Source organism: Carcharodon carcharias, chromosome 10 (assembly GCF_017639515.1).
Source record: "Carcharodon carcharias isolate sCarCar2 chromosome 10, sCarCar2.pri, whole genome shotgun sequence".
In the NCBI taxonomy this organism is placed as follows: Eukaryota; Metazoa; Chordata; class Chondrichthyes; order Lamniformes; family Lamnidae; genus Carcharodon; species Carcharodon carcharias.
The window spans coordinates 93,798,270-94,086,627 of NC_054476.1; the positions used below are offsets into that span (position 1 = coordinate 93,798,270).

Genomic DNA, 288,358 nt, shown 5'->3' on the forward strand with positions numbered 1-288,358 from the left:
GCACAAATTGTCCAGTTGGACTGTGTTCCTGTTTCCTACAGCAACGAAAACCAACCCCAAAGCTCTGATTTCAATTCATTTTCCTGCCTCCTCCTCTGCTTCAAATGATTATTCAGATTGCTTCTTAAAGGCATGAAGGTCTTTGTCTCAACCATTCCCTGTGATGGGCTATGGCATGTTCTGCTCATGCACCGTAAATTATCATTTTGCAAATCTAGTTGGCACTTTCTCATTACCTCAATGTTCCCTTTAATTGTAGGGTTTCCCTTTTCAACATGTTATCTGGAACCCTGACTTCTTCCAACTGTTTCTCAGGCCCAGCAGATTTCAGCGGGAATAGCTCCCCATCGAAATACTTAAACATGTGTTTGTCCAGGGTACTCAATTTCCAATAAGTGTTCTGTCATTCTACTGGAAAACAAACAGGTTTGTTTCCTCTACTTCAAGGCGGACTGAAATATATCAGGAAAAGTAGTTGGTATTTTAAAAGGCCCCCAAGTTAAGGAATGCTCAATTGATTTACCTAATTTTCACCACAGAATAACATTGTAAGTCTAAGTAAGCCAATCAAATTCTTCAAACAACATTTTTGAGCAGAAATTTCCAAACTGCTCAAGTGATAGAGAAAGGTAAAAGAAACAGATTTTTATAAGACACCGTATGACATTTCTATGCATTATCACAAAGCACTTCCCCAGTTTTGGAGCGCAGTCAGTGTCCTGAATCTGGTCCACTGCTTTTAAAAATGATGGAATAATTTTGTACACCCCATGATCATACTTTCTGTGTCTTTTCCAGCATCGACAATGACTACAACTTCAACAACAGGTATGAAATTAGCTGTGCAGTTGTGACAGAGTTTCAGTAAGAACTTGGACAGTGAATGAGACATGCGTGTTTGATGGATTGACAACTGGGATTCTGCATTCTGTCTATTCACACACCATTAACTATGTTCTTTACAGCACCAACATCAACTTCAAAACAGATATGTAATAGACTCCATACTGTCAGCAAATGTTTCCCATAACTTCGGAACCAAAATAAGGAATTTTACCCATTGAGATAGAGGTCAGCATTTTCACTGTTGACATTGTGCAGTGAAGGGGTGGGTTAAAATGTCAGCAGGATGGATTCAAACATAACCCTGTTCACTTCCAGGTTTGAGAGGGCACTTTGAATGGAGTGGGAAATCCCCGTGCAGCTGTCGGTGTAATAATTGAATTATTTAAATTGTCGATTAATTGTGAATTTATCTCAAAACACAGGCAGGGGATGAAGTCAGTCTCCCTGTGGCAGCCTGAGGGGAGGAAGCCAATGCCATCAGACTAGAGTAGGAATCGCCAGCCAATCCAGTGGAGGAGTTGCCCCTCCCCGATGACAGGAAGGCAGCTGTGGTCTTTTTAAAACTAAATCACAACAAACTGGAATCATTGGGCTGGATTTAACACACAGACAGTGGCCTCGCCAATCGGCTGTAAAGTCTGGAATGACCCCCGCCTTGACCTGCCTTCGAAACCACAGCTGAATTTAACATGGCTCAGGAAGCTAGTTACTTGATTTCGTGGCTTCCACTCCCAAGTTTGAGGATGCTCCACCTCCAGAAGCTGCTGGCCAACCAGAGGTTCGGCAACTCTTCAGTGCCAAGCTTGCTTCTGCGAGCAGTGGGCACTGCTGGCACTGCACCCAGATCCTGGCAAGAAGCAGTGATGGAGGCTGAAGAACCAGATACATCAGGTGGGGCCAGTCAGACAAACCCAGTGAGGGGTTTGATAGGGTTTCTTGGGATAGGGTGACGAAGCGGAGTTGGTCCTTTCTGCTTGTGTAGCCTCTGTGGGGCACAGGGTGTCCGAAAAGGAGGGACCAGAACCCGAACCTTCAGTTAGGCCATGAGAGTATAAATTGTGGCCTTGGCATGTGGCATGGGCATCACTGCCACTGGTAAAATCCCAGAGGGTTCAAGAAGAGGCCCTTATGTGGCCATTACTTGGGCCCTTGACTGCCCAAGACATACCTTCCCGCTGGCCAAATTCCAGTGGAGACAGATAGGTAATGGGCAAGATGTACTCTACCATTCTACATGATTTTTGATGACTCCCTAGCCAGTCAGCCCATGTGGGTGGGGAGGTGTGTACAATTAAAGTCTAAGAATTATAGCATGCTGGAAGTGTCTGGTTCTTGATCCATCCTCCAATGGGAACAGTTTTTCCCTATTTACACTGTCCAGACCCCCTTATGATTTTGAATAACTCATCAAATCTCTTCATCTTCCCTTCTCCAAAGAGAACAGCCCCAGCTTCTCCAACCTATCCACATAACTGAACTTGTTCATCCCTGAACCATGCTCGTGAATCTTTCCTTTCTTATGCCCTCACATCCTTCCTAAAGTTTGGTGTCCAGTACAGGACACAGTGTTCCAGTTGAGACCAAATCAAATATTCATACAGATTCGGTAACTTACTTGCTTTTGATCCCTATGCCCCTAATTATAAAGCCCAGAATTCCATAGGCTTGATTAACAGTTTCTCAACCCACCCTGCTATCTTCAATGATTTGTGCACATACACCCAGGTCCCTCAGCTCCTGCACTTCCTTTAGAATTGAACTCTTTATTTTACATGGACCTCTCCTCATTCTTCCGACCAAAATTAATCATTTCACGTTCTCTGCGTTAATTTGCATCCGCCAATTGTTCACCCATTCCACCAACTTGTGCAGCCCTCTTCACTCCACAATTCTTCCAAGTTTTGTGACATCAGCAATTTTGAAAATGTAGCTATTGGTAAATAAGTATGAACAGAGAGTCTAGTTCATCAATTTGAGATGACTGGTGTAGTAACTAAAGGTATAGTCTCTGTCTATCAGGGTCCCGTGATGTTCTGGGAGGCTCCGACCGATGATGCCTAAGCGTGGGCAATCTGTGGTGTGGGGGGAGCTGGTGTTGGGCTTCTTGATGAGAATCCTGATTGAGCATGTAGCACCTGAAAAGCTCTCTGTAATAAAGTTTATCTGTTTCTTGTTGAAACCTGTCCGCTCCATCAATTTGGTGATGGGGATGGTATAGCTCCTACGCTGCACCTCACCTTGTTACCGTGAGTGCATCAAATCTTAAGAAAAAAAAAAAGACTACTCACTGGTCATGCTAATCTTCGGCAGAATCGATCCTTATGATAAAACTATGGAAGGCTGGATCCAGTATGTAGATCACTTCAGATTTTATTTTGTACCGGACGAGATTACTGCGGGGGAAAAGCAGAAAGCCATCCTTTTGGGCGTATATGACAGTGAGACAGCCCCCAACGCACCCAATTCGAAGTCCCATAAAGAATTAGTGGAGCTCGTGAAAACGCACTTCCAGCTGATGCCATGTGTAATAATGCAGCGTTTTAAATTTAATTCCAGAGTTAGAGCCCTGGGAGAGTCCATCACAACCTACGTAGTGAACCTTAAGCAGTTGACAGAACACTGACTTCGGGGACACATTAAATGATATGCTGTGGGACCGATTAGTTTGTGAAGTTCAGGAGGCCGCATTCAGCGCTGTTTACTCGACGAGGTCGACATCGACTTTAAGCGCGCCCCAGAAATCTCCCTCACCATGGAAAGTGCTGCGAGAGACTCGCAGGCTTTGCATCAGATACAACCTGGTGGGCAGGAATCTACCATCGAGTGTGGCGTGAAAACCAGACCCACAGCATTGAAGTGAGATGCAATGTCCACTGTGCGAAACATGAAAAGGCCAAGTAGAAACACTTCAGCAGTGACTCCGAGATGAAGTTGTTATAGATATGGAGGTGACCGTGGACCGAACACCTGTAAATTTAAGAAGGCAGAATGCAGCCACTGCCATAAGAAAGGTCATGTAGTTAGGCCTTGCAGGGCAAAGTCGAAACAGGCCATAAAGCAGTAAATCAACATGATTGAATTAAAAATGCAGCAGAACCTGAAGCTGCCAACACTGACATTTATTCCCCTGTATAACGTAACCGCTGTAAAAACTGAACCTATCGTTTTCACAATCGAGGTTGAGAAGCCACAAATAACAGAGGTGGATACAGAGCCTCAACTACAGTGGTGGGAGAGGGCATTTTCAAATACTTTCATGAAGGTAAACTGTCAATAAACATGGAGCGGACAACCAGCAAATTAAAGACATACACTGGAGAATCTATTCAGGTAAAGGCCATTACCAGTGTCTTATAGGCAACAGACTGCCCAGCTGCCTGTGGTAAAAGTGAAAGGAGGATCCAGTCTTTTAGATTAAGACTGGTTACAGAAGATCAAGCTTGACTGGTTTGAGATATTTTACTTGAAAACAGGAGGAGTTCCTGAACTGCTTAGGAATACGTCATGGTATTTCGGAATGAATTAGGGAAGTTAAGAGGCGCATAGGCCAAGATATATGTGTATCCTAAGGCCAGGCCTGGGCCTAATACATTGAAGGAGAAGGTGGATGCAGAACTGTGCTGGTTAGAAAAGCTGGGCATCATTCAACCTGTCCAGTTCTGAGAATGGGCAGCACCCATAGTTCCAGTGGTCAGGCCTGACCAAACCATGCGCATTTGTGGGGACTATAAATTGACTGTAAATAAGGCAGTAAAACTTGACAAGGACTCCAATTTCAAAGACAAATGACTTATATGCAAAGCTGGCTGGAGGCTGGATATGAGCCATGCCTACCAACAATTAGAATTGGATAGCATGTGGAGAGAATACATCACTATTAACACACACAGGGGTCTTTATCAGTACACTTACCTACTCTTTGGAGCATCATCTGCATGTGCTCTCTTCCAGAGAACAAAGAAGAGCCTTTTGCAAGGACTTCCCCGAGTCGTAGTATACCTAGACGATGTTCTGATCACAGGGTCAACCGAGTCCAAACATTTCGCTAGCCTGGAGGAGGTGCTAAGAGGGTCCATGGAAGCCAGTATATGGTTAAAGAAGGAAAAGGGCACATTTCAATTGTTACTTTCATTTCAGAAGTTACTTACCTGAGCCACAGGGTGGACGCGATGGGTTTGCACTTGGTAGAAGAGAACATTCGGGCAACGAAAGCTGCACCCTCACCATCCAATGTAAACGAACTCAAGTCCTTCCTGGGTATGATCAACTACCATAGCTGCTTCTTATCTAAATTATCAACTGTGTTGACAACATTACACTTGTTAAAAAAGAATCACCGTTGGCTGTGGACTTCACAAAAGGAAGAAGCTTCTGTGAAAGTAAAGAAACTGTTGCATTCATCATGTTTATTTGTACACTATGGCCCATAGAAACAGTTGGTGTTAACATGTGATGCCTCTCCTTATGGTGTAGGAACTGTGTTACCATATAGAATGGAATATGGATCAGAAAGGCCCATTGGCTGTGTCTGGGGAACTTTCTCCACAGCTGAGAAGGGTTATTTCCAGCTAGAAAAGGAAGATTTATCGATGGTATTCGGAATGAAGAAATTCCACCAGTATCTGCATGGACTACATTTTACCATTGTGTCGAACCATAAACCATTAATGGGTGTATTCAGTGAGGATAAGGCTATTCTGCCAATAGCATCAGCAAGAATACAGTGTTGGGCTCTGATATTACCTGCATATGAACATGCTTTTATGTACTGTCCTGTCTTACACATTTTAAATATGGACACACACAGTCATCTCCCGTTACCAGATAGCATTGTACATGCTTCTGTTCCACAAGAGGTTATGCTATTACTGAATTTCTTGGATTCCTCACCTGTATGTTGAAGCAAATTACAAATTGAATGAACAGAGGTCCAATATTGCTGAAAGTCAGAGGGTGGAATCGTCCCAGATTTGCATTAAGAGTGGTAGCGGGCGGGGAAACAGCAGCCGTGATGACAGGTTTTCACGCTGCATCGTCCCAAACCCTCCACATTACTTATGCATTCATGGGAAACATGCCGTTTCCACGTCACCCGCCACACCACCATGTTGCCACTTCATCACGCTGGGCGCCACATTAAAAGTGCAGCCGCGTGCACACATCTCAGTGCTTCCAGCCCATGACTGCTGCAGGGAAGATGTCCACAAAAGGCAAAAAGACTGCAGCCCCCAGATTTAATGACATGTCACTGAGACGCCTTTTGGATGGTGTGGAGGCCTGCTGCGATGTTCTCCCAGGCTGCAAGATGGGCCGCAGTGTGACCAGGCTTGGGAGGCAGTGGCAGCTGTGCTCAGCCCCAACACCCTTCAAAAGAGGACAGCCACCCAGTGCCGCAAGAGGATGAATGGTCTTATCTGTTCCGCCATGGTAAATCACTCTTCTCATCACTCTCAACTCTCACACTCACAAACCCATCACATATACACAGGGATCTCACTCACTGCCAGTTTAAGGGACATTATCATTCACTCTCTCACACACACCGTCATTGTCTGCATCTTGTCCATGGGACCACTCACCACCCACATGCCAGGCATGCATATCATCTGGCCAGGCTGGCGTCCTGCTTACACGCTCTCCATCTCTGTTCATGCAGGACAAGCTGGCACACAACAACAGGGAGAATGCCTGAAATCAAGGTCCTCACCAGCTTTGCAAACAGAGCCATCCAGCTGGCCGGTGGCTATCTGGACCAGTCCTGTGCTAACGGTGAGGTTAGTGGTGCTTTACCAAGTGAGCGTCCAGCAGTGCAACACCCATCAGACTGTCATGCTGCGAGTGATATGTCCTGTTTCACAGGCCACCGTCATGCACTAATTATCTCCCCTTGCTTCTGCAAGCACATCTGGGAAATAGCCGATGGAGTCCATGACCCAGGGCCACCAATGAAGCCCCGAAGAAACCTCTAAAGAGAAATCTGAAGGCACCCTCCTTGAAGTCCTGCCACAGCACTCACCCACACCCTCACCCAGGGCAGAGACATAGCTCGGTGGGACCTAGCTTTAGAATAGCCTCAGGATCACAATCCCGTCAGCACATAGCACTGTCTGATCCACAGCAGGCAGTGGCAGGGACTTCCCAGGTTTCCGGCACAGAGGACTGCTGGAGGCCAGAGATTTGCTGAGTCCGAGTCAGATGACGAGTCTCTGGACTCTGTCATGTCACAGTTGCTGGAGCTTCAAAGGCAAGCTCAGGAACATCAGGAAAGGGTGTCCTCTGCACTGCTCAGATTGCAAGTCATGTTGGAGGAGTCCATCCGGCTTCAGGATGAATTGATAGCATCTGCATGCGAACGCACTGAGGTCAACATTGGTAGGAAGGCGGCTGCCATGGAGACCTTGGTCCAGGACATCGCTCCTGTACTGCTGCCTGGGCTCAACTCCATTGCTGATGCCATACTTGTCCTCCAACAGTGTGTACATGAGCGGGCTGCAGGGCAGCTTGATCTCACTCCAGCTACCCACTTCTCCTCAAGGAGTCAGCCAGGGGCCCCCGGGTACCCATAGGGAGGAGAATCAACAGATCACTCGGGAAGTGTCGGCCCATCCGTATCCCCTCTTCCTGTGCCCTCAGCAGTTCCAGTTACACAGGCCCAGGAGGGTGCCACTGCCACACAGCAGGACTCCGAAAGCAGGCCAGGGCCCTCCCGGTCTCAGCCCTCCAGGTGACGCCCACCAAGGTCATCACAGACAGGGTATAGCAGTCAACAGGCTGCCTCCACCTCTGCTGTGGATATCCAAGGAGCACCAAGGCGTAGCAGCAGGTTAAGGAAGTGTAGTTGCACAGCTTGTGCATGGATGTTAATCACTTATACACACTGTTCACTCTTGTCAATAAACTCCCAAGAATGTCTCAGGCCCATGGCTCCTTGTCCTGATGAGCAGTGTTTGTGTCACTCAGATGTGAAACCTTTCTGCACAAGATAAAGGCAGGTGTCTCAGTCCAGGGCTTCTTCCCTGTGCTTTGTGCAGCCTTCAGACCAAAGTGATGGTCCAGCCTCACACTCCCTGGACACATTACTGATCCTGTACCTCAATGGTGCTCAGCATTGATGCCAGAATGTCGTAGGCAGGTGCCACAGAGTACCGTCATTCTCTTTGTGTGCTCTCAGCATCTTTGAAGGAGGACTGGTCCCCATCTTTCCAGCATCTGTGACCAGTGACGCTGTGCTCCTGAAGGGCTCAGATGCTGAAGACAGACAAAGGGTCAGATGCTTCCAAAGTTTCATTGCTGTGGCTCTATGATATGACCCTGAATACAGAGCACAAGCGATCTGCCCTCAGCCAGGCAGGAGTCAGACGTTCTCAGAGGCTATGTGAAGACCTATGGAGTGTCTTCATTGCATGCTGTCATCATCCTCCGGCAGTCAAGGAACTACTAGGTTTTAAAGGCTGTAGCAAGCGATGAAGATGCATGACACCCTCTGTGCACTATATAATTGACTCCACCAAACCGGTCCAGGCACCAGAACCTCATCTTCAGCATTCTGATGGTCTGCTCCACCAAGTTGCGAGCTGCAGCATGATCCTCATTATACCATTGCTCTGCTGCAGTCTGAGGCCGCCGCATGGGTGTCATCAGCCAAGGTTTCTGCAGGTATCCCTTGTCCCCGAGGAGCCAACCCTGCAGTTTCTGGGGACCTGGAAATACGTGAGGGATCTGTGACCGACTGAGAATGTAGGGATGATGTACACTCCCTGGAAACCGTGCTCAGACCTGCAGGATGCATTTCTGGTGGTCGCATACCAACTCCACAGTCAGCAAATGGGATCCTGCGGTTGCTGTAGTTAACCACATTTTTTGAGGGAGACCTGGGCACCACCTGAGTGTAGCCGATGGCACCCTGTACCTGTGGGAAACCCGAGATCTGGGCAAATCCAATCACTCTTGCATCCTAGCTGTCCAGGTCCCAGGTGAAATACACAAAGTTGTGTGTCCTCGCAAGGATAGCATACATGACCTCACGGATTCATTTGTGGCTGGAGGCCAGTGATGTCCCACAGAAGTCACCTGTGGAGTCCTGAAAGGAGCCACTGGCAGTGGATGTCCTCCATGTCCCAGTGGCGCCAAATCCTGCAGCAGGCGGCAGATGTGACCGACAGCTCCCTGGACATATGCGGTCTTCAGCGACACTGGTTCTCTGCAGGAATGAGTGTGTGGGAGCCCCAGCTGTACTTCTTCCTGAGGATTCTGCTCCCCCCTCTGGACAGCCAGGCTCCTCAGTTGCGCTCTCCTAACTCACCTTCGCTTTCTGTATGTCACGAGGCATACAGCTAATTCACCAGGCTCCATGATCCTGATATATTCCTCCTGCAGGATATAAGAGAGAGACAAATGGGTTAGCATGGGTGTACCAGGAACCTGTCCTGTTTAAGTGTGAAGGCTCCTTAATGCATCGTGGAAAGTGCTGGCCACCACTTGGATGGTCAGAGATTAGAGCACCACATGGCTGCCCGAAACCCCACCCACATCCACCCCACTCCACCGAACCGAATGGTGGCAGCTTTTCCCCTTGGACTGCATGCTGTGCTCTCAGCTCAGGCACAGGCATTCTCCTACCCTACCAAGGCTGCACTGTTAGCTTGAACCATGAGGAAGAATGGTCCAAACCAGGATACTGACATTGCAAGGGGCTGTGAGTGTCTCCAGCAGTGACTGCTCCACGGCCAGCTTTAGCAAGAAGATTGTACAACGTGCGCAGTCATCCAACTGTTCTGCCATCCATTAAAACGCTCATTACTTTGCAGTCTGCATTCGAGGAATGAAAATCTCTGGAGCACTGGGTGGCATTTTGATGCCTCTGCATTGCTTGAGTGGGCAGCTAAGCTCGAAGCCCGACTCAAATCATTTCAATATGGCTGCACCTGAACTGTCTCAGTTGCTGTGAAGTCATTTTATATGAGATGTCCCTAATGCGTGGCCGCCTCCCTTGCCCACCTTAGCCCCCACCCCGAATGCTTGTGCACTACATTCAACTGCAGGGCAACCCTAGTGCATCTTGCCCCCACCAAGTCACCTCAACTGCAGGGCTGCACTTGCCCCCCCACCACCCTCACCCCCACCCGACCAACAGGCGACTGCGGTGAGCACTGTGCAATTTTACTGTGTACTCACCTCCGATTTCCCCTCAAAGTGCAGCCTGCCAAGTGCATGACTATTCTATGCTGTTGTGAAACACGTCATCGTGGTTTCCAGCCAATGTGGACAGACGATCCAGAGGTCGGGGGAAGATTCCGGAGGGCAGACCTAATAGTGAAATGCAGATGAATTACTATGAGGTTCCCAACGTTGGATTGCAGAAAAGCAGCCGCCATTGGCGGGCTGAGCAGATGATCACAAACTGGTTTCACACCATCGTGAAACCCATCGCACCATATTGTCCACTCACACCACAAAACATGCCCGATGCTGGCAGGCATGGAAAATCCTGGTCAGAGATTTTGTTTTGCAAGGCTGGTCATATTCAAAAGGATCTGAAGATTTGAGACCATTCCATGCTCATCGTCTGCTGCCAGAGCAGTTGCGTCAACATCTTCTTCCTCCACTGCATACCCCCTTTCCAATGCCAGATTGTTGAGACCGCAGCATGCAACCACTATCAGTGACACACGGCCTGCAGGGTATTGCAGTGCATCCCCTGAGCAGTCCAGGCATCAGAAGCGCATCTTCAGAAGACTGTTGGTTCTCTCTACACCCTTGTGGAGCTGTGGCTCCTATTGTACCATTGCTCGGCCTCAATTCTTGGATGGCGGAGAGGCGTCATGAGCCACCTTTTGAGGGGATAACCCTTGTCACCCAGCAGCCAACCATCCAGCCCGCCTGGAGCACTGAAGAGCCCTGGCACCTGGGAGCATCTGAGGATGTAGGCGTCGTAGGAGCTGCCTGGGTACCTTGCACAGACTTGTAGAATCAGCATCCTGTGGTCATACACTATTTGCACGTTCATGGAGTAGAAGCCCTTCCTGTTGACGAAGGCACCGGGCTCACCTGCTGGTGCCTTGATGGCCACATGTGTGCAGTCTATTGCACCCTGGACATGGGGGAAGCCAGCAATGGCTGCGAAGGCTCTGGCTCGCTGTGTCTGGCTAGCCTGGTCCCAATGGTAGTGGATGAAAGTCAATGAATGTCTGAACAGAGCGTCAGTCACCAACTTGACACAACTGTGGATGGCTGATTGGGATACACCGCAGAGATCACCCACCGAGCCCTGGAAAGAGCCGGAGGCATAGAAGTTGAGGGCTGCTGTGACCTTGAGTGCCACTGGCATAGGGTGTCCATCCAGACAGTTGGACCTGATCTCAGGGCCAATCATCTAACAGATGGAGGTCACTGTTTCCCTTAAGAGATGGAGCCTCCTTCGGCATTGCACCTCAGTCATATTGAGGTAGCTGTATAGCCATCTGTAAACTCTGGCAGCAAGATAGTGGTGTCTTCTGTGGCATTCTGCCCCTTCCTGTTGGTCCTACACACCTTGTGCCTGCACCTGTCCTTTCACAGGTGGCTCCCCTGGAGACTGAATAGGGACACCTGGCCTGGCCCCCCTTCACGCCCTCTCTTCCTCCTCAGAAGAGGTGCCTCCAGCGGAGACCACAATCTCCATTCCCAGGGTAAGGAAAGACTGTCTAATAGCTGGAAGGCCCAAGTGTTATGACTCCTCCGGAGTCCTGAACTGAAGCCTGTTATCTCTGTAAAAGCAGCTCTGAAGCAAAATGAAGTTGTCCTGTTCACATAAGCAAGTAGCAGTAATCTAAAGTTCTAACAACTTGTATTAGCAAGCCCACTCACCCTTCTTATCCCACCCATGGATGAGGTTTTTGAAAATGTGGCCTACCTGCCTGCCCGTTGTGCCCATGCTACGCCCTGAAAATTGCACGAGCTGCGCAAAATGGAAATCAATTGCTGCCTCAAGGGCCTTAACTGACCCATTAATTAATGGCGGGAGCACCTACACACTCATAGCACACCTGCCTTCTGAAATATCGCGATGGCGCGCGGTGACGTCCGGACACACGCCTGATATCATTGTGTGTCACTTTACACGCCGACGTGTTGGGCCCGCCCCCCCCCCCCATGCCAACTGTAAAATCCTGGCCATAGAGTGCATTCGGGACAGTTTCTTAAAACAATATGTCGTGAATCCAACCAGGGATCAAACTATTCTGGACCTGGTAATGTGTAATGATGCAGGTCTAATAAATGATGCCAGGGTAAACAATCCCCTAGGAAACAGTGTCCTAACATGGTAGAATTTAGCATTTAGTTTGAGAAGGAGAAACTCGAAAACAACTGTGTTAAACTTAAATAAATATAATTACAATGCAATGAGGGCAGAGTTGGCTGGAGTGGACTGGGAAAGAAGTTTAGCAGAAAGTAAGTTTGATGAACAATGGCAGATATTTAAGAAAATAGTTCATGACTCTCAACAAAGATATAACTCAGTGAGGAAGAAGGATCTAAGGAAGGGGATAAACCAACCATGGTTAACCAAGGAAGTTAAGGATAGTATCAGATTGAAAGAAAAACCATACAATGTGGCAAAGATTAGTGGTAAACCACAGGATTGGGAAAGTTTTAAAAACCAACAAAAGATGACCAAAAATATAAAGAGAGAGAAAATAAACTTTGAAGGTAAACTAGCAAGTAACATAAAATGGACAATAAAATCTTCTTTAAATATATAAAAAGGAAGAGAGAGGCTAAAGTGAACATAGGCCCCTTAGAGAACGAGGCTGGGGAACCAGGAAATGACAGAGGAGTTGAATAAATACTTTGCATCAGTCTTCACGGTAGCAGATACTAATAGCACTCCAAAAATACTAAATAATTGTGGGGCAAAAGCCAGGGAGGAAATCAAAACAATAACTATCACTAGAGAAAAGGTACTCGGGAAACTAATGGGGCTAAAGGCCGATAAGTCCCCTGGATCTGATAGGTTGCATCCTAGGATATTAAAGGAAGTAGCTGCAGAGATTGTGGATACACTGGTAATAATCTTCCAAGAATCCTTAGATCCTGGAAAAGTCCCAGAGAATTGGAGATCAACCAATGTAACATCCTTATTGAAAAAGGGAGACAAAAAACAGGTAACTATAGGCCAGTTAGCTTAACATCTCTCAATGGGAAAATGTTGGAGTCTATTATAAAGGATGTAGTAGCAGAACATTTAGAAATGCATAATCTAATCAAGCAGAATCAGCATGGCTTCAATGAAGGGGAAATCATGCCTAATAAATTGATTAGAATTATTCGAGGAGGTAATAAACAGGATAGATAATGGGGAACCAATAGATGTAATATATTTGGGTTTCCAAAAGGCATTGGATAAGGTACCGCACATAAGGCTACTTAATAAGGTAAGAGCCCATGGTGTTGGGGGGTAATATATTAGCATGGATAGATTGGCTAAATAATAGATAGTTGGGATAAGGGGGGCATTTTCAGGATGGCGACCTGAAACTAGTGGAGTGCCACAGGGATCAGTGCTGGGGCCTCAGTTATTTACAATATAAATTAATGACTTAGATGAGGGAAGTGAATGTACTATCGACAAGTTTGCGGATGACACAAAAATAGATGGGAAGGCAAGTGGTGAGGATGACACAAGGAGTCTACAGAGGGATATAGACAGGTTACGTAAGTGGGCAAAAACTTGGCAGATGGAATATAATGTGGGAAAATGTGAGATTATACATTTTGGCAGGCAGAATAGAGGGGTTGAATATTATTTAAATAGAAAAAGACTGCAAAAGGCTGCAGCACAGAAGGATTTGGGTGTCCTTGTGCATGATTCCCAAAAAGCTAACATACAAATTCAACAGGTAATAGGGAAGGCAAATGGAATGTTGACCTTTATTTCAAACGGAATGGAGTATGAAAATAGGGAAGTCTTACTAAAACTATACAAGGCACTAGTTAGACAACACCTAGAATACTGTGAACAATTTTGGTCCTGTTATCTGAGGAAAGATACACTGGCATTGGAGGCAGTCCAGAGAAGGTTCACTAGGTTGATCCCGGGTATGGAGGGAATTTCTTATGGGGAGAGGTTGAGTAGATTGGGCCTGTACTCATTGGAGTTTAGAAGAATGAGAGGTGACCTTATTGAAACATATACGATTCTTAGGGGGCTTGACAGGGTAGATGCTGAGAGGTTGTTTCCCCTTGTGGAAAAGTCGAGGACCAGAGGGCATAATCTCAGAGTTAAGGGGGTGCCCACTTAAAACAGAGATGAGGAGGAATTTCTTCTCTCAGAGAGTAGTCATACTGCAGAATTCTTTACTGCAAAGGGCTGTAGAGACTGGGTCATTAAATATATTCAAGGCTGAGATAGACAGATTTTTAATCAGTATGAAAATCAAGGATTATGGGGAAAAGGCAGGAAATTGGACTTGAGGATTATCAAATCAGCCATGACCTCATTGAATGGCAGAGCAGACTCGATGGGCCAAATGGCCTACTTCTGCTCCTACATCTTATGGTCTTCAACACCTCTACCAGTTCCTTGTTTTCCATTATCAATTCCCAAATTCATTCTCTAGAGACCAACATAAGCTTTAGTTACTCTTTGCCTATTTAAATACCTGTGGAAACTCTTACTATCTGTTTTCAAATTACTAGCCAGGTTTCGCTCATACCTTTGTCTCCTTCATTATTTTTTTTTGTCATTCTTTGTTGATTCTGAAAATCTGACAATCTTTTGAGCTGCCACTAACCGCTGCAGAATTGAACTGTGTTTCTTTCAATTTGACACTATCCCTTACTTCGTTATTTAGCCATGGATGATGCAACCTGCTCAAAGTGTTTTCCTTTTACACTGAGATAAATCTTTGCTGAGAATTATTAAACATCTCCTTAAAAGTCTACCACTGCACCTCTTCTGTCCTACCCTCGAACCTGGTTCCACAGTTCACTTTAGTTAGCACTGCCTCCATACCCTTATGAATGCCTTTTTCAGGTTTAAAGCACTAGTCTTGAACCCATACTTGTTACCTTTAAAATGAAGGTGAAGCTCTATCATGTTCTATTATCTGTAACTTGGAAGCTCCTTTGCCATGAGGTTATTAATTAGTTGCACATTCCCAGGTCTGGAAAAGCCTGTTCCCTGGTTAGCTCTAGAACATACTCCTCAAAGAAACTGTCCCAAATGAATTGTATGAACTAGTTTTCCAGGCTACCTTTGCCAATCTGATTCACCCAATCCACATGTAGATTAAAGTCACCCATGAACATTGTGGTTCCTTTCTTACACTCCCCATTTATTTCTTCCTGTATACTCTCAATCAGGTTCAATTAAAATGTTGAAAAGGCAGCTTAAGGTGTCTTTTCAAAGTGTGAAATGTGGATTTTTCATGACATGTTAACTTCTATTCTGCATTCCATGATGATGGGATAATTTTCTCCACATTTACATCATCAATTGCATCCATTCCAGAGCTGCCAACAACTTCAGCAACTTCAACAACAGGTAGGAACTTATTCACATCTCATCAACAACTGTTCCAACTTATCTGGCAACAATTTTCAACAAGGAATTCATAAAGTGTTCTCTCTGATGTCACGGCATCTGAATTTTTTCCCTTGAAACTAATGATAATTTGTATTCTCCACAACTACGCTAAATGTAACCTCAACATCAATGACTGTAGCAACATTGGAGATAAAAGTAATTCCATAATTGTAACATTGGCTTCTCATTTAAAATGGAGGAGAAAAGTGATGCCCCAATAAATAAGTCCACATCACCATAAGTGAGATTGATTGAAGTGGAAAATGTTACCAGTTGTGTCTTGAAATCATCAAGTTATTTAAAAGTCTAATGTAGTGAAAATATCAAGTGTAATAGGCAAGAATGTCACCATGTTGCAATGTGAAGAAGAACAAAGTGATCTGGGAACAGAGAGCTCCATGAAAGCAGGGCTAAGTGAAGGGTTTGATTCAAGTGGGAATTTGGTGAAGGGACGAAAGGACGAAAGGAGGTGCTGCTTTTTATTCTTTTGTTTTATCTCTAGTAGCTGGTCAATGTTGCTCGTTTGGCTCCAAGACAGGAGACTGTAACTCACTGTTATACTTTAGCTGAATAATTACCAATTTAGTTATCAAATAAATCAATAAGGTTAGACAGACATGACAGGATAGGTGGTGTGCCACGGCTGCAACTTGTGGAAGTTTATGGAGAGCATTGCAATCCCGGACAACACTCTCTGTGGTCAGTGTCTGCTATTTCATACCTTTAGCACAGGGTTGCTGAGCCACAGTCTGAGTTCCAAACATTGTCATTGTGTGGGATTAGGGTGGACGAGAATTACTTGGACAATTGTTCCAGGAGGCAGTCATCTCTTAGGTTAAGTAGAAGTTTAGAGCTGATCAATGATCAGGTACAGGAGGGCGTGACTGCGAATTAAGCAAGTATGGGAGCCAGCATGAAGTGCTGGAGAAGCCTCAACCCTTGCCTTTGACCAATTAGGGAATCCCCGCTTCCTGGCGGACATCACGCTGGGTGAGCCTTAATTGGCCCGCCCATGTAAAATGACAGCGCGCCCTTGATCGGGATGCCAATTGGAGGTGTGCCACCACATGCCTACGCCTTGCCTTTGACCAATGGGTATGATGTAGTTTCTATCTGTGTGGAGAATAAGGACTGCAAGGTGGATGAGCAAACGATCATGGCACCAAGACAGAGGATGTCATTCAAGTAGGGGGAATGAATAGAAATGTGATAGTGATAGGACATAGTATAATCAGGGGGATACACACCATTCCCTGCAGCTGTGACTGGGAGTGTGTGAAAAGGGGTTTTGATTTATGAGGCACGACACCAATGCTGGGAAAAGAGGGAGCTGTTCCGTTGGGATGGGCTCGACTTCAACTGGTTTGGGATCCGAATCTACCTTGTGTTTCGGAATTCAACTTTTGGCTTTGGAAATTGAAATTTTAATCTTGGAAAAATGGGGGCTTCTGAATGAGGAACTGATAAGCAACTCTGAAGTAAATGCAGTTCAAACAAGCTTGCAATTAATTACAGTTTAAAGCAAACCTATGTTTTTCTTCAAGGCCAGAGTTAGAAATGTAACACTGAACAATAGATGATCCATTTCTGGACTGTTGGGTCGAGACATGGGCCAGAATTTCCCAGGCGGGGCCGCTCGCTGATGCGTAAAATGACGGGGGATGACATCAGGCGGAACTCCCAACATCACCCTGCGCCATTTCAATTTTCATGTAGGCGGGGGCTCAGCAGAATCAGCTGTGCGCCCGCCGACCTGTCAACGGCCAATTGAGGCCATTGACAAACTCATTAAAGTAATTAGTGGACCTGCCCATCCAACCTTAAGGTTAACAGGCAGGCCGGGAGCCCTGGCGGGCATTAGAAAAAGCATGAAACGTCATCCATGGGCGGGAATGAGGTTTCACGTAGGTTTTAAAAAATGTAATAAAAGTGTCTTTAAAAGTGATGGGCATGTCCCAACTCATGTGACAGTGTCACGTCACATGAGGGGACACGTCAGGGAAAATTGTTTTTTCTATTTTTCAGATTTTTTAGCATGGAGTTGATCTCCCTGAGGCAGCACCTAATCTCAGGGAGATGAATAAGCTCTTTTGTGCGCATGTGCGAAAGAACGCACTCTTGGTTTAGGGAATCCCCGCTTCCTGGCGGACATGACGCTGGGTGAGCCTTAATTGGCCCGCCCATGTAAAATGACAGCGCGCCCTTGATCGGGACGCCAATTGGAGGTGTGCCACCACATGCCTACTCCTAAGCTTCCTTCCCCCCACCACCCCCCCCACCCCCCACCCCACCCCAAACGGGGGAAATTTCTGCCCATATTGTCTATCATTATTGCCATAAAAGCTAGAAGCTAGCAATCCTGGGAAAGCGGGTTGTAAAACCTCATTAGAGATAGAAATTATTGATATGATTTCCCACAATCAAGGAAAACTAGTGAATTAAAAGATATTTAATTTCCATTTTTACCTGGTAACAGGTCGTGTGTGTCACGTTGCCATAGGGATAGTGATTTAGGGTGGAGCTTTGGTTAGAAGGTTCTTTTGTTCAATTTATCAGTGTGTTTTTGCTGACAGAAGACAACAGTTCAGTTTGGGGGCAGACAGAGGCTGTTATAGCTTTGCTTGGTGATGACTGCATCTTAACTGACTGAGAGAACCAACAGATGTGATTGTCAGTTAAGACTGTATTTCAAGTAGAGAAAATATGAACTTCATCGTTCACCATGTGGAATGGGGGGTGGGGCTCTATCTCGGTTTGGATTTTGTGAGGGTCACATAGCCAAAAGTTAATGGACGAACCCCATAGAATTTTACCTTGAGGAATAGCTGTAATATTTAGGAGGATGAAAGTAAATTCCAAGGTGTTTCTTTTGGGTTGGTCCAGGAAATGTGCATGGCCCTGCAAGAATTCGTAAGATAAGGGGAACTCTTGTGTTGTCAAGGGGAGTGAATGGTAGAACTGAGTTTATACCATTTGTCTTTCTTTCTGATATACAATAGCATTTTGTGGGTGAGGAAGTGGATTTGCAGCCAAAGATCAGCCATGAGCATATTGAATGCTGGAGCAGATGATACAGGCCAAATCCTCCTATCCCTTGTGTCCTTGTGCGCTCCATTTCATCCCAATGTTTCTCAAACACAGCAGCTTTCAGTGAGAATGGGTCTCCCTTGAGCTACTTAAACATGCGCTTGTTCAGGGTATTCAGTTTCAGGAAAGTTCTCTGTCATGTTGATCGGAAAGCAAACAAATTCGCTCCCTATAGTTCAGTTGGGACAGAAATATATCAGGAAGAGTTCAAAGAAAAGTATCCAGTATTTTAGCAGACCCTCAGCAGACTACATGAAAGTTCAATTGATTAAACTAATTTTCACCACATAATAACATAATGGAAAACTGAGGTAAACAAATCAAATGTCTCAGACATCATTTCGGAGAAAATATTTCAAACTGTTCCTAAGATACAGTTAGAGTGAAAGAAGAAGATATATTTTTTATAGAACACCATATGACATTTCTATACATTATTACGAAGCCCTTCTTTAGTTTGGAAGCTCAGTCAGTGTGGTTGTGAATCTAGTACTCTGCTTTTAAAAATGATGGGATGATTTTACACAGCGTGATCACACCTTCTGTATCCTTTCCAGCATCAACAATGGCTACAACTTCAACAACAGGTATGAAATTAGCTCTGCAGTCGCAACAAAACTTTCAGTAAAAACTAGGACAATAAGTGAAACATGCATGTTGATGACTGGACAACTGCTATTCTGAATTGAGAGATGATGGATTGTTTTTCCATTCTGCATATTCACACCATTAATTGTTTTCTTTCCAGCACGCTCATCAATTTCAGGAACAGGTATATAATAAACCACATACTGTCAGCAAAGACCTCCGATAAGCTAGGAACCAAATTTCTTAATATGTACAAGGTGCTTAATCTACCAAGATAGGGATCAGACTTTTGATTGGCGTGGGTGGGTATTTGAGGGTTCAGTGTTTGGATGTGGGGTTTAATGCCCCAGTGAGTTGGGAACCTGACATGGTCCCATCCGGTTCCTGTTTAAACAGGATCACATTTGGAGACGAGTGGAAAACCCCTGTGGGACTCTCCGTTATGTAATTTAAATATTCAAATACTCAATTAATTGTGGATTTAAAAACAGATTCAGGCTTTAACAGCCAGTGCACCTGTTTCCTGTGCCGTGTGGACCTCACCAGATACAACAAGGCTAGAACACATCAGGAGCCATTCACCAATGAAAATGACAGGCTTGAGAACATTTAGAGAGTAAACTTGCATAGCAGCTGGCCAGACAATGTGAAATTTTTTTCTCACAACACTTGTACTAACGTACTGATGACACTACCTCAAAGATGATTTCCAACTTTTTGGAACTCCTTTCATCCACCTTGGACTTCATTCACCTTGATCTATATAATGTGTATAAAGGCCCAGAACATCCATTCTCCAGGGCAGTCGTACCTGGAGGTAACCCAGAAGATGCACTGGGGGAGCCCCTGGAAGACCACATGCGAGGGCTGCACAGCAATTATCCAGGACGTTCAAATATCCAGTCGGCAATCAGCCCGCACTGTGAACCATCTGATACTCTGATTTAAATTGGAGACTTTGAATGGTTCCGACTCTCTTAGCAGAACATCTGGGCCAGGATTTTACAGCCCTTCCCACCCGGTGGGATTTTACTGACCAGCCGAACTGAATGAAGATTTAAATGGCACACCGCAACTGCTGGGGGAGACACACTGCGGCGGGGCTGTAATATCCTGGCCCCTCTCCTTAGCAGGGAAAGTTAGAAGCAATAAAACCACTTCTAACCCCTCAGTAACTATAGTACTTGATCGATATAATATATTAAATATATAATATATATCTTGAAATACATTAATGACTTAAACTGGGCACAATTTGAAAGCTTGCAGATTACTCAAAAACTTGGAATTATAATGACCTGGGAGGAGGAGAGTGTTAGACTTCAAGAGGCCAATGACAGACAGAATGGGCAGATCTCAACCCTATTTCAGTTTTCAGCTCTGGCAAATGGCCATGCATCAACAGCACTGATTTATCTTGCTGTGTATTTTCATTCTTTTCAGCTCTTATTCCAGATAGTCTGAAACAGACTGTTAGTCATGGTGCAAAAGGACATGCACTGTCCTCATTGCTGTTCCTCAGTTCCTGTGTGGTATTTGCATTATCATTTGCTTTATAATAGCTCTTTACAAACATTCTGTTCCCCATCCCACTGTATGATTTCCAGCAACATGATGAAACATTAGGTAATTTGGTGCTTATCTTGCCCTTTTCCATCTGTTTGTTCACTTCACATTTAATATTTTCTGCTGTAAGATGAAGTAATTGCTCTATATCCACCTCACTTAACCCATTAAATCTTTCCTTTGCAGCATCATCAATAAGGGCACTGACTACAACTTTGACTTCAACAACAGATATAAAATTACCAACAGAAAGTGAATAATTTTCCATTCACCTCACAACAAAGTCATTCTATGGAGATTGTGAGCAGGTTTCAGTGTTTGATAACTGGCATTCTGCATGAAAGGTCATAGTATCATTTAGTATTTCTAACAGTTCCCCCTTCACTAGGAATGAAATTAATAATCTAATTAAACACAAATGTGTGCATGAATCATTGGGCGGAATTTAATGTAGGTGATGGGGACTTCTCCTACCAGCTTGAGAGCAGGCGAGAGCTGTGTCACCTCTTTTCAGGAAGACCTGACACATTAAGTTCCAGTCTGGACAGAGGTTGGCCATGCCCGAGGTCAAGGACCCTGTGGGTTGAAGTGCCGCCTGGTGGGAGCTGCCAGCCAGTCAGAGACCAACAGCTCTTCATTGTTCAGCAGCGCCAGTGGGCAGGTGGTGGCTGCTGCCAGTACTACACACACCTAAGGACCAGGATCACTGAGGGACTCAGGCCACAACTGAGTGATGCTGGAAGGTGGCAAATCAGGGGCTGGCGGTTGCTGGGAGAGTGGGTGGAAAGGGGTTCAGCAGCAAGGGCAAGGGTTATGTTCTGAATGGGTTCCCCCACAACACCTCCTGCTCGGTTTCCTAAGGCCGGGTCCCTAAATTAGCCACCGACAGGGTTTGGTTTTTGGACTTCCTGCATGATGATTCCCCTGCCTGCCAAAAGGTGAATACCAGTGGCAGTGGGATATGGCCCTTAAGTGGGCATTAATTGTGCACTTAGGGCTTTAAAGGCAGAAGGTGGGAAGGTCGTCCAGGAGACCTCCCACCATGGACTTAATCAGGACAGAGGCGGGGAGGAAGCAGAGACCCCAGCTGCCATCTTACTGCCTGATGAAATGGTCTCCCACCAACACACACTCGCTATGGGCGACAGCATTAAATTCCAGCCATTGTCTTCACAGTTGTAAGTTTCAAATGAAAAGTGGCATTCTTCCATCCATCAGTTTAATAGTTTGTTTTTAAGTAACAGAGCATGGAAAAAACAGCACGTTTTAATCATTCATCCATTAATATCGACACCAGTAATTCATGAACATGAAATGTTTCATCCTATATCATGAACTCTCTTTTTTCCAGAATCAACAACCATTCCTCCTTCAACAACAGGTAGAAAATCCATTATCAATTTCCAATAATTTGTACTTGTTTAATAATGAGCAATGTTAGTGTGTCAATGCATCAAATTCCCTTCTGTCTGCATTATCCACAGAAATGGACCTCATTCTTAAACCTTTCAATTATCAAATCAAAAGGAGTTCTGAATAAACCGTTGATTTTGTGCAGGAAATATCCATTGAGTAATTACAGAAATTAAAATAGTTATAAAGTAACAGCACAGTTAGGCTGATTGATTCTGTATTCCTGTTCCTACAGCAGAATAAAAACACCCCATTGCTCTGATATCGACTCATATTCCTGCATTTTCCTCTGCTTCAAATGTTTAGTCACATTGCTGCTTAAAGATACAATGGTTTCTGCCTCAACCATTCCCTGTGATCAGCTATCACCTGTTCAGCTCATAGATTGTAAATCATTTTTGTACAAATCTATTCAGCACCCTCTCATACCTCAAACTTCCCCTCTGGATGTGGGCCATCTCCCTTTACTTTCTCTTTTCCTTTTTAAATGCCTGTAGAAACTCTTACTACCTGTTTTTATATTTCTAGCAAATTTTCTCTCATGCACCAATTTCTCTCTCATTGTTTTTTAGCCATTCTTTGCTGTTTTTTAGATTCTGTCCAATCTTCTAACCTGCCATTAATCTTTGTGAAATGTTACGGATGGTATGTCCTTCCACTGGATGTCTTTCTCATCTTTGTTCAGAGAAAAGTAACTAATATTTTCAAATGTCCTCAAGGAACTTTAGGAAAACTCAATTGATTTTTAATTAATTTTCACCATCGAATAAGAATGTGAAATTGAGAAATTCTTCACAAAAGTTTGGAAGCATATATTTCTGAACTGTTGTAAAGAAATAGCTCCGGCGAAAGAAAGGGAGAGAAAAATGAAACAGATTTTTATAAGACAACACGTGACATTTCCCAAAGCTCTTATCTAGTTTGGAAGCACATTCCTAACAGATTCATAACTGTTGTTATGAATCTGCTAAACTGTTGTTAAAAATAATGGAATGATTTTGTACACTCGACAATCTCACAATCTTTATCCTTTCCAGAATCAAAAATGACTACAACGTCAACAACAGGTTCAAAATTAACTGTACAGCTGTAATAAAATTTTCTGTAAAAACTTGAACAATGAATGAAAATTCATGCTTAATATCTTGGCAACTGATATTCTGCATTGATAAATGAAGGGATGATTTTTCTATTCTACATAATCACACCATTAACTGTCTTCCTTTCTGCGCCAATATCAACTTCAACAGCAGGTATGTAAGAGATACCGTACTGACAGTACGATAGCCCTGGAATCAAAATTCTAATATGAATAGGAAGCTTTACCTATTGAGATAAAGGATAGGATTTTAAATGCCAAGTTTGTGGAGTGCACAGAGCAGGGGTGCGTGGGTGGGGGCGGTTTCAGTGCCAGCAGGGGTTTAGAGGCCCAACAAATGCCAGCGGGGTGGGGATACAACATGAAACTGGGAGTGTGGGATTATTTGCATCAATTTTTTGCAGGAACTGGCAGAGGTTCAAGAGTCCCGTTTGCCACTTTCTGTGCAGAAACCTTTCTGTGTTTCACATTGTCAATGTTCATTTCAAATAATGTAAGAAGACAGGATTCATTAAAGACCTCACAGTAAGAGTGATCGTGACATGATAGAATGTCTCATTCAGTTTGACAGTGAGAAATGCGGATCTAACACGAGTGCCTTAAATGAAATTAAAAGGCAATTACAAAGGCATGAAGACAGAGTTGGCTGAAGTGGTCTCAGAAAATATGTTAAAAATTACGATGGTAGAGAAACAGTGGTGGACATTTAAGGAGAGATTTCATTGCCTCAACAAAGATATATTTGATTGAGAAAGAAAGACTCTGAGAAGGATGTAATATCTTTGTCTCACTAAGGAAGTTAAGGATGGTTTAGAATTGAAAGAAAAGATATATGCTGCTGTGAAGATCAGTGGTAGGCCAGAAGATTGGAAAATTTTCAAAAACCGGCAAAGGATAGCTAAAATAAATAGAGGAAGTCATTAGAGTATGAGAGAAAATTAGCATAAATATAAAAACAGTAAAAAGCTCTACAAGTATATGGAAAGGAAAGAATTGCTAAAGTCAGTGTTGATGTATTCAAGGATAAAACTGGCAAATTAATGAAAGGAAACAAGGAAATGGCAGAGACTTTGAACAAATATTTTGTCTCTGTCTTCACAATAGAAGACATCAAAATCATCCTAATAACAGTGGAAAATCAAGATGCAAAAGGGAGGGAGAATCTTAGAATGATCACTGTCTCCAGAGAAAAAGTGCTTGGAAAACTAATGAGACTAAAGGCTGACAAGTCCCCTGGATCAGATGACCAGCATCCTAGGGTATTAAAAGAAGTGTTCTGCAGAGATAGCGGATGCATTGTTTGCAATCTTCCAAACCTTCCTAGACTCTGCAAAGGTCCCTATGGATTGAGAAACCACAAATGTAACAAGTGTATTCAAGAAAGGAGGGAGACCAAAAGCAGGAACCTATAGGCCAGTTAACCGAACACATGTAACTGAGAAATGCTAGCATCTGTTATTTATGAAGTAGTCGCAGGACATTTTGAAAATGAAAATAAAATGAGGCAGTGCAAACACGGTTTTGTGAAAGTGAAATGATGCTTGACCAATTTATTCGAGTTCTTTGAGGATGTAAGAAGCAGGCTGCATAAAGGAGAACCTGTGGATGTAATATATTTGGATTTCCAAAAGGCATTCAATAAAATTAATTAATTAATAACCTCGTGGTAAAGGAGCCACTAGGTGCCAGTGATCATAACATGATAGAATTTCACATTCATTTTGAAGGTGAGAAGTGTGGGTCTAATACTAGAGTTGTAAACCCAAATAAAGGGAATAATAAGATTATGAAGGCAAAGCTTGCTAAAGTGAACTGCGAAACTAGGTTAAAAGGTAGGACAGGAGAGATGCATGACAGACTTTTAAAGAAACACTTAATAACTCTCAGTATCTAAATGGGAAAGTCTTAAAATGGAGGCTTTTCATTCTTAAGCTATGTCCCCTCGTTCAATTCTCCCTGACAAGAGGAAACATCCCCCCAGTGTCCACTTTTTCAAGTCCACTCAGGATCTTATATGTTTCAAAAGATCACCTTTCATTGTTCGAAACTCCAATGGCTATAAGTCCAACCTGTTCCACCTTTCTTCTTACGTTATGTGCTTCATCCCTGAAATAAGTCGTGTGAACCTTCTCTGAACTGCTTCCAATACAAATATATCTTATTTTCAAATAAGGAGACCAATATTGTACACAATACTCCAGATGTGGTCTCACCGTGGCCCAGTACAGCTGACATAAATCTTCCCTACTTTAATACTCACCTTGCAATAAATGCCAATATTCCATTTGCCTTTCTAATCACTTGCTGTACCTGCTTGGAAACTTCTGGACAACCAGATCCCTCTGCACTACCGAGTTCTGCAATCTCTCCCCATTCAAATAGTTATGACTTCTCTATTCTTCCTGTCAAAGTGGACATGTTCACATTTTCCCACATTATAGTCCATCTGCCAAACTATTGCCCACACACTTAACCCAGCTGTATCCCTTTGCAGATTCCTTATGTCATTCTCACAACTTACTCCTTCCTATCATGGTGTCAGTGGCAAATTTAGCTCCCAAACATTCAGTCCCTTCATCCAAGTCATTGATATAGATTGTGAATGGTTGGCTCCCAGCACTGATCCCTGTGGCACTCCACCAGTTACAGTTTACCAAACCAAGAAAGACTCACAATCCATCCTCTCTGCTTCCTGTGAGCCAACCAATCCATTATCCATGTTAATATGTTAATGTCACAGTACGTGCTCATATCTTGTACAGTAACCTTTGATATGCCTTTTTATCAAATTCCTTTTGGAAATCCAATTACACCATATTTACAGGTCCCCCATTGCTTGCCACTTCCTCAAACAACTCAAATAAATTAGCTAAGCATTATTTTCCTTTCACAAAACCATGTTCACTCTGTCCGGTGCTATTATGATTTTCTAGTTATCCTGCTATAGCCTCCAACCTTATTTTTCATTAATCTTTTTTCTATTTCATTGTCAAAACTCTTACCATCTGTTCTTATATTACTAGCTAGCATTGTCCCAGACTCCACTTTCTCCCTCTGCATTAATTTTTAGTAATTTTTTCTTGGATCTTAAAATCTGTCCAATCTTCTGGCCTGCCTCTAGACTTTGCAGCTTTGACACTATCCTTAACTTTCTTATTTAGCCACAGATGTTGCATTTTTTTCAAAGAGTCTTTCTTTCCCACTTAGATGCTGAGAGTTATTAAGTGTCTCCTTAAAAGTCTGTCATGCATCTCTACTGTCCTACCTTCTATCCTAGTTTCACAGTTCACTTTAGCAAGCTCTGCCTTCATACTCTTATAATTCCCTTTATTTGGGTTTACAACTCTAGCATTAGACACACACTTCTCACCTTCAAAAGAATGTGAAATTCTATCATGTTATGATCACTGGCACCTAGTGGCTCCTTTACCACGAGGTTATTAATTAATGCTGTCTCACTGAACATTGCCATGTCTAGAATAGCTTGCTCCATGATTGGCTCTAGAATTGGCTGCTCTAAGAAATTATGCAAAAATACTTGATGAACTCAGTTTCCTGGCTACCTTTGCCAATCTGATTCAGCTGATTTACATGTCAATTAAAGTCACCCATGATTAATGCCTTTGTTAAATGCCCCATTTATTGCTTCCTGTGTACTGTGTCCCACCATGTAACAACTATTAAGGTGTATATAAACCACTCCCAAAAGTGGATATTTCTATCCAAACAGATTTTACATTTTGCTCCTTCCCACTGTCATCTCTCACTACTGTTCAAATGACATCCTTAGTTAGTACTGCTACCCAACCACATTTTCCTAGCTTTCTGTCTTTTTGAAATGTCAGATACATTGCAATATTCAGGTCCTAGCCTTGGTCACCTTGCAACCATATCTCTGTAATGACTACAGGTCATAACTATTTATCTCTAACAATTCATCCATTTTGTTTGAAATGCTGCCTGCATTTAGATGTAGAACTTTTCACTCTGTCTTTTTACCATTTTGGAATCCCCAGCTTTATCTGCTGGTGCACCATAAGTTTCTACATTGTATCCCTTCCTGCCACAGTCTGGTTGTCATTACCCAAATTGCTACTCTGCTCTATTACATCATTGTGTCCCTTAGATTAACCACATCCCCTCTCACATGACCCTTAACCCCGCCATTTAGTTTAAAGCCCCCTGTACTGCCCTATTTATACGACTTGCCAGCACATTGGTCCCAGCAGGATTCAGGTGCAGACTGTCACAATGGTACAGTTCCTCATGAATCAAAATCCATTTCTCCCATATCAGTCTTTGAGACATGCATTCATCTGTCTAATCTTATTGACCCCACACCAATTGGTTTACAGCTCAGGTAATAATCCAACAATGATTACATTTGAGGTTCTGATCTACAATTTAGACTCTTAACTGTTCATGCTGCCTATGCAGAACCTTTTTCCTATTCCTTTCTATGTTGTTGTTCCCCATATGGATCACGACAGCTGGATCCACTCCTCCCACTGCAAGTTCCTCTCCAACCCCGAGCAGATGTCCAGAAACCTGGCACTGGGCAGGCAACACAGCCTTCTGGACGCTCACTCTCAGCTGAGGAGAACTGTATATGTCCCTCTGACTATACTGTTCTCTACTACGATTACATTCCTCTTTACTTCTCCAACTAGAATGGCTTCCTTTACCATCTCGGTGGCAAGGCCAGTTCACTCATTCACCTTGCAGCCCTGTTCTTATCCATATAAGCTGTCAGAACCTCAAACCTGTTGGACAATTGCAGGGTCTGAGGCTCCTCCGCTTCTACCGTCTGGGTCCCCATACCTGTCCCACTTACAGCAACACCCTCCTGTCACTGGCCATGGACCAAATCGGAAAACCCTAATCTAAGGGATGTGACTGCCTTCTGGAACAATGTGACCTGGTAACTTTCTCCCTCCATGGTGGATCGCAGTGCCTGTAGCTCAGTCTCCAGCTCATTAAATCTGAGCTGAAGCTCCTCGAGCCACAGACACTTACTGCAGAGGTGGTTACCTTGGATCACACTGATGTGTTGCCACTGCAGTATGTGGTAGCTGATGGACATCACCTGCCTGCCATCTTATTGTGTGTTAATTAATTTATTTGTCTGATTTAAAAGGTTATTAATAATCGTTAACACTATCACTAAGCCATTCTGCTGCTAATAAAATCTTACAATCATTAAATCACAAATAAATTACCCAGGTTTCAGTAGATAGACAGGAGAAATACTCACCAATTACTGTGTCCCTGTGATGTCACACTTTCCTATTGCTCAGAACAAGATGGGTCCATTCTGGAGCCGCAGGCCGTCCTAGCAGTTTGATTCTGGGTGCATCGCTCTCCTCTCTTGCTATTTTATTCTCCCTCCGCTGTCTCCTCTCTCGCTGTTTAATGCTGGGTCCACCACGCTCCTCTCCTACTGTCTTATTCTGGGTGTACTGCTCTCCTCTCATGCTTTTTTATGCTGGCCCATTGCTCTCCTCTGGCGCTATATCATTTTGGGGCCGCAGCTATTTACGATCTATATTCATTAGATGAAGGTTCCAACTATGTTACAACAAAATTTGCTGATGCAAAGCTTTGTTGAACTGTTATTTTGTTTTGGGGCGTCAGCTGTTTACAATCTATATTAATGGCTGAGACAAGAGGCCCAGAGAATTGTGTCTAAATTTGTTGTCAATGCAAAGCTAGGTGGGAATGCAACCTGTGAGGAGAACAGAACGAGGGCTGTACAGAGATATAGACACTTTCAATGAGTGGGAAACAAGGTGGCAGCTGGAGTATAATGTGGGGAAGTGTGAGGCTATTCACTTTTGGTCATAAGACAAGAAAACAACACTATTTAAACAGAACAAGACTTCTAAATGTTGATGTTCAGAGGGACTTGGAAGTACTCATATAAGGAACACAAAGTTAGGCTGCGGGTGAAACAACAATTGGGAAGCCAAAGGCATTTTGGCCTTTCTTGCAAGGGAATTTGAATACAAGAATGATAAAGTCCTGCTACAATTGCATAGCGCTTTGAGACCAGACTTAGATTACTGTGCATGGTATTAGTCTCCATCTAGGAAGGATATACTTGTATTGTAGGCGGTACAGCATTGGTTCATAGATTGCTCCCTGGGATGAGAGGGCTGCTCTATTATGAGAAGCTGTGTAAATTGAGCTGATACTCTCTGCAGTTTACATGAATCAGAGCTCATCATATTGAAATATTCAGGATTCTGAATGGGCTTGATGGGGTAGACATTGGGAGGTTGTTTCCACTGGCTGAAGAATCTACAACATGGATGCACATTCTCAAGGTGAGGAGCTAATCATTTAGGACAAAAATACATTGAAATTTCTTCACTCAAAATGTTGTGAATCTTTGGAATTGTCTTCCAAGATAATTTTGGATATTCCATTGCTGAATATATTTAAGGCTCTTCCAGGCAGATTTTTGGTTTCTCAGGGAATCAAAGGACATGGGGAATGGGTGAGAAAATTAATTTGCACTGAATGATCAGCCATGATTGTTTTGAATGGGGAGGAGGCTTGAGTGGCCTTGTGGTCTACTGCAGCTTCAATTTGTTGTGTTCTAATGTGGCACTGGTAAAGAGCATAACTCAGTGAATGTCTCCATTGATAGTCAATGCCAATTTGTTCTGAAGTGATTAATTGTCTTGCCAAGTAGGTGAGTCCAGAACTGCTGTGCCAATGTTCCTGCCATTCTCCTACTCACAGAAATTCACCTTCCTTCTCCATAACCAATATTCCAATGGAATGCCTGTGATCAACAATGGGTGATCAAATGGGAAATGAATGGTTTGAGTAAATGTGAAAGTAAATAGGTGTGAACGTTTCATAGAGAACAACATATGCTGATGAAGGAACAAGGTATATTAACACATGGAGTGACTAGATGCGTTCATCGGCATTTTGTTACTGATAAAATCTTATGACTTGTTAACTAATATTTGCCACTGACAGATCGGAGGGTATATTACTATTGATCACACATATACATTTGAAAGTTGACTTCCAGCATCAGTGACCCCAACTACAACAACAGTATCACTTTAACAAAAATTCAGCAGTATATTTGGATAATGTATTGAACAAGCAATACAATAGCCTGGATTTTGCAGTGGGAATCACAGCATTGCAGACAGTGATTGTTGTCATTCCTGCTCTACAACTGATCGTCTGGGGACTGCACATGTGCAGACTCATTTTCAACCATAATTTGCTGCCAAGGGATCAATGCTTCACAATGTTGAAAAGCTTGAGACTGCAATCAAGTGGAAATTATTGAAGTGACAAAACCAGCCTGTTATATTATTCTCACTGTGAAAATGTTTGAAAAGGTCACAGTTCGTTGAATGAGGTGTAACCGGACTTCTAACACCGCACTAAGTTCAGAATTAGTGCTGAAAAGCATCTCCAGCTCTGAAAATCTATTTTTATGTTTGTGCAATCCAAAAAGTATGCCATTATTATATAAGCTATCATATTTTTCAATTTTTAAAGTTTATGATATTCCAGCTTTTATCCAAATCCCATGTGCACATCCTGATGATTGAGTTTGCTCTGTCACATTAAATTAACAGTTAAACAATATCAGAAGAATTTTGCTTCCTGGTCTGATGTCTGTAAGAATACTTCAATGTGATTGGCTGCTTGTCCTATTTGATGACATCACTGTTTCTGGATGGATTGGCACCAAGTCTAGGCATCTCCAGCCTGATTAAAACTGATGTCACGGATTGGCGAAACCTACAAAACAGACGTCATTAAATGTTAGTCAGCAGCTTTCTTCTATGTCAGCAATGAGGGCTGTCGCTTTGGTGCTGACCTCAAAATCTGAGCCATTAAATATTTGCCAACATTGTCTTAACAATCCATGAGGTTTCCTCCATGATACAAGTATTGATATGAGCACGTGATCCTTCCTCTCTAGGATCCCTGCCACTGCCCAAACAAAGTCTGTGGTGTCACGATAACCATTAAATAACATCCTGCAAGATTAGGATGCCTGGAAGGTCCCAATACCCAAAGAGGTTGGAAAGCCTTGTCAGCTCATGAACAAGTGGAAATGGAGCGACAATTTCCCCAGGATGCGCCTTAGATCTTCCTCTAACTATTCAATATGCAAATTTGAGTTTTTCATTTGAAATGAAAGTTGTCCTTTTGGGATCTGAGCAATAATTCAGGCCTGAACCCTAAAGTACTCGACTTCCATTGTTGATTGGCCAGCACACCAGACCTCCAGAGGCAAAACTGCAAACACTGGCCTCTTTGAGCCAATGAAATTGGCACCTCCCAAAGTAGGCTCCTTCTCTTACACTGATGGTCTTGCTAATGACCAGGTGGATGTTCTATCCACATAAGGGTGATCAGAAACTATCAGCGCCTGGAATAAATTATGCAATTCCAGCCACCACCCAAGGAGATTCGAGGAGAACGCTGCATAGTCTGAAATTTTTGTTTCTAAAATAACTTTCAGTTGACTTAACAGCTTAGATTTTCTACTGAAAAGTGTTTACTTTCTCCACTTATACCTTGAAATCCTTGCCTTCCAGCAACAATAACCCCATCATCTTCAACAACAGGTATGAAATGAATAATATACATTCATCAATATCTTCAGAGTTAAAATAATTTAAAAAGACATATATACAGGCCCAGATTTTCACATTGGGACACCAATAGGATGCATTCATTTTAAAGTGTTACTATCACCATTAGCAGCTGACACAGGGCTTAGTGTCTTCATGTTCACTTGGCTATGAGCTCATTTTACTGAAAGTTGATGGAAGCATCATTTAACATTCCCCATCCTTAACCTTTCATCTCTAGTGATAGTAGGGATATGAATTTATCTTGGTAATGTCTAATATTTAGCGTTCACTTCATGATTTCATTTCAAATTATGATCTGTCTTTCAGAAGAACCTATGATTGCAGCCACCCTCGGAAGTAAGTAATATTTTTATTTTATTTTATTCAAGTAAGGCAAAAGAGGAAAATCTTATTTAGATTATGTTGCTCAATCATGGACTTTTTTCCCAGCTCAATTCTTAATGGTGTAACAAGAGAAGACTGTAGACAGATCAATATTGCCAGGCTCAGGATTCAGTATTCCCAGGATAAAGAAAATATTTTTATGTGCTTTGCAAATCCAGGGGGCACCTTCCCTGGTTTTAGTGCATGAATTGTCTCAGAAAAATTGGTAGAATCAACAGACTAAACAGGCTGCAATTCGTCAACATCATTCTTTACCTGAATAACACTGCACGCTAGTCCTTCCACTTTTCTGGTAGCAGCAACTGACTGTCCCTGAGGAGGGGGCAGCAATGTACACTATACACAAATGGGTGTCAGCTGGCTCTGCATACAGATTTCCTATCATAAAATGCAATTCAGTTCAGAGGCAGACTCTTTCCATAAACATCCAGCGTTGCTGATTCCAGACCTGCCATTTAGGTTCTCTCTTCCTGGAAAGAGAAAACTAGTATTGTCAAGAAATACCTTCATTTTAAAACATATGAGAATAGGAACAGGTATGGGTTTTCATCCCATCCAGCTTTCTCTGCTATTCAATGAGATCATTGTTGATCTTCTACTTAAACTCTACCTTCTCCAAAATATCCCCATCCCCATTAATTGCTTTGGTACTCCAAAATCCATCAATCTCTACCTACTCAAGAAACTCAACAACTGAATAGCCACAACTCTCTGAGGGAGAGAATTCCAAAGATTCACACCCTTTGAATTAAGAAACATCTCATCATCTCAGAGCCAAACAGCTGACCCCTCCACTCTGAGACTGTGACACATTGTTCAACACTCCCCAGTCAGGAGAAATATCCTCCCAGCACCTACCTTTTCAAGCAGTTTAGAATGTTATATGTTTCAAAGAAATCACTTTTGGTCAGTCGGTCAGAAATTGGTTCTTCTGCCTCAGTTTTATACCTCTTTCAGAATATTATTGCTCTTTTAAATTTGGTGATAGAAGCAGTATGTAGTCATGTGACATACCACCATCTTTTATTGTATCTCTTTTCTGGAGCCGGCAAGTGCAGGCAACCAAAAGAGTGAATGAACTAATTCTGCACTCTGCTCAGCTACTAACAACTGCTTTCCTATTCACAGAAAATAAATCCCATTTCCTTGTTCATATAAATACTCTAACTGGAATAAAGAGAGAGCCCGAAGTGTAAATCCAGCATCCTATTCCCACAGCATCATTCTTCACTTCAACTCTTGTTTACTTGATCACTGAAAGCATCAGAATGTGAGTTACAACTCTGGTGAGGAGAAACAAATCAAAAAACTAACCTCTTTCCATCAGAAGCTGCCAGATAACAACCCTGCTCCCATCACCTGTAAAATTAGCTCAGAAGCTGCTATTTTTCACTGCATTGCATACTGTTAATATTCTCCAGCCTCAATATCTTTATACATGTTTAGATTCTTCCTTGGTAAAATAAACTACAAATTCAATAACTTGTGAAATGAATGTGAATTGAGGTATAATTTGATATTCATCAGGAACAAAATTAATTAAATTGAAAAGAAAAGGTTGATTTTCCATGAAGCTGTTAATTGATATTTTCCTCTGATAAAAATGGATCTTTTTGATGCTTTCCACACTGACATCTTGAACTGTTTCCCTTTCAGCTTTGGGAACAACTGCAGCTTCAGCAACAGGTATGCAATTTTAAAAAACATGTCACAATAGTTTTTATCAGTATAGAAATTAGGGTTCATCACCATCATTAAAATATTGCTTTTCAGCTTCCTACCAGGGAGAAGTGAGACAGCAGCAGGTGGCAAGAATGAAGACCAATGTTCACTCTATGTTTTGTGGAGTGTGCATGTAATTTATTTCAGTGCACAAGATTGCAAATATTGGTTTGTGATTCATATGTTTTGGATTATAACTTTTGGTTTTGGGAATTGAAGTGCTGAATTTTCCATTCCGAGACTAAGTCCCGTGGCAGGAGTGGGAACAGGGGATCTTTCCCGTCACAGAGCCAGTGGAAACTCATGTCCAATCATGTGACTCTGGCCTCATTAATTATGTAGTCAGGGTTTCTTGATGTTTGCACGGCGGGCGGCCTGGATGGCGCGCGCCCTGCCATCATTTCCATACAGCATATTTACAAGGCGCCCGGCCAATAACCTACCCACCGTGCAAGGAGGAGATGAACCATAGATCACAGGGAGCCCCAGCCCTCAGATTCACTGTCATCTCCCTGGAAGTCCTGTTCAATGAAGTGGAAGCCAGTAGGGGTGCCCTCTACCCAGAGGATGGGAGGACGAGCCGAGCTGACAGACCAATCCAGCATGGAAGGATGTCTTTATGGTGTACAGTGCACAGGCGCACGCCCTGCCATCATTTCCAGACACCATATTTACAAGACCGTGCTGCATCACTGCTCAAAGTAGTGTGGAGATGCCAGTCAGTATGATGGACAGTTCAGTTCACAGTGCCATTCTTTCTCCCATTTGGTTGAATGCAAGCGACCTTAAGTTATGCAACTTTGATCGATATCTCCCTGATAATTAAACTACCCACTGTTCAAGGTGGAGATGACCCACAGATCACAGGGAGCTCCGGCCCCCCAGATTCAGTGGTGCCTCCCTGGAAGTGCTGCTGAATGAAGTGGAAGCCAGTGGGATGGGAGGAGGAGCTGAGCTGACAGAACAACCAAACATGGAAGGACATCTTTAGGGTGTACAGTGCGCAGGAGCTCCACCGGAGGACTGCCGTGCAGTGCAGGAAATGCATGAATGACCTCATCTGCTCATCCAGAGTGAGTGAATCCTCAGCTGCTCACACTCATCTCACTGAATGGTGGAGACTGGACATGGGCCTCAGTGGAACATTACACACCCACTGTTGTTCATCTAGTCTGCAGGTGGAGGGGCCACTGTGGGACCCTGGCCCTTCCACACAGAGAGCTCACATGCTGTCTGGGAGGCAGGCGTTCAGGGTACCAGTAAGCACCACAAATTCACATGGTTCTGTGAGACTTTCCTTATATATGCATGATTTCACCGCTCTGGAGGGTGCTGCCCCAAAACCCTTGTGGACAATCTGCAGTGCAACAATCGCATTGCACACAATCCAGTGGCTTATTTGTGAGACTGGCAGCATGAGAAAGATACATGAAACCCAATAGCTCCCAACTCCTTCTTTTCTCTTGAGAAGAAAGGCCAAGGCAGAATAGGAGAGAGAGGTAGAAGACAGGAGGGAGACAGCCTGACTTCCAGAACCTGGTGGAGTGTGAGGAATGGGTAGCCCCAGCGGGCAGAGAGGAAACGTGCAGTCACTCGCTCTCTGCTCCCTCACTTAAGATGCCATCAGGAAGAAGATTAGGCAAGAGGATGAAGCTCTGTCCAGCAGTCACAGCAGCCCACAGAGGACCCAGGACATTGCAGAAGAGGAAGAAAATGCCCCTGTCGAGCCATCACAGCAGTCACCTGCACCCACCACCAGTGATGAGATACACACCTCCATGGGTGCTTGATGTACTTGAGTAAGGGTCTCACCGTCTGGTGGGTCACTGCACGGACATTTGTCCACAGCAGCAGGAGCCAGGGTCAGCCAAGATCACCAGCACTCAGCGGACTGCCGGGGAAGAGGCATCTGTAAAGTTTGAGCCCGATGACAAGCCTCTGGAATCAGCCATCGATGAGATACTGGAGAGGCAGCAAAAGGCGGGGGAACATGAGGCAGAGGTGGCAGAGGCCTTTAACAGATTGGTACGTGGGGAGGACGAGCCTGATCACCTGCTCTCTGATGAAGTGGTTCTGACCTGTGCATGTATCAAGCTCCCCATTGGGAGGGTGGCGGACGCCATGGAGAACCTGGTCCAGCGGATTCTGCTAGAGATGGTGCAGAGCTGCACTCCATTACTGTAGCCATGGGAGAGATTTCATAGTGGCTACGGGAAAGGGGAACAAATCTCCCTCCATGTGCCCCCTCCCCTCCAGGAGGGAGGCAGGGGCCCTTAGGCACCCAAATGGAGGAGGAGCTGCTGAGGGATTCCCCTAGGAACTCCCCTCAGGACTGTCTGAGGGTGTCCGGCCCTTCTGAATCCCCCTTGCCTTGCCTGTGACCTCTTCAGCCTCATCCTCTGACCACAGAGGAAGCAGCTGCCCCAAAGCAGGACAGCTAAAGTAAGCCTGGGTCCTCCAGGCCTTGGGTCTCCAGAGGATGGCTGCAAAGGTCATACAAGACAACAGGGCAACCTGGTTAGCAGGCTGCCTCCACCCCTGCTGTGGAGGTCAGGAAGTCCCTAGAAGAAGTGTTAGGGATGGACAGATTAAGAAATTTTGATCTCACGTGGTTGTAAGGGTGCATTGTTAATGTTATGACACTTTTGTAAATACAGTCCACTTGCACTGTAATGAGGTCCGATGTGATTTATTTGCTATGTCGTCCTTAAGCTTGTGCGCTCTTCCTGCCACTCCCCAGCATCTTCCAAGGGACCTCCTGCATGGGTAAATGTCCCTGAAATCATGCATGTGCAGAGAGGCAAAGCTATTTGAAGGGCCCTTGCGAGCCATGTACAAGATGTCTCCCACGCACTCTGAGCTGTTGCCTTATACTCACTCGTGTCCCAATGCCCTGGCATTGTTAGTACCACATGCTGGGGTTCCCTTCATTTTCCAGTTGAGCTGACATGCACCCTCACCCACCCACGATGACCCAACTCCCATGCAGCATCTCAAGATGTCCACTGAGACTCTGCATAGTTTCGAGCAGCCATGGCTATCATGACCTTCAACATCGATTTGAATATCTGTACTGCTCCTCCGTTGCTCACACTCTGTCACATGCAGTTAAATGTTGAAGTCCCCTACCTTCCCCAGGAGCCCACACCCATGACATTAGACATGCCACCCCTCAACCTGTCGATCCCCAGAATCTGCCTCTCCATCCAACAACCTTCAGCGCCCCTACACCTGCCATCACGGAACCCTCACCCTCCCACCCTACCAGCTCCCACTGGTCCCCTTAACTTTCACCAAATCAGAAAATGCTGGAAAAACTCAGCAGGTCTGACAGCATCTGTGAAGAGAGAAACAGAGTTAATGTTTCAAGTCCGTATGACTCTTCTTCAGAGCCTTGAAGAGGCGTGTGGGCTCAAAACATTCTTTTCAGCATCGTCTCATTACCTCAATGTTCTGCTCTAGCTGTGGTCGATCTCCTTCCTCAACATGTTGTCCACGATTAATATTTCTTCCAACTGTTTCTCAAGCTCAGCAACTTTTAGCGGGATTAACTCTCCCTCAAGGCACTTAAACATGCTTATCCAGGGTATTCTCAGATTCAATGAAACCCTTTGTCATGGTGAGAGCAAAGCAAACAATATCGGTCCCTCAATTTCAGATTGGACAGAAATATTTTAGGAAGGGTTCAGAGAAAAGTAACCAGTATTTTAAAAGGCCTGCAAGCAACTGAAGAAAAGCTCAACTGATTTAACTAATTTTCATCACAGAATAACAATGGCCTGAATTTTGCCTTTGGGGTGCACCCAATGTCTGCATGTCCAGAAGCAGATGTAAAACCTACTCCCAGCTGAGATTGCGTTGTAAACCTGATCTTACACTGGGTGGCCAATTAAGGCCCACCCTGCGTGAAATGCGACCGCCGGATGCATTTTCTGTGAGCAGGCATCAGGTGCCATGCCCAATGGAGACCCAGCAGGGTGTTCAAAAACAAAAGAGGCAGATCCCTGAAGGCTGCCAGGAGTTAGGGGGAGGCTGGGAGAGCAGTTTGGAAGCTGTTCAAGAAGTACCTGGTGTGCAGCCATGGCATCAGCACTGGTGGTCATGGAAGGCAGGAAGGCAAACCAGGTGGGCACTCTGCCCTCCATCTCTCAGATGAGTGCCTGAGAGTGCTGGTGAAGGAGGTCAGTGCTAAGCGACATATCCTAATGCCCAGGGATGGCAAGAGAAGGCCGTCCCACCTGACCAAGGTGGCCTGGTTAGAGTTTGCCACCCAGGTCAGTGGTCGTGACGTGATGCACCGCACATGGATGCACCGCAAAAGGTTCAATAGTCTGCTGCAGTCAACAAGATAAGTGCAGAAATGGCATGGACCTGCGCAGAGAATTTTAGTCAGGTACCCGTTTGTCGGAACGTTCAGGGGTCTAAGAGTGCGCATGCCAATTGACACTGAAGCCTGCCCTACCAAGGCTGGGATGTCAGCATGACTCGCCTCAATGCATTGCGGGGTGAGATATGCCACAGTGACACGACTCACCTAATGCACGTGTGGGTGGGCGGGTGGGAACCAGGAAAGGACCTTCAGAGAGACAGAGCAATAATGAGGCTATTTTCCCTATCAGGAGGAGTCATAATGCCCCAGAGCATCGCAGAATGGGTGGAATGCCAAATCTGTGCATCCTCACGAAGCACGAAAGCAACGCACTGGAGCTGGAATGCCTCTGGCCAGATCACTCCTCATCACAGTGAGCAGGGGTCTCGGATGAAGGTAAGATTGCAGGTGACAGATGCGTGTGTGTTGGGTACTGGAAACATAATGGGGTCCTCTCATCAGAAACCTGAACTGTCATAGCCAGAGAGCCCACTGAAGCTCCAATGCAGATGGCACCATGCAGCAGGTCTTCATTGCCTCCTTAGCCCACCTAGCATGCATACTGACTATGATGATTGAATGTACTGACCTTTTGCCTTCCTCCCACAGATGCACCATCCACAGGAGCCACCGACGACCTTGAGGAGCCCCAACGGAGCTCTGAGGAAAACAGCAGACCTGCACCAGCATCACACTGTCTCTCTGAATCAGGCATTAGGTATTCAGCTCCATGGGTAACGTACAGCAATGAGGGCATATCACACTCGCATGAGGAGCTGGCAGAGGCAGAGAGGCCCCAGGGATCCAACAGTGGGAGCACAGTGGAGACCAGGACCATGCTACGTCTGAGGCAGAAGATGTGCCTCTGGAGTCGTCCATCAGGTGGCAGATGCTGAATGTCCAGCGGGATGCATGGGGAGATCTGGCGGAGATCCATGAGGGTGTGCGTGCCATGGTCTCTGTCATGGAGTAGTCCATGCAGAGCATAATCTCTGCATTGACACTTAACACCGAGCGCACAGCCTCCTCCATTGAGAGAGTAGCGGCTTTCATGGAGAGGCAGCTTCAGGAGCAGACTCAGGAGTTCCTGGGGTTGCACTCAGACCTGCCTCAGGAGGCCACTGCCAGTATGAGGGATGGATGAGGCACCAAGTCTCTCTGCTAGGTCTCCGTCCATCAACGGTGAGCAGGGAGGTGCAAACGCATCTTACTCTGGCGGAGGAGCTGCCTTTTGTCTGCATGGGCTTCCCTCAGGGCGCTCTGGCCCAGGGCACCAGCTCCTCTGCCCCTCTGCCTATGGCTGCTGCATCTGATGACTGAGGAGTGCCCAGCTATGGGGCTGGACGCACCCTCCCAGGTGGAGCCAGGTGGCCTCCTGAGGCAGGTCTGAGTGCAACCCCAGGAACTCCTGAGGTGGCCAGAGGACAACCGCCAAGGTTATCAGGGCCACCAAGACAGCAGAGCCAGCAGACTGCCTTCAACACCACTGTCATCGAGGGGGGTGGGGGCATCAAGGTGCAGCACCAGCAGACAAACAATCTTGGCACCTGTGAGTGCTGCAAGATGTAAGGATCATGTGAGCTGTCAGGGTAACGGGCACAAACTTGGAGAATCTGTCCGCTGTGGTCATAGACAATCTGAACATTCATGGAATCCCGTTCGGTTGACAAAAGCTCCAGGCTCACCTGCTGGCACCTTGATGACCACGTGAGTGTGAGGGAACCCAACCACTGCAGCGCATGCAGCTGCATTATTTTGCTTTTATCTTGTGCTCCCTCCACAACAAAAACAGAAAATGCTGGAAAAGCTCAGCAGGTTTAACAGCATCTGTGGAGAGCATTGAAGAAGAGTCATACGGACTCGAAACGTTAACTCTGTTTTTCTATCCACAAATGCTGTTAGACCTGCTGAGTTCTTCCAGCTTTTCTGTTTTTGTTTCAGATTTCCAGCATCCGCATTCTTTAGCTTTTATCTTGTGCTCCCTCCGCCTAGCTCACCTCATCTGTCCGGAAGTGGATGAAAGTGTGGATGTGTCTAAAGATAGCATCAGTCATGAGCTTGACATAGCTGTGTGCAGCTGATTGAGAAACTCCACACAGATCCCCCATTGAGCCCTGAAAAGAACTGGAGACACAGAAGTTGAGGCACAGTGACCTTCAAAGCCATTGGCACAGGGTGTCTGCCCATGCAGTTGGAGATGATTTCCGGACCTATCGTTGCTTTCATAATGCAGAGCCTCCTGAAGCACTGGACTTCGGACATTTGGAGCTAGTTGGATCACTGCCTGAACACTCTAGACGCTGGGTAATGGCTTCTTCGGCATGCCCTCCTGCCTTGGCCTCCTGCTGGCCCTGTACCAACTGAACCAGTGCCTCTCCTCTTAAAGGTCTGTCCCTTGGACATTGCCCACGCCCACCTGGCCTTCTCTCCCTCCTGCCCCTCTCTTCCTCTTCAGAGAAGGTTCCACTGGTGGAATACACTAGCCCCATTAGATGGGATGCAGAGAAGCAGTGCCATGAAAATGAAGGAACACTGTGTTGCAATACTCAGGGGAACCTTCCAGGGAAGATGAGGACCTGAGATGCTAAAAGGCAAGCTTGACAATCAAACGAGATGCCAAGAAACTCTAGGACAACTCTATACTCACACAGCAAAGGATTGGCAATGACAGAGAAAGTGCTGCTACTGCGGGGGCATTTTATCCCACCCGTGGATGAGGAAATTATAAAAACGTGAATTCCGACCACCCGTTTTGCCTGTGCGACGAGCTAAAAATCACACAGGCAACGTAAAATCGCAGTCAGTTGGCTTTTTAATTGTTTTTAATTGTTCCTTTAATTGTCAGCAGGCACTGCTCCGACTCCTGTGCACACACCCGGCATCTTTTTGCGCAATTTTATGCGCGTTCAGGTCGGGTGCATGCCCGACCTTGGAATGCAAAATTTTGGCCAATGTAACACTGAGGTAAATAAATCAAATGCTTCATGCAACACTGTGGGGCATATATTTCTGAACTGTTGCAAAGAGGCAGCTAGGGTGAGCAAAAGAGAGAGGAAAAAGAAACATATTTTATAAGACACCTTATTACATTTCTGTACATTATCACAAAGCTCTTCCCTGGTTTGGAAGTGCAGTCATTGTTATGAATCTGCTACACTGCTTTTAAAAATTATGGGTTGATTTTGTACACTCCATAATCACATCTTCTGTATCCTTTCCAGAATCAACAGTGACTACAACTTCAACAACAGGTATGAAATTAGTTGTACAGCTGTGAGAAAACTTTCAGTACAAATATGAACAACGAATGAAACATCCATGTTTGATGACTTGACAACAAGCATTCTGCATTGAAAGATGATGGGATGATCTTCAATTCTGTCTATTCACACCATTCATTGTGTTCTTTACAGCACCAACATCAATGTCAACTTCAACAATAGGTACGTAATAGACACCATCTTGCCAACAATGATTTCCCATAACCCTGGAATCAAAATTCTAAATTAGAATAAGGGGCTTTACCTGTTGAGATTTTTGACAGGATTTTAACTGCCAAAGTTGTGGGGTGGATGGGGGTGGGTTGGTTTTCAATGCCAGCAGGTAGTTACAGATCAAAAAAATGCCAGCAGGGTGGAAATCCAATATGAACCTATTTGAGAGAAAAACAGAGTTAACATTTTGAGTCTGGATGACTCTTCTTCAGAGCTAAAGAACAGTCATACAGACTTGAAACATTAATCCCGTTTTTCTCTCCACAGATGCTGTTAGACCTGCTGAGTTTTTCCAGCGTTTTCTGTTTCAGATTTCCAGCATCTGCAGTGTTTTTGCTTTTATCTGCCTGAATCCATTTATTTCCTGGTTTAATAGGAGCACTTTTGGATCAGAGTGGGAATCCCAAGTGAAGCTGTCAGTGGAGTAATTTAAATAGTCCAATGGGGATGTCCTTGGCACAGTGGTTCACGTCCTGGCCTCTTGGTCAGAAGCTCTGTGTTCAAATCCCACTCCAAGAAAAGTACATTCATAACAGGCCAAAGAGGTATCTTGTAAATCTGTCCAATGTAATCCAATGGCAGCTGGTAAGATTAGGAGAGATTCCTGGTCAGCCATTTTGGGTGGGAATTAAGACCTCAAAATGTATATTTTTATAAAATGTATATAGACATCTTCATGGCTATTTCTAAAATTTTAAAAGTGAGCAAAGACCTTTTTAAATGCCTGAAGCTATGTCTGTGACCCTTGAACAAAAGAGCTAACTGGCAGTGTTAGGGAAACTCACACCTCGTTATCTCCAAAGAGTCACGAACAACTCTGTGGGCTGCACAGACCAAATTCAAAAAGAGCTATACAAAGGCGTTTTGCACTTCATAACTCAGGTTGGCCTACTTATCTGCTAGATCAGAGGACCCTGCAACCAATTCTTAATGGTTGGGATATTTAAGTATCTCAGGGATTCAGGTGAGGGATACACATACCCTTTGTCAAAGGTGGTGTAGAGAGATGGGAGTCATGTGACATGGACCTCTTGTTTGTGGGACCTATAATATTGCCTTGTGGAACTGCAAAGTCAGTCTGTCATTTTAAAATCTAACTAGCAGCATCACAGAAAAGGAGGTCTTCCCCAGTTGAATACCTGCCCCATCTGCACTGTTTCTGCTGGAACTTCTGTACCATTTCCTACAAGATTGATTCATCTCTGCATTCCTACCCCATCATGGGGAGTCAACTCCACTCGAAAAGTGAATCATACAGCATGGGTTTTCAAGCCGCTGACCTCCATAGTGCCTCATTGGACTTGGATTCCGGACTCTGGACCCATGTGAAATAATATTGCTTTTTTCTGTGATCTCTACACTGTAAATCTTTCCTTTCTCTATCCCTCTTTTACTGTGTGAATGCAAAGGGAGCAACTTTGTGACCCTTTTCCTATCTTTTGAGTGTGTATAAATAAACTAACCCTTTGAGTTCATCCTATCTCAAGTTTGCTGTGAGGTTATTAATAGAAATTGGGTCATGCCAAAACCAAGGGGCTGGGAACTACACCACCATTTATAAAGGGGGAAGCATATCAAAACACCTTTCTGTTTATGGGTGGGTGGTGAGAGGAGAAATTAGTGCTGTTTAAATTAACCCCCTCCTGTCTGTAACAGAAACTGGGGGGCTCATCCAGGCTTACCCATTTGAATTTGACCACAGTCAAAGTTAACACAAGCTGAATGTGATATAAAAGTACCAATTGGAAACTAGAAGGGGAAAACTTGGTGGTTGGGACAAATTTTAAAACACAGTAACTTACCACAGCAAATTCCTTTCCCCTCGCGCTAAGAAAATGATAACTCTTGGTGTTTAGATGCGGGTCCAGCAAGGAAATTTGATGGTGAAACTTTAGCAGCCCTTAACATAGAGCAACTGAAAGCTGTAGCAAGGGAGGTACAGTTAAAATTGTCCAGTAAAGCACAAAGAAGTGAACTGATCCAATTGTTGATAGAACATTTGGATGACACGTTACTGATAGAACAGTTAGATGTAGAGCTCAACCATTGCTCCAAATCCCCTACCCTAGCCAAAGTCAGGCTGAAAAGCTGAGAATGCAGTTGGAATTTAAGGAGAGGGACAAAGAGAGAGAAAGGGAAGTTCGGGAGAGGGAAAGAGAAAGAAAGAGAAAGTGAAAGGAACAGAGAGAGAGAGCACAAGGAACAGGAAAGGGAAAGAGAATTCTAGCTCTGAAAATTGAAAATAGAGTTAACAGCTCAAAGGAGAGAGTGGCCACACAGCTGGAATCTGTGAGGAAAAATCTCTCTCTACCCAGCAGCACTCCCTATCACCCTACCCCAGAACCACTCTGAGGCTAGATTCATTCCCAAATTTCAAGAGAGTGAAATGGAGTCATTTTTTTGGTCACTTTTGAGAAATTGCAGGACAGCTAAAATGGTCCTCAGATATCTGAATCTTCTTAATTTAAGGGGAGCTGTCAGGAAGAACCCCAGAGGTCTACTCAATGTTGACCCCCGATTATGAGTAGACCAAGGCTAAGTGCCTACAAGTTAGTCCCAGAGGCATATTGTCAGCAATTCTGGAACAATCATAAGAAGCCCACACAGACCTACATCGAGTTTGAATGGCTGAAGCAAATTGCATTCGATCGGTGGGTAATACCCCTAACAATCCCGCGCACCTAGGATGGATGTGTGAGCTAGTACTATTGGAGGAATTCAAAAATTGCTTACCCTCCAACCTACAAATATAACTAGAGGAGCAGAGAATTCTCACATCCAGGGGTTCAGAAATCACAGCAGAAAGCTATGACCTCACCCATGGGCCTCGAAACACAGGCAGACCCTTTCCATTCTCATGAGCATTGAAAAGATAAGCAGGGTGATCTAGATGGGAAAGGTCCTCCCACCAATTAAAGGAAACACAAAAGAGGGCATGAGAATCCCTCCTGCAGCCCAAAATGAGAATCAGTGTGTTTTCATTGTAGTAAAATTGGCCATTTCAGACCTGAATGCTGGAGATTGCGGGGGAAGTCTGTTAGTCAAATAGGGCTCCGTATGAGTAGTCTCCCGAAGGATGCCCCAATAGATAGTGCAGCAGAGCAGCCAGAGACTCTCGCTACAGAAACTTACCCCATGGAGGGCATGGCACAGTGTGTGTCTGAGCTGGACAAACTCCCAGAGGATTTCCAGAGCTTTGTCCTTTCAGAAACAGTGTCCCCTACCTGTCCCAAAATGTGAGCAAGTCCGTGGTACTACTCTGGGGCACAGTGGCCACTCAGTCCTTAATGTTAGAGGGAAACCTAAACCTACTCCCTGAGCCCTCCCTGAAGGCCAAAGCCCTGATCAGTGGAGTAGGAGGAGGATCTGTGTTTGCACCCCTCCATATGGTCCACCTAGAGTGTGATCTTGTTTCAGGCCCTGTTATATTAGGAATTGTCCCTGAACTACCAGTAGCGGGAATCGATTTCCTCCTTGGGGACAATTTGGCCGGCAGCCAGGTGCTAGCCAGCAAAAAAAAAGGTCAAGACCAAGCAACAGAAATCTGCAAGTGCCCAGAAAGATGGAGAAGGTCCAGAGGCCCAAAAAACATAAACATTGAGCGAGGGCTGCTCAAATGTAGCAAGGCCAAAGCCCGGCCAGTAAAGTTAAGAAAGGTCCAGGAATTCCCAATAGAATTTAAAATACACTCACTGCACCTCCATTTTGGGCAATGGTGGAACAAGTTGGGAGAGTGCTCCCTCCCAATCCAAAGGCTCTGGCTGAGAAGCCATTGATTGGTTTGGCCAACAGCTTTATGGCAAACTTAAATAAGGACCAGGAAAGTTCCCAAATTGGTCTAGAAAGAGTAACGGTGATGCCTCGCTTATTTAAAAAGCCATCAGGAGGTACAGTGAGAGATGACCATCCACCAGAGGGCAGTAGTGTTCCAAAAGACATGAAACCTTCAATCTAACTGACCAGCAGAGGGATTCCAACCAATTTGATACCATACCCACCCACCTTAATCCAGAATCGCAGGGCAGCCTGATCCATAACACCACCCCCAGTACTGTTACAGTATTGTAACCCTGTGATGTGGATACAGGAGAGGCCCCTTGCAGAAGGCCATCATCCAGGCCCAGAAAGGCTGGCCCAGGTTCAGGAGCAGATTGCCCGCCTGTTGCTATGCCAACCCATAGCATCTAGCAACAGTAACTGGAACACTCCAGTTGTGCTAGTGCCCGAGCCAGACACTAAACCGGAATCCCAAAAGACACCGAAGCCCCTTTAAAACTCCCAAACCTCCTTGCCCTCAGCCTAACCACAGTCCCTGGGTTTGAACAGCTGCATCCACAGGTTACCAAGGTGGACAGGGAGGAGCTAAGCTGGACCAGAGCCACTCAGTCCTATGATCAAAGGACCTGGCATTCTCAGATACCCAGCATTCCCCTGTGGATAGCTCGGAGCAGCTTAACCATTACTAACCCCCTGAGAGCTCAATACCCTGTAAAACCCCAGACTCTTCATAGGACACTTAATCAGGGTTTACACAGGCAGTGTTTTGAAACCAATTGCTTTGCTTATGCCTGATCCCCAACAGAGCAAATTCAGAACTCTAGTCCGCATGGATTTCCTCATAAAACAGATTTTGAACCTTCCAAAGTCAACCTACCCATTCCACATCCCAGGAAAGGACAATGTCCTTGCTGATGCACTAACCTGGATTTAAAGCTCAGATGCAGCAGGGAACTGCCATTGCTCCCGCTCGCTGTGTGTCTGATGTGCCAGTGTGAATGAGAGGATGAATGCATGCTTCTTTGCTTCCTATTCTTCCTTCATCAGACCAAGTATAAATAAAACTGAAATAGAATTCTATCTTTGCCTCTGATGCCGCAAGGACTGTGAAGGGTCTAAGACCTCACACAATATATTTTTATAAAATATATATAGGCATCTTCATGGCTATTTCTAAAAGTTTAAAACTGGACAAAGGCCTTTTTAAATGCTTGAAGCTATGTCTGTCTGTGACCCTCAAAGAAAAGGAACTACCTGGCAGTATCAGGCAAATGCTCACCTCGTTATCTCTGAAAAGATCCTAACTTTGGTCTGTGGTCTGCCCAGACCAAAGTCAAAGAGAAAAAAGCCTATCTGCAATTCATAACCCAGGCTGGCCTACTCATCTGCTAGGACAAAGCGCCCTGTAACCTTCCTTTCCATTCTTAATGGTTGGGATATTTAACCATCTCGGGGATCCAGATGGGAGATACATGTCTTTTGTCAAAGGTGATGATTCACGTGACACGGGCCTCTAGTTTGTTGAACCAGTAATATTGCCTTGGAACTACAAGTCAGTCTGTCATTTTACAATCTAACTAGAAGCATCACAAAAAAAAGGAGCTCTGCCCCGGTTGAATATCTGGCCCCATCTACATTGTTTCTGCTGAAACTTCTGTATCATCGCCTACAAGACTGCTCCATCTCTGTGTGCCTATCTCATTATGTGAAGTCAACTCCTATGGAAAAGTGAATTATACAGCATCAGTTTTCAGCCTGACAAGTTCCATGAAGGAAATCCTCATTGGAATTTGATTCTGGACTCTGAAACAATATTGCTTTTCTCTTTGGTCTCGGCACTGTAAATCTTTCTTTTCTCTATCTCTCTTTTACTATGTGAATGCAAAGGGGGCAATGTCATGACCCTCTCTCCTGTGATTTGAGTGTGTGCAAATAAACTAACCTTCTGAGTTCATCCTATCTCAAGTTTGCTGTGAAGGTTTGGGAAATATACCACTGCTTATAAAGGGGGAAGAAAATCATGAACAGCTTCCTGTTTATGGATAGGTGGTGAGAGGAAAAATGAGTGCTGTTTAAATTAACCCTGCCCCTGTCCGTAACATATCTACAGTTAAGGATACAGGCTCCAAGCTACAACAGGCATGTAAAAGTGTATTTTACCACAGCAACCTAGGCACCTTAGGTGGGGCGGGTTGGCCTAGTTGGCTGGATGGCTGGTGTGGATCAAGTTGATGCCAACGGTGTAGTATAAAGGGTTAACAGTTATGGTAATGAGCTAGTGATGTGTATCAAGATGTAACAGTGGCATCAGTAGTCATAAGTAAGATACTTGGTGGAGCAGAGGGAACAGTCTGTATTCAAGAGAGATGTACCTACCTTGTTGCCTTTCTTGTATAACGTGTTAATAAAGTAGTTTTGAAGTAACCTACCTCAGTCAGACCAGAATTACTCATGGTAAACGTGAAACCTTCACAGTATAGATTAGGCCATGAAACAACCCACAAAACATGGTGGCACTAGCGTTACTTTAGCCTTATAAATCACCCTGAGTATCCACTCTGGATAATTGGCCATTGAATACAATAGCTCTGTCATATAGGTCATGATCACTCACATTACTACAATCCAGAACTTCATCACAAAATGTATAAACAAGAGAGGTAAAAGGCACCACGTTAACTTTTATCAACTGCTCAGATTCCAAAATTTAGTAATTAGCTGCAATTATTCACGAGGAATAATCCTTAACAATTAGATTGCCATGATTTTATAAGTACTGTTTTGCCATCATGACCTATTCCCTCACTAGGGCTTTTCCATTCCCTATGACCCGCTCATAAGACATTCAAATGTGCAGAACTGTGTAGGAGAGAACTATTGCACAGCACAGAAAGCAATTTGGGATTTCACCTATAGACTAATTGGTATTGTATCCTTCAACCATCTTGATTGAACTTTTTGCATGAACCGCCCATGTGAGGGTGGTTGTCAACTTGCAGTCAGATTGATCAATTAAAATTTTATGTAGCATTTTATCAATTACCACATGATCCCTTTCACAGAGTCCATTTCTGAAAGGACATTCAGCTCTGGTATTCTTGACCATAACATTCATGTTTTCATACATGTCTCTGAACTCATCATTGATAACGGAGGTGAATATGGCAGTCAGATATTTCACTGATGCTTCAGGTCTGGTCCCTGTCCATTTTGGTAAGGACATAACGCATGTCCACACATCATTCATTCTTCCACTGGTCATATGGATCAGACTCCAAGAACATTGCAGAGTAATTCCATCCCACAATTTGCACATGCTTTCTTCCATTTTTCACAATGGCCACTCAGATTTTTACTTTCCTGTGTGACCATGTTTTTCTTAGTTTTCAACCTTCACTTTTATGCAACTATCCTCTGCTGCCATGTTATATTTCAGAAAACTATTTGGTGAAGGATACAACTTGAACAGACCTTTATAAGGACTTAGTTACAGAGTTATACATTACAAGCATACACCTCCTAACCCAACAACCCACCTATCCATTTATAGACAAGTAAATCCCCAATTTATGTTCACCATCTTCATTCAATTCAAAACCAGCAGGTCAGAGTGGAAATTCTGAAGCGAGTAATACACCTCCTGACTCCCCAAACCCTGTTCACCATCTACATGGCACAAATTAGGAGTGTGATGCAATACTTCCCACTTGCCTGAATATTGCAGCTCCAACAACATTCGAGCTCGACACCATCCAGGACAAAATAGACCGTTGGATCCAGTGCCCTTGGTTTGCTGGGGCTGCACGCTTTCTTCGGGGTAACTGAGTCAGTACAGAGACAGAGAACATAAGAAGGTTGTTGTTAGAATAAACACATGCTGTTTATTTATAAACTAATTCTACAACTATACTTGTGTGCTCACAACGTAAGACCCTGTCTTCATTCATCAGTGACTAACTCCAGACTCTGTCAAATAGAAGTAGCCCACGCTACTCTGTTATTGGACAATAAGATCATGTGACCTTATATTACAATACTTGTCTTAAAGGTATATTACATTTCAGATTACTACATACCTCCACCTTTACTGAAAAATGCATTTTATAATTTTTTCAATACATCAAGTTATTTATAAAGTTCAATTATTCACAAAATTAGTCTCTCTGGGAGTTTCCTTATGCATATAGAACATCTTAGCTCTACAGCTTCTGAAGTCTGCTTTGGAGTCTCCCTTATTGAAGTCATCCGAGCATCAGGCTCTACAGCAGGTACCTGCTGTTTTTGTTTCTCTGACTCTTTCAGGCTCTTCAAATACATTTGTGCTTGGTTGAGTTATTTCAACAGGAAATGTTGATTCAGTCTTGAGCGCTGGTGGAATCACTTCTGGATATTTGGCTTCTCCACTCTGCATGTGATCCACATGTCTTCTTATTATTTGATCTTTAACTTTCACATGGTAGGAAAGAGGTCCTGTTACAGCACTTATTTCACCAAACAACCATGCTGGTCCTCCTATAAAATTTTTCATAAATACCATCTCTGCTACACTAAACGTTCTGTCCCAACTGTGACAATCATGTCCCATTTTTTTATTTTCTTACCTTCTTTCCACCTTCCCCCCAAACCTCACCCCCCCACCCCCGCCCCCCCACCCCCCACCCCCCCCCCCCCCCCCCCGGCAAAGTTTGGCATAATTAGGCTCAATGTTGACCGGAGATGACACTTCATCAACAGTTCAGCAGGTGTGACACCTGTTGTCGAATGAGGGGTGGTTCAATAGTGGAATAGAAATCGTGCTAATTTAGTCACTATCAAATCTCCAGGCAATTTCTTCATACCAGATTTGAACGTCTGAACCACTCTCTCATCGAGTCCATTTGAAGAAGGATGGTATGGAGATGTTTTTACATGAATAATACCATTGAGGCTTGTAAATTGGTTAAATTTAGCACTTGTGAATACTGCTCCATTATCTGAAACTAGCACTTCAGGTAATCCATTTATAGCGAAGCTTTGTCGTAGCTCGTCTCTTGTCGCCGAAGATGTGGGTGACCTTACTTCGTATACATCCATTCATTTTGAATGCGCGTTTATGATAAGTAGGAACATTGTTCCCATAAAAGGTCCTATATAATCAATGTTTAGTCATATCCATGGCCCCCCTGACCACTCCCAGGTGTGTAATTGGGCTGTTGCAGGTAATTTTTGTACTTGTCAACATTGTATACAGCTTCTCACTAAGTTTTCTATTTCTCCATCCATTCCCAGCCACCATATAGCTACGTGCTATTACCTTCATTTTGGAAATTTCAGGATGTGTGCTGTGAATTTGGGATAACAATGACTTTCGTCCTTTTGGAGGAACAATCACTCGAGCTCTCCACAATAAAATACCTTCTGTCTGGTTATCTCGTATCTTCTCTGGAAATACTGTTTCATTTAATCAGATTTTTATTTTTGTGACCAACCATGAAGAACTTAATTTCTCACTTTCAATGAGACTGGATCTCGGTTTGCCCAACCTTTAATTTGTTTTGCACATGTTGGCGATGAGTTCAGGAAGTTCAATAAAAGAAATTCCTGAGGAATTGGAACATTGTCATCATTTACTTGCAAGACTGAGTGCATCTGCATTTGCAATTTGACCTCCGGGTCTATAAATAAAAGTAGACTCACACACTGCCAAGATCAGTGCCCATCTTTGTAATTTTGCTGATGCTATGGGGAGGGGTTCTTCCCCGAATAGTCCTAATAATGGCTTGAGGTCTGTTATGATAGTAAAGTGATGACCCTGTACACATTGATGAAACTTAACACCAAATATTATTGCCAGGCCTTCTTTTTCAATTTGAGAGCACTTTTTCTCTGTAGTACTGAGTGTTCTCGACACATATGTTATAGGTCGTTCTGATCCAACATCCATTTGATGGGAAAGCACTGCTCCCACTCTATAGGATGTTGCAACACACGTTAATATCAACTCTTTTTTTGGGTCAAAATGTACTAGAAGTGTGGATAATTGTAACAACTGTTTCACTTTTGTGGAAGCTTCTTCTTCTGGTGTTTGCCATGACCATCTCTGGTTTTTCTTGAGCAAGCAGTTCTGTCGACAAATTAGGTAAGAAACGTCCATAGTAATTGATCATTCCCAAGAATGACTTCAGTTCGGATATATTGTTTGGCTCTGGGGCTTCTTTAATGGCTTTCACTTTTTTCTTCATAGCTGCAGTGTGTACCATTTGCAAAGATGCCTGGTAGAAACTTAAGACTCCTTTGGCAACACCTTTGTTATGACTCAACAGTTGATAAAGCTGAGTTATTCAAAAATCCCAGGAGGAAACTTTAAACAACTGTCATAACCTATATTTTTAAAGTGGTATGTTAGAGATGCAACTCTAAATTTAGGAATCAGACCACCAGCTCTCGAGAGGTATTATAATAAACTCAATTAAACATTTTATTAATTTACACAAGTTAAATATGTACATATGGCTATAAATTATCATAACTTTTAACAAATTCCCAAACTAATCTACATTAAGGCCACAGCACCCATAGACTTAACCAGACACCAGGCAAAACATTTTCACCTTACACATTCAAAATGAGGTTCCTCTCACTTGGTTCCCGTGGAGACATTTGTAGGCTTACAGCTACTTTGATCTTACATTGCTTCTGCACTGCACACATGAAAACTGTTATTGGTTATATCCAACACATTTCATTGAATGTAAATTCTCATTGTATCACCAGCCTCTTTGAACTCCACCCCTTCTAAAAACAAAACTCCTTACAAAGTACCAATTTTATTAGTAACATGAATATTGCTTGGTCTCTGCTAGCTAGGTGCCAGAATTCACCACACTTCTTGAATGCTCTATTCAAAAAATGCAAATGCATTCTACCTCTCTGTTTACATCTCAAAACTAGTAGACATCAAAACACCCAGTCTAGCTGACTTTAATCCAATTAAGACACACCCACAGATGAAACCTCTATTTTAAAAGAAAAATATTTTCCAATATTATATACATTAATAGCTTCATGACATCCCACTCCCTTTCAAAAATTGAGCCATCATAATTCTAAAAGAAGGCTTCATTTTAATAACCCATCCCACACTATCTCCTATAATTATTACACTATAACATTACCAGATCCATGCATTAACATAACAATATATTGATATCAGCAGAAATTACTCCAGTTCAGTGTCCAGGGTTTTTTTTAAATGTCCCATTTTCCTTTAAGCTTCAAACTCTTGATAATGCATCTGTGAACAGATTTTCTCTTCCAGCAATATGTATAATACATAGATTAAATGGTTGTAATAATAGACTCCATCTGAAAAGTCTTGCACTTTTGTCATGAAATTTGTCCAAAAATTTCAAAGATTATGGTCTGTATAAACAATTGTTTCTGATTAACTGTTTGCAACATAAATTTCAAAATGTTGCAATGCTAAAAACCAAACTCAAAGTCTTTTTTTCGACTGTTGAATATCTTTTCGGTTGTACTTTCAGCTTCCATGAAAAATACCCTATCAGTTTTTCAATTCCAGTGTCGTCATCTTGTAACAGTACAGCCTCAGTGTCTATATTGCTTGCATCAACGGACAACTTGATTTGCTTGGCATATTTGGGTACTGCCAACACTGATGTTGTAATTAATACAGTTTTAAAACAATCAAATGACTTCTGACACTCCAGTGTCCATTGAAACTTCTTGTTCTTTTTTAATAGTTCAGTCAAGTGGAGCAGCCACATTGCTAAAATTTGGTACCAATTTCCAGTAAAACCCACTCATGCCCAGAAATCTCAAAACTTTTCATTTTGTTGTAGGCACCGGGAAATCCATGGTAGTCTTGACTTTCGCATCTCTAGGAACCACTTTACCATGTCCAATGGTATGTCCTAGACATGTAACCTCCGCTTTTGCAAATTCACTTTTAGCCAAGTTCATCACCAAATTAGCTTCTTCTGATCAAGTAAATAATTCTTCCAGATGCTGCAAATTGTCCTGCCAGATCTGACTGAAAACAATTAAATCATCAGTATAAAGCTCACAATTGCTTAGACTTGCACTTACTTTGTCAGCCTTTGAAATGGCATGATTTTAAACTAATATTGTCCACTTGGCATTATAAAAGCTGATATCTCCTTTGCTCTCTCCGACAATGGTACCTGTCAATATCTTTTTAGCAAGTCAATCTTTGTGATAAATTTCCATTGTCCCACTTTCTCAATGCAATCTTCCAACCATGGTATGGGATATGAATCTGCTTTTGTCACTGTTTGATAGTCCACACACGGTCTTTGTGTTCCATCCAGTTTTGGTACCAGTACAATAGGTGATCTCCAGTTACTGCAACTAGACTCAATGATATCATTTTGAAGCATGAAATCAATTTTATTTTGTACTTGTGATAACTTTGTTGGATTTAACCTATAAAACTGTTGCCTTATTGAAGATGATATTTCTATACATACATCATGTAAAACTAAATTTGTCCTTCCCAGCTTCTTTCCATAAATAGGTTTATGTGACTGCAATAGCTTTTCCAAATCACTTTGACACTTGATTGAAAGGTAACTCAATATTTCACTTAAATTTTCAAGCACCCCCTCATTAGCCAATTTGATTAGAGGAAAATCAATTTCAGAATTCTACCTCTTCCTCATTATCCACCATCACTAATACCTCTTTTTGGTTCCCCTCCCATGTCGAAGTACTTTTAAAGCATATTTATGTGACACACCCTCTGCTTCTTTCTCCGATTTGGAGTATTTATTAAATAATTTACTTCATTCAATTTCTTTTCAATCCTGTAAGGCCCACTAAATCTTGCATTTAATGAATCACCTAGTAGTGGTAAAAAAACTACTTTATCTCCAGAAACAAAACTGAGAGCTTTTTCTTTCTTATCTGCCTTCACTTTCATCACTTGCTGTGATGTCTTTAAATAGTCCCAAGCCAACACACATGCTCTGTTCAATTTTTCCCTGAAAGTTGATAGGTAATCAAGGAGAGTAATTTCTGAATTTTGACTCACCAATTTCTCATGAATCAATTTCAGTGGTCCCCTTACTTTATGACCATAAACTAGTTCAAAAAAGCTAAAACCAGTTGATGCATCAGGAGTGCCTCTTTTAGCAAATAACAAAAATGGAATCCCTGTATCCCAATCCTGTGTATAATCCTGACAGCATGCTCTTATTGTAGTTTTTAAAGTCTGATGCCATCTTTCCAAAGCTCCTGTGTCTCTAATGATAAGCTGTTAACTTATTGTTTTATTCCCAAACTGTTCATTACTTTCTTAAACAGCTGTGACATAAAATTTGACCATTGATCTGATGGTATTTCCTTAGGTAAACCATATCTTCTAAAACATTCAATTAACTCCTCCACAATCATCTTAGTTGTAATATTTCTTTAAAGTATTGCTTCAGGAAACCTGATAGACACATCTATTATTGTCAATAAATATTGATTTCCACTTTTAGGCCTGGGAGGGTGTTATGATGCTATTAATGCATATATTATTGGAAAATGCTTTTCTTTTAAAAAAGAGGTTTAGTCTCTGGGTGAGTCTTAATTGGATTAAAGCCAGCTAGACTGGATGCTTTGATGTGTACTAGTTCTGAGATGTAATCAGAGAGGTAGAGTGCATTTGCATTTTTTGAAAAGAACATCCAAGAAGTGGGGTGAATTATAGCACCTAACGAGCAGAGACCAAGCAATATGTTGACATTGCTAATAAAATTGATACTACAAAAGGGATTTTATTGTTAGAAGAGGCTGATAATACAATGATAAGTTACATTCAATGAACTGTGCTAGGTATAACAAGACAACCGTTTTGTATGTCTAGAGCGGCGGCAATGTAAGATCAAAAGCAGATGTAAGCCTACAACTGTCTCATAAGACCATAAGACATAGGAGCAGAAATTAGGCCATTCGGCCCATCGAGTCGGCTCCACCATTCAATCATGGCTGATATGTTTCTCAACCCAATTCTCCCGCCTTCAGTCAGATCCCCCCTCATCCTTCAAGTATAGACCTGGAGTCCTCAAACATTCCTCATATATCTCCACAGGAACCAAAGTGAAAGAACCTCATTTTGAATTTGTAAGGTGAAAATGCTTTGCCTGGTGTCTGTTTACATCTCTGGGTTGATATAATGGAGATTAGTTTGGGAATTTGTTAAAAGTTATGATCGTAGTAATTTGTAGCCTTGTGCATATATTTAAATTGTGTAAATTAATAAAATGTTTCATTTAGTTTAATATAGAACCCCTTGAGAACTGGTGGTCTGATTCCTGAATTTAGAGTTGCATCTCAAACAAGATGCAACTTAAAATTATAGGTTATAACAGTTGTTTAAAGTTTCCCTCTGGGGTTTTTAAATAACTCAGCTTTACTAACTGCTTGGTCATAACAGACGGGTCCTACACAATCAATCATGACCCTGGCAAAAGGTTCTTCAAATGCTGGTATTGGGATTAAAGGCACTGGCTTAATCGCTGCTTGTGGTCTTACTGTTATTTGACATGTATAACAAGTTCTACAGAATTTGACTATATCGCTATGCAATCCTAGCCAAAAAAAAATACCTCAATACCACTGTATCTTTTCCTGTGTTTTCCTAATTCCTAAATGTCCCCCCATTGGAAATTCATGAGCAATCCTCAGAATCTCATTTCTATACCCTAATGGGATAACAATCTGATATACTTCCCTCCAGCTTTCATTTGCTGAGACATAATCCAACCTGCACTTTCTCATCAAAATACCTTTTTGAAGATAATAACATACTGGAATACATTTTGTTTCTGAATAAGCTTTCTGATCTAACTGTTTTAATTGAAAATCATTTTTCTGTAATTCCACCAACATCTTTGAGTTACAAACTTCAGCTGAACTGTACCGCATTCCTGGAAAAACTCAGCAGGTCTGGCAGAATCGGCGGAGAAGAAAAGAATTGACATTTCGAGTCCTCATGACCCTTCAACAGAACTGAGTGAATATTAGGAGAGGGGTGAAATATAAGCTGGTTTAAGGTGTTTGTGTGTGGGGGGGGGGGGGGGTGGAGAGAAGTGGGGGTGGTGGTGGTGTGGTTGTAGGGACAAGCAAGCAGTGATAAGAGCAGATAATCAAAAGATGTCACAGACAAAAGAACAGAGGTGTTGAAGTTGGTGATATTATCTAAACGAATGTCACTATCACTGTTTGCTTATCCCTACAACCACACCACCCCCCCACCCCCAACTTCTCTACCCCCTCCAACACACCTTAAACCAGCTTATATTTCACCCCTCTCCTAATATTCACTCAGTTCTGTTGAAGGGTCATGAGGACTCGAAATGTCAATTCTTTTCTTCTCCGCCGATGCTGCCAGACCTGCTGAGTTTTACCAGGTAATTCTGTTTTTATTTTGGATTTCCAGCATCCGCAGTTTTTTGTTTTTATGTACTGCATTCCTTCCTCCTGAACAATGTTATCAAACACAATGCCAGCTGATTGGATTTCAACACCGTCCTCTTACCTTTGAACTGCCTGCTTGTCTTTGTTTGTCTTATTTTTCCCTGAGCCTTTGATCCTGTTACAACACAATCAGGAAACAATCCAGGATATTCCTTCTGTAACACCTCTGTTGAAAGCACTTCTACAGGCTGTTCAACTACCATAGGCATCACCCACATTTGTGTTTCAGCTATAACATTACCCTGAATAAATTGAACCCCTGCAATGGGCAATTTTTCCAGCACTCCAACTATAACTTCACTTATTTTCCATTTGCTCTTTAAAGTTATCTTCCACAACAGAATAGATTTAGCATCTCCATGAACCCCACCTTTTCTTGCAATACTCCCTTTGAACAACAAATATCACTATCTCATAACATTAAGGATTGACTGGCCCCTGTGTCTCTTTAAACTTTAACATCTTTACCTACTCCACCCTATACACATGGAAAGACTTTCCCTTCACACACAAAGTCTTTAAATGTTTCTGTAACCTGCTCCTCAAAACTCTCTTGAGTAAACTGTGAACACATTCTCACTTCTTCACTTTTCATCGATTCTCCCTGTTTCCCCTGTACACAAATCACTAGTTTCTCCTGTGCCTGAAACTCAGAACCCACAGTACTTTTATTTCCAGAGCTTTTCTGTACCCCAACAATCCCAACACATTTTCTCTGCAGTCTCCAACACACTGACTTTGTGTGCCCCACTTTATTACAATGAAAACACCTCAATTTTCAAATGTCACTTCTACCTTCAATTTCATTCAGACAAAAAACTTCCTGGAAACTTCCAGCTACTCCTCTTCCCTGATTACCTACCTTCCTTTCACCTTCCCACTTTTTATCCTTTTCCAATTTGAAAGGGTAATAAAAAAAGTTTTAGCTCTATAAACTAACTCATAATCATCAGCTATTTCTGCTGCTTGTCTTACAGAATCAATCCTCTGTTCCTCCATATGACTTCTCACCATTGAATCTTTAAATTCTTCCAAAAGAATTACTTCCCTATGAGCTGCATAGATTGTTTCTATTTTTAACATCCATATCCCCCACTCAAAATTATTTTGTGTTATTCTTTCAAACTCAATATAAGTTTGTCTAGGCTGTTTTCTCATATTCCTAAATTTCTTCCTGTATGCTACAGGAACCAACTCATATGCACATCATAATTCACCGACATTTCTTCTATTAGCAAAGCATATACCTCATGTGCCCTACCTAACAACTTAGACTGTAATAATAACATCCACTTTTCCTGTGGCCATTTCATCTATTTAGCTAGCTTCTCAAATGAAATAAAGAATGCTTCAACATATTTTTCCTAAAACTTTTGAAGACCTTGTACAAATGTAAACATCTCCCCACTGGGTCTACTCTAGAGATAAATCCTTCCTCACCTAATGGCATCTCTTTTTTAACTTGCAACATTTTCAGTTGGAATTTTCTCTCTCTTTTTCTTTATCTTCAAAATTTCTATTTCCCTTTTAAAAGCCATTTCTCTGTCCTTTGCATGTAATTCAAGCTTTTTCATTTGCAACTGAAGTATCACTACCTCCAGCTGTGACTCACTAGTGTCAGGTTTCACTTCCAACTGTAGATGCTGTGCTATACGTTTAATTATATCTGATTTCCTAACACCCTCAGGTAACCCCAATTTCAACTTGTCTGCCAACTCTGTTAACCTACTTTTGGTTATTTTTTCCAACCCAATCAGAGTTACATTTCTTCTACTCCCAGACAAGTCTTAGCAATTGCCAAAGCCATCTCGCAGTCTCGCCACTTCTAAAATACCTCACCAACTCCTGAATTCAAAGTGCTTCTCATATTCATAGCCTTAACATTCACCAATTCCAAACCAATCAAGGAATTAGAAATATTTGTATCCCGCAGGAGCCCCTAATTGTTATGACCCAGAAGTTGGTAAAGCTGAGTTATTTAAAAATCCCAGAGAGAAACTTAAAAAATATAGCTTATAACAGTTGTTTAAAGTGGTATGTTTGAGGTGCAACTCCAAATTTAGGAATCAGACCACCAGTTTTTGATAGGTTTTATATTAAACTAAATGAAAAAATGTATTAATTTACACAAGTTAAATATATACACCTGGCTACAAATTACTACTATCATAACTTTTAACAAATTCCCAAACTAATCTCCACTGAGACAACAGCGCCCATAGTCTTAACCAGACACCAGGCAAAGCATTTTCACCTTACAAATTCAAAATGAGGTTCCTCTGACTTTGGTTTCTGTGGAGATAGTTGTAGGCTTACAGCTACTTTGATCTTACATTGCTTCTGCACTGCACACACAAAAACTGTTATCGGTTATATTCAGCACATCTCATTGATGTAAATTCTCATTGTATCACCAGCCTCTTTGAACTCCACCTCTTCTAACAATAAAACCCCTTCCATAGTACCAATTTGATTATTAATAAAAAACATTGCTCAGTCTCTCCTAGCCAGGTGCCTGATTTCACCCCACTTCTTGAATGCTCTATTCAAAAAATGCAAATGCACTCTACTTCTGTTTACATCTCAAATCTAGTACATACTAAAGCACCCAGTTAAGTATCCAATTAAGACACACCCACAGACTAAACCTCTATTTTAAAAGGAAAATATTCTCCAATAATATTATATACATTAATAGCTTCATGACACCTTCCAAACCTGCAAAGAACCAGGGAAACAGATGTTTGGGAATGCCTCTACCTTCTAGTTCTCCTCCAAGCCACACACCATCCTGACTTGGAACTGCATCATAATTCCTTCAATACCACTGGTCCAAAATTCTAGGACTTCCTCCCTAATAGTATCTACACCAAATGGACTGCAGCAGTTCATGAAGATGGCTTGCCACCACTTTTTTAAGGGCAATTAGGGATGAGCAACAAACACTGGTCTTGCCAGCGGTGCCCATATGACATGAACGAATTTTGAAAAAACCTCTGCTGACCTGACGTTGGTACATTTTATTGCTGGAAAATATAACCAGGTACTATTTGCATTCATATATCTTCATGTGGTTCCTTTTCAGCATCAGCAACAACTTCAGCTTCTGTAATAGAAACAGAAAATGCTGGCAAAACTCAATAGGTGAGACAGTATCTGTGGGAAGAAATAGAGTTAATGTTTCAGGGTGGTGAACTTTCATTAGAACAAACTATCGATCTGAAATATTAACTCTGTTTCTCTCTACAGATACTGCCAAAACTGCTGAGTATTTCTAGAATTTTCTGTTTTTGTTCTAGATTTCCAGCATCTACAGTATTTTGCTTTTGTATTAGATTCCAACTTCTGTAACCTCAATTGCTGTAACAAATCTGCAGATCTAGTTCACTTTGAAGTGCACTGTGCACAGATAGCAATGGTAAGTTACAAAACACAAACACAAACTTTCCAGTTGTTTAATTAAACTATTCCATGCAATGAAGAAATAACTAAACTCTACTTCATCAGCTTCTCTCCCCCATCGTTTGTGCCAATTTCTCAGGATCCTCTGGTCCCTGCAGATTCATCAGTGGTTTTCAGATACAAAATATATTTGGAAAATTCCTAAAGCAAGCAAATATTCCAGGCCCTGCTGAAAATGACTAGAAAATTGGTTACATGGAAGAAATGCTTTTACACCAAGGGATCCATTTGCAGGTTGATTTATACTATGCACATTGGGTGAAATTCTTCCATAGGTAGACTGTGCAAATACAGTAGTTATATTCAACATACCACTTAGAATTAAGTAACAACCAATGTGGACAATGTAGGAGAAGCATTAGAATAAGAACTTAAAAAACATTCCTTGTGATATTTTCAGTGTTTCTGAGCTCTCCCCAGATCTCCAAAAGCTTTGATATCATACCAGCTGATAGTTACAGCAAAATACTTTGTAGAGTAAAATTTCAAACCTTGACATAAGTGTTTGTTGTTACAGGATTGAGTTGTATAATGAATGGAGTTATTATTCAGGTAACTACAATTTATTGTAGATAATATTAACTTATCTGAATATCCTATACAGACTATAAAAGATGTAATCGTTCCCTATTTCTGCAGATTGGAGAAACTCTTGAACTGAAGGAAGGCAACTGTATGAGAGCAATATTAACTTGCCTTTACCAAAATAATGAGTTAATTCTCTCGAATCAAAGTGTTGAATACACATGTCCTGATGAGCCCCCACCAGGGCACAATTGCGTGAGTATTTTATGTAAATATTCTCATCTTAATGGTTCTTATATTTTAAATTTGATAGCACGGTTTTAATTCCCACAAAATCTACCCTCACAATAGCCTATAAAATAATTTCTTCTGGGATTACTGAGTTTCATTTGATACATGGTATTTCGATGTTGTTATGATACTTTAAACATACTACAAAAAAGTAAATAATACTTCTATTGATTGAATTCACACTGATTTGCTAAAATGAAAAGGAAGGTTGCTTTTCTGGCAAAAGTCTTCTTCATAAAGTTTAAAATCTTTGGTTATTTGCCTCTGTATCGTGCAGTCAATTCGTGTTTCTTAAAATGGGCCACGATGTTAAGCCACATTACTTCTGCAGCATTGCAGAAATCATCCTAAGGAACTTTCCAGACAAAAATGGGCTCCAAGCCAAAGGAGAATACATTAGATGGGCCAATTACAGGTTAGCCAAGGAGGTTGGTTTGAAGGAAGGTCTTAACAGAGGAGAGTGGCTGATACAGAGGAAAGGTTAGAGGGGATTCCAGAGTATGAAGCCTAAATAGCTGAAGGTACAACCATCAGTAAAGCAAATGAAGTGGCAGATGCACCAGAGACCAGATCAGAATTAGTTAGTTAGTTAAGTGATCTCAGAAATGGCTTTTTAAAGAATGTCAAAGTCATTTTCATCTAAGAAAGCTGAGATCCATATAATGGTCACGAAATACCAACATATTAAAATTGGCCTTCTCGGATTTACACACACTGCAATTCGAAATAAATGGAATAGGCTATACATCTAGTCTTTCATAATCAGGCAATTAGGTTTGAACTCAAAGTGGGAGTTTTGTTAGTGAAATGAATTAATGGTGTAAAAAGCCATCTTTTGCCCACTGGCCTGCTAAGTCAGCGGAAGTAGAAATATAGTTGTGAAAATCAGTGGGGCTCGCTTTACAGAGGACAGGGCAGTCAGACAAGAGAGCAAGGCCAGAGCTACCTGAAACAGCTCAATTTGAGTTGAAAAGAATAAGTTTGTTTTATTTATTCTCTGGATCTGGGTGGCACTGGGAAGGCTGCATTACTTGCCCATCCCCCGCTGCACTGAGGTACTGAAGGCTTGAAATGTTACAGCTCTTGCAGTGACAAAACTTGCACAATGGGTAATTCCAGAATTTGACCCAGTAACAATGAAGAGACAACAATAAAGGTCAGAATGATGTGTGATTTGGGAGGGAACTCAAAGGCCCAGGGATTATTACTGGAATGTCTCTTATTTAAATTGGTCATTACCTGGAATTTGTCAGTCTAATCCTGGATGTTATCCAGGTCCTGCAGGAGTTGTGAATGGAAGTGAAAACTAGAATCATCAGCAAACAGTTTCAATTCTGACCTGTGGTAAAGGTAACATCATTGCTGAAGAAACTGAAGATAGCTAAGTCAAAGCAACTTTCCTGAGGAACTCCTTCAGTGCTGCATGGGCTGTGATGACTTGCCTTTGACAACCACATTCATCTTTTTTGCATTAGGTCTTATCCAAGCACTTAGAAGCTTTTTCCTTTGACTCACATTGACTTTGGTTTTGCTAGCGTCCTTGGTACCATGGACAGTTGACTACTGTCTTGATGTTGAGTGTAGCTACTTTTGGCCTGTCCTCTGGTATTCAGTTGTTGTATCCTTATCTGATCAAGTTTGTGATGCAGTCCATCATTAAGTAATTCTGCTAGAACACAAACTGAGATTTGATAAGTAGGTTATTGGTTAGTGTGTGTCATTTAATGACATTATCAATCACTTCCTTCATCATTTAACTACCACTATATCAGTCTCACAATCATCAGTAGAGCGGGTTGATTTATCCTGTTCTGTGTGTCTGGCACATCCTTGGGCAATTTGCCACGTGATTAGGTAAATGCCAGTGACAAACCTGTCCTAGAACAGCTTGGCTAGTAGAACTCTAATGTCAGGTCTCCAACACAAAGCCAGGGCCATAGACCTTGTAGTTTCCAGTGCACGTAACTATTTTATTACATTGTGTGGAATGAGCCAAACTGGTTGTACACTGATACCTATGATGGTAGCACCTCAAGAAGAATCTAAATAATGTCACTAATTCACCACTTTTAGCCAAAATAATTTTCAAGGCTTTGAACATTGTATCTTGCATTCATTGTGGAGGATGGGGATAGTCACAGAGCCACCTCCTCCTCCTCCTCTTAGTTGCCTTGTTGTTCACCAATATTGTGAACTGGCCATAGTGGGGCTCCAGAGGCTTGCTCCAGTCCACAGTCATGAAATTACTTAGCTTTGTCTATAGACTTCTTGTTTTGATGTTTAGTGTGCAGAGACACCTGTGGACCTGCAGTGGTTTCACTAAGTTCTTATCTCATTCTATGGTATGCCTGGTATTCCTCGACATGTTCTTCTACACTCTACATTGACCCAGGCTGGGTGATCAAGGTGTGAGAAATGTGCTGAGCCACAGATTGTACTGGCATATAATTCTGCTGCTGTTCATAGCCAGAATTCCTCACAGATGCCTAGTTTAAAAGTAATAGAGCAACATGCCCCACTTGGCATGGTGGGATTGCCACATTAAAACATGGAAAATGTCCTCACTGTGAAAACACAAACCATGACTTTGTCAATTCCATTTTCCTGTGCCAGGCAGGCTGGTGATAATGAGCTCAAATAGGTTACTTCCTTCTATTAGGTCCCTCAATAGCTGACACAGGCCCAGTCAGATAGCTTTAGTAAATGCCAACTTGATCAGTTAAGGTGCTACTGAGTCATTCTTGCTGCTGAAGTTCCACTTTGGATACATTTTGCACCAATATGTCCCTCACAGCATCCTCTAAGTGACATTCAGCAGAAGTTGGAGCTGAGACAACATGAGGTTTCATTCCTTCTACTCCATATAACCCAGGCAGTGAAAAATAGAACTGGAGCCTAATCTTTACATATTTATAAACTTCTATTTATGGAAATACATATTACAAAATATGCATTCCCAGCAATCACAGTTTCAGAAAAGCAGAATACTGCAGAGGCTGAAAATCAGAAATTAAAACAGAAAATACTGGAAATACTCAGCAGGTCAGGCAGCATCTTTGGAGGGGGAAACAGTTAACATTACAGGTCAATGGCCTCTCATCAGAACTGGGAAAGGTCAGAGATGTAATAGGCTTTGAGCAAGGGGTGGATGGGACGAGGACAAAAGTAAGCTTTGTAATAGGGTTAAAGACAGTTAGTCTTCCAGAGCCAAAGGGAATGGTGACAGAACAAGAAACAAAGAAACAAGAGATGTGCCAAGTGTGCTGCTAACTGAAAGCAAAGATTAAGAGAAAAACTGAAACAGGCAAAGAAAAGGAAACAAAACGGTTGCCGGAGGGTGGTGGTGCGGAAAGAGTTTATGCTATGAAATTGCTGAACTCAATTTTGACTCCAGAAGGTTGTAAAATGCCTAATCAAAAGGGAAGGTGCCATTCTTCAAACTTACATTCAGCTTCACCAGAACATTGCTAAAAACAGAAATATCAGCGTAAAGCAAGGTAGAGAGTTAAAATGACAAGCTGCTGGAAGCTTAGGATCATGCTCACAGACGAAACAGAGGTGTTTTGTAAAGCAGTCATCCATTCTGTGTTTGGTCTCCACAATGGTCTACACATTATGTACAGTGACTACAGTAGGCTAAATTGGAAGAAGTACATGTAAACTGTGGCTTCACCTAGAAAGAGTGTTTGGAGCCTTGGGCAGTGAGGAGAGAGGAGGTAAAAGGACAGGTGTTATAGCTCCTGTGTTTGCATGGAAAGTTGCCGTGGGTAGGGGAATGGGGTGTTGGGGGTGATTGAGGAGTGAACCAGGGTGTCATGGAGGGAATGGTTCCTTCAGAATGCTGAAAGTGGAGGGGTGTATCACGCTGGATATGACAGAAATGGTAGTAAATGATCTGTAGAACCCAGATGCTGGTGGGATGAAAGGTGAAAACAAGGGAACACTTGTGATTCTGGAAGGGAGGGGAAGGGATGAGAGCACAAGTGCAGTAAATGTAATGCACACAATCAAGGGCCTTGTCAACCAGAATGGGTGGGAATCTTTGAATGAAGAAAAGAAAGGACATTTCAAAAGCACTGATGTGGAAGGTTGCATCATTGGAATAGTTTCAGTCTGCTCCTACATATAGAAGGAAGCAAATACCCACCACCTGAACACAATTAAACACTCAATAAATGTACAATTAACATTTTTAACCTTGTTTGGTCTAATGTCATGTGACTTTCTGTGGAAGAACTCCAGAGCTTTGATGTGGTGTCTATAGCAGACCTAGGGTTCTGCACCATACAGCAGGGTGGTTAAGTCAATGGCCTAGTAGTTTGATTAGACTCTTCAGCTTAATGCCATGCTGCTTCCAAGTAAGCACTTCTGAAGTGGTCACTATTGTAATGTGGGAAACCCAGCAGTGAATTTGTGCAAAGCAAGCTCCTACAAATAGCAAATTGATAATGGCCTGATAATCTGTTTTTTGTGAAGCTGATTGAGGAATGAATATTAGCCAGGGCATCGAGAATAACTCCCCTGCTCTTTGAAATAGTGCCATGGGATCTTTTACATGCACCTGAGAGGGCAGATAGGGCCTTGGTTTAACATCTCATCCAAAAGACAGCAGCTCTGGCAATGCAGCACTCCCTCAGTATTACACTGGAGCATCAGCCTGGATTTTGGTGCTGAAATCCTAGAACAGGACTTGAACACAGGAATAGTTAAGTCCCTAAATAGTTGAATCCCTAAAGATGCCATTCTCCTGAAGGACAATGTCTCAGCCAGCAAGAAACATTTTCCAAGAGTGCAACAGAAGGCGATGCAATTCATTTATCCTTTAAAGGGTCACCTTTAAAAGAAATAGCTGACAACAAACTCTCCATCTTTGCTGGAGTCAAATATTGAAAATTCCAAATGATGAATATAAAATCAGATGGATTTTCAAAAATTCAGACCTAGTTGGGCATGTGGAAAATTTTCATTAGAGTATTAATGGACTTAAGTTGCCATTGGGAGACTGTTGGGTGTAAAATTGATTGGGCTGGATTTTACATTTACTGGGAAAGTGACAGTTCTTGCTGCTGACATCGAATTAAATACAGAAATGTGTATCGCAATCCCCATGGTGAGAATTACAATTTGAAGAATTTCAGCTTCATTGAAGTCCAGAAGCATTGTGCAGTGTAGGAGAAAACGGCAGACAGCTGTGGGCATGGCTTCCCTCACAGCAACATAGAAACTATATAGACTAGGTAGCTTCAGTGAAAAGACATTGGAGTCAGTTTTAGAAATGAGGTCCTATGGTTACATACTATACAGAAGGCTTTCAATTTTATCAGTTTTGCTTTAGAGTTAACATTTTCAGCAGGATCATCAAGGTGTATACCAATCTATATTTCGCAGCCTGAATTCAAGTTACTTCTTATGCATAACAATCATGTACAGCAGCAAAAAAAACGTTATTAAAGGATAAATTCTCTAATTAGAACAATTCATACCTCAAGGGGAATGGATCTACTTTTACATCATTCCAATGATCAGACCATAAGGGTCTGCTAGTAGTAGTAGCTAAAATTGCTTTGTGCATCCATCTGATGTATCTACTTTGGCAAAGGTATTAACCTATTTAAAATGAATGGGTAATGTCTACTCACAAAAAGGGAGAGAGCTCTGTCATTTTAAACATTTGACCACTGATAGCGCTAACAGTAATTTCTAGGTTTAATGCCCTAATGTCCCTGCCAAATAAGCAATATGTTGGTCGGAAAAGGTTCCTGATTAGGCTTAGAAGGCATAACTTCATCATATATTCAAATAAGACTTATAATCATGGCTATCTGTTACAATGAAAAAGGTAATGAAAAGCCAAGTATTACCCCAGACAATATGTTGATTATATTGGAACTAAAATGTGTTTTTTTTACTTTTTAGAAATTTGTAGGTTTAGATTCGAGCGGTTGCTGCAAGTTGTACTACTGTGAACAAAGAAAATGTAGGTATTCTCGCCATTGCAATCAGAAACTTGTTTCAAAAAAGCTGATTTTGTAAAAATTAAACAATTTTGGTAAGGTTTTTTCACATTATGGGTTACACAAGCAATAATGATTCCATCATGCTAATATTGACCATGCTACAACTAATCACTGTCTGCTTGATGCACTGCTTTATGCAAATCCAAACTCTAACACCAAGGCATAGCAAATCTCAGTCACAATGATGTGAGATGGAGATTATATTGCTCACTAAAGTACTTTTGGGGTTTTATAAATTAAAGATCCTGTACAAATGTAAGTTGTTGTTGAAGGAAGTAGACAGATTGTTGAATAAAATTTCAGGAGAGAATACTGAAAAAATGTTAGTTTGCTCACACATACATAATGGTGGAGGCCTGAAGGTATGTTGTTTGGTGTTCGGAAGGACCTGGGCCTGTACGTAAATGACAGAAACATAACATGCAGATACAGAAAGCAATTAGGAAAGCAAGTGGTATGTTAACCTCTATTACATAAGGATTGTTAAAGAGTAAAGAAGTCTGACTATAATTTATAGTGCCTTGTTGAGATCACACTGGAGTGCTGTGCATAGTTTTGGTCTCTTTTTTTTTATTCCTTCATGGGATGTGGGCTTCGCTGGCTAGGCCAGCATTTATTGCTCATTCTTAATTGCCCTTGAGAAGGTGGTGGTGAGCTGCCTTCTTGAACCGCTGCAGTCCATGTGGTCTGGGAACAGCCACAGTGCTGTTAGGGAGGGAGTTCTAGGATTTTGACCCAGTGACAGTGAAGGAACGGTGATATATTTCCAAGGCAGGACAGTGAGTGACTTGGGGGAGGGAGCTTTTAGGTGGTGGTGTTCCCATGTTTCTGCTGCCCTTGCCCTTTTAGATGGTAGCGGTCGTGGTTTTGTAAAGTGCTGTCTAAGAAGCCTTGGTGAGTTCTTGCAGTGCATCTTGTAGATGGTACACACTTGCGCCAATATGCGTCGGTGGTGGAGAGAGAGAACATTTGTGGAAGAGGTGCCAAACAAGCAGGCTGCTTTGTCTTGGATGGTTTCAAGCTTCTTGAGTGTTGTTGGAGCTGCACTCATCCAGGCAAGGGGAGAGTATTCCATCACAGTCCGAGTCATTAGGGGTCACTAGGGAAATGGTACTGAGCAAATTGATGGAGCTGCAGGCTAGCAAGTCTCCAGGTCCTAATGGACTACAGTCTTAGGGTCTTAAATGAGGTGGCTAATGAGGTAGTCAGTAGCTGGTATTCATTTTCCAAAATTCACTAGATTCTGGAAAGGTTCCATCAGACTGGAAAGTGGCAAATATAACCCCTCTATTCAAGGAGGGAGGGAGGCAGAAAACAGGAAACTATAGGCCAGTTAGATTGACATCTGTTGTGGGGAAGTTGTTAGAATCGCTCATTAAGGAGGTCATAGCTAGGCACTTAGAAGCAGTCAAGGCAATCAGGAAGAGTCAGCATGATTTTGTGAAAGGGAAATCATGTCTAACCAATTTATTGGAGTTTTTTGAAGGAGTAACATGCGTGGTGGATAAAGGGGAGCCTGTAGACATACTGTACTTGGATTTCGTGAGGTCATTTGATAATGTGCCACATCAAAGGATATTATGGAAAATAAAAGCGTAGGTAACATATTAGCATGGATAGAAGATTGGTTGGCTGGCAGAAAGCAGAGAGTGGGCATAAATGGGTCTTTTTCAGATTGTCGGGATGTGACGAGTGGAGTCCCACAGGGATATTTGCTGGCATCTCAACTTTTTACAGTTTACATCAATGGCTTAGATGAAGGGAGCAAAGACATGGTCACTAAATTTGCAGATGACACAAAGATAGGTAGGAAAGTATGTTGTGAAGAGGACATGAGGAGGTTGCAGATCGATATAGATAGGTTGAGTGAGTGGGCAAAGATTTGGCAAATGGAGTTTAATGTGGGAATACGTGAAGTTGTTCAGTTTGGCAGGAAGAACAAAAAAGCAGAGTATTACTTAAATGGAGAACGGTTGCATAATTCTGAGGTGCAGAGGGATCTAGGTGTTCCAGTACAGGAGTCACAAAAAGTTTGTGTGCAGGCACAGCAAGTAATTAAGAAAGCTAATGGAATGCTATCCTTTATTACAAGAGGGATTGAACATAAAAGTAAGGATGTTATGCTTCAGTTGTACAAGGTATTGGTGAGACCACACCTCAAATAGTGTGTGCAGTTTTGGTCTCCTTATTTAAGGATGTAAATGCATTGGAGATGGTTCAGAGGAGGTTTACTAGATTGATACCTGGAATGAGTGGGTTGTCTTATGAGGAAAGCTTGGACAGACTGGGCTTGTTTCCACTGGAGTTTAGAAGAGTGAGGGGTGATTTGATTGAAGTGTACAAGATCCTGAACAGCATTGACAAGGTAGACGTTGAAAGGTTGTTTCCTCTTGTGGGTGAGTCCAGAACTAGGGGACACTGTTTTAAAATTAAGGGTCACCCTTATAGGACAGAGATGAGGAGAATTTTTTTTCTCTCAGAGTTGTGCAACTTTGGAACTCTCTGCCTCAGAAGGTGATGGAGGTGGGGTAATTGAATATTTTAAAGGCAAAGGTGGATAGATTCTTGTTAGACAGGGGAATCAAATGTTATTGGGCTGTAGATGGGAATTGGAAATCGAAACGCAAGATCAGCCATGATCTTATTGAACGGTGGAGGAGGCTCAAGGGGCCGAATGGTCTACTCCTGTTCCTACTTCTTATGTTTTGTGTCTTGTAGATGGTGGACAGGCTTTGGGGACAGGCTTTCCTTACTTAAGGAAGAATATACTAGCTTTGGAGGGAACACAATAAAGGTTCACTAGATTGATACCTGGGATGAGGAAATCATCCTTTGAGGAGTGATTGAGTAGAATGGGCCTATGGTCCCTGGAAATCAGAAGAATGAGAGGTGATGATATTGAAACATATAAAATTCTCACTGTAGATGGGTAGATGGGAGGATGTTTCCCCAGCTGGGAAGTCCAGAACTAGGGATCACAATCTCAGGGGGAAGTGGTGGTTTCACTGGACTAGTACCCTAGATATCCAGGGTAATGCACTGGGGACCCAGGTTCAAATCCCACCCAGCAGAAGGTGGAATTTGAACTCAATAAAAATCTGGAATTAAAAGTCAAAAGGTAACCATGAAACCATTGTTGTAAAAACCCATCTGATTAATGTCCTTACCTGGTCTGACCGACATGTGATTCCAGACCCACAGCAATGTGGTTGACTCTTAAATGCCCTTTGAAATGACATCACAAGCCATTCAGTTCTCAAGAGCAATTAGCGATGGCCCAGCTAGCGATGCCCATACAAATTTTAAAAAATGGAGTCAGCCATTTAGGACTGAGATGAGGAGAAATTTCTTCACTCAGAGTTGTGAATCTATGGAATTCTCTAAGAGAATATTCCAGGCAGAGATTGCTAGATTTTTGGTATTAAGATGATAAGTGGATAGTTCAGGAAGGTGGACTTAAGTTGGAACATCAGCCATGATCATATTAAATGACTTATTCCTACTCCTATTTCTTATGTTCTTATATGGTGAAAAGGAGACCAATAGGAACCAGGGTGAAAAGTAGTTCAATTATCTCGAGATCGGTAAAAAAAAAGTTATAGTTATATTAGCATATTTCAAAACCTCATGTCATCCCAAAGCTACTGGGGAAACACAGCAGCCAATTTTCACACAGCCAGGTCCCAAAAAGAGCAATAAAATAAACAACCAAATAATTTGTTTTAGTGAAGCTCATTGAGCAATAAATGTTGGCCAGGATGCTGGGAACTCAACTGCTCCTCTTCAAATAATGCCACTGGATGTCTGACATCCACTTGAGAGAGCAGACAAGGTCTTAGTTTAATGTTTCATCCAAAGGCACCTCCGACAAGTTACTGGAATGGGCTTTGAAATGCAACTCCTTCTGAATTATAAATGACAGTGCTACACTACTGAGCCAAGTATGATACCTAGTTAAAACAGTTCCTTGCATATATGATGTGCTCCTGCTGTCTCAGTGCTGGTTTCCAATAGGCATAAAAAGCTACAATGGATACTCACCACAGGAAAAGAGAATGACAAGTTTAGGATGGGAAACTGAGGTCATGGCTGGAGGGAAATATTTTGAAAGGAAGGAGCAGGGTGGTAAAATGGAGGAAACTGGGATATGGGGATAGACAAATCCTGAGGAACGACGCAATAACTAAACAAACAGCTAATGATGGTGGAGTACAGTGGAGTAAGGAGAGGTTCACATTTACAGAATATGTGCGTGTGTCTGTCTGTGCAGGACTGAATGATAATGGGGTTACAGGGCAGTTTGGGGTGGTGACCCCTGGAGAGATTTGGACAAGAATTTTGAAATCAACATACTTGGGCACATGGAGTCCTTTGAGAGGATGGAGGTGATCAGAGTATGGCCCTTGGCATGGGTGAAGAACATGGCTGCAATGTTTTAGACAAATTGAAGCTTTTAGAGGGTTGATATGAAGAGGGCATAGTAGAAGCCAAGTCCTAAGGCAACAAAAAGCTCTAAACACAACTTGAACACACCAACCCAATATTGCTGGCACATCTGGAGTTTAGTTTTTACCAAATTTATGACCAGTGTTAGAGAATAACAGGAACATCAACACATTCTGTTTGAGGAGACTTGATTGATTTAGGATTGTGGTAAAAAGTCTTAAGTTTCTGCATGGAAGAAATTAAAGGAGGAAATAAGCCCAGTTTTCTTCGTTCACAAACTTCAATTTTCTCAACTCTATGCTCTGTGAAGCTCATTTAATCTTCTTAGGGAAGGTTATTCCCATCCCCAAACACATAAGGAAATTTCAAAGATTTAAAGCTTAAGTATTTAATCTTCAATCATATGTTAGTCATCCTTTGCTAGTTGCTTTCAATTGCATAACATTTCCATGACAACTTTTGCTGAGATGCAGTATCCTGCACACAGGAAGGTAACTGGTCCCTGGAGAAGCAGGTAGTCTGCTAGTAACTGTTTCCTATCCCAAAAATCCTGCTGCTGGATGTTACCGTGAATAAAGGATGAGTAATCTCTAATGTGTATAGCACCTTCTGTCAAGTTCAAAGCACATGGCTGTGCTGAGGATGCCGATAGGCTGTTTAGCTGCCAAAGCTCATTCCAGGTTTCTTCTATATATCCCTGTGAATTTCTAACTTTACAGCTGAGGGGTTAAGCAGTGTAGAAGAGGAAACATTGACAAGGTTAATCCTTACCATATCTTAATCTCCCAGCAGCCACAATCAGACTGCTCTGCCATTGCCATTATCAAATACCTAAATACCAGAGTTGACCTAGGTATTTTACAGCCGTGTCATAGTCAGAATGTTCTTCTCCTTCCTTGTGATCTGATTTCCAATTGCCAGTATTATCAGAGGAATTTCTGAGTTAGACAGCTCCATCAGGAGATCTTTGAGTGTAGCGTGATGCACAGTGATTTAAAAATCGAGACATTTATAAGCCTCAAAGCTTGAATTCCTGCAATGCAGAAAGGTGCAGTTTTGGCAACATCACCACCACCCTCTGGGTTTGAATAGGATGATCTGTAACCATGTGCCATGGAGGAACATCAGTCACTGCCAGCCCAAATACCTAGCAGCACTGGCAACTTTAATAATTGCCAAGCTGATGAACAAACTGGTCCACATCAACCTACATTAATAAAGCCAGTAGCAATATAAATTTTTGGTTCCAGGTGATACCAAGCAAACATAACAGTCCCAAGAAAAGTGTTGCAGAGGGAGCAGGGGACTAGCAAACAGGCCCAAATAATCTCAGGTCCTGCACTAGTTCAAGAAATTACAGCACAGAAACAGGCCATTCGCCCATCTGCTCCACAAACCTCCTCCCACATTTCTTCATCTAACTCTATCAATGTATCCTTCTATTCCTTCATCGTCCCTCATGCGCTTGTGTACCTTCCCATTGTGCTATTCGCCTCAACCATTCTTCTGGTAGTGAGTTCCACAATCTAGCCAGACTTTACATAACGAAGTTTCTTCTGAATTCCCCATTGGATTTAGTGATGATTCTTAGATTGGTGACCACTAGTTTTGATACAAGCGGAACACCTTCTCCACATCTACCCTATCATAATGGGTCTTAAATAATTGGACTTAATGTGGGAGGCATGACTGGGAAATTGCAGAAGACACAAAAATCAGCCCTGTAGTTGATAGTGGAAAGGATACATCAATGATTTGGTTGAGTGGGCGGAAAAGTAGCAAATGGAATTCAATCCAGAGAAATGTGAGGTAATGCATTTTGGGAGGACAAACAAAGGAACGGAATACTCAATAAACAGGAGGATACTGAGAGGAGTAGAGGAAGTGAGAGACCTTGGAGTTCATGCCAACAGGAGAGGTAGATAAGGTGGTAAAGAAAGCATATGGAATTCTCTCCTTTCTTGGACAAGGTATTGAATACAAAAGCATGGATGTAATGTTGGGACTGTATAAAACACTGGTTAGGCCCCAGCTGGAGTTGTGTGTATATTTCTGGTCACCACATTATAGGAAGGACATAACTACTCTGGAGAGAGTACAGAGGAGATTTACAAGAAAGTTGCCAGGGTTTGAAAATCACAGCCAGGAGGAAAAATTGGATAGGCTGGGGTTGTTTTCCTTTGAACAGAGGAGACTGAGGGGTGGCTTGATTGAGGTGAACAAATTTATGACAAGCCTCGATAGAGTAGACAGGAAAGACCTGCTTCCCATAGCAGCGAGGTCAATTACCAGAGGGTACAAAATTAAAAGATTAGAGGAGACATTAGGAAAAGCTTTTTCACCCTGAAAGGTGGTAGGATCTGGAATTCACTACAAAAACAGAATTACCTGGAAAAACTCAGCAGGTCTGGCAGCATCGGCAGAGAAGAAAAGAGTTGACGTTTCGAGTCCTCATGATCCTTCGACAGAACTAGGCGAATCCCAGGAAGGGGTGAAATATAAAAACAAAAAAACTGCGGATGCTGGAAATCCAAAACAAAAACAGAATTACCTGGAAAAACTCAGCAGGTCTGGCAGCATCGGCGGAGAAGAAAAGAGTTGACGTTTCGAGTCCTCATGACCCTTCGACAGAACTTGCGTTCGAGTCCAAGAAAGAGTTGAAATATAAGCTGGTTTAAGGTGTGTGTGTGGGGGGCGGAGAGATAGAGAGACAAAGAGGTGGAGGGGGGGGGGGTGTGGTTGTAGGGACAAACAAGCAGTGATAGAAGCAGATCATCAAAAGATGTCAACGACAATAGTACAATAGAACACATAGGTGTTAAAATTAAAGTTGGTGATATTATCTAAACGAATGTGCTAATTAAGAATGGATGGTAGGGCACTCAAGGTATAGCTCTAGTGGGGGTTTTTTTTTATATAATGGAAATAGGTGGGAAAAGGAAAATCTTTATAATTTATTGGAAAAAAAAGGGAAGGGGGAAACAGAAAGGGGGTGGGGATGGGGGAGGGAGCTTACGACCTAAAGTTGTTGAATTCAATATTCAGTCCGGAAGGCTGTAAAGTCCCTAGTCGGAAGATGAGGTGTTGTTCCTCCAGTTTGCGTTGGGCTTCACTGGAACAATGCAGCAAGCCAAGGACAGACATGTGGGCAAGAGAGCAGGGTGGAGTGTTGAAATGGCAAGCGACAGGGAGGTTTGGGTCATTCTTGCGGACAGACCGCAGGTGTTCTGCAAAGCGGTCGCCCAGTTTACGTTTGGTCTCTCCAATGTAGAGGAGACCACATTGGGAGCAACGAATGCAGTAGACTAAGTTGGGGGAAATGCAAGTGAAATGCTGCTTCACTTGAAAGGAGTGTTTGGGTCCTTGGACGGTGAGGAGAGAGGAAGTGAAGGGGCAGGTGTTGCATCTTTTGCGTGGGCATGGGGTGGTGCCATAGGAGGGGGTTGAGGAGTAGGGGGTGATGGAGGAGTGGACCAGGGTGTCCCGGAGGGAGCGATCCCTACGGAATGCCGATAAGGGAGGTGAAGGGAAGATGTGTTTGGTGGTGGCATCATGCTGGAGTTGGCGGAAATGGCGGAGGATGATCCTTTGAATGCGGAGGCTGGTGGGGTGATAAGTGAGGACAAGGGGGACCCTATCATGTTTCTGGGAGGGAGGAGAAGGCGTGAGGGCGGATGCGCGGGAGATGGGCCGGACACGGTTGAGGGCCCTGTCAACGACCGTGGGTGGAAAACCTCGGTTAAGGAAGAAGGAGGACATGTCAGAGGAACTGTTTTTGAATGTAGCATCATTGGAACAGATGCGACGTAGGCAAAGGAACTGAGAGAATGGGATGGAGTCCTTACAGGAAGCGGGGTGTGAGGAGCTGTAGTCGAGATAGCTGTGGGAGTCGGTGGGTTTGTAATGGATATTGGTGGACAGTCTATCACCAGAGATTGAGACAGAGATGTCAAGGAAGGGAAGGGAAGTGTCAGAGATGGACCACGTGAAAATGATGGAGGGGTGGAGATTGGAAGCAAAATTAATAAATTTTTCCAAGTCCTGACGAGAGCATGAAGCGGCACCGAAGTAATCATCGATGTACCGGAGAAAGAGTTGTGGAAGGGGGCCGGAGTAGGACTGCAACAAGGAATGTTCCACATACCCCATAAAGAGACAGGCATAGCTGGGGCCCATGCGGGTACCCATAGCCACACCTTTTATTTGGAGGAAGTGAGAGGAGTTGAAGGAGAAATTGTTCAGTGTGAGAACAAGTTCAGCCAGACGGAGGAGAGTAGTGGTGGACGGGGATTGTTCGGGCCTCTGTTCGAGGAAGAAGCTAAGGGCCCTCAGACCATCCTGGTGGGGGATGGAGGTGTAGAGGGATTGGACGTCCATGGTGAAGAGGAAGCGGTTGGGGCCAGGGAACTGGAAATTGTTGATGTGACGTAAGGTGTCAGAGGAATCACGGATGTAGGTGGGAAGTGACTGGACAAGGGGAGAGAGAAGGGAGTCAAGATAACGAGAAATGAGTTCTGTGGGGCAGGAACAAGCTGAGACGATCGGTCTACCGGGGCAGTTCTGTTTGTGGATTTTGGGTAGGAGATAGAAGCGGGCCGTCCGAGGTTGGGAGACTATCAGGTTGGAAGCTGTGGGAGGGAGATCCCCAGAGGAGATGAGGTCAGTGACAGTCCTGGAAACAATGGCTTGATGTTCAGTGGTGGGGTCATGGTCCAGGGAGAGGTAGGAGGAAGTGTCTGCGAGTTGACGCTCAGCCTCCGCGAGGTAGAGGTCAGTGCGCCAGACAACAACAGCACCACCCTTGTCAGCGGGTTTGATGACAATGTCAGGGTTGGACCTGAGAGAATGGAGTGCAGTAAGTTCAGAGAGAGACAGGTTAGAATGGGTGAGAGGAGCAGAGAAATTGAGACGACTAATGTCGCGCCGACAGTTCTCAATGAAAAGATCAAGAGAAGGTAAGAATCCAGAGGGAGGGGTCCAGGTGGAGGGAGAATATTGGAGATGGGTAAATGGATCCGTTGAACTGGGAGAGGACTCCTGCCCAAAGAAGTGAGCCCGGAGATATAAGTTGGTTTAAGGTGGTGGGGGGATGGGGTTGGGTGGGAGGAGAGAAGTGGAGGGGGGTGGTGTGGTTGTAGGCAAAAGCAGTGATAGAAGCAGATCATTAAAAGATGTCACAGACAGCAGAACAAAAGAACACATAGGTGTCGAAGTTGGTGATATTATCTAAACAAATGTGCTAATTAAGAATGAATGGTAGGGCACTCAAGGTATAGCTCTAGTGGGGGTGGGGGGAGCATAAAAGATTTAAAAATATTTTAAAATAATGGAAATAGGTGGGAAAAAGAAAAATCTATATAATTTATTGGAAAAAAACAAAAGGAAGGGGGAAGAAACAGAAAGGCGGTGGGGATGTTTTTTGTTTTTTTTTGTTTTTATCTCTGGAATTCACTGTCTGGCTTGGTGGTTGGGGAAGAAATCCTCAACTCACTTAAAAGGTACCTGGATCTGCACCTGAAGTGCTGTAACCTGCAAAGCTGCGGACCAGATGCCGGAAGACGGAATTAGAATGGGTGGCTAGTTTTTTCAGCAGGCACAGACATGGGCTGAATGGCCTCTTTCTGTGCCTTAACTTTTCTATGGTTCTATAGTCTTCAAGAATTCTATCAGGCCACCCCTTAGCTTTTTTTTTTAAGAGAAAGAAACCCCAACCTGTTCAGACTTTCAGAACTCTACAAGCATTCAATAAGTCATCAACATTTGCTTATTACAATAACTGGGTTAAGTAAACTTTTTTTTATTTCAGGTATATGCAACTTAAAAGCTTATCCTTGTTTATTGGGCACACTAGTATCAAGTGCAAGCAGGAATAACCCAGAAATTACTGCTGGCAATGTGAGCAGAACACATTTGTACAATATATCCACTGGTTTCACACAAATATTCAGCCATTTATTTAAAATGGGTTCACACATCTAATATTATAGAACCACTTATGTACTTAGTCCATAACATCACGGCCACATTCCAGATTTTGACAGACATAGCTATTTTGGTTTAACTTATGCTAGGATGTCGCAATTGGTTAAATTTGGCCATAAGGAGCTTTATTCTAATTATCTAGAGTGTTGATTAGGTCCTATAGTTGGAATGATGGACAAGGTAGTGAACAGAATCATGTACGCTTGCAATACCATATCAGTTTGAGACCATATCGAAGGGGTGGGGGGAGTTAGCATGTTCCTGAGACATTTGCATCTATTATGTTGGAATAAAAAGACATTGTTTACTGATTAACAATTGGCCACATTACACTGGTGTCTATCTTCTGGGAAATGGGAGCTATGTATGTGTGGCCTGTGTAAGATCACAGGAACCATGACAGAGCATGAGCCATTCCCCAGATGATGCTATCACGTAACTAGGTATAGGGCAGTAAATGTAAGGATATGAGGTCCACTTCTAGGAATGATTGTTGATCCTGTACCTGAGAGAACATCAAGTGTGGACCCAAAATTTGTAACAATTACTAGCAGCAATTTCTGTGGTCTGGTTTTAAATTCTCAAATGTTTGATTACTAAAATTATTAAGGAACATTTCACTGTTCTCATCAACTCATCTCAAATGTTGGATATTACTAAAAGGTCCTTTATCATTTCTACTTCTTTCACAGCACAATGTTTACCTGTGAACTACACAGACACACTAAGGCTTGATGGCTGTGAACTGAACGTCACCATGACCCGTTGTGAAGGACATTGTGAATCATCAGCTGAGTAAGAAATCATCAGTGATATTACAAACCCAAAGCTTAAATGTTCAGAAATACAAAAGTATATAGAAAAGAGGTATTCAGCCAAGCTCAGTTCCAAGAAAATCAGCTACAAAATACACATACTGAGGGCCAAAATTCAAAACACAAAGCAACAAATTTGGAGCTAAACATGAAAAGATAATAGTTAATGAAAGACTGCATAAATTTAGCTTTGAATTGAGTTTGAATTCATTGAAGTTGAAACACTCGTTACACTTAAGGAAATAAAATGCAAAACATTTTCAGTGAAGGGTAGAATTACAGACACAAGGGGGAGATCTGTGATGTTGGTGGACAATAAGAGATGTCCCAGTAGATTGGTATCAGATACATGCAGCTGTCATTTTAAAAAATGCAACAGGTCAATAAACATCTGTATTTTCATAAGATTGGGAAAAGAGAAAATGGGGGAGAGGGTGGTCAAAAAATATAAGATAATCCAGCTCCAGAGAGGGAGCTAACAGGTTGAATGATATGGAATATTCTTAATAGAACATTGCATGTTGATGTGAAAGATCATCTCAATAAGATCATAGAATGACATTAAGGAAAGTAATATGTGAAGAACTAAGTAAGGAAAAAGACATCACGGAGGCTCACACAGATAAAAAGTGATAGAAAGAACAGAAACTATGGGCAGAATTTTCTGGCTGAAGTGTGGGTGGCAGAGCCCACAAGTCAGCGCTTAAAATGTCATGCAACGTCGCATCCCGACGTCAGCGTGCAGCATCGCGGTATTTCGGTCGGCGGGCGCGCATAGCAGCAGGACGCTTACCTGCCATTAATTAAAGGCCTCATTAAGGCCCTTAATTTGTCAATTTTCCAGGATTTTGAGGAGCCTGGACAAACTTCGGGTTGGCGCACGGGTCCAACGGGCAGGAGATTTTTTAATAAAAGTCATGCACTGGTGGGATATGTGGACTCAGAGGGGATGTTCATGTTTTCCACAAAGTTCTAACTGCAGAAAGAGTTTTAAAGTTGCGTGTTTGATGGTTAGCAGTTCACATCGATTCCAAGAGCTTTTTGTGTACTTTGAAACCAGTCTGCAGAGTTATCTTTCTTGGGGCCTGCAACTCTCCAGAGGCCTCCATTTAGCCTGGGGGTATGGGTTCTGACATCTCCACTGGAGGCAGCTCCTCTGAGGAGGAAGGGAGGGATAGAATAAGGAGGAGGCCAGGATTGGACAATCAGCCTCCAGGGGAGCCACCTTTGGGAGGCCAGGCGCAGGCACAAGGGGCGCAGGGCCAAGAGGTTGTCCAAGGTGCAAGGGGCTGCAGAAGATGCCATTATCCTGCTGCCAGGGTAAACAGGCGGCGAAGCAGCTACCTCAATATGACTGAGGTACAGTGGCGAAGGAGGCTCCGACTCTCAAGGGAAACAGTCACCTATATCTGTCAGATGATTGGCCCTGAGATATCTCCTAACTGTGTGGGTGGACACCCCACGCCAGCGACTCTGAAGCTCACAGTTGCCCTCCACTTCTATGCCTCTGGCTCCTACCAGGGCTCGGTGGGTGATCTTTGCGATGTCTCCCAATCAGCTGTCCACACTTGTGTCAAGCAGGTTACAAACGCTCTGTTCAGAGGGTTATCCAGCTTTATCCACTTCCACTGCAACCAGGCAAGTCAGACACAGCGAGCCATTGGCTTCGCGGCCATTGCTGGCTTCCCCCGTGTCCAGGGTGCAATAGACTGCACACACATGGCCATCAAGGCGCCTGCAGGTGAGCCCGGTGCCTTCTTCAACAGGAAGGGCTTCCACTCCATGAACGTGCAGATAGTGTGTGATCACAGGATGCTGATTCTACAAGCCTGTGCAAGGAACCCAGGCAGCTCCCATGACGCCTACACCCTCAGACATTCCCAGGTGCCGGTGCTCTTCAGTGTCTCATCCGGCTGGTTGGATGGCTGCTGGGTGACAAGGGTTATCCCCTCAGAAGGTGGCTCATGACACCTCTCCGCCATCCAAGAACAGAAGCCGAGCAGCGGTACAATAGGAGCCACGGCACCACAAGGGCTGTGACGGAGAGAGCCATTGATCTTCTCAAGATGTGCTTCCGTTGCCTGGACCGCTCAGGGGCGCTCTCTAGTAACCCCCCCCCACAGATCAGGTCTCTCTGATAGTGGTAGCATGCTGCGCTCTGCACAATCTTGCGCTGGAAAGGGGAGATGCAGTTGACGATGAAGACCTTGACGCCCTGGATGAAGCTGCACATGATGAATTCAGCAGTGGCTAGAGGATGAGGAAGCACAGGGCAATGATGAGGGGCAGCACGCCGACCCGCTATTACACCAAGGAGGCAGGGACACCCGGGACAATTTAATCCAATGAACCTTCAGCTAGCTCCACACACATGGATCAGCAGGAACAGCATTGCCTGGTGCTTCCACACATGGCACTTAAGCGCTACATCTTCCACCTTATCAGCTACAACTAAGGGCTTAGTGCAGAAACATCAATGTCCATTCTAACACTCATGATATGTCTGTGAAAAAGAAAAATGCAGCACAAAAGAAACACCCTCAGCCACGGTAAGAAAAGTGGACTTTATTATGTCCAAAATATAACAAAGACTCCTCCATTGCAAACATAAGTATTTTGTTCCCCATTCTAAGGCCAACACAAAATCACCAGTGACATACCCGTCGAGTAACTATTGTTCCTTATGTTTATGTTTGCGGGTGCTATGTCTAGGTGCCGCTCCATCGGTCAGAGTGGCTTGTGAGACAGCCTGCTGACTCTGCTGTCCTGTTGACGTCGATGACCTTGGCGGGCGTCCTCTGGCCCATGGAGCCTGTGATGGCCCTGCCTGGGAGTGGCCAGTTCCAGAACTGGCACCTACCCAGTTGTTGCAGCCTCAACGGAAGCAACTTTGACTGGCAGAGGGGTGGAGGAGCTGCTGCCCTCACCCAGAGCGCCCTGAGAGGAGCTTGCAGTGACGACAGGCAGCTGCTGCGCCGACGTGAGGTCACACTGGACCTCCCTGCTCACCGCAGATGCATGGGTGCCGACCGCTGACGCTTGGTGGCCACAACATCTCCCACATTGGGAATGACCACCTGTGGTCAGTACCGCTGTGAGGGCTTGCAGGTCAGAGCATAATCCAATCAGAAGATTTTCCATCCGATCAAACCCCCTCTTCCATGAGAGTTGCCAATCTCTCAGTGGAGGAAGCCTGCAGTTCTGCCCTGAGGTTCATGCCTTCACGTGTACTCTGCCTGGACTCCTCCATTATAGAGACCAACTGAAGCACACCCTCATGCAACCCTGCCAGATGCAAACGCGATTCCTGCTGTTTGTCCTGCAGCTGCTGCATTGGTGACAACTCCAGAGGCACGTCATTAGTGCCGGACTCAGCATGTGCCTCGTCCCCTGCAGCCCTCCGGCTGTTGGCATCATCGGCACTCTCTGTCCCTCCCATCTCCTCCAGCGATTGTGAAGTGCCCTCTCCACTGTGACCTGGAACACTAGCCGATGGTAAATTCCTCACCAAGGTGATGTGCAGCAAGTTGCACGTCTTGGGCCTCAGGTGTGGAGGGGGTGCTGCGGTGTCTATGGGCGCGGCCATGTGGTGGTGATGCTGAAATTAACAGTGCATCAGTTAGTGTACAGTAAGTTAAACCTTTCATCCCTTCCCCACCCCTCCCCTCCCCCAGCCTCATAAGTCGCTCACCCTTCAAGACTCCAAGGAGACGAACATTGGTGGGGTGGAAAAGAGTCAACAGGAGGCCCAAACATTAGACACACAGACAGGCTGGTCAGATGGCCTCAGGAGTGCCATATGGCATGCTATGTACTATTAGAGTGGGGAGATTGCAGAGGTACCTGACCTGCATGCATGCTGGCCTGGATAGTTGCGGTGCTGAGGAAACATCGCAAACACTTGCAACGTTTGCCGTGGATCACAGGAAATTGAGAGGTCACATTATTGATCTTCATACCGTTAGGAGGGGCATAGACTGGATGGGCAGAAGGCAACATTTCCCCTTGGCACAGAGATGAGTAACGTGGTGGCATTTATTTAAGTTGAGTGCCATGAGGTTCACAGCTGAGGTGCTGAGGAGCTTTTGGACAGAGCAATGTGGGGTGCACTGGCTGAAAAGGTGGTGAAGGTCCCAAACCCCTTAAGATGCAATAAGTCTTTGGCTGTGCAGCAGCGATGCCATGGCATGTTAGGCCATGGGGATAGTGGTCACAAATGGGATAAGGTGACTTTGGAAGGTGGTGGAGACGCGAATCCTCGGATGAGGGACATTTGTATATGATCCACATGTCAGAGTGTCTCAGTCTGTGAATGAGAGTGTTGCAGCATTAACGATTGCAGCAGCCATCAGTGGTTTGGATGGTGGGCAGACAGTGAATGGGACTGTGGACCTCAAATACCTGCCCGCTGGATCCCAGCCTCGCTGCCCCCTGCTGCCCTGGCCGCCTGCCTCCTCCCCAGCTCCATGGACTCCTCAAATGTCGTGAGGCACTGGAGCAGGGCATGCCCACCTCCAGTCCTCTGGCACTCCCGCTGATTGAGTTCACATTTTGCTTGCAGAACAGAGAAGAGGATTTATTGGGGCTGACAGCTCATTAACTCTGCACGCGCACACTGCACCCCAACCACAGTGGCCCGTCTGAGGCCTCCAGCAGCTCCTGTCCGCACTACTGTTGATCAGTCCCCAGAAGATGGTATGGCTGGTCCCAACCCCCTCCCAACGGCCACCTTGGACACATTCGGCGTCCATCACTTTGAATAACACATGCGTCTTAGCGTCCATGGCAAGGAGGTGCAACTAGGTGCGGCGCCAATGTCAGCATATGGCACTTGGCCACCACATCTTGAGGCACCCATTACACCATCTCATCACCATCAATATGACATGTGTTGGAGTTCTGAGCATGTGTCCAGCAGCCTCCCCTGCAGGTTGCCCCCAGACTACTCAAATGCGACAAACACCAACGTATGTTGCAGGGAGAACCCATCTTCTCCGCAACCACTAAGGCTGATGTAAGCATGGTCAGTACCTATTTGCCCACCCAGCGTGCGCCAAATGCCCAATGCAGTAACGACAGCAAGACGTGGGGGGCGGGGGGCTAACTTCTGGGTCAAATGGCCAAGGCCGACATGGTACTCACCCTTCCAGAGTGCAGCAAATCATTGAATCTCTTGTGGCACTGGGTGCCTGTGCGCCACACATTGTCATGGATGCTGACAGCATCACCAACCTCCTCCCACGCCTGGCTGGTGACATGGGGGGCTCTCCTCCTCCCATCATCTGGATACAATACATCCCGACGGCTGGAAACCTCTTGGAGGAGGACAGCAAGGCATGCATTGGAGAATCAAAGGGCACAGTGGCCTCTCCTGCAGCTTGCCCCCCTCCTCCTGCTCATGCTCCTGTGGAACCATAGCTGTCTTTCTCCGTCACCGAGTGGCCATGGTGCACTGCCTCAAGCAGGCTGCCTGCCCACTCTTTATACAGGCTGCCGGTTCCCCATTGGAACTGGCAGTCTGAAGCCACCCGGCCCCGCGGCTATTTTCCCATTCTCCATGGGAGTCGCTAACCCACTGGGCGGGACTTAATTGGCTCGCCCGAGAAAAATAGCAGCGCGGCCCGTTTCAGCTGTGGCAATCAGCTGCCCGTCCACCCATCAAAGGCAAATTCTGGCCTATAAATAGGTTATTTAAATAACAACAAAAAAGGCTGGCAAAATAAAATGGGTTTACCAGTTACAGAAGGAGCAAATACAGACAGGTTTCATGGGCACAAATGCACCTCCCTGCCAGAACCTTGGTAAAGTTTACACTGGAAACATGAATTGATCTCTTCCCCTCTGCACTCCCACCCTCAAGCCCCAGCTTCTAGACACACCATAGCCTCAGTACACCCTGCTGTTAAAAAAAATGGAAGACATGGTTATGGTCTGAGGTCAATGTGGTCAGGGAGATTTGTTTCTTTAATCCCTATCAAAAGAAATAGCTTGATAGAAAGTACAGAGCAAAAGTAGACTATATAACCCATCATATCTTTGCTGGCGAGAGATAGGATTTTACATTCTCAAAGAGGAATGTCTCAGATCGAGTAACCCAACCTAAAAGAACCCTTTCAATTTGTGAAAATTCAACAAACTTTTGGCAGATGTGAGGAAACATTTCTTTATGCAGAGGGTAGAATATGTTGCTAGTAAGAATAGTTGATTTCAGGATTGTGACAACAAGATATATTTATAAAGCATTTCTAACACAATAACATTTCCTAAGGTGCTTTATAAACATTATGAAACAAAATCAGTAGATATCAGTCTAGATGACTAACAGCTTGGCCAAAGCGATCAGTTTTGAGGAGTATCTTAAAGGAGGAAAGCGAGGCAGACAGGCAGAGAGAGATTTAGGAAAGAAATTCCAGAGTTATAGGGCCCAGGCACATAAAGGCATGGCTGCCAATGGCGGAGTGCTTAAAATTGGAAAAGATCAAGAGGTCAGAATTGACGAAGAGTAGAAATCTTGGGGTCTTTAAGGCTGGAGGAGATCACAGAGATAGAAAGGGGTGAGGCCATGGGTCTAGAGAGCAAGAAGTGGGTTTTAATGATAAACTGAGCTCAAGGAGGGTATAAGGAGAGATAGGAGAAAAACTTGAGGATGATGAAATTCAGAGTTAGGGGGAACTTCTAGAGGGAGTGATGGGATACGGGAAAGGAGAAAAGGAGCAGTGATGGCTGAACAGATGGCCTCAATCTTTGTAACAAAAAGTCTGTGAGCTCCTTGTGCTTATTGTTGGAGATGAGGTTCGGGGATGCAGGGGAAGCTCTGTGCTGCATCTGTTTCACAGCTACTGAGAAAATTACAATTTAACATGGACTGGCATGTAGAAATCTGTGTGACTACATTACTGTACTTTAACAAACTTAACACTTTTAATAAGTCCTGTGACAGTCACGGCAGAATTCAGAATGACAAGCAAATTAATTTACTGAGATATGGGCTTTCAGTGGAATGCAACAAAGGTGTCAGAGAGTCTCTCCACGTATGGGAGCAGTATGAAAGTCTGGAACAGACTTCAGCAGATTAGGAGGTCAAGAGTTGTGAAGGAAAGCTTTCTAGGAAAGAAGGAACAAAGCTATTTGAAGACAGCTTTAGAATGGAGATATGGGATTTCCACAGTAAATCCAAAAAGATTAATAGATGAAGGAGAACTAAAAGTTGGGTCGTTAAAGGTTACACTTACGAAACATTTAGAGCCTACAATATTGATGTCCCTCAGAGGACAATGAAGGGAATATTTTAAATCTAGTATGTCAATCATTGTATTGGGAATGGACTCGAGGTTGAATGGACCAACAACTCGCAATCTGAAGGCAACTGATGCTTGAGGAGGATTGGTCAGGATTAAGGTAATAAGCGATGTAAATGAGGAAAGGCCCTCAGAAAAGCTTTGACAATGTGACATAATTTAAGAATGCATAACAGGAGTATGAGCCTTGCAGAAAACAATGCTCATTGTTATGGATCGATCCAAAGCTTCCAAGTTAATGATTAATTTCAGTTAACAATAGCAGCCATAACTAAAGGAAGTAGTAAGAGAAGGGCAACAGGACAGAGTTTCAGAGATAAAAGAGATGGCAAAATATAGGGTTGAAAATAATCGGAGGGATACCAGAAAATGCTGTAAGTACTCAGCTAATCAGGCAGCATCTGTGCAGAGAGAGAAATAGGTTATCAACCTGAAATATTAACTCTCATCTGAACCAAGTGTCAGAGATGTATCAGATTTTAAACAAGTACAGAGGGCAAGGAAGTGCGTGGAGGTAGTGGGAAAGATGTAAGGTCTATGATAGGGTGGAAGACAGGAGAGATTAAATGACAAAAGCAATGCTGGTATAAACAAAAGCAGGTGGTAATGGGAAAACAAGGAAGCAAATAGTAGGTTGAAAGGAAGTGTAAATGGTAGCAGTAGGACTATCACCACCACCTGCCTTTTGAAAACATGGGAAGAGTGACTCTAACATGAAATGTGGAGAAAAGGGAGCCAAAATGGTTAGCTTTGCCTTCTGGACAGTTAATAACTGCAACAACTCTTCAGGGAAGTTTTGACAATGCATGAGGGGTGCCTACTGATAAACCTGAAACACATTCAAACACATCACTTCAAATGAAGCTATTTGAAATTTAAAACACACAAGAATCAGCAACACCCATGCACTGGTAGTGACATGGGATCACTTTTCCAAGCAATGTTCTAGGATCTGTCAAATACCAATGAGGTGTCAGATTAACAAAGCTATACTAGCCAATAGAGAGACGTAGCAGGATAAATTGCACTGACTTGTTTGAACACAATCCCAAATTGAGATACGGAATAGCAGACAAATTTAGAATGGAGCACTTGGCTATGAATAAACGCCACAATTTCATCAGTATTATTATACACATTAGAGCAAGAAATTTATTTCTGTGCTGCAAAATGTGAAGTTTGGATTCCAGAAATACTGGGCTGAATTTGCTGGCAGGCGGGGGGGGTAGGGCGGAGCAGGAGTGGTCCGATTGCCACCTGCGATCGGTCCGTGCCACCATTTTATGTGGGCGGGCCAATTAAGGCCAACACAATGTGAATTGCGGCTCCTGAGGACAGCGGGATTGGGTGGGCGGCAGTGGGTCTGCAATGACCGCCGGGTCCAATGGCGACCTGGCAGCCTATTTTAAAAAGTTGCTGCAGCCTTTCCAAGGCTGCGAATCATGGCCAGTGGAAGAGCTTCCCAGAGCTCTGCTGGTGAGCAGGTCAGGCAGGAGGGTAGGGCAAGGGGGACCACTGTGCCCCTTGTTTTTCTGATGATTGCCTTGCTGACCTCCTTGAGGAGGTGGCAGCACGGCTGGAGGTCCTGGTGCCCCAGGACAGGAGGAGGAGGCACCTCCCACATGACCAAATGTGCCAGGAAGGAGGTGGCAGAGGTGGTGAGCCACCGCGATGTGGTGTGGCACACCTAAGTCCAGCGTCACAAGCGCTTCAACGACCTGTTGCGCTCAGAGTGAGTACCATGTTGTCATTGGTCACTTAACCCAGCAGGTAGGCATTTTCACCCGGCTCCCGCACCCCCTCACACCACCCCCCCGCCCCCCATCCCAAGGCAGATATTGCACTTACGTCTTGAATATGGAGCATACAGCCCAGGCTTGTCCTGGAGATCTATCTGTGGTGTGCAAGCTGAAGGTTCATTGGATTAAAGCCTCCCACGTGTCCCTGCCTCCCTGGAGTATGCCCGGGTCAGCATCTACCCACGCAGCATTTCCCTGTGCACGCTCATCCTCGGACTCATCGTGTGCAGCTGCAGCCACTGCGTCTACATCTTCATCGTCATCGTCCACAGCGTTCCCCCCTTTCCAGCGCAAGAAGGTGGAGAGCGCAGCATGCAACCAATATCAACGACACACGATCTGGGAGATACTGGAGTGCACCCTCGAGCGGTCCAGGCATCGGAAGCGCATTTTGAAGACCAATGGCTCTCTCCACCACAGCCCTTGTGGAGGCATGGCTCCTATTGTACCGCTGCTCAGCTTCTGTTCTTGGATGGCGGAAAGGCGTCATGAGCCACCTTCTGAGGGGATAACCCTTGTCACCCAGCAACCATCCAACCAGCCAGATGGGACACTGAAGAGCCCCGGCACCTGGGAGTGTCTGAGGATGTAGGCGTCATGGGAGCTGCCAGGGTTCCTTGCACAGGCTTGTAGAATCAGCATCCTGTGATCACACACTATCTGCACGTTCATGGAGTGGAAGCCCTTCCTGTTGACGAAGGCACTGGGCTCACCTGCTGGCGCCTTGATGGTTATGTGTGTGCAGTCTATTGCATCCTAAACACAGGGGAAGCCAGCAATGGCCGCGAAGCCTCTGGTTCAGTGTGTCTGGCTTGCCTGGTCCCAGCGGAAGTGGATGAAGGTCAATGCATGCCTGAACTGAGCATCTGTAACCTGCTTGACATAAGTGTGGACAGCTGATTAGGAGACGCCGCAAAGATCACCCACCAAGCCCTGGAAGGAGCCAAAGGCATAGAAGTTGACGGCAGCTGTGACCTTTAGAGCCACTGGCATGGGGTGTCCATCTAGACAGTTAGCGGAGATCTCAGACCCAATTATCTGACAGACATAGTTGATTGCCTCCCTTGAGAAATGGAGCCTCCTTCGGCACTGCACCTCAGACATGTTGAGGTAGCTGCTTTGCCACCTGTACACCCTGGCAGCAGAATAGTGGCGTCTTCTGCGGCCCCTTCTGCCTTGGACTACCTCTTGGCCCTGCGCCCCTTGTACATGCACCTATCCTCCCAAAGGTGACTCCACTGGAGGCTGAATGTGCACTCCTGGCCTCCTCCCCCTTCTAGCCCTCCCTTCCTTTTCAGAGGAGGTGCCTCCAGTGGAGAGTTCAACTCCCATTCCCAGGCTAAGGGAAAGCTTCCTGAAACATGCAGGCCCAGAGTGCTGACCTGAAGGTTGAGAGTCCAGACAAAGCAGCTGATATGAATTTTGAAGTACTGCAGATCACACAGGTAAGTATCAGTAACTTTGAAAAATCAATATTTGATAGAGCACACTTGCAAACCCAAAGAGCCCTCTTATCCCACCCGTGGATTAGGTTTATACACATGTGTCCTACCACCTGCCCGTTGCGCCCGTGCGCCAACCCGAGGATTACACAGGTGCCGAAAAGTCGCGGTCGATTGGCACCTCAAGGGCCTTACGTGGCCCGTTAATTAATGGCAAGCACGCATCAGATATCATTGCGCACCTGCCCAACGAAATATCGCGATGGCGCGTGGTGACATTGGGACGCTTGCCCAATGTCACCGCATGTCATTTTACATGCGTGCATGCGGAGCCCGCACCAGCACGCCAATAGGAAAATTCTGCCCACTGTGTAATCAAGCAGCCATGTAAAGAAACTCAAAGGTTCGGGGACTTTCAAGTGCCTGTTGGTAATGGGTTATCCAACTTGAAAGTAAGGAATACAGAAATTCTGCTTATACAATTTTCCACAGCTGCATATATATATTTCTATATAAACAGACCTTGGTCTGCATTACTCAATGGATTTAGCCCATTTCAAGTCCTCACTTTCTAAATTAGATTACACATGGCCAGCCACAACTGTGCACCCAAACAATGTTCCATCATAATCCAAGCATCCATAGTCACTCTATCTTTTACAGTATGAACAAGTCAACGAGAATTCAGAAAGTGGGATGTGCTGGGAATTGATTTCATTCAGATTAATCCACTGGTTCAGTGGGAAAGTCAAACCATTTCAATCCAGATGTGAGTGTGACTGAGCCTCATAGCTACTGGAATGTAAACAAACAGGAGAATCAAAATTAAAAGCTGGAAATGCACAACAGGTGAACCAGAAAGATGGGTGAACATTTACCTCTTTGGAATTCAGATCCCTGCTGTGCACTTCCAAGCATTTTCCCGTTTTCATTTAAACTGAGTTAGCTCAGGCGATAAACTTCTTCCCTACCGTGCATGTGCTTTCTACTGACAACAATGTCAACATTTCACAGGTGATAATAAGGAAAACACAATGTTTGTCCTTCGAGCATGCTTCTAAAATTGAAACGCTTTAGGAAGCAAGGAATTCCTAAATTTTTGCACGACTCCAATGAAGCAATAACATGACAGCAGAAGATATTACCATGTGGCCTGAGATTCCTTCCTATTACAATGACTAATCCAGGTTTTTAATTGACAGATACAACGCAATGACTGATCACACCATGCACAAGTGTGGCTGCTGTGTGCCAAAGACCTATGAGAAAAAGACGGCATTTCTGCAATGTGAAGCAGGGCGCCCAAAATCCAAGGAATACACTGTGTTGAAAAATTGTGAATGTGATTACAAGTTCTGTACGAATAAACCCAAATACACGTCACAAAACTACCTACTTAAATAGAATTATCAAATGCAAATTAAATGTTATAATTCTCAGATTATTTTGGCTCTTTTGATTTAAACTTTGTTCATTTAAATAATCCTTTAATAATCATTTTCTGAAAGACAATCTGAGGAAGTAAGAATGATTAATTCCAATTAAAGATTCAAGGGTTTTCAAGTCTTCATTGTCTATTTTTTGGTGTGCTGTGACATGAAAGTTGATTACTTAATCAAGTGCAAGGATGCCAATGTAGCAGAATAAGACCTAGGCCCAGATTTTATGCCTCTGTCCATGTTGAAGAAAAAAATGGCAGGACTCCCACACCCATTTCCAGCTCCGTGTATTTTCGTTGGCACAGGATAAGTGGGTGGGTAGTGAGCCTGGCCTGCTCCATTGCAGGGATAAGCATCTCATACCCCACCCCTGCAATGTTTGTGGATTTGGGCCAGCTTCTGGACGACTCAAGCTTCATGGCCCCACAGAACCATATTCTGGATTTGGGAAACTTTTCCAAGGTCTTACCAATGCCCCCTCCATAGCACTTCCATGACCCCCATGATCACTCACCCAGTATGCACTATGTACAGAACCAATAAGCCATATAAAAACAATGGCAAGTGCTGAATTGCTGAGGGAAAAAAAACACCCTTTCAGAAATCTGCTTCGAAAAAAATGGCTGTTCTTACAATCCTATGAAAGTGTCAATCAGACAGAGCTATGCATAGTATCAAAATCAGAAGCCTCCCTCACTTCACACCTCACAGAACAACTTATTATAACCTCACTTCACTTCACACCTCACAGAACAACTTATTATAGTTTCAAATATGTCAAACAAAGCAAACACTCCAATTTCACTGTCAAAACAGAACACCTGCTGAGCTAACCAATTGTCTTGGAGTTCAGCCAAACATTCATAACGAGCCCATTTGGAGAAACAGATGTCTGGCCAGCTGTCTCTGTTGATACAGGTCAGAGGCTTGGAACTCATCTTCTGTCTCCCCAAAGCCTGTCTACCATCTACGAAGCACAAGTCAGGAGTGTAATGGAATACTTTGCACTTGCCTGGATGAGTGCAGCTCCAACAACACTCAAGAAGCTCAACACCCATCAAGACAAAACAACTCACTTGATCAAAACCACATCTTCCAACTTAAACATTCACTTTCTCTGCACCAACCACACAGTTTGGCAGCACCGTATAACCTGGATATGCTGCACTGCAGCAACTCATCCTTCTTCGATAGCACCTTCTTTCTCTAATATCCTAATTCCATTATCCCTACTAAGCTAGGTTAAACCCTTCCCAACAGCACCAGCACACTGCCCTACAAGGACACTGGTTATGGCTCTGTCTGGCCTGTATAGGTCCCAATGTCACATACCTCTACAGCCCTACCTTCTGCACCATCAATCCAGGCACACATTCATTTACTTCATCATCCTATTTCCATGCTCAACAACAACTTAAATTTGTACAGCACCATCAACGCAATGAAACATCCCAATGCTTTACAGGAGCATTATAAGATAAAGTGTGATATTGAGCCACACAATGAGATGCTAGGTCAGATGACCAAAAGCTTGATCAAACTTTAAGGAATGTCTTATAGGAGGAAAGAAAGGTGGAATGGCAGGGAGGTGAAGGGAGGGAATTCTGAAGCTTGAGGTCTAGACAACTGAAGGCACAGCCACCAACAGTAGATTAGTTATGAATGGGAATGCACAAGAGGCCATAAGTAGAGGAGTACATGTAACTCATAGGGTTGTGGGGTTGGAGAAGGTTACAGAGATAGGGAAGGATGAGGCAATGGAGGGATTAGAAAACCAGGCAAATTTTAAAATCAAGATGTTGCATGACTGGGATCCAGTGTAGGTCACTGAGCACAGGGTTGATAGGGGAACAGGACATGCTATGATTTAGGACAAGGGCAGCAGGGTTTTAATGATCTCAACTGTAAGGAGGGTAGAATGTGGGAGACCAGCCATGAGCGTGTCGGTGTTATGACTGATGCAGTTGGCAAGGCGGAGTTATTTAAAAATCCCAGAGGGAAACGTTAAACAACTGTCATAATCAATAATTTTAAGCATTATGTTTGAGATGCGACTCTAAACTCAGGAATTAGACCACTAGTTCTCGAGGTTTTACATTAAACTAAATGAAACATTTTATTAATTTACACAGGCTAAAATATATTCACGTGGCTACAAATTACTACTATCATAGCTTTTAACAAATTCCCAAACTAATCTCCATTAAGGCAACAACAATCCATAGACTTAATTAAAACACCAGGCAAAGCATTTTCACCTTACAAATTCAATGAGGTTCTTTCCACTGTGGAGCCAGCTGGAGGCTTGCAGCTGCCTTTTGATCTTACATTGCCTCTGCCTGCATACCCGAAAAATAACTGAAGTCATACCTACCAGCTCCATTGAATGTTAGTTCTCATTGTATCAACAACCTCTTTGAACTTCACCTTTTAACCAATGAAACCCCTTTCATACTACCAATTTTATTAGTAATATAAACATATTGCTTGGTAGCTGTTAGAAAGGCATCAATTTTCACTCCACTTCTTGAATGCTCTATTCAAAAAAAAGCAAATGCACGCCATCTCTCTGTTTATATCTCAAACTAGTACATCAAAGCAACCAGACTAGCTGGCTTAAATCCAATTAAGACACACCCGCAGTCCAAACCTCTGTTTTTAAAAAAAATTTTGCAAAATATATATATTAATAGCTTCATGAAAGTCAGAACAGTCAATCTAGTGAAATCAATGGCCCTTCTCCTGAGGCAGGAAATAGGAAATCTTAGTGATGGTACAAGAATGAAAGTCAGAAGCTTACATCACAATCAGGATGGCACTCCTTAGCGCAATGCACAGGGAGTGGTCTGGAGTTTATTACCTTTGAAGTCCCACTTGCTAGTCCTCTCCCAGTTCCCTCAAATATGCCTCCAGGACTTCATTCCTATTTCTACCTATGTCATTCATAATGATATGGACCATGACTGCTGGCTGTTCACCCTCCCTCCTCAAAGTCTGTAACTGCTCAGTGATATCCTTGACCCTGGCAACCAGGAGGCAACATACTATCCTGGATTCACATCTGCAATAGCAGAAATACTTGTCTGTTCCCTTCAATATAGAATCCTCTGTTCTATTACATACATACAAATTAGAAACCAGGGTAGGCCCTTTGGCCCATCAAGCCTGTTATGCCATTTGATAAGATCATGGCTGATCTGATTGTGGCCTCTACTTTCCAACCTACCCCCTATACCCTTTTAATCCCTTGTCAGTCAAGAAACTATCTAACTCATTCTTAAAAATATTCAATGACCCAGCCTCCACTGCTCTCTGGGGAAGGGAATTCTGTACACCAACAGCCCTCTGAAAGAAAAAAAATTCTCTTCATCTCTGTCTTAAATGGGAGACCCTGTATTTATAAATTGTGCCCCCTAGATATAGTCTCCCCCCCCAAAAGGAAACATTCTTTCAGCATATCCACCCTATCAAGTCTCTTCAGGAGGTTTTGTTTCAATAAGATCACCTCTCATTCTTCTAAACTCCAATGGATAGAGGGCTAACCTTTTTTTCATAAGGCAACCCCTTCATCCCAGAGATCAGTGGTGTGAATCTTCTCTGAACTGCTTCTAATGCAATTATATCCTTTTTTTAAATAAGGAGACCAAAACTGTACACGCAATACTCCAGATGTGGTCTCACCATCGCCCTGTACAACTGTGACAAAACTTCCAAATTTTATATTGCATTCTCCTTGCAATGAATGACAGCCTTCCTAATCACCTGCTGTACATAAATACTAGCTTTTTGTGATTCATTTACCAGGATACCCTCATCCCTCTCTACTTCAGAGTTATGTAATCTCTCTATGTTTAATATGCTGTTTTTCTATTCTTCCTGCCAGTGGATAAGTTCACATTTTCCCCCATTATACTACATCTTCCAAATTATTGCCCACACACTAAGCCTTTCTATACCCCTTTGCATTCTCATCTCTTCACAAATTACTCTCCTACCCAATTTCTTAATATACTTTTGTGCAAGGCTCTCCATGATGCATTAAGTTTGCCCAGTTTAATAATTTATTAAGTGATAAACCAATCTTTCAACCTATGAAAATTGGAAAACTATTCTTGCTCAAATTATTTGGTGCATTTTTTTTAGTTTTATGAACAGCATCATAATAAACTTCAAACCTGACAACCCTTGCAAATCAAACAGAACAACTGAAACAAAAGGTCCAAAAGACTGCAGCTGCCAGAGAGTTAACTTTTGTTAAAGTTAAGTTTATTTAAACCAGAGTATGTAGGACAAGACAAAACGTTCAGATTATAAATTCATTTTACCTTTTGAAGTAAAGGCCACTCAAATTGCAGCTACTCAATGCAAGATTTGGTTTTCCTCCTCACGCACAGGAGTACAGCTACAATGGGAAAGTGCAGAACCATTTGAAATAGCTAACATCAAATACACTGCATTCAAGTACAAAGTGTCATTTCAAAAGCTGTTAGCTCAACATTTTGGTATGGTAGAGTTATTACATAGCTGTAAACATATAGCCTGTCGAAGTTCTGCAAATGTGCTGGATAATATACAGAGCAGAGCAAATGGCACTCCTGGCCACCTGGTGAACAATCTGGAACTTTGAAAAGATCGGCACAACTCCAATATGCTCTTGATCTATTATGTTGGCATTCATCACATTAAATCAACAATCAAATCAATGCAGTTCACAGTAAACAGCTAATCATCCCATTGTTCCAGCTCTTTGTTATAGCAATTTTTTTAGTTCATTGACATTGGGCATTGGTGACAAGGTCAGCATTTATTGCCTACCTATAACACAAAACTAACCCCACCACCACACTTTCCCCATAGCTCTCATCTTCATCTGCTTCAAATAATTATCAATTCTACTCAAAAGACACGATGGTCTCTGCCTTTATCACTCTATGTGGCACTCCATGCTCCAATAACTCATTTCAGGAAGGAATTTCTCCTTACCCCTCCCACTTGTAACATTCTTGTCATCAATTCCTCAATCAGGAGAAACTACCAAAGCCCTTCAGAATTTTACATTGCTCAAATAAATTCTCCTCAGCCTTGTGTTCCAGTATCCAAATTCCCTTCCTAACTATAGCTTCGCAGCCAATTCACTCTTAGTTTTATAACAGGCACTCAAAAGTGCAGAGTGCTCCAACTGTGGACTGACTGATGTTTGGAACAAATTTTCTTTGCTACTCCTATAAACTGCACTATGACGATTCTATATTAATTTAAACATGTGTCATATCATGCTCTTTTCATCGCTGGGCTCAAAATTGATATTAAGTTAACTGAGTGGCTGAGACCAAGTTGATCCAAAATAGAAACAGTATCCACAGTATTTTGCTTTTATTATATAGTTACAGAAACAGGTCTGCAACATTGATCCGCAAAGCACAATTAAATTTGCTGACAGGACCCTGTTGCTGCCCGTTCATGTGTTGCGTGCTTTAAGGTGAATGCAAACATCTCAAAATCTTCTGAAAACTCATGGATTTTTTTTAAAAAATCAATTCATCTTCCTCCTCCACCCACCCTGCCTTCAATCTGGACTGAACTATATTGTAGTGAATAAACAGCAGAGTAGGAATATTTTATTTTACAAGGACTGAAAGTTCAAGTGTATTGTTAAAGATTTGCTTGGCACCAAATAGGACTGCAATGCCAGCCTCTAAAAGAAGGCAGGTTCTGACAACAGCAGAACTGTATCCAGTTAAGTTCCCTTTTTAACCAAAGTGCAACTTCTGTAACAATGCAGCAGAGGGAAGCCGGAAAGGTAAACATTTATTCATTAGCTATGAAAAAAAAGTCTGTTCATCAACTCATGCTGTACACTTCATATTCTCAATTTCTGGAAAAAATAGAACATGGAAGCAAAACATTATCATTAATACTGAAAAGTGAATGAAAATAACTAAGTATTAGACAAACAGTCACAGCTCACAAGTATGCACAATGAGTTTAAGTGACAAGGTAATTAAAACTGTTTTGACAATAGTTCACATAGCCTCTTTGATACAGCTTCTTTGCTAGCTCGGAGTGTCAGACGATACAGCTGAAAAAGAACGTCACATGGTAAGGGCAGAGATACTTCAGCTGCAACACTAACGTGTACGAGTGGGATCAGTGCCTGAGAACTTATGGCCATTAAATGAAGCTGACTGAACAATCATTAAGGTTAGAGCAGTGCTGTGTATAAATACCAAATGTATTATTAAACATGGTAATGCAGTCCCAGAAAACAGCAACCTATCAGCTGCTGTCAGTACTCATCGAATCCAGAGCAATGCTCTCTTGTATTAGTCACTTTGTGACCAAGAGGCCACGTTTAACTGACTATTAGCAACTTGTAAAACATTGAACTAAGTGCTTAACATAAATCAAGTCATGAGCTATGGTGCTCTTTGCCAAATGTCAGAGGCACTAAAGCCACATGGGCTAACATTGAGGAGACTATGGGGACTGGCAGCACAGGATGGACAGTGGGAATTGACTAAGGACCAAACAAGTACTGCAGGTGGAGGTAGTCGATTCAAGTGAATGACTGGCAACCAGCAAATGTCTCCTAATTTTAAAAATTAAAACTTAAAAAGCTATACATTGATTTGAAAATGTTAATGAGAGACCTGTGAGCCAGTAAGTGTTCAAAAAAATATGAAAAAGCACAATGTTACTTGCTTCAATTTTGTTTTCGCCTGCGTTGGTCACAGCTGCAACCTAGAGGTTAGTCTTTAATTCTGGAGACTTCCAGGATAAACATAAGAAATAGAAACTGGAATAGGCCATTCGGCCCTGCAAGCTTGCTTGTCATAGTAGATGATCATGTCTGATCTTCTATCTTAACCCTACCTTCTCCCTTACCATACTATTCCCATATGCCTTAACTCCTTTAGCATCCAAAAATCTATCAATTTCTGTCTTGAATATAGTCAACAACTGAGCATCCATAGCTTTCTGTTGTATAGAATTGAAAAAATCCACAACCCTTTGTGTGAAAAGAATTCTTATCTCAGTCCTGAATGTCCAATCCTTTATTGAGACTATGGCAGCTAGCTGTAGGCTCTCCCGCCATCTCCCAGCATCTACTCTATCAAGCCTCATAGGAACATAGAAAATAGGAGCTGGAGTAAACCATTCAGCCCATCAAGCCTGCTGCACCATTCAAACAGATCATGGCTGATCATCTACCTCTTATGACTTTTTCCACCATATCCCTTGCTGTCGTTAGTATCCAGAAATCTATCAATTACTGTTATGAACATGCTCAATGATTGAGCTTCCACCAACCTCTAGGCTAGACTCACCACTCTCTGAGTGAAGAAAGTCCTCCCCATCCCATTCTTGAATGGCCTTCCTCTTATTCTGAGACTGTGTCCCTGGTTCTAGATTTACCAGCCAGGGGAAACATCCTATCCACACCTACCTTGTTACACTCTATAAGATTTTTGTAAATTTCAATGAAATCACCTCTTTTCTTCTAAACTCCACAGAATACAGGCCCAGTTTCCTCAATCTCTCCTCATAAGACAATCCCATCATCCCAGAGATTAGTCTGGGGCATCTCCGTTGCACTTTCTCTATGGCAAGTGTATCCTTCCTTAGATAAGGAGACCAAAGCTTAGATCACCTCTCCTTCTTCTAACTTTTAGGAAATATGTGTCTAGTCTATTCAATCTCTTCTCATAGGACAATCTCTGGAATCAGTCTAATGAATCTTTGCTGTACTCCTTTCAAGGCAAGTGCATCCTTCCTTAGGCACAGTACTCAAGGTGCAGTCTCACCAAGGTCTCTATATAATTGCAGCAAGACTTCTCCACTTTTACACTCCAATCCCTTTGTGATAAAGGCTAACATGCTATTTGCTTTCACAACACAACTGCTTACTATACTTGCATGTGAACTTTGTGATTGGTGTGCAAAGACACCCAAGTCCCTCTGTACACCAAAATCTCCTGGTCCCTCACCATTTAAAAATACTCTGCTTTTCTGTTTTTCCTTCTAAACATGGATAACTTCACTTTTCCTCACATTATACTCCATCTGTCATGTTCTTGCCCACTCACTTAACTGCTATCTCCCTTTGCATCATCTCTACATCGTCATCACAGTTTTTTGTTCCACCTAACTCTGTATCATCAGCAAATTTGGATGTATTGTATCTGGTCCCCTCATCTAAGTCATTGATACAGGCTGCAGGATTGGCAACCCATGGAGGAGTGGGGGGGGGGGGGGGGGGGGGGGGGGGGGAGTACAGAATTACAGCTACCTAAATATGATCAATCTCCCTCAGTACCAGAAGAAAACATTAATATTTTCAAAATAATTACTTCAAATATGAAAAAGATGGTGACAGAAATCTGTAACATTCATTTACTCGCAGTAGGGGGAGTAAAGCTTGCTTTAGAGGAATACATTTGCTGAGCATGCCACCCAGTGGCTCAGATACTGCCTTACATTGTCAAAAACCTTGATAAATCTAAACTTGGGATATGTAATAAAAAAGATGATGAAAAATTTCAACAAAGACTTGACAAAAAAAATTATGTGACTGGCACTGACAAAGTGCACAGATACACAAGATCATGATAAATCACACAGAAAGATTTAACAAACAGTAACTAGATAATGATCAAAAACTTCAACAACAAAATACTGTGAATGTTGAAAATATTCAGCAGGCCAGACAACATCTGTGGAGAGAAGCAGAGTTAACATTTCAGATTGGTGACCTTTAACAGAATTGAGAGCCCTTGAGATGTAACGGTTTTTAAGCAAGAGAGGAAAAGGGGGGTGAGGAGAAAGAAAAAAGGGAAGATCTACGATGTGATGGAAGAAAGGAGAGGTTCAATGAGAAAGGGGATGATGGGCAAGGCAAATGAAGGTGGTAATGGGATAAGAAGAAAGAAAAGGTGTGTCTAGATGAGGGGAAAGCATCAACAGCTGCTCTCTGAAAATAAAAATCTGGTTTCAAAGTTATGGTCTGAAATTGTTGAGCACGATGTCTTTGGACTTCAGTCAAGCCAGTTCTGATAAAAGGTTAAGCTGAAACACTGGCCTAGATCTTTCAGACAGCAGGTGGAGCTGGAAGGCACAACACTGACGCCATTTCAAACTGCCCTCTTACCTTTTTATGCTGCAGCCTCTAAACTGGTCCTGGCTGAATTCATCGACGAGCAGACAGCACAGGCCAAGCAGTGAAGTGTAACTGCGCCGAAGTTGCACTGCCTTTGTCATCATAAACTGAACACACCCCCCATAAAATCTGCGTCCAGTTCAATGACTTGCACTGTCTTTAAATGTCCAACTTAGTTTGGTATCCCCACACCCCACAAGCCTGCACTTCCAACACCAATCAGCCTCCCCTCCCCCACTGAGGGACAACACTCATCCTCTGCACACCACCCCCACCACCCCACGCTGGCCAATGCTCACGCATCCCACGACAACGCTCACCCTCTCCACTCAAACCGACATCAAGCACCCTCTCCTACCCTGGGACAATGCTCGCCCCCCCCCCCCACCCCCCGACAGCACTCGCCCTCCCACGCCCCCGACAGCGCTCGCCCTCCCACGCCCCCGACAGCGCTCGCCCTCCCACGCCCCCGACAGCGCTCGCCCTCCCACGCCCCCGACAGCGCTCGCCCTCCCACGCCCCCGACAACGCTCGTCCTCCCATGCCCCCGACAACGCTCGCCCTCCCACGCCCCCAACAGCGCTCGCCCTCCCACGTCCCCGACAACGCTCGCCCTCCCACGCCCCCGACAACGCTCACCCACACCTCCGCCAATGTTCACTTACAGCCCCACTGCCCACCAACAACCCCATCGCTGACGCCACTCTCCCACACCGCCACTCACCCTCCTCCCGCCGCTGACGCTGCTCCCCCACACTCCCAACGCTCGCTTATAGCCCCACCACCGAGAACACGCACCCACAGGCCCATTGCCAACAACACTCACCCACAGTCCGACTACCGACACCGCTCATCCACCCCGCCACCGCAGACGCCACGCACCAAGAGCACCACCGCCAACAACGCGCACCCACACCCCCACCATCGACGCCGTTCACCCACACCCTCACCGCCGACAATGCTCATCCGCCCCACCGCTACTCACACATCCACCACCAACACAGCTCGCTCCCCCTTGTCACACAATGATATTCAAAGAATCCTCATTCCGCAACAATGCACATTTCACCTTCACACCCCCTCACTTCCCCACTCCTCCCGACAATGCTCACTCCCCCAGATAATGCTCACACCCCCAAAAATGCTCTCTCCTCACTCCGACAATGCTCACCCTCCTCACTCCCCTGACAATGCTCACCCTCCTCACTCCACCGACAATGTTCACACCCCCTTCACTCCCTCGACAATTTTCACACCCCCTTCACTCCCTCGACAATTTTCACACCCCCTTCACTCCCTCGACAATTTTCACACCCCCTTCACTCCCCCGACAATGCTCCACCCCTCACTCCCCTGACAATGCTCCCCCCCAACTCCCCTGACAATGCTCCCACGCCTGACAATGTTCACCCCGATCCCCTAAGCCCGCCATGGAAAATGCTCATCATGCTGTCTGTTTAAATCTTTGGAGTGAGACTTGAACCCACAACTTTCTGTTTCAGAGCTAGGGTTGCTAACCCTCCAGGATTGGCCTGGAGTCTCCAGGAATTGAAGATCCATCTCCAGGACACAGCTCTGTGCAACCCTTGAGAAAAATCATTAATCAGCACATTCAAAATAGATTGGGTATTTTTGTCATTTTCTTTGAAGGCTTCTCTTTACCAGATGAAAAAATATTGAAAATAGGGGGAAAAAAACTGTTTGGTTGACAGTCAAGTGTCATCCAATTGGGTAATGAGTCTTTTTTGCTTTCCAGTTGGCGTGGGAAGGTAGGACCTCACAAGGATGGTTTTTGTTGACTGACTCATGGCTGGAAGCAATTCATGCGATTAAACCTCCAGGAATAAATTTAATCATAGTTGGCAACCCTACTCAGAGGTGAGAGTGTTCCCACTGAGCCAAGCCTAATGCTGGTTGGCTGGAGTGTGGGAGTTTCTCTGCAGTCCTGGCCGAGGAGCTGGAAAACACAAATAGAAATGCAGTACAGGTGTAACTGCCAGCTCTATGGGCAGTTTCCATTAAAAATATGGACATAGGGATTTATAATAGCAAAAAGCGGACCTAAAAAGTGACAAAAATGTAACAAGAAATAAGATTTTATAAACAGTATATGCAAATAGATCAAAGATTTTTAATATATTACATAAATTGTGACCCATCTGTCTCAGTTTAGCATTTTCCCACTGATGTGAGTGTGTGTGGGATAAAGTAGATTTCTGCAAGTAAGATCATTTCTAAACTTAGGGTCACATAACTAGGTGGAGAAGATAACAGGTAATACAGATAGTTAGGTAAATTTATATTCAGCATCCAAAAAGTGAAGGGTGAGCAAGGGCCAATTTACTGAAACCTACCCCTGTAATACTCTAGTCTCAGAACCACTTATGTTTTGAACACCCCTAGAACCATAGAACCATAGAACACTACAGCACAGAAAACAGGCCATGCGGCTCTTCTAGTCTGTGCCGAAATATTATTCCGCTAGTCCCATTGACCTGTACCTAGTCCATAACCCTCCAGACCTCTCCCATCCATGTATCTATCTAATTTATTCTTAAAACTTAAGAGTGAGCCCGCATTTACCACATCAGATGGTAGTTCATTCCACACTCTCACCACTCTCTGAGTGAAGAAGTTCCCCCTAATGTTCCCCCTAAACCTTTCCCCTTTCACCCTAAAGCTATGTCCCCTCGTGTTTATTTCTCCTAATCTAAGTGGAAAGAGCCTACTCGCATTTACTCTGTCTATACCCCTCATAATTTTGTAAACTTCTATCATATCTCCCCTCATTCTCCTATGCTCCAAGGAATAAAGTCCCAACCTGTCCAATCTCTCCCTGTAACTCAACTCCTTAAGACCCGGCAACATCCTAGTAAATCTTCTCTGCACTCTCTCAATCTTACTGATATCCTTCCTGTAGTTAGGTGACCAGAACTGCACACAATACTCCAAAGTTGGCCTCACCAATGTGTTATACAACCTCACCATAACATCCCAACTCTTATACTCATTGATTTATGAAGGCCAGTATGCCAAAAGCTTCCTTTACAACCTTGTCTATCTGTGACGCCACTTTCAGGGAACTATGTATCTGAGCTCCCAGATCCCCTTGTTCCTCCGCTCTCCTCATGCCCTACCATTTACTGTGTATGTCCTACCTTGGTTTGACCTTCCAAAATGTAACACCTCACACTATTCTGCATTAAATTCCATCTGCCATTTTCTGGTCCATTTTTCCAGTTGGTCCAGATCTCTCTGCAAGCTTTGAAAGCCTTCCTTGCTGTCCACAACGCCTCCAATCTTAGTGTCATCAGCAAACTTGCTAATCCAATTCACCACATTATCATCCAAATCATTGATATAGACAACAAACAACAATGGTCTCAGCACAGATCCCTGAGGCACATCACTAGTCACAGACCTCCAGTCTGAGAAGCAATCATCCACTACCACTCTCTGTCTTCTCCCACACAGCCAATTTTGAATCCAGTTTACAACCTCTCCATGGATACCAAGTGTCTGAACCTTCTGAACTAACCTCCCATGTGGGACCTTGTCAAAGGTCTTACTAAAGTCCATGTAGACAACATCCACAGCCTTTCCTTCATCTACTTTCTTGGTAACCTCCTCAAAAAACTCTACAAGGTTCGTTAAACACGACCTACCACGCACAAAGCCATGCTGACTATCCTTAATCAGCCCTTGGCTGTCCAAATAATTATATATCCAATCTCTCAGAACACCTTCCAATAATTTACCTACTACTGACGTCAGGCTTACTGGCTGTAATTACCTGGTTTACTTTTGGAGCCTTTTTTAAACAACGGAACAACATGAGCTACCCTCCAATCCTCTGGCACCTCACCCGCGGCTAAGGACATTTTAAATATTTCTGCCAAGGCCCCTGCAATTTCTACACTAGTCTCCCTCAAGGTCCGAGGGAATATCATGTCAGGCCCGGGGGTTTATCTACCTTTATTCGCTGTAAGGCAGCAAGCACCTCCTCCTCTTTAATCTCTATATGTTCCATGACACTATTGCTTGTTTCCCTTCCTTCCTTATGCACTATGCCAGTTTCCTGAGTAAATACTGATGCAAAAAACTGTTTAAGATCTCCCCCATCTCCTGAGGCTCCACACATAGATGACAACTCTGATCTTCAAGGGGACCAATTGTGTCCCTTACTATCCTTTTATTCTTAATATACTTGTAGAAACCCTTTGGGTTTACCTTCACATTATCTGCCAAAGCAACCTCATGTCTTCTTTTTGCCTTCCTGATTTCCTTTTTTAGTATTTTCTTACATTTTCTATACTCTACAAGTACCTCATTTGCTTCTTTTTGCCTATACCTGCTATACACCTCTCTTTTCTTCTTAACCAGATCGCCAATATCCCTTGAAAACCAAGGTTCCCTATGCCTGTTAACTTTGCCTTTAATCCTGACAGGAACATGCAAACTCTGCATTCTGAAGACTTCCCCTTTCCTTCCCTTCCTGGAAGAGCACTCTGAACAATTACTCCATGTAGAGCTTTCAACTGTCATCTAATTTAGCTTTCAGTTCCATAATTATATCTTCTTTCATCTGTTAGTGCTATCCTGCCTTAATTTCAGTACAATTTATTTTAATCACGCTGTTTATAATATTTACTTAAACATGATTCTGCATTAACCATCTTCTCTCTGGTCTGCACAGGTTACGTTTTTAAGCTACACTCAGCTTATTCTTGAAATTATCAAATGATTTTTCTTAGTGTCCTTTGCACCCTGTAATGCTTGCCCAGCCTTACTGCATCCTGGTTATCAGGTATTGTAATAGTTCTGAAACTGTAGGGCTCCACTCCCCCGCTACCTCTCCTGCCAAGGATGTGGAGCGGAGAATCAGATAAAGATCGACAGACTTGAAAGGCATCACTCCCAATTTTCCGGTCATTAAGATCTACGGTTGAGAAGGTGGGAGCAACATGATTGTGTACTAAATTCTGTGCAATTGACTATTAAAGTACTGTGGTACAACCAGAGAAAGACAGAAAGAGTGAATCAACATTTTAAAAATTCAAACTGCAATGTTAACATTGTATTGCTCATCATTCCCATTTTGAAGTGAGACCATGAACTGAGATCAGATTACTTGAAGTGAACCTATTGAAAGAGAGATATTTCTTGCAGGGAAAATGACAATTTACACAACTGAAAAGCTTAGAAATTATGTGGAAGTGGAAATTGCGTGACAGGGAGAAAGAGTCTCCATCTGACAGCTTGATTTTCCTTGCAACCTCAAGTTATACAGCCTATTCTGGTACATACCTGAGCTTGAGTGTTTGGTTCTAGGCGAAGCAAACATCCAATATGAACAGTTTTTGTATGAATAATTCCAGTTGCCACAAAATTGGAAATATTGGGATCTACCCCATCCAGAAGTGCTAGACCAAATCCCAAAAGCTGCCGGATGAGAAGTAAAATACATTATCAGTCTAACATGGGCCAAAACTGAAACTATTACAAGCTGATCAAAGTAAACATACGGGCTTATGGGGAGTAGGCCATCCGGCCCCTCGAGCCTGCTTGGCCATTCAATAAGATCGTGGCTGATCTGAACGTAACCTCAACCTCACATTCCCGCCTATCCCCAATATCCTTTCACCCTCTTGTTAATCAAGAATCTAGTTAGCTCTACCTTAAAGGTAATGAAAGGCTTTGCTTCCACCACCTTTTAATGAAGAGAGTTCCAAAGACTCACAACTCAGGAAAAAATTCTCCTCATCTCTGTCTTAAATGAGCGACCCCTTATTTTTAAACAGTGACCCCTAGTTCTAGACTCTCCCACAAGAGAAAACATCCTCTCCACATCCACCTTATCAAAGCTCCTCAGGATCTTATGGTTCAATCATTGCCTCTTACTTTTCTAAACTCCAGAGGAGTCAAGCCTAGTTTGTCCAACTTTTCCTCATAAGACAAAAGGACCATTCCCGGTATTAGTCTAGCAAACCTTCTCTGAACTGCTTCCAACACATTTACATCCATCCTTAAATAAGGAGACCAGTACTGTACACGATATTCCAGATGTGGTCTTGCTAACTGTGTAACTGAAGCATAACCTCCCTAATTTTGTATCCAATTCCCTTCACAATAAATTCTATTAAGTTTTCCTAACTACTTGTTTACCTGCATACAAACCTTTTGCAATTCATGCACTAAGACACCCAGGTCCCTCTGCTTCTCAAAGCTCTGCAATCTTTCAGCGTTTAGATAATAAGTTTCTTTTCCATTCTTCCTGCCACAATGGACAATTTCACATTTGCCCACATTATACTCCATTTGACAGATCTTTGCTCACTCATTTAACCTATCTATGTCCCTTTGCAGCTTCCTTATGCTTTCACCACCACTTACTTTCCTCCCTATTTTTATATCGTCAGTAATTTAGCAACCATACCCGCGGTCCCTTCATCCAAGTAATTTACGCTGTTATGAAATCCATTGATCTGGGTGCTAAATAACATTTAAGGTACAGGATGTTCCAAAGCTTGTTAGATTGGTTCTTGCCTAGTTAAAAGGGTGGGACCCTCTGGGGGTGTTTTGATAGGTCACCACGTAGTAATTTTCAGGAAGTCAGCCTGCAAACGTCAAAGGGGCGAGGGCAGGAAAAAGTCCCAGTTAAGTTTAAAAGTTAGAGAAAGGGCTGAGGGGAAGTCCTGGGAATCATATATAGTTGGATACAGTCAGTAGACAGGAGTTCAGAGAAACTCAGGGGCAGTGCCAGCTCAGTGAAGCTAGCTGTCTAGCAAAGAGCTGAAATTACACCAGTAACTAGAGACTGAGATGCAGACTCAGGAATCTAGGGAGAAGGAATCTTGGCAGGCGAGATTAAAACCCTGTGAGGTGGGCCATTGTTAAAGCCATCCGAGCAGCAGCGACTTTTGGAAAGATCTTTGAAGGCGAAGCTGGGGATCCCTTGAGAGACAGAGTTTCAACGAGACTCTTTGACTTGGCATTTACTGACATCTGGGTGAGTTCCTGAGAATCCATGGATTCTGCTTTGGTTGCATCTCTCATTTATTCTGCAGCATGGGGTGTCTGAGCACAGTTTGTCTGTTAATTCACATGTACTTCATATTTACCCTGAATGTTAGAGTTTAAGATTCATATTGCAAGTTGTTTTAGCTCTCTGAGCTTGTATAGTAAAGTTTCTTTTGTTCACCATGTTGACTGCCTGATTACCTTGAATTTTTCTAAGTGTCTTGCCAAAACATCTTTAATAGTAGCTTCTAACATTTTCTCTATGATAGATGTTAAACTAACCGTCATATTCTTTCTCACTTTTTGTCTCCCTCCTTTTTTGAATAGAGGAGTTACATTCACTATTTTCCAATCTAATAAAACCTTCCCTGAATCCATGGAATTTTGGAAAATTAAAACCAATGCATCAACTGTCTCACTAGGCATTTGTTTAAAGATTCTAGGATAAAGTTCATCAGGACCCAGGGACTTGTCAGCCTGCAGCTCCAACAATTTGCTCAGTACATTTCCCTGGTGATTGGAATTTTCTTGAGTTCCTCTCTCCCTTCCATTTCCTGGTTTACAGCTATTTATGGGATGTTACTTGAAACATCTATAATGAAGAGCGATGCAAAATACCTATTCAATTCACCTGCCATCTCCTTATTTTCCATTATTAATTCCCCAGACTCACTTTCCATTAGACTAACGTTCACTTTGTTAGCTTTTTTAAAAATATCTTGCTGCCTTTATATTTCTAGCTAGCTTTCTCTTAAATTCTAATTTTTCAATTCTTATTAATCTTTTGGTCATTTTTTTGCTATTCTTTAAATTCTGTCCAATCTTCTGACCTGCCACCCATCTTTGTGCAATTTATGCTTTTTCTTTAAGTTTGATACTATCTTTAACTTTTTTTTAAAGTTAACCATGGATGGTGGGTCTTCCCCTTGGAATTTTTCTTTCCTGTTGGAATGTATTTATTCTGTGTATTCTGAAATATCCCTTAAGTACCTGCCACTGCATCTCTATTGACCCATCCCTTAAACTAGCGCTGTTTTCAGGGCCACATACTTGCCATAAGTTTAAAATATAAATCTTAGACTCACTCTTCTCTCCCTCAAACTGAATGTAAAATTCAAAGATATTATGATCGCTGCCCCCTAGGGGCACCTTCACTATGGGGTCATTAATTAATCGTATCTCATTGCAAGATACTGGATTCAGTAAAGCCTGCTATCTGGCTAGTGCCAGAACCTGTTCTAAGAAACTATCCCAAAGAGTTTCTATGAATTCCTCAACCATCTTGCCATCTGATTTTTCCAGCGTATATGTAGATTAAAATCCCCCATGACTATTGCCATACCTTCCTGACAAGCTCCATTATTTCTTCCTTTGTACCCCATCCTACTGCCTGTACACTGCTCCCACAACTGATTCCTTGCCTTAATAAAAACAAAAAAACTGCGGATGCTGGAAATCCAAAACCAAAACAAAAACAGAATTACCTGGAAAAACTCAGCAGGTCTGGCAGCATCGGCGGAGAAGAAAAGCGTTGACGCTTCGAGTCCTCATGACCCTTCGACAGAACTTGAGTTCGAGTCCAAGAAAGAGTTGAAATATAAGCTGGTTTAAGGTGTGTGTGTGGGGGGCGGAGAGAGAGAGAGAGAGAGAGAAGTGGAGTGGGGGTGTGGTTGTAGGGACAAACAAGCAGTGATGGAAGCAGATCATCAAAAGATGTCAACAACAATAGAACAAAAGAACACATAGGTGTTAAAGTTGGTGATATTACCTAAACGAATGTGCTAATTAAGAATGGATGGTAGGGCACTCAAGGTATAGCTCTAGTGGGGGTGGGGAGAGCATAAAAGATTTTTTAAAATTTTTTAAAAAATAATGGAAATAGGTGGGAAAAGGAAAATCTATATAATTTATTGGAAAAAAAAAGGGGGAAACAGAAAGGGGGTGGGGATGGGGGAGGGAGCTCATGACCTAAAGTTTTGAATTCAATATTCAGTCCGGAAGGCTGTAAAATCCCTAGTCGGAAGATGAGGTGTTGTTCCTCCAGTTTGCGTTGGGCTTCACTGGAACAATGCAGCAAGCCAAGGACAGACATGTGGGCAAGAGAGCAGGGTGGAGTGTTAAAATGGCAAGCGACAGGGAGGTTTGGGTCATTCTTGCGGACAGACCGCAGGTGTTCTGCAAAGCGGTCGCCCAGTTTACGTTTGGTCTCTCCAATGTAGAGGAGACCACATTGGGAGCAACGAATGCAGTAGACTAAGTTGGGGGAAATGCAAGTGAAATGCTACTTCACTTGAAAGGAGTGTTTGGGTCCTTGGACGGTGAGGAGAGAGGAAGTGAAGGGGCAGGTGTTGCATCTTTTGCGTGGGCATGGGGTGGTGCCACAGGAGGGGGTTGAGGAGTAGGGGAAGATGGAGGAGTGGACCAGGGTGTCCCGGAGGGAGCGATCCCTACGGAATGCCGATGGGGGGGTGAAGGGAAGATGTGTTTGGTGGTGGCATCATGCTGGAGTTGGCGGAAATGGCGGAGGATGATCCTTTGAATGTGGAGGCTGGTGGGGTGATAAGTGAGGACAAGGGGGACCCTATCATGTTTCTGGGAGGGAGGAGAAGGCGTAAGGGCGGATGCACGGGAGATGGGCTGGACACGGTTGAGGGCCCTGTCAACGACCGTGGGTGGAAAACCTCGGTTAAGGAAGAAGGAGGACATGTCAGAGGAACTGTTTTTGAAGGTAGCATCATCGGAACAGATGCGACGGAGGCGAAGGAATTGAGAGAATGGGATGGAGTCCTTACAGGAAGCGGGGTGTGAGGAGCTGTAGTCGAGATAGCTGTGGGAGTCGGTGGGTTTGTAATGGATATTGGTGGACAGTCTATCACCAGAGATTGAGACAGAGATGTCAAGGAAGGGAAGGGAAGTGTCAGAGATGGACCACGTGAAAATGATGGAGGGGTGGAGATTGGAAGCAAAATTAATAAATTTTTCCAAGTCCCAACGAGAGCATGAAGCGGCACCGAAGTAATCATCGATGTACCGGAGAAAGAGTTGTGGAAGGGGGCCGGTGTAGGACTGGAACAAGGAATGTTCCACATACCCCATAAAGAGACAGGCATAGCTGGGGCCCATGCGGGTACCCATAGCCACACCTTTTATTTGGAGGAAGTGAGAGGAGTTGAAGGAGAAATTATTCAGCGTGAGAACAAGTTCAGCCAGACGGAGGAGAGTAGTGGTGGATGGGGATTGTTCGGGCCTCTGTTCGAGGAAGAAGCTAAGGGCCCTCAGACCATCCTGGTGGGGGATGGAGGTGTAGAGGGATTGGACGTCCATGGTGAAGAGGAAGCGGTTGGGGCCAGGGAAATTGTTGATGTGACGTAAGGTGTCAGAGGAATCACGGATGTAGGTGGGAAGGGACTGGACAAGGGGAGAGAGAAGGGAGTCAAGATAACGAGAAATGAGTTCTGTGGGGCAGGAGCAAGCTGAGACAATCGGTCTACCGGGACAGTTGTGTTTGTGGATTTTGGGTAGGAGATAGAAGCGGGCTGTCCGAGGTTGGGAGACTATCAGGTTGGAAGCTGTGGGAGGGAGATCCCCAGAGGAGATGAGGTCAGTGACAGTCCTGGAAACAATGGCTTGATGTTCAGTGGTGGGGTCATGGTCCAGGGAGAGGTAGGAGGAAGTGTCTGTGAGTTGACGCTCAGCCTCCGCGAGGTAGAGGTCAGTGCGCCAGACAACAGCACAACCCTTGTCAGCGGGTTTGATGACAATGTCAGGGTTGGACCTGAGAGAATGGAGTGCAGTAAGTTCAGAGAGAGACAGGTTAGAATGGGTGAGAGGAGCAGAGAAATTGAGACGACTAATGTCGCGCCGAATGTTCTCAATGAAAAGATCAAGAGAAGGTAAGAATCCAGAGGGAGGGGTCCAGGTGGAGGGAGAATATCGGAGATGGGTAAAAGGATCCGTTGAACTGGGAGAGGACTCCTGCTCAAAGAAGTGAGCCCGGAGACGAAGACGGCGGAAGAAGAGTTCAACATCATACCTCCATCCCCCACCAGGATGGTCTGAGGGCCCTTAGCTTCTTCCTCAAACAGAGGCCCGAACAATCCCCATCCACCACTACTCTCCTCCGTCTGGCTGAACTTGTTCTCATGCTGAACAATTTCTCCTTCAACTCCTCTCACTTCCTCCAAATAAAAGGTGTGGCTATGGGTACCCGCATGGGCCCCAGCTATGCCTGTCTCTTTATGGGGTATGTGGAACATTCCTTGTTCCAGTCCTACTCCGGCCCGCTTCCACAACTCTTTCTCCGGTACATTCATGATTACTTCGGTGCCGCTTCATGCTCTCGTCAGGACTTGGAAAAATTTATTAATTTTGCTTCCAATCTCCACCCCTCCATCATTTTCACGTGGTCCATCTCTGACACTTCCCTTCCCTTCCTTGACATCTCTGTCTCAATCTCTGGTGATAGACTGTCCACCAATATCCATTACAAACCCACCGACTCCCACAGCTATCTCGACTACAGCTCCTCACACCCCGCTTCCTGTAAGGACTCCATCCCATTCTCTCAATTCCTTCGCCTCCGTCGCATCTGTTCCGATGATGCTACCTTCAAAAACAGTTCCTCTGACATGTCCTCCTTCTTCCTTAACCGAGGTTTTCCACCCACGGTCGTTGACAGGGCCCTCAACCGTGTCCGGCCCATCTCCCGCGCATCCGCCCTTACGCCTTCTCCTCCCTCCCAGAAACATGATAGGGTCCCCCTTGTCCTCACTTATCACCCCACCAGCCTCCGCATTCAAAGGATCATCCTCCGCCATTTCCGCCAACTCCAGCATGATGCCACCACCAAACACATCTTCCCTTCACCCCCCCTATCGGCATTCCGTAGGGATCGCTCCCTCCAGGACACCCTGGTCCACTCCTCCATCACCCCCTACTCCTCAACCCCCTCATGCCCACGCAAAAGATGTAACACCTGCCCCTTCACTTCTTCTCTCCTCACCGTCCAAGGACCCAAATACTCCTTTCAAGTGAAGCAGCATTTCACTTGCATTTCCCCCAACTTAGTCTATTGCATGCGTTGCTCCCAATGTGGTCTCCTCTACATTGGAGAGACCAAACGTAAACTGGGCGACCGCTTTGCAGAACACCTGCGGTCTGTCCGCAAGAATGACCCAAACCTCCCTGTTGCTTGCCATTTTAACACTCCACCCTGCTCTCTTGCCCACATGTTTGTCCTTGGCTTGCTGCATTGTTCCAGTGAAGCCCAACGCAAACTGGAGGAACAACACCTCATCTTCCGATTAGGCACTTTACAGCCTTCCGGACTGAATATTGAATTCAACAACTTTAGGTCGTGAGCTCCCTCCCCCATCCCCACCCTCTTTCTGTTTCCCCCTTCTTTTTTTTCCAATAAATTATATAGATTTTCCTTTTCCCACCTATTTCCATTATTTTTAAAAAATTTTTAAAAAATCTTTTATGCTCTCCCCACCCCCACTAGAGCTATACCTTGAGTGCCCTACCATCCATTCTTAATTAGCACATTCGTTTAGATAATATCACCAACTTTAACTTTAACACTTATGTGTTCTTTTGTTCTATTGTTGTTGACATCTTTTGATGATCTGCTTCTATCACTGCTTGTTTACCCTAGAACCACACCCCCACTCCACTTCTCTCTCTCTCTCCGCCCCCACACACACAGCTTATATTTCAACTCTTTCTTGGATTCGAACTCAAGTTCTGTCGAAGGGTCATGAGGACTCGAAACGTCAACTCTTTTCTTCTCCGCCGATGCTGCCAGACCTGATTCCTTGCCTTTATCATTTCTCATCTCTACCCAAACTGTTTCTAAATCTTGGTTTCTTAGACTTAGGTCATCCATCTCTATTGTGCTCATACCATCATTAATTAACAGAACCACCTTTTCCTAGCTTCCTGTCCTTCCTAACTGTCATGTACCTTTCAATAGTCAGGTCCCAATCTATGTCATCCTGCAGCCAAGTCTCAGTAATTGCTATTAGATCTTATTTATTTCTATTTGCACTCTCAGTTCACCTGTTTTGTTTTGAATGCTACGTGCATTCATACAAGGAGCCTTTAGTGTTGTCCTTTTATTAGTTTTGTAACCTCTAGTCTTATTTGCTGATTTACCCTTAGATTTGTACTCTCCCTGTCACGGTCAGTTTACCATTTCCCACATTAATACCTTTCTCTCTTGCCTCACATTTACAACACCTCAAATTCTATTCCTCGCCCCTACTATTTAGTGTAAAACCGTCTCTAATTCCCCAGTTATATGGCTCACTAGAACACTGGCCCCAGCACGGTGCAGGTGTGGACCGTCCAATGGTATAGCCCCCACTTTCTCCAATACTGGTGCCAGTGCCCCACAAACCGGAACCCACTTGCCCCACACTAGTCTTTGAACCACACATTCATCTCTCTAATTTTATTCACCCTAGGCCAATTTTCACATGGCTCAGGTGATAATCCAGAGATTACTGCCTTTGAGGTTCTGCTTTTTAATTTACTGCCTGGCTCCTCATACTCCCTACGCAGAACCTCTTTGCTAATTCGACCTATGTTGTTGGCACCTACATGGATGACTGGATCCTCCCTCTCCCACTGCAAGTTCCTCCCCAGCCCTGAGCAGATATCCCAAACCCTGGCATTGGGCAGACAACACAGCTTTATGGATTCTCAGTCCTGGCTGCAGAGAAGTGTCTGTCCCTGACTATATCGTCCCCTACACCACTACATTCCTTTTAATTCCCCCCATTTGAATGGCTTTCTTATCATGGTGCCATGGCCAGCCTGCAGATCCACACTGTAGCCCTCGTTCTTGTCCATACAAGCTGCAAGGACATAGAACTGGTTAATCATTTCAGTAAAGACTGCTCCTCCACAACACTAGCAGGTTCCAGGATTGTTTCTCAAGTGTGCATTTAGGTGCTTCAAGAAAAAGAAGAATAAATCTCTTGAGGTTCAGATTAACCATACACACAGCAGCCTTTCGAAAGCCTGAACCATGTTCGCCACAACCATGGGAAATCAATGAAGTACCTTCTGAAGTGTTGTCACTATTGTAAAGTAGGAAATACAGCAGCCAATCTGCACACAGCAAGCTCCCATATTCTCAGGTTGACTAAAGGATAAATATTGGTCAGAACGCCAGAGATAACTCTGCTGCGCTTCTTTGAAATACTGTAGGGGATCTATTATGCTCATTTCAGAGGGCTGCCGGGGCCTTGGTTTAATATCTCAATAGGAAGACAGTACCTCTGAAAATGCAGTTCTCGAGTGTCAGCCTCGATATTTGTGCTCAAGTCTCTGGAATGGGACTTGAAACCATAACCTCCTGACTCAGAAGTGAGCATTATCAACTGAGTCACAATTGATAAGCTGTGAAAAGAGATTAAATTGTAGGTAGAGTATTCATTAGTAGAAAGTACAAATGGGCTGTGGAAGGAGATAAAATTGGTGGATACAATCTATGATAGTGGGGTGTGCAAACGGTCTGTGGAAGGTGATTCAATCAGTGGGGACAGACCTACAGTAATATTTAGCGCTATCTTAAACAGGTCCCAAATTTACATGCATTTCCACATTCATTTTCTACTTTAAAATGTCACTAAATTGTGGCTAACGAGATGAATATTAAACTTGTTACTGAGTGGAAGGTTTGTTATTAATAAAGTTCAATGGATCAATAACAATCAGAAATGGTCAGCTAATGCAATTGAACTGCACTAACAGAGAGTTTCGTAGTTTGTTAGGTTTTTAATTCTGTCCAACATGCAAACATATGATGTATAGACAATGTACTATACAGGTATTGTTTTTTAATTGGGATTCCATTACACCACTAACTCCCAAAGTTCCAAGAAGACACTGCATAAATCAGAGCCAAATATTTACTTTAAACCAATGTCCCCACTATTATGTGGGCAAGAGTGGCAATCAATTCCACACAGCAAGATCACACAGAGAATGAAGCTAAAGGTGGTACTGGTTTAGGGCTAAACATTGGGTAGGTGAAAAGTGCCACAGGATCATCCACATCCACATGAAACCGGGTATCAGTTTCATGTCTCATCCATGAGAGGATAGAACCAAAAGTGCAAGCTTCTACAAGTGCAGCACTCCCTCAGTACTGACCCTTCAACAGTGTAGCATTCCCCCAGTACTGACCTTCCGACAGTGCAATACTCCCTCAGTGCCGACCCTCCGACAGTGCAGTGCTGCCTCAGTGCTGACCCTCCAACACTGCAGCGCTGCCTCAGCACTTCCCCCCCAATAGTGCAGTGCTCGCCCAGTACTGATGCGGCAACAGTGCAGCACTCCTTTTGTACTGATGCTGCGACAGTGCTGCGCTGCCTGTGCTGACCCTGACAATGCAGGGCTCCCTCAGTACTGCCCCTCTGACAATGCACCAATACCTCAGCAATGCCCTCCAACAATGCAGTGGCCAGAGTTTTACCAATGCGTTGCGGCTGACACTTATGTTAATGCAGAAGCTAACTTTCAATTATGGGGGCAGGGTTTGGCATCATTCCTCAATACAGGTTCAAGTTTGATTTATACCTTTGCTTTTGTCATCTCTGAATCCATTGGATACTTAGCTTTAAATATCTGCTGCACTTCCTGCTGTGCGCTAAGGGACACAAAAAAAATAACCTTTTGTTACTCAAGCTTGCAGGACCCAATTCTCAACATCTACACAGGCCTCATGCTGCATTTATTCCTTCTTCTTGAAGATTGAAGTAACAGTACTTAACACCTGAAACTTAGACCCAAGACACAATCTGAAGAAGCTTGATGAAAACCTGGAGGACATGGGAAATTATTAGCAATATGAAGAAAACAGCACAGGTTCCCCTAAGCATGGAAACTTTCCCTCAGGAGATGAAATGGTGGTATGGAGTTCATGATAAGGTAGAGTGGACATGAGCAGTCAAAAAACTATTTTTAGTCTGCTTTGATTCTTTGCTGCCCAAGAGCAGTATCAGGAGTGAACCTGCTAAAGCAAAGGTCATGGAACCAGGGTGAAACCAGCAGTTTGAGACCAGACTTACAAACCTGGAAAAGTGAAAAGCTTTCCAGCCATAGCCCTAGAAAGACCTCAGAGAGAGAGGCGGCAGATAGATTATCAGGATGGGATCGAAGTCTATGCAGCTTTCCCACTGCTCTCCACTTAACCTTTGCAGGAGCAGGGTTACGTAGCACTGATCGTCCTATAATTGTGAATCAAGAGAATTATGTATTGTTCATCTGGCCATGGAGTACATCACAACTGAGCAAAAACATGGCACCCAAAGTAAGTTTTACAGCTGGATAGTGAACCATGATTCCTCCTCTCTGTTGCTGAGGGTTCACTGTGACCAACTGCAGGATTCTCATCATTGACTCAGCTGACTGTGAGCTGTGACCAGTGGGTTTGCTACAAAGTACTATGTTAGGCAGTGTGTCCACAAACATGGTGGAGCATGTTTTTTTTCAACAGAGAATGCTCAGATATCTGCTTATCTAAGGCTCATACTGGGCTTAAGTTAGTTACACCATCAGGACTTCATATTTCTGCCCAAATATGCTGCAATATTCAGAGTGAAAGGGCTTTCACCTGTTTAACTGTTTCCATCGCCGAAAGAAATCCTCAGGTGACATATCTGTGGGCTGGAAAAACTTATTTACTGAGATGGGCAGCTTGATAGAGATGTTCTGGAGTGCTCCGTCATATCTGCTTTGAATAAAACCAGAAGAGGAGGATGAAGGGACAATCGCAGCAACCTTTTCCTCAACCCGTTCCCCCACAACCATTCCCAACTCCACGTTTCCTCCGTCTAACCCGTCATCACCATTTCAAATTCAATTTGAGGATTGCATTGCAAAAGATGTGTACCTGAACTGAATGCTGAGGATTGGCACCTCGACAAAGTAAGAGATACACTCGATGTTTAGCACCTGCTGAATTTGGGTACCGCCTTCAACTGTGGGATCGACAGGCTTGGTTTGAACATTCAGTCGTGGAGAAGATAGTTAAACAAAACATATACTGAGTGACTAATATGTAAAATATAGAGAGAGCTTCATTCAGCCAAGGGACTGGTTAAAACTGACAAACTTAATGGATTGATCATCTTATTGGGTGAAAATAAAGTGAAAATGAAGCAACATTTCCCCATGGCTCAGAGAACATTGTGGTTTCTCCTCCTACAGCATAGTGTTGGGTTCCCATGACATAAAAAGAAATCCAACACTCTGTACAAACTTTCTTATTTCTATTTTTCAAAATGGATTTTCTACTGAACCAAAAATGATGGCTGCTGCAAGTCACACGACCACAGGGTTGGCCCTTTGTTCTGAGAGCTACCACCAGGAATTACAAGAACAAAAGAATTCCTCTCTCAGGCTATGGAATCTCACATCTCATTATATAGACCCCTTGTAATCAATGAAAGCAGAAATAGTGCAGGCAAACTGGCTCCCAACCAAAACTAGCACAAAGCGGAGAGATCGAAACATGTTATACTGGAAGAGATGTTAATACCCACCAGTCTCTCTCTCTCTTAAGGTGGAACAATGGAATTCTGACCAGAAATGCAGAAACCAATTGTTAAGCTGCCATTAATGCGATATGTCACATGGCCCAAGCCTCTGGTCTATTTGGACAGCATAACATTGCATCTTCAGCCTCACAAGCAGTCTGCTGTTTTAAATCCAACTGGTGAGCCACCAAGAAGCAGCCTTCCAGGCAGAACATCAGCCTGCTCCTCAAGCCTGTTTCTGCTGGATGATTTCTTACCATCACCTGCACAGCTGACCCAGTCGCTGTGTGCCTACTTCATCTTGAGGTATCAGCACCGACTGTAAAATGTATTCTACAACTCCAGTCTTTGGCTAGCTGAATTTGAACTCCGACATGAAAGAATACTTCATTGGACTCTGACTCTGGAAATGACATGAACTAATGTTAACTTTTGTGGTTCTTGTACTGTTACTATCCATTGTTGTAAAACTCCTTTTTCTAACCCCACCCTTTACGGTGTGCACATGAGTCTACATGTATGTGTGCACGTGCATGCATGGTAGATTGGGAAGTTGTGAACACTCCTCCCTCAGGTTTTGAATATCAAATAAACAAACCTTCTGCATTAATCATAACGTGAATTTGCTGTGGGTTATTAGTAAATTAGGTCACACAAGCCGAGGGTTTGGGAAAACCCGCCACGGAATACTCTGAAATAACTCAAAAGACCTTCTGCTTATGGACAGGTGGGGAGAGGAATTAAGTAGTTTGCCTGTCTCTCTCCTGTCCAGAGCAATAGTCACATTGACCAGCATTACTCATCCCACAGGTCCAAATCCGCTGCTTGGTGGTGCTATCAGAGTTACAGGCCACATACAAAGACTCAGTCTCACAGCTTTCAAGGACATGTACTTGGCTTTGTACTTCAGCACAGCCTGAATATTTGACTTGCCTCCAACTTCAACCTGCCCAACCCATCATTAATCCCACTCTCCTTGAGAAACACAATTCACCCAATTCCTTTGGAGATTTCCCTCCAGTTTCCCACCTCATTTTGCCCAACCCTGAACAGTCCGCTTCTACCTCCTTCCCAAAGTCCACAAACAGGACTATCCTGGTAGACCCATCGTTTCAGCCTGTTCCTGCCCCACTGAACTTATTTCTTCCTATCTTGACTCTATTCTCTCCCCTTGTCCAGTCTCTTTGCACCTATATTTGTGATTCTTCTGACGCCTTATGTCATTTCAACAAATTCCAGTTTCCTGGCCCTAACCCTCCCCTCTTTACCATGGATGTTCAATCCCTCTACACTTCCATCCCAAATCAGGATGGTCTGAGTGTTCTCCACTTATTTCTTGAACAGAGACCCAGCCAGTCCCCATCACCCTCCTCCACCTGGCTGAACTTGTTCTCTCATTGAACAATTTTTCCTTTAACTTGTCTCACTTCCTTCAATTAAACGTTGCGGCTATGGGTACTCACATGGGCTCTAGTTATACTTATCTTTTTGTGGGGTATGTGGTACATTGCTTGTTCCGGAGGTACTCGGGCCCCCGCCCTCAACTTTTTCTCCAATACAGTGATGACTGTATCGGTGTCATTTCCTACTCTCACCCGGAACCGGAAAAATTAATCAACTTTGTTTCCAATTTTCATTTTTCCCTCACTTCAGATGGTCCATCTCCATTTCTGGGGATAGGTTGTCTACTAATATTCATTGTAACCACACCCACTCACACAGCTACCTCAACTATGCCTCCTCACTCCCTGTTTCTTATAAGGACTCCATTCCATTCACCCAGCTTCTCCGTCTCCGTCTCATCTGTTCTGATGATGCTTCCACAACAGCACTTCTGACATGTTCATTATTCCTCAACCGAGAATTCCCCCCCGCCCCCCACCCCCCATTGTGGTTGACAGGACTCTCAACCGTATCTGACCCAGTTCCCACACTCCTGCTCTCAGTCCTTCCACATCCTCCCAGAACCATCATAGGATAGCCCTTGTCCTCACTTTTCACCCCAACAGCCTCAACATTCAAAGGGTCATCCTCCACCATTTCCGTCACCTCCAGCATGTTGCCACTACCAAACACATATTCTTTTCCCTTCCCTTCGCAACACCGTGGTCCTCTCTTCTATCATGCCCAATAGCTCGTACCCAGGGCACTTATGCATGCAATCTCAGGAGGTGCAACTTTTACTTCCTCACTGTTCAAGGCCCCAAACATTCCTTCCAGGTGAAGCAGTGTACATGTACTTCATTCAATTTAGTCTCCAATATTCACTGCTCACAATGCAGTCTCCTCTACATTGGGAGAACGTTACGCAGACTGGGTGATCACTTTATAGAATACCTCTGCTCAGTCCACAAGCATGACCCCGAGCTTCCAGTTGTTTGCCATTTTAATTCACTAACTTACTCTCACATTCACATTTGTCCTTGGCATGCTGCAAAGTTTAAGTGACGCTCAATACAAGCTTGAGAAACAGTGCCTCTTCTTCCGATCAGGCATCTTACACGGCCTTCTGGACTTAACATTGAGTTCAACAACTTCAGACCATGAACTCTGTCCTCCATTTTGATTCTTACTTTTTTACCAAGGGCCTGTTTGTATCTTGTTTTCATATTTTTGCTTTCAGGCAGAACTGTTCAATATTCTGCCATGAACACCTACTCAGGACTTATGCTTTGTTTCTTTGCTACAGCCAATACCACTCCCTTTGCCTTTTGTTCCATGACATTTTTGTTATTTAATTTCTCCCATTCTCTAACTGATCCCTCCTTACCTTTTGTTCCACCTGACCCTCCCCACCCCCGCTTTTCAACAGTACAAAAGCCATCACGTTTCTACCTCCCTTCAGTTCGGTAGAAGTCATATATGACTCAAAATATAGGCTCTGTTTCTCTCTCCACAGATGCTGCCAGACCTGCTGAGTTTTTCCAGCACTTTCTATTCTTATTTCACCCAATTGTTGCATAGATTCACAACATCAGGGAGCATCATGCATGAAGACCTGGACACAGTGAAAAGTCACTGCTATTCAGAATAAGACAAATCAATCCACTTTGAAATAAATCTTGGGAATTGCATAGCAAATCTGACATGATCAACTTGTATAATAAAGCTCTGAAGAAGGGTCATACAGGCTCGAAATGTTAACTCCTTTTCTCTCTCCACAGATGCTGGCAGACCTGCTAGTTCCGCCAGGATTTTCTGTTTTTATTTTATGCTATATAATTTATTATTATTACGATCAACTTATAGATTTTAGGAGTAAAGTTGGGATCCAAATCAAGAGTTAAATTTCTAGATAACAGCACAGATGGGTTCCAGGTTGCTGAACTAGCGATGTGAAGCTCCATTCAGTATCACATCGCTTCTATTAAACTGTGCAACCTGTGAACAACTTTCTTGAGCATGCATATATAAATGATTGATCATTACTACAAACTCTTTTCCTTTTATGAGAATAATAGCATTGATCTGTCCCTCCTCCCAACGGCTTAGGTTGAACAGAGTGGGGTGGGTAATGGAGCTTGGGAAGTGCTGAGTTGACTGCAGTTAACATTAATGGTGTCAGCATCCCTGAACTGGAAGGGGTAAAATCAGGTTTAGCTGTGGTATCCATAGGGGTCACAATAACAACTGAAGTAACTTCTAATCATGTGTCTGACTCAGTTGGTAACGCCCTTGTCACAGAATCACAGAATTGTTACATGTAGCAGGTGGTCATTCAGCCCGTCATGTCTGCATTGGCTCTCTGAGTATTTTTAACTTAGTGCCAATCTCCTGCCTTTTCCCCGTAACCCTGCACATTGTTTCTATTTAGATGATCATCCAATGCCCTCTTGAATGTCTCAATTGAACCTACCTCCACCACACTTCCAGGCACTGCATTCCAAACCCTAACTATTCACCGTATGAAAAAGTTTTTTCTCACCTTGCATTTGCTTCTTTTGCAAAACATTTTAAAACTGTGCCCCCTGGTTTTCGATCCGTTTACAAGCGGGGACAGTTTCTCCTTATCTGCTCTGTCCAGACCCCACATCATTTTGAAAACTTCTATCAAGTCTCCTCTCAGCTTTCTCTTCTCCAAGGAAAACAGTCCCAACTTCTCCAATCTGTCTTCATAACTGAAGTGTCTCATCCCTGGATCCATTCTCATAAACCTCTTCTGCGCCCTCTCCAATGCATTCACATCCTTCCTATAGTGTGGCGCCCAGAACTGTATGCAATGCTCCAGCTGAGGTCTAACTAGTGTCTTATATAAGTTCATCATAACCTCCCTGCTCTTGTACTCTATGCTCCTATTAATGAAGCCTCGAATACTGTATGCTTTAGAAACAGATATCTCTACCTGTCCTGCCACCTTTAATGACTTATGTACAAATACACCCAAGTCTCTCTGTTCCTGCACACCCTTTAGAATAGTAACCTTTATTTTATACTGTCTCTCCATATTCTTTGTACCAAAGTGCATCACCTCACATTTCTCCGCATTGAACTTCATCTGCCACCTATCTGCCTACTCTACCAATGTGTCAATGACCTTCTGAAGTTCTACACTGTCCTAACAGTTTATAATTCTCCCAAGTCATCCGCAAACTTTGAAATTGTCCCCTGCACATCAAGATCTAGGTCCATTTATACATATCAAGAGCAGCAAGAGTGCCAATACCTACTCCTGGGGAACTCCACTACAAACCTTCTTCCAGCCCGAAAAATACCCATTAACCATTACTTCCTGTTTCCTATCCCTCAGCCAATTTTTTATCCACATTGCTACTGCCCCTTTTATTCCATGACCTATAACTTTCCTCAAGTCTGTTGTGTGGCACTGTATCGAACACTTTTTGGAAGTCCATATACACACCAACGGCCTTGCCCTCATTAACCAATCCTGATACCTCTTCAAAAAACTGCAAAAATTAGTTAGATATGATGTTCCTTTAACAAATCTATGCTGACTCTTCCAAATCAATCCAAATTTTTCCATGTGCCTATTAATTCTATCCCGAATAATTGTTTCTAGGAGATTCCTCAACACCAAAGTTAAACTGACTGGTTGTAGTTGCAGGGCAGACCTTTACAATCTTTTTGAACAAGGGCGTAATGTTTGCAATTCCCCATTCCTCTGGCACCTCCCTCGAACCCAGGGAACATTGAAAGATTATTGCTAGTGCCTCTGCAATTTCCACTCTCACTTCCTTCAATATTCTTAGATGCATCTCATGCAGTTCCGGTACCTTATCAACTTTAAGTACCAACAGCTTATCCAATACCTCCTCCACATCAATTTTAAACCCTTCTAGTGACTGAGTTTCCTCCTCTGTCACCATAGCCTGGGCAGTATCTACCTCATAGGTAAAGATCGATGAAAAGTATTCAATTAACACCTCAGCCATGCCTCTTTGTGTAAATCCCCTTTTTGGCCCCTAATCAGCCCAACTCCTCCTTTCACCACTCTTTTACCAATGATGTGCTTATAGAATACTTTAGGATTTCTTCTTATGTTAGCTGCCAGCACTTTTTCATAACACCTCTTTGCTTCTCATATTTGCTTTCTCACATCCCTTCTGAACCTTCTAAATTCAGCCTGGTTCTCAATTGTATTTGTGGCCTGACACCTGTCATAAGCACACATTCTCTTCTTTAACTTAATTTCTATCTCCATTGTCATCCTGGGAGCTCTGGATTTGTTTGCCCTAACCTTCCCTTTTGAGGGGACATACCTTGACTGTGCCCAAGCCATCTCCTCTTTGAAGGTAGCCCTTTGTTCAGCTACTGTTTTTCCCATCAACCTTTGGTTCCAGTCTATGCAGCCCAGCTCCTCTCTTGCCCCATTAAAGTCCGCTCTGTGCCAGTTGATTATTCTCATTCTGGATTGAGCAATATCCTTTTCCACTGTCATCCTAAACCTTATGATACAATGATCACTGTCCCCAAAATATTTCCCTACTGTCACTTGATCTACTTGGCCCACCTCATTCCCAAGAACCAGGTCTAGCAGTACCCCCTTTTTTGTTGGACTGCACACATACTGATGTAGGAAATTCTCCTGAATACAATCTAGGAACACTTGTCCCTCACCGCCCCTTACACTACCACTATCCCAGTCTATATACAGGTAATTAAAGTCCCCCATTATAACTACTTAAAAAATGTTTACACCTCTCTGTAATTTCCTTGCAGATTTGTTCCTCTAAATCCTTCCCACTAGCTTGTGGTCTATACATTACACCGAGCAATGTAATTGCACCCTTCTTATTCCTTAGCCCTAGCCAAATCGATTCTGTCCTTGAATCCTCTGACACATTCCCTTTCTCTAGTACTGCAATGTTCTCCTTAACCAAAGTTACCACCTGCCCTCCTTTTTTCCCTTTCCGACCGTTTCTGAACACTTTGTAACCAGGAATATTTAACACCCAGACCTGCCCTTTCTTAAGCCAGGTTTCCATTATCGCCACAACATCATAATCCCACAAGGTAATCTGTGCCTGTAACTCCCCAATTTTATTAACTATACTCTGTGCATTCTCATACATGCAGTGTAACCCTGAATTAGACGTCATTACTTGCACCCTTACTCTGACTCCATCTATTAACTTACTATTCTCCATTTTAGTGCTAGCTGCCTCTCCCAGTATTCTGTGCGCCCTGGTATTCCTCTCTAATATTCTCTCCTGGTTCCCACACCCCTGCTGAGTTAGTTTAAACCCTCCCCAACAGCACTAGCAAAACGACCCGCAAGGAACTCAGCCCTGGCTCTGTTCAGATGCACCCCATCTGACCTGTCCAGGTGCCATCTCTCCTAGAGCCAGTTCCAGTGTCTCAGGAATCTAATGCCCTCCCTCCTGCGCCATCTTCCCAGCCATGCATTCATCTGTCTTACCTTCCTATTTCTGTACTCACTTGCACGTGGCACTGGGAGTAATCCGGAGATTACTACTTTAGAGGTCCTGCTTGCTAATTTTCTACCTAGCTCCCTAAATTCCGATTGCAGGGCCACATCCCCCTTCCTACCTATGTCGTTAGTACCAATGTGGACCACAACCTCTGGCTGTTCGCTCACCCCAACAAGACATCCTTGATTCTAGCACCAGAGAGGCAACAAACCATTCTGGAGTCACCTTGGCAGCTGCAGAAACACCTGTCTGCTCCACTAAAGAATCCCCGATCAGCACTGCCCTTCCACTCTTTTTCCTCCCCTCCTGTACAGCTGGGCCACCCGTGATGCCAGGGGCTTGGCTCTTGCTGCACTCCAAGGATCCATCGCCCTCAAGGTTAGTAGTCCTGGGGACTCCTGCACTGCCTGCCTGTTTCACTTGGACTGCTTGGCAGTCACCCATTCCCTGTCTGCCTGCTTGCCCTAACTTGCAGTGTAACCACCTCTCTGAACATGCTATCCACATAGCTCTCTGCCTCACGGATGCATCTCAGTGACTCCAGCCACTGCTCAAGCTCTGATACGCAGAGCTCAAGCTTGTGCAGCCGGTGATACTTCCTGCACATGGGTTTGTCTGGGTCACGAGAAGTGTCCATGACTCCCCACATGCCACAGGATGGGCATTCCATTTGGCTGAGCTGCCATGCCTTAACCTTAAACTTTTAAATCCTACATAATAAACCTTACCAAAAAATACAGTTCCTTCTTTATTCTCAACTTTAGGAATAGAATAAACCTTAAACACTTAATAGATGCTTACCAGATACTCATCAAACAGCTAGCTTCTTCTTCAACCAATCAAATTACTTCTTCCCTGTGAAATCAGCGCAAGCCGGTTCTGAGCAGCTGACAGGTCCGCCTCTCCGACCATTCTTCCCAAAGGTGAGTGATGTAGGCCTTGCTCCCCAGGCTGTATTTATTCTCTTCCCGCTCCATGTATCTCCCACAGGTCCACCACTCCGACCGCTCTTCCCCAAGGTGAGTGATGTACGCTGTGCTCCCTGAGCCGTATTTATTCCCTTCCTGCTCCGTGTATCTCCTGCAGGTCCGCCTCTCTGACTGCTCTTCCTGAAAGTGAGTGATGTAGGCTGCGCTCCCTGGGCTGTATTTATTCTTTCCCCGCTCCGTGCATCTCCCACAGGTCTGCCATTCCGACCACTCTGCCCGAAAGTGAGTGATGGACTGTTGGACTGAAGGCCATAAGCTTGAGACTGAGCCCATGACTAGAATCACAGCTGAGTGCAGTACTGAGGGAGGGCTGCTGTATCAGCTATGTCTCTCTATTCATGAGATATTAAGCTGAGTCTGTACGTGCTGACGGCACAACTGAACTACGAAGATACAAGACCATTATTCAAAGAGTGAGGTGTGTGGGGTGTTCGGGGCCAATATTCATCCCACAACCACCACCAGCAAAAGTAAAATTTGCCAGCCAGGCATTTGATTCATCGAGGGTGAAATGTATGAAAATTTCGAAGAAATCTGATATGGTATTTAGATAAATGCAAGCTCTTTCAACTTTTCAAAAAAAAAGGTGCACTTCCTGTAATTAAACAATGAGACATGCACATAATAAATTCCTCTCATTTAATTCAAATGTCCTCATTAGCATCCAGTGATCACTGCTGGAAAGGAGCTGTGTGTCTGTGCGTGTATGTGCTACCCACTCTCCTCTTTGCCTGTGCAGGGCCTCACTGCTGGCACTCACCTCTTCAATACCCATGCTGGTACATACCATCCTCCCCACCCACACCCTCCTCAGCACATACCATCCTCCCCATCCACACCCTCCTCGGCACATACCATCCTCCCCATCCACACCCTCCTCGGCACATACCATCCTCCCCACCCACACCCTCCTCAGCACATACCATCCTCCCCATCCACACCCTCCTCGGCACATACCATCCTCCCCATCCACACCCTCCTCAGCACATACCATTCTCCCTGCGCACACCATCCTCCCCACCCACACCCTCCTCGGCACATACCATTCTCCCTGCGCACACCATCCTCCCCACGCACACCCTCCTCGGCACATACCATCCCCCCGCCTACACCCTCCTTGGCACATACCATCCCCCTGGCCTACACCCTCCTCAGCACATCGCATCCTTCCCGCCCTCCCACACCCTCCTCGACACATCCCATCCTTCCCGCCCGCCCACATCCTCCTCGGCACATACCATCCTTCCCCCTCCTCCCACACCCTCCTCAGCACGTACCATCCTTCCTGCCCACACCCTCCTCGGCACATCCCATCCTTCCCGCCCACACCCTCCTCAGCACATTCCATTCTCCCTGCCCACACCCTCCTCGGCACCTTCCATTCTCCCCGCCCACACCCTCCTCGGCATATATCATTCCCCCTGCTTGCTCACATCAGTAAGCATGTGCTGTCCTCCCTGCAAGCATGCCCTGCCTCTGCATGTGTATCAAGGTCAGAATCAAACTAAGCTGGGATACCTCTTTCCTGAGACTGCTCCATTGACACATGGAGACTGGCCAGTGATGGGCATGTGCAGTGCCACTCCTTTAAACAGGTGATGAGCAGCAGAAACAATTAACTACAAGGAGATACCAAACAGCTATCACAAGTCAAGAAGAAAGAAACACACATAAGACTGCTTGTTTGAATGCTGTGCAAGCCTGGGAAATATAGTTTAGCACATATTTTGGGGAGACGAGGAGGAGAAAAAAAAGACAAGGAAACCCATTGGATCATAACCATCCCCTTTTCCAATTCCAAACACAAGCAGGGTGCTCTTCATTTCAATCTGCATCCATCTGTAAAGAATTTGGGCAAAACCTGCAATTGCTGCAGGTGCAGATAATCTGCAGCTATCAAGTGGAAACGGTGCAGCTCATGTACTGAATAGAAAAGGATCAACAAAAACATTTCATCAGCCAGCTCAAAGGCCCGCCTCTATTTTCAAGAAATTTTTTCATGCAAAGGATATGGACTAGAAGGTTTCCGGGGTAAGTAACCACCGAGGTAAAGCCGATGAACTTGGTAGAAGTCTTGTTACCATAAAAAATGTACATTCGACCTGTAGACAGTAACAAAGGCTGCGTTAGCAGACACAAATCACTCAACGATCCCCATTCATCTATGTACTAGTTAAGAGGGGATTACCATATTTTTCAACTTGTGTTTGTAAGATCAACCTCATTCTCAAAATATACATGTTTCCACAATCCCAGATATTTCCAGGTCATCCCACAATCCATATTGATGGAAAAAAGAGACATGCTCTCAAAGCTTTTCACCTTACACTTATCAGGACAAACGCAAGATTTCAAAGGGAGCGACAATTTAGAATGTAGGATCCTAACTAGTTGGCAAGTCAATTATGATTGGTTGAGAATGCATCAGGGAACTGTTGTGCCCCAGCCTTTTGTTTAATTCAAAAAAGGCCCTGGACATACTCCTTTATATAATATCCTTTATTTTTTCTAACATTAGATATGATCCTGCAATTGGACAGCACTTGCTGAGCAATCCCAATTGTGCTAAGAATCATACTAACAACCAATTTAATAATCACAACTGTTACAGCACAGGAGGCCATTTGGCCCATCGTGTCAGCATCAGTTCTAAATAAAGCATACAGCGTTCTAGGTGTTATTAATAGGGGCATAGAGTACAAGAGCAAGAAGGTTATGTTAAACTTGCAAAGGGCACTAGTTCAGCCTCAGCTGGACAGAATAGGGAGAAACTGTTCCCACCCATGAAAGGATAGAGAATGAGAGGGCACAGATTTGAAGTAATTGGCAGAAGAAGCAAAAGCAACATGAGATTAAATTTTTTCACACAGCGAGTGGTTAATGTCAGGAACGCACTGCCTGAGTGTGTGGTGGTGGCAGGTTAAATAGAGGCACTCAAAAGGGAATTAAACTGTTATCTGAAAAGGAAGAATGTGCAGGGTTACAGGGGGAAGGCAGTAGGTGAATTTCTTTAATATTATCGATCGGGTTCGCAATATGGCTCACTTACCCTTGCTAAAAGTTACATATATTCATATACAGGGGCCTGTTCTCAACAGGCAAAAAGAACATGTCCAGACAATGCGCCATTTTGAATTAAACAAAAGGCTGGGGGAACAACCGATCCCTGGTGCATTTGCCATGGCAACAATCATTGTCAACTTGCCAACCAATAAGGACCCTTTGCCCATTGTTGCTCCCTTTGAAATTTGGCATTCTTGCAGCTGTCCTGATGAGTACAAGACAACAAAGCTTCCTTTTTCAGCAATAACCCAATAAAAGCACTGCAGGAAGTGCATTATTTTCAGCACTGTGCTGAAAATGAACTAGGATTCAACATCAGTTCCTGATCAAGTACAAATCAGGAGAGGCTTCATCTGAAGTAGTCAGCTAATGATAACAGCCAAACTGGAATCAGTGGAGCATTGATACAAGTGTAACAAGTGTTCAACTTGAAGCATCCTGCAATAAACAGAACATTTTCTCCCTTCTCCTTTCTACCATCAACTGAACCCCCTCTAGTCCTAAAGGTGATAGTGATATAGTTCCATGAGCACAAATGTCCATCCTCTACTCATCGAGACAATGACAGCTGGAAAGCTATTGAACTGCTGGAGCAATCATAGCTGGACCTGATCCAGACATGTCCCCATAGCCACACACTGTCTCTTCCAGCAGGGTCGGCAATATCCTATCCGTAAAATCATAAGTCAGGCAGAGAAAGAGAGAGTGAGCACATATCTTAAGTGTCCAAAAGCTAACAGAACAGCCCTAATATCAGGAAAGGGTTCTGAAAGTGTGCACTTAGCATAATGTGTCATTCTATGATATGCTATTAATCTTACATAAGGCACCTACCCTCATTGCATCCACAGACACATCACTGGAGCCTGGTAACAGCAGAAAAACAAGAACGCCACATTCTCAGAGTTAAATATGAGATGAAAAACGTAACAGCTGTGCCTAAAATAATTCCAGGAAATGCTGGTAACAGACAGAAGGCCAGTCAACACCGGACAACCAGCATTTCTAGCAGCTCCCCATCTGTGCGTTATGAGGTACAGTGAACAGCTCACCAGGCCCTTCTCTTCAGATCTTGCTGCATCAGCTCTGTAATTCTATTATTTAATCCATGTTTGCACTTCAGTCAGATTCAAAAAATGCAGGAGGACTGGACAAAGCAAGGAAAATCCATGCACCGTTCTGCAGGCAGCAAATAAGGAGAGAGAGGGAAGGGAAGAAACAAAGAAAACTCACCCAAGTTCTGTCTAAATTCAGATTTCACGCCAATCTGCAAAACTTGGTTCTCAAATAAGATGCCTTTATTTTTACAAACAAACCTGAAAAAGAGAAAAAAAGAGTCAGAAGAAACAGAGAGAGGGAAACCTAAAACATGGATTCCTTCTTTCTCTCTCTCCTTGCTCGACGGCACGAACTCTATCAGAGTACAGCTCCAGCTTCCTTCAGAACCTCATCCAAAGTGTCCATTATTCACATGAGCCTAAACCAGTGATGCGCACTGCGTTTCAGTGAGCAATAAACACTGTTGTTTGGCCTGGAACCTCAAGATACATACGAAATACTAATGTCCATGCATGTGAACTTTAAATGTTCTGTGTATTTATTGGTTAAAAAGATAAAATGAAAATCAGTGCTTTACTTCCTCATTGGCTGCAAGATTTTTTCTCAATAAATATATATGTGAAGTATATTTACCTGGATTGTTGAATGTACATGAGGTGCTTCTGACTAAAATGACTGCAATTAGTTAAAGCAGCATTGCCAAATTGAGATATGCTTGAGAATTTCACTTCACATCTGTCTTCACCCAAGAGAATGAAGATGAAGGCATGGAACTCAGGGAAAGAGACTGTGAGGTTCTTGAGCAAATTGTTATAGGGAGTGACAAAGTATTGGAGGTGCTGGCAGGCTTAAAAGTGGACAAATCTCCAAGTCTGGATGATTTGTATCCCAGACTGCTGAGGGAGCAAGGGAGGAGATCACAGGGGCTCTGACCACGGGGGAGATGCCAGAGGACTGGAGAACAGCTAATGTGGTTAACTTATTTAAGAAGGGTTGTACAGATAAGCAGGGAACTACAGACCAGTGAGTCTCACGTCAGTGGTAGGCAAACTATTGGAGAAAATTCTGAAGGAGAGAATCTATCTCTACTTGGAGAGGCAAGGTTTGATCAGGGATACTCAGCATGGCTTTATCAGAGGGAAATCATGCCAAACAAATTTGATTGAATTTTTTGAGGAGGTGATCAGGTGTGCAAATGTGGGTAGTACAGTTGATGTAGTTTATATGGATTTCAGCAAAGCCTTTGACAAGGTCCCACATGGGAAATTTATAAAGAAGGGTAATTTGATAAAGTGGATTCAATATTGGCTTAGCTGTAGAAGACAGAGGGTGATGACAGAAGGCTGCTTTAGTGACTCGGAGCCAGTGTCCAGTGGCGTGCCACAGGGACCTGTGCTGAGTCCCCTATTATTTGTCATTTATATAAACGACTTGGATGACTATGTTGGGGGTAGGATTAGCAAGTTTGTGGATGACACAAAGATTGGCCGGGTGGTTAACAGTGAGGTTGAGTGACTTGGGCTACAGGAAGGTATAGATGGGATGGTCAAATGGGCAGATAAGTGGCAGATGTAACTTAACCCTGAAAAGTGTGAAGTGATACACTTTGGAAGGAGTAATTTGACAAGGAAGTATTCAATGAATGGCATTACACTAGGAAGTTCTGAGGAACAAAGGAACCTTGGCATGTGTGCCCATAGATCTCTGAAGGTGGAGGGGCATGTTAGTGGGGTGGTGAAAAGGGCATATGGGACACTTGCCTTTATCAATCAAGGCATAGATTACAAAAGTAGGGAGATCATGTTGGAGTTATATAGAGCCTTAGTGGGGCCACAGCTGGAGTACTGTGTGCAGTTCTGGGTGCCACATCATACAAAGGATGTGATTGCACTGGAGGGGTTGATGAGGAGATTCATCTGGATGTTACCTGGGATGAAACATTTAAGTTATGAAGAGAGGTTGCATAGACTTGGGTTCTTTTCGTTGGAGCAGAGAAGACTGAGGGGCGACCTGATCGAGGTGTACAAGATTATGAGCGGCATGGACAGGGTGGATAGGGAGCAGCTGTTCCCCTTAGTTGAAGGGTCAGTCACAAGAGGACACAAGTTCAAGCTGAGGGGTAGAAGGTTTAGGGGGGGATGTGAGGAAAAACTTTTTTACCCTGACGGTCTGGAATGCGCTGCCTGAGAGGGTGGTGCAGGCAGGTTGCCTCACAACCTTTAAAAAGTACCTGGATGAGCATTTGGCACATCATAACATTCAAGGCTATGGGCCAAGTGCTGATAAATGGGATTAGATAGGTAGGTCAAGTGTTCCTCATGTGTCGGTGCAGACTCAATAGGCCGAAGGGCCTCTTCTGCAACGTGTGATTCTGTGAACTTTAACACCTCTAACACAGTGAACAAAAAGACAGTTTCTAATGTACCCAGAGGCCTGTATATATTTCCAACGTGTAATTCCAGGATCGCCCACTCAGAACTAAAAGTGTGTGGTGTGGAGCAAGCAGCTTTCAACCCAGACTCCCAGTAATTCCACACATCCACATGAACAGTTACCTCACAAAACTGTCTTCAGCACTGGTGATCTGCGAGATGACCCCAGGGCTCATGCTCGAGAACACGTCCACCAATAATCCACCTGCAGATGGATACGTGGGGGCTGAATTCACCAAATGGGCTGATCCAGGACTCAGGAGATCAGCAGACAAGGATGGAGAAGCCTGTAAAAGGAACAAGTATTACAACAGTCTTAAAGAAAACTCCCTCTGTTTAAAAAAGAATAAACTGGTGAAGGATTTTTACAATTACAATGCAGAACAATAAAGTGCTCAAATTCACCAGTTTCCAAGGCTTGCATTTATACTTAAGAACATAATAAATAAGAGTAGGATTAAACAATATGGCCAATTGAGCCTACTCTGCCATTCAATGCCATCATATTATGCTCTTCTAAATGCATTGTTAACACTTCCTTAATAACAGATTCCATCCAGCATTTTCCTAACAACTGATGTTAGGCTAACTGGCCTCTAGTTCACTGCTTTCTGTCTCTCTCCTTTATGGAAAACTGGTGTAATATTTGTCAACTTCCAATCTAATGGGGCCATTCCTGAATCTAAAAAATTTGGGAAAACAATCGCTAGCACATCCACTATCTCTGCAGCTATCTCTTTTAGAACCCCAAAGGTGTAGGCATCAGGTTCTGGAGATTCATTGGATTTTAGTCCCTCAAGTTTCTCCAATACTTTATCTGTGCTGTTATTAATTTCCCTAATGTTCTCTCTATTTTTAGCTTCAAGGTCATCATTTATTTCTGGTATGGAACTCGTGTCTTCAACTGTGAAGGCAGACACAAAATATTTGTTCAATGCCACTGCCATTTCCTCATTCCCCATGATCATTTCTCCTGAATCTGCTTCTAAGGGAGCAACATTTACTTTAGCTACTCTCTTCCTTTTTGTATACTTATAAAATCTCTTACAATATGTTTTTACATTTCTGGCTAGTTTACTCTTATTCTAGTTTTTCCCTTTTTACCACCTTTTTGGTGCCCCTCTGTTGGTTTCTAAAACACTCCCAATCCTCAGACTTGCTACTGTTTTCTGCAACGTTATAAGCCTCTTCTTTTAATCTCATACTATCCTTAGTTTCCTGAGTGAGCGATGGGTGGGCCATCGTTGCTCAGTTTTTAATTTTCAATGGAAAGTATTTTTGGTGAACATTTTGAATTGTTTCTTTAAATGTTTCCCACTGTTCATTTACCTCCATACCTTTTAGTCTATTTACCCAGTTAACCTTAAGCCTGTTCTCTCCTCATACCTACGTAATTGGCTTTGTTTAAGTTTAAGATTTTTGTTTGTAATTGGAATATGCCACTTTCAAACTTAACATGGAATTGAATGGTATTATGTTCACTATTTCCCAGTGGATTTTTGGCTATGACATTACTAATTACCTCTGCTTCATTACCAATACCAGATCCAACATAGCTTTATTCCTAGCCAGTTCCACTACATCCTGCTCCAAAACACTGTCACAAAAACATTCTACAAACTCATCTTCTAGACCATTCTTGCCAATTTTATTGTATAAGGGATTAAACTTCCTCATAATTATTACATTTCCTTCATTACAGGCTCTAATAATTTCTTGTTTAATGCTCTGCCCAATGGTATAAATACTGTTGGCGAGCCTATAGACTACTCCCACCAGTGTTATCTGATTCTTGCTACTCCTAATTTCCACCCATACCGATTCTATTTCATGATCTTCAGAAGCCAGATCCTTTCTCATGCATGCCCTTATGTCATCCTTTAATATAAGGACTACCCCACCTCCTTTACTATTCATCCTTCCAAAACACTGTGTACCCTGGGATATTTATTTCCTAACCGAGATCATCTTGTAACCATGTGTCTGTAATAGTGAAAGATCTAAATCATTTACATCTATTTGTGCCATTAGTCCATCTATCATATTGCAGATGCTTTGTGCATTCAGATAAAGGGCATGTACTTTGATTTGTTTTATTTCTATTTCCTTCAATGACTTTATTCACTGATGTACATTTTTTGTTAAACTCTCTGTCCCTTCCTGTCTCACTCTGCTTGTCTTTATCCACATCACTATATTGTTGATACCTCAACCTTTCTCTTTAGATTTCTGAGTCTCCCTTCATCTAAACCCTCCCCACCCCCTCCCCCTTCTGTTAGTTTAAAGCCCTGTCCACATCACTAGTTATTCGATTGGCTAGGACACTGGTCCCAGCTCAGTTCAAGTGTAGCCCATACCAACAAAATAACTTACTCTTCCCCGAGTACTGATGCCAATGGCCCACAAATCGAAACTCCTTTTTCCCATGCCACTGTATGAGCCTCATGTTTAATTTTCTAATCTGTTTAACTCTACACCAATTGATGCGTGGCCCTAACTCCTCAGATCCTCTTGGTTGAACATCATTTCTGGTTCCCTTGGTAGAACATCATTTCTGGTTCTACCTATGCTATTGGTTCCCACATGGACCATTACAGCTGGATCCTCCCTCTCCTACTCTAAGTTCCTCTCCAGCTGCAAGGAGATGTCCTTAACCTTGGCACCAGGCAGGCAACACAACCTTCAGAGCTCGCTGAAGTAGCTGCAGAGAGCTGTATCTATCCCCTTGGCTATACTGTCTCCTATCACATACACATCCTCTTCGCTCCACCTATTTGAATGGCATCCTTCATCATGGCGCCATGATCAGTCCACTCATCCACCTTGCAGTCCTTCTCCTCATCCACACAGATAGCAAGCAGCTCATAACTGTTGGACAAAGTCAGGAGCTGAAGCTCCTCCATCACTACATGATGGATCCCCTTGCCTGCCTGTTACACCCTCCTGTTCCTCTTCAAATAGAGTCATGGGATCTCTAACATCCATGTGGACCACACAAACAGGCAGGTGGAGCCTCAATTTAGCGTTTCATTCAAAATACAGCATCCTTGGATCCCTCTCACATATTTCAAAGTATTTCACATATAATTAATCACTGGCATTAAGTAGGCAAGAATGGCAGCCAACTTGTACACAGTATGATCCTATAATCAGCAAAATTGTTGAATGGCCAAATCATGTGTTTCACGATGTCAATTAAGAGAGGAATGATGGCCAGGAGAAGGGGAAAGCTTCCTGTTCCTTTTCAAATAGTGCCACAGGATCTCTAACATCCATCTGGACTATGCAAACAAGTAGACGGGGCCTCAATTTAACATTTCATCCAAAAGGCAAAGCATCCAACAGTCCATCCCTCCCTCGACACTGCTCTGAGGTGTCAACTCAAGACCTGGAACGGGTTTCAAAGCACAATTTCAGGCTTAAGAAGCAAGAGTGCTACCAACTGAAAGGCTAACAGCTCATCTTATAGCGAACACAAAATAAGCACCATGCGTCACACAACTTGAACCATTTCCCAAGCACAAACTGGTATTCCTTGAAAATAGCTTCAAACAGGCAGTAGAGGGGAAGCCATTCCTGCTAGGATTAAATCCCTGTCAGTCACTGAAAAATTCACCCAGTAATAAAACTTGGAGAATCTCAAGAGTGATCAAACGTGCTCTGGGTCAAGGGAACTGGGAGTCTAAGTGGGGAGAGTGATGGTGAGAGAGGGTGAGATCTGCTCATAGCAGCCAATTCCAGAATCAGAAGCTCACAAGATCAAGACTGGGAGTTGTTCTAAGAACATAAGGAAAATCAGTTAAACAAGTTAACCACAAGCATAAAAGAGAGCAGAGTAAAGCTTGCATTATAAGATGTACAACCATATCTATTTAAGCCACAGAACAAATATCCGCCCTCACTCCTTCTCCTCCCTCCCAGAAACATGATAGGGTCCCCCTTGTCCTCACTTATCACCCCACCAGCCTCCGCATTCAAAGGATCATCCTCCGCCATTTCCACCAACTCCAGCATGATGCCACCACCAAACACATCTTCCCTTCACCCGCCTTATCGGCATTCCGTAGGGATCGCTCCCTCCGGGACACCCTGGTCCACTCCTCCATCACCCCCTACTCCTCAACCCCCTCCTATGGCACCACCCCATGCCCACACAAAAGATGCAACACCTGCCCCTTCACTTCCTCTCTCCTCACCGTCCAAGGACCCAAACACTCCTTTCAAGTGAAGTAGCATTTCACTTGCATTTCCCCCAAATTAGTCTACTGCATTCGTTGCTCCCAATGTGGTCTCCTCTACATTGGAGAGACCAAACGTAAACTGGGCGACCGCTTTGCAGAACACCTGCGGTCTGTCCGCAAGAATGACCCAAACCTCCCTGTCGCTTGCCATTTTAACACTCCACCCTGCTCTCTTGCCCACATGTCTGTCCTTGGCTTGCTGCATTGTTCCAGTGAAGCCCAACGCAAACTGGAGGAACAACACCTCATCTTCCGACTAGGCACTTTACAACCTTCCGGACTGAATATTGAATTCAACAACTTTAGGTCATGAGCTCCCTCCCCCATCCCCACCCCCTTTCTGTTTCCCCCTTCTTTTTTTTTTCCAATAAATTATAAAGATTTTCCTTTTCTCACCTATTTCCATTATTAAAAAAAAACCCACTAGAGCTATACCTTGAGTGCCCTACCATCCATTCTTAATTAGCACATTCGTTTAGATAATATCACCAACTTTAACTTTAACACCTATGTGTTCTATTGTACTATTGTCGTTGACATCTTTTGATGATCTGCTTCTATCACTGCTTGTTTGTCCCTACAACCACACCAACCCCCTCCACCTCTCTGTCTCTCTATCTCTCCGCCCCCCACACACACACCTTAAACCAGCTTATATTTCAGCTCTTTCCTGGACCCGAACTCAAGTTCTGTCGAAGGGTCATGAGGACTCGAAACGTCAACTCTTTTCTTCTCCGCCGATGCTGCCAAACCTGCTGAGTTTTTCCAGGTAATTCTGTTTTTGTTTTGGATTTCCAGCATCCGCAGTTTTTTTGTTTTTATATCACTCTATACTGTCCCATCAAATACTGCCAGGGCAGGTACAGCACAGGATTAGATACAGAGCAATGGCAAGCAACCAGAAACTTGGGGTCCTGTTTGTGGACTAAGCAGAGGTGTGCTGCAAAGCAGTCACCCAGTCTGCATTTGGTCTCCCTGGTACAGAGGAAAAGTTATGGCAAACCTTTCTAAAGCAATGATTTGCCTGAAGTGGGTATTTTGTCCAATTCTGGGTGTGAGGGTTTTGGAGAGGGTGCGGAAAAGATTTTACGAGAATGTTTTCAGGAACGAGGGATTTCAGTAATGTGGATTGAGTGGCGAAGCTGGGACTGTTTCCTTGGAGAAGAGAAGGTTAAGAGGAGATTTGATAGAGATATTCAAAATCATGAGGGTTATGGACAGAGTAGATAGGGAGAAACTGTTCCCATTGGTGGAAGGTCAAGAAACTAAGGACACAGATTGAAAGTGATTGGCAAAAGAATCAGATGCAACATGAGGAGATTATTTTTTGCAAAGCAAGTGGTTTTTGGATCTTAAATACGCTGCCTGGGAGCATGACAGATGCAGATTCGATCATGGCTTTCAAAAGGGAATTGGGTAATTACCCACAGAGAAAAAAATTGCAAGGCTACAGGGGAAAGGCAGAGGGGGAGTGGGACTAGTTAAGTGCTCCTGTAGAGAGCCAGCATGGATCCTACTGTGCTATAACAATTCTAATGATTCTACATATGAGAGCCCACTACTGCCTCACAGGCTGTCAATTATATTACATGAGGCACATACCAAGGTGTTCGCCACAGTGGGTTCAGAGTTGCCATTGACATTAGCATTCTGCTCCTTTTTAGCCTCTTCGAGGTCAGTGCTGGATCCCTTCTTCTTTTTCAGTTTGTTCAGGATCGAAGATTCTCTCTCAGGAAATGGCGGCATCTCTTCCAACACAGTTGCCTAGCAAGGATCAGATCAGTCAGCTCTAAGGACATTTGACTTCTGCAAACATGCTCACCAAATTACTGTGAAAACATAATAAAACTAATAAAGGTTAAAATACCAATTGGTAAACATTACACTAAGACTGGAATTCTTTCAGCTGATGTGATCTACTGAGCTCTGTATCACAAGGTTTGATCTCAGTCTATGCTGGAACAACAATCAGAATACTACAATTAGCTTTAGGACATGGACCCTGATCATTATACTGTGGAAGGTACCAAGTGAAAACACAGCTCCCTTCTTCCACTCGACTCCAACTCCAGCCTGTGTACCTGCTGCTTGCTGCCTAATTAGAGACTCTAGACAAAGCTATCACTGTTCATCCTGCAGCTCACTGTTCTCTGCTACTCAATCCCCAGTTTCAGTACTGACTCCAACTGCCCCCTCCCTATGACTCTCCAGTGCAGTCTTGGAACTTTCTGCTGCCAAGTGCAGTCCCAGGTCCCATAGTTCCTTCCCCTTCTAGCCCAGGTCCCACAGCTTACTCTACTCCTGGGGCACAGTGTGGTCATATTCATCCTCGGTTCATAACTGTGGGTTCAATACAACTAAATACTCTCTTGCATTTCCACTACTTGAGTAGCTAATGGCAGCCCTCCAGCCCCCAGCATATCCCCATCAATAGGACTGACACTCTGGAGTACGCATGAGACACATGAAAATCAGCAAAACGATCAGCAAGTCAGTCAGCAAGGGAATTAAAGGATCAGACCACAGTATCTATGAGAAACCGTGCCAAAAATAAAGGAAGGTTGGCGACTATAACCAGCATTGTGGTTATTTTACTGGGCTAGTAATCCAGAGGCCTGAATGCATATTCCAAGGTAACTGATGAATTTGAATTCAGTTAGTACAATAAAACAGGGATAAAAAGTTGGTAACAGAATAATGGAGACCACAAAACTGCTGAATTGGTGTAAAAACCCATCTGGTTCACGAATGCACTTTCGGAAAGAAACCTGCCACCTGCCCTGTATGTGTTGTCATGAGCATTTTGATCACAGACAATGGTTCATCTTCAAGGGCTAAGAACGTTCTGAAAAAGCACTGGGTGGAATTTGCCTATCCGTCAGTTTCATGGCAGGCAGGAGCAGAGAATCAAGTGGAGTGAGAAATTCCGAAACCCGCGGGTGTGAAAACAGTTTACAATGCTCCTGATGGAAGATTAACAGTGGGTCAGGTATCCCGCTGACTAGCGGTATGAATGCTATTTGCATTCATTCCAATCTCATGAATGCTCATTAAATTAGCTGTGCACTGGACTCATATGCTACCTTCCAATCTTGCTTCACACCAGTGGGAAATCTTGTTTGAAAAGAGTAGCGTGAAAAGAGAGAAATTAGACTTCACTTCACTCACCACTTTGAGATGAATGCAACATACATAGCCTACCTGCCACAGTGCTACTCCAGTTTTGTTGCAATACCAGACTAGAGTGCCAGACTGTTGCGGCTATAGGGTTGGTCTGCTCCCAGTGACTGCCTCTATAGTCACAAGGACACCACTGTGTAGTGGTACTCAGGCAGGTTCAACATTCAGACAAAGACCAGCATTGCGTCGGGAGGGGAGTTAAGGGGCGGTCTGCTCCAGACAAGTGCCGTCATCATCCTAAAGGACACCACAGTGCAGCGGTACTCGAGCAGGACTGAGCATTCCCACCGGGGTTGGGGGTTTGGGGATACAATGGCAAGGATGACAGGGAGGGCAAAGGGCTACGAAGGCTTTTGAAAGGGGTTAGGATGAGGGGGAACACATGATGGGAGTGCAAAGAGGCAGGGAGGCTTAGCAAGGGGTTGGAGGGGGAGGGGAATCAATGGAAGGCAGGGGGTAGGAAGACTTTTCAAGGGGGTGGAGGAGTAGGGGGAACAATAGCAGGCAGAGTGGAGACTGAGGGGTGGGAAGCTGGAACCCAACAAGAAAATGGGATACCTCGTGAATAGGAGGAGATGCACGCAGACTGTAGAATAGGAAAGAGGGGTGTTAGTGTGGCACAAGAGGTGTGTACATGGACACTCATGGGGGTGCGGTTGGGGAGGGAAACAATGTAGTCGTCAGTCATGAGTGCAATGGGGAACTCATTGAAAGTCAATGGTCTGGGGCTAGTAGGTCGGATGAATGCAGCTCCAACAACACTCAAGAAGCTCAATACCATCCAGGATGAAGCAACCCATTTGATTGGCAACACATCCACAAACATTCACTCCCTCCAGCACCGACACACAGTAATAGCATTGTGTACCATCTACAAGGTGCACTGCAGGAAATCACCAAAGGCTCCTTGGACAGTATCTTCCAAACCCACGACCATTACCATCCAAAAGGACAAGGGCTACAGATACATGGGAATACCACCACCTGGTAGTTCCCCTGCAAGTCACTCACTACCCTGACTTGGAAACATGTCTCCGTTCCTTCACTGTCGCTGGGTCAAAATCCAGGAACACCCTCCCTAACAGTACTGTGGGCGTACCTACAGCACATGGACTGAATTGGTTCTAGAAGGCAGCTTACCACCACCTTCTCAAGGCCAACTAGGGATGGGCTATAAATGCTGGCCCAGCGAGGGAAGCCACCACACCCCTTTCTGTCAACCCTATCTATGCCCCTCATAAGTTTATACACCTCATTCATGTCACCCCTCAATCTCCTCTGCTCCAGGGGAAATAACCCCAGTCTATGGTAGCTCTCCTCATAAGTCAAACTCTCCACCCAGCCAGCATCCTGGTCAGCGACTTCTGCACTCTCTCCACTCCAATCACATCCTGCCCGTGAAGCGCATTTCACAACTGCACGCAGAACTATAGTTGTGGCCTAGGCAGCATTTTCTGCAGTTGGAACATTATCTCCCTGCTCATATATTCTATGCCTTGGCTAATAAAGGCAAGTACGGCATTTGCGTTCTTAAATACCTTATGTACCTGTCCCACAACCTTAAGGGACCTGTCGACATGCACAGCAAGGTCCCTCTGATCCTCCTTACTTTCCACAGACCTACTGTTCATCGTGTATTCCCATGCTTTGTTTGTCCTGCCTAAGTGCATCACCTCACACTTATCCACATAACATTCCATTTGGCATTCACCAGCCCATCTGACTTGCCTGTCTATATCCGCCTGTAATGTAAGGCTTTCCTCCTCACTATTTGCCACCCCACCAATGTTCGTCTCCATAGGTTCTGGAAGGTTGTGCGCATAATGAGCCAGGGGAAAAGGGATGAAGTGTGTCACTGTGTGCACACTAACTGATCCACTGTCCTTGTTGTTCATTTCAGAATCATCAGAGCATGGCCTCCAGGTGGAACTGCAAATGCCCCCTCTCACATCTAAGGGCCCTCAAGTGTCACCTGCGTCACACCATTTCTGCGAGGCAGGCACCAGCGCAGATACTAGCACCTCAGTGGGCACTGGAACATTGGTTAGTGTCCCGGGGCACAGTGAAGAGGGCACTTCACAATCACTGGAGGAGATGGCAGAGTGCCGATGGCGCCAGCAGTCAGAGGACCGCAGGGGACCAGGCAGAAGTTCAGTGGGTGCCTGATGATGTACCTCTGGAGTCATCCGCAACGCAGCAGCTGCAGGAAAAGCGGCCAGGTATGCGGGAGCATCTGAGAGTGATACATGACGCTGTGCTCCACTTGGTGTCCATGGCGGAGAAGTCCACGCGGAGCATCACTGATGCAATAAGCCTCGTGGCAGAGCATCATGCTTCCTCCATGGAGAGAGTGGCAACTCTTGTGGAGAGGGGCCTCCAGGAGAACAATCAGGTCTTCCAGGGGTTATGCTCGGACCTGCAAGCCCTCACAACGCCAGTGGCCACAGCTGGTCAGTGCCTATGTGAGAGACGATGTGGGCTTCAAGCTTCCCAGCTCATTGCCCATCCATCGACGGTGAGCAGGGATGTGAGGCTACCTCACGTTGGTGCAGTAGCTGCCTGCCGTATCTGTAGGCTCCTCACACAGCGCTCCGGGTGAGGGCGGCAACTCCTCCGCCCCTCTCCCAGTGACCGCTTCATCAGGTGAGGCTGCGACGACTGAGGAGATACCAGCTGTGGAACTGGCGGATCCCTCCCAGGCAAGCCCAGCACAGGTTCCATGGGCCAGAGGACCACCGCCGAGGTCATCAAGGCCAACAGGAGAGCAGAGTCAGCAGCTGTCTTAGATGCTGCAGTCCACACAGGCAAGTTTAAAATACTTTCTCCAATAAATATCCCACAAAGCAAAGTGACGAGTCCACTAGGCCCTCTTATCCCGCCCATGGCTGAGGTTCATAGAAAAGTCTCTTACCTGCCTGCCCATTGCAACCCGAAGATCACTTGGGCACCTGAAAATCGCAGTCGATTGACGAATTAAGGGCCTTAACTAGCCCATTAATTAATGGCGGGCATGCATCGAACTTCATCGCATGCCCGTCCATCGAAATATCGCGATGATGCACGGTGATATTGGGACGCTCGTCCAGTGTCACCGCGCATCATTTTACATGCTGACGTGTGGGGCCTGCCCCCGACACGTCAAACAGAAAATTCTTCCCCGTGTCTCTTTTGCTTGGCCAAGTAGTTTAAATCAGGAGACTTTATAACAACCGAAGAGTACAGTTAAGAAATACACTTTTAAAAAAATTAACATCCAAATTAATTAATTAAATAGAATAGAAATGGCTGGGCAGGCAATGTGTTGCACCCATAGCATGTGAGAGGGGATGGAGGATTATCACAGAATCATAGAATTAGGAAAGACATTCTTCTGCTGAGGGACTTCGAGCTGGTGCGATGCACAGTGACCACATCTGCAGCAAGTGCTGTCTGATCGAGGAACTTTGACTTGGTTTATGAGCTGGGATCCCAGCTGCAGGCACTGTGACAAATCAGGAAGGGGGAGAGTTACCTGGACACTGTGTTTCAGGAGACAATCACACCACTTAGATTAATTACTTCAAATTTGGACCGTGGTCAGGGACACGAGGGTGTGACTGCAAGTGAGGCAGGTATGAGGATCCAGAATTTGCTTTGGAGGAGCCTCAGCTAGCGTCCCTGCCCAACAGGTACAAGGTCCTTTTGCCCGGTATTGACGAGGGCACAGTCTGCAGGGAGAATGAGCGAACTGACCACAGCACTGTGGTACAATGTGCCATTCAAGTTGGGGGAGAAAAGGGAAATGTACTAGTAATGGGGGATAGCATAGTTAGAGGAATAGATACAGTTCTCTGCAGCAAAGAGAGAGTCCCAAAGACTGTGATGCCTAGTGGCCAAGGTTAAGGACATCTCTTCTGGGCTAGAACGGAACTTGGGAGTGGGAGAGGAAGGGTCCAGCTGTCGTGGTTCACTTAGGTACCAATGACATAGGCAGGGCTAGGAAAGACGTTCTGCTGAGGGGCTACGAACAGCTCGGGGCGAAATTAAAAAGCAGAACCAAAAAGTAATAACCTCCAGATTACTACCTGAACCATGTGCAAATTGGCATAGGGTAAATAAGATTAGAGAGGTAAATGCGTGGTTCAAAGATTGGTGTGTGAAAAATGCATTCCGATTCATGGAGCACTGACACCAGTACTGGGGAAGGAGAGATCTGTTCCATTGGGACGGGCTTCATTTAAACCGTGCTGAGACCAGTGTTCTGGCGAATCGTATAGCTAGGGTTGTAGATAGAACTTCAAACTAATTGGGGGAGGGGGGTGGAGGGTTCTGTTGAAGGGAAGTTTAAAAAATCAAAAAGAAACAAGAGAGCAGAGGTGCAGGGTAGTGAAGAGGCGAATGATAATCAAAGTGTGACAGGAAGGGGCAGGAAATATAAGCAGAAGAGTGCAGCAGAAATTAGAATCAGAATGAGTAACAATGGTCAAAAGTCGAAGCGTAAGGCTCTTTATCCAAATGCACGCAACATTTGTAACAAGATAGATGAGTTGACGGCACCAATAGAAATAAATGAATATGGCTTGATTGCTACTATAGAGACTAAGTTGCAGGGTGACCAAGACCAGAAACTCAATATTCAAGGGTATTCGACATTTCACAAAAATAGGCAAAAAGGAAAAGGAGATGGGGTAGCTTTGTTAATAAAGGAAGGTATCAGGGCAGCGGTGAGTAGTGATATAGGTGCAATAGATCGTGATGTGGAACTAGTTGGGTGGAAATAAGGAATAGCAAGGGGAAGAAGTCACGGGTGGGGCTCGTCTATAGGCCCCCGAAGAGTTGCCTCACAGTTCGACAAAGTATAAATTGGGAAATAAAGGAGGTGGGTGAGAAAGGCGCTACAATTGTCCTGGTTGATTTTAATCTGCATACTGACTGGACAAATCAGATTGGCACAGTTAACATGGAAGACAAATTTGTAGAGTGCATCAGGGATTAGAGCAATACGATGCAGAACCTACCCTGGAACAGACTATTTTAGATCTAGTAATGTGTAATGAGGGGGGATTAATAAGAGATATCGCAATTAAGGATCCTCTAGGGGGTAGTGATCACAACATGGTAGAATTTCAAATTCAGTTTGAGGGCGAGCAACTTGGGTCTCAAGCCAGTGCCCTCAATTTAAATAATTACAATTACAGAGGTATGTAGAAAGAGTTGTCAAAAGAGGGCTGAGAAAATAGAGTAAGAGGAAGGTCAGTGGATGAGCAGTGGCAAACATATAAGCGGGTATTTCATTATGCTCAGCAAAAATTTATCCCGGTCAAAAACAATGCGATGAGAGGGTTGAACCACCTTGTGGTTAACACAGGTGTTAAACAGAGTATCTGAACAAACACTAAGGCATACAAAACGGCGAAAACTAGTGGTAGGCCAGAGGATTGGGAATTTTTTTAGGAACCAGCAACGGATGACTAAAAAGCTAATAAGAGGGAGAAATTTGATTATGAAAGTAAATTGGCAAGAAATATAAAAACAAACTGCAAGAGCTTCTACGGGTATATAAAAAGAAAGTGGCCAAAGAAAGCATGGAACCCTTGGAGGATGCGACTGGAAAATTGATAACGGGGAACAGGGAAGTGGCAGATAATTTAAACCAATATTTTGCATTGGTCTTCACAATGGAGGACACTATAAACGTCCCAAAGATATCAGATAATCAAAGAGCTAATGACAGGAAAGATCTTGTAACACTCTGCAACGAGGGGCAAAGTATTTGACAAACTCACGGGACTAAAGGCAGACAAGTTGCCAGGTCCTGATGGCCTGCATCCAAGGGTTTTAAAGGAAGTGACCGAAATATTCCAGAACTCACTGGATTCTGGGAGGGTCCCAGCAGATTGGAAAACTGCTACTGTGACGCCCCTGTTCAAGAAGGGAGGGAGACAAAAAGCAGGAAACTATAGGCCAGTCAGTCTAACATCTGTCATTGGGAAAATGCTAGAATCCATCATTAAGGAAGAAATAGCAGATTATTTGGAAAAGCTTAATACAATCAAACAGAGTCAACATGGTTTTGTGAAAGGGAAATCATGTTTGACAAATCTGCTAGAGCTCTTTGAAGATATAACAAGCAGAGTTGATAAAGAGGAACCAGAAGATGTAGTGTATTTGGATTTCTAGAAGGCATTCGATAATGTGCCACATAAAATTGGTTATTGCACAAGATAGGAGCGCACGGTATTGGGGGTAATGTATTAGCATGGATTGAGGATTGGTTAACACACAGAAGACAGAGTCGGGATTAATGGGTCTTTTACAGGTTGGAAAGACTTAACTAGTGGAGTGCCACAAGGATCAGTCCTAGGGCCTCAATTATTTCCTATCTATATTAATGACTTGGAGGAGGGGGCAGAGTTTATGTATCCAAACTTGCTGATGATACAAAAATAGGTCGGAGGGCATGTTGTGATAAGGACATAAAGAATCTGCATGGGGATATAGACAGGTTGAGCGGGCAAAAACTTAGCAGATGGAGTTTAATGTAGGGAAGTGTGAGGTCATGCACTTTGGTAGGAAGAATCAAAAGGCAGACTATTATTTAAATGGAGAGAGACTCCAAAAATGTGCAGCATAGAGAGATCTGGGTGTTCCTGTGCATGAAACACAAGAAGTTAGCATGCAAGTGCAACAAGTAATTAAGAAGGCAAATGGAATTTTGGCCTGTATTACTAGGAGGTCATTGTTTAAAAATAGGAAAGTCTTGTTACAACTGTAAAGGGTGTTGGTGAGGCAGCACCTGGAGTATTGTGTACAGTTGTGGTTCCCGTATTTAAGAAAGGATATACTGGCACTGAAGGCAGTCCAAAAGAGGTTCACCAAGCTGATTCCTAGGATGAAGGGGTTGACTTATCAAGAATGGCTAAACAGGTTAGGCCTTTATTCATTAGAGTTTAGAAGGATGAGGGGTGATCTTATTGAAACGTACAAGATTCTGAGGGGGCTTGACAAGCTTGATGTTGAGAAGATGTTTTCACTAGTGGAGGTACCTTGAACTAGGGGACATGTTACAGAATAAGGGGACACTCATTTAAAACTGAGGTGCAAAGAAATTTTTTCTCTCAGGGGGTAGTGAATGTCTGGAATTCTCTACCCCAGAGTATTTAAAGAGGAGGTGGATCAATTTTTGAAATATTGAGGAGTTGAGGGTTATAAGGAGCTGGCACAAAAGAGCAGTTGAGGCCTGAGGGAGATCAGCCATGATCGCATTGAATGGCGGGGCAGGCTTGAGGGGCCGAATGGCCTACTCCTGCTCCTATTTCTTATGTTATGTTAACCACTGGACATTGTTTTCTTACAATTTACGCTCAGCCCTTACGTCTCATTTTCACCCACTACTCTCTCCAAAATCTTTTGCAGTTTTTCTTCAGAGTCCACAATAACAGCAGTATCATCAACATATTATTAAAGTTGCAACTTCCAACTAATAATCCAGGAAGTTCTTTAATCTAAGAATATTTTCACGATACAAATTAATAAATCTGAGGAGAAAACACACCCGTCTGATCCCTCTTTCAATCTTCTCAAAATCGCTTAGATCATCCTCAACTTTTACAGCTACAGCTTGTTCCGAATAAAGATTTACCACTCTAAGATCTTAGCTATCAGGGTCAAGAGACCTGAAGATGCTCACTAGTTCTTCATGTTTCATCTGATCAAGTGTCTTACGATGATCAATCAATAAAACACATGCATACATCTTTTTTCATCTTTTTTGGCCATAACATCTTTGTGACCAAGGTCAAGAGACTTGAACATGCTCATCAGTTCTTCATGTTTCATCTTACTACAATCATTAAAACACATGGTTACATCTTTTTTCATCTCAATGGCTCTTTCTGATAGCATGTATACCATAAAGATAGTATTTCTTGTTCCTCTATCTTCTACAAAATCACATTGAAGAGCTAAGATTTCTGGTTTTATCTTGCTCCTGACCCTATTCACCAATACTTGAAGAAGGATCTTAGTAATGTGACTCAGGCTGACGGTACGATGGAATTCACATTCAATTGCTCTGGGCTTCTTAGGGAGCACAATAAATATTCATTTACTTTAGTCATAAACTTCATTAAAGATGAGAGTCTGTTTGTCTATTCCAAAGTTATCTAAACTTTTAATTTGCTTGATCGGCTATTTCATCTGGGCCTTTGGTTTTACTGTTTTTCATCTTATTTTTTGCTGGTTTTACTTCGTTTTTCATGATCTTTGCACCATCACATTGAATTTAATCATGTCAAGATCACTGTTAGATAAATGCTCTAAGCAGGTTATCTCAGTCTGGTTCATTACTAAATCTAGCATAGCCTGCCCTGGTGCTGGAACTAGAACATATTGCTCCAACTATCTTGAATCTATTCAGGAAATGTATTAGGGGTCGAGAAGGGAGGCAGGGTGGAGCATAGGGAGCCAAGCAGGGTCCAGTGGAAGAAGTTGAAGGAATGGCACAGATTAGTGAAAGGGAGAGGGGGAACAGGGAGAGGATGCTGGGTCAGCAAAGCACAACAGAGAGAAGGCAGGCAGAGGGACAGCCAACACGTCAATATGTGCACACGAGTAGACAAGGAGTGAACTAGAAAACTAGAAATGTGGATAATAGCTCTTCACAAAAAGAAGATGCAGTAAATTAAAAACCTGAATTGGTAAGTCTCGCGGATACAACAGGGGCAAGAGAAGGTCAGAGTCGCGCAGACATGTATACACCAAAGTGCAGATATCTCTGAAGCTCCTGTACTTACCAGGATGTCAGTGCTCACTATAGAACTGAGCCCCAGGTATTCCACTGCCCTCTGCTGCAGCTCTACATCTGAATTCCTCAATTGACTGTCACTATGAAGCACGACTTGAATGGTAGACTTAATCTCAGGAAACAGGTTCATCAACTTGATATATATGGAAAGGAGGAGGGCTCTCGTGGGCACGCTGCACAGGTGGAACTTGGAATGCAGCAGATTGAATTGTACTAAAGGGCTGAAAGCAAAAAAAAACCTTCACAACAACAGAAACCTTCACAACAACAGAACACCCATACAGGAAACAAAGCAGCCAAATAGAAGTAAGTTCCCACAAACAACAATGAAATTAAAGACCTGATAATCTGTTTTAGTTGTTACCGGGCAGATAAATATTGGCCAGTGCTGTGGGATCTTTTCCATTCACTTCAGAGGGCAGATGAATTGTCACATCTTTTCTGAATGACGGCAGCTCCAACAGTGCAGCATTCCATCAGTATCACCCTGAATTGTCAGCTTAAATTATTTTTTCAAGTTTGTGGAGTGGGAGTGAATATGGGCTAAGTGTTGCCAACCAAGTTTGAAATAAAAGAAAGCCAGATTATGGAACACCCTCTTAATGTAATGAAAGTAGTACTGCATTCTTAACAGTTTAATATAGCCTGGTAGCTATAGGTAATCACCTATCACAGAATTTCAAATGCATTATTATCACGAAGAACTGACCACAGGAGTTGGTAAAGGTAGTGAGCCACACAGCCATGTGGGCCAGAAAATCGCCAGGTTCAACTCCCAAATTGGGCCACGTTAGCTGACCTGAGCTGGGCCTGCAATCTGGGGCCTATAATTGGCCTCAGAAGGCTAGGCAGGGGAATTCTGCAGGGATTCTATACCTGATCCCTGTCCAGAAATCCCTCCTGGAATGTGCCCTTGCCAAAGGAGGACAAAAATCTAATCTGGCAGAGATGCTGCTAAGTGAAACAGCCTGTAACATTCACTAGAATAGTCACCTGGGAATGGTGTCCATTAATTGTGAAACAGTACCACAAGAAAAATGTAAAAACATTGCTAGGATGGAAATATAATTTTGTTTTAAACTCCAAGGGCACAAGGGAGCAAAATTATTATTGCATAATTATTTCATAATTACTCAAGTGTTAATATTCATTGTACTTAGTAGATTAGGACCATCTGAAAGTACAGTACCAGCACACAGAATAAAGTTTTAGTCACTCTACGTTCCGCTGTGCTTGAACACTGAATCCTACCAGTGCAACTGTACACCTGCCAAGCAGCAAGTGCTGCTACATCTAATGACTAGATAAAGCCCACAATGGAGCTGTGGCTGCTGCAAAAACTAAAACATACATACAGCACTTAGCTAGAGCAGCAAATCACGCCCTTTGTGCAAGAATTTTGAGGAAGGAAGAGCTCAATGCACCATTTCAGGCCCAGCTAACTAGCTGCTGATTGGCAGATGTAGTCACTGTACAACAGTCCACCTCAAAGCAAAGATGAGATGCCACAGCAAGTACCTTTCCAAAGGAGAGCAAGTGCAGCAAATTCAACTAACCTGGATCTTGGATCACCAGCAACAAGGTTTCCAAACTCTCCCAGGATATATCCACCCACTTTCACAAGGTTCTCATGGCAAGCAGGGGCTTGAAGAGCCTGTCAAAAAATAACACACATTAATCTCCAGAATCAATATTTAATTACATTAAACATTTAATTACATAAAAATTACAATACAAACTGGTCATCAGCCCCACTAGTCTGTTTCAGTCTTTATTCTACACGAGAAATCATCCTAAGCCCATGTTTCCACTCTCCTTGTTTTATTCTTTACCTCCAACTACACATCTAAACTATTGTTAAATCAAGCAGCATTACCAGAGTACAATGTCCCAAAGAACTTCATAATAATAATCCAAGAAATATTGACACAGGGTCACAAGAGGAAATATTAAGACAAATGATCAAAAACTTGGTCAAATGAATGTCTTAAAAGAGGGAATTCCAGAGCTTAGTGCCTAGAGAGCTGAAGACACACCACCATGGTTGAATGAAGGAAGTAAGAGATTCACAAAACGCCAGCATGGAGGAATGCAGATTTCTCAGAGGGTTCTCAGATTGGAGGAGGTTACAGATAGGAAGTGAATGGAGGGATTTGAGCTCAAGAATGAGAATTTTTAAATCAAGGTGTGGTGAACTGGAAGCTAATGTAGGTCTGCAAGCAAAGGGATGATAGATGAATGGGACTTGGTCCAAGTTAGGATACGGTCAACTGAGTTTTAGATGATTTCAAGTTTACAGAATGTGGAAGATGAGAGACTGGTCTAGAAAGCATTTGGATAGTCAAGGCCATTGGTAACAAAGGCATGGATGAGGGAGGGATGATGGGGTGATGAATTTGGTTTCCAGTCATTGGAAACAGCCCATTTCTATCTACTCTATTCATACCTTCATAATTTTAAACACCTCTATCAAATAAAATCACCCTGGAATTCCCTCCTTACTAATGAAAACAGGCTTATAGTCGAGGGCTTGTAATAGATTTCAAACTTCAGTTCATTTTACAAAACGTACATTAAAATACGTCTTTACCTTACAGATGTTTTCTTAAAAAAAATGACTAACCATTTACAAAATACTGGTAAGCTTGCTTTTTAGTGAGATAATTAGATGCTTATTGTTTGCTTTCATACTCAACTTTTTTTTATATATGAACTGACATTAAGATTAGGAAAAGGACTCAGCTTAATGTACTTTCTGACATTTATAGAACACAAAAGCAAGAAGAGACCTGTAATCAGTACACTCCTATCAGACACGTCATTTAAAAAAGTAGATTAAAAATACACTTTATCTGGCTCAGCATCTGTTTTCCATACACCTTTTTAAAGCGACTTGATATTTTCCCATAATAAAGATGCTTTATATACAGTTGTGGCTGGATGCATTAAAGGACAACTGAACGCAAAATTTAATCACATTATTGTGAAATTGTAATTTTTTGAATGATTTTGTTTAAAACTTTATTTTGGGCATTAGAAATTTCAGTTATTGTGAAATGAAATAGTCAGATTAAATGTTCCCAGAAAACATTGTGAATGATTTGTGGGGAAATGACGATATTAAGACTTGGATTGTGATGTTACAGGCAATCGCTAAAATTGAAACTCCTCTCAGAGCCAGAGTGGAATCACAGTCAAGCATTACTAAAAAGTTGACATTTTTATTCTGGGATTTCCCATAGGAAGATGTTCATACGGAATGTGTGATCATGTTCTAGGTTTTGTTTTTAACATATATATCCAAGAAAAACCTGAAGATATACAGTAGTAGCTTAAGTATGATTACCAGACCCCCATGATTACCACGCACCCATCACCTTCAAACACAAACGATCAAGTGGCAACATTATACAGTGATCGGTGAGTCTCAACAGCACAGCTCCTGCTATTGCCTAGCGGACAAAGACCATGGTGCAGTATTGATGCATACATACCAGATTCTGACCAGTCAATTAACTGATCCCACCTGGATGAAGGCTTCGGTGTTTCAATTACTCTCTCTGCATCCCAGCTAGGATCAATGAGCCAGGGACACTGCTCTGGGGCACTGTTCAGCAAGTGTGTCTGTGTGTGTGTAATTATGTGTGTATTCATGCACACACATGACTGCGTGTGTTCGTGTGCGTACGTGTGTCTGTGTACATGCACGTGTGTGTCTGCCTGTGTGTTTTAAGTGTGAGGACAGAATGGGGCTCAACTGTGATGTCACCTACAAAGCAAACGTCCTTCCGACAATCATATTTTGGGCTCAAATGAAGGAAGTCCTAGAGTGAGGTACTGTGGGAGTCAGTGTCTTCAGGAACGAAGGGAAAAATAGTGGCAAAATTTCATAAAATTCGTGAAGATATATACCACAGTACAATGAATGATGGTCAGAATAGTCCAACGTCAGGTTCAGACAGCATCAAAAAATCATTACCTATATTCTGAAAATCTGGAGATCTATGAAAAGTTATGTGACTGACATACATGACTGAAATATGCACTGTCATACATCACCATCAAGAGGGAACAACATCGGGTTGGATAATGACTTGCCTCAAACACGGTCTTGGCAGCATAACCCTGCACATCATCGCGGTTGATGACAATCTGAATGACTCGATACCATACCTCCTCACTAACATAGTCACCAGCAATTCGGATCAAGTTCAAGATGGTGTCGACATACCAAGTGTAGTCCACAGCATACCTCTCGGCCAGGATTGCTACTTTCAAAACCTAGAGTGAGGTAATGGAGTGATGAGACCTACAAAAATCTTCAATGGTCCAATTAATAAAGCACCAAGACTAGGCTGACACTCCAGTACAATACTAAGGTCGTGCTGTATTTTCAAAAATGCTGTATTTCGGATGAAACATTAAACAAAGGTCCCATCTGTCTTCTCAGGTGGACGGAAAAAGTTCCATAGCACTATTTTGAAAAAGAGAAAGGAGGCTCTTCCTGGTGTCCTAGCTAATATTTATCCATCAACCAACATCACTAAAAATAGATTATTAGGTTGTTATCTTATTGCTGTTTGCAGTGCGCAATTTGGCTACCACAGTTCCATAATACAATAATGGTTGCACTTCAAAAGAACTTCATTGTCTGTGAAACATTTTGGGATGCCGTGAAGTTGTGAAAGGTGCTATAGAAACGTAAGTTTGTTCTTTCTTTACAAAGATGAGGGAGATTTCCCAGGTTGAAGCCCTGCTCTGTGCCAATTTCAATTAGCATGGTGTGGGAATATTTCAATCAGCCTCAATGCTCCCAGCTGATCTTAGAAGGGACGGTGAACCATGTTCCTGGTCTACAGATTCCTCATTACAATTCCTATATTCAGCACATTCTAAGAATGTAGGGTATTAGTCACAGAATGAGCCTGTGCTATCTATCATGAAAGTAAAGTGACAAATGCTGTCAGAGAATGGTAGAGAATAGGCGCAATTCTCCAAAATGCTTCACTGATTTCAGTCGTACATCTGTGTGCAAGTCTGTCCCTACATTACCTATAAGGAGGGTCATTACAAGCCAGATCTAGCTTGATGGTCAGGACAAACCTTCAACAAGTATCACAATGACAGTGGGAAAGCCTTGTGGAGACCAGCTGGGACAATGAGTAATGCCACCAGTCCCGAAAAATGGCTATAATAAGGATGACTCAGTTACCGATTCCAGTTTTACACCAGAGGCTTCCAACCTACAGAGAGATAACATAAGAACTAGGAGCAGGAGTAGGCAATTCAGCCCCTCGAGCCTGCCCCGCCATTCAATACGATCATGGCTGATCTCATTTCGGCCTCAATTCCAATTTCCCGCCCTCCCCATAACCTTTCAACCATTACTAATGAAAAATCTGTCCATCTCCTTCTTAAATTTATTCAGTGTCCCGGCATCCACTACACTCTGAGGTAGTAAATTCCACAGATTCACACGACTCTTTGAGAAAAGTAATTCCTCCTCATCCCTCATTTAAATCTACCACCCCTTGCCCTAAAACTATGGCCTCTCATTCTAGAATGCCCCACGAGGAGAAACATCCACTCCACGTCTACTTTGTCTATCCTCATTAGCATCTTGTATATCTCAATTAAATCTCCTCTCATCCTTCTATACTCTAGCCAGTATAGGCCTAAACTGCTCAATCTCTCCTCATAAGACAAGGCTCGCGTCTCTGGAATCAATCTAGTGAACCTCCTCTGAACCACCTCCAATGCAACTACATCCTTCCTCAAGTAAGGGGGCCAAAACTGTGCACAGTACTCCAGGTGCGGCCTCACCAATGCCTTGTACTGTTGCAGCAACACTTCCCTATTTGTACACTATTCCTTTAGCAATAAATGTCAAAATTCCATTTGCCTTCCTTATTCCTGTTGTACCTGCATACTAGCTTTCAGCGATTCATGAATGAGGGCACCCAGATCCCTCTGCAGTGAAGCATTCTGAAGTTTCTCTCTATTTAAATAATAAGTCGCCTTTTTATTCTTCCGACCAAAATAGATAATCTCACACTTAGCCATGTTAAACTCCATCTGCCAAATTTTGGCCGATTCACCTAACCTGTCCATATCCATTTGTAAACTTATTTCTTCACTGCAACTTAATTTCCCACCTATTTTGGTGTCATCTGCATATTTAGCAATAGTACCTTCTTGCCCTGAATTAACAAAGTAATTAACATAGATTGTAAATAGTTGGGGCCCAAGGACCAAGCCCTGTGGCACCCCACTAGTTACAGCTTGCCATCCAGAAAAAAAGCCCATTTATCCTGACTCTCTGTTTTCTGTTGGTTAGCCAGTCCTCTACCTAAGCTAATATATTACCCCTGACTCCGAGTGATTTTTTCTTATGTACTAATCTTTTGTGCAGCACCTTATCAAAGGCCTTCTGGAAGTCCAAATATGCTACATCTACAGGATCCCCATTATCCACTTTGTTTGTCACATCTTCAAAGAACTCTAGCAAATTAGTCAAACACAATTTACTCTTCATAAAGCATGCTGACTCTGATGGATTGCATTTTGACTTTCCAAATGCCCCATTACTACTTCCTTAATAATGGATTCCAACAATTTCCCAATAACAGACGTTAAACTAACCGGTCTATAGTTTCCTACCTTCTGCCTCCCCACCTTTTAGAATAAGGGTGTTATATTAGCATTTTTCCAATCCACTGGAACCATTCCAGGGTTCAGGGAATTTTGGAATATTATAGCCAATGCATCCACCATCTCGACTGCCACCACCTTTAAGATCCTGGGATGTAGGCCATCAGGTCCTGGGGAATTGTCACTCTTTCATCCCAATAGTTTACTCAGTCTTTTTTCTCTAGTGATGGTGATTGTTCTAAGTTCCTCCTTCTCTATAGCCTTTGCACTACTTGTTACTATTGGGGTGGTACAAGTGTCCTCCACTGTGAAAACTGAGGCAAAATATTGATTAAGCATCTTTCCCATTTCTGTATTCCCCACTATTAACTCCGCAGTCTCACTCTCCAAGGGATCAACATTCACTTTAGTTACTCTCTTTGCTTTTATATACTTGTAGAAGCTTTGGCTATCAGTTTTTACATTTTGCATTAGTTTTCTTTCATAATTTACTTTTGCTTTTTTTATTTTTTTTTAGTAACCCTTTGTTGATCTTTAAAAGTTTCCCAATCTTCCAGCCTGCCACTGACCTTTGCAATTTGGTTTGCCTTAGTTTTTGAGAGATGAAATCCCAAATTCATCCGCAGTTCTTCACTAGGACAGCGATCAGTGATGCAGACTGCTGCACAAAGTGAGGGTGTAGACGCTTCCTAGGATGCTCCACAACTCAAACATAATGAACTAGAAGCCACTAAAGTTCTCTGAAAATCTACCTGAATGGCAAATCCATGATTAATTTCTGTTGAGGTCTGTGTTCAACGGGAGGGATGTTCATACTGGATAATGGATAATTTTCATTTCAGTCGGTCAGCATCACCATGGGCAGGTACAGCACAGGGTTAGATACAGAATAAAGCTCTCTCTACACTGTCCAATCAAACACTCCCAGGGCAGGTACAGCATGGGGTTAAACAGAGAGTAAAGCTCCCTCTACACTGTCTCCATAAAATACTCCCAGGACAGGTACAGCACGGGGTTAGATACAGAGTAAAACTCCCTATACACTGTCCCATCAAAATATCCCAGGGCAGGTATTGCATTAGCTTAGATACAAAGTAAAGCTCCCTCTACACTGTCTGCATCAAACACTCCCAGGGCAGGTACAGCATGGGGTTAGATACAGAGTAAAGCTTCCTCTGCATTGTCCCCATCAAACACTCCCAAGGCAGGTACAGCACGGGGTTAGATACAGAGTAAAGCTCCCTCTACACTGTCCCCATCAAACGCTCCCAGGGCAGGTACAGAATGGGCTAAGTACAGAGTGAAGTTCCCCTAAATGGTCCCCATCAAATATTCGCAAGAGTTTTACAGCAAAATAGATGGCATACTGCATTGGAAGGAACCTTGTAGCATAGGCTGCAAATTTGTTGGGGGTGGGTTTTATTTATTCTTGCATCGGGTGTGGGCATCACAGGCAAGGCGAGCATTTGTTGCCCATCTATAATTGCCCTGGAACGGAGTGGCTTGCTAGGCCATTTCAGAGGGCACTTAAGAGTCAACCACATCAAGGGATATGGGAATAGTGTGGAAAATAGCATTGCAGTCGATTAACCATGACCTAATTATATGATGGAGCAGGCTCGCAGGGATGAATAGCCTACATTAACTCCTATTTTCTATGAAGCCCAAGATCCCATGTGCTTTCTCAATTTGTCCTGCCACCTTTAAAGATCGATGAATCCCCAGGTCCCTCTGTCTCTGCGTACTCTTTAGAATTGTGTCATTTAGTCTTTATTGCCTCTCCCTATCCCTCCTGCCAAAATGCTTCACCACACACTTCCCTGTATTAAATTCTATCTGCCACCTGTCTGACCATTCTGCTAGCCTATCTATGTCCTGTTGCAGGCAATTATATCATCCTCACCATTTGCCATTCCTCCAAATTTGATATCGCTGGCAACTTTTGAAATTTTTCTCTGTATTCCAATATCCAAGTCATTTATATATTATAAAAAAGCAGTGACTCTTGGGGAACACCAATGTCTACCATAGTCCAGTCTGAAAATCAACCAACTACTCGACTGACTGTTTTCTGCCCTTCGGCCAATATTTAATCCATGTTGGCATTGATTCTCCTATTCCATGAGCCTCAATTTTGTTAATCAGCCTTTTCTGTGGTACCTTGTCAGGTACTTTTTTGAAATCTATATAGACAACACCCACTGCATTCCCTTCGTCAATCCTCTTTGCTACTTCATCAAAAAATTCAATTAGATTAGTCAAGCATGATCGGCCTTTTACAAATTCATGGTAGCTCTCTAAGTGGCTGTTGATTTTTTCCCTGATTTTTGGATTCCAAAACCTTACCCACCACTGATATTAAACTAACAAGCCTGTAGATGTTAAGACTGTCCTTGCACTCTTTCTTGAATAAGGGTGTTAGATTTGCCACTCTCCAATCCTCCCATATCTATGGAAGATTGAAAGATTAAGGCAAGCCCTTCTGAACAATATATTCTTGTATATTAAGGCCCAGACCTCACCATTTTTGAGGCAGGTTTCCATTGATTCTTCTTCATCATATGCTATTTGTGCTTGTAGCTCACCGACCTCAAATTACCACACTTTGTGTGTTAACATACATGCAATGTAATCTTATCTTTGCATTCCTCACAGTCCTCCTTAGTCTGCTTTTATCTAATATGGAACTACTTCCTTCTCTGGTACTATCCAATAATCTCACTTTATACATTTATTTGTCTTTCCTACTTCGATTTACTGGTGCCCAATGACGTCCCCCCCCCATCCCCCGCTACCAACTTTGTTTAAATCCTCCCCAGTCACGCTAGTGAATCTCCCAATGAGGGCAATGGTCCCAGTCCTGCTGAGATACAACCCATTCTCTATGAATAGGTGTCTTCTGTCCCAGAACTGGTCCTAAAGCCCTAAGAATCTGAAGCCCTCCTTCCTGAATCATACTTCAAGCCATGCATTGATCCTCCCTATCTTCCTGTTTCTACACTGGAGGGTGCCTGGTACTGGGAGTAATCCAGAGATTGCTACCCATGAGGTCCTACTTTTTAAACTTCTCCCTAGCTCAGGAAAATTTGACCTCAGGGCCTGCCCTCAATACCTGCCCTCTCTATGTCATTGGTGGCAACATGTACCACACAGCTTCTGGCTCACTCCCATCCCCCTACTGCACCCTCTCCATGATGCCCTTTACCCTGGCACCAGGGAGGCAACAGAGCATGCACAATAACAGTTACAGAATTGCCTGTCTGCCTTCCTAACTATGGGGTCTCCTAAAGCAACTACAGTTCTAAGTTTTTCTGTTCTCTCCTGTACAATCCCTTGCCCACATGTGATGCACACTGAAAAACTCCAGTACTATCTGCCTCTTCCTCATCTTACAGATGGCCACCCACCTACTATGCTGACCTCTCAGTGCCTGGAGGTGACCACTTCCTGGAACGTATGATCCAGGAAACTCTCATCCACCCGGCTGCTCCGTGGTGGCTCCAACTGCCCCTGAAGCTCAGAAATCCCATGTACATAGTCACCCAGACACATGGTGAGTCCAGAAGTTCCACATGGTGTAAGAATTGCAAACAAGAAGTCTCAGATGCCCATCCATGAAGTAAACAAAAGAAAAACAGAATTACCTGGAAAAACCCAGCAGGTCTGACAGCATCGGTGGAGAAGAAAAGAGTTGACGTTTCGAGTCCTCATGACCCTCCAACAGAACTGATCTTTCTTTACAAGGAGAGGGAAATATAAGCTGGTTTAAGGTTGGGGGTGGGGGGGAGAAGTGGAGGAGGGGGGGTGGGGTTAGGATGGGAGCACATCATCAAAAGATGTCACAGACAAAAGAACAAAAGAACACAGAGGTGTTGAAGTTGGTGATATTATCTATTCAAATGTGCTAATTAAGAATGGATGGTACGGCACTCGAGGTATAGCTCTAGTGGGGGTGGGGGAGCATAAAAGATTAAAAAATAATGGAAATAGGTGGGAAAAGAAAAATCTATATAAATTATTGGGAAAAAAAAGGGGGAAGAAACAGAAAGGGGGTGGGTATGGAGGAGGGAGCTCAAGACCTAAAGTTGTTGAATTCAATGTTCAGTACAGAAGGCTGTAAAGTGCCTAGTCGGAAGATGAGGTGCTGTTCCTCCAGTTTGCTTTGAGCTTCACTGGAACAATGCAGCAGGCCAAGGACAGACATGCAGGCAAGAGAGCAGGGTGGAGTGTTAAAATGGCAAGCGACAGGGAGGTTTGGGTCATTCTTGCGGACAGACCGCAGGTGTTCTGCAAAGCGGTCGCCCAGTTTATGTTTGGTCTCTCCAATGTAGAGGAGACCGCATTGGGAGCAATGAATACAGTAGACTAAGTTGGGGGAAATGCAAGTGAAATGCTGCTTCACTTGAAAGGAGTGTTTGGGCCCCTGGGCAGTGAGGATAGAGGAAGTGAAGGGGCAGGTGTTACATCTTTTGCGTGGGCATGGGGAGGTGCCAAAGTTGGGGGTTGAGGAGTAGGGTGTGATGGAGAAGTGGACCAGGGTGTCCCGGAGGGAGCGATCCCTACGGAATGCCGACAGGGGGGATGAAGGGAAGATGTGTTTGGTGGTGGCATCATGCTGGAGTTGGCGGAAATGGCGGAGGATGAGCCTTTGAATGCGGAGGCTGGTGGGGTGATAAGTGAGGACAAGGGGGACCCTATCATGTTTCTGGGAGGGAGGAGAAGGCGTGAGGGCGGAAGCGCGGGAGATGGGCCGGACACGGTTGAGGGCCCTGTCAACGATCGTGGGTGGAAAACCTCGGTTAAGGAAGAAGGAGGACACGTCAGAGGAACTGTTTTGAAGGTAGCATCATCAGAACAGATGCGACGGAGGCGAAGGAACTGAGAGAATGGGATGGAGTCCTTACAGGAAGCGGGGTGTGAGGAGCTGTAGTCGAGGTAGCTGTGGGAGTCGGTAGGCTTGTAATGGATATTGGTGGACAGTCTATCACCAGAGATTGAGACAGAGAGGTCAAAGAAGGGAAGGGAAGTGTCAGAGATGGACCACGTGAAAATGATGGAGGGATGAAGTAAACAAAAGCTCTGTTCCCAGTTAGTACCCTGTTTAAGCTATTAATTTTGCTGAATACCTGTAGACCTGCTCTATGTTTATACACTTACTAATTCATTTACTTCTCCCTCAGTCCCATTTCAGAGTACCTTTCCCCACACTGATTTAAATTTGTCTTCAAATATTTATTTCACTTCTCTTTCAAAAGCTTTTATGCATTCTGCTTCTATTACTGTTTTTGGTCAAGCAGAGCACCCTGTTATCCATCTGACTTGTTACATATAGGTGCTGGATCATACCTGTTTATCCACCTGTCCTGTTACTCATGGGTGCTATATCTGACCTGCTTACCTACCTGTCCTGTCACCCAGGGATGTATGTCGAACCTAGTTCTTCACCTGTCCTGTCACCCTTAAGTGTTGTGTAACACAGGAAAACTTGCTGGAGTTAATAGAAAATGGAAGCAAGTTGTATTCCGAACCAGTAAAACTTCTGTTACTACAGGAAGGGAGTGGAAACGAAACAAGAAAGTGTCTGAGTACTAACGGATACCAGGTACAATCATTCAAAGATTGGAGGGCTCACAATTTCTTCCCGAATGGAATAATCAGCATTTTCCAGATAATTCAGCATCTCTGCCACAATCTGCTGGGCATTGCTCCGGTCGCACATCCCATATAAGAGATCCACTGCTCTTTGTCGCACACTCACATCCCTCTCGGTCTGCCAAACAAACAGCAAAGTCAGTGAGCCACAGGCTATTGGGCTATGACTGACCAACAGAGCAGAGCTTTCTTTAAGGATAATGTTCAATCCCTCAATCTAATCTTTCACAACACCTGCCTCGGCAACAAAGGACAGAATTACAATCACACATTTTCCACTAAGACATTCATATCAGTGCGCAAGTTCTACAATGCACAAAATTAGTTGGATGGAAAAGATTAAAATGGAGATCCAAGTGTACTGGGACAGAAGAACTAAAGGAACTGGGCGGAAGAACTAAAGGAACTTCACAATTCTGATACTCAGTGATGAGTTAAATTCAAAGTCTGTTCATGGGCCACACTGCGGAGCTTAGTAGGTGGTGCTTCCTACAGAAGGCCAGGCAGGGGCAGAGGGCAGTGCAGAAACATAGATGCGCTGGTCTCTCTGTGTAAATGCAGGTGCATTGGGTAAAAATTGGTGTGCTGCTAACAGGTTTGACATATACAGGACCAGGTATTTGGACAGACCAAATGTATTCTGCTACCTTCAGTGCTATAAAGCGACACCTGTTATAAAATGTCTCCTTGCCCACCCAGATGGTGTGTTTTTAATGAATACAGTGTTGGGGGTAAAACCAGACAAATGCAGGGGGGTGGAGTAAGTGCAGTTACCTTGAGCGCATTGATGACTGTACCAATGTACGTCTTCACTGCCTCATGAGAGAATTCGGAGCTAGCCAGCAGCCACATGCTCTCCAGGGCCAGGTATCGCAGGTTGGTCTCATGATGTTGCAGGAACTGCCCCAGCTGATTATAGGCATGTACTAGTAGGTTGGGCTCACTATAAAAATACAATAATATTATACAAAATAATGGGATCACTGTTATGAAACTGTCAACCAACCGTTAAACTGATTAAGCCAAAAACTTAATAGGTGCTTAAAAGGGGATTTACTGGAGGTTCTTACTGGAGGATTTACTGGAGATTCTTCTGGTTGGCAATTAAGTAATGAGGGGTCACCAATTTGAAACTCACTGAGTGAGTGAGGAGGGAGAAAGATGAGAAAATTTAGTTCATACAGAATAGCTCGTGTATGGTGAGATTGATGGGACAGATGATGAACATTTAAAGCAGATGCAGGAATATGGAGAAAAAGCAGGTCAATGGGATTAGTTTCGGAGCTCACACAGGCATAATGGACCAACTGCGGCCTTCTGTGCATCTAAGCATCAAAGATTCAATAGTGTAACAGGAATTTAGCAGCTAATGATTTGAAAAGTCTCATTCTTGTTTCCAAATCCCTCCATCTCTGTAACCTCCTCCAGCTCCACAACCCTCCAAGATATCTGCGCTCCTCTAATTCTCACCTCTTATGCATCCCCAATTAAAATTGCTCCACTGAGGGCTGAGAGAATGTGTGCGCACGCGCACAAGCACGCGTATGTGTGTGTGCGCGAGAGAAATGGCTGTGTGTATGTATGACTGAGTGAAAGACAGGGTTCATTGCATAAGGGTGTGTGGGGTCTGTGTGTGTGCATGTATGTGTGTGGGCTGAGGGGATGGTGGGAAAGGGGATGTGTGTGAGGGCTGAGGGGATGGATGTGTATTTGAGGCTGAGGGGATGGGAGTGTGAGATGGCTGAGGAGTGGGGTTTTCTGAGGGGCTGGGGGTGTGAGAGAGGGCCCTAGCAAAACTGGAGTCAATGGGAATCAGGGCAAAAACTCTCTGCTGGTTGGAGTCATACCAAGCAGAAAGGAAGGTGGTTGTGGTTGTTGGAGACCAATCATCTAAGTTCTAGGACATCACTGCAGAGTTCCTCAGGCTAGTGTTCTAGGGCCACCATCTTCAGCTGCTTCATCAATGAACTTCCTTTTATCATAGTTGGGGTTGTTCACTGATGATTGCATAATGTTCAACACCATTCGTGACTCCTCAAATACTCAAACAGCCCATGCCCAAATGCATCAAGACCTGGACAACATTCAGGCTTGGGCTCACGAGTGGCAAGTAACATTCACGCTACCCAAGTGCCAGGCAATGATCATCTCCAACGAGAATCTAAACATCGTCCCGTGTCATTCAATGGCATCATTTGGACTTATGTAGCCCATAAAATGAATCCGGTGCATTTGAAAACTAGAATGGACAGTGGAACTGGAGTAGGTTGTGCAGAATTAAAAAATGACTTGGACAAGATGTGTAATCAGATGTAATAAAGTTTGACTGGGCTGAGTCAAGAAGCAACGAGGAACCTATTTACAGGTTGGAAGAAAATGATAACTATTGATCAGTGAAAATGAATTAAGGATGAGATTTATAGGTAATTAACAAGAGACCTGCCACAGTTGGAAAGCTGGAATAAGGGGACACATAATCAGGTAAGCAGAATACCACTTCAAGTTTCTCCCTTGTCATCTGCATAGCTCAGCTGAACCCAATTTTTGCAAGCATATTCTATTCACCTGTCATGGAGAATGATAAGGCTAATAGCCTCGAACAGGACAGCATTCTTGATATTCGAATGTTGCACTTTCTTTGACTTGGGAGGCTCCTGAGCCTTGTTCAGAATTGTTTCAAGGCATTCAGTCAGATGCCCTCGAATAGCAGGATCCTCTGAAAGACACAGAAAAGGATAACTGCAACTCCTCATTTCAAGTATTAGGAGAGACTCTAAGTTACATTATAGAGCTCCATTAAGATTATAAAGTAGAACAAAATCTTTAAGAAAGCACCTAAATCCCTGGTTTAATTCCTGATTTGTGCCAAGTTAGTCGATCGCAGATTTGTCCTATAATTCTGAACTGGACAGGTAGAAACATTGGCCAGTGATCCTGCTCCAGTGAGCCCTGTTGGAAAGGGTGCATATACATCCTATATATACTCGAATAATGGTTGATCCTGTGTGTAAGTCGACCCCCGACAAAAGCCAAAAAATCCAAACTCTTTGTAATTACCACCTGCTCACCGCTCAAGTCAAACTCGCCCCGGTGCAAACCTACTCACTGATAGAACCATAGAATAGCACACTGTCAAACTGTTCAGCTCATGTCTGCATACCTCAACACATCATGCCAAGGCTACAAACTCAAAGGTGCATGCTGCGTTCCCACTAATTCTGCCCACTAATATAGCAACATGGTATCAAGAAAGAACAGCAGATACAAACCCTGTTCAAACTTTAAGTCACAGAGACTGCAAAAAGATAAATAATTGTGCAGTAGCAACAGAATTCAAGATATCAGGGAAGAATGTTAGAGATAGGAGGAAGCTCATCACACAGCTTAGGCAGGTGCTGAAGAATATATATATGCAATCAAGCCTAGCATGTGGCCGCAGTTGGAAATTCGAGATGCAAAAAATATCAATGAAAATCGTCAGAATTGACACTCAGTTTCTCGTCGATCTATCTGAACGTTCACCCTGAAACAAGCAAGAAAATCAGACATTGCAGATTTCAAAGCCAGCCCTGGATAATGTACCAGGTTTATGAAGAGAAACAACTTTGTACTACAATAGAAGACCAAGGTGTCACAGCGTCTCTCAGCAGAACTTGTTGACAGGCTTATCACATTTCAGCAGTTTATAATCAAACATCAATAAAAGAATGGAAACAGGTTCACCTGTATTGGGAACTCGGATGAGGGACCCAAAAATTTTAACCTGTCAGCCAGCCAAATGGTGAACGTTGTCAGGAAGATATAATAATTTTCATAATGCTTTTGGAGTTTATTGTAGACTAATAGTGGGGTCTGTGTGTGCGTGTGCTCATCTTAATTGAATTAAAGACAGCTGATCTGAAGGCTTTGATGTCAGAAGAGAAGCTATGTTTGAAATACTAAATAGGTAAACATTTGTGAAGTTTTAGAATGTGAGGTGTAAAGGGAACATTTGCACTTTTAAATAAACCAGAGTAGCTTGAATTCAAAAGGGGGGGGGGGGGGGTGAAATGTTACAACTAGCAAGAAGTTAAGAAACAGTGTGTTTATTTTCCCCAAAGATTACTGTAATATTAGTACTATGGTAGATTTTTATTATTAGAGAGGTAAAGTCTAAAGGCATAGTGAAATAATGGGAATTTGCAATCAAAGGGGAAATATGTATAAAGTGCAGAAGGTTGTGTGTAAGGACAGGCATTTTAAGATCTAAGGTACATGTGAAAAGCCTCCAGATCTAAGCCTCAAGCTGCTGTATACAAAGAACTGAAGGGTCTCGTGTTGCTTTGCCTGGGTCTGTTGAAATCTATGTTGTTTTACTCTTACCTTAACAGGGATTTAACTGGGAGTTAGATTAATCAGGGGAGCTGGGAGTTATCATAGTAGTAACTTGTAGTCCTATGGATGTGCTTAAAATCATTTATTTTATTAATAAATGTTTAATATAGTTTTGTAAAAATCCCTCTAAGACTCAGTGGACTATTTACTACTGAACTCAAGGCACGTATCTCAAGATAAATATACAAGTTGCAGAACAGTTGAGGCAATTGTTTGATGTTTCCCCCTTTGGGATTTGAGCAGCTCAGCATTTACCATTGGCTGTGCCATAACAAAATTGGGGGCTCTTTGCGGGATGTATCTGATACTCCTTGATTGGTTTGGAGCTGGTGAATCTTAAAGTTACAAGTAAGAGAAGCACTTTGAATTCAGGAGTTGGTATTAGGTAATGTTAAAGCGGTGAGATTGCAAAAATGGCTGTTTCGATGGCTTAAACTTTTTTGGAAGTAGAAAATGTAACTCTGATTGGGTTGCAAAAAATATCTAAGGGTAAGTTAACAGAGTTGGCAGAGAAGTTGCAGTTGAGGTTACCTGTAGGGGCAAAGGATACAGACATAATTCAAGTGATAGCACAGCATTTGAAGTTGGAAGTGATACCTGACAGCTGGAGGTAGTGTGACCTCAGTTAGAAATGAAGATGCCCGAATTTGAACAAGCAAAGGAACTGAGAAAACTTGAACTGGAGGAAAATGAAAAGGAAAAAGAATTGGAAATGAAAAAAAACTTGAACGAGAGGCAGCAAAAAAAAGGGAAAAAGAAAGATTATTTCAAAAATAAATGGAAATGAGAAAACTTGATCTCCAAAGGGAAAAGTTGGCAATGGAAGAGAGAATGAAGGAAAGAGACAGGGAGTATTGGCTTAAAAGCTGGATTTTAAAAAGGAGACATCAGATTCTGAGGAAAGTTCTGATGATGAGAAAACCTTTAACCTAAAACCCAGTGGGGAGATGTTCGAATTTGTACAAACTCATCCAAATTTTGAGGAAAGAGGTGTTGAAGCATTCTTTATTTCACTTGAGAAGATAGCTAAGCAAATGAAATGGCCACAGGAGAACTGGGCATTGTTGTTACAATCCAGTTTGGTGGGTACAGCACATGGGGTTTATGCTTCACTGTCAGAAGAAATGTCAGTGAACTACGATGTGGTTAAAAAAAAGGCTATATTGAGTACATATAAGTTAGTTCCTGAGGTATACAGACAGAAATTTAGGAATACGGAAAAACAGCCTGGGCAAACTTATATTGAGTTTGAAAGAGTAAAACAAAATAATTTTGACCGGTGGATACAGGCAGTAAAGATGGAGATGACATATGCAGCTCTCAGAGAGGCAACTCTTTTTGGAAGAATTTAAAGACTCAATTCCTTTGATAGTGAGAATTCATGTGGAAGAAGAGGGTTCAAACAGTAAGACAAGCAGCAGAGAAAGCTGATGATTATGAGTTAGTTCATAGATCTAAATCTTTTTTTGTCACCTTTCTAAATCAGAAAAGGATAGAAAGTGGGAAAGTGCATGGAAGATGGGTAGTCAGGGGAGAGGAATAGCTGGAAATTCCCAGGAAGTTTTTTCTCAGATCAAAAAGGAAGGTGCTGAGGGTAGAGGTGACACTCAAAAATTGAGGTGTTTCATTATAATAAAGTTGGACATATGAAGCCAGTGTATTGGAAATTGCAGGGAAAATCTGTTGGGATTATTGGGGTGCAGAAAAGTTCTTGAAGTAAAAGTATTGTCAGTTCTGAGGTTCAGGCACAGGAAAAACCAGAGGTTTGTGTACAGGTAAAGCAGGAAGAATCAGTGATAGGTAAAGAAGTGGGAATGTGTTCAAAATTTACTTAAGAACATTTTGAGGAACAGATTGCAGAAATGTTTAAAGATTTTGTGTGTGAAGGGAAAATCTTTCCACCTGTCCAGGGTGGAGTAGGTAAACATGTTAAAATTTTAAGAGACACAGGGGCTAGTCAATCCTTAATGTTGTGGGATAGTGATATTTGTTGTTCAGAAGGAGTAATGCAGGAGCAGGTGATAATAAGTGGGGTTCATGGAGAGGCTAAACCTATTCCATTGCAGAAGGTGAATTTAAGGAGCAAGTGGAAAACAGGCAAAGTCATTGTTGGAGTGGTGGAAAAATTGCCCATTGCAGGGGTTCAATTTATTTTGGGTAATGATGTAGCTGGGTTCCAGATGTGAGTAATGCCTATGGTAGTTGAGATATTTGTAGAAGTGTTTTCAACAAAAGAGTTGCAAAGAGAGCATCCTGGATTGTTTCCAGATTGTGTGATAACAAGATCACAGGCTCATAGGATGAAACAAGAAGAACAGGAAGTTCAAAGGCAGAGAGAAGATGTGGAAGTCCAATTAGCTGGCACTGTTTTTGATGACATTGTTCAAGAAGAAAGACTGGAAGACAAAGCAGCTGAGGTGTTTAAGTCAAGGCAGATGGTGGAGTTGCAGAAAAAGGATTCTCAAATAAAACAGCTATATCAGACAGCTTACTCAGAAACAGAGGCAAAGTGTATTCCAAAATGTTATTACCTTAAAGGTAATGTTTTAATGAGAAAATGGAGGTATCATCATTCTTCAGCAAATGAAAGCTGGAAGGAGGTGCATCAGATTGTAATACCATTTGGACATAAAAATGAGATTCTGAGGATAGCTCATGAAATTCCAATTGGGGGACATTTAGGAATTAGACAGGCACAGGCAGAAGTACAAAAACATTTTTATTGGCCTGGATTGCTTAGGGATGTAATCAAATTATGTAGAACATGTCACACATGTCAGGTGATAGAGAAACCAAAAACAGTGATTAAGCCAGCACCTTTAATTCCAATTCCAACATTGGAAGAACCTTTCACTAGGGTCATGATTGATTGTGTAGGACCCCTCCCTAAGACTAAAAGCGGAAATCAGTACTTAGTGACAACAATCAATGTGTCTACAAGGTTTCTTGAAGCGATAACTTTGAGAAATATTACAACAAAGGAAATCATGGAAGAGTTGACTAAGTTTTGTTACAAGATATGGTTCACCTAAAGAAATACTATCAGATCAGGGTTCAAATATCATGTCAATCAGACTAGGGTTCAAATTTCATGTCACAGCAGTTTAAGGAATTAATGAAGTTTGGGAATAAAACAGTTTAAGTCAACAAGCTTACCATTCTGAGTCACAAGGGGCTTTGGAAAGATGGCATCAAACTCTAAAAGCTACGATGAGGGCATATAGTCAGGATTATCCACAGGATTAGGGTCGGAGAATTTTATTCATGTTATCTGTTATTAGGGACGCTCCTAATGCACCTACTGGTTTTAGTCCTTTTGAACTAGTTCATGGTCGTGAGGTAAGGGGACCACAAATTAAGTCATGAAAAATTGGCGGATCAAAATTTGGGAACTACTCTCCTGGATTATGTATCAAACTTCAGTGAGATTGGACAGAGAATGTGAATTAGCTAGGGAACGTTTAAAGATGTCACAGCACGGTGACTCATTAAAGGCAAGATTTAGAGGGCCTTACAGGACTTAAAAGAAACTGAGTGAAGTAAATTATTTAATAAATACTTGAGATAGAAGAAAGAAGCAGAGGGTGTGTCATGTAAATATACTTAAAAGTACTTTGACAGGGAAGCGGTCCAAAGGAGGTGTTAGTGGTGGTAGATAAAGGGAAAGAGGTAGAAATGTAGGATTCTGAAATTGATTTTCCTGCAATTAAATTGGATAATGAGGGAGTGCTTGAAAATGCAAATGTAATATTGAGTTACCTTCCAAACAGGTTTCAAAGTGATTTGGAGAAGCTATTGCAGTCACACAAAGCTATTTATGGGAATAAGCTAGGGAGGACAAAATTAGCTATATATGATGCATGTGTAGAGGTTCCATCCTCGATAAGGCAACATCCTTATAGACTAAATCTGGCAAAATTATCACAGAAAATTATTTCAAAACGATATCATTGAGTCTAGTTGCAGTAACTGGAGTACACCTATTGTGCTTGTACCGAAACTGGGTGGAACACAAAGACTGTGTGTAGGTTATCAAAAGGTGAATGTGGTGACAAAAGTGGATTCATATCCTATACCAAGGTTGGAAGATTGCACTGGGAAAATGGGACAATCAAAATTTATCACAAAGGTTGACTTGCTAAGAGGATATTGGCAAGTACCGCTATCAGAGACAGCAAAGGAGATATCAGCTTTTGGGACACCAGATGGACTTTATCAGTTTAAAGCCATGCTGTTTGGTTTGAAAAATGCACCTGCACATTTCAAAACCTGACAAAGTAATTGCAGGTCTGAGCAAATGTGTTGTTTATATTGACGACTTGATAGTTTTCAATCGGACATGGGCGGAGCATTTACAACATCTGGAAGAATTACTTAATCGATTGCAAGCTAATTTGTTGATGAACTTGGCTAAAAGTGAGTTTTCAAAAGCTTAAGTTACATATTGAAGCCATACCATTGGACATGGTTAAGGTGGCTCCAAGAGATGTGAAAGTCAAGGCTATCGTGGATTTCCCCGAGCCTACAACAAAGCATGAAGTTCTGATATTTCTGGGCATGAGTGAGTTTTACCAGAAATTTGTAGCAAATTTTAGCAGTGTGGTTGCTCCATTGAATTATGTAAAAAAGAACAAGAAGTTTCAATGGACACTGGAGCGTCAGAAGGCATTTGGCAGTTTGAAAACAGTATTGACTATGACACCAATTTTGGCAGTACCAAATTATGCCAAGCAATTTAAGTTGGCTGTTGATGCAAGTAATATAGGCATTGGGGCCATACTGTTACAAAGCGACGACAGTGGAATTGGAAAACCGATCGGGTATTTTTCACAAAAGTTGAATGTACAACAAAGAAGATATTCAACGATTGAAAAGGAAACTTCAGGTCTGGTGTTAGCATTGCAGAATTTTGAAATTTATGTTGCAAACAATTCATCAGAAACGATTGTTTATACAGACCACAATCCTTTAAAGTTTCTGAACAAATTTCGAGGCAAAAGTGCAAGGCTATTCAGATGAAGTTTTTTGCTGCAAACATTTAATCTACAAATTATGCATGTGACTGGACAAGAAAATCTGATGGCAGGTGCTTTGTCAAGAGTTTGAAGCTTAAAGAGAAAAATTGGACATTTAAAAACTGGACACTGGACTGGAATGATTTGTTGATACGAAGGGTTTGTATATTGTTATGTTAATACATGCACCTAGTAATGTAATAGTGTAATAAATTTGGAGCTAATATAAGATAGGTTCAGAAAATGAAATCATCGTTTCAAATTATGACGGTTTATTTTTTAATAAGGAGGGAAATGTCAGGAAGAAATAATGCTTTTCATAATGTTATTGGAATTTATTGTAAAGCACAATAATAATGGGGAGTACGTGTTTGTGGGGGGGCTTAATTGAATTAAAAATAGCTGGTCTGAAGGCTTTGATGTAAGAAGAGAAGCTAGGCTTGAAATGCTAAATAAGTAAACATGGGTGAAGTTTTAGAATATGAGGTGTAAAGGGAACATTTGCATTTTTAAATAAACCACAGAGTAGCTTGAATTCAAAGGTGGGGGTGAAATGTTACACCTAGCAAGAAAAAGTTAAGAAACAGTGTGTTTATTTTTCCCAAAGATTAGTGGTAAAATTAGTATTATGATAGGTTTTATTATTAGAGGTAAAATCCAAAAACATAGTGAAACAATGGGAATTTGCATTCAAAGGGGAAAATATGTATAAAGGAGAGAAGGCTGTGTGTAAGGGCAGGCATTTTAATATCTAACACACGTGTGAAAAGCCGCCAGCACCTAAGCCTCAAGCTGCTGTCTACAAAGAACTGAGGTTAAGAAAACTCACTTTGAATTTGACTGTTCAGGGTCTCGTGTTGCTTTGCCTGGGTCTTTCAAAATCTACGTTGATTTACTCATGCCTTAACGGAGGTGTAACTGGGAGTTAGATTAATCAAGGGAGCTGGGAGTTATCATAGTAGTAATTTGTAGACCTATGTATGTACTTAAAATTATTTCTTTTATTAATAAACATTTAATTTAGTTTTGTAAAAACCCGCTAAGACTCGGTGGACTTAATACTACTGAATTCAAGACATGCACCTTGAAATAAATATACAAATTGCAGAACAGTTGTTTCACGTTTCCCTTTGGGATTTGAGCAGTTCAGCATTTACCATCAGCTGTGTCATAATTGCAGAGTTGGAGAGAAAACAGGGTTACTGAAGGCAACTAGCCATGAAAACAGTAGATTCTGTCATGAACACTTCAATCACAGAAAACAGCTTATCTTCAGCAACTTAACATCCTAGAAGAATTTGCATTTTAAAAGGCGCTGTTTCTGACAGGGTTAATGCTTGAACTCTGATTGCTTTTCTTGGAAGAGACATCCATTTACAAGAAAAGGTATTTAAACAGTTGTAAAGAAACTACAAGTCCTGACCCTGGTCAACCGTGTACAAAGGAGGTTTTCTGGCTCTGGAAAAAAAACTATGCATAAAACTGCATTTGATGTGGGTTTTTCTTTTGCTTTTAAGAGAAGGTCCAATTGCTTGTGAGGAAGACAGCAGCCTTTTTGCAGTCCAGCGCCAGTCTACAGCCAGAAGTGAATAAAAGCTGCTCCTGAGTTGCTCTATGTGCTGGATTTGAGTACCCTTGAGTGTTCCTCGAGCCCATCTGAAAAGCAGTACAAGAGTCAGCAACTGTCTCGCGGACCAACCGTATAACCCGGATGCCATTTCAAGGATCCCACCGTGTACACATTTCCCCTTTGAACCACTGACTTTGAACCTTTGGCAGAATTCTTCTGCTTTTATTTTTTGTGTGTATGTGTGACTTATTTCGAAAGACCTTCATATTTCATACTGCATGTTAATAAGCTTTGCCTTTCTATTTAAGTCTGGTTTAATAATAAACTAGTAATTTTGTTTATTGAAAAAAACTGCTCATTCAGAGGTCATTCTGAAAACACGTTTGGCCATATAGCTAGCTTGGGAAATCATTTAAATATATGTTGCGACCCATGGACTAGTGAGACGAGAGGCAGACAGTGCACTCCTACCATCCCAGTTGTAACATTCACAGCTGTGCTGTTGTGCATGTCCGGCGGGACAAAGCTTAAGCCAATCGTGAAATTCGAGATAAACGCTCCCAAAACAGTAAACCCCAAAGGCGTGGTCATCCACGTTCACAATAAAGGATGGATGGATGAAGATGGCTTGAGAATATGATTAAAGAAAGTGTGGAGTTTCCAGCCAGTAGGATTACGAAAAGAAAAAAGTCTTCTCATCTGGGACACGTTCAAATCACACCTCGTTAATGACTTTGTTGCTGAAGTTAGATCACAAAACAGTGACACTGCAGTGGTTCGCAGTGGTCGAATCAGGCTTGTTCAAACATTGGTGTCTCTCTAAACAAACCCTTCAAGAATTGAGAACAAAGTGCAATGACTGCACGATTGTTGGAGAGAAGACATTCACCAAGGAGGCAGCCCTACGGCCTCTGACGTTAGCAACCCTGTGTGAATGGGTTGAAGAAGCCTGGGATGAAATTGGAACAGCGGCTGTCGTCAAATCATTCAAGAATGTGGGCGATCCAATGCACTTGATGGCATATAAGGTGATTATTAGTGGGTATGGCTGATGGTGACGTGGTTGCTGGTGAAGATGATGTTGATTATCCATATAATGATGCCAATCAAGGAGATTAGGACTTGTTATTTTGTTCTGAAGACAAGGAGGACAGCAATTTTTATGGATTTGAATACACGTTGAGTGCATGCTTTGCTGCCAATGAACAAAAACTGCATGAAATTGTATAAATTTTTATATATGGCTTTTCTATTTGATTAGTGTACATAAATTAATATCCATTTCTACTGTGGTTATTACTTATTTACAAATAAAAATTGAATCATAAAAATACTTCTTGGATTCATTTGTGCTACTTTTGGAGGTGGGGTTGGTGGGAACAATCTCCAACCCGGTAAAGCTGTGATAGTGTGAGGATTTCAACCCCTTGAAAATAATACTCGTGTACTTTTTTGGCTAAAAGTTGAGTCTTAAAAACGCGAATTTTACACGAGTACACATGGTGTTACCCAGTGAGACCTTCGTGGCCAGCAGCTTTCTGCTATTTCATCCAAATCGCCACTCTTCATTAGTGAGCCCAGTGAATGACAACAAGCAATTCACCACAAAATACACAGATCAAGGACAAAACATGGGGTCATTTGCTATAAACAGATTGCTCGAAACTGGATGATGGTGTTATCCATGAAAATGATTACAGTTCACCCCAGCGGGGAACTGGGTGGCTCCCCTGGCAAAGGTATGGATGGCCTCACCTGGTGGAGGATAGCACTGCAACAGCCGAAGAAGCTTCACTGAAAGCCAAGGTGCCGGGACAAAGTAATAGGTGTAGTCCTGGAGGTCAGTCGAAGCAGATGATACAATCTGAAATAACAAAAAGTATGACACAGTTCAAATAAAGGCAGGAAGTCCTATGCAACCTGACCAAACCAACCAAGGGACCCATCACCAAGATAGTGTGATCCTATTCTTTTTCAATCACACATCAAGACACTTCATTTAAAAATTTGCTACTGAGTATTAACAACCATTTTTCAATTCTGAATCAAGTATTCTAACCATTCTAGTGTCCACAGGCCTAGTTTGCCTACATCACAATCACTGCACTGCTAAATGCACAGTGCTTCAAGATGTCACTCAGCACCATATAATTTCTAATCCTTGTTTTCACAGTAGCTACTGTAATGGAAGGTCGTCACGAGTGTATGAAAACCCTCATTCAAACATCAACGTGTAATACAGGGAGTCAGATAAGAATGCCAGATATCATGAGAGTAGAGAACATAAATGAGGTGAGCGAATTGAAGTACATCAAAAGAGTTAATGGGTAGATAGAGAGAAATTATTTTCTCCAGTGGCAAAGTGCAGAATCAGGAGACATAACCTTAAAATTAGAGTAAAGCCATTTCAGGGTGATGTCAGGAAGTACCCCATCACAAAAAGACAACTGCAAATTGAGAACTCTCATCCCTAAAATGTTTTTGAGACTGAGGATGAATTGATAATTTCATTTGAATTCGTGCTCCACACGACAATATTCACGTTCCCACATTAAACTATACTCCACACTACAATAATCACAATCCCACATGAAAACATACTCCGTATGAGCATAAGAAATAGGAGCAGAATTAGGCCATTCAGCCGCTCAAGTCTGCCCCACATTCAATAAGATCATGGCTGATCTGTCCTAGGCCTCAACTCCTCTTTTATGCCAGCACCACATAGCCCTCAACTCGCTGATATTTCAAAAATGTATCTATCTCCTCCTTAAATACTTTCATTAATCTAGCCTCCACAACTCTGAGGTAGAGAATTCCAGACATTCACTACCTCAGAGAAGAAATTCCTTCACACGTCAGGTTTAAATGAGTGCTCCCCTATTCTGTAACGACGGCCCTTAGTTCGAGATTCCCCCACTAGTGGAAACATCTTCTCAACATCTCTACACAACAATAATCACATTCCCGCACTAAGCTGTACCCACAATACAATACTCACAAACCCTCTCTGAACTGTACTTCATACTACGACATCCACATTACCACACTAAACTGCACTCCACGCAATATTCACCTTACCATACTAAATTAAACTCCGCACTGCAGGGTTCGCATTCCCACCATAAAACTACTCCACATTACAACATTCACATTCCCACAATAAACCTACTCCACACTACAACATTCACATTCCCACACTAAAACTATGCTTCACATAATAGGGTTCACATTCCCATGCTAAACTACACTCAACACTATAGGATTCAAAATCCCACGCTAAACTAAACCCTCACTACAGGATTCACATTCCCACACTAAACCATACTCCACACTACAACATTCACATTTCCACACTATAGGATTCACAATCCCATGCTAAACTACAGTCCACACTATGGGATTCACATTCTCAGATTCAAATATACACCACGCATCAACATTCACATTCCCACACTATATTCCACACTAAACTATAGATCACATTAAAGGATTGACATTCCCACACTAAACCATACTCCACGCTACAATATTCACATTTCCACACTAAACTATCCTCCGCACTACAACATTCATATTCCCACACTAAACGATACTCCATACTACAACATTCACATCCCCACACTACAACATTCACATTCTCACACTATACCCCACACTATAGGATTCACAATCCCACACTAAACTATAGTCCACACTAGTGGGCATTCCCACACAAATCTATGTCCCACACTACAATATTCACATTTCCACACTAAACAATACTCATCATGATAATATTCACATTCCCACACTAAATTATACTCCACACTACAGGACTCACATTCCAGTACTAAACTATACTACACACTACAATATTCACATTCCTATGCTAAACTATGCTCCACACTAAAACATTCACAGTCTCACACTAAACTGTACTCCAGAGTTGAATATTCACATTGCCACATTAAACTATACTCCACACTATAGGATTCACATTCCCACACTAAACTATATTCCACACTATAAGATTCGCATTCCAGCACTAAACTATACTACACACTACAACATTCACATTCACACCTTAAACTATACTCCACACTACAGGATTCAAATTCCCACACTAAACTATACTCCACACAACAATATTCACATTCCCACACTACAATATTCATATTCCTACACTAAATTATACTCCACACTACAATATTCACATTCCCATGGTAAACTACGCTCCACGCTACAATAATCACATTCTCACACTAAACTACAGCCCACACTACAATATTCACATTCCAACACTAAACCATACTCAACACGACAATATTCACATTCCCACAGTAAATTACAGTCCAGGCTGCAATATTCACATTAAGACACTAAACTATATTCCACACTAAAATATTCATATTCCCACACTACAGGATTCATATTCCCAAAGTAAACTATACTCTGCACTACAATAATCACATTCTCACACTAAATTACAGTCCACACTGCGAAATTCACATTCCAACACTAAACTATACCCAACACTACAATATTCACATTCCCAAACTAAACTATGCTCCACACTAAAACATTCACATTCTCACATTAAACTGTACTCCACACTAAATTATTCATATACCCACACAAGACTCGACAATAAAATATTCACATTCTCACACTAAACTATACTCCACACGACAATATTCACATTCCCAAACTAAACTGTACTCAACACGATAATATTCACATTCCCACACTAAATTAGACTCCACACCACAGGACTCACATTCCAGCACTAAACTATACTACACACTACAATATTCACATTCCTCTGCGAAACTATGCTCCACACTAAAACATTCACATTCTCACACTAAACTGTACTCCGGAGTTGAACATTCACATTGCCACATTAAACTATACTCAACACAACATTCACATACCTCACATGACAATATTCACATTCCCACACTAAACTATACTTCACACTACAATATTCACATTCTCACACTAAACTATACCTCACACTATAATATTCACATTCCCACACTAAACTATACTCCACACTATAGGATTCACATTGCAGCACTAAACTATACTCTGTGCTAAAACATTCACATTCCCGCACTAATCTAAACGCCACACTGCAATATTCACATTCACACACTAAACTATACTCCACATGACAATACTGACATTCCCACACTACAATATTCATATTCCTACACTAAATTATACTCCACACTACAATATTCACATTCCCACACTAAGCTACAGTCCACACTGCTATATTCACATTTCAACACTAAGCTATACTCAACACGACAATATTCACATTCCCACAGTAAAGTACACTCCAGACTGCAATATTCACATTAAGACACTAAACTATATTCCACACTAAAATATTCACATTCCCACACTAAACTATACTCTGCACTACAATAATCACATTCTCACAGTAACTTATAGTCCACACGGCAAAATTCACATTCCAACATTAAACTATATGCAACGCTACAATATCCACATTCCAAAAATTAAACTGTACTCCACACTACAATATTCACATTCCCAAACTAAACTATACCCCGCGCTAAAATGTTCACATTCCCACACTAAAGTTTACTCCACAATTTAGAATTCATATTTCCCCACTAAACTATGCTACACACCACAATATTCACCATTCTCACGCTAAACTATACTCCACTCTACAATATTCACATTTCAAAACTAAACTAGACTCCATACAATATTCACATTCCCACACTATAATATTCATATTCCTACACTAAACTATACTCCACACTACAATGTTTACATTCCCACACTACAGAATTCACATTCCCTCAGTAAACTATACTCCGCACTACAGTAATCACATTCTCAAACTAAGCTACAGTCCACACGGCAATATTCACATTGAGACGCTAAACTATACTCCACACTAGAATATTCACATTCCCATACTAAACAATACTTCACACTACAATATTCACATTCCCAAACTAAACTATTCTCCACACAACATATTCACATTCCCGCACTAAACTATACTCCGCACTAGGATAATCACATTCTCATACTAAATTATAGTCCACACGGCAATATTAACATTCTAACATTAAACTATACGCCGCACTACAGGATTCACATTCCCACACTAAATTATACCCCGCACTAAAATATTCACATTTCCACACTAATCCATACTCCACACAGTAGGATTCACATTCCCACATTAAACTATACTCAACATGACAATATTCGCATTCCCACATTAAACTATACTCTACACTAAAATATTCACATTCCCAAACTAAACTATACGTCACACTATAGGATTCACATTCCAGCACTAAACTATACTACACACTACAACATTCACATTCCCACACTAAACTATACTCCACGCTAAAATATTCACATTCCCACACTAAACTATGCGTCACACTATAGGATTCACATTCCAGCGCTAAACTATACTACACATAACATTCACATTCCCACACTAAACTATACTCCACACTACAACATTCACATTCCCACACTAAACTACACTCCACACTAAAATATTCACATTCCCACACTAAACTATACATCACACTATAGGATTCACATTCCAGTGCTAAACTATACAACACACTACAACATTCACAATCCCACACTAAACAATACTCCACACTATAGGATTCACATTCCAGCACTAAAATATACTACACACAACATTCACATTCCCACACTAATCTAGACTCCACGGTAAAATATTCACATTCCCACACTAAACTGTACTCCACACGACAATATGCACACTCACACTAAACTATACCCAACACTACAATATTCACATTCCCACACTAAACTATACTTCACGCTACAATATTCACATTCCAAAACTAAACTAGACTCCACACGACAATATTCACATTCCCACACTCCAATAATCATATTCCTACACTAAACCATACTCCACACAACAATCTTCACATTCCCACGCTACAGGATTCACATTCCCATAGTAAACTATACTCCACACTACAGTAAACACATTCTCACACTAAGCTACAGTCCATACGGCAATATTCACATTCCGACACTAAACTATACTCACAACAATATTCACATTCCCATAGTAAGCTATACTCCACACTACAATATTCACGTTCCCAAACTAAACTATACTCCACACTACAGGATTCACATTCCCGCACTAAGCTATACTCCACAGTACAGGATTCACATTCCCATAGTAAACAATACTCCGCACTACAGTAATCACATTCGCACACTAAGCTACAGTCCACACTGCAATATTCACATTCCAACACTAAACTATATTCAACACAACAATATTCACATTCCCACACTAAGCTATACTCCATACTATAGCATTCACATTCCCACACTAAGCTATACTCCGCACTACAGGATTCACATTCCCACTCTATACTATACTCCACACTCTCGCATTCACAGTCCCACACTAAACTATACTCCATACTACAATATTCACATTCCCACACTAAACTATACTCCACAATACAATACTGGAGGAACAGCACTTCATCTTCCGACTAGGCACTTTACAGCCTTCAGGACTGAATATTGAGTTCAACAATTTTAGATCATGCACTCTCTCCTCCATCCCCATCCACTTTCCGATCCCCCTTTTTTCCAATAATTTACATAGATTTTTCTTTTCCCACCTGTTTCCATTATTTTTAAATGTATTTCCATCCATTATTTTATCTCTGCCTTTTAGCCTATTTCGATCCCTTCTCCCACCCCACCCCCACTAGGGCTATCTGTACCTTTATTATCACATTCCTTAGATAACATCACCAGCTTCAACACCTCTTTGTCCTTTTGTCTATGACATCTCTTGGTTATCTCCAACTATCACTGGCCTCTATCCAGCTCTATCAGTCCCACCCCTCCCTTAAACCAGTTTATATTTCACCTCTTTTCTATCTTTCCTTAGTTCTGTTGAAGAGTCATTCAGACTCGAAACATTAACTGTGTTCCTCTCCGCAAGTGCTGTCCGACCTGCTGAATTTTTCCAGGTTTTTTTGGGGGGATTTCCAGCATCTGCAGTTTTTTGCTTTTATCTCCACAACATAATATTCATACTCCCACATTAAACTATACTCCACACTACAATATTCACATCCCCACATCAAAGTACAATCCACACTACGGGATTCACATTTCCTCTTAAAAACTTCACAGTACCCTATAGCCTTCTCATTCCAACGCTAAATTTTATCACATCCTCCAGAGCTGATGTTCCCAAACCACAATGCTCCGTCACTTAGGACTAGAGTTTCACAGGAATCAACGCTGGCCTTACCATGCACTTACATGCCATGGCTGAATAAAAAATAGATAGGTCATGCCTAGTGTATCTGGTTTAATTTTCCAAAGATGGTGACTAAAGTAGTGGACAGGGGACTACTAGTGATGTTATTTACCTGGGCTATCAGAGAGACATCTTGCAATGTCTTGCAAGACATCTATTCATTGTATTCTTTAATGACTTAGATATTATGATAAAAGGCTATATATATATATAAACTTGACACAAAGTTAGGCAGTATTATGAGTTGTGTAGATGGAAGCACAAAATTAAATAGTATTACTGATAGATTAAATGAATAGGTAAAAAATGTGACAAATGGATTTCAATGTAAATAAATGTAAGATTTTCCATTTTAGACTTAGAAAGGATAAAACAGGATACTTTTTAATTGGTGAAAAATGAGAAAAAGTGGAGGTTCAAAGAATTTGAGGTCCAGGTACACGGCTCATTAAAATGACATGAGTGGGTACAAAATTTAATCAAAAGGGCTCATGGAATGCTGCTCCTTATTTTTAGAGGACTAGAAGTGGGTAGAAAATGTGCTTCAGCTACACAAAGCCCTGGTCAGACCACACCTAGGATATTGTGAGCAGACCTGAGCACCACACCTAAGAAAGGATGCATTGGCCTTAGAGGGAGTGCAGGATAGCTTTACTAGAACTGTAGTCAAAGGGCAAAAAACTACAAGGAACAAATAAATAAACTAGGGTTGTATTCCTTGGAATTTAGAAGGTTACAGAGCATTTGATCAAAGGGATAGATTGGTAGAAACCATTTCTGCTCGTTGGGGAGTCTAGGACTGGGCACATAGTCAAAATAATTCAGAGTCAGGCCTTTTAGTGTTGAAATTAGGAGATGTTTCTTCATGAAAAGGGTGACAAGAAGCTTGGAACTCTCTTCTGCAAAATGTAACTGATGCTAGATCAATTCCCACACTAAACTACATCCTGCCCTATAGGATTCATGTTCCCACAATAAACTATACTTGACCCTCCAGGGTGTGTGCAGTTGCACTCTTTCTCATTTTACATTTCTCTTCATGTCAGCTGACAGTGAAGTGCTACACACAAACAAAGCAAAAGAACATATTACCCGGCTCAACCTTGAAATCGCCATTGAAACACAAGTTTTAAACTCTTCAGGGTTCTTCTGCACAAGTATAGTGATCAGGTTGGTAGCAGCAGTTACAACACCCTGGATGGAGGAGACATAGGGCAATCAAAAAAACTATAATGATCCTTCAGTGATTATACATTATTGGAAGGAAATCTTGAATGGTGTACCAAGTGCTGGTCATTCAAAAGATGAACCACTCGTGACGTCCATTCTTCCATGGGTACCAGATCAGGAGATGTTCTGTACAACCGCAACAGACATAGAGCAGCACTCTGCTTCGCACTGTCCATAGTATCCCTGAAACATGAATATACAACCTATAACAGAGGAAACAACACAACCCAACGACTCCTTTCTCAGGCTGACAAAAAGCAACACTGGAACTGAAAAAGAATTGAAAATCTTCAAAATGCACACCAACATCTGAAAGATTGCCTCTTCAGCAAAACTTGCAAAGAGTCACACCCAAAGCGGTAAAATGGTTTGCTCGTCCAGAGGCTGTTGGAACCTGCTGTGTATATTACAAATTAGCAGTGATTGCTCAATTACTTTGAATGTGTTCTCTAAATGCTGCTGCCTTGCCTCCCTATAAAATAGCACACTGTATCCCTGTCATATCCATCTGATAATATGGTCAAGACCAGAAATGTGCCACACAGGAAACAGTGAGCACAGCCAAACTTGATGCAACAATCAAGCTCCAATAGTGTCAGAAGTTTAACTGGGATTGTCCAAGTTACTAACTAGCTCTTCCTTTCTCTTGCACATTAATGATAAGGCCCAAAATAATGATGTGGAAATGACAACTTACACCACCATTGTGCTGGACCGTTTGTGGGATCAAGGTACAATGAGTTAAAGCAGCTTTCTGCTAAGCAGTGCTGTGCAAGTGGACCTAAGGTTACTGATGGAATGTGTGAAAGTCATTCATCCGTGTTTTTAGTTTGGGACATGTTGATCCATTCACTGTGCTTACAAGTAATAAAATTGTGGACCACGTAACTATGGTAACAGAATGATTAGGAGAGATAGAGGGAACATAAGTGCATCATGTCTCCATGTTGTTATTCTGATGTCACTTTTATGCATCAATACGAACTATTATTTAGAGGTAGCATGCATGGAATGTACAAATAGCAGGAGCTGTAATTTAATCGCTGTATGTTGTACTTATGCTGGGATTGCGAAGTGTTATCTATCCAAGTTCTCATTTCAATGGCAAGTTCATGAAAGACCCTGTACACACAATGGCTTGTGTAGTGCAATGTCTCATTAAAGATCTGATTCTGCAGTTATTGCCTGTGTATTCTGAGGTTTGAAGTAACAAAATGAATTGAAACAAGAAAACAGTCCCAACATATTGGTGAAAGTGAAATAATATTTTCAAAGTTCATTAAGTTGAAGTTGAAAGGATCAAGTGGCCCTAACATCCTGGTGGGCCAATGTGATATTTTTGAGTTCATTCAGTCTGTGCTGGTTCAAGAAGTGTTTCTCACAGATCAGTTTGAAGAGTGAGTATTCGCTTTGCTGAATTCCCCACCATCAACATCCTGAGGGTTACTGTTGACCAAAAACCTAACTGAAACAGTCATATAAATACAGTGGCCACAAGAACAGATCTGAGGCTGGGAATTCTGCAATGACTAATTCAGTTCCCAACTCCCCAAAGGCTGTCCACCATCTACAAGGCACAAATCATGAGTGTGATGGAATATTTTCCACTTGCCTGGACAAGTGTAGCTCTAACAACACTCAAGAAGTTCAACATGATCCAGGACAAAGAGTCTGCTTGATCAACACACCATTCATCATGGAGCAGAAAGATATGGGTGGGTCAGGGGTGCTGTGGTGTCATAGGGGTCATGCATGCAGATGGGAATAGAAGGGGAGGGGGGAATAATCAAGAATTTAAAAGCAAACAAATAAAATGGTATCACCGACCTGAAATTAAGTTACTAGATATCGATGGGCACAAAGTGAACGGAGTACAAGATGTCATAGTGAGACTTCTGTCATGAAAATCCAATTCATAATTCGTATGTTTTAGAATATAACTTTTATTTTTAGAATTAAAGTTTTAACTATAGATGACTGCAAAAAGCTCGATTAAGAAACTGATAAACAACCCTAATGTAAAGGCAAATGAAACAAACCTAGGTTTAATTAATCTGCGTTTATAAGGTCAGTGTTGATAATGAAAAAAAATTGAACAATGGGTGACCCATTTCTGCTCCTCTTGGTTGAGCCAGGGTGTCAAACGTTATCTCCATAAATAATCTAAAAACTAGCAATTCTGGGAAAGAGAGTCATAAGACTCCATTATAGATATACATTATTTATATCAGTGACAGAATCAAAGAGTTGTATTGAAGGTAAAATAATTTATTTGCATTTCTGTTTGAACCATCCCAAAGCATGCCAAGATTAAAACAAAAAACTGCAGATGCTGAAAATCCAAAACAAAAACAAAATTACCTGGAAAAACTCAGCAGGTCTGACAGCATCTGCAGAGAGGAATACAGTTAATATTTCGAGTCCATATGACTCTTCAACAGAACTAAGGAAAAATAGAAAAGAGGTGGAATATATTTCACCTCTTTTCTATTTTTCCTTAGCTCTGTTGAAGAGTCATACGGACTCGAAATATTAACTATATTCCTCTCCACAGATGCTGTCAGACCTGCTGAGTTTTTCCAGGTATTTTTGTTTTTGTTTTTGTTCCAAAACATGCCAAGTTGCCTTGGAGATAGTGATTCAGGGTGGAGCCTTCATTAGAAAGCTCTTCTGTTTAATTTATATGTGCACGCTTGCTGACAAAAGTAAGCGGTTTGGTTTGGGACAGAGGCAATTGCAGCTTTGCTTTGATGTTGACTGCACCTCAATGGATTGAGGGAGCCAACAGGAGGTGATCATCAGTTATGCCTGCACTCCCAGACAAGAAAATACTAACTTCGGCGTTCACTGTGTGGAATGTGCTTGGGGCTCTATCTCAGTTTGGATTTTGTGAGGGAAAAGCAGCTGGACAATTTGTTCTAGTTTGCAGCTAGTGGAAGAAATCTACAGTGATCCTCATAGAGCCTTGTGGCAGAAATCAGTCAGCAGAGTTAGTTTGGAAGGCTGTGGGAAGGCAGTTGGACATCTGCCAGCAACCCAAGCAAGGAGTTGAGGAATCCACAGTCTTGAAGCCTGTAAAAGAAAAGGTGGAGGGTCACATAGCCAAAATCTAATGGAAGGACTCCCACAGAACGTTACCTTGGAGTAATAGCTGGAATACTGAAGAGAATTAAATTTAATTCCAGAGGGCTGTGGCATACTTTGTGGGTTGGTCCCTAAAGAAGTGAATGAATTTTCATGATTGTCAAAAATGAAAAGGGAACTCTTTTTTGGGGGGAGGGGGGCGAAGAGAGGAGCTGTAACAAAGTGAAACTGAATTCAGAACATATGCAGTCGTAACCTATAGTGTAAAGTTAATATTTTTGATATATAATAAAGTTGATTTTTGTTTAAAAAAGTGAAATCTTGCGGCATTATTCTGTCAGTTAATTGCTTGGTAAATAGGAATCACCAGACAATACCTTTGATATAAAAAGGAATTGAATTTAACTTACCTGAGGTGGTTAAAAACAGTCCAAAATGGGATAAGAAGGGAATCAAACTAATTATTCCCTGCAATCACCTGGTGGGTACAGCAGTGAAGAACCACAGTGTCACACATCATCATAATGATGGGAAAACCCCAACAGAAACATGACGTACAGATGTGGTCATAATTAACATTGAAGAGATCCGGCACGATTGACTTAGGTCTTTTGAATGGAGAGGTAGCAGTACATAGTAGATTTAATAGATATATATGCATGTGTCCACACACATATATACATTTACAACTACAAATATACAGAAGGCATTCAATGGTGTCACAAATAAAGTGCACTCTGTTTTAACCCTGTTGTGAAAGATTTAAGTTTTGTCTAAAAGCTGATATCTCACCAGCTGCACGTGCTATTATTACTTTTAAATTTAAGGTTAAATTGGGAACAATCCAGAGAAAATACAAGAGGCATCACATGAAGCCATCGTCCTATACAGAGAAATGTCATCACTTTCTAATAGCTGACTTGATGGTTCAGTTACTAAATTCAGCATTTAACTCAGCTATACAGACCAGCAGGTCACAGGTTCAGTCTGTTCTGCATCAACTGATCTGAGGGAAGTGTGGGGGGTACATTTAGTCTCAATGCCCCTGCACTATAATAGAGAAGAAGCATCCCTACTCCTGATCACTGTGACTCCCAATGAGAGAGAGAGAGAATGAGCAGAGTGGCCTCCTGTAGCCTCTCCCCACTGTAGTTGCATATACTGAAATGTCTGGCCTCACACATGTAAATACAAGTGGAAGGAGCCACCAGTGACAGTGGAATGATAGTCTAAGCACACACCAAAGACTGAGGAAAGGGTGAAGAGAAGAAAATGGGCAAGAATTAACCAAAACCAAACTTTAGCTAAAACTACAAATGCTATTTGGAGCAGATCACTGAAGCAATGCAAGATGGAATATTCCAGGTATATGGCTGCCTCTTTACCACTACTTTTTATTTTGTTCAACATGATATGACCATGGAAAATGAGGTCAATGATAAGGACTTCATGGCTCCTGGTACAGGCACTGGGATAAATATGCCAATAGCACTGTTGCAGAGTGTTACAGACAAAGTATCAAACCTGCCCTTTAAAAATGAAATTTACTGTCACAGTAACACTTACCCAGCAACAAGTATTTTTGGAATCTCACCAGCAAAGGCCTCTGCCATCTCCCGGCTTCCAACATTGGCAATGCAGTGCAGGGCCAGCCCCATGAACGTAGGGTTGCGGCTGGCCAGGTCATTCTTGAGAGCATTGTTTATTAAACGCATCAACTTACTGTTTGAATTCACCAAGATTGAGATGAAAAGGTAACCCTGCAATTATTTAAAGAGACAGGGAGAGGGGAGACATTAATTAAAGAACCTCCAATACAGCATCCAGAACTCGACTCATCACCACATTCAGGCATCTATCAAACACACCAGCTCTGAGCTGAGGGGTCTTCTGCACAGGCTACCTGCAGTCCCCATAGATATATAATGGAATATACTCTCTTAGGCAGTAACGTTAGACAGCCCATCACTCAGATTTAATGACAGATCTTTTTAATCTGACGATTGTGTTACTGGGTTACAAAGATTGATTTTTATTGGTACATTTCATGTCACATTGCTCACGGTGAGTTAGAAGATGTCCTGCTTACTTACATGCAATTATCAGAGCTTTGCCATAATTAGAAGAAATCCTGTAGGAGTGTTAGTGACTGCTTAAGGGGAATGTTGATGATAATGTTCACAGTCTCCTTGACTTTTATTAAAAGCTCACTTAACTGTGTAGTTAATTTTATCTCTCTTTTTCTGCAGGCCCTGAATATAATACAAGGGAGCAGTGGGAAGTTGAGCTATGTTGGGATGGTGATCCTGCACCTTCAAAGCAATAGGGAACTCTCAAAGAGCTGGGATGGGATTCCATGATGTGTGAATCCAGAGTTGCAGTATTTGAAACATTGGAAGAGGATACCAGGGAAGGAGAAAGCTTTTGGGATCTGGCATCATTGGAGAAAGTCCTAGGGCATAGAGTGAAAGCAGGAATGATCACATGTTTTCGGACAATTAAAGAGGATTGTGTGTGAGATAGCAATGGGAGGGTATCAAAACATGATGGCAAGGCTGAGGCATTGGGGACATGGAAGTAAAAAGGTTGTTGGCAGTGGAGTACGGTATGTGATTTATTGGGTGTGAGAGAATGGCAGAATGAGATTCGAGTCCTAGATAGGGCGAGGGACTGAGAGCAGCATAGAGAGTCAGGGACGGGGAGGGGGAGGGGGAGTCAGACAGATGAGCACAGATGTACCAACAAACATCAAGCCATTGTCTTCTCTAGCTCAAAAAGAAGGCCATCCACAAAGACATCCCACGCCTCCCCATTAGCCCACACTAAAATGCTATAGAAGTTTACTTAATCACAGTTGGAAAAACCCAGCATCTGTGGAGAGTGAAATAGAGTTAACGTTTCGAGTCCAGTGTGACTGTTCTTTGGAACTGTTCCAAAGAGAAGTTCCAGGGAAGAGTCATACAGACTTGAAACATTAACTCCGTTTCGCTCTCTACAGATGCTGTCAGACCTACTGAGTTTTTCCAGCATTTTCTGTTTTTATTAGGGTCTCAACTACCTCCTCTTTCACTATGACTTGAGCAGCATCATGGTCTTTGGAAAAGATAGAAATAAAGTACTCATTTAAAACCTCAGCCATGTTCCGTGCCTCCACACACAAATTTCCTTTAAAGCACCTAACCAGCCCCACTCCTCCTTTTACCACCCTTTTTACTATTTATATGCTTCCAGACTGCCTGTTACATTAGCTGCCAGTCTCTTCTGATACTCTCTTTTAGCTCTCTCATTGTTTTATCAATTTCCCTCTGAACTTACTATGTTCAGTCTGGTTCTCACTTGTATTATCCACCTGACATGTGTCATATGCATCTTTTATTCACTCTCTACCCCTCTCATTATCCAGGGACCTTTGGATTTGTTTGCCCTATATTTCCCCCCCTCATGGGGATGTACATTGACTGGATCTGAACTATTTCCTCTTTAAAGGCAGCCCATTGTTCCACGACAGTTTTGTTGCCAACCTTTGATTCCAATTTACCTAGGACAGATCCTTTCTCATGCCATTGAAGTTGATCCTCTCCCAGTTTTTTTTTACTCTGAATTGTTCCATGTCCTTTTCCACAACGAAACTAAACCTTATGATGCAATGATGACTGTCCCCTAAGTGTTCCCCAATTGACACAGCATCTTCCCCAGAACCTGATCCAATGATGCCTCCTTCCTTGGAGTGAAAACATACCGATATTTCTTGCCTCTCTCCACCCTTTAACACCATGCCTAGCTCAGCTTGGATCATTAAAGTCCCTCATTATAACTATTCTATAAGTCTTGCTGACCTCAGCCTGAAATCTCTTTGCAAAAGCTATTTGTGCACAAAGCCCAAAGTTAAGCTAAATGGCGAACATCTATTATAAACAGGATGATTAGTCTTTATCCAACCCTGCGTGAGAAAGTGTGCCAAGAAGCCAATGGTGATTGCCTTCAGCTTCCCCATCTTGACCTTTTCTGCATAGTGATTGGGACTTGCTGTGAACAGCTCCTGCTCTATGTGGTAACCACAAATGTACTTGCTGGCTATTGTGAGGATCAAACCTGAGACAAAAACAGAATTACCTGGAAAAAACTCAGCAGGTCTGGCAGCATCGGCGGAGAAGAAAAGAGTTGACGTTTCGAGTCCTCATGACCCTTCGACAGAACTTGCGTTCGAGTCCAAGAAAGAGTTGAAATATAAGCTGGTTTAAGGTGTGTGTGTGGGGGGCGGAGAGATAGTGAGACAAAGAGGTGGAGGGGGGGGTGGGGGTGTGTGGTTGTAGGGACAAACAAGCAGTGATAGAAGCAGATCATCAAAAGATGTCAACGACAATAGTACAATAGAACACATAGGTGTTAAAATTAAAGTTGGTGATATTATCTAAACGAATGTGCTAATTAAGAATGGATGGTAGGGCACTCAAGGTATAGCTCTAGTGGGTTTTTTTTTAATTTTAATATATAATGGGAATAGGTGAGAAAAGGAAAATCTTTATAATTTATTGGAAAAAAAAGGGAAGGGGGAAACAGAAAGGGAGTGGGGATGGGGGAGGGAGCTTACGACCTAAAGTTGTTGAATTCAATATTCAGTCCAGAAGGCTGTAAAGTCCCTAGTCGGAAGATGAGGTGTTGTTCCTCCAGTTTGCATTGGGCTTCACTGGAACAATGCAGCAAGCCAAGGACAGACATGTGGGCAAGAGAGCAGGGTGTTTTTGTTTTGGATTTCCAGCATCCGCAGTTTTTTTGTTCTTATCAAACCTGAGACTTTGGCATCATAAGCGCCACAGTATAACCAACATAGCCAAACAGCTACACAAATGCACTTGCTGGCTGCACTGATTAAAAGGAAAGTCCACAAGCAGGAGCCAGACATGATCCCCAGCCACAGCACTGCAGAAAAATGAATAGGCAGAAAAAGGAGAAAAAATTAAATGTGGATTCACAGGATACTGGAAATCAGACTGGAAAATAGGACAAATGGGAGCTTAAATAACGCAACTCCTCATTTACAACCAATAGATTTAACAAGAAGCATGACCAGCATACCCACACAAAATGCCTCCTTGGGCTTGTCAAAGTAAAGATTCCCTGAAAACAATATTCATTTCCATGCTGCCAAACGACAGTGTTCCTGCTGGTGTTACTATGGCCAACTACATTCAAGAGGCAAAACAAGACTTCTGTCTGTTAAATTGTAATAAGGCAGTAACCACTGTCCTACTTACAATTTGTTTCTCCGTATATTTATTGGAACTAAGTAGGTTCACTGCTTCCATGTGACCAAAATCAATATCATGACCGAGGAGGAAGATGAAAAGAAGTTTGCAAATATACTTTTTCTTGCTGTAGCCATCCAAAGCCTTGGCACCTGCAAATCAATGGGAGGAATATTTCACAAACATCTCATTTTCAAATGTAAAAGCAAAATACTGCAGATGCTGGAAATCTGAAAGGAAAACAGAAAATGCTGGAAAAACTCAGCAGGTCTGGCAGCATCTGCAGATAGGGAAACACAGTTAAGGTTTTGACTCCGTATGACTATTCTTCAGAACTGAAGAGAGATAGAAATGTTATGGGTTTTATGCTGTTGTAAAATAGGGGGAGGGACAGCTGGAGCAAAATAGAAGGTCAAGGATTGGTTAGGAGGCGAGAGCCCCCTACCTCTCTTCAATTCCAAAGAGTCAAATTGGATTCGAAGCATTAACTCCGTTTCTCCCTCCACAGATACTGCCAGACTGGCCAAGTTTTTCCAGCATTTTCCGTTTTTATTTCATTTTTAAATGTATTCTCTTCCGGCACCATGCAGCATATGAAACCCATGAGAGACAGACATGCGTGAGGCAATACTTCCTCTTGATCTGATCTTAAGGAGGGAGCATGTGAATGTGATTTTGGATGACCACAATCCTAGGTTTTCTTGAATTCTTGTGAGGAAGCGTAACTTTAACCAGTGTTAGCACTAAGCACTAAACACTTGAACCTCATTTTGCTTCAAACTGTACTTGGGAAAATACTTCAGTGCACTCACTACACCAACTGTCATTTTTAGTCTGAACCATTTGGCATGCTGTTTTTCCTGGAGTAAAGAGATCTGGAGGGTAGTGCGGGGAAGGTGCATGAGTTTTATTACTGCATTACTTCATGCTAAAAAGATTCCACCTTCACCCAGTGGGATTAAATACAACATGGTTAATCTCAGTGACGTTTTTTATTTATTTGTTCAAGGGACATGGTACAGCTGGCAAGGCCAGCACTTGTCATATTCCCAAGTATGGCCTGTGCAGGATGGCTGCAACAGTGCAATTTAAAAAAAAGGCTAAGAAGCCGAATTACAATAATGCCTTTACATCAGACGATCCACAGCAAAGGCACACTGACCTTTACTTTCTACCAGCTATCTCCTCCTCCACATATCAGGGCAGGATAGTCAAGCAAAATGGTGGCATGTACACAGTCATATTCAGAAATTCCACAGGTGCAATATCTTAACAAAGTGGTTATCTCCTGCTAACAGCTCCCAATGTCTCTCACATCCCACCCACCTCGATCCCCTCACTAACTGCAAGTTCCCCTCCAAGTCACACAGCATCCTATCTTCGAAGGATATCGCCATTCCTTCAAAGTTGCAGGAGCAAAATCCTGGAACTCCCTTCCTAATTGCACCACACCACAGGGTCTGCACCAGTTCAAGGCGGCGGTGTCAGAAATTGGGATCTTTAATAGATGGGTATTTTCTGCATTTTATGGGATTAGCTAAGCAGCATTGATTTTCTTTCTGGAAAGAGGATTTCGAAACACTTTGACCTCTAAACAGGCTTAGTTCAAGCTGCCATGTTGACATTCCTGAGTTGTTAGATGGTGTCCTGTGCACCCGCTTATCTCCCTAGTGTTTAGAAAAGGCCAGGATATGACCCTCAACAAGATGTAAAAAGCTGACCTCAAGCAGGGTGATGCACAAGGCGGGGGTGGTAACCACCCAGACACATGGAGAACCTGTCCTTTGTCTATTGGTCAGAATAGTTAGACAGATAATTGACACTGGGTAAGCTACCAGCCCCCAAATAAGGGTATATAGGTTGGTATCATGCTGGTGATAGAGGGCCGAGGTGCTCGAGAGGTCCACGTGAGATACTGCGGGTGTTGTGGTGACAGTGCAATACGCATCAGTAACTGCCTTCTTCAGAATGGATGACGAGGAGGACGAAGATGAGATCAACAAACAAAGAGCCAGCCATTTGCCTGCCCTCCTAGATCAGTAAACCGCTCTCAACTGTAACAGGTCATATACCTTTCTCTGTCTAGTTACTTAATGTATATCTAAACTACTGCTTCTGAATCATTTAATAAATCATCTTAAAATTACTTATCAATAGGCGGCTGCCTATTTACGTAACTGTGGTCTTGAATCCAAAACTCTTACAGCAATTCATCACCACTTCAAGGGCAATCAAGCACAGGCAATAAAAGTGCTGGCCTAGCCAGTGACACCCACATGCTGTGAAGCAATAAATTTTTGAAACCCCTGTCTCGTGCACCTCTCCCTCTGGAGCCCCTCAATAACTCTGTCTCGTTCACACTGTCCCTCTAGATATCCTCTCCAACTCTGTCTTATGTACACTGTCCCTCTGGATCCCCTCGCTAACTCAGTCTCGTATGCACTATCCTTCTGGATCCCCTCACTAACGCGCTGTCTCATTTACACTGCCCCTCTGGATCCTCTCACTAACTCTGCCTGGTGTATACTGTCCCACTGGCTCCCTTCACTAACTCCCTGTGTCATGTACACTGTCCCTCTGGATCCCCTCACTAACTCCCTATATCTTGGACACTGTCCCCTCTGGATCCCCTAACTCCCTGCCTTGTGTACACCGTCCCTCTGGATTCCCTCACTAACTCCCTATCTCATGTACACTGCCCCTCTGGATCCCCTCACTAACTCCCTATCTCATGTACACTGCCCCACTGGCTCCCCTTCCTAATTATGTCTGGTGTACACTGTCCCTCTGGGTCCCGTCACCAACTTCCTGCCTCATGTACATTGTCCCTCTGAAGCCCCTCACTAATTCCCTGTACCATGTGGGTCCCCTCACTAATTCTGTCTCATGTACACTGTCCCTCTGGATCTCTTCACTAACTCCCTGTCTCATACACACGGTCCCTCTGGATCCCATCACTAACGCTTTCCCGTGTACACTGTCCCTTTGCATCCCCTCACTAACTCTGTCTGTATACACTGTTTCTCTGGATCCACTCACTAGCTCTCTGCTGCACCATGTTCTCAGGCCGCCACACTAAACTGGCAGCAGCAAATGCAAGAGGCATCATGTTCATCAATTGTGCCTCCCTCTTCCACGTTTGAAGGGCTTTCCATTTGCGTCCATTAATTTCTCTAGTACTGTTTCAACTTCCCAACTAGACAATTTACTAATTGTGATTCAAGTCAACATTACATTATGTCATAAACACTTTAATCACAGGAAATGATTCATTTTCAAGGATATAGAATAGTCTGGAAGAATTTGTGTTTTATAAAAGACCCTTTAAAGGGTTAATACAAGGGCTCTGGTTGCTGATGTTTCTGGAAAAGACAGTATTTACAAGAAAAGGCAATTAAGCAGTTTTAAAGAAACTGCAAACCCCTTGACCCTGATGGACCGTTTACTAAAGGGTCACATGGTGGTTTATGCTTTGGCAAAAAACTGCTTTGAAAACTGTGTTTAAAAGCTGGTTTTTGCTCTAGAGGAGAGAAAAAAGAAATCAACCGCTTCGATAAAGACACACCAGCTCCTGAAGCTCTAGACTCAGTCCAAAGCAGAGGGTGAATGGCATTTGCTCCGAAGTCACTCTGTTAGGAAATTGAGTGTCTTCAAGTTTTCCTCGAGTCTGCCCGAAAAGTAGTGCAAGAGTCATCAATTGTTTCGCAAACCAGTGTTGAGAAAGCAACCAACTAATCTGGACGCCATTTCAAGGACTCCACCATCTATCATTTTCCCTTGAACCATTGACTTTTAACCTTTTGGCAGAACTCCTCTATTTCATTTTATTACTTTTTGGTTGTGTGGGGGTGCGGGGGGCGGTGTTGTATGAGAGTGTGCGCCTTTCTACTTGACAAGTCTGGTTTTATAATAAACTATTAATTTTGTTGTTTATTGAATTGAGGCATTGAGTAGTCATTCTGAGATGAATAGGGAAAGCACATATTTGGCCGTATAGCCAGCTGGAGAAATCATTTAAGTACATGTTGTGACCAGTGGAGTGTTGGTACTAGAGACAGACAGTGCACTCCTCCCATCTCAGTTGGAACAATCATCTGCAGAACAAAGTTTTCTTCATCGTGAAGGAAACTGATACCTGAAGCAGACAAATTGTTCATGGTGGTTCACTATTTACCTCAAAAACAAGAAGGGAAGTCAGAGGGGTAGCCTTTACCACCAAAGTGATTTGTGCAGTAGGTTTGCAGGCAACTGTATAAATAACTTAGAGATACAATTAGAGTTTTTCTAAAGAGAAGAATTGAGGGATATGGAGGAAGGCTGTGTGTATAGGATTGATCAAAAAGGATGGAGTTGCTGAATCTAATGGCCCATTCCCAAGTTATCTCAATTACTACTGCCTGCTGTACATGTAAACAGCGGATTTCAGTATGGTGAGGTCCTTTCACTACATGTGTTTCAGGTCAATTTTTTTTTATTCATTCATGGGATGTGGGCATTGTTGGCTGTGCCAGTATTTATTGCCCATCCCTAGTTTCCCTCAAGGTGGTGGTGAGCTGCCTTCTTGAATCACTGCAGTCCATGTGGTGTGAGTACACCCACAGTGCTATTGGGACAGAGTTTCAGAATTTTGACCCAGCGACAGTGAAGGAACGGCGATATATTTCCAAGTCAGGGTGGCGAGTGGCTTGGAGGGGAACTTCCAAGTGGTGGTGTTCCCATGTGTCTGCTGCCGTTGTCCTAGATGGCATCGGTCACGGATTTGGAAGGTGTTGCCTAAGGAGCAGTATTTGCTGCTGGCAAGGCTGCATTTATTGCCCGGCACTGGATGTGCATGATTTTAAGAATTGAGTAGCAATTTTTTTTTGCAATTACAACTTGTAAAACCATTGCAAAGTGTATTGAGAGGCAATCACATGGCAAGGCACTGAAACCACTTGTGGGTCAGCCTGACTAAAGGTGACTGGGTTTCCTTTCCAGCTAATCCAAAATAATGATAATTTCCAAGGTAATCTGCATCTTTCCTGGGGCTGAGTTTGAACTTTTGGCCTTTAAGTTGCTGATCCAGCACCCATAATCACAAGACTCCTCTACCCTATGGGCTCAATCCTTACCTTTAAACTTAGAACGAATGTTTGCCAATTCTTTGTTGATTCGCTTTATTTCTGCTTCTTTGCTTTTGCCTGTATGGGGGAATACAAGGATAAATATTTGTTGTTTGAGGAACTAAAAATCAAAAACAAAAGTTATTTTACTGGGTTTTATGTACTGTACACGTGACAGATCTCCAGATGAAGGGATGGGACACATTGCCTATGGGTAGAAAACGAGCTAATCATAAACCTTCAATTATCTTGTCCACCCTGCTGCTCCCACTGCTCATCGCTGGTTAATAACATTGGAATGAATTTCCAGCTCCTGGAAAACCAAACGTTCTTTTTGGAAGATCTGCCAGATTTTCCCCCATCAGGGGCTCGTGAAGGAGGCAAATCACAAGCACCAACGGAAGTGAAGGATCTGCCATTGCCCTGCTAAAGATCAACTGGCTGATTTAAGGTGAGCTATAGAGAGAAACTTTGAACCTCTTTGACTCCAACATGACATGTGTAGGTCAGAATGTGACTGTGTGAGGTTATTTTCAGAATGGACACTAGAAATGGCTACAATGGTTCTGGACTCCATAGATGGGGCTGGGGTAGGGGTTGTTGGCGAAGGAAGGGGGGAGTGGTGAGGGGAGGCAGGGAGAAACTAATCCTGATCATAGAAATTGACAACATGGAAGAAAGCCATTCAGCCCATTATTTCCACATAAGCCAACAAGTAGCTATCCAGTTTAATCTCAATTTCCACCTCTTGGTCTATAGTCTTGTAGGTTATGGCATATCCAAGAACTTTAAATATAATGAGCCTACTACCCTATCAGGCAGCGAGTTCCAGATACCCATCACCCTTTGGGTGAAACAATTTCCCCTCAAATCCCCTCTAAACCCCCTACCACTTACCCTGGTTGTGGTAACCTCAATCAAGGGAAATAGGGCCTTCCTATCCACATTATTTTAACCCTTTTCAGTTTTATACACTTCCCTTAAATCTCTCTTCAGCCTCTGATCCAAAGAAAACAACGCCAGCCTATAATCTTTCCTCAGAATTAAATACACCAGTCCTGGTAACATCCTCATAAATCTGCTCTAGTGCAATCACATCTTTCGTGTAGTGCAGTGACCAGAACTGTACAAACTACTCCAGCATAAACTTCCAGTTCTTATATTCTATACCTCAGCAATTAAAGACAGGCATCCCCTACGTCTTCCTAACCAAACAACTTCAGGGATCTGTGGACATGCTCTCCAAGCTCCCTCTTTCCTCTACACTGCTCAAATATCAAACCATTCCTTGGATGTTCTTATACCTTGTTTGCCTTCGCCCAGAATATTAGCTTACACTTTCTCCATATTGAACTCCATTAACCATGATCTTATTAGATGGCAGAGCAGGCTCAGGGTGCTGAATGGCCTACTCCTGCTCCTTGTTTGTATGCTCCATACATACACCTGACTAGTCCATTGATATCTTCCTGCAGTTTACAGCTTTCTTTTTCATTATCAACCATATACCTAATTTCTGAATCATCTTCAAATTTCTAAATCATAGCCCAAGATTCAAGTCCAAATCACTGATAGATAGTGCAAAAAGCAATGGGCCTAGTACTACAGAACCACACTGGAAACAGCCTTATGGTCACAGCAAAACCCAACGACCATTATCCTTTGCTTCCTGCCACTGAGCTAACTGTGGATCTTATTTGTCACTTCGCTGTGGATCCCATGGGGTTTTACTATCGTGACCAGTCTGTCACATGGGGCCGTATCAAAACCGTTGCTAAAAGCCAAATACACTACATCAGATGCATTACCCTCATCAACGCTCCTTGTTATCACCTCAAAAAAATTAATGTTCGTCAGACATGAACTTCCCTTAACAAATCCATGCTGACTGCCTTTGATTAAACCATGACTTACAAATTGAAGACTTATCCTGTCTCTCAGAACATTTTCCAGTAATATTCCCATTACCGAGGTTAGACTGACTGGTCTGTAATTACGTGGTCTCTCCCTTTCTCCCTCTTTAGACAATGGTACAATGCCAACTGTTCTCCAGTCCTCTGGCACCATGCCCATAGAAAGAGGCGATTGGAAAATGATGGCCTTGGTCTCCACTTCCCTTAACAGCCTGGGATACATTTCATCAGGCCTGGGGATTAATCCAGCTTCAAAGGTGTTAACGTTTCCTCTCTCATTGATTTAATTTAATGTTTCACATTCCTCCCTGATTACACTTAAGTTCCGGGCTGAGATGATGGGCCCCCATTCACCTTCCATCATGTTGGAGATGGCTCCAACCCGCGCAGAGCTTTCTCACCGATGTCCATTGAAAAGAATCCCCTGAAAACACCCGCTCCACCCAGAGAGGAGTTAGCCCCCGGGGGGGCTGGGTGCAGTGCTAACCCCCGAGAGAGCTGTTACCCTGGGGGGGGGAATGTTGGCCTCAGTGTCTGAGGTTGAAGTCTTTACCCCGGTGGTGGAAGGGGGATTTTATCAGTTATTCCTCAGCCCCGATACTCACAATTTCTAATATCCGATATAAAGACAGCCAAACCCCGCATCGCATCTCCCTTCGCCTCAACCGGCATCTCCCACCCAGCGCGATAGCACTGGCCCCAACCCCAGCTGTCAACAACCACCTGGCCCCGCCCCCAACCGTCAACCACTACACGGCCCCGCCCAACCGGAAACCATCTTCCGGCCCCGTTCCCAAATGTCAATCGCCTCCTGCCCCGACCGTCAGCCATGGCACGACCGTCGTAATACCAGGCCCGCTCCCAATAGGCAACATTCCCTGGCCCCACCCAAAACCAACGGCTCCGCCCTCAACCCCCTGGCACCATCCCCCAACTGTAAACCACCCCTCAGCAATGCTCAGATCGTCCCCGCTGCGCACTTAACCGTCAACAGCCGTAGCCCCACCCCCAAACATCAAGCTCTGTTCCAAGCCTACCAGAGACCCGCCCCAAAACCACAGCCCCACCCACAAACCCCCAATCCCAAAGCCATAAACCTTGGCATTGCCCCCCTTTACCAATTGCATCGATTCCAAAGACCCTGGATGCTCTCCCATTCGTCAACATACCCAGCACCGCCCACAAACTGCATGCCCCACCCCACCAAATACCCCAGTCCTGCCCCCAAACCCCCAGCACCACCCAAAAATCCTGGCCTGCTATCAAAAGACTGGCCACACTACCAACCTCTGGGTCCTACCCCCAAAATCCCTAGCTGTGGAATCAATTGTCAACACCCCCAGACCTGCCAAGCACCTGACATGCCCCCAACTCCCCAGCCCTGCCTCCCAAATGCCAGCACCACCACAACACACACCCAAAACAGGAGGCCTGCCCCCAACCCCCAGGACTAACTCTCATTGTCACCACCAGGCCCCACCCATAACAACCACAACAGCCTTGCCCCCAATGTCCCTCCCCCAGCCCACCCCCTAATGGCCAACCCCGGACAGGACCCCAACCATCACTCCGCGGCTCACAACCCAACTGTCATCTCCTGGATCCGCCCCAACTGTCACACCCTAGCTCACTGCAACCATTACCGTCCAGCCCCGCCTCCATCACCTGGCCCCACCCTGAACTGTCACCACCGGCACCATCACAAACTGAGACCTCTGGCCCACTCCCAAATGTCACTGCAAGTCTCCACACCCAAGCCTCAACCAGCGCCCCGGCCCTAACCGTCACCCCCGGCCAAACCCCAACCATCACCATCCAACCCCGAAAGCCATCATTTGGCCATCTGCCCAACTGTCACCACTCAGCCCAATCCCATTTGTCACGTATGGCCCCACCCCCAACTGTCACCGCCCAGCCCCACCACACTGTGAGCACCCAGCCCAGTCTGTAACCACCATCCCCGGCCCCGCCCCAAACCATTACCATCCCGCCTCGCTTCCAACCATCACCACCCGGTTCCATCCCATCATCACTACCTGGCCCTGCCCCCAAACATCAACAGCTTGCCCTGCCCGTATATAGTCTCTAGTAATTAATAAATACTGTTGAACTATCTAAGACTAAGAATACCCCAATAAGACCTACTGAACTATGCCCCACACTTTACAACATGGTGGCAACAAATGGACAACTCAAAACCTCGCAGAGACTGCAGACGAAAATTAAAATCCTAAAAAACTGAAGAATAAAATCAAAGAAGCTTCCTGACCTGAAGAAAAGCTCAAGAAGTGAAGGCGCAGAAGGAAATCACCAGAGAAAAGCTCCAAAAAAGGCTTGGAAGCTGAAGATATAAATTAAATAACTCACTGCAGCAGGAGATTCCATTGAATCCAATGGAAGTCCAGCTTCAATACAAAGTCAGCAGACCCAGCAGGGGTGAGGTAAAAATTTAAAATTCCTGGACAACACAAGTCCAGAAAAATGTTCAATACTGCAGCAGTCAGAAATTGCTGTTTAAATCGCAGTCCGAGAAACTCGATTCCCAAGTCGCGTCTGAACTTGTGGCGGCCGAACTTGCTCCAAAGCGAGAAAAAAACATTAATTAAAAATTAATCGTGTCTGAATAGGCACATTAAAAACCTAACAAAAGCCAGGATTTGACGCTTCAAAGATCTGAGAACATTGTCCTAAATGGGGAAGACTCTAACCAGTCGATCCAGGCAGCCATTGTTGAAAAAATTTAAATGCTAAGATCATGAAGGTGGTTACAGCAAAACCAGCAAATGTGGGAAAACCCTTTGTGAAGAAGCGCATTGTGACACTATCTTGGATTTTTGGAAACCTCTTAAAGCTGAACCTGCAATTTAAAATTTTTAACCATGGATCAGAAATCCGCTCTTCCAGATCAGTTTGGACTTATCCAAAACAATCATCAATTTGGGGACCCTGGCTTCCTTAGATGCATGATTGCTTCAGGTATGGTAGGCCTGATAGTCAATAATATAATAGCTAGACAAGGAATTAGCAAATCATCTGCAAAATTTGATGAAGTTTTAAAATCATTCAATGTCTATATTAACCTCAGAAGTAACAAAGCCTTGAAAGGGCTAAAGTTAATAAACGTGTCTAGCAGGCAGGAGAACATGTCAACTGCTTCATTAATGAGCTGTACGGAATGGCTGAAGGCTGTGATCACGGTGCACTGAAATCTGAGCTATTCAGGGTTAGAATATTTGTAAGAGTAATGAACGATGCACTCTCAGACATGCTTCAAGTGAAGGAAGACCTGATCATTGAGAAAGGCACCCAGATTGTCAGGCGATCTGAAATCTGTTTGCAATGCAGATCCATATTTAGGGGAGAAAGCAAACCATGGTACAAAGTAAACCCCACTATCCAGTTAGTGAAACAGGGACACACTAGACCAAGGGAAGCAATACCCTAACCGACGAGTAAAGTGACCATGCCAGCACTGTGAAGCAAAGAGCCCCCACAGGCGAGATCAGTGTCCGGCAATTTCAGCCCAATGTTTTCAATGTAACCAATGTTACAACCAGTCCCCAGGTGAGGTCCCCCAATTTGTTATCCTCCCGAACAGGACCCCAATTTTGTTATACTCCCAGGTGAGGAGGAATGAGCTGACTCCCCTTCTTTATTCAACGTTCTCGGTTGGTTGCAACAAGGTTAATTTAAAAGGGATTGCTCCTCCCCATGGATCTCTTTTCCCAGTCAAAATGTATTTATTTTTTAGAAGGAGGAAATTTAACCAGGCTTTCTTGAGTCAAATAAAGAGTAAGTTTATTAGTTACTAAAGCCCTGAGAAAAAAAATAAAAACATAACACACATACACACAGATCAGAAATGAGAAGCTAAGAGTCCAAATAAAACTTTAATGAAATATACAAATCAGTCTTTGGCTTGTCCCTGAGATGTAGATGGCGGTATGTTGTGGCTAAGTTGGGTGATTCCTGTAGAGCTGACTTTGGCAGTTGCATAGTTGGTTTGGATACACTTGGTTCTGCAGGCTAGCTGAAGAAGCTGTCCTATTTACTTATTGATTGTGGCTTCTGCGAAGCCTTGCCTCCAGCAACAGAGAGAGAGAGAGACTTCACCTGCAACTGCAGGGGTGGCTAGTTGGTATTCTTGTGCTGTCACTCTCATAGCACACCAGAACACACTGCACTGCTCTACTGCTAGCCTTTTGACCAATTTTTCCCTGCGCATTCCTGTGTAAACCATGTCTTGCATCCAGAGTCTGCTTTCTTTTATATCCAACCATTTTACACATTCTGAGATATAAATCAACAGGAGATGGATTTTTGGGTGCCTGCTGAGACATTCAAATCAGTCTTTTGTATCCGCAACCACAGGAGATTAAAGTTGTCTTTTGCATCTTTCCTATCTCCTTTTCAATTGCCTCTGCTTGAAGCGGGCCATAACACCTTTTCAGGTACGACATTCCATGTTCTCCCAGGACTGGTCTTTCCGTATAATCCACATTGGAATTTTCCAGAGAGTGGTCACATTACATATCAGCCATCTTTTGCTCAATTTTTTTGCTTGTATTTCTTTAAAAACACACAAGTCTTCCTTAAAAAGTTCTTTAAAAATTCCTTAAAAAATAAGTAATTCATGGCTATATTTGGCTTTTCATGACACTGAATAGGACACTTCAAAAAGCTGTGCAAAGCCAAAACATCAAATACACAGACTGATTAATGAGTTGATACAGCACACGAGAGGACACACAGCCATGCTTCTTAGGTGGGGTCAAATGTCCTGGATTTTCATTTTGGAATGTGGACATCTTGGTTCATGGCCGTCTCACAAACTTTAAATTGGACACAGGAGCCAGTGTTCAGGTCCTATCGGACAAAGGTCCATGGCTGAGAGACATCTGGCTACACACAACATACTTTATGGGCCTGGAGGAATCTGACTACTGGTCATAGACATGATTCTGGAACTGTGAAGATATGGTGGCAAACAAATCTTCGAGCTGATGTATGCCATCTGTAACCAGTCACTTTCACTTGAGTGGAGATGCCATATCACCCTGAATCTCCTCAAAATGGCAGAAGATGTCAAGACAACAACCATCATAAATGATACAGATCTGCAAGTTCCCAACAAGAAAGATTCTCTTGACTGGGACTTCAGCTCTGAATTGTCTTCTCTCTTTGCAGAGCAGGTTTGTTCATTTTTGTTACAGGTGCTAGAAGCCCCTCATTGGTCAGACCAGCCAACACTTGACACCTCAAGAAGCTGACAGTTAATAGAGGATCCAGGAATGGGAAGAGCCTCAATCTCCAGCTCCAATGCCAGTTGGAGAGATAAACCCTGAGACCACAGAGCAGATGCTGCAATCCCAGCCAGCATGGCAGTGCCACAAACGATATTGGAACCCAATAGCAGCCATCCATTGGTGACAGAACTCCATACAGCCAAACACAAAGATTAGCTTACTACCAAGCCTTGCAACAGAAAGAGCCATCTTTCATCCCAGTGCAGGTCATGGCAAGTCACACAAAAGAAGAGATGAAAACACTGTAGAGATGAGTCCAGCGTTTGTATGCCCCGTAAAGAGTGGGATAAACCAACCGCCTTCTATCACTACAATTTGGGGGTTGCTAAAGAGCGATTCAATGCCAAAGAACAGAAAAAAAGGGCGAAAAGACACCCGGCTGCCAGTATAACTTCAGATTCAACAAAGTTTAGCTGCAGTGATAGAACCTACCGCTCCTCCGACAGCAGAGAGAATATGATATGGAAGGATTATAAGGCCTCCAAACCACCTGAACCTATGAACTCAGAGACCTGAGAGGGAGGAAGATGGGGTTGTAGTAATGAAACAATAAACTGGGATGACTTGTAAATAAATTGAATAAAGACTTGGGGGAGGTGCAGTATAGGGTCTGGCATATAAAGGGTTAACATAGGACTGAGAACAGAACCGCCCACATGTTGATGTAAGAAAACACATGACCTCTACCAAGGAGTCAGTGTAGTGTTGGATAGAACTGTGTTGAAGCAGATTTGGAGATGGCTCATAGCTTTGACCTTTATTGTACCTAGGTATATAGTTTCCAGTAGTTAATAAATGTTAAATGTTTAATGAAGTGTTTTTGTGTGGAGAGGAACAATAGGAATGTGGACAGGGTGAAGGAGGCAGACCGTAAGTAAAACATTTTATATAAGACCATAAGACATAAGATTGCAAGGGATATAATCTTAAAGGTAGATGATTAATTATTTTGAGTTGATGAATATCAAGACCATCCCTCATCTCTCCAACCCCACCAGCACCCATTGCTGCATATTCTTGAGTACTGCCAGTAACTACTGTCTACTACCCCAACTGTTGAGGTGTCCCTCATTTTACATTGTCCAGCTCTCCCCACGGGATCAATTAGATCCTCCCCCTTCCCTGTGGGATCAATCAGACCCTCCTCTTCCCTGTTCCCATGGGATCAATCAGACCCTCCGCCCCACCCTGTCCCCATGGCATCAATCGGACCCTCCACCCCACCCCGTCCCCATGGCATTAATTGGATCCTCCACCCCACCCTGTCCCCATGGCATCAATTGGATCCTCCACCCCACCCCGTCTCTATGGCATCAATCGGACCCTCCCTCCCTATAAGATCATTAGATTTGAGAAATAGGAGCAAGAGTAGGTCATTCGTCTTCTTGAGCCTGCTCTACCAATCAGTAAGATCATAGTTGATCTAATTGTCGCCTTAACTCTACTTTCCTGCCTGTTGCCCATAACCCTCGACTCCCTTGTCAATGAAAAATCTAAGTCAGCCTCAAGTATATTCAGTGACCCAGCCTCCACTGCTTTCTAGGGAAGCATATTCCAACAATTAATGATTCTCTCAGAGAAGAATTTCCTCCTCATCTCCATCTGAAATGGGAGACCCTTTATTTTTACAAAAATACAAACATACAAATTAGGAGCAAGAGTAGGCCATTTGGCCCCTTGAGCCTGCACCACCATTTGATAAGATCATGGCTGGGGTCCCATACTAGCAGTCACTGTGGGCGTCTTTCCTGGGTTATTTCATTGACATAGGTACGACAGGTATTACTAATACAATGTCTATTAGCATATTACTATTCACTATTCATTCAGCATTCATGTGTTAAACCTCTGAGCTGGCAACCGGTCAAGTCATGATTATTGTCCATTGGCGCTGCATACATCATTTCTGTTCACTTCATCTGAAATATCTTTCCCTATTTCAATGAATTTATTGATAGTCCCCGCATGACTTTCGAGCACGATAGCTAGGCTTTGGATTAACCAATGATGTCCCTATGTTGAATATCGTAGCGGCATCATTTATCATGCTGCGCTTAACATGGTTCCTCCCAAGCCTGATCGCATCTCGCCATTAAACTGAACTGCTTCAGTCATCAATTGGCGTGGCAGAGCCGTATAGAGTGCTTGGGTATGGGTTGAGCACCACTGGGGCAGGATGACACCGGATACATTCAAGACTACGGGCACCAGCTCATGGTGTACATTATCATACAAAACTTCTGATTAACCAGTACCAAACAATTCGCCAGTCCTGGATGCATAGTCAGACAAGATGGGTCAGTCGGTCTGGTTTGAGGGGCTTCAATTATCTCTAATTGGACTGTGAAAGTAGAGGTGGGAGGTCGCTGGGTAGTGGCGGACCACCCATGCCCGATCTGAAGCAAACCCTTACTACAATTTGAAAGCACTTGTTCTCCTACTGTTACATTTATCATTCCCCATTGTGTGTCGCAGTAGGCACTGTCCGTGCTGTACCAAAGTTCCTCCTGTGGTGCGGGATGAGCAGTGATGATCCCCGACCTTGTTACCAGTACTGATATGCCCACGACCAGGATCGTAGATCTGTAGAGACATTAACATTGGCTCTCGTTCTCATATCTACAAGTGCGCATGTATCATCTGTCATTATTACCTCGTATGGTCCATGCCTGTTTGTTCCGAGCTCACCTTGACCATCACCTTATTCCCCGCGTGAAGGGGTCAATTGTTGCTTTTTGGATTTGCCTGTTTCCTTATCCTTAATCATCTGTCAGTCTCTAACTTCATGTAATTGCCTACTTAATTCCCTTACATTGTCCTTTATTTTTCCTTTCAGTGGCCCTACACCTCCTACTATAATGCCTTCAGGTAATTGCATGGCCCTTCCTGTTATCATTTCAAATGGGGTGAACCCAGTGGTCCTGCTTGGGGTAGCCCATAGCACATTAGAATATTGGGTTGTTCCCTGCCTCTTGATTGATGTTTTTTTAAAGTTCAGTTCATCCTTTCCACCATCTCTGGACTCTGGGGTTGGTAAGGAATATGGAATTTCTATTTAATCTCCATAATATTACACACTTCTTTAATGACTCTCCCTGTGAAATGAGTTCCCTGTTCTGAATTCATCTGGGTAGGCACCCCCACTCCTTCCAGTTTACTCTCTCCTGCTGCTGTCTCATGTCAGACTTCAATTCCTTAAACAACTCTACAATGCACCTTCTTATCCTACCTTTCAATGGCTCAGTATCTTCACTTCCAGTGATGGTTCTCTCTGGGAACTGCTTAACTCTGCCTGTCATCAAGGTGTTCATCCTGTGGTCTTACTTTTTGTAGCTTGCAGGCACATTAATATAATCAGTAATACATATATTTAGCCTTTTGCTAGCTTTCCCTTTACCTGTATCCATCTTGTGGTAAATTGTTGTTAAGTATTATTTCTCCTTACATTTCAATTCCTGAACTACAGATTCCTCATAGTTTTACCTCTAAGTATTTTTTTCCTGACCATGATCATCCTAAGATTCTCTTGAGTTCAGTTTCTCTATTGTTTTGATTGTTTAAAATGTTTCCTTACTCTTTAGGCCATATTAACTATTCCATTTCAATGGGGATCTCTGTCTCTAGATCTTTGCTTATCTCCCCCAGTGCAGTTCCAATGCCTCAGTTGATGGTCAGATTATCAAATTCATTTACGTTAAAACAGTTTGTACATTATGCCCTCTTTCCCTAACTCATTCTCCTACTTGCCTCATACCATTTTACACATGCAAAAGCTACCATCCTATCTTGTTAAGGTTGTCTGGAGAGACTTTACAGTCCAATAAAGTATTCTCATAATAGTTTTAAAACAGAAATCAAGCATTGACATGTTTTGCTTCCTTATCTTCTCAAACAACATCTTATTGTCCCACTAAATTACGTCTGACTTTTTTTTTGCATTATCCCAGATTCACTAACTTGGCCAAAAAATGGATTTCTGCCAAACTTTGTCAAGGTCTTGAGCTTAACTTCACATTTTGGGAACAGACTTACAAATACAAAAGCTTGCAGCATTTGAATTAGTGCCAATTGTTGTCAAACCTTTTAAAATGAAAATTCCCTTTTGAGAACTTTATCAAGAACCAAACCTCAAATTTTTAAACTTTGTAAGAACTATAATTTACACTATCAAAATTAAAACAACCTCTTTTTCATGTGTAATGATTTGTATCCAAGTTATAATTTCCATATGTTTATCGACGCATTCTTTATCTTAGATAGCATCCTAGTGATTCAACAGTAACCTGCTAAATTACACTGCACTTTACATCTCAAGATTGTCCCAAATTCAAATTACAGTGCTGTTGGGATGCAGATTTCCTTTAATATTTAATTCATCTCTTCATAAGAAACCCATTTTTATCAATTGGAACCACCTAGACCTTGTGTTTATGTCTTTTGGTTTTCCCAGAATCTTTCTGAATTTCAAGTAATTTTTTTTCCTCAGAATTTTAGAATACAAACTCATATGTATTAATCCCAATCAGCTTGGAAGCTGATGATGAGGATTATTCCCTACTAGTCTGCAAGGGGGTGGTAAAAGGATTGGTTCATCTCAAACAAAGGCAAGCCCTATTTTATCTTTACACTACCTGCAAATTACGATTTTTGCCAGAAATCTCAACTCAAACCTTATACTCAAAACTTTGGAATATTTGAATAAACTTTTCCTTTAATCTAATATGGGGCTTTCGACTCTAAAGTGCTCAACTACACACACAAAAGACAATTCAGGGAAGAAAACACGTTAAAGCTCACATACAAATGCTTCATTGCACACAAACGAACACATAGATAAAGGTATGTATCGATACTCTTATAATGTTGAACTTAACTCTAAATGAAGCTTCAAGTAGCAGTGGGGGAATAAAGAGATCTTGAAGTCTTCACCTATAGGGACCTTCAAACTGATGAAAGCTCACATTTTCTCTGCTGCTACATGTCAATTGCTCATTAACCCCTCGGGGTACCATCTCTCTCTCTCCAGCACAAACAGCTCTTGTAACTTGGATCAATTCATTTTTTTTTAAGTTACAGAAAATTCAGTAGTGGACTATCTACCTCCCTTAAAACATATTTTAAGCACTCAATTCTATTCCGATTAAAAGTTCCGTCTGGTGGGAAACTCTCTCCCTTACCTTGGGTCCATTTTACCCAATCAGAAATATGTTGGATACTACAGACCCATAATGGACATACATGTATGCATTTGGGGTTCCCTTCAAAGGGGGAACCTGGGGTTTCTTTGATGCCATATTTCCCATTTTCCCTTAATAATATACACAAAAAAGCCAGAAATTACTTACTTTTCACCTCCAGGGACTCGAACCCCTGGGTACACTACTATTTTTTCACCTCCAGGGGACTCGGACCCCTGGGTATACTACTACTACTTTTTCACCTCCAGGGGACTCGAACCCCTGGGTATACTACTACTACTTTTTCACCTCCAGGGGACTCAAACCCCTGCGTATACTACTAGAACTTTTTCACCTCCAGGGGACTTGAACCCCTGGGTATATTACTGCTACTTTTTCACTAAATTACTGACCAAATTAATCTCCCAAATATTTAAATAGATGACTTACCCTGAGAGTCAGCCACAGGCAGGCGAAGGCAGATCGCAGGTCAACGAACCCCAGAAGCCCAAATGGGGCTACCGTGAACCGTGAGGTTCTAACGCTGGTGCTCCGTGACTCAACCCCAGGGGTTAGTCATCTCGGTGGGACCTCCAGAAACTGTCGGAGATTATTCACACTGTAGAATCATTTTGTCGTAGAAACCCCATTTATTACTTGTGCACAAAGGAGAACAATACACCGAGAGTTATTGTACCATCTCAAAGCAGAATACACAAACACTTGCTTAAAAGCATTTTACAACGAATCAGTAAATTTTGCACAACTCAATCCGCTTATTTGCATTAGTTTACTGACCAATCCATGTTTTAGTTAATTTCCATTCCACCACAACAGGTGCGGTATCTACACACTTAGTTATCACAACTTTCATTACATTCGGCCTGAGAGAGAGACACATGGAATGTCTCAGGGCTCATCCTACAACAGTGCTCATACAAGATGCTATTGTTCTTCAAGGTTGCAGTATTTTTCTCTTAGGCCGAAGCATTTAATTCAATTTAATTCCCCCCCACCCCTTCCACAACTCTTTCTCAGGTACATCGATGATTACTTCGGTGCTGCTTCATGCTCTCGTCGGGACTTGGAAAAATTTATTAATTTTGCTTCCAATCTCCACCCCTCCATCATTTTCACGTGGTCCATCTCTGACATTTCCCTTCCCTTCCTTGACCTCTCTGTCTCAATCTCTGGTGATAGGCTGTCCACCAATATCCATTACAAACCCACCGACTCCCACAGCTATCTCGACTACAGCTCCTCACACCCCGCTTCCTGTAAGGACTCCATCCCATTCTCTCAGTTCCTTCGCCTCCGTCGCATCTGTTCCGATGATGCTACATTCAAAAACAGTTCCTCTGACATGTCCTCCTTCTTCCTTAACCGAGGTTTTCCACCCACGGTCGTTGACAGGGCCCTCAACCGTGTCCAGCCCATCTCCCGCGCATCCGCCCTCACGCCTTCTCCTCCCTCCCAGAAACATGATAGGGTCCCCCTTGTCCTCACTTATCACCCCACCAGCCTCCGCATTCAAAGGATCATCCTCCGCCATTTCCGCCAATTCCAGCATGATGCCACCACCAAACACATTTTCCCTTCACCCACCTTATCGGCATTCCGTAGGGATCGCTCCCTCCAGGACACCCTGGTCCACTCCTCCATCACCCCCTACTCCTCAACCCCCTCCTATGGCACCACCCCATGCCCACGCAAAAGATGCAACACCTGCCCCTTCACTTCCTCTCTCCTCACCGTCCAAGGACCCAAACACTCCTTTCAAGTGAAGCAGCATTTCACTTGCATTTCCCCCAACTTAGTCTATTGCATTCGTTGCTCCCAATGTGGTCTCCTCTACATTGGAGAGACCAAACGTAAACTGGGCGACCGCTTTGCAGAACACCTGCGGTCTGTCCGCAAGAATGACCCAAACCTCCCTGTCGCTTGCCATTTTAACACTCCACCCTGTTCTCTTGCCCACATGTCTGTCCTTGGCTTGCTGCATTGTTCCAGTGAAGCCCAATGTAAACTGGAGGAACAACACCTCATCTTCCGACTAGGGACTTTACAGCCTTCCGGACTGAATATTGAATTCAACAACTTTAGGTCGTGAGCTCCCTCCCCCATCCCCACCCCCTTTCTGTTTCCCCCTTCCTTTTTTTTCCAATAAATTATAAAGATTTTTCTTTTCCCACCTATTTCCATTATATAAAAAAAAAACACCTACTAGAGCTATACCTTGAGTGCCCTACCATCCATTCTTAGTTAGCACATTCGTTTAGATAATATCACCAACTTTAACACCTATGTGTTCTATTGTACTATTGTCGTTGACATCTTTTGATGATCTGCTTCTATCACTGCTTGTTTGTCCCTGCAACCACACCACCCCCCCCACCTCTCTCTCTCTCTATCTCTCCGCCCCCCACACACACACCTTAAACCAGCTTATATTTCAACTCTTTCTTGGACTCGAACTCAAGTTCTGTCGAAGGGTCATGAGGACTCGAAACGTCAACTCTTTTCTTCTCCGCCGATGCTGCCAGACCTGCTGAGTTTTTCCAGGTAATTCTGTTTTTGTTTTGGATTTCCAGCATCCGCAGTTTTTTTGTTTTTGTTTTTATCATTTAATTCAATTGCTCCATTAACCCTTTCAATACTGAGTGGGCTCCCTATAGTTGTCTAGGCCACCACACATCTACCCACTGAAAAATCTAATGGCTGACTATCATCCTAATGCAAAAATAGCCCCCAGCTTCTTTTCTTTGATGCAAATGGTCTTAATAATCTCCTCTGTTCTCAAATCCAACACAAGTGGGAAGATATTATGAACTTCTTTGTCACAAAGATCGAGACCATCTGATCAGCTGCCTTTGCCCCAACCCTCTCCCATTAGTCCACTGAGCCAAGCTTCCTCTAAATTTCCCCCTGTCCTAGCCCTGAACTTGCCTCTATCTCTAGTTTCTATCCCCCCATGATCTCTTTGAACTCATTTTGTCCATGAGACCCTGACGCCTTGAACCTGTTCCCACTAAATGCTGATCAACCAACTGCCCTCCTGGTCTTCTTGTAAGCCAATATTGTAAATGGTTTCCCCTCTTCAAGTGATGTCTCTCTTTCTTTTAATTCTACCCTCATCACCCCTTTCCTGAAAAAAACACCCTTGACCCCACCATCCTTGCAAACTACTATCCCATCTCCAACCTCCTTTTCCTCTCCAAAGTCCATGAATATGTTGTTGTCATCCAAATCTGTTCCCATCTTTCCCGGAACTCCACATTTCCTAGTTACTGACTCCATCCCTTTTCCTGGTAACTGTTTGACAAAGCCAGACTGTTCACAACCTTGGGGCCATATTTGACCTCAAGTTGAGCTTCCAACCACATATCCACGCCATTACTAAGACCACCCATTTCCACTTCCGTAACTTTGTTTGACGTCTACACTGCCTCAGCTCATCTGCTGCTGAAACTTTTATCCATGCCTTGGTTACTTTAAAACTTAGCTATTCCAGTCCACACCTAGCTGCTCTCCCACATTCTACCATAAGCTTAAGGTCATCCAAAACTCCACTGCCTGTGTCTTTAAGTTGCAGCAAGTCCTGCTCATTTATCGCCATGTGCTCACTGACCTACATTGACTTCTGCTCGAGCAACGTCTTGATTTAAAAAATTCTCATCCTTGTCTTCAAATCTCTTGAGGCCTCAGCCCTGTAATCCCCTACAACCCTCTAAGAATTCTACACATCTAATTCTGACCTCCTGAGCATCCCCAATTTTCAGTGCTCCATCACTGGAGGCCATGCTGTCAATTGACTAGGCCCCACAATCATGAATTTCTTGACTAAACCTCTCCAACTCACTACCTCCTTCTTGTTCCTAAAAACCTACCTTTGATCAAGCTTTTGGCCAATTGACTTACCCTATGTAGCTGTATCTAATGTTGCTTTCTAACATTCCTGTGAAGAATCTTGGGATATTTTATTGGGCTCAAGGTCCTATACAAGTCAAAGGTTGTTATTGAGGGGGAAATTAAGAGCTTACCTTAACCAATCTTGTTTACATTTCTGTTCTGTCTGTTTGGAATAGGAGTAAAAACACGTTGATATTCCTGCGGACGGAATTAGAAAACAATATAAGCGATTAACCAGGAGATGAAGGGTGAACAGGATAGGGCTTGGGCAGCACATATTCGGTGAACTGAAATTTGGAGAGGGTGGAAGATGGGAAACAAGCCTGGAGAGCAGAATAGGCATGTCTGGATGTGAGAAAGGTATGGATGAAGGATTCTGCAGCAGGGCAGAAACAGGCCATGTAATATGCAAGTGGATGTAGGACATTTTTTGCGTGGGTTACAAAAGACATTCTTTACTTGTCTCCATTTGTCATTTTTTTACCTATCTGATTAGTCTGGATTTTTTTCAAAACTATGTCGTTCCTTTTGAATTAGCATTGAGTTGAACCATCCTTCAAATCATTGACAAACACTGTACAAAACTCCACTGCTGCAAATGGAGCTCATTCCAGCTCTCATCAGCTGCTTATTTCTGACCCAGTTTTCAGTAGTAAATTTGCCCTTAATTCCAACAGACTCAACCTCATTTAAAATTCTCAGGTGTGAGCCATTTTTGAACAGAATCCACTCTCACAGTCAGGAGTACACCCCCTGGGTTTATGGCCAGTCCCCATGAAATAAAGACTTTGCTCATTTTTTTCTTTAAACATTTAAGCTGTGTATTTCTGTGCTTCCACGATTACTAGACAGACCTTTATTTACTGGTATGCAATGTTTCTGTCAGAACTAGCCTCTAGGGGGTGACAAGAGCCAGACTGCTTTCCATCTCAAAAACAGAATTACCTGGAAAAACTCAGCAGGTCTGGCAGCATCGGCCATCTCCCTCTCCAGACTGGTTTAATACATATATCCGTCACCTAGTAAACATCATTGCTCCATCACCATTCATACCAATCCATTATTCACATTTACAGGATGTGAGCAGATTGCACATGGGTGGTTTCTGCAGAATTTGACATGAATCTAGTAATCCTGTGTGTCCTGAAAAGATCCAACACCTTTCAAACTATCTGATTTAACTGATAATATATGTCAGAAACTTTTGGATATGTTGTAAAGCAATTAAGATATCATTAGAACAGTAAATGATCCTGGCCTGGTCAGCTCCTGAGGACTGGGCTCTGACCCAGCTACGGTGCTGGAAGAGAAGTTGCCTCTAGCACTGTGCAGATCCCAGTGAACAGGCACCCAGAGTGAGCACAAAGTGATTGATGTGGGGAAATATAAGTCTCCGTCAAAGACTGAGTACAGGTATTATCAAGAAAAAGAGGCCAAAGAAAAATGGAGCCCAGAGAGGGAGCTTTATTCTGTGTCTAACCCTCTGCTGTACCTGTCCAGGGAATGTTTGATGGGAACACTATAGAGGGGTTGCACTCTGATTGTGGAACATCAAGTGGCTGGAGCACTTCTGTGAGTGATGGGGCTTCTTCTCAGTGTAGATCCCTCACTGGAGCTCCCTCAGGGCTCTGCCTCAGTGAAGCCCTTCCTGCAGGCCCAGCTTCTCCTCTGTATGGATCCCTCGCTGGTTTGTCTTGGGTACTTGGGTAAATTAGTTTGTTAGCCAACCAAACTCTAACAACATGCCTTCCTATGTTCTCATCAATTGCTGCTTGCAATCAATAATGGGGGGAGACTGATGTAAGAATAAACAGCGATGGCTTATTGAGATATAGGGCAGAGCACCAGATCATAAATGCTCACTCAGAAACCTCCAGACATGTCTGTCCTTGGCTTGCTGCATTGTTCCAGTGAAGCCCAACGCAAACTGGAGGAACAACACCTCATCTTCCGACTAGGGACTTTACAGCCTTCTGGACTGAATATTGAATTCAACAACTTTAGGTCGTAAGCTCCCTCCCCCATCCCCACCCCCTTTCTGTTTCCCCCTTCCCTTTTTTTTTCCAATAAATTATAAAGATTTTCCTTTCCCACCTATTTCCATTATATATAAAAAAAAACCCACTAGAGCTATACCTTGAGTGCCCTACCATCCATTCTTAATTAGCACATTCGTTTAGATAATATCACCAACTTTAATTTTAACACCTATGTGTTCTATTGTACTATTGTCGTTGACATCTTTTGATGATCTGCTTCTATCACTGCTTGTTTGTCCCTACAACCACACACCCCCACCCCCCCCTCCACCTCTTTGTCTCTCTATCTCTCCGCCCCCCACACACACACCTTAAACCAGCTTATATTTCAACTCTTTCTTGGACTCGAACGCAAGTTCTGTCGAAGGGTCATGAGGACTCGAAACGTCAACTCTTTTCTTCTCCGCCGATGCTGCCAGACCTGCTGAGTTTTTCCAGGTAATTCTGTTTTTGTTTTGGAGTTCTACAGTTCCCAGTTGCCTGCATTGTACAGTGATTCATCAATGCTGTCACATGATCAGTACACTTGCATTCTCTTAAAGGGACAGGGTACTTCAGTTTACCACATCCCTCCCCCTTTACCTAAAAGTACAGCTAACAAGGTTAAAACACAATAACTATTTACAAAGTAATTATTTACAGGTCAGGTTTCTCAAGAGGCTTTCTCAGATGTGTTGAGCGTCCTAGTCCAACAACCTCGGCTGGTTTTTCCGAGACTTCCTTTTTGGGGACAGTTGTCCACTTGGTTCCTCAGTGGAAATTGGCAGGTTTGTCCCCCTGACCTCCTTGGGTCCCACAGGCCCCACCGGTGCTTCCAAATCATGTGACCTGTCCACTACATGCAGCACAGACTCAAGCGTAGATGGAGGCTGCATTTCTTCTTGTGGGACTGGTGTTTTGCAGAGATGGTCCACGTGTCATCTAATTATTCAGCCGTATATCAATATGTTATTGGAGAGGGTCCAATTACTGCACTCACCTCACCTAACAGCCAATTGGGCCCATCTCCAAAGTTCTTCGAGGACCACATTTCCCACCATGAAAGTTCTTTCGTGGACATGACCATCGTGCCTGATCTTCAGCGCCACTTGGCTTTTCTCCCCCTCCCCTCTAAATTCGGCCAGATAAGGGTCAGGCGGGTGTACAGACGTCTCTTCATTAGTAGTTCTGCAGGGGCAATGTCAGTCATCATGTGTGGCATGGTCCAGTATGTGAACAAGAACTGGGACAATCTCTTGCCAATGGAATCCCCTTCCATTTTTTTCATCCTGGATTTAAAGGTTTGCACTACCTACTCAGCCATGCCATTCGATGCTGGGTGGTAGGGTGAGGCTTTGATATGGGTAATGCCGTTAAGGGTCATGAAACTGTAGAACCTCCCCACTGGTAAAAGTGGTCCTGTTGTCGGACACGAGCACCTCTGCACCTCTGGCAACCCATGCACTGTAAAACTCTGCTGCAAATGGTCTATGATGGCAGCTGACGTGAGTGACCAGACTACATAGATGTCCATCCATTTGGAGTGGGAGTCAATTGGTAAAAGGAACGTTTTGCCCAAGAAGGCTCCTATATAATCGACGTGGAGGCGCACCCATGGCCGCCCGGCCGTTCCCATGGATGCAATGGAGCTAAGCGGGGAGCTTTTGCACCTGCTGGCACTGAGGACAGCTTATGACCTGGGTCTCTATATCCAAGTCCATGCCTGGCCACCACAAATAGCTACGTGCGAGTATTTTCATTCTGCTAATGCCCGGGTGAGCGCTATGTAGCTCGGCTAATAACGGCCTTTGCTCCCTTGGGGGCACGATAACCCTTGCTCCCCAGGGTAATATGCCACCCTGGCAGAAGAGTTCATATTTACGATCAGAATAGGGCTTCACTCCCTCAGATTTAGATGCACCTGACCAACCTTTCAAGACCTGCTCCCGGACATTAGACAATAGTGGGTCCCGACCTGTCCACTTACGGATTTGTCTGATCTGAGCAGGGAGGAATCCAGAAAGTTTCGCACTAAGACCAGTTCCTGGGGAATCAGAGCCTCCCTGTTATTAGCTGGTAGGGGAAGGCGCTTTAGTGCGTCGGCATGTGCAATTTGAGTTTCCGAACGGTGAACAAAAGTGTATTCATAAGCGGCTAATGTTAGTGCCATCTCCTGATGTGAGCCGATGCGATAGATGGTATCGCTTTATCTACTCCAAATAATCCCAGTAAGGATTTGTGGTCGGTTATAATATGGAAATGGCGACTGTGGAGATATTGATGAAACTTGTGGACGCTGAACACAATAGATAAGCTCTCTTTTTCAATCTGGGAATATTGTCACTCTGCGGCACTGAGTGTGCGAAATGTATAATCAATGGGTCGTTTGGAGTCATCCGCCATCCGATGTGAAAGGACAGCCCTTATTTCAAAAGGGGACGCATCACATGTTAAAATTAATTCCTTCTTAGGTTCAAAGTGGACCAACAAGGCCGACGATCTTAACAGTCACTTCACTTTCAGGAAGGCATCCTGGTGTGCGGCTTGCCAACTCCATTTCTGGTTCTTCTTAAGCAGGCCGTACAATGGGGCCAGCACAGTCGAGAGATTTGGGAGGAATCAGCTGTAGTAGTTTATCATGCCTAAGAAGGCATTAAGCTCTGTGGTATTTCTCGGGACAGGTGCCTCACCAATGGCCTGGACTTTTTCTTTCACAAGATGCAGGCCCTGCACATCAACCTTGTGGCCTGAGTAAATTACCTCCTTAGCTTGGAACAGACACTTCTCTCGTTTTAAATGTACCCCCGCTTGTGCAAAGCGTTTGAGCATCTCTTCTAGATTTGCTAAGTGTTCATTGTCAGTCAGTCCCGTGACCTATACATCATCCGAGTAAACGATAATATGGGGCAATCCTTGGAGCAAGCTTTCCAACATCCTTTGGAAAATAGCACGTGCAGAGCAGACCCCAAAGAGTAGACATGTGTATTGATACAATCCTCAGTGCATATTAATGTTGACAAACCCTAGAGTCCTTTTCCAATTTTACCTGTTTGTAGGCATGGCTCATGTCTAATTTCAAATATGTGGTGCCCCCTGCCAACTTCGAATACAATTTCTCAATCTTGGGTATCGTGTGTCTTTCAGGTTTGGCCACCTTCTTGATAGTTAGCTTATAGTCACTTCATAAACACATGCTTTGGCCCTGCTTCAGTACAGTTACATCAGAAAATTGCACTGGTTGTAGGATGCCCAATTTTTCCAGTCTGTCCAGTTTGGTTTCAACTTTGTCCTGTCGAGCATAAGGGACTGGTCTGGCTCTTCTAAATCTGGGGGTTGCATTTGGGTCTACATGGATCCTGGCCTGTAGCCTCGAATCCTTCCTAACTCATCGTTGAAAATGGAAGCACACTTTTGCAACAATTCCTGTAAGATTTTCGTTGTAATTTGAAAAATTTTGGTCCATTTCAATTTAATATGCTCGAGCCAGTTGTAGTTTATTAAGCTGGGGACCTCTCCAACTGCCACTAACAAGGCAACCTTTCAGATTGATCTCCACATGTCGCCGAGACTTTACATAACCTTTTCAGTCTTATTTCTTCCACAGTGTATGCCCTCAGCTTTGTGTCCGAAACTTCTAACTTCAAAGCATGGGTTCCTTTACTCAGATAAGTAAATGTATGCTCTCAATGATGGATATCAATGCTCTCATGTCAACTTCCATCTTAATAGGTTGTCTGTTAACTGTGATGACTACTTGGATTGGTTCAGTTCCACCCACTTTGAGGCTATATTATGAATGTGTGTCTGATTCTATTTCTTGCTCTTCCATGAGATATATTTCACGATTTTTCCTTCTGCCTTTATAATGTTGTTTTAGCCTTTCTCTGCAGTGCCGCCTTATCATGGAATCATAGAGTTATACAGCACAGAAACAGGCTCTTTGGCCCATCGTGTCCATGCCAGCCATCAAGCACCTATCCATTCTAATCCCATTTTCCAGCACCTGGCCTGTAGCCCTGTATGCTATGGTATTTCAGGTGCTCATCTAAATACTTCTTAAATGTTGTGAGGGTTCCTGCCTCTACCACCCCCTCAGGCAGTGTATTCCAGGTTCCAACCACACTCTGCGTAAAAAAAAATCCTCAAATCCCTTCTAAACCTCCTGCCCCTTACTTTAAATCTATGTCCCCTGGTTATTGACACCTCTGCTAAGGGGAAAAGTTTCTTCCTATCTACCCTATCCATGCCCCTCATAATTTTGCATATGTCTATCAGGTGGCCCCTCAGCCTTCTCTGCTCCAAGGAAGATGACCCCAGCCTACCCAGTCTCTCTTCATAGCTGAAACGCTCCAGCCCAGGTAACATCCTGGTGAATCTCTTCTGCAACCTCTCCAGTGCAATCACATCCTTCCTACAGTGTGGCGACCAGAACTGCACACAGTACTCCAGCTGTGGCCTAACACAGCTCTAACACAACCTCCCTGAACTTATATTCTATGCCCCGGCTAAAAAAGGCAAATATCCCATATGCCTTCTTAATCACCTTATCTACCTGTGCTGCTGTCTTCAGGGATCTATGGACTTGTACACCATAGTCCTTCGGATCCTCTGTACTTCCCAGGGTCCTACCGTTCATTGTGTATTCCCTTGCTGTATTAGTTTTCCCAAAATTCATCACCTCACACTTCTCAGGATTAAATTCCATTTGCCACTGCTCTGCCCATCTTACCAGCCCATCTACATCATCCTATAATCTAAGGCTTCCCTCCTCACTATTTTCAACCCCACCAATTTTGCTGTCATCTGCAAACTTACTGATCATACCACCTATATTCACGCCTAAATCATTAATGTACACTACAAGCAGCAAGGGTCCCAGCACCCAAACCCTGCGGTACACCACTCGTCACAGGCTTCCAATTACAAAAACAACCTTCTGCCTCCTGCCACTAAGCCAATGCCATTATGGCGGCAGATAAAGCAGTCGACGTGTTTGAGTTGTCATTCATTCATCGGACACCTGGATGAATTTCTCTCATTCCGTTTGTGGGTTTTCACTGCAGTATTGTTGTTTTTCAGTGGTCTGGAGCTAGAGAGCATTCCCTGCCTTTCCATGGAGTCCGAAGTTTTTGCGCCTTTTGTCGCCGGATTGTCCCGCTCTATATGAACGGTGCCATTTTGTGTATCTTTTATAACTTCGGAATTTCTAACAGCACTCCCCATCTCAGTAGTTAATTCTAATGCCTTATTGAGGTCTAGTCTAGGTTCGGCTAGCAAATGCCTTTGGATAGTATCATCTCCAATCCCGCATATCAGCCGGTCCCTCAGCATATCACTAATGGACGTTCTGAATTCACAATGCTCAGTTAATGCTTTTAAAATGGCCACAAGTCAGTTATTGTCTCCTCCAGAAGCCTATTCCTTGAATTGAACTTGAAACGCTGCATAGTAACTGAGGGCTTTGGTCTCAGGTGGCTCTGTACAATTTTTATTAACTCGTCAAAATCTTCGAGTCTGGGGCACTAGGTGACGCAAGGCTGTGGATCAGCCTGTACGTTTTGCTCCCGCATGAGGACAAAAGAATCGCCCTTTTCTTCTCCTGCCTGCAATGTCATTAGCAGTAAAAAAGAACACTATGCGTTTGACATACTGAAACCAGTCATGTGAAATGGAGTCGAATGGATCGACACCCCCGAATTGCAGCATCACGAACGGCTGCAAGGGGACTGCACTTCCGATAGGCTTTCCAGGTAATGAATTTAGGAGTTTGGCTTACCGCGGAGTTGCATTCTCTCTTGGGTCTCTTATAATTTTCTGCCCGTATTTATTTTGCATGTATTTACCAGTGTAAATGCATTGCTGCTTTAAGAACAGTAACCATTTTTTTTTAACTCTGTCTCTGCAGCTGCCGGCCTTTCTCTGCTGGGTTTTGTGCTCTTTTTGTACTTTGGCGGGATCCCTGTGATTGCGATTCTGCAAATTTTTTTAAATTTTAAACTACAGCACTGCTTTCGGCTCCAATTGCGGGCTGTCACCTATTTTACAAATTAAGTCAGATGCTCTTTCCAATGCTTTGCTCACCCGTCTTGAAATTTATTTTCTTTTGTTCTTTATCCTTGTCAGCACTTTTATGTCTTGGGTAAATGAGTTCGTTGGCCAACCGAACTCTAACTGCATGCCTTCCTATGTTCTCATCAGTTGCTGCTTGCAATCAATAACGGGGAGAGACTGATGTAAGAATAAACAGTGATGGTCTATTGAGATGTAGGGCAGAGCACCAGATCATAAGTGCTCACTCAGAAACCTCCAGAACTAGACTTATGGTTCCTGGTTGCCCTCGCTGTACAGTGATTCCTCAGTACTGTCACATGATCAGTACACTTGCATTCTCTTAAAGGGGCAGGGTACCTTACTTTACCATAGAGTGGTTACACTCTGGTTGTGGAACGTCAAGTGTTTGGAGCATTCCTGAGAGTGATTGGGCTTCTCCTCGGTGTGGATCCCTCACTAGAGCTCACTCAGGGCCCTGACTCAGTGAAGCCTTTCCTGCAGGTGGGCAATAGAAGGAAGATCTTGGCCCTGTCTACACATTGGCAGCTGTTAAAGTTGTATTGGTGAGCGAAGGAAGGCCTTGTTCCTGCTACATACAAACTATGAGCAGGAGGCCACTCAGCCCGTCAGGCCTGCTCCATCATTCAATAAGATCGTGGCTGATCTGATTGTAACCCCCTGCCTATCCCAGATAACCTTTCGCCCCCTTGCTAATCAAGAATCTATCTTGATCTGCCTTAAAAATATTCAAAAACCCTGCATAAATTTAACACCCTGTCATGGAGCTGAACTCCTGTCCTCCACATGACAGATAGGGATACTAATCACTATACTAACAGAGCAGTGATGTGCCAGAATGAATGGGCCATTTGTCAGTGAAACAGTGGCCCTGCTGCAACAGATTGTAGAATCTTAATGCATGTTTCTGCCTTAAAGCTGCAGCCTCAACCTTGATCCCATCATTTGGAATAATGAATATTTATCACTTACTGAATGGGACAATAGCATAACAGTCCAAAGAAGTAACTGACCCTTTAATTTGAATATAAAGTCTGTTACTTTATTAGCCAAGGGCAATTATTGTACAACATTACACCACAGAGGATCTTTGTAAAGCTAACTTCAAAAGCACAGAATCAACAGCATTTCCAGCTACAGCCATACTCCACAATCGCAGCACATTCTGAACTCTGGAACCAGCCTGACAATGACTCATCAATTTAAACTGCATGGAAGTCAAATTACTGCACATCAACAGAATCAAATTACACATTCCTCACACATTGTTTGATATGTCCAGTCCCACAAGGGAACCCATCAGCAATCTGGTCCAATTCACTTGTGTTGTAAACGTGGAACAATGTAGAGGGAGCTTTACTCTGGATCTAACCCTGTGCTGTACCTGTCCTGGGAGTGTTTAATGGGACAGTGTAAAGGAGCTTTACTCTGTATCTAACCTTGTGCTGCATCTGTCCTGGGCGTGTTTGATAGAGACAGTGCGGAGGGAGCTTTACTCTGTATCTAACCCCGTGCTATACCTGTCCTGGGAGTGTTTGATGGGGACAGTGTAGAGGGAGCTTTACTCTGTATCTCATAGTCATGGAGTTATATAGCACAGAAACAGGCTCTTTGGCCCATCGTGTCTGTGCCGGCCATCAAGTACCTATCTATTCTAATCCCATTTTCCAGCACAGGGCCCGTAGCCCTGTAGGCTATGGTATTTCAAGTGCTCATCTAAATACTTCTTAAATGTTGTGAGGGTTCCTGCCTCTACCACCCCCTCAGGCAGTGTGTCCCAGGTTCCAACAACCCTCTGGGTGAAAAAAAATTTCCTCAAATCCCCTCTAAACCACCTGCCTTTTACCTTAATTCTATGCCCCCTGGTTAATGACACCTCTGCTAAGGGGAAAAGTTTCTTCCTATCTACCCTATCTATGCCCCCAGTAATTTTGTATACCTCTATCAGGCGGCCTCTCAGCCTTCTCTGCTCTAAGGAAAATAACCCTAGCCTCCAGTCTATCTTCATAGATGAAACGCTCCAGCCCAGGCAACATCCTGGTGAATCTCCTCTGCACCCACTCCAGTGCAATCACATCCTTCCTCGTGTGGCAATCAGAACTGCACACAGTACTCTAGCTGTGGCCTAACTAGTGTTTTATACAGCTCCAACTAATCTCCCTGCTCTTATATTCTATGCCTCGGCTAATAAAGGCAAGTATCCCATATGCCCTCTTACTCACCTTATCTACCTGTGCTGCTGCCTTCAGGGATCTATGGACCTGTAAACCAAGGGGTTTACTTCCTGGGGTCCTCCCATTCTCTCAGGGTTAGATACAGAGGAAGTTATAGATAACGTAAAGGCAAAAACTAAGGCATACTAAATTGCAAAGGTCAGTGGCAGTCTGGAAGATTGGGAAGCTTTTAAAGATCAACAAAGGGTTACTAAAAGATAATAAAAAGAGCAAAGGTAAATTATGAAAGAAGACTAATGCAAAATGTAAAAACCGATAGCAAAAGCTTCTACAGGTATATAAAAGGAAAGAGAGTAGCTAAAGTGAATGTTGGTCCCTTGAAGGATGAGACTGCGGAGTTAATAGTGGGGAACTAAGAAATGGCAGAGGCGCTCAGTCAATATTCTGCCTCAGTTTTCACAGTGGAGGACACTAGTACCACCCCAATAGTAACAGGTAGTGCAAAGGGTATAGAGAAGGAGGAACTTAGAACAATCACCATCACTAGAGAAAAAGCACTGAGTAAACTATTGGGATGAAAGGGTGACAAGTCCCCAGGATTTGATGGCCTACATGCCAGGATCTTAAAGGAAGTGGCAGTGGAGATGGTGGATGCATTGGCTATAATATTCCAAAATGACCTGGATTCTGGAAAGGTTCCAGCAGATTGGAAAAATGCTAATATAACGCCCTTATTCAAAAAGGAGGGGGGGAGGCAGAAAGTAGGAAACTATAGACCAGTTGGTTTAATGTCTGTCATTGGGAAATTGTTGGAATCCATTATTAAGGAAGTAGTAATGGAGCATTTGGAAAGTCAAAATTCAATCCATCAGAGTCAGCATGGTTTTATGAAAAGTAAATCGTGTCTGACTAATTTGCCAGAGTTCTTTGAAGATGTGGCAAGCAAAGTGAATAATGGGGATCCTGTAGATGTAGCATATCTGGACTTCCAGAAGGCCTTTGATAAGGTGCCGCACAAAAGGTTAGTACACAAGATAAGATCACACAGAGTTATGGGTAATATATTAGCTTGGATGGAGGATTGGCTAACCAACAGAAAGCAGAAAGTCTGGATAAATGGGTCTTTTTCTGGATGGCAAGCTGTAACTAGTGGTGTGCCACAGAGTTCGGTCCTTGGCCCCCAGCTATTTACAAACTATACTAATGCCTTGGATTCAGGGATAGAAGGTACTATAGTTAAATTTGCAGATGACACCAAAATAGGTGGGAAAGTAAGTTGCAATGAAGAAATAAGTTTTCAAATCGATATGGACAGGTTAGGTGAATAGGTCAAAATTTGGCAGCTGGAGTTTAACGTGGATAAGTGTGAGGTTATCTATTTTGGTCGGAAAAATAAAAAGGTGACTTATTTAAATAGAGAGAAACTTCAGAATGATTCAGTGCAGAGGGATCTGGGTGTCCTCAGCATGAATCGCTGAAAGCTAGTATGCAGGTACAGCAGGTAATAAGGAAAGCAAATGGAATTTTGGCATTTATTGCTAAAGGAATAGAGTATAAAAATAGGGAAGTGTTGTTGCAACTGTACAAGGCATTGATGAGACCGCACCTGGAGTACTGTGCAGAGTTTTGGTCCCCTTACTTGAGGAAGGATGTGGTCACATTGGAGGAGTCTCAGAGGAGGTTCACTAGATTGATTTCAGAGATGCGGGGCTTGTCTAATGAGGAGAGATTGAGCAGTTTAAGCCTATACTTGCTAGAGTTTAGAAGGATGAGAGGAGATCTAATTGAGGTATATAAGATGCTAAAGGGGACAGACAACATAGACGTGGAGCAGATGTTTCCCCTTCTGGGGCATTCTAGAATGAGAGGCCATAGTTTTAGGTCAAGGGGTGGTAGATTTAAATCAGAGATGAGGAGGAATTACTTTTCTCAAAGGGTCGTGAATCTGTGGAATTCACTACCTCAGAGTGCAGTGGATGCCGGGACACTGAATAAATTTAAGGAGATAGATAAACAGATTTTTAATTAGGAATAGTTGAAAGGTTATGGGGAGAGGGTGGGAAATTGGAGTTGAAGCCGAAATAAAATCAGCCATGATTGTAATGAATGGCGGGGCAGACTCGAGGGGCTGAATTGCCTACTCCTGCTCCTACTTCTCATGTTCTTATATGTATTCCCATGCCATGTTAGTCCTCCCAAAATGCATCACCTCACACTTCTCAGGATTAAATTCCATTCACCACTGCTTTGCTCATTTTACCAGCCCAATTATATTGTCCTGTAATCTAAGGATTTCCTCCTCACTATTTACAACACCACCAATTTTGGTGTCATTTGTGAATTTACTGATCATACCTCCTACATTCACTAAATCATTGATGTACACTACAAACAGCACCAATCCCTGTGGTACACCACTCGTAACAGGCTTTCAATTGCAAAAACAGCCTTCGACTGTCACCCTCTGTCTCCTGTCACTAAGCCAATTTTGGATCCAATTTGCCAAATTGCCATGGATCCCATGGGCTCTTATCTTCTTGACCATTCTCCCATGTAGGACCTTGTAAAAAGTTTTACTGAAGTCCATGTAGACTACATCAACTGTACTACCCTCATCAACACAACTAGTCACCTCTTCGAAAAGTTCAATCAAATTTTTTAGACATCATCTCCCCCTGACAAAGCCATGCTCTGCCTCTCCAATTGGAAATTAATCCAGTCCCTCAGAATTTTTTCCAATTGTTTCCCTACCACTGATGTTAGGCTCACTGGCCTGTAATTACCTGGTTTATCCCTACAATCCTTGAATAATGGTATTACATTCGCTGTCCCCAAGTCCTTTGGCACCTCTCCTGTGGCCAGAGAGGATTTGAAAATTAGTGTCAAAGCCCCTGCAATCTCCTCTCTTGCTTCACATAGCAGCCTGGGATAAATCTCTTCTGGGTCTGGGGATTTATCCACTTTTAAGCCCGCTAAAACCACCAATACCTCTTCCTTTTCAATGCTAATTTGTTCAGGTATATCACAGTCCCTCTCCAATTTCTACACCTACATCATCCTTCTCCATAGTGAACACAGATGAAAAGTAATCACTTAAAACTTTACCTACATCCTCTGGCTCCATGCACAGATTGCCACTTTGGTCCCTAATGGGCACTATTCTTTCCCCGGTTACCCTCTTACCCTTAATATATTTATAAAATGCCTTTGGATTTTCCTTTATCTTGCCCACCAATGTTTTTTCATGTCCCCTCTTCACTCTCATAATCATTTTTTTAGGTAACCACCACCGCCTCCCCCACCCCGCCCCACCTACACTTTCTATACTTCTCTGGGGCTTCTGCTGTTTTCAGCCCTCTGCATCTGCCATAAGCCTCTGTTCTTTTGCCTTATCAAATCCTCCATATCCCTTAACATCCAGGGTTCTCTGGACTTGTTGGTCCTGCGCTTCACCTTTACAGGAACGTGTTGGCCCTGAACTCTATTAAACCAGGGATTAATGGACATGTACACCAGTTACAGCACTAACACAGTGTTTGAAGGGACAGTGAAGAGGGTGCTTTATTCTGTATCTAACCCCGTGCTGTAACTGTCCTGGGATTGTTTGATAGGGACAGTGTAGAGGGAGATTTACTCTGTATCTAACCCCATGTAACAATCTATTTGAACACAGCAAGCGCCCACAAATAGCAATATGATCATTTTTTGGAATGTTGGCTGAGGGATAAATGCTGGCCAGGATTCCTGTCCTGCTCTGTGAACATAGGAATATAGGAACAGGAATAGGCCATTCAGCCCTTCAAGCCTGCTCCATCATTCATTGAGATCATGACTGATCTGGTGTGGCCTCAGTTCCACTTTCCTGTCTGCCCCCCCATAGTGTTGACCCCCTTGTCTATTTTTATGTTTTAGGTTATCAGGTTCGCTGTGCCTTTGATATTAACGTATTAGTTGGTGCTTGAAGCAATATAGGCAAAGACACTGATGAACTGAACAAACACTGGTGGTTTATTGGAACTAAGAACAGAGCACTAACACCATGTGTGCTTCTTCAATCATCTCCATCTCTAGACTTAGTTACCCAAGAAGCCTGTGCAATGTAGTGATTGGTCGATACAGTCACATGGTCAACTAACTACATTCTCTTAAAGGCACATAGCACTCAACTTTACCACATCTATCAAAGATCTTTCCAACTCAGCCTTGAATAAATTCAATGACCCAGGCTCCAGTGCTCTCTGTGAAAGAGAATTCCACACACCAACGATCCTTTGGGAGAAAAAGTTTCTCCTCCTCTCTGTCTTAAAATGGATACTTTTCATTCTTAAACTATGTCCCCTCGTTCTATTCTTCCTGACAAGAGGAAACATCCTCCCAGTATCCACCCTATCAAGTCCACTCAGGATCTTGCATGCTTCAAAAGATCACCTTTCATTGTTCGAAACTCCAATGGGTATAGGCTTAACCTGTTCAATCTTTCTTCATACAATAAACCCTTTATCCCTGAAATAAGTTGAGTGAACCTTCTCTGAACTGCTTCCAATGCAAATATATCTTATTTTTAAATAAGGAGACCAATATTGTACACAATACTCCAGATGTGGTCTCACCATGGCACTGTACAGTTGACGTAAATCTTCCCTACTGTAATACTTACTCACCTTGCAATAAATGCCAACATTCCATTTGCCTTCCTAATCACTTGCTGTACCTGCTCGGAAACTCTGGACAACCAGATCTCTCTCTACTACCGAGTTCTGCAATCTCTCCCCAGTCAAATAGTTATGACTTCTCTATTCTTCCAGCCAAAGTGGACATGTTTACTTTTTCCCACATTATACTCCAGCTGCCAAATTATTGGCCACACAGTTAACCTATCTATATCCATTTGCAGAGTCTCTACCTCCTCTTGACAACTTATTTTCCTACCTATATTGGTGTCATCTACTTCAAAGTAGTGCCATAGCAATTTTTATGTCCACCTGATAAGGTAGCCTCAGTTTTACATCTTTTCAGAAAGACAGCACCTTTGACAGTGCAACACTCTCGGTACTGCACTGATGTGTTAGCTGAGATTATGTGGTCAAGTGTGTGGAGTGGGAACTTCAAAATCCTGACTTAGAGTCAAGAGGCTGGATTCTACAAGCGCATATCAGGTGGACTGTGCTTCCTGCCCCCCACCCCTCATGAATGTAAAATATGGTGTGATGACTTTGTGTCAACAATATGATGCCATCATGCTAGTCTCCCAAATTACATAAGGCGAGAGAGTGCAGAAATCGGCACCTTGCCGCCATTTTGAAAGTATTAATTAACAAGAAATTGAGTTAACAATCCAAACATCTGCAATTTTCGTTGCCCACTACAATTTTCGGGCGCTGAACATGAAAAAGTTTGTGTGTGTCTTATGGCAATTCTGATGAGGTGGAACAAGGGGGAAGAAAAGGCCTGGCACCAGGATGCTGGCTGAATGTAGCAGCAGATTCTGCTGGAGAAGATGGCAACTTGCATATGTTTTTTTTCTTAACACATTTTTAAAAATCCTTTTTGAGCCTTCAATAAAAAATAAAGACTGATTCTGAGAACAGGGAACCTTAAACTTGTAGCTGTGACTGACTTCCTCTGTGTGGCAATACCCCTCTGCCACATAGTGTTCTGGCCTACAATGCTGATTGGGCACGGAGTCTCATACTGCTCTTCTAGTTGGCCTCCTTCCTGTTGGACGGCCACTGATTGTCCATCGATTCTTGATTGAACAAGCTGAGATGGTGGGGGCAGGAGTGAGCGCACCAATCAGTTTCCTTTCTGCCTCCCCCACCCCAGCGAGAATTGTAAAATTGTGCTGAAGTGGAGTGCTATGTTCCTTTAAGAGAATGTAGTTAGTTGACCATGTGTCTGTATCAACCAATCATAACATAGCACGGGCTTCTTGGGTAACTAACTGTCTAGAGCTGGAGGTGATTGAAGAAGTACATGTGGTGTTAGTGCTCTGTTCTTAGTTCCAATAAACTACCAGTGTTTGTTCAGTTCATCGGTGTCTCTGCCTATATTGCTTCAAGCACCAACTAATGTGTTAATTTCAAGGGCGCAGCTCGTGATCGCTGGACAAACCGAACCTAATAACCTAAAACATTTTTAAAAATCCATCCCGAGCGTCCTACCACCAAGTTATGACTGACACAAGGAAGAGGGAGTCATCTGCATTGCACCTATGTGTGCTGCAGTTCTGCTGAAGTCACAAGGAGGATGTGAAAGTCTGAATGATGCTTTAATTCTATGTACTGTTTGGACTCTGTGACAGGAGGAAGTAATCACGTGGGCCAGTGTTCATTTAGTCCTTGAATTATCAGGAAACAAAAGTGAATTCTGGAAAGATGAGTGGATCAGATTTCCCGAAACATTTTTAAATCGAAATTTAGGCAAAATGTAAAAATAATCCTATGAGCTTATCGGCTCCTAGTATGCACAATTTCTGGTTAAATGCAATTGGCCCCTGTTTCCAATGAATCGTCCTTAGAACTGGGCAGTCGATTGGTCAGTGCCAAAGTTAGTTTCACATTTTCAAGCTACGAGGCTGCTTCTGATCAATACACAGTATCACTGTGCGAGGGGGTGTTGTGCAGGGGGAGGGGTGGCAGCCAGTGTGTGGATGAGGCGGTGGGGATGGCCGGTGTGCGGTGGGGGATGGTCGGTGTGTGCGGGGTGGGTGTGGTGTCCAGTGTGTGGGGGAGGGGGGTGGGTGATGGTGGCTGCTGTGTGGGGAGGGGCTGGGGGGGGAGTGGCCAGTGTGCGGAGGGGTGGGGTGGTGTGCTGGGGGGTGCCAATGTGCGAGGGGGCCAATGTGCAAGAGGATAGTGGGCAGAATTCTTGGGCCTGTTGTCGTCAGCCATCATGGTGGGCTTGAGCAGACAATGTGGCAAGAAGGCCAAAAATTGGTTTCATGATGTTGTGAAACCAGTTCATAATGTTCCACTCTGCCCATCAATGGCAACCCTGTTTACCAGACGTGAGGAACTTCATATATCTGCATATCATTATAATCCCAGCTCACCAGAAGCATCCCCCTACACTGGATCATCCAGCAACAATCTTCAGTCATAAGTGCTGAGCGGATGATCCATCTCGGCCTCCTCTGGAGGTCGCCAGCATCACATATGCCAGTCTTCAACCAATTCGATTCACTCCATGTGATATCAAGAAAGCACTGGATACTGCAAAGGCTATGGGCCCTGACAATATTCTGACAATAGTGCTGAAGACTTGTGCTCGAGAACTTGCCGCACCCTTAGCCAAGCTGTTCCAGTACAGTAACAACTCCCTCCCTAACAGCACTGTGGATGTACCTACACTACATAGACTGCAATGGTTCAAGAAGACAGCTCACTGCCACCTTCTCAAGGGCAGTTAGGGATGAGCAATAAATGTTGGCCCAGCCAGTGGCGTCCACATCCTGTAAATGGATGAAAAAAAGGAGGCAGTGTGCAAGGACTCAGTATATAAGGAGATAGTGAGCAATGGGACAGTGTGTAAAGGGTCAGCGTGCAAGGGGGCAGTGTGCACCGTGCAGAGGGCAGAGATCAGGTCAGCATGCACTGTGCAAGGGGCAGTTTGCAGGGTTCAGGGGGAAGTGTGTACTGTGCAGGGAGCAGGTTGCAGGGGCAGTATACACTCTGCAGGGGGCAGCATGTACTCTGCAGAGGGGCAGCATGTACCCTGTAAGCTGCAGCATGCACTGTGCAGGGGGCAGCTTCCGGGAGCAGGTTCTGGGGGCAGCGTGTGCCCTGTGAGGGGGGCAGAGTGCACTGCAGGGGGCAGGTTTTGAGGCAGCATGTACTCTGCAGGGGGCATGTTCCGGGGGTGGCATGCGCCCTGTAGAAGGGGGGGATGCACACTGTAGGGGGGCAGGTTCCAGGGGGCAAGGAGCCGAGGGAAGGTGGGTTGGGGCAGTGTTCAGTGAGTAGAGAGCAGGGGGAAGGATGCAACGTGTAGGTAGAATGCTGGGATGCCAGAGAATGACTATTCCTCTGATTACTACCCTGCAATTGTCAAGCACTGAAAATGTGGAAGGTCCTTGGGTGGAGACCACTGAGCCCACAGCCACAGTGAATATGGTAAAAATAGCTGGGAATTGTAGGGGCTGGAGTCTCGAGCTTGTCATCCAGAATTCAAACAGAGGTGCCAGGAGGCTGCTGTTGGCAGCAGCGTGTTAGTAAAGAGGGGAGGCCAGTAAAGGAGAGGCCAACAGAAACTGAAACGAGAGAAACCTCGTGGGTCGACCAGACGGAGGAGGATTGTACAAAGCAACTTCAAATATAAGCTAGCACAAATGAAAAATAGATTCTGCTGGCAGCTGCTGAGTTTTATGGGAAGTTAGAGGAAGGGAAAGGTTTGCACAGAATTGAGATGGCTGAGAAATATAAAAAGAAGCCTTAAGATGAAAGTTGGAGATAGAAGGGAGTGAGCTGGTTGGAGGAATCTCTAGGAAGTGCCGGACAGAGGGGCAGGGTGAAATGAGTGCAGGGGGTGGCCAAATAACCTGAGCAATCGGATTGGTGAACAGTTGGTTGTAGCATTGATTCGCCATAGATTCTAAGACTGTAAAACATCCCCACCTTTTAAAAATTCACTGACGATATGGCTATCAATCACACAGTTGGCATTTATTATTCTTAGCTCTTGGAAAATGATGGCCGATCTACTCCTGATGTCTGTTAGAGAAAAAAAAGCCTGTCATCCTTATTGAGTGCAACTTCTAGGTGACTCCACTCCCACACCAACATGGATCACTGTCCTCTGAAGTGGTCAAACAAGCCATTCTGTTGTATCAAGCTGTAAGAAAAAATATAAAAGAACGAGATGAACCTGACAACCCTGCGGGAGATATGTCAGCAGGCAGCAAGGAGCCAGCTCAGTACCACCTTCAGAGGGAATCCAGGAAGGATGTAGGGCCTCGGCAATGAAACCCGTGTCCCAGGAATGTCAAAAATGTTTTTAGCTGCATTAAGCTTTCTGGGGTAGAGTTCAGCAGATGTTGACAGCTTTTTTGACAATCGGCAATAGAATGACAACTCTCATTCTGACACGACCAAAATACTGAGTTCAGACAATTGAACAGGTATCCATGGTAACCATCTCTGACTGCTTGGAGGCCAGAGCTAATATTCCCAACCAAAATAAATGCTGCCTGTATTTAATACTACTGGGTAGATCTGGTGATGATGTGAAGTGAGCGTAAGGAGCTGACAGATCAATTTACATGCCATTCCATTTTTATTTCCATTGAAGTCAGAGAGTGCAAGACCAGCAGGGAGCAGCCCAGAGAGTGTGAGACCAGCAGGAGCAGCCCAGAGAATGTGAGACCAGCAGGGAGCAGCCCAGAGAGTGCGAGACCAGCAGGGAACAGCCCAGAGAGTGACATGATGACAAATGTGTGAATTTGATCCATTACAGCATGAATAGTCTTCTGTTTTTAAATTGCTTCCATTTACTGGTACAGAGTCACAGCAGCAGATAGTTTGCACTAGCTCAGTGTCAATGGATAACTCTGCTCTCTCTCTTGCTCTCTCCCAATTTACTTTTAGTATATCTGCTGGCAATGCAAATAGCCAAACTGCACACATTCATAGGGCCTTTCTCAGTCCACTGTTAACAGAGCTGTTTGACATAAATGGGTTAATTCCTCCACTGGAATTCAGGCTGGAGGATTATCTTTCACAGACAGGAGGCTGTGGTGGTGTTAACAAATACCTTGAGGATGGTTCCCCCAGACCATACCTCTAATCTCGATGGTGATGAAATGAACGGTAGTGGTTTACTAGGTGGGCAATGATTCTACAGTTTTACTCCTGATTACTCTTTCCCATCTTGAAAACCTCAACATGAAAAATATTGTTACCTAATGCGGGCAAAACAAATTAAAGTGAAATAAAATCTCATAAGATTAGCACGATGGCAGTTGTTTTAAAAAGGTGACTCATTATCTTTGTCTTGAGGGCAATTAGGGATAGGTAATCAATTCTGATTTTAAAAGTGATGCCCACATTGCATAAAGGAATTAAAAGGGATGGAGCCTGGGTTGGTGTCTGTGTGTTGTGTTTGGCAGCTGGTGATCAGTTGCTGTGAGAAATCTGAGATATTGTTGTTAATAGGTGCCCCTGGCAGCTACACTTCTATAACACCAGGCCCGTTCTAGTGGGTCACTGGCTGTCTTGGGAACTGTCCACCAGTTTGAGGCAGTTTTGGTTTAATTCATTACTGGGCTTTTGAACAGGTGTTTATCACATTGTGTGAGTTCCAATAATTTTATTCTAATTTTAAAATGAAGCAAAATGGAGTTTGAGGAATGTGAATTTATACTAATTGTTTTCGAGACAATGGCACCTCTTTTGCCTGATTACCTCTGTAACCTGTTCCAGGCTCCCTCTCATGGAGACTGCAGAAAATTAAACCCCTTAGCCTAGTCAGCATGGTCTGTCATAAAAATAATGGGCTTCAAAAATTGTTGTTATGGGCTTTGAATTGACTATATTCAGTCTTTTTGTTTGCAAAATGTTCTCTTCACAAAGTAAGTGCTTCCGATATTACTGGGCATGGTAACCAAGGCCAGAAATTCCTTGGAGCTCAATTAATGTCAGTGCCTGATTTTACCAAGCTTCTACCAGAGGTAAGTCTGTTTTGTTTTGGTGATACTCGGACATTGGCCAACAGCTTTGTATTTACAACATGGTCAACAGGGGTTCAATGGCATGAGAAAGGAGGCAGTCCAGCCATCTTGGACCACAGCACTTGGAATCTAGCAGATGGGCATGTGTGGTGTACTGAGGGCAGGAAGGTCAGTTCCAGTTATTTTTGAGAGATCTTTGAGCATGGGACGATCTGAAAAGGGACTGATAGTTGGGGTTGCAAAAATCTCGGTCAAGTTGGAACTTCAGACATGTCTGAGAGGTAGAGAGGGTAAGCCTTTAGGGTATCTGAAAACCTTAGCTAATACAATCAATAATAAATCTTGAATGTTATGGTCAAATGCACTTCCTGGATTTAACATCAGCAAAACTTAGTTATTAAAGTCAATAATTCTCAGACAACACACTCAGCAATGTCTCCACTTGTTTCAATCAATATTGACACAGTTAATGTTAACTTTAAGATTTTATAATCAATTATATTTTCCACATATTACAATCTATAAAAAATTTCCAATATTAAAATCAATTCCAACTCTCGGATGTAATAGCCAATCAGAAGCCTCTAATGGGGAGCCAACGATGAGGACCAGGGAGATAAGGATGTACAGGGAAAGGGTTTGGAGCCTGGGATTTGGGAAGAGGGGTTCGGAAAACTCTTATTCCTGAAGGCACATGCCCATCATAGAGCGTATTGGAGTAATGAAGCCTGCAGAAGACATTGATGGGGGTCCTGGCAGAGCAAGGGACAAAGGAGGATGTTGAGGGGGGAAAAAGGTCATGTTGGTGAAAGCTGGCCTGAGGTTACACAACTCAGAGTTCAGCCTGTGCAGAAGGCAGAAAGGCTGGAAACAGAAGCCAGAGGGCAGAATTTTGACTGGAGAGAACTTGAATCTTTTCCCCATGATGATCTGAAATTAGGAAATGTCTTTGCTTGTTGGCAGACAGTTAGTGATGATTTTGGGCTCTCCGATGAAGAGATGAATGGAGGAGGGAGAGACATTGGGGAGGGGAAACAGAGGGGGTGAGGACAATAGAGAGGGGAGGATGGTGGGGAGTTTTTGGGGGAGAATGTGCGAAGTGGAGAGAGGTGGCTGAAGTGTGGGGAAGGGGTGGGAGTGTGGGCAAAATGGGGGGAGCAGTAAAGGGGAAGGGTGGGGTAGGTATGGGGGAGGGATAGTGGTGGGAGCTGGGTGGGGGTGGAAGATGGGTATGGGAGGGGTGGGAGCTGGGGGGGAAGGTGGGGGAGAGTTGGGGAAGGGGTGAGACCTGGGTGCTGATGGCTGTGATGTCCAGCGGGGTAATCGGCCCTGACTGTGAGGTCCAGCAGGGTAATAGGCCCTCACTGGAGCGCAGACAGGTTGACAGGCTTCATCACACCTTGGTCACTCAGCTTCATGCAGGTCCGTCATTTGGTGATGGTGATAATAGACATTGAAGGAGATGTAATGTGAGAAAAGAACCAGAGGCGATAAAAAAAATCTCCAAGTTATTGTGACCTGCAATGTTCTGCCTAGATGGATGGTAGAAGCAGGTTCAACAGTAACTTTCTAAAAGGAATTGGGAAAGTTCTTGAAAGGAAAAAAATTACAAAACTTTGGGGAAAGAGCAGGGCAGTGAGATTAATTGGAAAGTGCTTTCAATGATTCAGCACATGCATGATGGATTGAATGGTCTCCCTTGGTGCTGCATCATTGTGTGATAGTATCCCTTCCTGTAATCTGCTTCTGAGGCTACTAAAGCTTTTTGTTTGCTTATCCCTACACCACCTTGTTAAGTGGCCGTTAGAGGTTTATCAAGTTATAAAACATGTTGACAAATTGCTTATTATTTTCAGTTTTTGGAAGACAGTTAGCATTTTAAACTCCCCTTGTCTCCATGCCATTCTTAGAAAAAGGCAAATGAAATTCTAGAACAAGAACAAAAGATGCTAGAAAAACTCAACAGGTCTGACAGCATCTGTGGAGAGAAAGACCGAGTTAACATTTTGAGTCCGTATGACTCTACTTCAGAGCTTCAGAATGAAATTCTAGATTTTATTGCAAAAATATATAAGCCAGGAGGAAAAGATGAGAGTTAATAAATCCTTCAGAAACCAGTTCAGTACTGGGCTTTGTGTTATATGAAGGAGAATGAGGCTTTCGGGACTGCACCATGCTGGCTAGTTTGATAACATACAAATGTGAAAACTTACAAGCGGATTATGGGAGAAATATTAGAGGTGTCTTGTCTTATCTTTCATCCATCCTCATCCCAAGGGCTGGCCGCACTATGAACAATCTTTCTACACTGCCTCAAACAAGCTCATCTTAACACCAACTTTCTCCAGTATGCACTCTTTTGACCACATGAGCGTCCATAATATCCTTCTGAGTCCTTTAATTTCAAATGCTCTTATTCGAGCCCTGTCGCTCTTCTTGATGGTCCAGCTTTCACAGGCATACATTGTCACCGGCCACACAAAGGCCTTCAGAAGACTGGTTTTCATTATAATCAGGAGGCTGTGCCTACTCAGTACTATTTTCAGTGAGTAGACAATGCCATGAACTATTGTTACGTCTGGCTCAAATTTCTTTGCTAGACACTGCATCTTGCATGATGAGTGACCCAAGCTAGTGGAAGATATCAACCTGTTCAAGCTGAACTCTGTCAATCAGAATTATCCAGGTTTTGCCAACAATTCCCCTCAACTTTGTTTGTTGATGTCGATCAGGAATCCGTATTTCTGATTAACTTGATCCAGATGATTCACCAACCACTGTAGCTCCTCCACTCAGTTAGCGAGCAGAATAATGTCATCAGCATATCGAATATTGGAAACTCACTGCTCACCAATCAGTATCCCACCATGTGAACCTCACCGTAAACCAATCAATATCCCACCATGTAAAACTCACCAATCAGTATCCCGCTGTTTGAAACTAACTGCTCACCAATCAGTATACCACCGTGTGAATCTAACCGCTCATCAATCCGTATCCCACCGTGTGAAACTCTCCGCTCACCAATCAGTATACCACCATGTGAAATCCACCAGTCAGCAATCAGTATACCACCATGTGAAATTCACTGGTCAGCAATCAGTATACCACCATGTGAAATTTACCGCTCACCAATCAGTATATCACCGTGTGAAACTCATGCTAACCAATCAGTATACCACCATGTGAAACTCGCTGCTCACCAATCAGTATCCCATTGTATGAAACTCGCTGCTCACCAATCAGTATACCACCATGTGAAACTCGCTGCTCATCAATCAGTATCCCACCATGTGAAACTCACCAATCACCAATCAGTATCCCACTGTGTGAAACTCGCCACTCACCAATCAGTATCCCACTGTGTGAAACTCGCCGCTCACCAATCAGTATCCCACTGTGTTAAATTCGCTGCTCACCAATCAGTATACCACCATGTGAAATTCACTGGTCAGAAATCAGTATACCACCATGTGAAATTTACCGCTCACCAATCAGTATACCACCGTGTGAAACTCATGCTAACCAATCAGTATACCACCGTGTGAAATTCAATGCTCACCAATCAGTATCCCACCATGTGAAACTCACCGCTCACCAATCAGTATCCCATCGTGTGAAACTCACTGCTCACCAATCAGTATCCCATGTGAAACTTACCACTCACCAATCAGTATCTGACCTTTGTATCCATCAACTGTGTCTTTCTCGTAACCATTTCTACTGGCATGTTGAATTGATATGGTGAGAGGACACTCCCCAGCCAAACGCCCTTTCTGACTCTTAACCCTTCTGAGAGGATGCCAGCAACTCTGAACCAAGCCTACTGTTTACGATAAAGCACGGCTAGCAAATCGATTAAACGTGGTGTGTTTCCCATGTTTTTTTTTTTAAATTCATTCATGGGTTGTGGGCTTCCCTGGCTAGGCCAACATTTATCGCCCATCCCTAATTCTCTGTGAGAAGATGATGGTGAGCTTCCTTCTTGAACCGCTGCAGTCCATGTGGTGTCGGTACACCCACAGTGCTGTTAGGGAGGGAGTTCCAGTATTTTGACCCAGCGACAGCAAAGGAACAGCGATATATTTCCAAGTCAGGATGGTGAGTAGCTTGGAGAGGAACTTGCAAGTGGTGGTGTTCCCATCTATCTGCTGCCCTTGTCCTTCTAGATGGTAGTGGTCGTGGGCTTGGAAGCTACTGGCTAACATAGTCAACCAGAGTTTCTCGTGTGAGACTGTATCGAATGCCTTCTCAAAATCAATGAAACGTGTATATTGACCATCTCCAACAAGAGCTGCAGCAGATGCATGGGAACACCACCACCTGGAAGTTCCCCTCCAAATCACTCACCATCCTGACTTGGAAATATATAATTGTTCCTTTACTGTCGCTGGGTCACCACCTTCTCAAGGGCAATTAGGGATGGGCCAAGGCAGCGATGCCCACATCCCATGAATGAATAAGAAAGAAATTTGATCCTGGTTCCTCTCCCACATTGAAATCTAGCTTGCTGATTAGCAATCTCACTCTGTCTTTTACCGGATCTGTTCCACGATGATACTGAGCAAGGTTTTACTGGCATGGGCGATCGAGGTGATTGTTCTATAATTTCTGCACTGTTTCAGGTTACCTTTCTTCGGAAGAGAGATAAAGATAGTTAGTCTTGTCCTCCAGCCAATTGCTGGTCTCTCACTGTGCTACGCAGATTCTATACATCCTCTCCACTACTGATTCTACTTCCATCTTTAGGAATTCTGCCAGGATATAGTGTGGGCCCATGGCCTTTCGGCTGGTCATCTGATGAATGAGATGTTTCAAATTGGGAAAGAGTGGCACAGGGTTGAGAAAATTCAATTATTTCCAGTAGATGAGTGTGGAATGAGAAACCAAAGACACAAAGTTAAATGTAAGGGTTCTCCAAGGAGCAAGACTTCACTAGTAAATATGTATTTCAGGAAAGACTTCTATCCACAGAGAGTTAGAATATAGAAATATCTCTCACAGGGAGTATTGAGGTGACATGAGGAACTGTGGTTTGAATATTAACTCTCTTGAGCTTTGATTATGTGACCAGTGAATAAAGGGGAACCTTTTTTTATGTTTGTATATTTGGATTTTCAAAGGCATTTGGTAGGGTGCCATAAGAAAGGTGGTCACATGAGATAAGGGGACACCATTGGAGAGAGGATTGTTTAAAGGATAGAAAACAGAGAGTAGAGATAAACAAGTCATTTTCAGGTTAAGTAGTGGAGTGCAAATGTGGCCTCAGCTATTTACAATCTATATTTATGATTTCGATGTAGGGACTGAGTGCAATGTATCCAAATTTGCTGACAATGCAAAGCTAGGTGGGAAAGTAAGCTGTGAGGAGGTCACAAAGAGACTTCAAAGGGTTATAGACAGAAGGTAACAAATAGAATATAATAATGGGACAATGTGAGGTTATTCACTGGCAGGAAGAGTATTGACATCAAAAGTGCAGCTGAGCTAACTGAGTGAAGACTTGCAGTTTGGTGAGGAGGAGTTCAGTGAAGGGGTTTGAAGGAGGTGTTTGTTGCCTTTTTCTATCTTTCTCATCCCATAGGAATTGGTTCTGCTCTACTACAGGGAAAGGAGTTAGCTGTTTGGTGAGTATCTGGTAAGTGGATAAGTTCTATTCTATCCCTAAGGTTTAAAATAGTGCACAAAATTAGTGGTAAAGTTAATAAAATATATGAGAGCAACATAAATAAGTGATTAATAGAAAGTAATTATTTAAAACACATTAAGGATGGCAGGATAGGTGATGTGTCAAGGCTGCAGCATGTGGGAGCTCCTAGATAACATTGTGATCCAGGGCAAACATGTCTGCAGCAAGTGTTTGCGGCTCGAGGAACTTCGACTCAGAGTCATTGATCTGGAGGCTGAGCCGCAGACACTGTGATGCATCAAGGAGCGGTAAAGTTACCTGGACCCTTTATGCCTGGAGGCAGTCACACCACTTAGGATAGGGTCTTCTGATTTGGTCAGTGGCCAGGGACAGGAGGGTGTCACTGTGAGTGAGGCAGATAAGGGGACCCAGAGGGCAGGAGTGCAAGGGTGTGAGCCTCTGCAATTGTCTAATAGGATTGAGGTTTGGCTTGTTTGGATGAGAGTGGGGACTGCAGGGTGGATGAGCAAACTGACCGTGGCACCGTTGAACAGGAAGCCATTGCGGGGAGCACAAAAGAATGCAATGGTAGTAGGGGACAGTATAGATAGGGGAATTGACACTGTTCTCTGCAGCAAAGAGCAAGAGTCCAGACGGCTGTCTTGCCTTCCTGGTGCCAGGGTTCAGGACATCTGCTCGGGGCTGGAGAGGAACTTGCAGTGGGAGGGGGATGATCCAGTGGTCATGATCCATGTAGGTACCAATGACATAGCCAGGATGAGGAAGGAGGCTCTGCATTGTCAGTATGAGGAGTTAGGCACCAAACTAAGAAGCAGAACCTCAAAGGTAATCACTTCTGGATTATTACCTGAGCCACGTGTAAATTGATATACGGCAAATATTAATAAATAAGTGAATGCATGGCTCAAAGACTGGTGTGGGAGAAGTGGGTTCCGGTTTGTGGGGCACTGGTGCCAGTATTGGGGAAAGTGGGATCTGTACCATTGCGATGGCCTACACCTGAATCATGCTGGGGCTGGTGTCCTCGCGAGTTGCATAACTAGAGAGGATTTTAAACTGAATAGTGGGGACAAGGGATCAAATTTGGGAAGATATGGTAAATCAAAGAATAGAGACAAGGCAAGAGAGAACGGTATTAATATGGAAAATGATAAATAGATTGTGACAGGAAGGGACAGAGAGTACAAAGGTAAGAGTAAATCAGATAAGGCTAGATGCTACAAAAATAATTGAAGGAGAAAACTAAAGGCTCTGTGCCTAAACAAAAGTAGCATTTGAAAGAAAACAGAAGAACTGATAGTGCAAATAGAAATAAATAAGTACAATCTGATAAGCATTACAGAGACATGGCTACAGGATGACATAGATTGCGACCTGAACATTGAAGGGTACGTGACATTTAGGAAGAACAGGAAGTTAGAAAAAGATGGGGAGGTGGCTCTGTTAATTAATGATGGCGTTAACACATTAGAGAGGAATGACCCAAGTTCAGGAAACCAGGATATAGAAGTGGCTTGGGTTGCAATGAGGAATGATAAAGACAACATGTCACTTGTGGGAGTGGTGTACATGCCCCCTAATTGTAACTACATGTTAGGACAGAGTATAATGGAAGATTTAATGGGAGCTTGCCAGAAAGGGACAGCAATAATCATGGGGGATTTTAATCTGCATATAGACTGGAAACATCAGGTGGGCAAAGGTAGCGTAGATGAGTTCATAATATGTTTTCAGGATAGTTTCTTAGAACAACATGTACTGTAGCCAACCAGAGAGAAGGCTATTACTAAACTTGGTATTGAGCAATGAGATAGATTTAATTGATAACCTCTTAGTGAAGGTACCCCAGGTAAAAGCAATCATAATATGATTGAATTTTACATTCATTTTGAGGGAGAGATGAATGCATCCAAGACTAGCATTTTTAACTTAATGGCAATTATGAGGGCTTGAAAGCTGAGCTAGCCAAAGTGAACTGGCAAATGAGGTTAAGGGAAAAGTCAATAGATGTTCAATGGCAAATATTTAAAGGGGTATTTCAGAATACACAGAATAGATATATTCCAATGAGAAAGAAAAATTCCAAGGGGAGGACCCACATCCGTGGTTAACTACAAAAATTACAGACGGTATCAAACTTAAAGAAAAAGCATTTAATTGCTCAAAGATGGGTGGCAGGTCAGAAGATAGGAAAGAATAAAAAGAACAGCAAAGAATGACAGAAAGATTAATAATGAGGGAAAAATTAAAGTATGAGAGAAAGCTAGCCAGTAACATAAATATGGATAGTAAGAGTTTCTATAGATATTTAAATAAGAAGAGTTAACAAAGTGAGTTTTGGTCTTACAGAAAATGCATCTGGGGAATTGATAATGGAAAGTAGGGAGATGGCGGATGAATTAAACAGGTACTTTGCATTGGTCTTCACTGTAGAGGATACAAGTAACATCCTGGAAATAGCCATAAGTCAGGAACTGGAAGGGAGGGAGGAGCTCAGGAAAATTACAATCACCAGAGAAATGGTACTGAGGAAATTGTTGGAGCTGTGGCCTGACAAATCCCCGGGTCCTGATGGACTTCATTCTAGGGTCTTGAAAGATGTGACTAGTGAGATAGTTGATGCACTGGTTTTAATTTTCCAAAATTCCTTAGATTCGGAAAGATTTTCATTAGATTGGAAAATTACAAATGTAACTCTTCATTCAAAAAGGGAGGGAGACATAAAGCAGGAAACCACAGGCCAGTTAGACTAATGTCATAGGGAAAATGTTAGAAGCTATTATTAAAGGTGTTATAGCAGGGCACTTACAAAAATTCAAGGTAATCAGGCACAGTCAACATAGTTTTGTGAAAGGGAAATCATGTTTAACCAATTTACTGGACTTCCTTGAAGGAGTCGCATGTACTGTGGATAAAGGGGAACTGGTTAATGCACTGTACTCAAATTTCCAGAAGGCATTTGACAAAGATTATTATGGAAAATGAAAGTTCATGGTGTAGGGGGTAACATATTGGTATGGATAGAAGATTGGCTAGCTAACAGGAAACATTTGGCATAAATGGGCCTTTTTCTGGTTGGCAGGATGTGATGAGTGGTGTGCCACAGGGATCAGGCTGGGGTCTCAACCTTTTACAATTTATATAAATGACTTGGAAGAAGGGACCAAAGGAATGGTTGCTAAATTTGCTGATGACACAAAGATAGGTAGGAAAGTAAATTGTGAAGAGGACGTAAAGAGACTACAAAGTTAAATCGGTTAAGTGAGTGGGCAAAGATCTGGCAAATGGAATATAATTTGGGCAAAAGTGAAATTGTTTATTTTCGCTGGAAGAATAAAAAAGAAGCTTATTATTTAAATGATGAGAGATTGCAGAGCACTGATTCAGAGGGATTTGGGTGTCCTAGTGCATGAATCACAAAAGGCCAGTATGCAGGATCAGCAAGTAATTAAGAAAGCTAATAGAATGTTATCATTTAATAAGAGGGGAATTGATTACAAAAGTAAGGAAGTTGTACAGGGCATTGGTGAGAACACATCTGAAGTATTGTGTATAGTATTGGTTTCCTTATTTAAGGAAAGATATAAATGCATTAGAAGCAGGCAAGGTTGTCTTATGAGGAAAGGTTGGACAGGTTAGGCTTGTATCCACTGAAATTTAGAAGAGTAAGAGGAGACTTGATTGAAACCTTTAAGATCCAGAGGGGTCTTGACAGGGTGGATGTGGAGAGGATGTTTCCTCTTGGAGAATTTAGAACTAGGGGTCCCTTTAAAAATAAGGGGTCGCTCATTTAAGACAGAGATGAGGAGAATTTTTGTCTCTGAGGGCAAGTGAGTCTTTGGAATTTTCTTCCTCAAAAGGAGTTGAAGTAGAGTCTTTGAATATTTTTAAGGTAGAACTAGATAGAATCTTGATTAACAGAGGGGTGAAAGGTTATCGGGGGTAGGCAGGAATGTGGGGTTGAGGTTACAATCAGATCAGCCATGATCTTATTGAATGGCCGAGCAGGCCTGAGGGGCTTAGTGGCATACTCCTTCAAATTCAGATATTTGTATTAAGGGGTCATGGAGAAAAATGGCGTGAAGATAGATGATCAGCCATGATCTGTTTGAATGGCAGACCAGGCTCAATGGGCTGAATAACCTTCTCCTGCCCTATGTTCCTATCTTCCTATTGACAATGGAAAACCAGACTATTTTTAAATGAAGTCTTGCTGCAATTGTACTACAGGTTATACTACACCTGGAATACTGTGCACAGTTTTGGTCTCCATAAAAAGTTCATAAGAGCGGGTGAAAGGAGGACCCAGATGCAGCACCTAGAAGAGCTATCCAATCCAGTCTAATCCAATCCAAACCAGTCCAGGGCAATCCAGTCCAATCCAGGGCAACCCAATCCAATTCAGTCTGTGCATCCAGAGTGGAGCAGCTGCATTCCGAGAGAAATCAAGATGTGCCATCAGAGAAAAACAGAAGTGATTGGTTGGTGAACAGTTTGCTCATTTATCATCAAAACTCATGTAATTTATTAATAATTGTAAAGTTTTATTATTGCAGTAAGGTTTACTAGAAGTAGTAAGTGTTATTGGGAATAGCAGTGTTTATTAATTTTAAATTAAGTTAGAGAAATAAATCAACTAACACATAATAAAAATTGCAGTGTGGGTGACTGCAGAATGTCGGAACACATCTGGATGCCAATTCCAGTGTGATCCAGGACAAACACATCTGTAGTAAATGTCAGCAGCTTGATGAGGTTTGGCTCAGAGTCATTGAGCTGGATGCTGAGCTGCAGACACTGTGATGCATCAGGGAGGGGGAAGTTACCAGGACACTTGGTGCCAGGAGGTAGTCACACCCCTTAGGATAAGGTCCTCTGATTTGGTCTGTGGTTAGGAACAGGATGGTGACTGCGAGTGAGACAAGTATGGTAGAAGTGGAAGAGCCTCGGCCCTTGCAATTGTCCAATAGGTTTGAGGTTCTTACGGCTTGTATGGATGAGAGTGGTGGCTGCAAGATGAGCGAACTGACCATGGCTCCATGGTACAGGAAGCCATTCAAGCGGGGCGAGTTAATAGGAATGTAGTGGTAATAGAGGACAGTATAGTCAGGCAGATAGACACAGTTCTCTGCGGCTGAGAGCGAGAGTCCAGAGAACTGTGTTGCCTGCCCAGTACGAGGGTTCGGGACATCTGCTCTGGGCTGGAGTGGAGCTTGCAGTGGGAGAGGGAGGATTCAGTTGTCATGGTCCATGTAGGTACCAAGGACATAGATAGGACAAAGAAAGAGGTTTTGCTGAGGGAGTATGAGCAGCTAGGAGCTAAAAGGAAAAGCAGAACTTCAAAGCTAATAATTTCTGGATTATTACCTGAACCACGAGCAAATCGGCAGAGGGTAAATAAGATTAGAGAGTTGAATGCCAAAAAGGGCGGTGAGGCCACAGACCTGAAAAGGACAGGAACAAAGAATATTCCGTGCAGCCCATGTAAAGGCATAACTAGGACTTGCACTGTTTTTATTTAATTTATACACGGAATGTAAGTATTGCTGTAATATTCAGCATTTGCTGCCCATTCCTAATTGCCCTTGAACTGAATGGCTTGTTAGGCCATTTCCGAGGGCATTTAAGAGTCAACCACATTGCTGTGGGTCTGGAGTCACATGTGGCCAGACTAGGTAAGGATGACAGATTTCCTTCCCTAAAGGACATTAGTGAACCAGATGGGTTTTTACAACAATCAATGAGAGATTCATGGCATTACTCAAACTAACTTCCAATTCAAAACAGGGATAGTTCTGTGTATTTGTTTACACGATGAGATTACATACAGTGTGACTGGGATGGGTTTACACGCCAAGATTACACACGGTGTGACCGGGATGGCTTTACACACTGAAATTACACATGGTGTGACCGGGGTTGGTTTACATGCTGGGATTACACATGGTGTGACTGGGATTGGTTTACATGCCGAGATTACACATGGTGTGACCGGGATTGGTTTACATGCCGAGATTACACATGGCGTGACAGGGGTTGGTTTACATGCCGGGATTACACATGGTTTGAATGGGATTGGTATACATGCCGAGATTACACACGGTGTGACTGGGATTGGTTTACATGCTGAGATTACACACGTTGTGACCAGGATCGGTTTACACGCTGGGATTACACATGGTGTGACCGGGGTTGTGTACATGCTGGGATTACATGCGTAGTTAATCGCTCTGCTGTTACCACGCTTTATTTAGTTCCTGGTTTGCAATATACAGTGGAAGGCTCCGAAATTTCTCACTCCTTTTCTCTGCCCTCCCCATCTTCATGAAGCTACTTCTTGCCACCAATGGGAAGGTTGAATTATTGTAAAAATGGTTCAGTTACTCTCTGCAGCCTAGTTAAAGTGTAGCTATTCACATTTTCTACTTTAACCATGACAGTTGTTGCAGTCCCTCATTTGCCTCTTTCTGTCTTTGTTTCATTCTGTGAGCTGATGGTTCTTGGTAGCTGCAACATCTCCTCTGCCTGAATACTTGGGTTCAGTGGGTGCGAGTAGCAGTCACATACCCAGTGTTGGAAAGGCTCTCTCAATGGCCCGTGTGTGTGTGTGTGTGTGTGTATGGGGGTCGGGTGGGGGGGAGGGGGGAGGTGCGCTGGGCAGTCCTGATCTCATTACTAGTGTCAGAGTGATGGGTATGGTTCAAGATCCTAAGCGCTGCCAGTGGTGATCTCTAGCACATCCAGAAGCAGATTCTGTGAAGAGGCTGATGAGAAAGGGTAATCAGAGGGTGTGACAGGGCTTGTGTCCTCTGCCAGTCATGCTCTCAAGTATCTATGCAGTGCACCCACACATACACTGTGTGCAGACTGAAGGTGCTGGTAGTGTCTTTTTACCCGTGCTGAGTTTAATCGCCGAGCTTGCTCCAGCTCCCCTTTACCCTGTGTCATCTAAACACAGTTTCATGAACTCCAGTAGCTTTCTGGAGGCCTCTCTTACCCTGTGGCCTTGGCCCCATCCATAGGTGTCCTATCAGCGCCCAGCCATTGTATCCCCATTTGCTGCAGCATTTGAATGTACCTCTCCCTGATAAAGAACTGCTAGAACGCACAAGCTGTTTTCACATTGTCAGCTGGTCATTGTCATGAGCTGTCTGTTTCATCTTCCACTTTCTATCTTGTGGACAATATCCTTTCAGTTGAACCAATAAAGGGATGGAGTGAAAATGCCGTGAGAAAATGCTGGAATGGGACTGCATGTGTGAAGTGAAAAGACAGGTTGGTGAGCAGGCGGAGCCAGCCAGCTGTGGCTGTTTGTATTCCACAGTGTCACTGCTCTTTCAGGCCAATCAGATAGCTGCAGGTCACCCTCATTGCCATCATTACTCTGTGTGATTGGCATCACCCAACTCAGCACTTTAATCCTGATTGATTCTGAAATATTAGGTTCTCTTGGTCTCTTTCTCTGTGAGTGGAAGTGTGTGTCTATCTGTCTCACTCTCTGCCCCCTCTTGTCCTGCCCCCTCTTGTCCTGCCCCCTCTTGTCCTGCCCCCTCTTGTCCTGCCCCTCTCTCTCCCTGCCCCCTCTCTCTCCCTGCCCCCTCTCTCTCCCTGCCCCCTCTCTCTCCCTGCCCCCTCTCTCTCCCTGCCCCCTCTCTCTCCCTGCCCCCTCTCTCTCCCTGCCCCCTCTCTCTCCCTGCCCCCTCTCTCTCCCTGCCCCCTCTCTCTCCCTGCCCCCTCTCTCTCCCTGCCCCCTCTCTCTCCCTGCCCCCTCTCTCTCCCTGCCCCCTCTCTCTCCCTGCCCCCTCTCTCTCCCTGCCCCCTCTCTCTCCCTGCCCCCTCTCTCTCCCTGCCCCCTCTCTCTCCCTGCCCCCTCTCTCTCCCTGCCCCCTCTCTCTCCCTGCCCCCTCTCTCTCCCTGCCCCCTCTCTCTCCCTGCCCCCTCTCTCTCCCTGCCCCCTCTCTCTCCCTGCCCCCTCTCTCTCCCTGCCCCCTCTCTCTCCCTGCCCCCTCTCTCTCCCTGCCCCCTCTCTCTCCCTGCCCCCTCTCTCTCCCTGCCCCCTCTCTCTCCCTGCCCCCTCTCCCTCTGGCCCTCTTTTCTCTGCCCCCCCGTCTCTGCCAACCCCCTCTCTCTTCCCCCTCTCTTTTCCCCCTCTATCTGCCTCCTCTCTCTCTGCCCCCTTCTCTCTCTCTGCCCCCTTCTCTCTCTCTGCCCCCTTCTCTCTCTCTCTCTACCCCCTCCTTCTCTGCTCCCCCTTCTGCCCCCCACCCTCTCTGAGCCCCCACCCCCTCTTCCTCCCTGCACCCCCACCGCTCCGTCTTCCTCTCTGTCCCCTCTCTCTGCCCCTCTCTAAATCTCTCTCTCCTGCATGGCTGCTGGGCTCTTATCTGTGTGCCTCTCTCTCTATTTGCACATGTATTCCAGTTATTGTCATCTTTCTGAATTAATGTAACTGTCAGTTGAAGGCTGTGATGATTTCGTGAGAGCTGGAGCTAGGTTGAGATGAAACCAACCAATTCTGGTTGCCATGACGAGCTCGATCTCTTGGCAAGTCTCTCCTGCATTCTGAAGACGTTGTGTTTCGAGTTTCCTGTTCCAACTACTGTAGAGCATCCTGTTGGTGAGCCCTCTCACAGTGTAAGCCTCAGCTGACTCTCAACGGATTCCTGCTCTGCATATAGTTCGGTGACAGCCGGAAGGCTGCGCCTGCTTTGTTTGGCCAAAATTCTGAACGTAAAAGGGTTTCTCTGTATTCTTAAATTGCAGGAAGATACACCCGATGGTTCCCAAGAGTCAGAGAGAAAGAGGAAGAGAAAGCTGTTTGTCAACGCTGTTACTCTGTCCTAATTCTCACTAAATTCTGAAAGAAGCTTTCTGCAGAGCCTGAGTTTCCGGTGCTTGGTAAGTGTCTGTCTGTCTGTGTGTGTGTGTATGTCTATGTGTGTGTGTCTGTTTGTCTGTGTGTGTGTGAGTGTGTATCTCTGTGTGTGTGTATGTGTGTGTGACCACAAGCTGCACTCTGCGAGCCTGACTTTTCACCTACTTCCTTAGGCAAATGATTAAACCAGTTACTGGGAGGAGGGGCGACAGTTTGTTGTGTTCTGGGCTGAGAGTCACAGAAAAGCAGTGATGCCGACTCGGTCCCTCCACCTTGCTTTCATCTGCCACTTTCTGTATAGAAACTAGACCATGATGAAGTGGAATCTGCTCCTACAGCGCCGGCTGCCTGTATTTAACATGGCATTTACAAATGGCACAAATCCCAGAGCCGACATGAGGAAAAATAATTTTCTACAGCCAGTTCTAATAATCTAAATGCATAGATCTGAAGGGTGGAGGAAACAAATTCATTGTAAATTTTGAAAAATGTATTGGATAAATCTGCGAAAGGGAAATGATTGCAGGCTTATATGGACAGAGTAGGGGAATGCAACTGATTCCTGAACTCTGACACAGCCAGAAGAGGCAGCATGGCCCCTTTCTGTTCAATGAGTCTAGCTGGGTCCACGTTAACTCAATCAGTTCATGCGTCACGAAATATCAGGGTCATTGCTTCAAGTTGGTGAAGCTGCTCAATAAACTCAGAGCTGGATGACATCAGTCTGGGGCTGGGCATATCATCAAACTTGAATATTGAAGCTTCAGCCAGGAGCCTCTGAGTCATATTGTTTTCTCTACTGTCTTCAACATAGATGAAGCTACAGAATGAAGTGAACTCCCTCTACACTGTCCCCATCAATCACTCCCAGGACAGGTACAACAGTGGGTTAGATACAGAGTAAAGCTCCCTCTACATTGTCCCCCATCAAATACTCCCAGGACAGGTACAGCACAGAGTTAGATGCAGAGTAAAGCTCCCTCTACACTGTCTCCATCAAACACACCCAGGGCCAGAACAGCATGGAGTTAGATACAGAGTAAAGCTCCCTCTACGTTGTCCCCATCAAACACTCCCAGTACAGGTACAGCACAAGGTTAGATACAGATTAAAGCTCCCTCTACATTGTCCCCATCAAATACTCCCAGGACAGGTACAGCACAGAGTTAGATGCAGAGTAAAGCTCCCTCTACACTGTCTCCATCAAATACTCCCAGGACAGTTACAGCACGGGGTTGGATACAGAGTAAAGTTCCCACTACACTGTCCCATCAAACCTTGTCCAGTTTTGTATATGATGTGTTTTCTGTCTTGGTATAAACATCAGAATATGTTGTGAAGCTGATTTGAGTTTTTTCCTGCTCTCTGAGTCGTATTGAGGTGGCCGAGCTCTCTATTAGAGAATCAGTGTTGGTGGGACTTGTTACGATCAGTCCCTTTGTGAGGTCCTCCAATTTGTTATCTTCCCAAACAGGACCCCGATTTTGTTATATACCCCCAGGTGAGGAGGAATGAGCTGGCTCCCCTCCTTTATTCAACCTCTTCGGCTGGTCACAACAAGGTTAATTTAAAGGGATCCCTTCCCTCATGGATATCTTTTCCCAGTCCAAATATATTTATCTTTTTTGAAGGAGCCAATTTAACCAGGCCTTCTTGAGTGGAAGAAAGAGTAATTTTATTAGTTACTAAAGCCCCAAAGAAAAAAAAATGCAACACACATACCCACAGTTCAGAAATGAGAAGTTAAGAGTTCAAATAAAAGTTTAAAAAGATATATGAATCAGTCTTTGGCTTGTCCATGAGGCGTAGATGGTGAAAAGCTGCAGCTGTTAAGTAGGATGATTCCAATAAAGCTGACTTTGGCAGTTTTGCAATCGGTTTGGAGACACTTGGTTCTGCAGTGTAGCTGAAGAGGCTGCCCTAATTCCTTTTTGATTGTGGCTCCTGTTAAGCCTTGTCTCCAGCAATAGAGAGAGAGAGAGACTTCACCTGCAACTGCAGGGGTGTAAAGTTGGTGGTCTTGCTGTCACACACACACACAGCAGACTAGCACACACTGCCCTGCTCTGCAGCTAGCTTTTTAACCTATTTTTGATGTATATTCAAGTAAGGGGGAAAAAAAAATGACTTGCACCCAGAGTCTGTTTTCTCTGATCTCCAAACATTTTACATATTCTGTGATATAAATCAACAGGAGATGGATTTTTGGGTGACTGTTGAGACGTGGTAATCAGTCTTTGTCTCTGTAACCACAGGAGATTAAAATTCAGTCTCTTGCATCTTTCCTATCTCCCTTTCAAGTGTCTCTGCTTTTCAGGTGCGACTTTCCATGTTCTCTCAGAACAGGTCTGTCAGTATAAGCCAGATAGGAATTTTCCAGAAAGTGGTCACTTTACATTATCAGCCATCTTTTGCTTAGTATCCTTGCTTAAATTTCTTTAAAAACATACAAGTCTTCCTTAAAAAGTTCAGTATTCCCATTTGTAATTCGTGGCTGTATTCGGCTTTTCATGACAGATTTAGATCATTCCTGATCCTCCTCCCTCACGGAAGAATGATCCTTTGATCGGGGCGTTGCTGTATTGTTTACCAGCCACTGAGCAGGAGGTTGTCGAACCTGGAGTTGTTTGCATCTGGAGTGAAATTCCTAGCTCCATTCAGTGTTGTTTTTCTGTGGTTGTTGTGAATGATGGATGTTTAAAGCAGTTAACATGTTGAAATGGGGACTGCTGATTGCCACTCTGAAGTTCTCAAGCGCTAATAAAACCAAGACCTGAAACAGCTGAGCAGTGGCAATCCTGACCTTATTGCTGCTGGCCACGATGATTCACCCAAACCAACTCTGCCGCACATTTCTTCCAGGATCATCATCTGATCTTGGCTGTCAAGGAAATGAGACCCCTCATGCCACCAGCCCCCCTTCACCATGGGAACTCCATCAGAGCCTAGTAGAGTCAAGGGAAGACAGGACAGGCACCTTTTTAAGCTGCACCAGCTGCTGTTTTCTGTCCGGTGAACTTAAAGGGTACGAGCTTGAGAATGGACGTGTGAAGGGATGGTGGGGGTGTGGACTGGTTGGTTAGTGAGTAGGCATTTGGGTGCTTGGGAGGGTCAGATCTGGCTGGGGATGGGGTTTGGGATATAGTTGGGTGGCTGGTAGGGGCAGTCAGGTCAGGTCGGGGGTTTGTTGTGTGGCCAGGAGGGTGGGTGGATGGTTTAGTTGGCGGGAGGGTGGGGGGGTGTAGTCTGGTCTGTCGGGGAATTAATGGGCTGGTTGGGTGTAGTCAGGTGGTGAAGGGTAAGTCGTGTCCAGTTGGGTCAGGGTGGGGGTAGTTGGGTTGTGGTCCGGTCGGGAAATAGGCAGGTAGCTGGCGGGGAGGGTAGTCAAGTGGTCACAAGGGTGGGGGGTGGTCTCGATGGTAGCCATGTCTGCTCGGGGGTGGGTAGTTGGGTCAGAGAGTACTTGGGTCGAGTGAGTGGTCGAGGGTAGTCGGATTGGGGAGTATTCAGGTCGGGGGTAGTTGGGTTGGGGGTGTGGTTGGGTTTGGGAGTATCCAGGTTAGGGGGGTAGTTGGGTTGGGGGTATGGTTGGGTTTGGGAGTATTCAGGTCAGGAGGGGTAGTTGGGTTGGGAGTGGTGTGGGAGTATTTGGATCAGAGGGGTAGTCGTGTTGGTTCAGTGGGTGTGGTTGGGTTTGGGATTATATGGGTCAGGGGGGTAGTCAGCTCGGGTTGGGGTGGTTGGATTGGGGAGTTTTCAGGTCAGGGGGTAGTTGGGTTGGGGGGTTGTTGTGTTGAGTTTGGGAGTACTTGGGTCAGGGGTAGTCGGATCAGAGGGTGTGTGGGAGTATTTGGGTCAGGGGGTATATGACTCAGGTTAGGAGTGGTTGGATTGGGGAGTATTCAGGTCAAGGGGATAGTCGGTTTGGGGGGTGTGGTTGGGTTTGGGAGTATTTGGGTCGGGGGTAGTCGGGTCAGGGAGGGTGTGGTTGAGTTAGGAGTATGCAGGTCGGAGATAGTCATGTTGGATCGGGGGTGTGGTTGGGCTTGGGTGTATTCAGGTCTGGGGAGGCAGTCGGGTAGGCGAGGGGTGTGGTTGGGTTTGGGAATATTCAGGTCAGGGGGATAGTTGGGGCCGGACAGGGGGGATGTGTTTGGGTTGGGGAGTATTCAGGTTGGAGTTAGTTGGGTTCGCTTTGGAGGCCTGTCAGGGTGTTGCGGGAGTAGTCGAGTGTTCGGGGGCTTGTTGGCGGTTAGGCAGGGTTAGTGTGGTGGTCGAGGGGTTGTTTGGAAGGTCGGGCGGTGCGGTTGGAGGCATCCGTTTTGGAGTTTCCCAGCTGTTGAACCAGGTTTTAATCTTTCTAACATTTCCTGGGTAACTATCCAGGTAAGACACACAGAACTATCCCAACTCTCTGTCTGTAACTCAGAGTCAGAGACATTCGTGGAGAATCTTGGGAAGCAGTGGAATTGCCCATCATAAGTTTAAACTTCTCGGAAAATTCAGACATTGGTCCACAGGTCAGCACTTCCTCCGGGTCCTGATGCACATCTTTGGTCGTTCATCTGGCCTCTTACAATCCAGAGACCGGAAAATTTGGGCCCGAGACTCGGGTCAATGCTCTGCCAGTGATCCTCCAGTTTTGGAGGTGTGCCCTTGGCAAAGTGGGAGGGGTCATTATCCTCTACAGGACACAGTGCATGATGATGAGGAAGGCCCTATGATCTCATTGATCTCATTGTCTCAGATAATCAACCTCACTGATATCCGTCCTAAATCCATCATCCTGAATTCATTATTCTGAATCCATCCCTCTGAATCTAGCTGTCTGAATCCATCCATCCTGAATCCATTGTGCTGGATTCACTTCCCTACTGACACTTTCTCCTATTGGTCATTCTCTATGCAAAGAAATCATCTGCTGCATTGCTGTCTGGACCTGACCCTCTACACGCTGACCTTCTGTCCTCTTGTCCAGATCCATGACATGCTGACCTTCTGTCCTCTTGCCCTGACCCTTCACACACTGACCTTCTGTCCTCTTGTCCAGACCCTCCACTCACTGACCTGACCCTCTACACAGTGACCTTCTGTCCTCTTGTCCAGACCTCCACATGCTGACCTTCTGTCCTCTTGTCCTGACCCTTCACACACTGGCCTTCTGTCTTCTTGTCCAGACCCTCCACACGCTGACCTGTTCTTTTATTCTGCCTCCTTGACTACCTGAAAGTATCATTTCACCTTTATTTGTTGTATCCCGTCTGTCATTAGTAGACATCTCAAAGACCCTGGCCTCTATTGGGATCAGTCCTTCAAATGTCCCATTCTCTCGGATCGGGTCCCTCAAAGATCCCCTAGCCCCATGATATGCCACTCAAACATAGCCCAGTCTGTGATCGGTTTGTTGAGGCCCCCTTCCCCAGTCTGTGATTGGCCCTTTTATGTCCTCTCTTATATCTAATAGGTCCTTTAAAGACAGCCCCCTCCTGATAGGCTCTTCTGTGATAGCAACCTCCCCAATGCCGTTTTCTGACAGTGCCCTCAAAGGGCCCCTCTATACTGCGTCTGTCTGTGAAACAGGTTTTTTGACATATCTTTCCTCTCTGAAAGTAGAGCTCAGCCTTGTTGTTTTGTTCGGTTTGAACACATGGGCCTGAATGGTTCCCACATTGCCAGGAGTCGTGAAAGTGTTGAAAACTTTTTCCTGGTTTCTCTTGGCTCCCTCCTCCCTCTCAGTCATATAGATTGAATGACCCTGGATATTGATCTGCTCTTTGCCCGAATATTATTGTCCCTCTTGTGAGCAGGAAACAAAAATAGTAATATGCTGTGGCTGCATGTGAGCTACTGGCGACTGCCTGGACCGACCTTGTTTCATGACTTGAACCTCTTCAGTGTAAATAGGAACTGCTGCTAGAAGCTTCACTCTGATTGGTGGACAACGACATAAATGTAGGGTGAGTGAGTGCACGAGCAGATTGTATTGAAGTATCTAACAGCCGCCAGACATTGGAGCCATTGAACAGGAAGAACAGAGTGGCAGTGTATTCAGAGTTGGTGAGAAAGTGGAGTTCCTTCTCCGAATTCCTGCACCAAGAGGGTGTTAGCTTCAGGAGGTGTCCAAGGCAGAAAGAAAGAAGGTTAGACATGAACTTGTTAAATTATGATTTTCTGTGATTACTGTCTCCCGAGAACACAATGAGAAAATAAAACTCTCGAAGCTGGTTCTGTTTGGCTGGGATTGTATTTTAAAGTGGGCAGTGCCTCCTGCCAAGGAACCTCTCAGTGCTACAGCTGATACTGATAGTGTTGTTCAGGATAGCAATGAAATCCAAGCTGGAACCTTTCGGGATGTTTTGAAAATTCACACTGTGGCACAGGGTGTATCAGCTTTATGCTGGTGGGAGGGAGGGAGTGGGAGTGAGGAACTTGGCAGTTGCATTTTGTTTATTCATTGATTCAATGGTTAACAGATTCTGTGGCACAGCGAGGAGTTCATTGACTTGTCCTTGCAAATCTCTCCCCATCTACTTTTGGATCAACAGTCCCATTTATAAGTTGTAACTTGCGTCCGTCTCTTTCTCCTTCTCCTGATGATTTCTCAAAGCCTGGGACAAATTTACTGTCAAATGTAAATAAATGGGTGGGCCGAGCCCTCAACAGGGCAGAGCGTACACAGGCTGACTGTTCCTCTCATTCTCTTGGGATCAGTGTGTTCTGTTTTGTAATTTTGTTTTGTCCCTTTTTCTACAAAACTAAATCAATGCAAATTGTTCAATTATTGAGGACCATGTGTGACAAGGAGGAGATAAGCAGATACACTGAATGTTCAGCTCACACTTGTCTTCCACAACCCCTTCCAAAAGATTTCAGTCCTCAGTGAGATTAAATAGTGCACTTCACACACTGTCTACATGCATGGGTAACTTGTTTTATTCTTGAGGTATTGACATGGCTGCATGTATTTCTCGTAACTCGAATGGCTGATGAGTTGCTGCCTTGCACAGTTGCAGTCGTTGTGGTGATGACGTTCCTATCAAGCTGCTGATGATGAAGGAATTGCAAAGCGTGCCAATGCAGGATGGTGTGTGACTTGGACAGGAACTTAGAGTTCATGAGGATTCCTGCAAAATTGCCGCTTTTGTCAATCTCAGTGGTAGAGGCTGCAGGAGAGGGAGGTACTGTCAAAGTGACACTGGTTGCTTCTTGCAGTGTATCTTGTAGATGATACATGCTGCAGCCACAGTGCACTGGTGAAGGACAAGGTGTGGATCGAGTCCAGACAGACTGCTCTGTTAAAGCTTACTGAGGACACACACATTCAGGCTTTCCCTCACACTCCTAATGTAAGCCCTGTGGGTGGGGAAAGGGCTTTGAGGGGTCAGGTGATGAACCATTTGTTCGAGAGTGCCTGATTTCTGTCTTATTCTCGTAATGTCCAGTTCAGCTTCCGGTCAGTTGTGAACTGCTGGTGATGATCTTGATCAAGGTGTTGCTGTTCGATGTCAAGGGAGATCTCTGGGCTTTCTCTTGTTGGAGATGATCATTACTTTTTATTTTATTTTTATGGCTTCATATTTGCTGCATTTGTTCGTCCAGCTCTAGATGCACCTGGGAGAGGGGAGTTTAGAGACAGATTCCTGGACAATGTTGGAGGTGATGAGGATCAGTGTTAAAATCTCCATGGGTAAACCTTAAACTAAAATAACCACATTTACCAAACAACCCCCAAATGAAGAAATTACCAATTTACTCTTTGTAACTTTTACTTTGTAATGAATCAAAATCAATACAAATTAACAGGTAAATGATATTTGAAATAAAAAGGTAAATTTCACTTTAACTAGTCAATACAACAAAGATATGTCTTACGCAATCAGAAGCACTTGTACCACTCCCTGTGGACCTGTAGCACCATGGGCCGTTTCAAAGTTCTCTAACTCAGACTCTGGTATATACTCTGATAGACTCTGGTCTCACTTTCCTACTCAATCGATTTGGCCCTCAAGTCACATTCACTGGCAGCTATATCCCATCTGAGGTCCCCAGAGACTGCCATCATCCAAACAGCACATTCCTGCAGAAGCTAGTTTCTTGACAGTCTTGATTACACAGATTCCCCAGATACTCCTTTATCTGACCCTTAAACCCTGATAAACAGTATGGTCAGCTCCAGTAAAAATGAAGCATCAGCAGTAAAATTGTCCAATTCACAATCTCATTTCCATCCCTGTCTTTGGCTTTCTGTCCTGTTTAACTGTATTTCACACACACACACACACACATAGCTGTTTGTAAATGTGCCTTCTTGGTTCTCCTTTCTGTTGCAGCTCTCTGTGTCTGGCCACACGGCTTTCATATGTTAATTTCCTTCTTGTTGGTACTGTTTCCAGGTTAATGGTCACCAGGTCAAATGGAGCAGAATTTTGTATTAGTCAAGAAAATTACAGTTGATCCCTTTACAATTGATGCAAACTGTTAAGTCCTTTTCAAACATTTTGAAAAGCTAATACAGATTCCACAGACATTTTAAAGAAATTACAAATGTTCCTTACTGTACTGCTTCTGGGTCAAAGGTTGTCACAGGCTGAGGGCAGTGTTTGGGCGGGAGCAGTTGGGATCACACGGTGGAGTAGTATTCTGGTCACCTGGAAGAAGGGAGGCTGGGATGAAGATTCCCAGAAAGGAAAGGGCGCCAGGCTGTAGGACACCTCGGTGTTCTGGGACTGAGCCTACTGTGCAGGACACTGGCAAATTTGGAATAAATCACTGAGAAGATATTATCTTTAACTCTGATTAAATTGTAAGAAGTTTGTGTTAAAGTGATTTAGTGAAAGAATTTTTCCTAACTTTAGAGAGACGTCATTCACTACTTCATTTTATCATACTTCACCTGAAGGTTGTTTGAAAAGCTGAAGATGAAAGGGCAGGGGATGGGGGTGTGGGGGGAGCAGGGAGTGCAGGGCTGTTTGTGAACATGGTGCTGATGATGGTGGACTATATGTGTTGTGTCAGTGAACTGCTGTTAGTGGATTTTGCAGCACTGTCAAGTCCATAACCAGATAGAGCATTTACCTCTGTCTCCATAGCAGCTCCTCTTCAGAAACACTAAATCAATGTGGAGGCTGAGTGAAGTGGGACACGTTTCAGCTCGTTGTGCTTTGAGGTGACATCCAGTCACTTTTGTGGCATTGACTGTCCTAGTTTCTGCGGTGTAACAAATGACAACTGGGAATTTGATACCAGAAATGGTAGTACCTTGTGTGCTGCTGCATCTCCATACCAGTCTCTGCTTGTCAGTGTAACTGGGGCAGGAACACACAAGAGAGTCCAGACTCATGTTCACAGCCCTCCCACCCCTTCTCCACCACCCTGTGCCCTGTTCTCTTGCTCCCTCCATGGCTGCTTGCTCTTCTCTGTGTTCTGTTTGCTGCCCACCACGACTGACCCCCCACTCCCTCCACTAGTCCCTCCCCTCCCTGTCCCCGCTTGTACCAACCACCATTTTGTGTGTGTGTGTGTGTGCACTCCAGAGGAGTGCCATCTGGTTGTTATTTCTTGTTTAATAATGGATCAGAGATCAGGGATTGTTGATTGCGACTGTTAACTCTGTGCTTTCCACTTTTAGCCAGATTTAATCAACAGGCATGGCAGAAGCTCACCAGGCTGTGGCCTTTCAGTTCACAGTCACCCCAGATGGGATCGACTTGCGCCTGAGCCATGAGGCGCTGAAACAAGTCTACCTGTCCGGCCTGCGTTCATGGAAGAAGAGAATTCGACGGTACAGGGTGAGCTCCGGGGTGCTCAGCATTCACCATTGTTCCTCTAGAACGAGTCAGGAGGTCCATTCATTACCGTGTGAGCTTCCTGTCACTGTAATCTAGCTCTAAGGCACAGCTCACTGACACCTGCCTGTCCATCCAGCCATACAGAAGTCTTCCTCGGCTCAGCGAGAGCAGCCCTCAGACCTTCCCACCTCCAAACCTTCACAAAGCCTCCATATCTCAGGGCTGGGGCTGGAACTTGTGATCTTCTGATTCAGGATGAGAGTGTTACCCGGTCAGACAAGCATGACAAAATCGAACCGGCAGGAATAATCTTGGGAAGGGAAAGAGGGCAGGCACTTCGGTTCAGCCAGGAGCTGACGATCCAGGGAAAACTGGTGGCGGTCTTTGCAAAGGCAGTTTGAAGGGTCAGGTGAAAGCAGGACCTCCAGGGTAGTTTTATCAGGATTATGGCTGGAGAGGGTCTTTAACACGATGGCAGGCTGGTGTGGGGGGTGTGAGGAACGTCATGTTGATGTCTGGCTTGGTTCAGCGGCTAACATTCTCACTTCTGATTCAGAAGGTTCTGGGTTCAAATCCTGCTCCAGAGACTTGAGCACATAAGAAGGGCTAATGATTCTGTGCTTGATTGAGGGAGTGCTGCACTGTCAAAGGGTCAGGTACTGAGGGATTGCCACATTGTCCAAGGGTTAGTACTGAGGGAGTGCTGCAGTGTCAGAGGGTCAGTACTGAGGGAGTGCTGCATTGTCAGAGGGTCAGTACTGAGGGTTTGCTGCACTGTCAGAGGGTCAGTACTGAGGGTGTGCTGCAGTGTCAGAGGGGGTCAGTACTGAGGGAGTGCTGCACTGTCAGAGGGTCAGTACTGAGGGTCTGCTGCACTGTCAGCGGGTCAGTACTCAAGGGAGTGCTGCACTGTCAGATGGTGAGTACTGAGGGTGTGCTGCACTGTCTGGGGTCCCATATTTCAGTTGCCCCTTCTGCTTTCTCAGGTGGACAGAAAGGAATCACTGGCAGTTTTTTCAAGGGGCTGGTGGTGGGGGCTGGGCGGAGGGGGGTGTTCTCTCTGGTGCCCTGGTCAATATTTATCCCTCTGAGTCCAGTGTCATTCTCTTTGTCTTTCTAGAATGGTATCCTGACTGGTGTTTACCCAGCCAGTCCCTCCAGTTGGATCTTTGTGGTAGTAGCAGTGATTGCGACCATGTATGCAAGGGTTGACCCCTCCCTAGGGATGATCGACAGGATCAGGGATCATCTGCCCACCAAGTATGTGACCAAAATTGCAGCTTGCTAAGGAAAGCATTGATTGTCATTTGCTGTAAATTCAATCTCTCTCTATTCTCTGGCAGTGGTTACCTGTCCAACCAAAGTGAGAGTATTCTGAGTGGGCTACTCTTTGGCACAGGGCTGTGGGTTGCCCTCGTCTTCACTATGCGTCAGACTCTCAAGCTGCTCCTGTCCTACCATGGCTGGATGTTTATTGAGCACGGCAAACCTTCTCCCAGTGTGAAAATCTGGATGGTGAGTTGAATCTTCTCGATATCAGAGACATTAAGAGCATAAGAACTATGAGCAGGTGTAGGCAATTCAGCCCCTCGAGCCTGCCTCACCATTCAATATGATCATGGCTGATCTCATTTTGGCCTCAACTCCAATTTCCCGCCCTTTCCCAATAACCTTTCAACCTGTTACTAATTAAAAATCTGTCCATCTCCTCCTTAAATTTATTCAGCGTCCTGGCATCCACTGCACTCTGAGGTAGTGAATTCCACAGATTCACAACCCTTTGAGAAAAGTAGTTCCTCCTCATCTCTGATTTTAAATCTACCACCCCTTAGCCTAAAACTAGAATGCCTAGTTCTAGAATGCCCCACAAGGGGAAACATCTGCTCCATGTCTACTTTGTCTATCCCCTTTAGCATCTTATATACCTCAATTAGATCTCCTCTCATCCTTCTAAACTCTAGCAAGTATAGGCTTAAACTGCTCAATCTCTCCTCATTAGACAAGCCCCGCATCTCTGAAATCAATCTAGTGAACCTCCTCTGAGCCTCCTCCAACGTGACCACATCCTTCCTCAAGTAAGGGGACCAAAACTCTGCACTGTACTCCAGGTGTGGTCTCACCAATTCTTGCAACAATACTTCCCTATTTTTATACTCTCTTCCTTTAGCAATAAATGTCAAAATTCCATTTGACTTCCTTATTCCTTAATGTACATCATAAATTGTAGAGCGGGGAGGGGCTTTCTCCATGTCTGCACAATAACTGGTTTGATTTGTTTAAATGGGTTGTTAGCCCTCCTCCACAGCAGTTTCCTGCCCTCTGTCTCAGAATGCTTTGTATCGGTATTTACCAGACTCTGCCCTGGTGCCTCTTCCTGCCGCCTGAGAGGATCCTGAGGGCTGGAAACAGCCAATGGTGAAGTGCACCTGCACGGGCCATGGCATAGGTAGGCTAGGGGCTTCAGCATATGTTTGGAGGTGCAACAGTCACAAAAGAAATGCTCGGGAGAAATTAAGAGAATCATCAGGTTCATAATTTGCACAAACCTCAAAGAGAGCAATTCATTTAAAAGCTGCAGCCAGTAATTAGCAAAGTTCATAATTAGATCTTTACAAGAGCTTGGTTGGATGGTCGTTTGGGCTGTGCTTGGGTTTGGGTGCTGGTCTCTCTGGTGTTTTGGGTTTGAGTGCTGGTCTCTCTGTTGGGTTTGGGTTCTGGTCTCTCTGGTGGGTTGCGTTTGGGTGCTGGTCTTTCTGTTGGATTGTGTTTGGGTTTGGGTACTGGTCTTTCTGTTGTTTTGGGTTTGGGTGATGATCTCTCTGTTGAGTTGTGTTTGGGTGCTGGTCTCTCATGTTGGGTTTGGATGCTGGTCTCTCTGTTGTGTTGGGTTTGGGTGCTGGTCTCTCTGTTGGGTTGGGTTTGGGTGCTGGTCTCTCTGTTGGGTTGTGTTTGGGTTTGGGTGCTGGTCTCTCTGTTGTGTTGGATTTGGGTGCTGGCATCCAGATGCTTGAGTTTCATTGTGCTTATTTCTAAACTTCAGTTCTTTTCTCCTCACAGTTGTTGGTGAAGATTTTCTCTGGCCGCAAGCCGCTGACGTACAGCTTCCAGACCTCACTTCCTCGGTTACCAGTACCTTCCATCAAGGACACCATGAAGAGGGTATGTGGCACCCTGGGGATCATTCAACTCTTCCGCTCGGTACCACTCTGTACATCCTGCACTGCAGCAATGCACTGGGGGAGAGGCTGTCTTGCAGCACAGTATCTTAGTTGGTGTTCAAAGGTCACTTGAAGTTTGGTAAACACTGAGATTTCTAGATAACTGCCCTATTACATCTTTGTCCAGCTGGTTAGGCATTGAAGTTACTCAACAACTTAGATTTGACTCAGCCTTTATTTACCCAGGGGAGTTTCTGGAAGATCAGCATTCCTGTGACTTGAGTAGGAAACTCATTGTGCCCAGTGTTGAAACTGAATTTGAAAACTGTATACAAAAGTATCAGAGCTTTCCTCAGTATCTCAGCATGTGTTGTAACTGTACTGGGAATGTTTGGTGGTGACAGTGTAGAGGGAGCTTTACTCTGTATCTAACCCCATGTTGTACCTGCCCTGGGAGTGTTCCGTCTTCACCCAAGAGAATGAGGATGAAGTTATTGAACTCAAGGAGAGAGACTGCGAGGTTCTTAAGCAAATTGATATAGGGAGTGACAAGGTATTGGAGGTGTTGGCAGGCTTAAAAGTGGACATATCTCCAGGTCCGGATGATTTGTGTCCCAGACTGCTGAGGGAGGCAAGGGAGGAGATCGCAGGGGCTCTGACCCGAATTTTTAATTCCTCTCTGGTCACAGGGGAGGTGCCAGAGGACTGGAGAACAGCTAATGTGGTTCCACTATTTAAGAAGGGTTGTAGAGAGAAGCCAGGGAACTAAGTCCAGTGAGTCTCACGTCAGTGGTAGGGAAACTATTGGAGAAATATCTGAAGGAGAGTATCTATCTCCACTTGGAGAGTCAAGGTTTGATCAGGGATAGTCAGCATGGCTTTGTCAGAGAGAGGTCATGCCTAACAAATTTGATAGAATTTTTTGAGGAGGTGACCAGGTGTGTAGATGAGGGTAGTGTAGTTTATGCAATTTATATGGATTTCAGCAAAGCCTTTGACAAGTTCCAACATGGGAGACTTATTAAGAAGTCAAAGGCACATGGGATACAGGGTAATTTGATAAGGTGGATTCAAAATTGGCTTAGTTGTAGGAGGCAGAGGGTGATGACAGAAAGCTGCTTTAGTGACTGGAAGCCAGTGTCCAGTGGTGTACCACAGGAATCTGTGCTGGGTCCCCTGTTACATGTCATTTATATAAACAACGTAGATGACTGTGTGGGGGGTAGGATTAGTAAGTTTCAGATGACGCAAAGATTGGCCTAGTGGTTAACAGTGAGGTTGAGTGTCTTGGGCTACAGGAAGATATAGACGCGATGGTCAAATGGGCAGATAAGTGGCAGATGGAATTTAACCCTGAAAAGTGTGAGGTGATACACTTTGGAAGGAGTAATTTGACAAGGAAGTATTCAATGAATGGCATGGCACTAGGAAGTTCTGAGGAACAAAGGGACTTTGGTGTGTGTGCCCATAGACCTCTGAAGGCGGAGGGGCAAGTTAGTGGGTGGTGAAAAAGGCATATGGGACACTTGCCTTTGTCAGTTGAGGCATAGATTACAAAAGTAGGAAGGTCATGTTGGAGTTGTATAGAACCTTGGTGAGGCCACAGCTGGAGTACTGTGTGCAGTTCTGGTCGCCACATTATAGGAAAGATGTGATTGCACTGGAGGAGGTACAGAAGCAGTTCACCAGGATATTTCCTGGGATGAAATATTTAAGTTATGAAGAGAGGTTGGATAGACTTGAGTTCTTTTCATTGGAGCAGAGAAGACTGGGGGGGCGACCTGATCGAGGTGCACAAGATTATGAGGGGCATGGGCAGGGTGGATAGGGAGCAGCTGTTCCCCTTAGTTGAAGGACCAGTCACAAGGGGACATAAGTTCAAGATTAGGGGCAGGAGGTTTAGGGGGGATGTGAGGAAAAACTTTTTTACCCAGAGGGTGGTGACGGTCTGGAATGCACTGCCTGAGAGGGTGGTGGAGGCGGGTTGCCTCACATCCTTTAAAAAGTACCTGGTTGAGCACTTGGCACATCATGACATTCAAGGCTATGGGCCAAGTGCTGGTAAATGGGATTAGGTAGGTAGGTCAGGTGTTTCTCATGTGTCGGTGCAGACTCGATGGGCCGAAGGGCTCTTCTGCACTGTGATTCTGTTTGATGGGGATAGTGTAGAGGGAATTTTACTCTGTATCTAACTCCATGCTGTACCTGCTGTGCATTGTCCCTCTTGTATAGGTTGATGTTTTCCGTTATTGTTCATTGAGCTGCGAGTCTATCTCCCTGTCCTGTAGATGGTAATGTGAATAATTAGCCCTGTCAAGTGTTGATTGTTGCTTTGGATGACTGTGTTATTAATCATTAACCAGCTGAATATGTAAACAACCTTCCATGCTGGAACTGCACCTCCGTTGTCTGAATTGAATTGGCCCTGCCGGGGCCTGGTGTCCAACAGGAGTTAGCACTTCAACTGTCTCCCAGCCAAAATCGCTGACTGTCGCTTGATGTCACAGACGTGAGAGCACAATTTGCCCTGTGCTACTTCTTTAAGATCTGTCCAACACTGATCACAAGCCCATGTTACAGTAACATCATAACTATGAATCTGAATCCAATTGCATGACAGTGCTGTGAATGGAGTTGATTGAATTCCCTTTTTTCCCTCTCTAGTACCTAGAGTCAGTGCATCCACTTCTGGATGATGAGCAGTTCAAGCGAATGCAGGCTCTGGCACAAGACTTTGAACGGAAGGTGGGTCCAAGACTTCAGTGGTACCTGAAGCTGAAATCCTGGTGGGCCACCAACTATGTGAGTAAATGTTTGTCAAATGATTCAGTGGGGAAAGGGTCAGACTTGCTCGATCCATATTCAGCCTGGTGCCCATGATCGAGCTGAAGTCACCACGTGATTATCCAAGGCCAGTCTATAGGTACAGCTCTAAACACAGGACCATTGGCCTCACAAGCCTGACTCCTAAAGCTGCTGCCTGATTGTAAAGATGCACCGTGAGGTGGTCAGGAATGGCCTCTCACTGAAGGCATGTCAGGTGTGAATGGCCACACTCCACACTGTAGGTTGTGGCTGTGGAATGAACTGACTAACCACCGCAGATTCCACCAGGAATGGAAGAAACTCTCTCACTTCCTCTCTCACCATTCTCTTTCACTCTCCCCCCCTTTCTCTCTCTCTCTCTTTCTCTCTCTCTCTTCCTGTCTTGCCCTCCCTAGTTCCTTCACCCTTCCTCTCCCTCTCTCTCATCTCTTTCTCAATTCTGTCTCTCTATCTCTTTCTCATGTTCTCTAACCAGCTCCCACCGTTTCAATATATTATGTAGAATAAGTTGGGCTCAAAGAGAATATTTAACTTTCAAAATAAACCGCATAGCGATTCTCCCTCACTCTCTTTGCTGAGAGAACAATGATAGTGGGCACTTGTAGACCGGCTCCAACTCACTTCTGTGTTTGCTAGTATTTCCTATCCAGATGTGAAGACTAGCAGTTTGGGTTTATGTGGACCCATCTGCCCCTAGACCCATCAGTTAGCAGCTTCTGGGGGCTGAGCTAGCGGAGTTTGAATGTGTGACACTGTCTGCTTTGACTTTGCTCTAACATACAGGTCAGTGACTGGTGGGAGGAGTATGTCTACTTGCGAGGCCGAGGACCCATCATGGTGAACAGCAATTACTACGCTATGGTGAGTTCCACCCTCAGGAGTTCAGTTCTCATCTGGGCAGCGCCAGCTCCCTGATGCCACAGGGTCAGTCCTTGGCGGGGTGGGGGGGTGTGGTTGGGGAGGGCAGATTCTCTCGCTGCCGGCAGACGATGGAGATTTCAGATTGTGGGGGGTGCTGCTGGGAGTCTTGTGTCCAGGTTGGGCTGGGATAGGAATTGATTGTGTCCGGGTCGGATATTGGGGCCCCAGGAGGTGACAGGCTGGCCGCACGATTTTAGCTGTCATGCACATCGCATGGTGACAGGCCCGCTTGCAGCTGAGTTAATATCAGCAGTGGCGGGATGAAGCCCTTAACTGCTCATTAATTGGCCACTTAAGGGCCTCACTTGGCAGCGGGACAGGAAGATCAATCATTGGCCTTCTGGCCCAGAACATCTGCAGGGGTACTTCTGCACATGGGTGTACATGTGGATTTGTGTGTCTGTGTCTGTACATGTAGGTTTGTGTGTGGGTGTGTGAGTCTGAGCATGCGGATTTCTGTATCTGTATGTGTCTGTGCATGCGGGTTTTTGTGTGGGTGTGTGACTGTGCATGTGGGTACGTGTCTGCGTGCAGCTTTGTGTGCAGGCGTGTTTCTGTGCATGCAGGTTTGTGTGTGGGTGAGTGTGCTCCGCATGCAGGTTTGTGTGTATCTGTGAATGCCAGTTTTTGTGTAGGTGTGTATGTCTGTGCTTGTGGGTTTATGTGTGGGTGTGTATGTCTGTGCATGTTGGTTTGTGTGTGGGTATGTGTCTGTGCTTGTAGGTTTGTGTTGGGAGTGAGTGTCTGTGACTGTGGGTTTTTGTGTGGCTGCGTGCCTGTGCATGTGTGTCTGTCTGTGCATGCAGGTGCATGCCTGTAAGTGTGGGATGAGTGTGGCCTGTGAGTGTGGGTTTGTGTGGGTGAGTGTGCCTGTGCACGCGGGTTTGTGTGTGGGTGTGTGTCTGTGCATGTGGGTCTGGGTGTGGTTGTGTGACTGTGTGGGTTTGTGTGCAGATGCATGTCTGTGCGTGCAGGTTTGTGCACGGGTGAGTGTGCCTCTGTGTGCGGGTTTGGGTGTGGGTGTGTGTGTGTGTCTGTGTGTGTGGGTGTATGTGGGTTTGTGTGTGGAGGTTGGTTTGTGTGTGCATGTGTGTGTCTTTGTGTGTGGCTGTGTCTCCGCGTGCAAGTTCGTGCACGGATGTGTGTCTGTGTCTGCGCTGCGGGTTTGTGTGTCTGTGCGTGTGGGTGTGTGGTCTGCCCGTGCGGTTTATGTGTCTGTAACTTTGTCTCAATTAATGGGTAATAATGGTAATTTATTTTCAGGATTATCTGTACATTATTCCAACGTGGAAGCAGGCAGCTCGAGCTGGGAACACCATCCATGCCATGTTACTGTACCGGCGTAAACTTGATCGGGAGGAAATTCGCCCTGTACGTAGCCTCCCATTCCATCATCCAACCCTGCTTATCCTTTCACTGTCCCCTCACCCACATCTCACTGCCCCTTTCCTATCCTCCAAAATAATCCTCCACCTACTGCCTCCCTCCCAGGGTCACCTCCTCCCTAACCCCATACCACCCGTCCCACTTCCCCACTCCCCCTCCCTATCTACCCACTGCATTGCCCCACCCACTCCACTGCCCTCTCCCTCTTCCTGCTGCACTACCCACTGCCCCCACACTCGCACTCTCACTCATTTCTCCTCCCAGTGCCCACTCTGTCTATCTCTTGTTTGTCCCTTTTCCAACTCTCTCTGTCCCTTTTTTTGTTCTCCCCTATCTCTCTCTCTCCTGTTCTCTCTGTCTCTCTCGTTTCCCTTGTGTCATATATTTTATACCTTGGAGCTATACAGAGATGACACCAGTTTCTATGTGTGTAACAGGTTTTTATTCACAGTGATTTAACATGTCAACTTCATGCTTCAACTCTATCCTCCAACAACTTGTACAGTTTGTTTGCTTTTCTCTGAGTCCACACACAGCCTTTACTAATCAAGCATAGTCAGCATCGATAGTAAACAGCCTCACGTAATCAAGCCCAGAACAACTGAACATGACACCCAGCACCCTTCTCTCTCATTCTTCTGTCTTTCATTTCCCTCATCAATTCCTGCCTTCGCTCCTTATCTAGTTCCTCTCCCGCTTGCCCATCTTTTTTGCTTGTTTCTCTCCGCCAAATCACTCCATCCCTCCCTTTCCTCCCCCAAAAGTGTTTGCATGAACCTCGAGTTAATTCTTAATTCAAATTTTCAAATGAGCGCTAATGAAGTTGATACAGATGCAAACTCCAAGTGACTTTCCTCAGTGACGCGGGTGGAGAATATAAAGAGCTGAAAGAGAAGATCAGATACCTCTACTGATGTTAAAACATTCATTCACACTGTCAGTCAGTAATCCTTCTTCCAGTATCACTGTCCCACACTCCCAAGACAGAGACATAATGGGGTAAAGCTCCCTCTACACTGTCCCCATCAAACACTCCCAGGGCAGGTACATCACGGGGTTAGATATAGTGTAAAGCTCCCTCTACACTGTCCCCATCAAACACTCCCAGGACAGGTACAGCACGGGGTTAGATACAGAGTAAATCTCCCTCTACACTGTCCCCATCAAACACTCCCAGGACAGGTACAGCGCGGGGTTAGATATGGAGTAAAAGGCACAATGTGAATGGTGTGTGAAAGTGTTTGACTCTCTATAATTTTGATAACTTTTTAAATCCTGGCTGATTTTTCTGTCTCCTTTTTCTGTGTTTCTTCCTCTTTCTCCTTTTCCCTGCCTTCCCTGCCTTCCCTACATCAAATTGGACTTTTTCTCCCCGCCCCCTGCCCCGACATCCCCTGTCTTGGCTGAGAGTTTTTGGGGCACTCTGCTGGCGTGACACAGGTTTACATGACGGGATCAACAGTTCCTCTCTGCTCCTCGCAGTTTGAGTGTCTGTTTAACACGACCCGCATCCCCGGCTTGTACTCAGGTAAGAGGGTGACCAAGGAGGAGGGGAGGGGGGACAGGGCTGTCAACAGTAACACCATGCAACTGCAGTGGGGGCAACGAAGCTTCAGTGTGCTCAGAGATAGCCTTGCACGGCACTCTCTGCTGGCTTCAGTGACTGCAGGTTATTTGAGAAGTCTCACTGGACTATTCTCACTGAATGGATGCCCCTGTGTAATGTCACCTCAAATCCTGCTCCTGGCAAGGGATTAGTGTCAATGTCTTGTTTCGGAGCTGTTTTTTGTTTTATTGCCTTTGTGTGTCTCTTTCTCTCTCTCTCTCTCTCTCTGGCGTGAACTCTTTGTGATTTGTGTGCTCCCTCCATTTCATACCCCTCCTCTCCTCCCTGCCCACCACCACACCACCCACCTCAATTACAGTTTTTTTTATTTACTGTTGTATGTTTTTTGAATCTTCCTTTCAGCTAATGGGTCAAAGTGCAATCCCCATGTGCTCCTATCAGTACGAACGTATGTTCAATTCAAATCGTATTCCGGGTTTAGAGACAGGTACAGTTACACCATGAAAAATCTCTCTACCTCTATCGTATGCCCTTTAACTGCTTGCTACCATTTGCTTCATGTCACAAATTTGAAGGCTAACAGGTCACTGCGAAACAAACTGGTGAGACCTTGTAAAAGAGGGCGAAGGGGCTCCAGTGTGTGTGAGAGAGAAGCCGAGGGGCTCCAGTGTGTGAGAGAGAGGGTGAGGGTGCTCCAGTGTGTGAGAGAGAGGGTGAGGGGGCTCCAGTGTGTGTGAGAGAGAAGGCGAGGGGCTCCAGTGTGTGAGAGAGAGGCCGAGGTGGCTCCAGTGTGTGAGAGAGAAGGCTAAGGGCTCCAGTATGTGTGAGAGAGAGGGTGAGGATGCTCCAGTGAGTGAGAGAGAGGGCGAGGAGGCTCCAGTGTGTGTGAGAGAGAAGACGAGGGGGCTTCAGTATGTGTGAGAGAGAGACATTGTGTGTGTGAGAGAGACATTGAGCATGCGAGAGAGAGAGATTGTGCGTGCGAGAGAGAGATTGTGCGTGCGAGAGAGAGATTGTGCGTGCGAGAGAGAGATTGTGCGTGCGAGAGAGAGAGAGATTGTGCATGCGAGAGAGAGATTGTGCGTGCGAGAGAGAGATTGTGCGTGCGAGAGAGAGAGAGATTGTGCATGCGAGAGAGAGATTGTGCATGCGAGAGAGAGATTGTGCATGCGAGAGAGAGATTGTGCGTGCGAGAGAGAGATTTTGCGTGCGAGAGAGAGATTGTGCATGCGTGCGAGAGAGAGATTGTGCATGCGAGAGAGAGAGAGATTGTGCGTGCGAGAGAGAGAGATTGTGCGTGCGAGAGAGAGAGAGATTGTGCGTGCGAGAGAGAGAGAGATTGTGCGTGCGAGAGAGAGAGAGATTGTGCGTGCGAGAGAGAGAGAGATTGTGCGTGCGAGAGAGAGAGAGATTGTGGGTGCGAGAGGGAGAGAGATTGTGCGTGCGAGAGAGAGAGAGATTGTGCGTGCGAGAGAGAGAGAGATTGTGCGTGCGAGAGAGAGAGAGATTGTGCGTGCGAGAGAGAGAGAGATTGTGCGTGCGAGCGAGAGAGAGATTGTGCGTGCGAGAGAGAGAGAGATTGTGCGTGCGAGAGAGAGAGAGATTGTGCGTGCGAGAGAGAGAGAGATTGTGCGTGCGAGAGAGAGAGAGATTGTGCGTGCGAGAGAGAGAGAGATTGTGCGTGCGAGAGAGAGAGAGATTGTGCGTGCGAGAGAGAGAGAGATTGTGCGTGCGAGAGAGAGAGAGATTGTGTGCGAGAGAGAGAGAGATTGTGTGCGCGAGAGAGAGAGATTGTGTGCGCGAGAGAGAGAGATTGTGTGCGCGAGAGAGATTGTGTGCGCGAGAGAGAGAGATTGTGTGCGCGAGAGAGAGAGATTGTGTGCGCGAGAGAGAGAGATTGTGTGCGCGAGAGAGAGAGATTGCGTGCGCGAGAGAGAGTGATTGCGTGCGCGAGAGAGAGAGATTGCGTGCGCGAGAGAGAGAGATTGCGTGCGCGAGAGAGAGAGATTGCGTGCGCGAGAGAGAGCGAGATTGCGTGCACGAGAGAAAGATTGCGTGCGCGAGAGAAATTGTCTGCGCGAGAGAGAGAGATTATGTGCGCGAGAGAGAGAGATTGTGTGCGCGAGAGAGAGAGATTGTGTGCGCGAGAGAGAGATTGTGTGCGCGAGAGAGAGAGATTGTGTTCGCGAGAGAGATTGCGTTCGCGAGAGAGAGATTGTGTGCGCGAGAGAGAGAGCTTGTGTGCGCGAGAGAGAGAGCTTGTGTGCGCGAGAGAGTGATTGTGTGCGCGAGAGAGAGATTGTGTGCGCGAGAGAGAGATTGTGTGCGCGAGAGAGAGATTGTGTGCGCGAGAGAGATTGTGTGCGCGAGAGAGAGAGATTGTGTGCGCGAGAGAGAGAGATTGTGTGCGCGAGAGAGAGAGATTGTGTGCGCGAGAGAGATTGTGTGCGCGAGAGAGAGAGATTGCGTGCGCGAGAGAGAGAGATTGCGTGCGCGAGAGAGAGAGATTGCGTGCGCGAGAGAGAGAGATTGCGTGCGCGAGCGAGAGAGATTGCGTGCGCGAGCGAGAGAGATTGCGTGCGCGAGCGAGAGAGATTGCGTGCGCGAGCGAGAGAGATTGCGTGCGCGAGCGAGAGAGATTGCGTGCGCGAGCGAGAGAGATTGCGTGCGCGAGCGAGAGAGAGATTGCGTGCGCGAGAGAGAGAGAGATTGCGTGCGCGAGAGAGATTGCGTGCGCGAGAGAGATTGCGTGCGCGAGAGAGAGAGATTGTGTGCGCGAGAGAGAGAGATTGCGTGCGCGAGAGAGATTGTGTGCGCGAGAGAGAGAGACTGTGTGCGCGAGAGAGAGAGACTGTGTGCGCGAGAGAGAGAGACTGTGTGCGCGAGAGAGAGAGACTGTGTGCGCGAGAGAGAGAGACTGTGTGCGCGAGAGAGAGAGACTGTGTGCGCGAGAGAGAGAGACTGTGTGCGCGAGAGAGAGAGACTGTGTGCGCGAGAGAGAGAGACTGTGTGCGCGAGAGAGAGAGACTGTGTGCGCGAGAGAGAGAGACTGTGTGCGCGAGAGAGAGAGAGATTGTGTGCGCGAGAGAGAGAGAGATTGTGTGCGCGAGAGAGAGAGATTGTGTGCGCGAGAGAGAGAGATTGTGTGCGCGAGAGAGAGAGATTGTGTGCGCGAGAGAGAGAGATTGTGTGCGCGAGAGAGAGAGATTGTGTGCGCGAGAGAGAGAGATTGTGTGCGCGAGAGAGAGAGATTGTGTGCGCGCGAGAGAGAGATTGTGTGTGTGTGCAAGAGAGAGAGATTGCGAGTATGCGTGAGATAGAGATTGTGTGTGAGAGCGAGAGATTTTCTGTGTGACAGAAAGAAATTGTGTGTGACAGAGAGAGATTGTGTGTGACAGAGACAGATCGTGTATGAGAGATTGTGTGTGTGTGTGAGAGAGAGAGATTGTGTGCGTGAGAGAGAGAGAGATTATGTGCGTGCGAGAGAGAGATTATGTGCGTGTGAGAGAGATTATGTGCGTGTGAGAGAGATTATGTGCGTGTGAGAGAGATTATGTGTGTGTGAGAGAGAGAGTGTGACTGTGCGTGTGTGAGAGACTGTGCATATGAGAGAGAGAGAGACTGTGCGTGTGAGAGAGAGAGATTGTATGTGAGAGATTGTGTGTGTGTGTGAGACAGATTATGTGTGAGAGAGAGAGATTGTGTGTGAGAGAGAGCGAAATTGTGTGCGAGAGAGGGATAGATTGCGTGTGAGAGTGAGAGAGATTGCGTGTGAGAGAGAGAGATTGCGTGTGAGAGAGAGAGAGATTGCGTGTGAGAGTGAGAGATTGCGTGTGAGAGAGAGAGATTGCGTGTGAGAGAGAGAGATTGCGTGTGAGAGAGAGAGATTGCGTGTGAGAGAGAGAGATTGCGTGTGAGAGAGAGAGATTGCGTGTGTGAGAGAGAGATTGCGTGTGTGAGAGAGAGATTGCGTGTGTGAGAGAGAGATTGCGTGTGAGAGAGATTGCGTGCGAGAGAGAGAGATTGTGCGTGCGAGAGAGAGAGATTGTGCGTGCGAGAGAGAGAGATTGTGCGTGCGAGAGAGAGAGATTGTGCGTGCGAGAGAGAGAGATTGTGCGTGCGAGAGAGAGAGATTGTGCGCGCGAGAGAGAGAGATTGTGCGCGCGAGAGAGAGAGATTGTGTTCGCGAGAGAGAGAGATTGTGTTCGCGAGAGAGAGAGATTGTGTTCGCGAGAGAGAGAGATTGTGTGCGAGAGAGAGAGATTGTGTGCGCGAGAGAGAGATTGTGTGCGCGAGAGAGAGATTGTGTGCGCGAGAGAGAGATTGTGTGCGCGAGAGAGTGATTGCGTGCGCGAGAGAGAGATTGCGTGCGCGAGAGAGAGAGATTGCGTGCGCGAGAGAGAGAGAGATTGCGTCCACGAGAGAAATTGTCTGCGCGAGAGAGAGAGATTATGTGCGCGAGAGAGAGAGATTGTGTGCACGAGAGAGAGAGATTGTGTGCGCGAGAGAGAGATTGTGTGCGCGAGAGAGAGAGAGATTGTGTGCGTGAGAGAGAGAGAGATTGTGTGCGCGAGAGAGAGAGAGATTGTGTGCGCGAGAGAGAGAGAGATTGTGTGCGCGAGAGAGAGAGAGATTGTGTGCGCGAAAGAATGAGATTGTGTGCGCGCGAGAGAGAGCTTGTGTGTGTGTGCGAGAGAGAGCTTGTGTGTGTGTGCGAGAGAGAGCTTGTGTGTGTGTGCGAGAGAGAGCTTGTGTGTGTGTGCGAGAGAGAGCTTGTGTGTGTGTGCAAGAGAGAGAGATTGCGAGTATGCGTGAGTTAGAGATTGTGTGTGTGAGCGAGAGAGATTTTCTGTGTGACAGAAAGAAATTGTGTGTGACAGAGAGAGATTGTGTGTGACAGAGACAGATCATGTATGAGAGATTGTGTGTGTGGGTGAGAGAGAGAGATTGTGTGCGTGCGAGAGAGAGAGATTGTGTGCGTGCGAGAGAGAGAGATTGTGTGCGTGCGAGAGAGAGAGATTATGTGCGTGTGAGAGAGATTATGTGCGTGTGAGAGAGATTATGTGCGTGTGAGAGAGATTATGTGCGTGTGAGAGAGATTGTGTGTGAGAGAGTGTGACTGTGCGTGCGTGAGAGACTGTGCATATGAGAGAGAGGCTGTGCGTGTGAGAGAGAGGGATTGTATGTGAGATTGTGTGTGTGTGTGTGTGAGACAGATTATGTGTGAGAGAGAGAGATTGTGTGTGAGAGAGAGCGAAATTGTGTGCGAGAGAGGGAGAGATTGCGTGTGAGAGAGAGAGATTGCATGTGAGAGAGAGAGATTGCGTGTGAGAGAGATTGCGTGTGAGAGAGAGAGATTGCGTGTGAGAGAGAGAGATTGCGTGTGAGAGAGAGTGATTGCGTGTGAGAGACAGATTGCGTGTGAGAGAGAGAGATTGCGTGTGAGAGAGAGAGAGATTGCGTGTGGGAGAGAGAGAGATTGCGTGTGAGAGAGAGAGAGATTGCGTGTGAGAGAGAGAGAGATTGCGTGTGAGAGAGAGAGAGATTGCGTGTGAGAGAGATTGCGTGTGAGAGAGAGAGATTGCATGTGAGAGAGAGAGATTGCGTGTGAGAGAGATTGCGTGTGAGAGGGAGAGATTGTGTGTGTGTCTGAGAGATTGTGTGTATGTGTGAGAGAGGGATTGTGTGTGTGAGAGAGAGATTGTGTGTGAGAGAGTGAGAGATTGTGTGTGTGAGAGAGGGATTGTGTGTGTGAGAGAGGGATTGTGTGTGTGAGAGAGAGTGATTGTCTATGGGTGAGAGAGAGATTGTCTGTGGGCGAGAGAGATTGTGTGTGGGCGAGAGAGAGATTGTGCGTGGACGAGAGAGAGGTTGTGCGTGGGCGAGAGAGAGAGATTGTGTGTGCGCGAGAGAGAGAGATTGTGTGCGCGAGAGAGAGAGATTGTGTGCGCGAGAGAGAGAGATTGCGCGAGAGAGAGATTGTGTGCGCGAGAGAGAGATTGTGTGCGCGAGAGAGAGAGATTGTGTGCGCGAGAGAGAGAGATTGTGTGCGCGAGAGAGAGATTGTGTTCGCGAGAGAGAGAGATTGTGTGCGCGAGAGAGAGAGATTGTGTGCGCGAGAGAGAGAGATTGTGTGCGCGAGAGAGAGAGATTGTGTGCGCGAGAGAGAGAGATTGTGTGCGCGAGAGAGAGAGATTGTGTGCGCGAGAGAGAGAGATTGTGTGCGCGAGAGAGAGAGATTGTGTGCGCGAGAGATTGTGTGCGCGAGAGAGAGAGATTGTGTGCGCGAGAGAGAGAGATTGTGTGCGCGAGAGAGAGAGATTGCGTGCGCGAGAGAGAGTGATTGCGTGCGCGAGAGAGAGTGATTGCGTGCGCGAGAGAGAGAGATTGTGTGCGCGAGAGAGAGAGATTGTGTGCGCGAGAGAGAGAGATTGTGTGCGCGAGAGAGAGAGATTGTGTGCGCGAGAGAGAGAGATTGTGTGCGCGAGAGAGAGAGATTGTGTGCCCGAGAGAGAGAGATTGTGTGCGCGAGAGAGAGAGATTGTGTGCGCGAGAGAGAGGGTTTGCGTGCGCGAGAGAGAGAGATTGTGTGCGCGAGAGAGAGAGATTGTGTGCGCGAGAGAGAGAGATTGTGTGCGCGAGAGAGAGAGATTGTGTGCGCGAGAGAGAGAGATTGCGTGCGCGAGAGAGAGAGATTGCGTGCGCGAGAGAGAGTGATTGCGTGCGCGAGAGAGAGTGATTGCGTGCGCGAGAGAGAGAGATTGCGTGCGCGAGAGAGAGAGATTGCGTGCGCGCGAGAGAGAGAGATTGCGTGCGCGCGAGAGAGAGAGATTGCGTGCGCGCGAGAGAGAGAGATTGCGTGCGCGAGAGAGAGAGAGATTGCGTGCGCGAGAGAGAGAGAGATTGCGTGCGCGAGAGAGAGAGAGATTGCGTGCGCGAGAGAGAGAGAGATTGCGTGCGCGAGAGAGAGAGAGATTGCGTGCGCGAGAGAGAGAGATTGCGTGCGCGAGAGAGAGAGATTGCGTTCGCGAGAGAGAGAGATTGTGTGCGCGAGAGAGAGATTGTGTGCGCGAGAGAGAGATTGTGTGCGCGAGAGAGAGAGATTGTGTGCGCGAGAGAGAGAGATTGTGTGCGCGAGAGAGAGAGATTGTGTGCGCGAGAGAGAGATTGTGTTCGCGAGAGAGAGAGATTGTGTGCGCGAGAGAGAGAGATTGTGTGCGCGAGAGAGAGAGATTGTGTGCGCGAGAGAGAGAGATTGTGTGCGCGAGAGAGAGAGATTGTGTGCGCGAGAGAGAGAGATTGTGTGCGCGAGAGAGAGAGATTGTGTGCGCGAGAGATTGTGTGCGCGAGAGAGAGAGATTGTGTGCGCGAGAGAGAGAGATTGCGTGCGCGAGAGAGAGAGATTGCGTGCGCGAGAGAGAGTGATTGCGTGCGCGAGAGAGAGTGATTGCGTGCGCGAGAGATTGTGTGCGCGAGAGAGAGAGATTGTGTGCGCGAGAGAGAGAGATTGTGTGCGCGAGAGAGAGAGATTGTGTGCGCGAGAGAGAGAGATTGTGTGCGCGAGAGAGAGAGATTGTGTGCGCGAGAGAGAGAGATTGTGTGCCCGAGAGAGAGAGATTGTGTGCGCGAGAGAGAGAGATTGTGTGCGCGAGAGAGAGGGTTTGCGTGCGCGAGAGAGAGAGATTGTGTGCGCGAGAGAGAGAGATTGTGTGCGCGAGAGAGAGAGATTGTGTGCGCGAGAGAGAGAGATTGTGTGCGCGAGAGAGAGAGATTGTGTGCGCGAGAGAGATTGTGTGTGCGAGAGAGAGACATTGTGTGCGCGAGAGAGAGAGATTGTGTGCGCGAGAGAGAGAGATTGTGTGCGCGAGAGAGAGAGATTGCGTGCGCGAGAGAGAGAGATTGCGTGCGCGAGAGAGAGTGATTGCGTGCGCGAGAGAGAGTGATTGCGTGCGCGAGAGAGAGAGATTGCGTGCGCGAGAGAGAGAGATTGCGTGCGCGAGAGAGAGAGATTGCGTGCGCGCGAGAGAGAGAGATTGCGTGCGCGCGAGAGAGAGAGATTGCGTGCGCGAGAGAGAGAGAGATTGCGTGCGCGAGAGAGAGAGAGATTGCGTGCGCGAGAGAGAGAGAGATTGCGTGCGCGAGAGAGAGAGAGATTGCGTGCGCGAGAGAGAGAGAGATTGCGTGCGCGAGAGAGAGAGAAATTGCGTGCGCGAGAGAGAGAGATTGCGTGCGCGAGAGAGAGAGATTGCGTTCGCGAGAGAGAGAGATTGTGTGCGCGAGAGAGAGAGATTGTGTTCGTGAGAGAGAGAGATTGTGTGCGCGAGAGAGAGATTGTGTGCGCGAGAGAGAGATTGTGTGCGTGAGAGAGATTGTGTGCGTGAGAGAGATTGTGTGCGTGAGAGAGATTGTGTGCGCGAGAGAGAGAGATTGTGTGCGCGAGAGAGAGAGATTGTGTGCGCGAGAGAGAGAGATTGTGTGCGCGAGAGAGAGAGATTGTGTGCGCGAGAGAGAGAGATTGTGTGCGCGAGAGAGAGAGATTGTGTGCGCGAGAGAGAGAGATTGTGTGAGCGAGAGAGAGAGATTGTGTGAGCGAGAGAGAGTGATTGCGTGCGCGAGAGAGAGATTGCGTGCGCGAGAGAGAGAGATTGCGTGCGCGAGAGAGAGAGATTGCGTGCACGAGAGAAATTGTCTGCGCGAGAGAGAGAGATTATGTGCGCGAGAGAGAGAGATTGTGTGCACGAGAGAGAGAGATTGTGTGCGCGAGAGAGAGATTGTGTGCGCGAGAGAGAGAGAGATTGTGTGCGTGAGAGAGAGTGAGATTGTGTGCGCGAGAGAGTGAGATTGTGTGCGCGCGAGAGAGAGCTTGTGTGTCTGTGCGAGAGAGAGCTTGTGTGTGTGTGCGAGAGAGAGCTTGTGTGTGTGTGCGAGAGAGAGCTTGTGTGTGTGTGCAAGAGAGAGAGATTGCGAGTATGCGTGAGTTAGAGATTGTGTGTGTGAGCGAGAGAGATTTTCTGTGTGACAGAAAGAAATTGTGTGTGACAGAGAGAGATTGTGTGTGACAGAGACAGATCATGTATGAGAGATTGTGTGTGTGGGTGAGAGAGAGAGATTGTGTGCGTGCGAGAGAGAGAGATTGTGTGCGTGCGAGAGAGAGAGATTGTGTGCGTGCGAGAGAGAGAGATTATGTGCGTGTGAGAGAGATTATGTGCGTGTGAGAGAGATTATGTGTGTGTGAGAGAGTGTGACTGTGCGTGCGTGAGAGACTGTGCATATGAGAGAGAGACTGTGCGTGTGAGAGAGAGAGATTGTATGTGAGAGATTGTGTGTGTGTGTGTGAGACAGATTATGTGTGAGAGAGAGAGATTGTGTGTGAGAGAGAGCGAAATTGTGTGCGAGAGAGGGAGAGATTGCGTGTGAGAGAGAGAGATTGCGTGTGAGAGAGAGAGATTGCGTGTGAGAGAGAGATTGCGTGTGAGAGAGAGAGATTGCGTGTGAGAGAGAGAGATTGCGTGTGAGAGAGAGATTGCGTGTGAGAGAGAGAGATTGCGTGTGAGAGAGAGAGATTGCGTGTGTGAGAGAGAGAGATTGCGTGTGAGAGAGAGAGAGATTGCGTGTGAGAGAGAGAGAGATTGCGTGTGAGAGAGAGAGAGATTGCGTGTGAGAGAGAGAGAGATTGCGTGTGAGAGAGAGAGAGATTGCGTGTGAGAGAGAGAGAGATTGCGTGTGAGAGAGAGAGAGATTGCGTGTGAGAGAGATTGCGTGTGAGAGAGAGAGATTGCGTGTGAGAGAGAGATTGCGTGTGAGAGAGAGATTGCGTGTGAGAGAGAGATTGCGTGTGAGAGAGAGATTGCGTGTGAGAGAGAGATTGCGTGTGAGAGAGAGATTGCGTGTGAGAGAGAGATTGCGTGTGAGAGAGATTGCGTGTGAGGTAGAGATTGTGTGTGTGTCTGAGAGATTGTGTGTATGTGTGAGAGAGAGATTGTGTGTGTGAGAGAGAGATTGTGTGTGTGAGAGAGAGATTGTGTGTGAGATAGTGAGAGATTGTGTGTGTGAGAGAGGGATTGTGTGTGTGAGAGAGGGATTGTGTGTGTGAGAGAGAGTGATTGTCTGTGGGTGAGAGTGAGATTGTCTGTGGGCGAGAGAGATTGTGTGTGGGCGAGAGAGAGATTGTGCGTGGACGAGAGAGAGGTTGTGCGTGGGCGAGAGAGAGAGATTGTGTGTGCGCGAGAGAGAGAGATTGTGTGCGCGAGAGAGAGAGATTGTGTGCGCGAGAGAGAGAGATTGTGTGCGCGAGAGAGAGATTGTGTGCGCGAGAGAGGGATTGTGTGCGCGAGAGAGAGATTGTGTGCGCGAGTGAGAGAGATTGTGTGCGCGAGGGAGAGAGATTGTGTTCGCGAGAGAGAGAGATTGTGTGCGCGAGAGAGAGAGATTGTGTGCGCGAGAGAGAGAGATTGTGTGCGCGAGAGAGATTGTGTGCGCGAGAGAGATTGTGTGCGCGAGAGAGATTGTGTGCGCGAGAGAGATTGTGTGCGCGAGAGAGAGTGATTGCGTGCGCGAGAGAGAGTGATTGCGTGCGCGAGAGATTGTGTGCGCGAGAGAGAGAGATTGTGTGCGCGAGAGAGAGAGATTGTATGCGCGAGAGAGAGAGATTGTGTGCGCGAGAGAGAGAGATTGTGTGCGCGAGAGAGAGAGATTGTGTGCGTGAGAGAGAGATTGTGTGCGCGAGAGAGAGAGATTGTGTGCGCGAGGGAGAGAGATTGTGTTCGCGAGAGAGAGAGATTGTGTGCGCGAGAGAGAGAGATTGTGTGCGCGAGAGAGAGAGATTGTGTGCGCGAGAGAGACATTGTGTGCGCGAGAGAGAGAGATTGTGTGCGCGAGAGAGAGAGATTGTGTGCGCGAGAGAGAGAGATTGTGTGCGCGAGAGAGATTGTGTGCGCGAGAGAGATTGTGTGCGCGAGAGAGATTGTGTGCGCGAGAGAGATTGTGTGCGCGAGAGAGATTGTGTGCGCGAGAGAGATTGTGTGCGCGAGAGAGATTGTGTGCGCGAGAGAGATTGTGTGCGCGAGAGAGATTGTGTGCGCGAGAGAGAGAGATTGTTTGCGCGAGAGAGAGAGATTGTGTGCGCGAGAGAGAGAGATTGTGTGCGCGAGAGAGAGTGATTGCGTGCGCGAGAGAGATTGTGTGCGCGAGAGAGAGAGATTGTGTGCGCGAGAGAGAGAGATTGTGTGCGCGAGAGATTGTGTGCGCGAGAGAGAGAGATTGTGTGCGCGAGAGAGAGAGATTGTGTGCGCGAGAGAGAGAGATTGTGTGCGCGAGAGAGAGAGATTGCGTGCGCGAGAGAGAGAGATTGCGTGCGCGAGAGAGAGAGATTGCGTGCGCGAGAGAGATTGTGTGCGCGAGAGAGAGAGATTGTGTGCGCGAGAGAGAGAGATTGTGTGCGCGAGAGAGAGAGATTGTGTGCGCGAGAGAGAGAGATTGTGTGCGCGAGAGAGAGAGATTGTGTGCGCGAGAGAGAGAGATTGTGTGCGCGAGAGATAGTGATTGCGTGCGCGAGAGAGAGAGATTGCGTGCGTGAGAGAGAGAGAGATTGCGTGCGCGAGAGAGAGATTGCGTGCGCGAGAGAAATAGTCTGCGCGAGAGAGAGAGATTATGTGCGCAAGAGAGATTATGTGCGCGAGAGAGAGAGATTATGTGCGCGAGAGAGATTGTGTGCGCGAGAGAGAGATTGTGCGCGCGAGAGAGTGAGATTGTGTGCGCGAGAGAGTGAGATTGTGTGCGTGCGAGAGAGAGCTTGTGTGTGTGTGCGAGAGAGAACTTGTGTGTGTGTGCGAGAGAGAGCTTGTGTGTGTGTGCGAGAGAGAGCTTGTGTGTGTGTGCGAGAGAGAGCTTGTGTGTGTGTGCGAGAGAGAGCTTGTGTGTGTGTGCGAGAGAGAGCTTGTGTGTGTGTGCGAGAGAGAGCTTGTGTGTGTGTGCGAGAGAGAGCTTGTGTGTGTGTGCGAGAGAGAGCTTGTGTGTGTGTGCAAGAGAGAGAGATTGCGAGTATGCGTGAGTTAGAGATTGTGTGTGTGAGCGAGAGAGATTTTCTGTGTGACAGAAAGAAATTGTGTGTGACAGAGAGAGATTGTGTGTGACAGAGACAGATCATCTTTGAGAGATTGTGTGTGTGTGTGAGAGAGAGAGATTGTGTGCGTGCGAGAGGGAGAGATTATGTGCGTGTGAGAGAGATTATGTGTGTGAGAGAGAGAGTGTGACTGTGCGTGTGTGAGAGACTGTGCATATGAGAGAGAGACTGTGCGTGTGAGAGAGAGAGATTGTATGTGAGAGATTGTGTGTGTGTGTGAGAGACAGATTATGTGTGAGAGAGAGAGATTGTCTGTGTGTGAGAGAGAGCGAAATTGTGTGCGAGAGAGGGAGAGATTGCGTGTGAGAGAGAGAGATTGCGTGTGAGAGAGAGAGTTTGCGTGTGAGAGAGAGAGATTGCGTGTGAGAGAGAGAGATTGCGTGTGAGAGAGAGAGATTGCGTGTGAGAGAGAGAGATTGCGTGTGAGAGAGAGAGATTGCGTGTGTGAGAGAGAGAGATTGCGTGTGAGAGAGAGAGAGATTGCGTGTGAGAGAGAGAGATTGCGTGTGAGAGAGTGAGAGATTGCGTGTGAGAGAGAGAGAGATTGCGTGTGAGAGAGAGAGATTGCGTGTGAGAGAGAGAGATTGCGTGTGAGAGAGAGAGATTGCGTGTGAGAGAGAGAGATTGCGTGTGAGAGAGAGAGATTGCGTGTGAGAGAGAGAGATTGCGTGTGAGAGAGAGAGATTGCGTGTGAGAGAGAGAGATTGCGTGTGAGAGAGAGAGATTGCGTGTGAGAGAGAGAGATTGCGTGTGAGAGAGAGATTGCGTGTGAGAGAGAGAGATTGCGTGTGAGAGAGAGAGATTGCGTGTGAGAGAGAGAGATTGCGTGTGAGAGAGAGAGATTGCGTGTGAGAGAGAGAGATTGCGTGTGAGAGAGAGAGGGATTGCGTGTGTGAGAGAGAGATTGTGTGTGTGAGAGAGGGATTGTGTGTGTGAGAGAGGGATTGTGTGTGTGAGAGAGGGATTGTGTGTGTGAGAGAGGGATTGTGTGTGTGAGAGAGGGATTGTGTGTGTGAGAGAGGGATTGTGTGTGTGAGAGAGGGATTGTGTGTGTGAGAGAGGGATTGTGTGTGTGAGAGAGGGATTGTGTGTGTGAGAGAGGGATTGTGTGTGTGAGAGAGGGATTGTGTGTGTGAGAGAGGGATTGTGTGTGTGAGAGAGGGATTGTGTGTGTGAGAGAGGGATTGTGTGTGTGAGAGAGGGATTGTGTGTGTGAGAGAGGGATTGTGTGTGTGAGAGAGGGATTGTGTGTGTGAGAGAGGGATTGTGTGTGTGAGAGAGGGATTGTGTGTGTGAGAGAGGGATTGTGTGTGTGAGAGAGGGATTGTGTGTGTGAGAGAGGGATTGTGTGTGTGAGAGAGGGATTGTGTGTGTGAGAGAGGGATTGTGTGTGTGAGAGAGGGATTGTGTCTGTGCGTGAGAGAGAGATTGTGTGTGTATGCGTGAGAGATTTTCTGTGTGACAGAAAGAGATTGTGTGGGACAGAGAGATTGTGCGTGCGAGAGTGAGAGATTGTGCGTGCGAGAGAGAGAGATTGTGTGTGCGAGAGAGAGATTGTGTGCGCGAGAGAGAGATTGTGTGCGCGAGAGAGAGATTGTGTGCGCGAGAGAGAGATTGTGTTCGCGAGAGAGAGAGATTGTGTGCGCGAGAGAGAGATTGTGTGCGCGAGAGAGAGATTGTGTGCGCGAGAGAGAGATTGTGTGCGCGAGAGAGAGATTGCGTGCGAGAGAGAGAGATTGCGTGTGAGAGAGAGAGATTGCGTGTGAGAGAGAGAGATTGCGTGTGAGAGAGAGAGATTGCGTGTGAGAGAGAGAGATTGCGTGTGAGAGAGAGAGATTGCGTGTGAGAGAGAGAGATTGCGTGTGAGAGAGAGAGATTGCGTGTGAGAGAGAGAGGGATTGTGTGTGTGAGAGAGGGATTGTGTGTGTGAGAGAGGGATTGTGTGTGTGAGAGAGGGATTGTGTGTGTGAGAGAGGGATTGTGTGTGTGAGAGAGGGATTGTGTGTGTGAGAGAGGGATTGTGTGTGTGAGAGAGGGATTGTGTGTGTGAGAGAGGGATTGTGTGTGTGAGAGAGGGATTGTGTGTGTGAGAGAGGGATTGTGTGTGTGAGAGAGGGATTGTGTGTGTGAGAGAGGGAGTGTGTGTGTGAGAGAGGGAGTGTGTGTGTGAGAGAGGGAGTGTGTGTGTGAGAGAGGGAGTGTGTGTGTGAGAGAGGGAGTGTGTGTGTGAGAGAGGGAGTGTGTGTGTGAGAGAGGGAGTGTGTGTGTGAGAGAGGGAGTGTGTGTGTGAGAGAGGGAGTGTGTGTGTGAGAGAGGGATTGTGTGTGTGAGAGAGGGATTGTGTGTGTGAGAGAGGGATTGTGTGTGTGAGAGAGGGATTGTGTGTGTGAGAGGGATTGTGTGTGTGAGAGGGATTGTGTGTGTGAGAGGGACTGTGTGTGTGAGAGAGGGATTGTGTGTGTGAGAGAGGGATTGTGCGTGTGAGAGAGGGATTGTGCGTGTGAGAGAGGGATTGTGCGTGTGAGAGAGGGATTGTGCGTGTGAGAGAGGGATTGTGCGTGTGAGAGAGGGATTGTGCGTGTGAGAGAGGGATTGTGCGTGTGAGAGAGGGATTGTGCGTGTGAGAGAGGGATTGTGCGTGTGAGAGAGGGATTGTGCGTGTGAGAGAGGGATTGTGCGTGTGAGAGAGGGATTGTGCGTGTGAGAGAGGGATTGTGCGTGTGAGAGAGGGATTGTGCGTGTGAGAGAGGGATTGTGCGTGTGAGAGAGGGATTGTGCGTGTGAGAGAGGGATTGTGCGTGTGAGAGAGGGATTGTGCGTGTGAGAGAGGGATTGTGCGTGTGAGAGAGGGATTGTGCGTGTGAGAGGGACTGTGTGTGTGAGAGAGGGATTGTGCGTGTGAGAGAGGGATTGTGCGTGTGAGAGAGGGATTGTGCGTGTGAGAGAGGGATTGTGCGTGTGAGAGAGGGATTGTGCGTGTGAGAGAGGGATTGTGCGTGTGAGAGTGGGATTGTGTGTGTGAGAGTGGGATTGTGTGTGTGAGAGAGGGATTGTGTGTGTGAGAGAGAGATTGTGTGTGTGAGAGGGAGAGGGATTGTGTGTGTGAGAGGGAGAGGGATTGTGTGTGTGAGAGGGAGAGGGATTGTGTGTGTGAGAGGGAGAGGGATTGTGTGTGTGAGAGGGAGAGGGATTGTGTGTGTGAGAGAGGGATTGTGTGTGTGAGAGAGGGATTGTGTGTGTGAGAGAGGGATTGTGTGTGTGAGAGAGGGATTGTGTGTGTGAGAGAGGGATTGTGTGTGTGAGAGAGGGATTGTGTGTGTGAGAGAGGGATTGTGTGTGTGAGAGAGGGATTGTGTGTGTGAGAGAGGGATTGTGTGTGTGAGAGAGGGATTGTGTGTGTGAGAGAGGGAGTGTGTGTGAGAGAGGGAGTGTGTGTGTGAGAGAGGGAGTGTGTGTGTGAGAGAGGGAGTGTGTGTGTGAGAGAGGGAGTGTGTGTGTGAGAGAGGGAGTGTGTGTGTGAGAGAGGGAGTGTGTGTGTGAGAGAGGGAGTGTGTGTGTGAGAGAGGGAGTGTGTGTGTGAGAGAGGGAGTGTGTGTGTGAGAGAGGGAGTGTGTGTGTGAGAGAGGGAGTGTGTGTGTGAGAGAGGGAGTGTGTGTGTGAGAGAGGGATTGTGTGTGTGAGAGAGGGATTGTGTGTGTGAGAGAGGGATTGTGTGTGAGAGAGGGATTGTGTGTGAGAGAGGGATTGTGTGTGTGAGAGGGATTGTGTGTGTGAGAGGGACTGTGTGTGTGAGAGAGGGATTGTGTGTGTGAGAGAGGGATTGTGTGTGTGAGAGAGGGATTGTGCGTGTGAGAGAGGGATTGTGCGTGTGAGAGAGGGATTGTGCGTGTGAGAGAGGTATTGTGCGTGTGAGAGAGGTATTGTGCGTGTGAGAGAGGGATTGTGCGTGTGAGAGAGGGATTGTGCGTGTGAGAGAGGGATTGTGCGTGTGAGAGAGGGATTGTGCGTGTGAGAGAGGGATTGTGCGTGTGAGAGAGGGATTGTGCGTGTGAGAGAGGGATTGTGCGTGTGAGAGAGGGATTGTGCGTGTGAGAGGGATTGTGCGTGTGTGAGAGGGACTGTGCGTGTGTGAGAGGGACTGTGCGTGTGTGAGAGGGACTGTGCGTGTGAGAGAGGGATTGTGCGTGTGAGAGAGGGATTGTGCGTGTGAGAGAGGGATTGTGCGTGTGAGAGAGGGATTGTGCGTGTGAGAGAGGGATTGTGCGTGTGAGAGAGGGATTGTGCGTGTGAGAGTGGGATTGTGTGTGTGAGAGAGGGATTGTGTGTGTGAGAGAGGGATTGTGTGTGTGAGAGAGAGATTGTGTGTGTGAGAGGGAGAGGGATTGTGTGTGTGAGAGGGAGAGGGATTGTGTGTGTGAGAGGGAGAGGGATTGTGTGTGTGAGAGGGAGAGGGATTGTGTGTGTGAGAGGGAGAGGGATTGTGTGTGTGAGAGGGAGAGGGATTGTGTGTGTGAGAGGGAGAGGGATTGTGTGTGTGAGAGGGAGAGGGATTGGGTATGTGAGAGAGAGATTGGTTGTGTGAGAGAGATTGTGTGTGTGTGTGTGAGAGAGAGATTGTGTGTGTGTGTGAGAGACATTTTCTGTGTGACAGAAAGAGATTGTGTGTGACAGAGAGAGATTGTGTGTGGGAGATTGTGTGTGTGTGTGTGTGTGAGAGAGAGAGGTTGTGTGTGTGTGAAAGAGAGAGACTGTGCATGTGTGTGAGAGAGAGAATGTGTGTGTGAGAGAATGTGTGTGTGAGAGAGAGAATGTGTGTGTGTAAGAGTGAGATTGTGTGTGCGCGAGAGAGAGAGATTGCATGCGCGAGAGAGAGAGATTGTGTGCGCGAGAGAGAGAGATTGTGTGCGCGAGAGAGAGAGATTGTGTGCGCGAGAGAGAGATTGTGTGCGCGAGAGAGAGATTTTGTGCGCGAGAGAGAGAGATTTTGTGCGCGAGAGAGAGAGATTGTGTGCGCGAGAGAGAGAGATTGTGTGCGCGAGAGAGAGAGATTGTGTGCGCGAGAGAGAGAGATTGTGTGCGCGAGAGAGAGAGATTGTGTGCGCGAGAGAGAGAGATTGTGTGCGCGAGAGAGAGAGATTGTGTGCGCGAGAGAGAGAGAGATTGTGTGCGCGAGAGAGAGAGAGATTGTGTGCGCGAGAGAGAGAGATTGTGTGCGCGAGAGAGAGAGATTGTGTGCGCGAGAGAGAGATTGAGTGCGCGAGAGAGAGAGAGATTGTGTGCGCGAGAGAGTGAGATTGTGTGCCCGCGAGAGAGAGCTTGTGTGTGTGTGCGAGATAGAGCTTGTGTGTGTGTGCGAGAGAGAGCTTGTGTGTGTGTGCAAGAGAGAGAGATTGCGAGTATGCGTGAGATAGAGATTGTGTGTGTGAGCGAGAGAGATTTTCTGTGTGACAGAAAGAAATTGTGTGTGACAGAGAGATTGTGTGTGACAGAGACAGATTGTGTATGAGAGATTGTGTGTGTGTGTGTGTGAGAGAGAGAGATTATGTGCGTGCGAGAGAGATATTATGTGCATGTGAGAGAGATTATGTGCGTGTGAGAGAGATTATGTGCGTGTGAGAGAGATTATGTGTGTGTGAGAGAGAGAGTGTGACTGTGCGTGTGTGAGAGACTGTGCATATGAGAGAGAGAGAGACTGTGCGTGTGAGAGAGAGAGATTGTATGTGAGAGATTGTGTGTGTGTGTGAGAGACAGATTATGAGAGAGAGAGATTATGTGTGTGAGAGAGAGATTGTGTGTGTGACAGAGAGATTGTGTGTGACAGAGACAGATTGTATATGAGAGATTGTGTGTGGGTGTGTGAGAGAGAGAGATTATGTGCGTGCGAGAGAGAGATTATGTGCGTGCGAGAGAGATATTATGTGCGTGTGAGAGAGATTATGTGCGTGTGAGAGAGATTATGTGCGTGTGAGAGAGATTATGTGCGTGTGAGAGAGAGAGTGTGATTGTGCGTGTGTGAGAGACTGTGCATATGAGAGAGAGAGAGACTGTGCGTGTGAGAGAGAGAGATTGTATGTGAGAGATTGTGTGTGTGTGTGAGAGACAGATTATGAGAGAGAGAGATTGTGTGTGTGAGAGAGAGATTGTGTGTGTGAGAGAGAGATTGTGTGTGTGAGAGAGAGATTGTGTGTGTGAGAGAGAGATTGTGTGTGTGAGAGAGAGATTGTGTGTGTGAGAGAGAGATTGTGTGTGTGAGAGAGAGATTGTGTGTGTGAGAGAGAGATTGTGTGTGTGAGAGAGAGATTGTGTGTGTGAGAGAGAGATTGTGTGTGTGAGAGAGAGATTGTGTGTGTGAGAGAGGGATTGTGTGTGTGAGAGAGAGATTGTGTGTGTGAGAGAGAGATTGTGTGTGTGAGAGAGAGATTGTGTGTGTGAGAGAGAGATTGTGTGTGTGAGAGAGAGATTGTGTGTGTGAGAGAGAGAGAGATTGTGTGTGTGAGAGAGAGAGAGATTGTGTGTGTGAGAGAGAGAGAGATTGTGTGTGTGAGAGAGAGCGAGATTGTGTGTGTGAGAGAGAGAGGGATTGTGTGAGAGAGAGAGGGATTGTGTGTGTGAGAGAGGGATTGTGTGTGTGAGAGAGGGATTGTGTGTGCGAGAGAGGGATTGTGTGTGCGAGAGAGGGATTGTGTGTGCGAGAGAGGGATTGTGTGTGCGAGAGAGGGATTGTGTGTGCGAGAGAGGGATTGTGTGTGCGAGAGAGGGATTGTGTGTGCGAGAGAGGGATTGTGTGTGCGAGAGAGGGATTGTGTGTGTGAGAGAGGGATTGTGTGTGTGAGAGAGGGATTGTGTGTGTGAGAGAGGGATTGTGTGTGTGAGAGAGGGATTGTGTGTGTGAGAGAGGGATTGTGTGTGTGAGAGAGGGATTGTGTGTGTGAGAGAGGGATTGTGTGTGTGAGAGAGGGATTGTGTGTGTGAGAGAGGGATTGTGTGTGTGAGAGAGGGATTGTGTGTGTGAGAGAGGGATTGTGTGTGTGAGAGAGGGATTGTGTGTGTGAGAGAGGGATTGTGTGTGTGAGAGAGGGATTGTGTGTGTGAGAGAGGGATTGTGTGTGTGAGAGAGGGATTGTGTGTGTGAGAGAGGGATTGTGTGTGTGAGAGAGGGATTGTGTGTGTGAGAGAGGGATTGTGTGTGTGAGAGAGGGATTGTGTGTGTGAGAGAGGGATTGTGTGTGTGAGAGAGGGATTGTGTGTGTGAGAGAGGGATTGTGTGTGTGAGAGAGGGATTGTGTGTGTGAGAGAGGGATTGTGTGTGTGAGAGAGGGATTGTGTGTGTGAGAGAGGGATTGTGTGTGTGAGAGAGGGATTGTGTGTGTGAGAGAGGGATTGTGCATGTGAGAGAGGGATTGTGCGTGTGAGAGAGGGATTGTGTGTGTGAAAGAGGGATTGTGTGTGTGAGAGAGGGATTGTGTGTGTGAGAGAGGGATTGTGTGTGTGAGAGAGGGATTGTGTGTGTGAGAGAGGGATTGTGTGTGTGAGAGAGGGATTGTGTGTGTGAGAGAGGGATTGTGTGTGTGAGAGAGGGATTGTGTGTGTGAGAGAGGGATTGTGTGTGTGAGAGAGGGATTGTGTGTGTGAGAGAGGGATTGTGTGTGTGAGAGAGGGATTGTGTGTGTGAGAGAGGGATTGTGTGTGTGAGAGAGGGATTGTGTGTGTGAGAGAGAGATTGGGTGTGTGAGAGAGAGATTGTGTCTGTGCGTGAGTGAGAGATTGTGTCTGTGTGTGTGAGAGAGATTGTGTGTGTGACCGAGAGAGATTTTCTGTGTGACAGAAAGAGATTGTGTGGGACAGAGAGATTGTGTGTGACAGAGAGGAATTGTGCATGCGAGAGAGAGAGATTATGCGTGTGAGAGAGAGAGATTATGTGTGTGTGAGAGAGAGATTGTGTGTGAGAGAGAGATTGTGTGTGAGAGAGAGATTGTGTGCGCGAGAGAGCGAGATTGTGTGCGCGAGAGAGCGAGATTGCGTGCGCGAGAGAGAGAGATTGCGTGCGCGAGAGAGATTGTGTTCGCGAGAGAGAGATTGTGTTCGCGAGGGAGAGATTGTGTTCGCGAGAGAGAGATTGTGTGCGCGAGAGAGAGAGATTGTGTGCGCGAGAGAGACTGATTGTGTGCGCGAGAGAGAGAGATTGTGTGCGCGAGAGAGATTGTGTGCGCGAGAGAGAGAGATTGTGTGCACGAGAGAGAGAGATTGTGTGCGCGAGAGAGAGAGATTGTGTGCGCGAGAGAGAGAGATTGTGTGCGCGAGCGAGAGAGATTGCGTGCGCGAGCGAGAGAGATTACGTGCGCGAGCGAGAGAGATTGCGTGCGCGAGAGAGAGAGATTGCGTGCGCGAGAGAGAGAGATTGCGTGCGCGAGAGAGAGATTGCGTGCGCGATCGAGAGAGATTGCGTGCGCGAGAGAGAGATTGCGTGCGCGAGAGAGAGAGAGATTGCGTGCGCGAGAGAGAGAGACTGCGTGCGCGAGAGAGAGAGACTGCGTGCGCGAGAGAGAGAGACTGCGTGCGCGAGAGAGAGAGACTGCGTGCGAGAGAGAGAGAGACTGTGTGCGCGAGAGAGAGAGATTGTGTGCGCGAGAGAGAGAGATTGTGTGCGCGAGAGAGAGAGATTGTGTGCGCGAGAGAGAGAGATTGTGTGCGCGCGAGAGAGAGATTGTGTGCGCGAGAGAGAGAGATTGTGTGCGCGAGAGAGAGAGATTGTGTGCGCGAGAGAGAGAGATTGTGTGCGCGAGAGAGAGAGATTGTGTGCGCGAGAGAGAGAGAGATTGTGTGCGCGAGAGAGAGAGAGATTGTGTGCGCGAGAGAGTGAGATTGTGTGCGCGCGAGAGAGAGCTTGTGTGTGTGTGCGAGAGAGAGATTGTGTGTGTGTGCAAGAGAGAGAGATTGCGAGTATGCGTGAGATAGAGATTGTGTGTGTGAGCGAGAGAAATTTTCTGTGTGACAGAAAGAAATTGTGTGTGACAGAGAGAGATTGTGTGTGACAGAGCCAGATCGTGTATGAGAGATTGTGTGTGTGTGTGAGAGAGAGAGATTGTGTGCGTGAGAGAGAGAGAGATTATGTGCATGCGAGAGAGAGATTATGTGCGTGTGAGAGAGATTATGTGCGTGTGAGAGAGATTATGTGTGTGTGAGAGAGAGAGTGACTGTGCGTGTGAGAGACTGTGCATATGAGAGAGAGAGAGAGACTGTGCGTGTGAGAGAGAGAGATTGTATGTGAGAGATTGTGTGTGTGTGTGAGACAGATTATGTGTGAGAGAGAGAGATTGTGTGTGAGAGAGAGCGAAATTGTGTGTGAGAGAGGGAGAGATTGCGTGTGAGAGTGAGAGAGATTGCGTGTGAGAGAGATTGCGTGTGAGAGAGAGAGAGATTGCGTGTGAGAGTGAGAGATTGCGTGTGAGAGTGAGAGATTGCGTGTGAGAGTGAGAGATTGCGTGTGAGAGAGAGAGATTGCGTGTGAGAGAGAGAGATTGCGTGTGAGAGAGAGAGATTGCGTGTGAGAGAGAGAGATTGCGTGTGAGAGAGAGATTGCGTGCGAGAGAGAGATTGCGTGCGAGAGAGAGATTGCGTGTGAGAGAGAGAGAGATTGCGTGTGTGTGAGAGAGGGATTGTGTGTGTGAGAGAGGGATTGTGTGTGTGAGAGAGGGATTGTGTGTGTGAGAGAGGGATTGTGTGTGTGAGAGAGGGATTGTGTGTGTGAGAGAGGGATTGTGTGTGTGAGAGAGGGATTGTGTGTGTGAGAGAGGGATTGTGTGTGTGAGAGAGGGATTGTGTGTGTGAGAGAGGGATTGTGTGTGTGAGAGAGGGATTGTGTGTGTGAGAGAGGGATTGTGTGTGTGAGAGAGGGATTGTGTGTGTGAGAGAGGGATTGTGTGTGTGAGAGAGGGATTGTGTGTGTGAGAGAGGGATTGTGTGTGTGAGAGAGGGATTGTGTGTGTGAGAGAGGGATTGTGTGTGTGAGAGAGGGATTGTGTGTGTGAGAGAGGGATTGTGTGTGTGAGAGAGGGATTGTGTGTGTGAGAGAGGGATTGTGTGTGTGAGAGAGGGATTGTGTGTGTGAGAGAGGGATTGTGTGTGTGAGAGAGGGATTGTGTGTGTGAGAGAGGGATTGTGTGTGTGAGAGAGGGATTGTGTGTGTGAGAGAGGGATTGTGTGTGTGAGAGAGGGATTGTGTGTGTGAGAGAGGGATTGTGTTTGTGAGAGAGAGATTGTGTCTGTGCGTGAGAGAGAGATTGTGTGTGTATGTGAGAGATATTGTGTGTGTGAGCGAGAGAGATTTTCTGTGTGACAGAAAGAGATTGTGTGGGACAGAGAGATTGTGCGTGCGAGAGAGAGAGATTGTGCGTGCGAGAGAGAGAGATTGTGCGTGCGAGAGAGAGAGATTGTGCGTGCGAGAGAGGCAGATTGTGCGTGCGAGAGAGAGAGATTATGTGTGCGAGAGAGAGAGATTATGTGTGCGAGAGAGTGATTGTCTGTGGGTGAGAGAGAGATTGTCTGTGGGCGAGAGAGATTGTGTGTGGGCGAGAGAGAGATTGTGCGTGGACGAGAGAGAGGTTGTGCGTGGGCGAGAGAGAGAGATTGTGTGTGCGCGAGAGAGAGAGATTGTGT

General features: G+C 44.4%; 2 protein-coding genes and 1 long non-coding RNA gene across 6 annotated transcripts in view; 1 reads left to right on the forward strand and 2 right to left on the reverse strand.

The window, feature by feature from the left end:
* Positions 1 to 62,814: 62,814 nt before the first annotated feature.
* On the reverse strand, positions 62,815 to 196,800 carry LOC121283185 (AP-2 complex subunit alpha-2-like). Of its 2 annotated transcripts, XM_041197414.1 has the most exons (22): positions 196,700 to 196,800; positions 194,191 to 194,259; positions 189,089 to 189,231; positions 185,400 to 185,593; positions 180,803 to 180,932; positions 180,612 to 180,713; positions 172,940 to 173,048; positions 162,791 to 162,941; positions 161,000 to 161,168; positions 160,206 to 160,343; positions 152,021 to 152,203; positions 149,479 to 149,576; positions 147,912 to 148,143; positions 137,560 to 137,721; positions 131,840 to 132,003; positions 129,459 to 129,541; positions 127,175 to 127,264; positions 116,638 to 116,761; positions 116,359 to 116,475; positions 115,323 to 115,392; positions 105,021 to 105,155; positions 96,048 to 96,635 (listed from the first exon to the last, which is right to left on the reverse strand). In XM_041197414.1, exons 1-22 carry the CDS (start codon positions 196,764 to 196,766, stop codon positions 96,558 to 96,560), a joined length of 2,808 nt encoding a protein of 935 aa, XP_041053348.1. In that variant the 5' UTR covers positions 196,767 to 196,800; the 3' UTR covers positions 96,048 to 96,557. The 2 variants fall into 2 exon arrangements, with proteins under 2 accessions (XP_041053347.1, XP_041053348.1); XM_041197413.1 differs by lacking the exons at positions 96,048 to 96,635; positions 105,021 to 105,155; positions 115,323 to 115,392; ... (1 more) ...; positions 116,638 to 116,761; positions 127,175 to 127,264 and adding an exon at positions 62,815 to 62,999.
* A 10,297-nt stretch (positions 196,801 to 207,097) lies between these two features.
* On the reverse strand, positions 207,098 to 212,884 carry LOC121282940. Its single transcript, XR_005944147.1, has 3 exons — positions 212,836 to 212,884; positions 210,618 to 210,684; positions 207,098 to 207,177 (listed from the first exon to the last, which is right to left on the reverse strand). It is a non-coding gene; the product is annotated as an uncharacterized LOC121282940 (long non-coding RNA).
* Positions 212,885 to 245,511: 32,627 nt separating this feature from the next.
* LOC121283188 (carnitine O-palmitoyltransferase 1, liver isoform-like) overlaps positions 245,512 to 288,358 on the forward strand; it is a 440,711-nt gene continuing 397,864 nt past the window's right edge. Inside the window, exons 1-10 of one of the 3 annotated variants that reach the window (XM_041197423.1) lie at positions 245,512 to 245,694; positions 245,824 to 245,958; positions 255,564 to 255,723; positions 256,844 to 256,983; positions 257,067 to 257,238; positions 258,781 to 258,882; positions 261,546 to 261,683; positions 262,491 to 262,568; positions 263,892 to 263,999; positions 265,984 to 266,068. In XM_041197423.1, coding sequence (XP_041053357.1) covers positions 255,583 to 255,723; positions 256,844 to 256,983; positions 257,067 to 257,238; positions 258,781 to 258,882; positions 261,546 to 261,683; positions 262,491 to 262,568; positions 263,892 to 263,999; positions 265,984 to 266,068 — 964 coding nt within the window. In that variant the 5' untranslated portion in view covers positions 245,512 to 245,694; positions 245,824 to 245,958; positions 255,564 to 255,582. Of the gene's footprint in view, positions 245,695 to 245,823; positions 245,959 to 251,950; positions 252,076 to 255,563; positions 255,724 to 256,843; positions 256,984 to 257,066; positions 257,239 to 258,073; positions 258,170 to 258,780; positions 258,883 to 261,545; positions 261,684 to 262,490; positions 262,569 to 263,891; positions 264,000 to 265,983; positions 266,069 to 288,358 lie in introns of those variants that run through there. The other 2 variants (XM_041197425.1, XM_041197426.1) reach the window with 2 other exon arrangements.

Excerpts from the sequence above, each read along its gene's own strand:
- LOC121283185 (XM_041197414.1), bottom strand. The coding sequence starts at position 196,766 with ATGCCGGTTGAGGCGAAGGGAGATGCGATGCGGGGTTTGGCTGTCTTT. Across the intron at positions 185,594-189,088 it reads AATATACGGAGAAACAAATT|GGTTACCTTTTCATCTCAAT; the intron begins GTAAGTAGGACA and ends AAATAATTGCAG. Across the intron at positions 152,204-160,205 it reads ATTCCATTCGGGAAGAAATT|GTTTTGAAAGTAGCAATCCT; the intron begins GTGAGCCCTCCA and ends ACCTCACTCTAG.